Below are 277,400 nucleotides of genomic sequence, written 5' to 3'. Positions count from 1 at the left end.
TCAGGAGGAACCCTGCCTGGGGAGTGCCTCTCCTCCGAGTCCTGGAGTGACCTGCCGGGGCACGCTCCGGCTCCGGCATTCACCAAAAGAAAAGAAGCAGGAAGAAAAAAAAGTCAGCTCCTCGTGATGCAGCCCCGTAATTACCTGTTATTCTCATATCGAGGTAATTAACAATTAGGCAGCTGTCTGAATCACATGCAGAGGAACAATCATTTCGGTATTAATGGATTCTATTTAACAGGTCCTCTTTTCCCAGATGTTTTTTTTTTTTTTCTTCCTTGTGCTATCATGAATTATCCTCGCAATTAAACCTGCACCAGAAAAGAGGGAGGAGTAGTCCTAATATTTACTGAACCTTGCAAAGCATCACATTTCTCAGCTTATGAACCTGTCACAAGTCATCGGGGGGCTCTGGTGGTGATGGGGAGCCAGAAACCCAACACCCTGCGCTGTCACCTGCACAGCCCCGCTGGCTCTGCCCTGCTGCTGGGAGCTTATTCATTTCACGGGCACCGCTGCAGATAAAAGCCATTATTTACAGTCAGTTACATATTTCCGTTGGCAAACCTCCTCCCTCAAGAGCGGGTTTGAAAACACGCCGCTCAGCAAACCGAAGCCAACCCACTAAAGCCAGCCTTGCTCTCTGACGGGGGAACAATCCCCCTCTGCCTGCCTGCCTGCTCCGTGGGGTTGTGCTGGGTGTCACCCCCTGAATTGTTGTGGTTTGTGGGGCAGGGGCAGCCTGGATGGGCCTCTCACCTTTGTGTTTCCTAAAGCTTCTTTGCAGGAGGCACGCAGGGAGGGCTGTGGGGTGGGATGGGCTCCCCTTCCCTGAGCACCATGCGTTGCTCCCACACTGCCATGCCCATGAGAGAGACACGTTAATGTCCCTGAACACTCAGCACAGCCCAGGTCTGACCCTTGGAGTCATCTCCTGTGGGTGCAGAGGTGGTTTTGGCCACACTGCCCAGGACTCTGCAGGGACAGGGATCTGCTGGGCTACTTGGGGGACCTTGGGTGGACAGCAGGGATGAGGGTGGAGGGCAGCAGGCACATGGGGGATAATCCCTCTCCAGGGAAAATTTAATTTTCATTTTCCCACCTTTCCAGTTTATCTCATGCCCCAAAACAGGAGGGTCTCACTCCCTCCTAAACCTCTGAGTCTGAGGTTTCTTCGGAGAGGGCAGTTTTTTGAGTTGTTTTCTCCATCCCTGACTATTGACCAGCCCAGCCCTGGAGTTTGTGTTTTCAGCACACAGCCAAGGCTGTGCCCTTGCAGCCACCCTGCACAGGGCCAGGCACCTGCTCCGCTCCCATTTGGTTTTTTTCCAGGCATGGAGTTAGGGATTCCACTGAAAAACAGGAACTTTGCTGGACAGCAGCTGCTCCGAGGCGGTGAATCAGCTCGTCCCGCTGACGCCCAGCAGAGCCATGCCAGCACCACGCTCCCACGTCCAGTGCCCGCATGGCTGGGGTCCTGATGTGACAGCAGTGTCCCCAGCAGTGTCCAGGCACACAGTGGCTGTGACCACCCATGTTGCAGCAGCGAGGGGTCTGTGGCTGCTGCCCCAGCCCTGCCACCTGCGCAGAGGTCAGCGGCCACGGCCAGGCGCAGACAGCTAATGCCTTTTGTCCCAGCCTGACTTTTCCCCTCCCAGCAGGATTAGGATGGGATGACCGGGCAAGGAGGCCCCTAATCCCATTACGGATCCTGGCGCAGCCCCGTCGGGCAGCCCTGGGAACCAGCCTGGGCCCCGGGGAAGCAGCGGGTGAGGAAGCAGCCTGCAGCACCCTGTGCTGTGATGTGCTGCCGCCATCCCGCTCAGCCACATCTCCACCAGTTTTCCCAAATCCACTTTGCTCAGGGCGCTGAGCACAACGCCCTGGTATGCACAGGCAGTAGGAGGCACATGGACAACCCCTGCAGCCCCCCCTGGCAGGATTCAGCCCCCCACAGCCACCCACCCAAGAGCCTTCGGAACAGGTGGTGCCAAGCCTTTTGGCCCATTTGGTCCATTTGGCTCATTTGGTTCATTTCCCCACGGGGTTGCAGCTGAGCGGGCAGCAAACCTTCTCCCGCCTGGAGAGAGAGTTGTTTTTCTCCCCGACAGTTGCGAGGAGCCGTGTTTGTCTTGCTGTCCCTTCCTGTTTACTCGCTGCCATCAGGACACGCTTTGATGTGTTTATGCTGCTGGACGGCCGTGGGAGCACTGTCCCTGCAGCTCCCTGCTCCATGGGGCAGGGCTGTGGCTCCATCCTGCTCCATCCAGGCCTTGCAGAACCCACAGGGGCATGGCTCAGCACGGTGCCAGAGCAGGAGGGAGCAGGACACCATCACCCTCAGCAGCTTCTGCACTCCAAAGTCCAGCTGACAGCACAGCCCAGCCTGGCCGTGCCAGCAGCAGACATTGCTCCGAAGGCACAGAATGCTGCCAGGAGTGGGGAGCGGCTGGTGGCACGTGGGTGCCACCGCGCAGCATCACATTGTCCCCACGAGCTGGGGCGGGGGGTCTGTCCCATCCATCCGGTGGGTCCAGGTGGGTGTGCTTTCCCTCTTGCAGCGCCCGCTTCCTCCCTGGCTGGGAGTGTCCCCGCCCTGTGCGGGAGCTGCTGCATTTGAAAGGTCACCGGGCTTTGAAGTCGGCGGCTCCGGGCGGCAGAGGAGGGATCACACCTTGCTGGCATCTCCTGGCCGGCCGGTTCCCAGCCCGCCACCCGCGCCGGCCCGTGCCGCAGGCAGAGGTGCTGCCGGGGGGTGGAACGGCACACGGCCCGGCCCGTGTCACCGGCCTGTGTCACCGACGTGTCCCTGCACCGTGCCACGGCAGCAGGGACATCGTCCTTGTACATGGGGAACAGCCAGGGGACCCCAAGAGCCTGCATCCCGCTGAGAGAGGCAGCAGCCCTCTCCAACCTGGAGTGACCCCTCCCCGTGAAGGGGAGAAAAGGGATGGTGGCATCACAGGGATTTGTTCATAATTTATTTTTCAGCCAAAATCTAAAGAAAAAATGGTTGTTCATTGTGAACTTCAGCAAAGCTTTTGATGCCATCTCTCCCAGGATCGTGTGTAGAGTCAGGAATTGAGCTCCACCATCCTGATGCCTTCCAGATCAGCATATTCTATGAGTCTGTGAAAACCCACCGTGATTTTCTGGCAAAGAAATCACTCTCGTATAGCAACCCATGGGCTCTGGGGATCCCCGGTGCCCGGCTCAGGGGTGCACTGAGCACGGCGGGGGTTTCCCGGAGCTCCCGGCTACACCAAGAATGATTTGCAGTGTCCTCCCTCCCTGCCAGCCACGGATCCCGCGGTGATGGGACACCCTGCGACAGCACAGCCCCGCAGCCGCTCTTCTCCCGGCGGAAACGGCATCTTTGAGCCCATTTCTCCTGGTTCCCTTCTTCGTGTGCCTGGCTTTGATTCGCGGCCGAGCCCTGTGATAATGTGGCTGCCTGGGAAGGAAGGGAGTAGAAGGAACTGGCTATTATGTTTGGCCCTTCTCCAGGAGGTGTTTTTGCTGGGAGGCACCAAGGTCAGAGCTGGGTGGGAAGCGTTCCCCGACAGCAGCCCTCACACAAGTGCCCGGCCATGGCAGGAGGGGACAAAAGAGCCCCACGTCACCCCGGCATGGGGCTGCCATCCCTGCTGCAACAGCCCAACACACCCTGCATCGGTGCAGAAGATGTGTGTGTGTTTCGGGGGGAAAGGGCTGCTTTGCAGCCGCTCTGGAAAGTGAAACATCTCCCGATCTTCCCGTTTCCATGCGGAAGGAAAGAGGGGGCGGTGGGTGGGAGCGCCCGTGAATGGAGCATCGGCAAAGGCTGGGGTGCAGAAAGCGCTTTTTTACTCTCTTTCTGTAATCGCTTAAGAATTTCAGCTGGCTTCATCCCGGCGCAGGAGTCCCAAATCCCAGAGCTGTGAGAACAGAGCTGGCACTGAACTGCCCCTGAAACTCCCTGCTGGTATCAGTGGCATCCCAGGACCCTGCAATCCAGCCCCCCCGGGCCAGCACAGCGAGAAGGGGCACGCCCAGATCTCCGGCAGTGATGTCTCCCAGAAAACCTGCCCGAAACCTGCGCGGAGCGAGTGTCCACATGGCATGACGTTTTTCTTGAGCTTGTGCCCTGGGAGGGGCAAATCCCAGCAGCACGGAGCAGGGTGAAACTGCGGGGATGCCAGCGTGACTTGGATGAGCTTGGCGGTCCAGAAATCCAGTATCATCCAGGTTCATGCCCGGGCTTGTGCATGGAGAATTGTGCTTGGGTTTTCACTGCTGTGAGTGATGGTTTTCGATTATTTAATGGCTATATTAGAGGAGGTTTGATCCTAACCACTCCACACAGTCCGGTGAGCGATTTATTTGCTGAGAGGATGAAAAGTGCCTCGGCAGGAAAAAGGAGGAATGGAGAAAAAGCAAAGGAATGGATGGCTTTGGAAGAAGATGCACATGAAACACAAACGTGTCCCACGCGTCCCACATGTCCCCAGGGCTGGGGCAAGGCTGGGCTGGGGTCTGCACTGCAGAGGGTTGGGATCAGCCCTGCATCTCCTCTTGGGTGAGAGCTGGTGGGTGCAGAGCTGCTCCCATGGCTAAGCTGGGTGTCTGTGACACCCTGAGGAATCACCCAGGTGAGGGAGACCACAGGGACACTCAGGGTCTGTCACACCAGGGTGGATATTAATGCATGAGCAGGCACGGAGGAGTCAGGGACATGCACCAAAGGGCAGGAGGAACTGCATTTCAGCAGCCCATGCGGGTTGGGACGGGCCTGGGGACAAGCACATTGTCACTTGCAGCTCCATAAACCCCACCGGGCTCTGTTTACACAACAGAGAATGTTTCAGTTGTTTTATGGAGGTGGATAGGAACAGCACAGCGATCAGCGAGGCCAGGGCCGGGCTGAACGATGCCTGCCCAGCACCTGCCCTCCACTCACAGCCCATAAAGACATTTTATTTTAAACGTGACACAGATTTTATAGCGCAATTTCGCAGCAGCACCTTTCACCCAGGTACAAACCATGCGGCAAATCTGCTCCTCCAGGACGTCTTCCCGCCTGTCACTAATCCCTGGGTGAGAGTGAGAGCTCCTGAGCTGACTTTACACACTGAGAAATGATGGCCAGGAGCAACCCTGCAATTAAAACCAGTTTCAGCAGCCCGTGAGGAGGAAAACTTCGCGGGTGCCAAGCCTGGTGCAGCAGCTGTGCCAGGGGAAGGACACACATGGCACCAAACTCTGCCCAGAGCAGCAAGGACTGACTGTCTTCTGTCCCATCCCAACCCTGGACACCCTGATGGGACCAAATCCCACTGCACTGCCAGGAGGAAAGTTGTCCTCCATGTGCCAGAGGTGCTGCCATCACCATGGCAGAGGGATGGCACGATCAGTGCCATTTATCCTATGGATCTAGGATCCTCCACTCAGCTATTTAAGAAAAATAAGATTAATAAAAAAATTTGAAAATCAGGATTTAGGCCATTCTTGCAAATCCAGCCTCTTTTTTCTGGTGCCCTGGAGAATCGTGGCTTAATCCCATCATGGAGCAGCTTTGGGATAGTTCTACCTCGCAGACTCCACGACCAGTGCTTTTTATCTGCTCAGACTTTCCAGGATGCTCTACCCGCTTTGATTCAGGCTTAATTACTAAAAATTAGTTTTTTTCAGAGCACGAGGGAGGGTGGGGGTGCATGTACCAGCATGAGGAGGGCTAACCCTCCGCGCTGCTCTGAAATCCAGGCAGCAGACAGAGCAACGCCAAGCCAAGCACGGTGGGGAAAGCAGGAGAGATCCAGTTTGATGTCTGCCTTATCAGTCTCATTTTTATTGCACTGAAGGTATAAGAGCAAAATATTGATTGTGATGATAAAGAGATGAAAGTGTCAAGAAGGAATAGGCACACAAGTTACTCAGGCGATTGGAAGCCGCGTTGGTTGTATTTAACAGGCATTTGCCATTAAAAAAAAAAACGCCTGTTTTTATTTAAATAGCCTCGGGCAAATTTCTCACTAAACCAACTTTCCCACGCCAGCCCAGTGCTCTAACTCTGGTTTTTGGCAAATTTTTTCCTGAGCTGTCAAGGCAAAATATATATAAGAATGCTGGTCTCACTTAGGTTTTTTTCCAGCCCCTGGAGACATGAAAATAATTTACAGATGTGCATTACCTGTTTATATTTGTATTAAGTTTTGCTTAACGGACATAATTTTCTTAGCTTGCAGTAACAAAAAAATATTCCCAGAGTTTCACTCATTTAATTTTAACTTATTAAAACTTTTAAACATGTGTGGAGGTTTCATGTTTTTAAATCACTAATCACATGGACGGTTGCCAAGGTTTCTATTAAAGCCTTTTACAAACACTATTTTTAAAAGGACCTAAAATCCCATTATTTTTAACCCCTGAAGACCACTCAAAACAAAAAGTTTCTTTGGATTTATGTCTTATTCACCTCTTATTGCAAAAAGATTTATGCTGAGCGCTGACTTCTGCCTTCCTCCCTCTTTTTTTTACTTTTGCTGGTAGGAGTCTCTGGAGGAGCTGTCTGGGAGAAGGAAACTTGAGGAGGTTCCCCACCAGGATCTCGCAGCAGATCCCCCTGTACCAGGGGAAGGATGGAACCAGATTAAAGCTGGACATCTCGCAGCAGTGCCTGCCTGGAGGAGCCACCCTCGTGTCGAGCATTTCGTGGGAAACCACAGAGGACCCTTTTAGCTCCCTCCCAGCAAAGCCTTTTCCCCGAGCAGAGCCCCAGAGCTGCGGGGTCAGCGAGCCCCCGGGGTGATGGCAATAAATAGATGTATTTGACCTTGTGTGCTCAGGGGAGGAGGCGACGCGGCTGCGCGGCCGCACGCCCGGCTCTGTCTCTGTTTATCCACGCAGACCCTTCCAGCCACGAGAAAACCCAGGAAAGCTCACTCCTGGCTTCCCATGCGCCCTTTCAGTCCAGCACCTCCAGGGCAGCCTGGGACACACAGTTATCTGGTGTCTCCACCACCCGGTGCTCCCACCGCATCCCTGCACGCTGCACATCCTCCAGCATCACCACCTCCCCATCCCCAGGTGGCACAGGCAGGGCACCCCGACAGCCCCATGTCCCCAGGTGTGCCCATCATGGTCCAGAGGAGAAGGGAGGTCTCTCCCAAGTCTCAGGGATGAAGCCCCAGAGCGCAGCTGAGCTGAACACACAGTGCTTGCTGCACAGGGAGAACAAGCCCGGGCAAAGTGCGGTCGGTATTTCCAGGCAGGTAGAGCTGAGATGCTCCATGGGCTCTGCTGGGGAGGGGGAAAGGGCAAACATGGAGAAAGAACACAGGGTCTCCATCTGCAAGGATGGCCCAGTGGAGACACCTCAGGCTGTCCTCGCACATCCAGATGAGGCTGATGTTGGTGACATGGTCGTGGTGGCACAGCTAGCGTCACATGCCATGCCCAGTTGTTGTCACCTTACTTGTGTCTGCAGGGAGGATAGAACAAGGGGCACATTCCCACATTCCCACATTCGGGAATTGTTCAAAGCTCAAGCTGCCAGGGCCACCTGGACCCCAAGTGGCACCGTGCTCCACACAGAGCCCTGGCTCCCCAGCCCCACCAGGACACTGCTTTAGAGCCCAGAGTGGGGAGGGCAGGAGGAGCAGGCAAGGAGGGAGCCGCGGGAGCGAGGTACCGCTGCAGGGCTCACGCCTTTGATCTGGTGAGCAGACTCTGCCCTTCGGTTTGTTTAATTGTTTCACACTTGCTCTGGAAATAGTTTACAACAGGAAGCAGTGGGATAACAGCAGGGCTGGCATGGGATGGGATGGGATGAGCCTGGGGGCTGATGGAGAGGTACCCTGTGATGAGAGACACAGATGACCACAGTGTCACCTCCTTCCCATTAACCCATTGCTGACCACTCTTTGCTCTTCCTCTTTCCCAAGCTTTCAGCCAGAGGCCAGCAGCCATCCCTCCATGTCTGAGAGGTGTAAAAGAGACATCCAGCAACCTCCAACAGCTCAGAGGGTCTTAGGGAGACACCAAGGAGTCCAAAGGTGTTTAGGTACCTATATTCCTGGGACAGCTGGTACCATAAATGGTCCATGCTCAGAGTTTTTGCTCCCTACTTTTGCAGGCCCTGCAGCCTCACTGAGCAGGCCTGGCCCCCAAAACCCCATGAGGAAGCATCATTTTTAAGCACCCCCACATGGGCTGTTCACATCAGTGGTGCTCTGTGGGTACAGCCTTGAGCACAGCTTGCAGGAGACACCCACAAACACCAGGCTCAGGGCCTGGGTGGATTTCATGTGGGACATTCCCATGCTCTGGGACAGCTCAGTTTTCCAGGCTTGAGTGTGGCACAGTGACATGGAGCAGGAGCAGGGATGTGGGGACACAGGGATGAGGGCACAGGGACCCCTGGCACTGCTGCACTAACAGGACACCTGCACACATGTGGGGCTGCCTCTGGGTTTGGCTTCCCCTCTTCTCCCAGTGTTTGTTTATTTGTGGATGTGGTGCACGGGGCTGGCCAGGCTCTGCCTGGGAGTTCATGAGTTCACAGCACAAAACAAACAACATCCGACCCAGCTCTGCCTGAGCTGCCTGCACCTACGGGGGAGCTGGGTGGGAAACGGCTCAGCATACCTGGGCACACCTGAATCCTGGTGTGCGTCAGGAGGGGAATCCCACACTGCACTTCCCAGCGCTCACAGTGACCCCCAGGGGATGGTCAGTCCCCGGTAAAACCACCCCATTCTCGTGTGTCCCATGGACACACCATGGGTCAGGCTGGGCCTGGGGCTCCCTGTGGTCACTCAGTGGGCGCTGTGAGTCCAGGGGCAGTGCAGGGGCTGGGGGGGCTTTACTGGGGAAGCCGTGGAGGGGCTGCACTGGGATTATGCAGGGTGTGCATGGGGGGTCTGCACCAAGGCTGGGGTGGGGCTGATCTGGAGGTGTCCAGAACTGCAGAGGGGAAATGTGGGGCTGTTTGTGGGGGGCTGCATGGAGGGGTCTGGGGCTGTGGTGGTGCTCTGCAGTGACTGGAGCTGCACTGGGGATGGGGGGCTGCACGGGGGGCTGCACGGGGGTGTCCGATGGGTGCACGGAGGGAAGGGGCTGCACCGGGTGCATCCGTGTCTGCAGTTGGGGGCTGCACAAGGGTGTCCGGTGGCCGCACGGAGGGAAGCGGCTGCCCCGGGGCTGCCCGTGGGGGCTGCGCGGACCCCGCGGCCCCACTCGCGTCCCACTCAGGGACCCTCCGTGGCGGGAAGGGGGTTCCCAGCGGCGGCCCCCCGGGCTGGGCAGGGAGGAGCGTCTCGCCCGTCCCGTCCCATCCCCTCCCGTCCCGTGGCGCCCGGCCCGCCCCGCACCGTCCCGTCCCGCCCCCCGCCGCCCGGCCCGGCCCGCCGGGGCTGAGCAGCCGCGGGAGGCGCCGCGTTCGGAGTCGCTGCTCTCGGGCGCGCTGTGTTTGGGGCTCCCGGCGGGGCGGCGCGGACCCGCACAGGCACCGGCACCGGCTCGGCTCGGCTCGGCCGAGGCCCCGCGGATCTATGCGGCTGTGAGCGGCGGGAGCAGAGCGGGATGGAGCGGCTCCTGGCGCCCGGCCTCCTGGTGCTCCTGCTGCCCGCCCTGACGCGAGGTGAGGGCCGCCGCCACGGGCCCCGCACCGGCCGCCCCGCAGGAAGTTTGCCGGCAGCGGGACCGGGCGCGGCGGGCACCGCAGCCCAGCGGGGCACGGCGGGCACCGGAGCCCGGCGCCGTCGGGGGGTCCGGGCCGGGAGGATCCCGTGGGAACCGGGACTGGGTCCTGCGGCAGCACCGGATCGCGGCGCCCTCGGGGGGACCTCGTGGGAACCGGGGCTCGGTGCGGCGGGATGCGCGGGGACCGGGCTCGGCTCTTGCGGGAGGAGCGGAGCGCGTCGCCGCCGGGAGAACCGGGGCCGGAACCGTGCGGGGAGAGCGGGGCTGAGCCCGCGGGGTGGCCGGAGCTCGGGGGACCCGGAACGGCGCGGGGGAACGCGGCTGAGCCCGGCGGCGCGGCAGGGGCTCGGTGCCCCGAAGGAGGCGCTCGGGGCCGCCGGGAACCGGAGCTCCGTGCCGGGGGCTGCCGCGGGGAGCGGCGCTCGCTGCCGTCGGGGGCAGAGGGGCTCGGTGCCGGGGGAGCCGGGGCTCGGCCCGGCCGAGGGGCGCGCAGGGCGACCGCGCTCCTGTTGCTGTTCTGCGAGAGCTTTTTGACCGTTTTGCAAATTTTTCTCGGTTTCCTGTTTCTTGAAAGTCGGGGCCCCCCCTGCGGGGCGGGTCAGGGAGCTTCGCCGCAAAGCGCTGCGCGACCGTCGGGGGCAGCGGGTCGGGGGAAAGAGCCCCAAAAACCACCGGGAGTGCGGGACGGAGTGGGGGTCATCCCGTCCCGCCGGATCGGGACTCTGCAATACCCCCCTGCCCCGGGGCCGGGTTAGCAGCCTCCTCCGGAGAGCCCAGGGAGGGTTTTGGGGAGCGAAGGCAGTGGGGCTGGGAGCCCTCGGAGGCAAAGTTTGCAGAAAGTTGTGCCCGGCCGGAGCCATCCCCAGCACCCCAGTCGGTCTGCCGTGGAGCACGGAGCCTCGGCAGGGTGTCCCGAGGCTGCGTGGGCTTGGCAGCCATCCAGGGCAGGATTTGGCTTGTGGCGGTGGCGATGCGAAGCTGCAGTCGCTCAATGTGAAACTGCCCCGGCTGCACACGCGTGTCGCAGAACCAGTTACCGTGAAGAGCGAGCGGGCAGAGAAGGGGAAGAGCGAGCCGGGGTTGAAATCGGAAGCGATTCTGGTACTTTCAGCCAGTTGCTGTGGTAACTCTGCAGAATTTGGCTCTGAGGGCCAGACAATGAAACCTTTACTCATAGCAAGTTATGACGGGCGACTCATTTCGTTACCGAGCTCACGGTAACTCACGGGCCCCGGGCCGGATGGCTTTTCCCAAATGGCATTTGTCAATCAAGAGCCTTATCTGGGGTTTCTCTCTGTCAGCCCTCCTGCTGGAGGAGCAGGCACAGCCTTCCCTCAAACCCACCCTGGGTTTATTTTTAGGTGAGCCTCTCAGTGCAGGGGCCACACAGTCCCTGCCCCTTCCGTCACCCTGTGGGTGGGGGCTGCTGGTTGCTGCACCCCCACCTCACCAGGCTGTGTAGGGGTCTCAGTGAGCCTGTCCCCAGCCCGGGTGACACCAGGGGTTGCAGTCCCCCCACTGCCACCAGGGCCCTGATGAGCTGTGGCTAACGCTGTCCCTCTGTTTGCAGGTTTACGGTGCTCGCAGCTTGCCGAATCCTGCCTCAACGGGGGCAAGTGTGAAACTTTTCCCAACGGGACGGAGGTGTGCCAGTAAGTATGGAGCAGCCAGAGGATTTTCATCTCCCCCGACCAAAGTCATTGACATGCATGTTGACTTTGCTTTGAAGGCTCTGGATTTAATAGGGCAAGATGCGTTTTCTTTCCTTGAGTGGCAAGAATAACCTGCTTGTGTAGGAGTCACCGCGAGTTTGGCAGGATCGGGCTTTGTTCCTGGCTGGGTGGAAAAACATGGGCAAAGGGCCATGTTTTGCTGGTGTTAGCCTATGCAGACTGCCCTGCTGATGGAGCAGGAGGTAGGGCCAGCCCGCGGCGCTCCTTGGACCGTCGGGCAGGGAGGGAGGCTGTCTGTCTGTCTGTCTTCCAGCTACTCCCTCCTGGCCCTGAAGCACTGCCTTTCAGTCCCTTGCACACTGACAGTTCATGGGGTGACCAGTACATCTCCAATAAACACTCAAGAGAGGTTCCATCGTATGGCTCTGGCTGCTGGAGCTGCCCCAGTGGTGTCCGTGGGCTGATGAGGCATCGCCAGGGGAGGAGCAGGGCACCTCCTCCTGCAGCCCTGCCAGTGCTGGTGCCAAGCTGTGGTCTAGCCTGGCGTTCCTGGTGGGACCTGGCACCCAGGCTGGGGCTTTCTCCAAGCTGATTGTGGGGAAACGGATGTGTAAAGCGTTGGGACTCTTTGAAGGACCAACCGACCCACCGCAGCGATGGCCGATTCACTCCAGGCTCCCAGGGAACAATAACCAAGAGAAATGAATAAGACTCCAGCTCCCTTTTTAAAACTATTCCATAAAAGAAATGTGAATGGGCAAGGCTCTGTTTTCCGGCCAGATTTCCCCTCTGCCTGTTGAACATGGCCTGAGCTGAGAGCAGGCGGGGAGACGTTCCCACCCACCCCAAATTTCCAAATAGGAAGTCCTCGGCGGAGGAACCTGAAGGCATTTCCAATCCCAACCTGTTGAATGGCAGTTTCCCTTGACAATGCGTGTTGCTTTTTTGCAAATCCGCCTGGGTGCCGTTGCTCTGCCCAGTAGCCGGGCACCTCCCGCCCCCTTCTCCAAGCTGAGCCCCCCAACCCTTTGGTGCAAATAAATCAGCAAATCAATCAGGCACATGAGCAATTTAATGGACAAAGGCTGGGTCCCTTTGTGAGGCACTAATGAATGCACGCCACTTTTTTTTGCACAGAAGCCCTTACCAACGCTTGACGCTCTAAATCTTGTTTTCTTTCATTCAAAGAGCGACAGCTGGGATTCGGTCGAAATTCGGCAGCTATTGTTAAGGGAGGCAGATTAATGCTGTGTGACTAATCATGTATGGCTTCCCAGAATGCCCAACCCTCCACCCCCTCCCCAGCCTTACACCCCTCCTTTTCCTTGTGGTCATTCTTTCCTTTTTTTTCTTAAGTCTCTGCAACTCCTGATTTACATTTCATGTGCAGATGGTGATGGAATCTAATTAGATCTGATGTGTGCGAGCTCTATTTGGAGAAGCCTCCAAAGTAGGCTTGGGGTGGCATTTTTTTTTTAAGAGAAAAAGCTAACTTTGAAGAACTTCTTGGTTGCTGGCTGTGAATAACCACCTCTCTCTTGGCTGCAGATGCTTCATGAGTGTGTGTGAGTTACTTTGCAGGAGCACAAGGTGTGTGCTCTGGGTGTGTTAAAGCTCTTGTCCCGTGCAGGGCGATGTGGGCAGATATTGGAGGCACAGCCAGACTGAAAGAGGTGCAACTTCCCAAGTTATCTGATAGCAACTCGCAAAATCCCGGTTTTTCACTTTGTTTGAATATCTCTTGACGAAGAGTTTTGCTTCCAAGCTTCTTAAACAAAGCAGAGCCAAGAGCACAAGATACCAGACGCAGAAAAGCTTGGCACTGCCCTTTGGCGCCTGCGTGAAATGCACCATTTTGGCTGCTGGCCACATCTCTGCTCGGCCTGGCACTTAACAAAGTTTGGCCATAAAGCCCCTTTGTGCTGCCCCCACAAATCCAATTAGAAAGTGGAGTGAAATAAATAGCGTATGAGGGGGACGCTGCTCCGGAGGACGAGTGTCCCGGCGCTTGTGGTGGGAGAGAGCTCGTTGGGTTACGTGGAGCCGACTCTGATAACTCCAACCCCGGGTTATCAGCCCTGTTACGGAAAGGGAATCACTGGTGCGAGACCAGGAGCTTTCTCTGCCTTTTATTATTTTACAGGGGTAGTTTGTAGGGTTCCATGTGCCTTATCTTGCTTGTCCCTTTGCCAGGCAGCGCGGGGCACGCAGGGCGTTAATTGAATGGAGGGGACCAAGCATTGGATTGGAGGGCTTGCCACAGAAGTGCCCTAATTAAGCTCCTTTGGAGCTGCTTTCCCTCTTGGCAGGGTTATCCGGGTCTTTCAGCACAGGAAGAGCAGCAGCAGAGTTTTGTGTGTCTTGCACAGACCCCAGCTGAAGGCACTGGGTGTTTCTGTCCCACAGCTGGAGCTTTAGAAGGTCCAGTGTGGAGGTGGTGGCTGCTGCAGGGCTGGGGAGCTGTGGCATTCCAGAAAAGCCACTTGCCTTGGACTAAGGAATTTTCCCAGACTCAATGAGAAGGTTTTTCCAAGAGGTCGTTTTGACTTCTAGTGATAGCTCCTAATTAGACTGTTGGATAACTCTAGTTTTGACTGGCATCCCTGCAAATGAGTCGGGCTGATTTTAGCTCCCTGTGCCATGTGACATTTATTCCCAGGACCTCCCTTGCTCTGCTAGTTAAAAGCAGATGGCATTGAAAGAGGGCTGAGTTTCCAGCCCTGCTCCACCAGCCTCTCACCATTAAAGCCAGAGGAGCTGTGCCTGGGCTCTCCTCTTGCTCAGAGAAGCCAAAGAGATGGCGGAGGGAAGGAATAAGTTAAATGAATCACTGGGCTTGTGCTGAAAAGGGGGAAAAGTCGGTTTGCTAAAGTACTTCCTCTGTTTATGAATCAGCGTGGCGTTGTCGTTCAGCCAGGGCAATGGCTCCTGAGCTGGTGCCCGTGGCCACCACCAGCTTCCACGGGCAGCCGGCCAGAAACACGGGAAGAAACATTCTGAGGGGGACCATAGCGGGAAGAGGTGATTATTTTAGCTCAAAACTCTTTCAGGAGACAACCAGGAAGGCAGAGGAGTGATGTGAGCCCCGCGAGTTTCTGTGCCCTTCAAGTTATTCAACTGCTCAGTCATTGTTATCTCATTGTAAAGGGCGGAAGTTTCCTTCTGGTTTGGTTTTTCTCATGTGCTTTAACCCAACGTTATTTCCATGAAATAATAACAAAGAAAAAATGCAGCCTCGGTGCTGGGGAGGAAGAGGGTGGAGTGTTGAACAATCAACCAGAGGAAGCTCTTAAAGAAGTAGACGAGCAGTGATTCAGCCATGTTGAGAACTCTCGATGGCTCTTTCAAGTCTGATCTCATTCTCGGAAAGAACAAGGTGGAAATGGGTGAGAGGGGAGATTAAAAATACAAAATTGTCACCTGTTGCGGATTCCAGTGGAAGAGAAACTGAAGCCCAGCTGGTGAGGTCACTGGGACAGCAGTGGGGCTTTTAGCTCTTGTCTGAAAGAATCTGTTTGTATCTCTGCTCTCTGCAAGGTTTCCTGGTGGTTATCAGTTGTCTCAGGTGGTCCCACTCGCTCCTGCTCTCTGGCCTTGGGATTTTTTGCTTGGGCTGAGGTTTTGTGCTTGGTTGTTCTCATGGCTTAGGTACCTGTGGTGGCCAGAGGGCTGTCCTGTGTGACCAGCATGGGAGGAGATTTCTCAGTAGGTCCTCAGCAGCACCCACAGCACAGAGATGAGCAGGAGAGATGGGGTGATGCAGAGGAGATCTGGAGCTTACAGTGATCTTCATCACCTGAGATTAGTGGGGTTATTCCCTGCCAGGAACTTGAAGCTGTCTAGTCACAGCATGGTTTGAGTTGAAAAGGACCTTTAAAGGTCATCTGCAATGAGCAGGGGCATCTTCAGTTTCCATGGTCTCGGGGTGTGAAGCAGCACACAGGGCTCTGCTCCCTGCGACTGGAGGTCACTCCGTTCGTGGCATTTGGTTTATTTTATTCCACCAAAATCTCTTCCATCTCAACACCTGACTCTCTGTCTTCCTTCCTGCTGGCAGCCAGAGCACGTCCATTTGTTCCAGCTGATACCTCACACCTGGCCTCACCTCCCAGGCTGTTATGGCTTATTGTATATAGCATGAGGGTGACACGGATAAGTCACTGCAGGACCAGGCTATTCACCAATTAAGGGCTCGGACAACATAATCAGGAGGCAGTTAGCAAGTTTTAAAATAACATTGTTTGGAAATTAACCTGCTTTTTCCAGGCCTGGAGGTGTGGTGACCCTCGTTTTGCTCGTGTTGCTCGGTGTCCCAAGTGGTAGCGGCGTGTGTACATGAGTGGAATGTGAAATTTATAGAGCATCAGTGTGTTTAACGAGGGAGTCGCCTCGGGGTGCACTTAGGGAGAGCTGGTGAGCTCTGGATCTGGATGGAGACTTCTCTGTGGTTAACATGCTGCCAGGTGAAGGTTTTGCACTGGGTGTTGGGGCTGCAGAGTGGAAGAGCCTCTGGGATATAATTTAAACCCCCCATGGGAAAGCAGACCTGTAGTGGGGTTTTGGTTGAGTCCTGCCTTCTTCCCAGTGGCCAAAGGGGTGTTCAGAGTTCCCTGGCCCACTGAGGGCTATGTCCAGCCATCCTTGAGGGCTATGTCCAGCCATCCTTGAGGCCTTGCCAGGCTCCTGCTGCTGCCTGGGATGGGGAGCACCAAGGGGCACTCGAGCTGCTCGCTCACCACTCCCCAAGTTGGGCCACTCCTGCAGCTCTTTGCTTTGTGTTCAGGGTTAGAAAGACCAGCAGTGATGGTTTGGGGTGATTCCAGTTTGTTCCCTAATGTTTTAATCTCACTGAATGCCCGTGGCACGGGGTGTTGAGCCCCACGCCTGAAGGATGGTGCTGCATCACCCATCCCAGCAGCTGTGCCCAAATTCCATCAGTCCCTGATGCTGCCTTGCTGCATGGTGCCTTCATGAACCTGGATTTGCTGCAGCCAGAGTTTTGGAATAACCACAGAAACGCTGCTTTGTGCCAAGGTGGAATGCTGCATTTTTGATTTTTGGGTGTCTGGGTGTGGAGGCACCCAGGAGCAGAGGGGTGTGAGGCTCAGGCCCTGCTGACTGGACTTTGTAACACAGCTTGTGTGTGATGTTGGGAAGCCTTTGCAGCACCCTGCTGGTCCCAGTGACACCTGAGCATGGCAGCTCCCATGTGCCTCCCTGGAGAGCCCCAGGATGGTTAGGGATGCCCACCTGGGAGCTCCTCAGTGTTTAACATTTGGGTCTTGCTGGTAGAGAAGCTCAGTGATGCTATCAGCTGAGCATCTGGCCAGGTGTGGTGGTTTCTGTTCACACCTGTACTGCCATTTCTGGTGGGTCAGGTCCTCTCCTGTCACCTCCTCATGCTCTGGAGGGAAAGGTTTATGGTACAGGACAGTGTTGGGGTTTCCACATATCTCAAGCAATTTGCTGTTGGTTAATTGGGTGATCATGGAATTGTGGAATAGTTTAGGTTGAAAGAGACCTTAAAGATCATCCCATTCCAGCCCCTGCCATGGGCAGAGACACCTTCCATGAGACCAGGTTGCTCCAAACCCTGTCCAGCCAGGCCTTGAACACTTCCAGGGATGGCAACCACAGCTTCTCTGGGCAACCTGTTGGTGCTGGAGGTTCCCATTGGTGTGAGACTTGCAGGAATAAAACCCACGTGAGGCATTGGGGATGGGGAGAGTTGTTTGGCTGGGTCATATGGGGAGCTCTGCCCCCAAAAAGAATATTTTCAGTCAGAAGGAACCTACAGTGATCTTGGAGTCTGACTGATGGGGCAGCACTCATGCCCAGCACCTCACAAGCCAATCATGCTCAAAATTCTATGATTCTGTTTGGAATCATAGAATTACAGAATATCCTGAGCTGGAAAGAACCCACAAGGATGGTTGAGTCCAGCTCCTGGCCTGCACAGAACAAGCCCAAAACCCCAGTGTGTGCTATGGGAGCAGGGTGCTGGTGAGAAGTGAGTTTGGGGTGTGCCTCCCTCGCACAGGAATAATTAATGTCTGCTTTAAGCTCTCACCCATCACGTCCTCCCCTTCCCCCCATGGCAGCCTGGAGTTAATATTGGAAAAGCCAGTTAAACAGTTAATGTTTAGGCCATGGTTATTAGGCTCTTGCACATTTCCAGCAAAGGGAGCCGAGTTGCATTTTAATGGGAAACTTTCATGCTCAGTCAAGTTGCAAAAATTTATTTGCGCCGAAGTCATTTTCTTTTATCAAGTTTTCACCCTAATTCCCTTCCCCAAAACCTGAATTTAATGGTATTTATATGGGAAATGGATTTATTAAGTTTTAATGATGCTATAACGTTGCCCTTATTTAATAGAAGGGGCACCCTGCAGGCAAGTGGCCTGGTGGTGGTGGGCTGGGAGGGTTGGGTGCCAGGGGGGCACCCAGGGGTGGGGGAACCTGGTGATTTGGGCTTGATTTAAAGTCAGCATGGTTGAGAGTGGCAGTGCCAGGTTTGCTTCTGCCCTCTGGGCTGTGCATGTTCAGTCCTCTGCTGATGTCAGGACTGCCTGTGCCTGTCACACCTGTCCCCACGGAAAGGAGCCTTTGGCACTGTGGATTTTGGCTTTGTCAGCTGCTCTGTCCCATGTCAGTGGGGTGACAGGGACCCCAAGGGCCACACTCGCCCTGCTGGCATCGCTGCCTGGGGATTGAGCGTTTGTGAGTGTCCAGTGGTTTATTTTGAAGGAATTTTCTGCTGTCAGCGAGCAGCCATGGAGGAGAGCATGTCCCCTGCACTGCTGCCCCACTGGAGCATCCCTGCTCGGGGAGGATCAGGAGCAGACCTTCCCAAAGGCACTGTGGATGGCTAATCCACGGCTGGAGGAATGTGTCTGTCCGGTGGGATGTGCAGTACCGGCAGCTTTGGGGCGGGCTGGGAGAGTGACCCCGCGGGGGAGCAGCCCGGGAGGAGGGGGAGCTGTCCCCGGCCCCCAGCCCCTATTAAAATGTTAGACACAGACCTCCAAGTCAAAAGGCAGGGCGACAGACGGCCCTTTCACAGGGCCTGCTGCTCCCCACAAAAGGGGGGTTTCCAGGGGAGGGGGGCAGGAATGCGGGCTGCGGCCGGAGGGCAGAGCCGCCACCATTGTCCCTGCTCCCTCGGCGAGGGCGTCATGTTGACACAGGGATTTCTGCCGGCAAAAGGTGTCGGAGGCAGAGGCTTCCCTCCCTCCTCTCGCCGTTTCCTTGGTTAAACTCGGCAGCAGCAGAATTCCCGGGATGCAGATCTGGGAGCTGATACCCGCCTGCTCTGGGGTGTTTCACATCCCTCAGCGCACGCTTTCCAAGTGGGCAAGAGTTTTGTTGTTAGTAACTATTTTTGGGCAAGGGAAAACCAGCAGCTCTGTGGCTGTGAGGTTGAGGGGAGCTGGATCCATCCTGTCTGGCTGTGACCACCTTTGCCCACTCCCCAAACATCCCATTCAGGAATTGCTCTGCCTTTGGGTTGGCTTTGTGCCACAGGGGCACCCGTGTGCTCTGCAAAACCCCCTCTCTCCCCCTTGTTTATAAATATCAGGGCTAAATTTAGCTTGTTTAAACTTTTGGTGGCTGTTCAGATCCTAATCGTAAGGTTTTATGTTCGGGATTAGACGAGTGGGATGGTGGGGTCACGAGTGGGAGTTTTCCATATTTGGCTCTGGGGTAGCGCAGTGTTTAGCCAAAACTTGGTTTGAGGGGGAAAGGGGAGAAAAGAAAGAGTCCATCATCACTTAGTGAGGTGGTGACACTGGGCTGTGTGTGTGCTAGAGCTCTGAGAGCACAGCAGAGTGAATTCAACCTGTACAGGCAGCAATGCTGAGTGCAGAGTGGGGGAAAACAGGCATTTACCCCAAAAGGGGTGAGGAGCGAAGAGAGACCTCAGGCACCAGCAGTGCTGGGCTGGTGGGCAGCCTGTGGAGGTGGAAATTCGTCATCCCCCCAAAATTCTGAATTTTTTCTTCTGCTGGCTTGAAGAACAAAACATTATTAAGGGGGGAAAGTTTACAAATGAGGAATCAGAGCAGGGAGCAGTTGCAGGGAGTGCTCTCAGGTGCCACAGGTGCCATTCGAGTGTCTGACAGGCATCCCAAGCACCGTGGGTGCTTGTTGGGCTCCTGCCCCAGGAATGTCACATGGATGGGTGGTGGCACCATGTGGCAGCTTCATCCCAGGCTGTGTTCCCTGGGGATCCTCTGCTGGAAGCACATCCTTCATGGTCACCCCATAAATGCTCCTGCAAGAGGATGAGCAGAGTGAGCTGTGCTCCCACAAACAATGGGGCTGTGCAGCTTTGCACCGGCAGAGGATATAAAAAAACATCAACTGGGGAAAACAAATATTTCATAGCAGCCATTGTTGAGGGTGGGAATGAGGCAAGTTTTGTCTTGGGCTCTTCCTTCGACATCTTTCATGTTTATTGTGAATGAAGCTCCATTGAAAGGCAGCTCCTTCCCAGGTAGCCAGTTACCACCCGTGAATAGCCTGGCCACTCTGCTTAGTAATGGGATTATATTGTTTTTCATTACAATGGGAACTTTGATTCCCAAACTGTCCTGACTAATGTCTGCTTAAGAAACAAAGCCATTTTTTTTTCCTTCGTAGGAGGAACAGGGCTCTAGCAGGTTTTTCCCCAGTCCTGTCCATGAGTATATCCAGCTTTGGGAATTCCTTTAGTTTCTCTCCAGATGAAAGTCTGGATCTTGAAATCTCAATTAGATGACTTGGGCTAGGTCAAAAATGAAATGGAACAAGAGAAAAAAAAAAAACACATCAAAGACTTGGGATTGCAGTTTGCTTTTTTAATTAAACAAGAATGGAGATCTGCTCTTGCTTTATTAACCTGATGTCACTTGGAGTAACCTGCTGCTTTGCCAACCACCTCCCTGTGTGAAACTCTGCTTTTTTCCCAGGCTGGTGTCCCAGAGTGTTTAATAAAGCAGGACAAGGATGAGACTTCTTTAAAAACCACCACTTAGGTCTTGTGCTGGGTTTTGGTCCTGGGAGCTCCGTCGTGGCTGCTGGAGGTTTCGGTGGGGCTGTGCCAGCACCAGGGCAGTTTTAGGGTGCATCACCCAGCCAGGGTGCTCCACATGGCTGAGGAGAGCTCTGCCTTCATGCCTTGGTTCTCCTGGGAGCTGTGGGGAAGCCTTTGGATTCTTTACAGCCCCATGTGCCAGAAAGCAGTGAGCAAAGCTGCAGGTGAGGTGTGGTGAGCCCAGGCTAGCCATGGGGGGCTCAGACTGCCCATCCACAGCCCTGTGTGCTCCAGGGAGCTCAGGGCAGCATCCAAAAGCATTCCCCACCTCCCTGCACCCGTCTCCTTCTGCAGACTCTAGGTGATGCCAGGTGAGGAGGTGGGGGCAGAGAGCAGAGTGCTGAGCTCTGATTTCCCAGCAGGATTGTTTCCCAGACCTCCCTGCTTTCCCCTGGCTCCAGAGTGTGCTCCTGTGTCAGGACAGGATGTCTCCAAGGCAGGAAGCCATCCTGGAGACAGCAGAGTGCACCTGTTGCTCCATGCATCATGGGAGGGATTTTTGGGGACTCAGGGGAATAAGATGGAGTAGGAAGCAGGTCTGTTCTCTCAGGGACATGGAGACATATCCCCAAGCGCTGGCCTTTTCTCTGGTCAGGCTGGAGCCAGGGGAGATCAGGGTTCCCTGGGCAGGCAGAGAGCAAACGTGTCTTACGGGAAAGGGTGTAACTTCAGGAGAAAGCTGGGGTGTTGCTGCCAGGCTGTGCCAGGCAGGGAGCCACTGGCACAACTGGAAAGGTGACTCTTGTGCGTGGCTGCCTGAAGGAAAGCAGGCTCCCTGCTGCCTGAGCTCTGCAGCTGCTGGGGCTGGGGAAGGTGTGGGGCAGGAGTTGTGGTTCCTGTTGTCAGCCCGAGGATGACAGTTACCCCAAGGAGTGTGGGGACAGCAGGGTAGGGCTGTGTCACCGTTCTGCACCTGGGAGCAGTGGCTGTGGGCTGTTGTGCAGCTCAGGGAGGCTCTCCTGTGGGTTGTTTCTCCTTCCCTCAGCTGTTGCCAGCAAGCATGTGAAATCTGAGTGTCTTGCTCACGTTTGGCCACTTGCTTCACTCCATGGGGTCCTGGCCATGCTGGCACAGCCATCCGCAGGTCACGCAGCACATTTGCTGCTGCACGGGGCTCTGGGGGTGTGATGGTCCCTCGGGGGGACCCTCTGCAGCACTCAAGTTGGGGTCCTGAGCCTTCTCTGCACTGGGGTGGCTCTGCCTGGGACTGTGGGGCTCATCTGAGGTGGCTGTTCTGAGACACAGGTACCCCAGAGCAGGAGCAGAGAGTGACATCCCCCAGCCCAGCTGCTTCCCAAGGTGGGACACTACAGCCAGCACCAGGGACAGTCCTGATCCCATTAGTCTCAAGTACCCCAAAATGGTGCTCGAGTAAAGACCTGAGCCTGCCCTGCTCAGCTTTCCCACGCTGCTCATACCTTGGGGAAAACAACCCCGGCTGTTTATGCTTCCAGCAGTTGAGGGTGAGGAAGAGGTTAGGTGATAGCAGAGCAGATAAGAGGCAGCCTGGATGTGGGGCCAGGGGCCGGGATGGGGGTCCCTGCCAGCCCTCTGTCCCCTCTGCAGTGTGGGGCTGGGATGGGCATGGGGGACGTGGGGTGGGCACGGGGGACAATCCTTACCTGTGCTCCTTTATACACCTGGTTACCATTTTGCTTGTTGGGGTTTTTGGTACATTTTAAGCCCAAAGTGGGTTTTATGCAGCCCTGCCACAGTCTCAGGGTCCCTTGGGATGACATGCTGAGGCCGGGCAGGAGAGCATGGGTGGTGTGAGCTGCGGGGTGATGCAGGCTGAGCCCCCACACCCAGGGCATCCTCTGGGACACCCCCTGCCCCCGGGCTGTGCATCCCAAATTCGGACAAAGCTCCCGTGCCGCCAGGCGGGAGCCGTGCCGGGGCGGGCTGGGCTGCTCAGCGCCTGGGTGTCATCTGTGCCGGCCGTGGCAGATGGCAGCTTAGCGCAGAAAGGAAAACATTAGTCTTGGGTCAGAGGTCGCAGAAACATCTGCCTCGGGATGCTTTCAGTGCCCGCATTGCTGCGGAGGGACAAAACCTGTTGCTGGTGGGTTGGAGGAAAAGCCTTGCGCGCCGCGGGCGGGGATGGAGCGAACAAAGGGCTGGCAGCACCGGAGCCACACACAGGGAGCACCCAGAGCTCAAACCACGGGCTGGGGGGCTGGGATGGGCACCCCAACTCTGCTGGTGGGGCCGGGAGGTGCTGGAAGCTGGGGCAGCCCAGCAGGCAGAGGTGTGGAGCAGAGCTGAGGCAGCAGAGCTGGTTGGCTGTGATGCTCCTGCAGCTCATTCATGCTTTTGATTGTCTGATGTGCTGAGCTCTCCTGGAGCCTTGCTGGAATAGCTGCAGCGTGGAGCCACTGGTTGTAACTCTTGAAGGATGTGCAGCAGACACAACAAATGCACGTGCTGAGCAGAGCCAGATTTGGCCCAGGCTCGGTGCTGGGAGCAGAGTGGGAATTTGGGACTGCTGTTCTTGTTCCCAGGCTGTCCCCAGGGACTCGCTGTCTGACCTTGGACAAGGCCTTCTCCATCACCCTTCACATTGGCCATGAATCATGCAGATTTATGGGCCGGCAGCTCTGTGCCTTATTAATCGTGTCCCCCTCACCACAGTTTGCACCCGGGTGCTCATTCCGAGGGGGAAGACACATCCCAGCCTGGTGCTGTGGGAATCCAGCTCCCAGCCTCTGCCTGACCCTCCGGAACAAAAAAAGCCACCGGGATGGCCGGCAGCCCCAGACACTTGAGGGTGTAAATCAGTGTGCTCACCCCTGCGAGGAGCACGTGTGGCACCTCCATCCACAGGGATGGGGACCAACTGCTGTCCCCTGTCCTGCCTGGTGCTTCAGCCCTTGGTGGAACACATCCTAGAAGTGTAGAGTTTGTCTGCTGGAATGGTGCTGGGAGAGGGAGCATTGTGTGTTGGAGCAGAGCTTGGCGATCACTGGGATCAGGATCGGGATGGGGATGCTGTCACACTCCATCACCGGCTAAAATGGAGCATTTGGTGCCTCCTCAGCACGTTAATGACTCAACGGAAACAGTGAGGGAGACACACCGGTATTTTTAGCCATTCCTGCCTGGTTTGGGAGCAGTTTGCACGTCACGCCTGGAGCTGGGAGTGTGGCCACAGCAGGGCTTTCACAGAGGCTCCTCAGCCTTTCCCGGGCAGCTTGGCCACATTTCACCACCTCAAAGCCGCTTTCTAATGGCCCTCCTGAGCTGTTTTGATCCTGGAGCACCCGCCCTGTCCTCTGCCAGCACATATAGCTGTAATTAAAGCCGAGCTTTAATGTCTCCTATGCTAATTTCCATGAGCTGCTCGGGGTTTGGTTTGGGTAGCCATCCTTGGGAAATGCCAAAGGAAAAACCGCAGGGTGATCTTCACCTGGCTGAGCCCTCAGGGACGTCTGCTCACCCGGAATCCCTGACACCACCACATGGTTTTTACAGAAAATAAAGCTCAGCTCCGCGGGCTGAGCTTTAGGAGAGGGTTTTTGTCCCTGGAGAAATAGGTGGATGCATGGTGAGGTTGTAGCATGGCTGGGAGTTGAACTTAGCTCTGCTGAATCCAGCCTTTCCAGATCTGGAAAAGTAGAAAAATAACTACAACTTGGATTGCCCTGACTCTTCACCTGGGTTTTGATCTCTTGCTTTGCATGTGAGACTTGTCTCCAGGCTTTCCTCTGCAGCCAGGACTCCCTAAAGCTGCTGAGGTTGTGGGCCTTTGAAATGCAGCTCCAGTCTCTGTCTGAGTGAGCTCCAGGACCCGTGAAGGGAGGGAATGGTGATATTTGTCCCGTGGCTTCATGCACAGTTGGGAATGTGCTCCTCCCTGCTTGCCTCAGACCTGCTGTTGAGGACTGAGCAGGAATAGCTTCGTTCTGTGCAGAACCATCTAGAGATGATGCAGGAGCAGTGCAGAAGCTGCCAGGTGTGAGGGAGGAGGATGTCCTGTGCCCATCTCAGCCCTTCCAAGCTGAGCCCTTCCCTGCTGTATCCTCACTTGTGGACATGAATCAGATCCTAACACAAACAAATAGAAATTATTTTTAAAATAGTCTACCAGCTCCATGAAACTTGAGGGGTTTCCTGACGCACAAGCCTGGAAAGCACCGGAGCAGCCCAGCCAGGGGAGAGGCAGCCCCCAACCTGGGCACTGCCTGTGACCCCAACCCGCCCTGTGCCTTCAGGCAGGGGCTTCCCTGTCCCTCAGGCTCCTTCTTCCAATCACTAATTAACCTCCTGGCTAATAACCATGCCCAGATTGGGGCTGGGCTCTGCTTTGCTTTCCCATCCATGTGTTCAATCTCCACTTGCCTGCGCTGGAATTGGAAACGGTCCGAAAACTAATTGGGTGGGAGGGTGTTGGGCAGGAACCCCAATTCCAGAGAGCCCTACCGGCCTCCTGCCGTGGCCTGGGATGCCGAGCATCCCCTCCCGGTCCCGGAGCACCGTGTCCCTTTCCCGGCTGCCCACAGCCGCAGCTCCCGCAGTGCTCAGCGCTTCCCGCGCTGCCACCGCAGCTCTTTGTCCAGCACCAACTTTTTTTTTCCTTCCCTTATTCCTATTTTTTTTTCCGCCTTTCCCTCCCCTCGGAGCCTCCCATGCCTCTCCCCTGCCCGCCAGCCTCCTCGAGAGCGCGGCGGGGATTGTTTTAAGAAAAAAAGCGTGCGCGGTGCGGCGCACGGGCGGTTTGGCCAGACGACTGCGCTCCGCCCGCGGCGTGCCTGTCCCCGCGGCTGTCCCCTCGCCTGTCCCTGTGCCCGGCCCCGCACAAAGAGCCCTTCTCAGGCGGCCCCAAGCTCCGCATTCCCCCGCTCGGGGCCGCGGCGCAGCCACCCAGAAGCGCCGTCGCCCCGCGGCCGCGGCGCCCGGGGCTCGGAGCCGCCGGCGAGCCGGGCATGGTCCGCGGGCGCCGGCAGCTGCTCTGCCTCATTAGGATGCACACCTGCTCCCCGCCGCCCTTTGTGTGCCGAGCAGATGCCCTGATTTATTATTATACACATTTTCTTTTTCATTTGGCCTGGATAATGCCGTCTCATTAACTCAAAATGTCTCCGAATCCTGACAAATTCTCACACAATCCCCAACAATGAAATCAGAATTGGGTTAAAAAAAAAAAAAAAAAAAAAAAAAAAAAAAAAAAAAGAAGTAGGGGAAGAGGAGGAGAGGGGGAGCGGGGCTGAAACGTGGTCTTGCTGCCGGCACGGCGTGGTGGCTCCAGGCTGGGGTGGCTGAGGGTGGGGTTTGCTGGTTGTGCTTCACTGGAGGAGCCCCACGCTCTTGTTTGGGGGGTTGCAGGTGAATCCTGTGCTCTGCAGTATTCCCTGGGAGCCCCCCTGGTCACCCCATTGCCACAGGAGCCTTGGAGGCTGTTTGTGAGGCTCAGGAATGCAGCATCCCAGCAGCTCTGGTGGCAACAGGTGTCAGTGAGCACATGGTGCCCTGAGCCCAACCTGCCACAGCACCATGGGGACCACAGGCCCACAGTGCCCGGGTGCTGCTGCCTTCCCCACCCATCACCTCCAGCTGGGGGTGCCTTACCCTGAGCTCCTGGCCATACAGGATCTATTTCTGCTCTCAAGGCCTGATGGAGGCTCATGAGCTGAGCATGGTGTGCCCTGTCCTGTCGTGGTGGCATTGCCATCATGGTGTGGGACAGCAGCATGCTGACATCTCACTCCTCCCATGCCCTGCTCACCGGGGCTGCTCAGCCCAGCCAGAGCAGAACATCCCCTTTGGAAGAGCTGTGATGTGAGCAGAGCTGGCTGGGGACAAAACCTGTGGTGGCATCGCGTGTTGCAGACATGATACAAGAGATGTCACCCGGGAGGGTTTGTGCCTCCCTGGGATCTTCTGGTGCCAGGTGCACAGCTTTGCTCTGTCCTCCCTTTCCCAGGGGGTGCCTTTCCCCCTCTGCAGGGTCTTGCCAGCCACACATCCTGCCCAGGCCCACCAGGATGGCTGGTGGGATTTGCCCTGGGGACATGTCCCTGTTGCCAGCCCCTGCTCCAGCCCAGGTGGCCAATGCTGACAGATGGTGAAGCCGGTGGTGACATCGGGGGTTCTTTTCTCAAGGCCCCCACGCAGAGGGGATGCAGCAGCCAGGGCCACTCGCCCTGCTTGTGCAGGGTTTGGCTTTGGGGAAGCACTCAGCTGGCTGCGAGGAGCAGGAACGTGTCCCACCTGTTGCCAGCCAGTGCTGAGCCCCTGCTTAATTGTGTTTGAGTGATTAGGATGGAGGGAGGATAAAAATAGCCCTGGTGAAGCAGAGACCTGGGTGTGGGCAGGGAGCAGGGCTGTCCCCATGGATTTGGTGTGGGTATGAGGATGCTCCTCTTGCTTCCACCATGTGCCCCTCGTGCCTTGATTTCCTCTTCAGCGAGGAGGGGAGGCAGAAGGATCTCCCTGCGATGAGACGCAGGGTATCAGCACCACAGCTGCGGTTGTGCAAGTCGGCACAGGCCCCTCCATGGGGGACGCCTTTGTTCCCTGCACCTTTCATCTTCCCAGCCCGGAGCAGCCGGGGCAGAGCCTCCCCACCGCCAAACCTGACGTGCTGGGGTGCGGGGTCGGGCCGATCCCCGGGGCGCCCGGTGTCCCCTAACCCCTCGGGGCCACCCCGCTGACGGCGTGTCTCACCCCCGCCAGGTGTAGCGGTGCCTACGTGGGCGAGAGGTGCCAGCTGCCCAACCCGTGCCTGAGCTCCCCCTGCAAGAACGCCGGCACCTGCACGGCCGTGGTGCGCGGCAGCACCGTGGATTACACCTGCGCCTGCCGCCTGGGCTTCACCGACGAGCTGTGCCTGACGCCCCGCGACAACGTGTGCCTCAGCAACCCCTGCCGCAACGGCGGCACCTGCGACCTGCTGACGCTCAGCGAGTACAAGTGCCGCTGCCCGCCCGGCTGGTCAGGTGAGGGGTGGCACCTGGGGACGCGGCCGGGGTGGGAGGGACAGCCTGTGATGGGAGTTGCCCCTGGAAAAGCCCCGTGGGTGGAGAGCAGCTTCTGGCTCTGGCTTCAGAGAGGTGGGGAGGGTGGTCTGCAAACCCATCTTGGGGTTTGGGTGAGTCCCAGCTGGGGGAACTGTGACACTCCTTACAGTGGGGTTTGAGGTGAGGGAAATTGGTTACAACCAGTCCCAGATCCAGGTCTGCACCACACTGTAGATCACTGCCACCATGAGCCGAGCTGCTGTTTGCATCCTCACCCTCCTCCCTGCCCTCCCCAGGCAAAACCTGCCAGCAGGCTGACCCCTGTGCCTCCAACCCCTGTGCCAACGGGGGCCAGTGCGTGCCCTTCGAGGCGCACTACATCTGCCGCTGCACCGCCGGCTTCCACGGCGCCAACTGCAAGCAGGACGTCAACGAGTGCAACATCTCCCCGCCTGTCTGCAAGAATGGTGGCAGCTGCACCAACGAGGTGGGCACCTACCAGTGCTCCTGCAAGCCGGCCTACACTGGGCAGAACTGTGAGCATCTCTACGTGCCCTGCAACCCCTCGCCCTGCCAGAACGGGGGAACCTGCCGGCAGATCGGAGACACCACCTACGACTGCACCTGCCTGCCAGGTAGGGAGGAGAAGGGATTGGGGACCTTCTTGTGGCACTGTTGTCAACCCTCAATGAGCAGTGCCCAAATTTCCCGCAGGTTGTGACTCTGGGAGGGGCAAAACCCTCTGGCTGTGGGCTCGTTGTGCCTTTTGGGAAGACGTCAGGCAGTGATGCCCGACGAGGAGAGTTCATCTGGGGGCTTTATGTACTTGGTGATTCACCAAAATAGCTCTTCCAAAACAACTGTTTGAGCAGAGGCCCCTATGCGGATGCTCATATTCCACAATAAGAGTGCCTTTTTCCGCTTTAGCTTAATCCACTTCCAGAATGGAATAATTAGCCCGGAATAGCTATTTTGGAAAGTTTCCGAGTGCGAGTGGAGCTGGGGAAGGAAGACCCTCTGTGTGCTCGCTGCTGCTCCCTCCGGCAAGCACTGGAGCAACCCAGCAGGATTTACAGCCTCTGGCATGGAGGGCTCCTGTGGAGGGGCCTGGTGGGGGCTGTCCTGGGAGCTCAGCACCCTGGAAGGGATCTTGGCACCCCGGAAAGGAGCTTGGCAGCCTGCAAACCCTAGAGAAGAACAGCAGCTGTGAAAGGGCTCCCTGACCCCTGCAAGCCCTTTCACTTCTGCCCTTGGACAGCAGGGCTGCAGTGTGGTCAGGGCAGGGAGCGGAAGGGACTGAGCAGCCCCACGCTCCCCCCGTCCCTGGGTCAGCTGGAGAAATGAAACTGGAGTTTCAGCCCACAGCCATGCTCAGACCAGGCTGTGTTTGCTGGGATGAGTGCTGTTTCTCACCCCAGCCAGCCACTCTGGCCAGCTGTGGCAGATGTGGAGGGGATGCACCCTCCCTCACCCTGGGAAGGAAGCTGTGGGCAGCACTGTGATGCCTGAGGAGCCTCTTGTGGGATTGGTTTGATCCTCTGGTCACCCATAGCCCAGCAGTGGGATGGACAAGGGATGGGTGGCTTCTCTGCTCTGCACCCTTGGCAGGGCTTGGATTGGAGGTTCTATTCTCTTCCCAAAGCTCTTGGCTGCAGTAACTCAGGAATCTCATGAACCACCTGGAACAGACAGAGCCCTGCAGGATCTCCTGCTTCACCTCCACCCCTGCTCACCCAGGCTGGAGCAAAGCTCCTGTCCTTAGGGACAGTGAGGTGTGAGGCTGACCAGGCGAGCAGTGCCAGGAAGGAAACCTTTCCTTCCAGGATGAGCTCCCGGGGGCAATACTCAGTTGGAGCAGCTCGGAGCCCTGTCCCGACTGCCGCAGGGATGGGCAGGTGGAGGTGGCAGGAGGAGCTGTGCTAGCCCTGCCCTGCCATCCTGCTGACGAGGCACTTTCCCTGAGTCGGGCACGGCGGGGTGAGGCATGGCCCTGGGGGAGATCCCTGCTCCCGGCAGGATCGGCGCTGTCACGCCCAGCTGCGGCTCCGTGAGCCTCTTCCAGGAGATTTGCATCCTGCAGGAGCTGCTTCACCTCCCGTGGGGTGGCACAGCCTCTGCTCCGGGGGAACAGGGGGTCCCTGAGCACCTCCTCCATCCCACACACATCACCAGCCGTGGGCAGAGGCAGGAGGGACGGGGGGCTGTTCCTCATGATAAGGGGGTGATTGATAGGCTGGTATGTGGCACAGCAAACCTGGAACAATGTCCCCTTTTCATTCCCGGAGAGGCCTGGCCGTGCCGGGTTTCTTCAAGTTAAACTAATCTCGGCTGTTTTATCGTGCCATCGCTGTAGAATGTAACCCTGAGTTTAAAGTAATTGCCGTACTAATTACTCGTTTGGATGGTTCAAAATGAGTTAATCCTGGTATCTGGGACATTGCAAGTTATTGCTGCTCAGGCTCCAGCTGTGTAAAAATGAGGTGCAAATCAATGTTATCTGCTCTGGACTCCTACTAGCAATCATAAAAAAATCATGGCTGCTCCCCATGTGGTGGGGCTGGGGAGAGGAAAACATGGAGAGAGCGAGGGGAAAGGTCCCAGCTGGGGCAGGGTCTGGGGTCCCACAGAGGATGAGTCTGGGCACCCATTCCTTACCTGTTCAAGTGACATTTTGAGCTGCCTGTGCAGTAAGCAGGCTGGTCTGGACCTGCAGAATGCCCTGGGGAGTCTGGGGGAGCTGCAGATGGACACTGGCACTGTGGGCTGGCATTGCCATCCCAAACCCCAAGCAGCTGGGTCAGGAGCTTTGGGGATCATACAGTAAATGCAGCTTTTAATACAAAAGTCAGTCAGAGGTGGCTTGGCAGACGTCCTGAGAAGGGCCTGGCTGCTTTTCTCCTGCTGCAAAGCCTGGGGGTGGCAGGGTTTCCACGCTATCAGCTGGAGGAGATAACAAACCCAAGCAGGAGGTGGGCTGGGATGAGCCCAGCGCCGTGTGGGGCGGAGGACTTGGATCCTCCTCGGGGGCAAGTGCTGCTGCTGAGGCTCTTTACAAGTGAAATTGAAAGCTGGTGACTCAGCACTGGGTGCCACAAGCCTCCGTGGGAGCAGCCCTGCTTCGTTCCTGCTTGTGTGGAGTCAGATCCACCACTGCTCGGGGCAAATGACTCCAATGCTGGAGGCTCTGGCACCAGGGACAGCCTGCCCTGTGCACAGGGAGCTGCTGCCTGCCAGGCTCCAGCAGAGGTGGAATATGGATGAAGATGAAACCAGACAGCTCCTTCAAAGCCAGGCTGGGAGCACCTGGCACATAATAATGAACAACCTGCTGGTGGTGGGAGGCAGTGAGGGACAAGGTGGTGGCACAGCCAGGGGGTGAGTTGGCATCATGGCAGATGTCTCTTCTGTGCAGGGTTCACGGGTCAGAACTGTGAGGAGAACATCAATGACTGTCCAGGCAACAACTGCAAGAATGGGGGCACCTGTGTGGATGGCGTCAACACCTACAACTGCCAGTGCCCACCTGAGTGGACAGGTAATGCTGGGAGCGAGGGTGGCACAGGGCTGTCCAAGGGGATGTCAGGCACAGTGTGGGCAGAGCTGTCCTGCTTCACATTGGGAGTGGGTCAGTGCCAGCTCCATGTGAGTGCCCTGTCCCCTGGCAGGTCAGTACTGCACTGAGGATGTGGACGAGTGCCAGCTGATGCCCAACGCCTGCCAGAACGGTGGCACCTGCCACAACAACCACGGCGGCTACAACTGTGTCTGTGTCAACGGCTGGACGGGCGAGGACTGCAGTGAGAACATCGATGACTGTGCCATGGCTGCCTGCTTCCACGGGGCCACCTGCCACGACAGGGTGGCCTCCTTCTACTGCGAGTGTCCCCACGGCCGCACAGGTGAGGCCCTGTCCCACCGTGTCCCCTGCCCTGCGTGTCCCCTGGCTCCCTGCTGCGGTGTTGGCTCACAGTGACTCGTGTGCCCATCACCTTGACCTGCCTTGTGCTGCCCAGGTTTGCTGTGCCACCTGGATGACGCCTGCATCAGCAACCCCTGCAACGAGGGCTCCAACTGCGACACCAACCCCGTCAATGGCAAAGCCATCTGCACGTGTCCTTCGGGCTACATGGGGCCAGCCTGCAACCAGGACGTGGACGAGTGCTCGCTGGGTGAGTGCTGGGGCTCAGCTCCCTCGGGTGGCAGTGGCACGGCTGGGGAAGGCTCTGGCACAGCCAGCAGCAAGTCCTGAGAGCTGTGGTTGTGTGTTGCAGGAGCCAACCCGTGTGAGCACGCAGGGAAGTGCATCAACACCCAAGGGTCCTTCCAGTGTCAGTGTCTGCAGGGCTACTCGGGCCCTCGCTGTGAGATCGATGTCAATGAGTGCCTCTCCAACCCCTGCCAGAACGATGCCACCTGCCTGGACCAGATCGGGGAGTTCCAGTGCATCTGCATGCCTGGTGCGTGGGCAGCCCTGGGGACCCAGCCTGGGTGCTGGGGGTGGGTGGTGGGAGGGCTTTAGTGTGGATTTTGGGTTGGATGAACAGCTCCTGTGTGCTGGGGACAGCACTGACAAGAAAAGGAGGAAAAAGAAGGAGCTTCACTGAAAAGAAGGAGCTTTGTAAACATTATGTGGTCTCCTGTAGTGGTGGGTGGATGAGAAGTGAGGGTTGGGCACCATCAGCCCTGGCCTGGGCTGCTCCTCTTGCCAACCTTGCTGGCTGGGATCGAGCTAAAGCATGTTGATCCAGGGTGGGCAACCATGGAGCACCTTGTGCATCAGATCCCACCACGTGTAGAACAGCCTTTTAAAGCTGAGTGGGACAGGGGTGCCCAGGTGTGCTGCACCTGTTGTGCCAGCCCTGTGCCATGGCGCTGACAGTGCTGTGTCTCTCGGCAGGTTATGAGGGGGTTTACTGCGAGATCAACACAGATGAGTGTGCCAGCAGCCCCTGCCTGCACAACGGCAACTGCCTGGACAAGATCAACGAGTTCCACTGCGAGTGCCCCACTGGTACGTGGCATCCCTCCCACTGCCACCATCCCTCCCACTGCCACCATCCATCCCACTGCCACTGTGGTGGAAACAAAGGCAGGCTGCATCCTGGCTCGAGCCAAGAACAGGCTCCTTAAATTTCATAGCCCTCTGAAACGGGGAGAGTGTAACGAGCACCTCTTGATGCTTTGGAGGAGGCTTCTCCAATTGCCATGAGGGGCTGAGCCCCGTGCAGGCGATGCTGCTCCAGCTCCGGCCCATGGGAGAGGGGAAGGAGGATTAAACCCCACGGCTTTGCACTTGAAAAGGCCCCTCTTTGGGAAGGAGGGCTGGGGGCTGGGGGGGGCCGCACCAGCGGCTTTGAATGCGGTGTCAAAGTCACGGGGTGGAGCAGAGAATGGGGAGACGGTTAATCTGTGAAAGGAGGTTTTGAAGTTCAGAGACTTTGCTCCTCTAGAGATGTAAATAAGATGCTCTCAATGGTGGGTCGCAGCCCCGCATTCAGGGCCCCCAGCAGCCGTCCCCATGGAAACCCGGCGCCCCAGCCGGGATGCGGGGGGCCGGCGGGAGCGGGGCGGGGGGGCACGATGGGAGCTGCCCGGCGGCACCGAGGGACCCTGGCGGGTCCGGCCGTGAGCAGGGACGTGACTTCTCCCTCCCTTCCAGGCTTCAACGGGCACCTGTGCCAGTTCGACATCGACGAGTGTGCCAGCACCCCCTGCAAGAATGGTGCCAAGTGCGTGGATGGTCCCAACACCTACAGCTGCGAGTGCACCGAAGGTGAGGGCATCCTGCATCCTGCATCCCGGGCGTCCCACTCCATGACGTGCCGTAAAACCACACTGACAAATCATAAAGTGCCCACCTCTCCAAGCACCTGCTGTGGCAGGTGGAACCATCCATCAGTCAGTCCCTGCTGATGTGACTCCTGCGGGGCAGGATGTCCCTTTCCCAGGCGCTGGCAGAGAAAGCCGATCTCTGGAGGCTGCTGGAGCCAGGTGTATCAATGCTGGCACTCCTTAGGTGTGGCCCCGCAGCAGCCGTCCCACCGTGCTCCCGCCCGCCGGGGCGGCAGCGAGGGGGAAGGCAGGAAGGAAGGAATAAAGCTGCCTCTATGGGGACGCAAGGTGCAGGGCCGCGGGGGCTCGCCGACCGAAACCCAAGGAGCAGTTGCACAAAATGATGACTTGAGCCCTGGTGGCAAACAGTGGCTCTTTTGTGGAGCAGCTCCCGCCAGAAATCTTCCAGCTGAATGGCCTCTAATTAGTGTCTTGCTAATGCCAAGCCCCGATGAAAAGCTGCTATGTGGGCTTGGCGGAGTCTAGTCAAAGCTGTACTTTGTCCTCGGCTCTCCACCCCCAAACCCGGCGGGGAGGGAGCCGGCCAGGAGAATAGGAGCTGCCGGCGGGGTTATTATTCGGGGGTGCTTGCGGCCAGCCCCCCCGTGCGCTCCGGGACGAGCACGGGGCCCCGCTCCAGCCGAGGCGGCTTTAATGCAGGTCATTGTGCCCCCCGGGACAAAGCCCCCGGGCTGGGGGCTCACCAGCCCCTCCGCCAGCATGTTGGGGTGCTCCCTGCCTGCACCCCGCTCCTGGGGGTCCCAGGGCTCATGGTAAAGCCACCGCGGTGCACTGCCTCACACCTGGACAGGGTGAGAAGGAGTGTCTCCCATCCTCACCCCGTGTTCCTCATGCTGACCCTGTGTCCCTCGTGCTGGTGGCAGGTTTCACGGGTGCTCACTGTGAGATTGACATCGATGAGTGTGACCCCGACCCGTGCCACTATGGCACCTGCAAGGACAGCATCGCCTCCTTCACCTGCCTCTGCCAGCCCGGCTACACGGGCCACCGCTGCGACATCAACATCAACGAGTGCCAGAGCCAGCCCTGCAAAAACGGGGGGACCTGCCAGGACAGGAACAACGCCTACAACTGCATCTGCCTCAAAGGGACCACGGGTGAGCGGGAGGGAACCCTCGGGGCTCCACGCGGGTCGGCAGTGCCGGTGTGGCATCCTGCTCCCATCCTCATCCCGGGGCAGGTTGGCCCTGGGCTGCCGCCAGCAGCCGCCCTGGTGCCGGGGCTGGCCCGGGGCATCCTGGGTGAGGGCGAGTTCTCCCGGTTTGGTGCCTGGTTCTGGCAGGAACCACACCCCAGCTGGGAGCTGGGAGCTGCCCATGGCGGAGGCGCTTTGTTGTGGGGTGGTGGTGGTGGTTGGTGCTGCTTTGGCAAGGCTGGGGATTCTCTAACGACACCCCATCTTCCCTGGGAACCCCTAACACCCCTCTCCTCCCCAGGACCCAACTGTGAGATCAACCTGGACGACTGTGCCAGCAATCCCTGCGACTATGGCAAGTGCATCGACAAGATCAATGGCTACGAGTGTACCTGTGAGCCAGGATACACAGGTGAGAGCAGGGCCTCACACCCTGGGGACCTGCGGCTGCTGGTGCCTCACAAAACCAGGACGAGGGTGCAATAAGGAGGTTTTACACCCTCCAGCGCTCCTGCTTGTTCAGGAGGGTGACCCTGGCTCAGTCCGAAATCAAAGGGGTGTCTGGTGCCGCGAATTCGACTCCTGCTGCGCCCACTCCCATGGGTATCGGGTTGCTGCCTTGTCCGACTGGTTTGTTTGATCGCTGCTGGAAATGGTGGAGGGCTTTGATGGGAGCAGCCCTCACCCCTCCCTGCTTGCACAGCCCCTTGTCCTCGGGCCCGCCGGGAGCTGAAATAAAGCCTGGCTTTGTCAGCCATGGCAGGTAGGGTTACAGGCTGAAACCTCCTCCCTTTGGTATTCCCTCCTGGACCAAAGCAGCCCAGGGCACAGCCTCTTCCCAGTCAGGTTTAATGAAGGCAGGCAGGCGATGCAGGGTGTGAAGTCACCCTGCCTGCAGGGCAGCCTGCTCCTCTGCAAAGGACACACGTGTGTCCTGAGATCCAAGCCTCCAGCAGACATTCCCTGGGTGGCTGGAGAGGGAATTGCCTGGTGGGTGCACTCATGCTGGGCGTCCTTATGGGGTAACTGTTCCTTGCTCCCCCTTTCCCAGGGCGCATGTGCAACATCAACATCGATGAGTGTGCCAGCAACCCCTGCCACAACGGGGGCACGTGCAAGGATGGCATCAATGGCTTCACCTGCCTCTGCCCTGAGGGCTTCCACGACCCCAAATGTCTGTCCGAAGTGAATGAGTGCAACAGCAACCCCTGCATCCATGGGAAATGCCACGATGGATTGAATGGGTAGGCTGGAGGGACCAAAGGGTTTCCAACAAAGTCTGGGTTAGGGGAGGGTGAGCATCTGTCCCTTGAGTCTGTGCTTGTCCATGCTCTGGGCCAGTGCCATGAGATATTTCCCTGAAGGGACAGGATTTGCTGGAGGAATGATGGCTGGTGTAGCCTGGAGGGCCAGGTCAGACCAGATCTTTATGGCCCAATTTTTCCCCAAAGGTACAAGTGTGACTGTGACCCTGGCTGGAGTGGGACAAACTGTGACATTAATAACAACGAGTGTGAATCCAATCCCTGCATGAACGGTGGCACCTGCAAGGACATGACCAGTGGCTACATCTGCACCTGCAGGGAGGGCTTCAGTGGTAAGTGGGGGGTTGGATTGGATGTTCTGCAAAGTTTCTTCCTGGAAATGGTGGTCAGGCACTGGAACAAGCTGCCCAGAGAAGTGGTGGAGTCACCATGATTGGAAGTGTTCAGAAGGGGTGTGGATGTGGCACTCAGAGACATGGTTGGACTTGATGATCTTAGAGAGCTTTTCCAGCATAACAATTCTGTGATTCCATGATTCAATGGGTGCAGCCAGGGATGCTGCTGAGGCCTCTGTGGGAGCTGTGGGTGGGTATTCCCATGATGCTGGGTGAGCTGGAGGCTTCATTTTGGGGACAGTGGAGCCCCAGGTGTGGCTGGGAGCTGAGGCAGAGCAGCAGACTGCAGATCTCCAGCTGAACTGGGTGCTCCTGGCTGGAGCTGAGCACAGGCTGACCCAGGGCAATGGGTGTGTGGGCTATTGTCATTGTCACCACATCCCCACTGTACCCTCAGCCCCCTGCCACCAGCACAACTCCATCACAGCTGTTTTTATCTGTTTTTACTGACACAGGCCCCAACTGCCAGACCAATATCAATGAATGTGCTTCCAACCCCTGCCTGAACCAGGGCACGTGCATCGATGACGTTGCTGGCTACACCTGCAACTGCCTCCTGCCCTACACAGGTGAGGGGAGCACCCCGTGCCCCAACATGGCTCTGGGGAGTTTCTTCTTCACCTATGACACCAAACTGCTCCCCCAGCATGAGCAGTGAGCTGGCACTAAGCATTTAGGCTTCCCCCACACTGCCCTGCTGAGGTGCTGCCCATGGCTGCAGCTCCACCTCTGACAGCTGGAGGAAACTTGCAGGAGCTTTGGGAAGCTGCCAGCCACAGCTTCCTCCCTCCTCCTCCTCTTCCTCCTCCTCCTCCTCCTGGAGGGCCCCAGGGCAGTGGCTGGGGAGTAGGAGCACCCAGGGGCCACCCCACTCACACTCCACCGCCCAGGGGGGTCAGCAGTGCTGGTGGCCCCATTCCTCAGCCATGATGCTCGTGCTGGAAAAAGCAATCCGAGGCCGTGGGGCTGGGGGATTCTGCTGAGCCAATTCCTGTTTGCCGGCCCTGCGCTTCCGCTCGCGCAGCCCAGCACAATTGCAGGAAGCCATGAGCTGTTTCCTGCCCTCGCCAGTGGCCATAGAAACCCCTGGGGGGGACGGGGACTGGGCAGGCAGGGAGGGGAAGGCTCTGGAAAATAGCAAAGGCCAGTTCAGGAGATATTGGCTGACAGGGAAGATAAGGGGTTCGGAGGGAACGTGTCCCTTGGCTGGACGTAAACAGGAAAAGCAGCGGAGAGGGAAGGGGGGAGGGAGTGCAAGGGGGAAAAGACACCCTGAGCAGCACTTCCCTGCCAAAGGAAGTGTGCAGTGCTTTAATGCAGCCCAGATAGCCAGAGCTTAAAAATTTGTGGGGATCTGGGGTCATGGGTGACTAGGAATGGAGGAGACAGTGCCAGCTGGGCTGCCCTGGGGTGGTGAGGAGGTCCAGAGCCATCCCTAGACTGGCAGCAGCACAGGGCAGGGGACAAGGGTAGCAGGGTCTTGGGCTACCTGCCCTTTTGGAGGGTCTCAGTGGTTGCTTGTGCCTGTGCAGGAGCCACCTGTGAGGACGTGCTGGCCCCCTGTGCTGGTAGCCCCTGCAAGAACGGTGGCGAGTGCCAGGAGTCAGAGGACTACAAGAGCTTCTCCTGCAGTTGCCCACCTGGCTGGCAAGGTATGGGCATGGCCCTTCTGGGGGTTAGAACACCCTGCTCCCCTCAGGGAGGGAAAGGCAGAGGGGAGGGAGCCAGGCCTCTGGGAGGGTGCAGACCTGCCCCATGGCTCAGCCAGGCAGATGAGATGTGACCATTGCCTGCATCTTGATGCCAGCAGTGCCCAAGACGTCATTGTCACCCCTGGGGCTTTCACCAGCATCCCCAGCCCACTCAGTCCCTGTCCTGCTGTGTCCCCAGGTCAGACCTGTGAGATTGACATCAATGAGTGTGTGAAGAGTCCCTGCCGGAATGGGGCCACGTGCCAGAACACCAACGGGAGCTACCGCTGCGCCTGCCGCACCGGCTTCTCCGGCCGCAACTGCGACACCGACATCGACGACTGCAAGCCCAGTAAGAGCAGGGGCTGCTCCCCAGCCTGCTCCCAGCCCAGCCCTGAGCCTCATCACCCCTCCTGGGGCTGGGATTCTCCTGCCCGTGCATGGACCAGCCCTGGCTGCCACTGTGGCCTGGGCTGTGCTGCGAGACCTGCTTGGCTTTTGGGTCACCTCACACATGTCCTTGTTGAGCTGTGTCAGTTCAAGGCTAGATGGGAGCTGGAGGAAGGAGGTTGGGGGAAAATGTATCCCATGGGTTCTCCTTGTGTCCAGTCTCCTGGTGGGGCTGGTCTGGCTTCCATGGGGTTGGTCCCATTCCTCCACGTGGCCAGAGAACATATGTGGGGATAGTGCTGTGGGGCTGCTGCACCAGAGCTGGACCCCATCACACCTTCACATGCACATCCCTCTTCTCCAGATCCATGCCACAATGGTGGCTCCTGCTCCGATGGCATTGGCACATTCTTCTGCGAGTGCCTGGCTGGTTTCCGTGGGCCCAAGTGCGAGGAGGACATCAATGAGTGTGCCAGCAACCCCTGCAAGAACGGGGCCAACTGCACTGACTGTGTCAACAGCTACACCTGCACCTGCCCCTCCGGCTTCAGTGGTATCCACTGTGAGAACAACACCCCTGACTGCACGGAGAGGTACAGTCCTGCCAGCTGGGACAAGGGCTGAGGTCCCTGTGCTGCCCCTGGGTTGGTGTGGGGGAGCTTTGATGTGGAGCACGACCAGTGGTGACTCACTGGGGTGTGATGTCTGTGTCCCCAGCTCCTGCTTCAATGGTGGCACCTGCGTGGATGGCATCAACACCTTCACCTGTGTCTGCCTGCCTGGCTTCACGGGCAGCTACTGTGAGCACAACATCAATGAGTGTGACTCCAAGCCATGCCTGAATGGGGGCACGTGCCAGGACAGCTATGGGACATACAAGTGCACCTGTCCCCAGGGATACACCGGGCTCAACTGCCAGGTATAGGAAGCTTGGGTCCCTCTGTGGCTGCTGCTGTGGGGATGTGGGGGTCACTGCAGTCTCCACTCCTGCACAAGTCCTGCTGGGTCCTGACCCTCATCTCCTGCTCTGCTCCACCAGAACCTGGTGCGTTGGTGTGACTCCTCTCCCTGCAAAAACGGAGGCAAGTGCTGGCAGACCAGCAACCTGTACCACTGCGAGTGCAACAGTGGCTGGACAGGGCTCTACTGTGATGTCCCCAGCGTGTCCTGCGAGGTGGCTGCCAAGCAGCAAGGTAACAGGGCCAGGCTGGGGTCCCCAGGTGTCCCCTGTGCTGAGCAGGGACATACTCTGTTCTCTTGGTGGGGATCTTTGCCACAGAGTGATCTCGAGGATTGCTCTAGCATGCAGCCCTGAGGCTGTGATTCCCTGTGAGATGTGTGGTGGCCACAACGTTGCCGTGTGGTCTGTGGGTGTCACCGAGGTCCCACATCTCACTCTGCTCTCCCTGACAGGTATCGATGTAGCACACCTCTGCAGGAACTCGGGGCTCTGTGTAGACACTGGCAACACTCATTTCTGCCGCTGCCAAGCTGGCTACACTGGCAGCTACTGCGAGGAGCAGGTGGATGAGTGCTCCCCCAACCCTTGCCAAAATGGAGCCACCTGCACAGACTACCTGGGAGGCTACTCCTGCGAGGTGGGTGCCTGGGGGGCAGGAATTCCCAGAGAAAAAGCCCCAGTTACTGCCTTTCTGCTGCCCAAGATATTGCCTTTGGGTGCAATGCCCCTTTACCAAGTTGGAGGCCATGGTGGTGGCTGTGCTCCTGCAGCCATGTGGGAATGGAGAGAACCTCTCTGATATTTCCCCTCTTTCCTCCTTACAGTGTGTGGCTGGTTATCATGGAGTTAACTGCTCAGAGGAGATCAATGAGTGCTTGTCCCACCCATGCCAGAATGGAGGAACCTGCATCGATCTCATCAATACCTACAAATGCTCCTGCCCCAGAGGAACTCAAGGTAAATTAATTCCCCAGGCTGGGGCATTAGTGGGCTGAGCGCAGATATCCTTGGATTCTGCTCATTAGCTGCTCGGGCTGGCAGCAGCAAGCACGGCGGGCGAGGTTTGTGTTTGCTCGCGGGCTTAGCCATCAAGGCCACGCTGCCTTGGCCACGTGGTGCCGTGTCCCTCCTGCCCGAGAGGTGGCTCAGGCTGCCACTGACGTGGTCAGGCTCAGCCCCTTGGCAGGGAAGGCTCACACGAGGTGCAAGCAGGCCCCCCGATACTGTTTGATGAGCTGTGTGGGTTGTTCCCCCATCTCTCTAGGGGTGCACTGTGAGATCAATGTGGATGACTGCAGCCCTTTCTTTGATCCTGTCACCCTGGGGCCCAAGTGCTTTAACAATGGCAAGTGCAAGGATCGGGTAGGTGGCTACAGCTGCATCTGCCCCCCTGGCTTTGTAGGGGAGCGCTGCGAGGGAGATGTCAACGAGTGCCTGTCCAACCCCTGCGACGCCCGCGGCACCCAGAACTGCGTGCAGCGGGTCAACGACTACAAATGCGAGTGCCGACCGGGCTATGCGGGTGAGCGCTGCATCCCCCTGCTCACAGGGTCCAGCCTGCAGCCCCCAGCCCCTCCAGGCATCCCTGCACGCCTTGCTCTGGTCCTCACACGCTCCTCTCCCTCGCAGGCCGTCGCTGTGACACCGTGGTGGATGGGTGCAAAGGCAAACCCTGCAGGAATGGGGGAACCTGTGCTGTTGCCAGCAACACTGGCCGTGGCTTCATCTGCAAGTGTCCCCCGGTAGGTGCCTGCTCCTCTGCAGCTCTGAGCAGGGTTGGGCATGGGCATGAGGGGTGGTCAGGAGGCCAGTTTAACCCCTGAGGATTCCCCAGCTGGGATAGGCAGGGATAGGTATGGATGGGAGAATGCTTTGCTGAGGGTGCATCAATAAACACACACCCTCAAGGACACTGGGATAGGGTCAGGGAGAAGGTGGCTCAGGCCTGAAGGTACCACACACAGTTCTGTAGGACAGGCTGAATGTTATATACACCACACAAAGTGGGGCAGGCAGCTATGGAGAAGAGCTCCCTTCACTTTGAGGGCATGCTCTAATGGGATTTACATTCGAGATTATTCTTGCCCATCACCAGTTTTAGAGGGTGAGTTTAATTTCCCAGAACATATGTGTGTTAATGCTGCTTGTAGGACAGCACCAGTGATTCTGACTCCCTTTTTTCTGTCCCCCTCCCCAGGGATTTGTGGGTGCCACCTGCGAGAACGACTCCCGCACCTGTGGGAACCTGCACTGCCTGAACGGTGGCACCTGCATCTCCATCCACAAGAGCTCCAAGTGCATGTGCACACCAGCTTTCACGGGCCCAGAGTGCCAATACCCAGCCAGCAGTCCCTGCACCTCCAACCCCTGCTACAACGGGGGCACCTGCGAGTTCTTCAGCGACGCCTCGCCCTACTACCGCTGCAACTGCCCCGCCAACTTCAACGGCCTCAACTGCCACATCCTCGACTTTGACTTCCAGGGGGGCATCGGGCAGGACATCATCCCCCCCAAAATCGAGGAGAAGTGTGAGATTGCGGTGTGCGCAGGGTATGCTGGCAACAAGATCTGTGATGGGAAGTGCAACAACCACGCCTGCGGCTGGGATGGGGGAGACTGCTCCCTCAATTTCAATGATCCCTGGAAGAACTGCTCCCAGTCTCTGCAGTGCTGGAAGTATTTCAATGATGGCAAGTGTGACTCTCAGTGCAATAATGCTGGCTGCCTCTATGATGGGTTTGACTGCCAGAAGTATGAGGGGCAGTGCAAGTAAGTGACTTCTTTAAAACCTTCTTTAAAACCTTCTCATTTCAAAACCCATGACCTCTGTGGTGACCCTCTGATCCTTCTGATTGCAAATGGTAAAACTCCTCGATTCAGGCCTGCTGTTCACTCCCAGCATTCTGTTCTGCTGCCTGGGGGGCTGCAATTCAAGCAACCACATTTCTCTGTGGTCTTTCTGAATTTATATCCACTTGGAAGCTCTCTGGGTTTGACTCATTGCAGATGGTTTCCCTGTCCTTGCTTGTGTCACTCCACAGAAGTGAATTCTCCAACTCACAGCAGTAAGACAGTGAGATTCAAGGCAGGGAGACCCCAGATGGAAGAGCAGCCAGGAAACATGATGATGTTAACATCCAAGCATTTCCCAAACATTGTCTTTGGCAGCAGCAGGAACTTAGTCCCAGATTCCTGGACCAGCTCTGGTCTTAGTAACTATTCTGTGCCCCCATGCCTTCTCTGAGTCACAGTAACTTGGCCCTTTTTCTTTCATAATTTAAGAGCTGCTCTCTCTCACCTGCAGAGGTGAATGCTTCACTGTGCTGCATGAAACAGCTTCTTTCCATGTAAACTGCTTTAGTGTCTGTCAGGGAGAAGAATATTTATACAAACGTGGGGTCCTGTGGACCACCACTGTTTTTGTCAGCAGATAGGTGTTATTTGCAGTACTTGGTCTAATTCTTCTGCCTTTCTTCTTCCTCCTCCCAGCCCTCTGTATGACCAGTACTGCAAGGATCACTTCTCAGATGGTCACTGCGACCAGGGCTGCAACAATTTTGAGTGCGAGTGGGATGGTCTGGACTGTGCAAACAACATGCCAGAGAAGCTGGCAGATGGCACCCTGGTGGTGGTGGTCCTCATCACCCCCGAGAACCTGAAGAACAACTCCTTCAACTTCCTGAGGGAGCTGAGCCGCGTGCTGCACACCAACGTGGTCTTCAAGAAGAACCCCAAGGGGGAGTATATGATCTTCCCATACTATGGCAATGAGGAGGAGCTGAAAAAACATTACATCAAGAGGTCCACGGAGGACTGGTCAGATATGTCCAGTGCTGTCATCAACAAAGTGAAGAGCAGCCTCTACTCCAGGGCTGGCAGGAGGCAGAAGAGGGAGCTCGACCAGATGGACATCAGAGGGTAAGAGGGTTCCATTTTCTCTGAGCTGCACTTGCTTTGTGTGTCGATAATAGTAACACGCTAGGAAGGGAAGGATGTAGGCCAGATAATTGTATTTAGATGTTGCTTTCTGTGTGAACAGAAACCGGATTTTGCTCTCATGTGGGAAAACGGAGTGATCATTCAGGAATCCTGATACAATGCTGCTCCAACTCTCACGATTGAAGGAGTCCTGTGCATTGTTGGGAGCCGGGGCTGGGCTGGGTGGGACCTGGAAGCAGAGGTTGGCCTGACCGACTGTCTGACTTCAGGAAGTCATTAAGCTAAGCCTCATTTTCTCCCTGGGAAATGCTTTCTAGAGCTTTGTTGTAAAACTCAATTACTGCAATCTGTGTTTGGAGATCTTTGGTGTAAACATACACATCTAACCTGCTCCCTCTCCAAGGACTCAATCAAAAACCACTGAAAGCAAAGGAGTTAGAGCAGTGAAACTGATGTGAGAAGATCTGAAGGCTCCCAAACAGCATTATTTAAGATACTGTAGTGTCTGGGTAATTTTAAAACATCACGAAGCAGAGAGTCCCTTCCATTCCTGTAGATAAACATTTGGATCTTGCAGCATTCACCAAGGCAAATCCAACAGACCATGAGTGTGAGCTGCAGTGTTTGGGCCACAGGGAAGCAAGGAGATGAGTTCCCACCTTCTAATTCCCACTGATGGGGGTTAAAGAGGGAAGGGAGATGGTGCTCACCTGTGTCCTCAGTGTGGTCATCACTCCCTGTTCCTTATTGACTCTTCTCTCTCACAGATCCATCGTCTACTTGGAAATTGATAACCGCCAGTGCATCCAGTCATCTTCCCAGTGCTTCCAGAGTGCCACTGATGTGGCAGCATTCCTGGGAGCCTTGGCCTCCCTTGGCAACCTCAACATACCCTACAAAATAGAAGCTGTTAAAAGTAAGTTCGGCTGGCCAGCTGGGGAGGAGAAACAGCCAAAACTTTCCAGCCTTCCCCGAGTTCAGTTGTCTGTCAATTGGCTGCGTTTGAGCACAGTCTGGTTTTAATAACCTCAAATATATTTTTTTTCCCCTTTATGTCTTTTCTTAAAAAAACTGCAGACCCACTTTATTATTTTTGCTTATTCCAGGTTTTATTTCAAAATCATTATCACTCTAAAAGTTATTAAAAAAAGAAAAAGAAAAGAAAACCCAAGCAGCTCCAATCAATCAGTGACATGCAAGGAGTTGAAGTTTGTATCTTGAAAATCCCCCCTAAATCCTTTTGTCTTAACAGCTCAATGCAAGCGCAATGATTTGAAGTTTGCTAATCCTTTTCCTTAAAGGAGAAAAAAGTGAAGCTGTCTCCTGGTGCAGCCTGCCTTGTGCAGCCGAGAATTTGCCGATAGTTTGCAATTCTGATTAATAGCGTATAAAATGACCTTATTTTGGGGAGTTGGTGGGGGGGGGGGCTGATTTAGATCAGACTTAGGTACCTCTATTAACTAATTTTCCTTCATTTCCACTCCGTCCCTGGTTTGCTATGCAGCTTAATGTCTCAGCATCTCGTTGTGCCCCACTGTTTTGTAGGTGAAACAGCTGAGCCCACGAAGAACTCCCAGCTGTATCCTATGTATGTGGTGGTGGCTGCACTGGTCTTGGTGGCCTTCATCGGACTGGGAGTGCTGGTGTCTCGCAAGCGGCGCAGGGAGCATGGGCAGCTTTGGTTCCCTGAAGGCTTCAAAGTGACAGAGTCGAGCAAGAAGAAGCGACGGGAACCCCTTGGGGAGGATTCTGTTGGACTGAAGTGAGTAATTTGCTTGCTAACCCGATGAACGCATTTTGTTCTCTATTAGTGTGGCAGGGAGGAGAAAAGTCAGGGGTCTGAGAATTCTGCATGGGGAAAAAACCAGTGTTCCATCTGGTTCATGCTTTGTAATCTGTTTGCATTTGGTAAAAAATGAAATGCAACCTGAGGGGAACTCCTGGAGGAAATTGGTTGATTCTTCTTTCAGTTTGTGCATGTACACAGACATGGTCCATCACAAACAGTTCCTGCAGAGGAGGTAACTTTTTGTATGGTTTTATTTTTAAAGACCCCTCAAAAATGCTTCGGACGGCACTCTGATGGATGACAACCAGAATGAGTGGGGTGATGAGGAGACTTTGGACACCAAGAAGTTCAGGGTAAGCTCTCTGCCACATTCCCTCCCTGTGCTCCTGGCAGTTGCTCCTGGGTTTGTCACGGAAGGAGCAGAGGGACTCTTGGGTCCCTCATTGCTACTCCCAGCTCCTGTGTCAAACACACACCTTGGAGACTCCCAGAGCTTCTTCCCAGGCTGGAGCTCAGCCCAGGGTGCTTTTCTGGGATCTCACCCCCTGCTGTTCCCCTCAGTTCGAGGAGCAGGCGATGCTGCCCGACACGGATGACCAGACAGACCACAGGCAGTGGACCCAGCAGCACCTGGATGCGGCTGACCTGCGCATTTCCTCCATGGCCCCTACCCCTCCACAGGGGGAAATCGATGCTGACTGCATGGATGTCAACGTCAGAGGGCCGGGTAAGGACCCCTTGCACTTCTGCACTGGCTGTCAGCTCATGTCAAACCCTCCCTCAGCCCCTGCAGAGGAGCAGCCCTGCCTGTCCCTTGCTGGTGCAGAGTCACTGCTGCATGTTCTGCACCTCAGGGTTGCTGTTGTGTGTGATTTAGAGAGAGACCCTGTCATATATTGCTTTCCATAAGAGCTCTTTTGTTCCATCACTGAGATGGAAATTACAGAAGTACCTATTAAATCACCCAGGTTATCTCTCAGTTACTACTATATTCCTCTCTTCCCATCCAGCTGTACATTTCACAGTCTTTTCTGTACATTTTCCAGGTTTTTAGCAATAGTTAATAGGTTTTTAAATTCTTACACTTGGTCTTACCCATGCCTGTGAAATTGTCCTCTGAAATAAGGTATTTACCATACTCAATTTGGTTTGAGCAGCCTTCCTTACAAACTGCACCCTAAATGGTGCATGTGCAAACGAGCAGATGAAATAGGGAAAGCAGTGAGTGGTGAGATACCACTAAGGAATTTCAGATCCATATCAGAGGAAGGATATTCGTGTTTGATGTTCAGAACTACTCAGGAACTCAGTCTTGGTGCACCCAGGAGAATAAGCATCTATCGCAGACAGAGCATCTGGCTGAGCCTCCTGCATTACAGAGGGTAAAAATCCTTTTTTTCCCCTGGTTCCCCTGTGCTTTCAGATGGCTTCACCCCCCTCATGATCGCCTCGTGCAGTGGAGGAGGGCTGGAAACTGGCAACAGCGAGGAGGAGGACGATGCTCCCGCCGTCATCTCGGACTTCATCTACCAGGGCGCCAGCCTGCACAACCAGACTGACCGCACTGGCGAGACTGCCCTGCACCTGGCGGCCAGGTACTCCCGCTCGGACGCTGCCAAGCGCCTGCTGGAGGCCAGCGCTGATGCCAACATCCAGGACAACATGGGCCGGACGCCCCTCCACGCCGCCGTCTCTGCCGATGCCCAAGGAGTCTTCCAGGTAATGGATCCCTTGGCTGCCGGTTTTGGGGTTTTGGAAAGGTTCATCTTTGAATGAGGATGCCCTTTGGAAAGGGCAGTGCAGGTCCTGAGACCTGGATACCTGGAGGGCCTTGATGTCTGTGCCTCCTAACGTTTGTTTTTGCTCTACTTTGGCTTTTCTTGTGGCAGATCCTGATTAGGAACAGGGCGACAGACCTGGATGCCCGAATGCATGACGGGACCACCCCTCTGATCCTGGCTGCTCGCTTGGCTGTGGAGGGAATGCTGGATGACCTCATCAACTGCCATGCTGATGTCAATGCTGTGGATGATTTAGGTACTGAGGCAGCCAAAACACTATTCCCTTCAGATATGGGACTAAAGGGCTGCTTGCTGCTGATTTCAGCACTCATTAATGTGTTCTATTTTGTGGTTTTCCTCTCTAGGCAAGTCAGCCTTGCACTGGGCAGCTGCTGTGAATAATGTGGAAGCTGCAATGGTCCTCCTGAAGAATGGTGCCAATAAGGACATGCAGAATAATAAGGTAAGATCTCCTAGGCTGATATATGCAAGGGGAGGGCCATTATGGGAGTCTGTTAAAGAGCAATTTCTGCCTAAAATACAAACGTCTGGCACCGAGAGTCTGATTTGATTGTTCTGCTGTGAATGAAGTTGTTGGATTTAGCTCAAAGGAGCACTGGGATTTTGTTGTAGGGGTGGTGTTGAGGGGCTGTGCAGTGCTTGGTGGGCAGTTTGGTACAGTGTCTTTGTGGCCACTCCCAGCATGTTCTGGGTCACTTGTAGGGTTCCTGGTTTGGGATCAGTACAAGGACATGGCTCAGCAGGGTAGAAAAAAGCAGGAGCTAACCCTCACTGGAGGAGAGATGATGGCAGACCATCTCTGCCACCCAATGACATGCAGTTAGGCATGGAGCTCAGGGCAATGAGAACCTCTGATTCAACCCTAACCAAACATTGCTGGCTTTCCAGGAGGAGACCCCACTGTTCCTGGCAGCCAGAGAAGGGAGCTACGAAACCGCCAAGGTCCTGCTGGACCATTTTGCCAACCGGGACATCACGGACCACATGGACCGCCTGCCGCGGGACATCGCCCAGGAGCGCATGCACCACGACATCGTCAGGCTGCTGGATGAGTACAACCTGGTGAGGAGCCCACCGCTGCACAACGGCCCTCTGGGGGCACCCACCCTGTCCCCCCCGCTCTGCTCCCCCAACAGCTACATCGGCAACCTCAAGCCCGCCGTCCAGGGCAAGAAGGCCAGGAAGCCGAGCACCAAGGGGCTGAGCTGCAATGGCAAGGATGCCAAAGACCTCAAAGCCCGGAGGAAAAAGTCCCAAGATGGGAAAGGGTGTCTGCTTGACAACTCCAGCGTGTTGTCGCCGGTGGACTCCCTGGAGTCGCCCCACGGGTACCTGTCAGACGTGGCCTCTCCCCCGCTGATGACCTCTCCGTTCCAGCAGTCGCCTTCCATGCCTCTGAACCACCTGCCAGGCATGCCCGACGCCCACCTGAGCATCAACCACCTCAACATGGCAGGCAAGCAGGATATGGCCATGGGCAGCTCCAGCAGGATGGGCTTCGACTCGGTGCCACCACGCCTGTCCCACCTGCCCGTGTCCAGCCCCAGCACGGGCATGAGCAGTGCCCCCATGAGCTTCTCGGTGGGCGGCGCGGCCGGGCTGAACGGGCAGTGCGACTGGCTGACCCGGCTGCAGAACGGCATGGTGCAGGGCCAGTACAACCCCCTGAGGGGCAACCTGCAGCCCGGGGGGCACCAGCAGCCCCAGAACCTGCAGCACGGCATGATGACCTCCCTGCACAATGGGCTGCCCACCACCAGCTTGTCGCAGATGATGAGCTACCAGGCCATGCCCAACACCCGGCTGGCGTCGCAGCCACACCTGATGCAGAGCCAGCAGCTCCAGCAGATGCAGCAGCAGCAGCTGCAGCAGCCCAGCCTGCAGCCGCAGCAGCAGCAGCCCCAGCAGCCCCAGCAGCAGCCAGCACCGCAGCAGCAGCAGCACCACAACCCCAGCTCCAACGGGAGTGCCCACATGGGGCAGAATTTCCTGGGCACAGAGCTCAGCCAGCCCGAGCTGCAGCCGGTGAGCAGCAGCGCCATGGCCGTGCACACCATCCTGCCGCAGGATTCCCAGATGCTGCCCACCTCCCTGCCCTCCTCCCTCGCCCAGCCCATGACCACCACGCAGTTCCTGACCCCACCTTCCCAGCACAGTTATTCCTCCCCCTTGGACAACACGCCCAGCCACCAGCTCCAGGTGCCCGACCACCCTTTCCTCACGCCGTCTCCGGAGTCGCCGGACCAGTGGTCCAGCTCGTCTCCTCACTCCAACGTGTCCGACTGGTCCGAGGGCATCTCCAGCCCTCCCACGAGTATGCAGTCACAGATGGGACACATCCCCGAGCCCTTCAAGTAAAAAAAAGGTGTTTTAGAGACGCTCTGTGGGAGCCAGAAGCTCGAGGGAGATGTTTTTTTAAAAAGGACGTTGGATGCTTTTATTAAAGGATCCTTTTTAAATATGTTTTTATAAGAAAAAAAAAAAAGAAAAGAAAGAGACAGATTAATTCCTTTTTTTTTTTTTAGTATTTATTTATGTACTTTTTATTTGACATGAGAACACTGCCTTTTTATTTATATGTTCTATTGTTAAGGACTCAATGTGGGACACCAGTAGTGTTTTGAGAAATCAACAAATTAGGTCTTTATAGGACGTTCTCTTTTGTTTGGGGGGATTCATTGTGTTTGATTTGAGAGGAAATGTTTATGTAAAGCTATAAGCAACGATTTGTGATTCTAAAATGCCATTAATTTATTTTTTTTCTCTTTCAACTCAGAAAGAGAGGTGAGAAAGAAGAGGGGAAGGTAAAATTGACTAAAAATACCACCCCTTAAGGGGAAAAAAATTAAGTATGGACAAATTTTTTTAAATGTACTTTAAAATGCTTCCTTTGCTGTTATATGAGAGGACATTTTATGGTACCAGTCATGAATCTTTGTTTAAATTTCAGTATTATATAGTTGTACATTTGCCTTGATAATAGAAATTTTTGTTCTCTCTTGTTTTTATATATATAAAAATATATATATTTAAATGATTTTTATGATCTTAAAAAAAAAAAGAAAATCAGGATTATAGACCTGTAAGAACAGTTTCTAAGCTAAAAAAAACCACAACTCCAAAACATGAATACTGTCCCCCATCAAAAAGAAGTGTATTTGCCAAACTTCCAAGAGAGCAAGCCCATAACTATGGAGTATATACACAAAGGAGACTTAATTTTACTTTTAATATCTTTACTGGTTTCGTTTCTTTTTTTTTTATTGTTTGTTTTCGTGTTTGCCTTTGAGTAACTGTTTAAGAAATAAATGCCAATATAAACTTTGTTAAACCACATCCTTATTTTAAGGATGGCCTGCCTATTTTTAAAAAGAAGGTGTGTCTGGTGGTGCAGACACCCTGAGTGAGATTACAAAGCATTATCACACTGCCAGCCCCACGTGCTCTGGCAGAACCCTCACTGGGTGCCCAGTGGGATGTGCTGCTGGTTTTGGTGGGAGGCTGGACTGGCTAGACTGGAGGGTGAAAGGGACAGCACAGCTGTGCTGTGAAACGTTGACATTTTGTTCTGTGACGTTAGCCTGGAGTGATGCATCTTTTTTTATATTGATGTGCACTCTTTCTGTGTATCATGTAAAATATAGTATAAGCCTGTGGCAGATTTAATTGTTTGTAAATATGTTTTTTGGGTTTTTTTTTTTTTTAATTCAAGAAAAGGTGGATTTTGTTTCAAAAATCTAAATGAGCAAGTCTTAAATATATCATAAATATATCACCTTGTAGAGGTGTTGGAATATCACTCACTCGGGTGCAAAAGCAAGCAGACACCCTAAGACTAGATAATGTGTATGGGACAGGCAGATAGAGAGCAGTTAATCAAGAAAACCTAAGAAAAGGGTTCCTTTTCCTCATTCCTTTCTATTAGAACACCAAATAAAATGGATATTTCTCAAGGCACGGCGCCTTGCTGAGCACTCATCTTAGTTAACATTTCAGACCATTGTTATTGTGACACGCCTAATATGAGTGATAAAAACATCACGTGGTGTTGAATCTTCCTATGTTTTATAAACTAGAGTGTAGTTTAAGAAAAGATATCTTCTGTAATAAAGTTATCTACATGCAAAGTTGTAGTTTGCAAAAATGATGTATTTTTTTTGGTTAACTGATTTGCAATAAATGATGCTTCTGGGCATCTAGATTTTACTAAAACTGGAACTTGGTGTTTTTGTTAGGGGTCAGTTGGATTCTGGATTTGACACCTGCTGTCTTGCAGGGCTGCTTCTTGCACAGAGGGCTGGAGCTTCCCAGCACCTTGTTCTCTGTGTGAAAACTCAGAGAACAGCTCTGGACAATGGAAATTTCTCTTTAATTTCTGCTAAACTCTCACTGATTTGAGACACCTGAGCAAGGCAGGAGGGGCTCTGCCCAGGGAGCCTTTTACCTGTGCTGGGAGTGCTCTGATATCCTCAGGCCAAGATCTAAAAGGGGAAACATGGGAAAATTGTTTTTAAGAACGTCCCTCATGCATCTTCAAAGTGCTGCACAACTTTGCTTTCTGGTAATTATTTTTGGTTGGCACTGAGTGGGACTGGGAAGCCACCAGACCAGGAGCAGCAGCAGCAGCGGGACAGTTTTCCTTGTGTCACTCCAGGCACAAACCACCCAGAAATGTTTGCTGCCCCTGCTGTACTCAAGATTTTTAAGGTAATTTAATTTAATTCTTTCTCTACCCCACAGGGATTCAGTAGTGCAAATGCAGCTGCAAAGTCCCCAAATAACTGGATATAAATAGCAAAGCCGTTGACCTCCTCCCAAATCACATAAGCCTGGAATGCTGGTATTTTCCACTCCGTGGCCGGGGAGGGAGAGGGCATGTGTGTGCATGGACTTGGTATCCAGTCCCAGGGAGATCCAGGGCCACCAAACACTTGCTGTACAACTGGTCAGCTTTATGTGCCACCCACAGCAGGGAAATGCACCTTCAGAGGTCAGCGAGGTGACATTCCAGGGTGCACTCCTCCAAACCCCGTGGAAAGGGGTATTTTAACTGAGGACAAACCCCTCTTCCCCCTCCAAAATGTGTCACCAGCGAGGATTCAACACCATCCTGGAGCTGAGCTTCCCAAGATGTGTGTTCCTGTGTCTGCCTGCATCCCATCTGGAATGCCCTGAATGAAGTGTGTCTGCCTCCAGCGTGACTCACACACGAGCTGCTCACCAATCCCACACAGCCCAGCCTTCCAGGCTTCTCCCACACATTCCCACCCCAGCACTCCTGCCCCTGGCTGGGTATGATCCCAGTGCCCCCAGTGGGGCTGGGAGAAGCTCACCCCAAAGTGAGGAGGCATTAGAAAGATCCCTTCCTGTCTGCTCCAGTGCACAACAGCCAACTCACTCACGGGCAAGGCAGAAATTCGGCCTGGAATAGATTTAAAAAGGGTTTGTGAGGACATGCAGAACGACGTGACATGGCAAGAGGTAAAACACGTGGCTCGATTAACAAGATGGGGTGCAGAGTGTGGGATTTTCCATGAGGGATGGTCAGAGGGGCAGGATGAGGAAAGAGGGGGCTAAATACCACGGAAAGAAGCAAATTAATAGATACTAATTGATTTGCCACAAGGTAATTCAAACTAGAAGTCAGTTCAGGTTTTCTAAGTAGCAGAGGATAAAGGATGCAAAAATTGGGTTTTAAGTCTTTAGCCCCTAGTGATTCTTATATTTATGAAGGCGTAAATCTCCCTGTCCAGAAGAATTTGTCTTCCCACACCAACCAGCCCACGTTGTCCAACCACAAGCTCATCTTCACCTCGAGTGGGTAAAGATATTTTAAAGACATTGGGAGCTGAATTTCAAGCTCTCCCACCACCAGAACATGCCGAGGAACGAGTGGATCATGGCAAGCGTGGCTGTTTCAGCATTCCAGGTGAAAAAGGCTGAGAAGCACGAAAATCACATCCCACGCCAGGGAAGGGTTGAGGAGTGTTTGCGTAAAACAAGATTAGCACCGGCTATTGCCATGGCAGGTATGTCGGTGCTCTGAGGAATCCCTGCACCTGAACGATTTGTTTACATGCTGGAGGGCTTGATTTTTTCACTCTTTGTTTTCATTATTCCTGCTCAATTAGATGGGACATTTGGAAACTGCTACTCTGTATTGCTTCTCCCTCCAGGCTGTTGGTGTTTGCTCAAAAAGTTGCTCGCAGCTGCTCCAGCCCTGATTGGGGAGTTGTTGCTGCAGCTGAAATCAACCCCTGAAGAATGTACGGAAGGAGCCAAATTCATCTCGGGTTTAGCCTCACTCGGATCACACAGGGGTTAATGTGGCTGGGGCAGTCTGAATAATCACAGCAAATGAATGAGTAAATAAATAAAACTCGGCTTGTCCAGTTGGCCAACGTGGTGCAGAATGATGGTAAGGGACACAGAAACTCTCCTTTAGCATTTTCTCTGTTCCTAAACTCAGAGAATGAGCCTTTTCATAGCAAGATCCTGGGGTAAGGTTGGGTTTGTGGTTGTGTGCAACCTGAAGACTGAATGAATTACCAGAAAAAGGTCAGTATTGTGTGTGTTGTGCCCCAGGTGAGCTGAGGAACAGAGAAGCTGTGGCTGTCCCTGGATCCCTGGAAGTGTCCAAGGCCAGGCTGGACAGGGCTTGGAGCAGAATGGGACAGTGGAAGGTGTCCCTGCTTATGGCAGGGGGGTGGAATTTGATTATTTTTAAGGTCCCTTCCAAACCAGGCTGTGATTCCATGAAGCAGGAGAGAAGGACTCACACTGTCCTCCCTGGCAAAGGTTTTCATTTATAATGGGTCACTCAAGTCCAGAACCACTGCTGAGTACAGAAAATAACTTGAAAAGCTTCAGAGTAGAAAAGGATCGAATGCTTTAATGTGACAATTCTTTATAATCACATATTTATCAGCAGAACAGCAAAGGTGAGATCCCATTGTTGGTGTTTGCATCGTGTACCTGTGCATAAAAGGGTTAAATATGTAACACAAATACCTAACTATAGATACAGAATGTGAGCTATTGATGGTATTTAGCACTCAAAAAGCCAATCAGGCTAATTAAAACCATGTTTCCTCAGATTACACCTGTTGGGGGAACTATCAAGGGAGAGCCAGGGTTTTATCTGCAACTCATGCCTGCGCAGGGAAATTGTATTTGACAGGCTGGTTTATAAGAATGTTCCTACAAAAGAGGGAGATGAAAGGCACTTAAAAATCACAGCGCTGCCTCTGGTTCCCACACCAGCATCAAAGTGCTGCTTCCCCTGCTTGGACAGGGCTTTGAGGATATTCTCCTGCTTTAATGATCAAGCGGGCAGGAACAGCTCTTGCACTGATAACGACCCTTGATTAAGATGTTTGTTTAGGTGGTTGTATTTTCCTCTGTATTTTCCTTGTTGTTGGGCGCAGTGTGACAATATCAGCGAGGTGAATGGCAGATATTCTGCCGGTGCTGGAACAGGGGTGTCACCTCTTTAAAAAGCACAGTGTTTGTGGAAAATAGAGTGCAAGTCAGAGAGCCACGAAGCTGGTGAAGGGGCTGGAGCACCAGGAGAGGCTGGGGGAGCTGGGAAAGGAGCTCAGCCTGGAGAAAAGGGGCTCAGGGGTGATTTTCTGGTTCTGCACAACTGCTGATAGGAGGATGGACACAGTTCGGGCTGTGCTCCCAGGAACAAGGACAGGATGAGAGGAAACGGCCTCGAGCTGTGCCAGGGGAGGTTTACATGGGATATTTGGGGGAAATTCATCATGGAAAGGTTGGTTAAGCACTGGAACAGTGCTGGCATCGCCATCCCTAGAAGTGTTCAAAGGCAGGTGGATGTGGCACTTGGGGACGGTGTTTAGTGGTGAACACAGTACTCGGTAACCTTAGAGGGCTTTTCCAGCCTTGAGGATCCTGGGATTCGTTTCGGATTCTGATGCTTTCGGACACGTGCACTCCCGCCTTCCCCAATTAATGTGCCTTTTACTAATTAACTCCCCATGGAGTGTAGGACAGCACCGCGCTCTGCAGCGAGTCACAGCTTACTGTGTGAGATAGAATTTCATTTCCTTCTGTCTGTACACACGGGTTTTTCATGTCCAGCAGCCCGGGGAGCCCCCGACCCGCGATGGGGAGAAACTCTCCGGGACAAGCACGGCAGCGGCGGAGCTCTGACCCGCCCTGGCGGCAGCCAGCGCCACTGCACCCGCACCGGGCACTCGGGGGGATCGCGACCTCTACGGGACCGCGCTCCGCCAAACCCCGGCCGGGCAGCGAGACCGTGGCGGCACCGGGAAGGCAGCGGGACGAGGCGCCCCGAACGGGACTCGAACCCGTGACCTAGCGTCGCGCCGCCGCCCCAGCCGGGACTCGAACCCGCGGCCCGTCCCGCCCCCGATCCTCTCCGAGCGGCCGCCGAACAGCGACGCAGCCGGGTGCGCGCGCCGCCGTGACGTCATCGCGCGCCGCGCCGTGACACGTCGGCGGCGGCGGCGGAACCCCGAGCCGGATGTGCCAAGATGGCGGCGGCGGCCGGTGCTGGGCCCGGGGCCGGGAGCGGCGGCGCTGCCCGCGCCCGCTGCTGAGGGGCCTCGGCCGGCCTGGGGGCTGCCAGGTACCGCGGGGCGCGCCCGGAGGGAGGGCCGTGGGTCGCGGGCGGGCTGCGTGAGGAGCGCCGGGCCTGAGGTGCGGGCCCCGGTGCTCACCCCGCCGTGCCTCACGGTGGGCCCGGGGCTGTGGCAGCGCGGGGAGCCGGCGGGTCCCGCAGCCCGGGCTCGGCCCCGGCCCCGGTTGGGGCGGGCTGTGGTGCCGCAAGGAGGGGCGAGGGCGCTGCGGCAGTCCGGGGGTTTTCCCGCAGGGTTTGGGTCGCTCGGGGGGTTTCCATGGGGCGGTGGGACGGGAACACCCTGCGGGGCTCCGGAGGCGAGTCCGTGCGGTGCGGGAGGAGAAAGTACCGTCTGATGGTGGCTGTCACGTATTCCTGTGACAGCACCGCGCTGGTCCAGGTCAGGGTTGTTATTCCGAGCTGTCAGGTGCCACAGGTCTGTGCAACTGGTGCTGACTCAGGAGAGCAGCCGCTAGGTAAAGAGCTGGTGGTCAGGCTCCTTTCGGAATAAATGGGAACGCTTTGTGCTGCTTCCGTGCTTTTCATTGCCAAAGAGCTGTTTTCATGGAGTCACAGAATGGTTTGGGTTGGAAGGGACCTTCAGGATGATCTAATCTCACCCCTTGTCATGGGCAGGGACACCTTCCACTGTCCCATTCTGCTCCAAGCCCTGTCCAGCCTGGCCTTGGACATTTCCAGGGATCCAGGGACAGCCACAGCTTCTCTGGGCACCCTGTGCCAGGATTCCCCACCATCACAGGGAAGGATTTCTTCCTTATATCTCATTAAACCTGCCATTAAAATAGTTTAAAGCTATTCCTCCTTGCCCTGCTGTTACATTTTCACTGAATAACATTTGTAAATGATTGCTGTTTAGGAATAGGAATAGCCCGGTAGGAATCTGTCAGGAGCATGAAAATGTACAGTGTGTTGAATCTGTCACCCACATGTGTGCAGATATGCAGCTGTCTGTCTACATGAGATAAAACTAAAAAAGTAGTGTCGGATTTTAAAGCTGCAAATCTCATTTTTTCAGCTGTTCCTGTATTTGAGATTGCAGTGGAGTTTTTTTTTTGTCACTTTGTTCTTATTAGGAATCTGTATATATCAAAATATTATTTATTGTTTGGTTCATGCATGTGTGAGAATGAGAGTTCAGATTAGTCTTCTGTAACCTGATTTGTGGTCTTACTTATTCTGTTTAAGAGTAATTTATTTAGATAGGATTAATTTAATAATTAATTTCCATCAAAGACATTATTTCTTTATATATGAAGCTATAGAGCTCGTCAGGTGAAATTAATTTTATTGCCTTGTCTAGAGAGTTTTAATCTTTTTTTTTCCCCTCTTTGGTTATGTTTTTTTGGTACCCCTGGAAACACCTTCTGCAATTGTTACTCCTGATGACTAATGTTTAGCAGGCTGCTCTGCTTTATCAATTAATAAACCAGCTGAAAGCTGAGAATTTCCAAACTAGATAAAGCAGAGATGGATTGCTCTTAACTTGCATATTTATTTCCAAATTCCTTAAAATCAGCATTTCTGTTGCTCCTGGATGAGGCACAAAGGAGGGTCAGTAGCACTGAGTTATCTTTTGTTTAAGTTACCTGACATGTGCACGTTCATTTCATTTGGACTCAATTCCTCAGATCTTGCTTGTTTTTACTACCGTGTGCAGTCTGTTAATATTAACTTTGCTTCTGAGGAAGCTGATCCCTTGTGTTGAACCTCTGTCATGCACCATCAAAGATCCTGGTAGAGGAATGGCAAGTTCTGCCTTAAAGTAGGACTTTACACTTATTTTAATTAGCTAATTACTGGTACCAGCTGTTACAAAAATATGGCACTTTTAATGAGACACTACAAGGAGTAAAGTCCACATTAGAAATTTGGAAGTGGGTATTTAAGTTGGCTTTTGTGCTCAGCTGTGTTTCAGAAACAACTTTTCTATGAAAAGCAGAACCATTTAGTAGACACCAGTATTTTGTTCGGTGAAGTTTGTGCTTCCTAGGACGTAACTGCCTTGGCAGATGGTTTAATTAGCTTTTTTTTCTCCCCAACCCAAACTCTGTTGCATAAACCCACGAGTTTATTTGGAGGGGAGAGGAGTTTTTAAAATCTGGTTAATACAGCAGAGAACACAATGAAAAAGAGATGGGGATGCTCAGAGCAGCCAGAGGTTCCTTTGGCATGTGGAAATTGGGATGGGTGTTCAGGCAGGGTTTCCTGGAAACGTGGTTGGCAGCAAGGTTGGTAAACATGGCCAGCTGGAAAACCTTCACCTCAGCATTGTAATAAGAGAAAAGATTGCAAAGTCCTGAAATCTTTTTGTGGGCATTCCTTGATGGAAGTCAGCAGCTGTGTTTTAAAAAGAATGGTGAAAGCACGTGCAGGTGATGGATGAAACTGATGGAGCTTTAATGCTTCTCTTGAAGTCTGGTTTGTGTTGTCCTTCCATTTTAATAAAATACACGTTATGAAGCTTAATTGAAGATATGGCTAAGAAATATATGGATAGAGGGGAGAAATTGAGAGTTTCTGTTGACTCTGAAAGAGGGACCTGGATTATACTTAGGGCTGTTGGAGAGATTTTTCTTTGGGTACTGATGTCCAGTAAAGTCTGTGTGCTGTGGTACTGTCAGTGTGCTTTTTATTGGAATTTTTAAATTATAAATCTTTATGAAAAACATGTAGTTATGTAGTGTTCATTCAATATGTATTTTTGATAACTAGAAACCAGAAGTGTTTTGCATTGGAACTTCTCTATAGCTATTAAGATTTTGTCCTGATTACAAACATCTGACTTTTCTGGCTTCCCGTTTTATTACTCTAACTGACAAGATGCTGAATCTTAAAAGAACTCCAAAAAAGAAGTGCACAGCTTTTTTCTTTTATAAACAGAAGTGCATCTGGTATGGAGCAATTGCTGTGGGTACTTCACTCTGCATATTGTAAACAATATTTGTTGTGTACCGTGAGAAAACAAGATTATCATATGTTGCTAAGGCGTCACTGAGCTCCACTGGACAAGTATGGATGAATTCCTCTTGTTTTGTCAGCCTCCCCAGATTGTTAACAGGTGATAAAATTGAAAAAGACACCCTGATGAATTGACTGAACTTCCTGTGTACAGATTCCCGGCTGGTATTGTTTGGAGTTGGAGTTGGATTACTTCCGAGCGTGTCCTTTCCACCCTGAAATGCAGCTGTAACCCTGATACTGTGCCAAAGTCCCACTGGTGTTAAAGTGAGAATATTCATTGATAAGTCAGGGAGTTGGTTGTTTTTCTCTCCTTAAATGGCAGTTTTACTGTGCAACGTTCATCTAGAAGAGACAATATTTGTGATGAAAATCCAATTGCCTTTCTCAAAATAAATAACAATACCGTGCCACACAGTGTTTGCTTGGTTAAACCAAGAGTTGACTATTGAGGATGATAACATCTGATGAATTCCTTTTTGGGATGCTTCTCATCTTACCTGTGAAAAGTTCTATTCACATGGAGCACCAGTGCACCGGGGCTGAAGATCACCTCTAACAGAATTAGATAATGACTTCTCAGCTCTTCATAATTAAATTGAGCAGGGCATGGTGCTGCAGGCTCTGTTCCAGGCTGGTTGCTGTCCTGTCTGTGATGAATATATCTGGGAAATGTAACAGTGGGATACCATTGGAGGGTTTAACACTAGTACAGGTCTGAACTGCATTTAGTTACTCTTACTTGGATATATTTGTTTATAGAATTGTGAAATAATGTGCATTGATGCCACACAGCCTTACACTTCATTAATGCTGGACTCAGATTTAGAAATACGTTTTGAGTCGGTTTCTTACACGTTGTGGAGAAAAGGGAGATTTTCCACTTTGAATTCTTTGAGTGATTTTGTTTCTAAAACAGAAGTTGCTGCATGTATTGTGAGAAAGAGAACTGACTTATCACCTGTGTTGTCTCAGCAGGGCAGAAGAAGAAATCTCTCTGCTGCATCCACGGCCGGTTTGTCACCGTGTGACCCTGCCACAAGGCCACCATGCAGCAGCCACCCCAGCCCGTCCCAGCCGGAGCAGCTCCTCCTCCTCCCGCCGGCGTGGCTCGGAACATGTACTGGAGGAACAGCCCGCTCAGCAAACGAGCCAACGCTGCAGCTGCCCCGGTGCAGCCCGTGACAGACCCGTTTGCCTTCGGCAGGCAAACCCCCCAGGGCTCCCCGTTAGATAATCCAGCCAAGGGCAATGCACTGGCGTTCCCACAGCCAGCCCTGATGCATCCACCGCCCTCCCATGCTGGGGACAATCCTCACGGACCACACACGTCTCTGTCAGCTGCCGTGTCTCAAGCAGGGATAAGCACCAGTACGTTTTCTAATGTTCCAGTTCCTTCTCCGTCCCCGGGGTATGTTATAAATAGTGCTGCAGAAGGGCATCCCAACGCCGAGCTCGGACTCCGTGGGCCTGCAGTGCCCTTGCATTACAACCCAGGAGCAGCAGTGGAAAATTCTTTCAGTGTGCATCCTGGCATGGTGTCTGCAGCAAACAAACCTGGAGCTAGGCAGGATGTTGGCAGAGATGCAAATGATGCACCTTCAGGACCCAACGCAGCAGCACTCTTCCCACCACCTCCCCAGCAGCCTGGGTCCCAGTGGAGGCCTGGCCCAGGGAATCTGCAGTCTCCAGTTAGGAATTTTGTGCCCTATCCTGAGCCGTCTCCTCAGACTGATGTTCATAACATTTCTCAGCCTTCTGTCAGCACTTCTCACCCTCCTCCACACACAAATGTCCCGCAGGGTCCTGGACACCAAGGTGTTCCACAGAACATCGTGCAAGCGCCTTTATCGGCTGGTTGTGAGAAGAATGGGAAAAATGGCCCTGCAAACAGCAGTCATCACATGAACAGCATCCAGCCTGGAAATGTGTTTAGGCAGAACACAGAAATGGCAAACCCTTGGTTAAACCAACCTTACCAGGAACAGTTTTACCCACAGCCACCTTTGCAAGACTCTGGTTTTGTCCTTCCCACAGCTCAGGAAAACAACCCCAAAAACCAGTCTCCAGCTATGTCTGAAACATCAAATAGATCTATTCCCACAGATCGAGATCCAGGAACTCTCTCCATGTTTTTCAAAGGGGATGAGGCAGAAAATGAAGAAATACTTTCATCTGAAAAAAATTACGTAATGGAGAAAACAGAGTTTGATGCCTGTCAGCCAAATTCGGCCTCCCTGTATCACCAGCCTGTGCATCCTCAGCAGGTGGCAACCAATGTTCTCTGTCAGGCACAGCTCGGTACAGGTTCAGCTGGTGAGATGGTACAGAAAGGGATGGATGTCCAGTACTTCCCTAAAATTGTCAGTCATCAGGAGGCACAGGCTGCTAAGCACTCTCTGTTTGCTGGTGATGACAAGGCGCAGATAGGTGACACAGCTGCTGGGTCCCAGTACGAAAATGTGGAAAACCTGGAGTGCATTCAGAATCAGGAAGTGCTGCCAAGTGAACCACAGAACATCAATGCTTCATCCCCTGCTGCTGGTCCTGATCCGTACAGGTATGGATCCTTCCCAGGTCAGGTGCTTCCAAAGAATGCTGTTGTGAGCCATGCTGAAGGAGGACCAAACTTGGAGGCACCTGATTCCTTACCTCATCCTGTCCGACCAGACAGTGTCTCTTCCAACTACAGCAGCATTAGCCACAGGAGCACTTCCAGCTCAGCACGACCCCCAGAGCAAGTCGGTACATTTATCCAGCAGGAAAGTGGGAAGCCTGATGAGGAATCCTCTGCCAGCTTCTTCAAACAGATTGACTCCTCTCCTCTGGGAGGTGATTCAGGTGAGCTAAACCTGAGCAAGAACTACCATGGCAATCTGTCCCAGCCTCCCACTCCAAGTCCTCCTAAGCCTACAGGAGTGTTTCAGACAAGTGCAAATAGCTCTTTTGAACCTGTGAGGTCCCACGGAGTTGGTATAAAACCTGCAGAGATTGACCAAGCAAAGATGGTGGTTGAATTAAGAGAGAACCACTCAAACCAAAAGAATATCAAGAAGAACACAGCTGTGCCTGCTGCATCCCCTGGCAATCTTGAACAGCCACCAGATAATCTGGAAACAATTTACATGCCTCAGGTACACCCAGTGCCTCTTGCAGGCGCTGGGGAAGCTGGAAATACTCTGCACTCTGGACCTGTTGTGGAAAATATACAATCAGTATCTGAGAGACGGTCCTCAACCAGAGCCCAGGGAGCAGTTAAGAAGTGTGATAGCCCAGCAACAACTTTATGGGCTCACAACGAGTTACCGAATTTTGGGGGAAATGTCCTTCTAGCTCCTGCTGCTCCTGCAGTGTATGTACCTGCCAAACAGACTGTGGAAGTCATTCAGCCACCAGAAGAAGGTTTGTCTAATCAGCAGCCATGTAAACCAGGGACTATTGCTGTGCAGCATTCCCAGGATGGAAATATAACTTTTGAAAATCTTGAGAATCCTCCCAAAATGGGAGAAGAGGAGGCACTTCAGTCTCAGGCAAGTTCTGGTTATGCAAGTTTATTGTCTTCTCCACCTACAGAGTCTTTGCAAAATCAGCCTATCCTGATTGCTCAGCCTAATCAAAGCTATAACTTGGCTCAGCCAATTAATTTTTCCATTTCTCTATCTAATCAGCTAAGCCACAATGAAAACAATCAGCCAATGAAGGACTCTGGAGTTGGGGACAAGCCTGCAATGGGTCCCCAAACTTCACATGCTGGTGGGGAAAACATGCCGCTACCTGTGATGCAAGTTGGATCTCTCTTAGTTAATGCACTTCCAAATACTAATCTGTTAAAACATAATTTATTACAAAGTCCTGTTAATTCCTCTGATGCTGCTTCTAATCAGCCTGCAAACTTGCTTATGAAAACTCCTCTTAATTTGGCTCCGGAAGGGCAAAAGAATGTTAATATGGAAGGCCTTGTTCCTGAATTTGCTAGCAAGCCCGGGTCTAACTCATCTGTTTCTCCTGGGACAAATCTTCCCAGTGGAAGTGCAAGTGGACAAGTCCCCCCTGTTAATTCCATAGCACAGGCTAATAATTCTGCAAATCAATCAAGTAGCAAAGAAGCTGCTGGAGCGCTCGACTTCACAGTGTCACGGACGTTGGAGAAAAGCAGCACAAGTAATTCTGTCCAGGTGCACAATCAGTCACCCTCTGGTGGTCCAGTCCAACAGGCAGCTGGTGGTGCTGGTCAGGTGCCTGACAAGCAACATTTCTATCAACAGGTGACAAAAGATGTGCAGCACCAGGCTGTATCAGACAGAGCTGCCCAGGGAGCGCTGCCACCCCAGCCACAAATGCAAGCAGCTCAAATGCAGCCAACATCTGGGCAGTCCTCAGTTCCTCCAGACTCCCAGACTTCCACAGGGGCTAAAGCCCTGCAGCAGGGGGAGAACCAGGTGCTGGGTAGCCGTCCCCAGCCTGGGGGTCCCCAGGAGGCAGGTTCAGCCCAGCCAAGGTACGACCAGACGAGTCCCGGGAAGCAGCCAGTGTCAGAACAGCCTCCAGGTGCTCCAGCAGCCACTGCCCCTTCTGCCACCACTGCTCAGTCAGTCCCACCCAATGGGCAGCAAGACCTGCAGCGTCCACCCCTGCCTCAGACCCCTCAGGATGTCTTTGGTCCACCCCAGAACCCTTACTACTACTACAGACATCCCTATGATGCTTACCAGGCTCCATATCCACCACCTTATCCTCCTGCAGACCCCAGGACTGCAGCTCACCTATATTACATGGTAAGTTGGTTTTTTCCCTTTCTTCCCCTTAATATGTATTATTAATTTTCATTTTTGAGTTAGGAATTTAAACAGTTGTGTCATGATCAACATTCAGCAGAACGTTGACATTAAGTATTTAAGCATAGGGAAAATCCAAACAGTAATTGCTGATATCATTTCCAGTTGGCACAGCTCACAGCAATTGTTTGGTTCTTTGGAAAAAGTTGGCAGTTCTGACTGTCTTGGCTGTCCAGGTGCTCACATTTGGTTCCTATCTGCTGCCTGAATTATTGATGGTTTAGCAGAGTGGTTAAAAGTACCTTTTGTCCAGACATAATGGGTTTATTTCCTCAAGTTTAGGATATTAATAATTTTTTGCCACAAAAAGTATCAAAAGCTAAACTGTAGTTTTTTAATCCACATCTCTTCCGGTATCACAACTGTGACGTGAATGGTGATTTTTGTTGTTTTTAACTGTTAATTTTGGAGGTGTGAAGGCTTTTCCCTTGCCTGTGTTTTGCAGGAGGACAGCTATGGGCAGTATGACCCCCGCTACCGACACTACGACAGCAGCAGCACTGCCTACATGGACCCTGGCAGCTATCGCTATGCCGAGCCTGAACGGCCCAGCTCCAGGGCCAGCCACTGCTCTGACAGACCTTCCTCTAGGTAGGCACTGCCTAAACTGAGTCAAGATCTGCAATACCCCAAAGCCTGGTGAAGTTTTACAGCATAAACCACGGGGAGGAATTCAAAACCTCTTTGTGTGCTGCCCTAGGGCCGGATGGTATCAAATGCCACGTCTGAAAAGGATACAATTCCCCAGCCTTTTCTCTTGCAAGAGCCTTGTTATTCCTTTCATGCAGTTCTCTGGGGATTGTTGGTGTTTCTGCCAGGCAGGAAGTCACTGCTGTGGCCTCAGTGCTGATGTTTGCTGTGAAAGAGCAGTGCAGGCCATGGGGTTATTAATCAATACTCATTTATTTTCTGCCTTGCACTTAAGCAGAGGCCCTTCATTCTGTTAATGAATGGCACTTTTGCACATTGGTTGGGATTTACCTTGCAAGCACCATGGATACACAGTGGTTCAGGTGCTCAGAAGAGAGTGGTGAGTCAGGTGACAACATCCTGGTGCTGTGTCAGGTCCATTTGTCTGACAATTCCCTTATCTGTGGATAAGGTTTCCTCACAAAGCTCCCAGGCTGTGGTCTGGGTGGCAGAGGTGCTGTGTGGGAATGTCCCACCCACTCATTTCATTTCACTGCAGGTTTTAATTAGGGAAGCTTAAAAGCCGTGGTCTGTCTGATTATATGAAATAAAAAAATTGAGAGAGGGGAATAATGTGTTCAAATGCTACTTGAAAAAGTTAAATAAAAGCAGGATTAAATCTTTAATATTTCTCAAGCAAGGAGCAGCAAATTACCTTCCAGAGATTGCTGCTTTGTGATGATTATTGTGTAAGTGATTTGTATGAACTTCAAATTAATGACAAAATGTTACTGTTGGTATCTGCTGAGGCATTTGCAGCTTTCTAACAGAGAAACCCCAGTTATCTGTCTGGAAATGATTAAACCTTTTGTAGTATTTGTCTGTTGTTGGTAGTTCCCTCACAGATCAGTGATCAAATTACAAATACAATATTTTGCTTATCACCTTCAGATGATTATAGATGTATTTTGGTCTTGAGGAGCACAAAACAATGGCTGTAGCTCCATGTGATAACTTCCCCCATTTTCTGAAGTGAATTTGAGCTTGCTATGAGCTCTTGAAATGAGCTGATAACCTGTAGTAGCACTTCCTGGCGCGTACTCCTCTGAAGTACTATTTTTAGAAGAGGCTGAAGTTTCTGTACGTGGCAGTGGGCAGATCAAAGTCTGTTAGAAGTGGCTCTGTCAGGGTTGGTGTGTGCCTGCCAGAGCAGTCAGACCTGGACTGTGCTGTGGTGCTGCAGGGCAGCAGAGCTGTGTGTGTGAAACTGCCCTGAGTGTGCCGCTGGTGGTGATGCAGCTTTGGAAGCTCTGCTTGGGCAAGGCAGTGACATCTCTCTGGAGGGACTGGTTGGGTGGCTACACCTGATGTGATAAGATCAGACCTCCTCCTCTGCAGTGAGTGCTGTGTTAGCAGACTTCCCACACTCCTTGACTTGCTGGGCCACTTTGGAGTTAGCAACTTTCAGTTGTAGGACCAGTTGTAGAGAAGGGTGGAAGTTCCCATCACTCCACACTGGCATTAAAACTGCTCTGTGTGTGGACATGTGTGTTTGTGAGTGTAATGCACCTGTGTAGGTACAAACATACATTTATGTGCATGTACATACATGTAGACACTGCATTTTTCCTCTGGCTTTTTCCAGGAACCATAGTATAAGCATAAAATGTTCTATGGTTTTTCAAGTAGTGGCCACATCTTTCTTTTTCCATCACAAGGATTCTAATAATCTTTTTCTGTGCACTGACTCTTTGCTGTGTTGGTTTTAGCCACATGCTTGTGCTAGTTTGGACAATCAGCTCTGTAAATGAGTATTTTCTTCATCGTAAGCTGTATAATGAAACACTGTTAAATTTGGAGGAGCCATTATTTCTTAATGAATTGTTAAATTATCAACTTCTCTGTTGAGACAGTTCAAAGGATGCTAATTACAGCAGTAGTTTTTGTGATTAATTGTCTGTAAGTAATTAAACTTATCACCAAAGCAGTTTACAAAGCCACTAAATTATTGTGTACTAAGGGCTGTCACCTTTTGATGGCACCTAACAATTTAGTGGTATATTGGGTTGTAAAGTCTTAGTTTTATGATTCTTTGATTTCCTGAAAATGCATTATTTTAACTATGAAACTCTACCTAATCAGTTGTGGCAGAGAGTTTTTTCTATCTTCTGCCGACTTTAGGAGAGATTGAGGAGGAATAACAACTTTTTATACTTGTGTGCTTTCTTTCAGGCAAGGATATCCAGAAGATTATTATGGAAAAAGTGGATGGAGTGATTATTATTCAGGCTATTACCCAAACTCCTATGATTATGGAGGTAAGGTGTCAACAAGAACTATGGGGATTTTTTCTGTAGAAAATTGCAGATTTAAACAATAATTTATGGGGAAGAAGAATTTTAGGATCCAAGAATCCACATTAATACTACTGGTGTCCTTTCAACAACCAGCAAGAATAAAATTATACTTGCTGAAAATTGATCTTTTTGCCCACTTCAGTTCTTAATACCTTGCCTATTGTTTTTTAGTCAGTAGAAGTAGTAAATAGAAAATAAAGTAAGTTTTTTCCTCACTTCAGTTTGCCTTTCCTTTGTGCAAACACTCAATTGTACATGTACAGAGCAGTTTTGTTCCATGTGTTGCAAGGCTGCCTTTCACTGGTGTGTGTCCTTGGTGTGTGACCTGAAGGCAAATTTGTAAAGTGAATTTTAGGTGGGTGTAAACAGAATATGACTCATGACTGGATTTTGGTTTTGTCCATCATTATCTAAGTGCTCCCTGAGACATGCTGGCATTGGGAGTCTGGAGGTAATTGCTTGTGTAGTGCCTGGGAGGGTTTTAAGCAACATCTGTCCACATCCTGAGATGTTTTGCGTGGCACTCTGCAGACTGATCACAACGATTCTGTGAATGTCAAAACAAATATTGGGATTGAGTTCTAAAGATGTTAGGAAAGATCTGTTTGATGGTAAACACTGTCCCTTCAAGAGTAACTGACTGCAACAACCATGTTTCTCACAAAGATGTGAAATTGGCTTTTTAAGGTTTTTTTTTAAATAAAATGAGTGGACTTAATTATGTAGCTTCAAGTAAATTACTTTGGTTTTGCTTTGTGCTTCAGGACCAAACCAGCTTGTAATTAAAGAGAAAAAAGTAGAAAAAGCAAAGACTACCAATATCTGAACCATTTATTTTCCTTTTCCAAAGATCCAAGTCGCTGGGATCGATACCCATATGACCCCAGGTACAGAGACCCAAGAAGTTACGACCAGAGGTACTGGTATGATGCTGAGCACAACCCTTACCAGAAGAGAGAAGCATATCCATATGGCAGCAGGTTTGTCCAGTCAATCCATGTTCTCCCAGTGCTCTTTCCAGAGCTGGAGCACCACATTCTCTGTAACAGACTATTAAAATGCAGTGTTACATATATTTCAGTGTTGCTTGTCCTTTCTGTAGCTTTAACATTGATCATTGAGGAAAACCAAATGAGCTCTCACATCACTATGAGAGAAGGATTGAAGGGAGCAGCACTTGTTTTCAAACCATTTAAAATGGGGGTTTTAGAGCAAAGTCTGAGTATGATGTTGGTCTTGATCTGGAATATTCTGGATGAACTCCTTGAAGCAATATCAGTTTGTTTGCATCAACAACCTCAGTGTAGGCAGTGATTTAAGAGGGACCACCGAAGTGAGGTCCAGTTTTCCTGCCAGTCACCTCCCTGAGGGCCGTGGGTGGCTGTGCTCATTGCTGCTCTCTGTGTCCCTCAGGAATGACCGATACGAGGACAACTGGCGCTACGATCCCCGCTTCACCGGCAGCTTTGACGACGACTCGGAGCCGCAGCGCGATCCCTACGGGGATGAGTTTGACCGGCGCAGCGTGCACAGCGAGCACTCGGGGCACAGCCTGCGCAGCTCCCGCAGCGTCCACAGCCACCAGAGCAGCTTCAGCTCGCGCTCCCAGCAGGTGAGTTCTGCACACACCAGCCTGGCACTGCCTCTCTTGGGGGGTGGGTGAAATACTAGAAAATTCATCAGGGGTTAGCATGGGGAATGCGTGCGTTGAAAACTTCCGTGAGTTAAAGCTGTTTTGAGCTTAATGTTTGTCACAGTTGTCAAGAGAACTTTAGGCAAAATCAGCACTCAGCTGTGCAAGTTGCCACACACACAGGAATGGAAAATTTCCTCTACTTAATCCATTTGCTGTTTGTGAGAACTTTACTTTCCCTGTGCTTGGCTGTAGCGGACAATGTGCCTGGCTTTGTGTCATGTCATTTTTCTCATCACAAGCATGACTGTGTTACTGAACTTGGGATCTGTTAGAGGACTAACTCCATATTTGAATGACCTTATTTTGACTTTAAAAGCAAAAAGCAAAGCTAACTGATTACTCATCCACTTACACCACAAGTACAGATACCTGAAAACCTCAGAGAATATTTGGCTAATTTTTGAGGTACAGTTTTTGCTAGTGTAATGGGTCATTTTACCTGTAGTTGGTTCATGTGTTGGTTCATCATGGTCCTTGGAAGTTTAGGTGCTTTTCCAGTCTGAATTCCAATTCATTCAGTAATATTTGAAGTAGCACTGGAAATCATTTTGGCACTACTCTTTAGGCACTTGAAGTCTTTTGGCATTTGTTTGGTATATTCAGTTGAGATTCTCTGTCTGTTACAGCAGAGGTGAACACTGATTCTGCCCCATAGTTGTTGATAACAGAACTTGCTCTATAATCTTACTTTTCACACAAGCACATAGAAGTTCTTTTGTGGGAGAACTGAACATGCTTGGATGTGAACAGATTAAATGGTGGCAAAAACACTGGGGGAGAAGACAAAGATAATTAATTATCTGCTGTAGCCCCTTGCTGCAGCAGAGACTGCAGGTCTTGCAGGGTGGTTTTCTCCAAGGCAGTGTTGCAGTAAGGTTCACTAGGAGCATTGAGAGTAGGGAGCAGTCAGGAGGGAATGCTCACTGTCTGCAGTGCTGCTTGCTTTGTGTAACCCCAAGCTCCCAGCTAACCCTGACTAATCTGATCTGTTCAGAGCCAGCTCTATAGGAGCAGTCACGATCTAACGGGTAATGCCTATGAAACTCCTGCGCAGGCAGTGTCACTCCATGCAGATTATCCCTATGGAGGGTATGATCCCGGCTTTGATGGACAACAGCCTTTTACAGACTATGGCTACCCTGCTGAAACAGGCTGGTCAGCTGTGGAGCAAGGTATGGACACTCTGGGCAGGGAGGAGGGAAGGCATTGTGCTGGAGATACAAACCACGTTCTCTGGAAGAGCTTTTCCCCAGAGTATGTTGATGTCTGTCATTAGCTCTTTGAAGATGTGTTATGTTCGTAGAGAGATCACAGAAATGTGTTTGAGACAAACAATCAAAGCCCTTGCATTTTAAAAAAATAAGTGGAATTTAAAGTTCTATAGTCTAGTTTTGTTCTAGTTACTGCAAATCTTCAGATATGGGACTTCAGAGCTATTTAGATGTTTGGGACTATAGTGGAACTGATTAATTGTTTCTTACAAAGCTCAGCCAAATTAAATGATAGACTGTTTTCCACTAATACTGCAGGATTACTGAATTGGGTAAATACATCAGCAAGTTTACTTAGTAGCAAGACAGGTTGCCTGTTCTTATTTTATCTTTCCTCCCTATTTCAGCACCTTTAAGGCCCTCAACGCCTGAGAAATTTTCAGTGCCTCATATCTGTGCCAGGTTTGGGCCTGGAGGCTTCTTAATAAAAGCACTGCCAAACCTGCCTTCCGAGGGCCAGCCAGCTCTGGTTGAAATCCACAGCATGGAGGTAAAGTTTGAAAGGAAAAATGGGAAGTAATGGAATAAAGGTCTTTCTTTTGGAAGGGGAGTAGGGAACTTGAATCTATTGCTTCCTGATTTCTCTTGTTTCATGTCAGTGCATGTGTCTTTATCTGTTTGGGTTGTAATCGTAAGTAAAACAGTAAATTTAAAAGTTCTTTTCCTCTACAAGATGACTTAGTCATGATCAGGTCATCCAGCTCCTTATTTTGTTCAGGATGATGTACAGAGTAACTTGCATGCAAAGTAGATTTCATAATTTATCATCCTTGTTCAGGTTGTCACAAAGTCACCCTTTTTATTTTGTTTAGGAGCACGAGGCTTGATTACACTATGGGTTGTGTTCAGGTCTGAGGGTTTTACTGGTAAAAAGCAAAATTTATAGTTATAACAATTTTTTAAACACTTCTTTGTGTTTTAGACTATGTTGCAACATTCTCCAGAGCAAGAAGAGATGAGAGCATTTCCTGGTCCTCTTGCTAAGTATGTTCTTACAGTTTTCAGAAATAACTTTCATGCATTCAGAATTCATTTCTTCATTGAATATTTCATTGCCTGTAAATTACAGGATTTAAACTGACTTAATTATTTGTGGCTATTTTGCCTGTTTAAATAATGCATGAGCTTTAAATTTATTCCTCAGACTAATCACAAATAATGACCTGAATGTTTACATTTGTCTCATAAACTTTTTTCTTTTTTTTTTTTCCCAGGGATGAGACCCATAAAGTGGATGTTATTAATTTTGCACAAAGTAAAGCTACACAGTGCTTTAAGAATGACAATTTAATTGACAAAGAATCTGCCAGTCTGCTTTGGGACTTTATTGTACTGTTGTGCAGGCAAAATGGGGTATGTCTCACTGCTTGAGTTTTTATCTACCCTGGAGTATTTTATACACAAATAAATACTTTGTGTAAGGGTCAGGAATATGTGTTATAGTCACTGATCTTGGAATAGTTCACAGATTGAATGAGCAGGTAAACTGGGCACTCATCCTCAGGTGCTCAGAGGTGCTGATATTCACATATTGCTGTTGAAGTGACAAATCAAATGAAGGCAGTGTTGAAATAACAGATTTTTTAATTTTTGCTTTCTCTCTAAACACGCAGACTGTGGTGGGAACAGACCTGGCTGAACTTCTGCTCCGAGATCATAAAACAGTGTGGCTTCCTGGGAAGTCCCCTAATGAGGCAAACTTGATTGATTTCACTAATGAGGCTTTGGAACAAGTGGAAGAGGAATCTGGTGAAGCCCAGCTCTCATTTCTCACTGATAATCTTCTAACCACAGTTGACAGTTTTGAAAAGGAGACTGAGAGATTCAGAGAGTTGCTGCTTTATGGCCGTAAGAAAGTGAGTGCTTGTGCTGCTGCTTATTTTTACAACTTTTGTAGTGCATGTAATATTTCATGGCACTAAACTACACTGATACAGAAAATGTTTTGCCCTATAAGTTATAATCTAAAGCAAAATTACAGTCATGTTAGCTTTTATCTAAACAAATTTACTTTGATTTGGTCACAAAGTACTACTGTAAAACTGTGTTTGTGAGTAATATGTGAAGCTATTCTTGGGAAACTGATTTCTGTCTTGATTAGGATGCTTTGGAGTCTGCCATGAAGCATGGTTTGTGGGGTCATGCTCTGCTCCTTGCCAGCAAAATGGACAGCAGGACACATGCAAGAGTGATGACCAGGTACTGGGTTGTTTGTTGATTAATAGAATTTGGCTGCCTGTTCTGCTAATGAGATGGAGACTTGGTGCTCAGAAATCTTAATTAAAATCATGGGTTTTCTATAGTAATTCATGCAAGAATTATGCTTTAATTTTACTGTGTATTTATTTATCATTACTTTTTATTCTGGGGTTTTCTGGCTATAAACTTAAACCTGAGAAGTTATTCTCTGCCACCTGTCCCATTTAAAAGGCATTTCAACAGCGTCATCTGTGGCCTTTCTTGGAAAAATCTGTGCAAAAACTCAATTACCAGTTTTGTTAAAATCATCTGGCTTGGGGAGAATCCAGAGGTTTTTCCTAGCTTGGACTGACAGATGTTGGTGACAGACCCAGTAATGTTTTGCTTTCAAATAATATCCGCTGGGAAATTTCCTCTTCAGTGTAGTATTTTCACACAGCACTTCCTTCTCTTGAACTAGGTTAGGTTAACTGCCGCTGAGAGCTGAAGTACATTTTAACTGCTTACCCCGTGTTTGTGTTTTGTTTTTCTCTGCAATGTCTCTTTAGATTTGCCAACAGCCTCCCAATTAATGACCCTCTGCAGACTGTTTACCAGCTCATGTCTGGAAGGATGCCAGCTGCCTCCACGGTAAGATTCACTGGGAGCTGCAGGGAGTGGTGTAGTTCCCAACAGAAATCTTTCCATGTGCTTTCCTAGAATGTCAGATAAGTTGTTTGGGTCCTTTTTAGGTTGAAACAGCCATGTAGAGCTCCAGTCACTGATTTGACCTAGTAATTCTTCTAATTTTAGTGCTGTGGAGATGAGAAATGGGGAGACTGGAGGCCTCATCTAGCAATGGTGTTATCCAACTTGACCAATAATGTGGACTTGGAATCCAGGACCATTGCTACCATGGGAGACACTCTTGGTAACTCTTGGGGAATAAACAGGGGGATGACTGAAGGGAAAAACTTAGATTGCTCAGCTTATTTTTTGAAAACAAGCCATTTCTGTATAAAATATATAAAGCGGAGCAGTTTTTTATGGGCCTGTCTCTATTGTGAAGGCATTTGAATGCAAAGCCAAACAATACAGGACAAAAGTTACAATGTGCCACTGAAATATCCTGAGCTCTGTCATTTATTTCTCTACAGCTTCCAAAGGCCTGCTGGATGCTGCTCATTTTTGTTACCTTATGGCCCAAGTTGGATTTGGAGTTTACACAAGGAAGACAACAAAGCTTGTTCTAATTGGATCAAATCACAGGTTTGGGTTTCTTTTTTTTAAACAACTTTTTTGATGCAAAAATGCAACCTTGAGTGACTAAATTGCACTGCTCCTCTTGTCCTCACTAGCCACAGCTAGTTTTGAAATAACTATTTGATGTCCTGTTGTGTGGAAGCTGTTGATATTTTGTATCTGACAGAACTGTGTGTCTGACTTTATTGACACATCTGTGTTTATTGTCAGCATATGTAACTTAAATAGTATTTTTCCTCTCCTGTTTGAAACAGCTTGCCATTTCTAAAGTTTGCCACCAATGAAGCCATTCAAAGAACAGAAGCCTATGAATATGCACAGTCACTAGGAAGTCAGCCTGGCTGCTTGCCCAATTTCCAGGTGAAGAATTGTTCCAGTTCTGGTTTGGTTTCTCTTTTGGCAGATTTCATGCTTTTGATCTCTTATGTGCTGCAGTCAGCGTGGCAAATATGCTTTTTCCTTAAACTTTAGGTGTGCTAATGGGATATCTGATCTCTCAGCTGAAATGTCAGGCTGCCTTTATTTCTTACCCCTCAGAGTGTTGAGATCACTTAGTTTGCTTGTCCTGCTTGCCTCCCCCAGGTTTTCAAGTTCATCTATGCCTGTCGGCTGGCTGAGATGGGCCTTGCTGCCCAGGCTTTCCACTACTGTGAAGTGATTTCCAGAACTGTCCTGAAAGATCCACATTACTATTCCCCTGTGCTGATAGGCCAGCTAATCCAGGTAACGTGAGGAGGAATTAGGAATTTGTGGGTGGATATTGCAGGTGGGAGGCTGTGGCTGAGGAACTCACACTTTGCAATGGTTTGTTTCCTCAGATGTCATCCCAGCTGCGCCTGTTTGACCCTCAGATAAAAGAAAAACCAGAGCAGGAATCTTTTATTGAACCTTCCTGGTTAGTAACACTTCGACATGTGGATGGACAGATCAAGGTACAGTGTGTGCTTTTATATATGAATTATTCCCTTTAAAATATTAATGTAAATCCAGTTTTTTAAATTACTTACACTGCTAATCAATCACAGAAACACAGGAAGTGACTGTATATATTCATGTCATTATTGCAAATGTTATGATGTAAACCAAGTGAATTTGCCACACTTTAGTGCCCTGAGATTCAATAGAGAATAGTTAAAGGTATTTGGAACAGGTTTTTCTTAATACCATAATGCAAGGAGAATTGCAAGACTCATTAAGTTGCAGTAATCAGGGGATCTACTTGCCATAAAAATACTTTGTGTGTGGATTAGTGTTGCTAGATTGTGATAGAGTGGAAATAATTACCATTTATTTGAAGAGATGTGTTAGAAATTTGAACCCTGGCCAAATTAACTGTGTTTCAATTTAAAAACAAATAAACCCTTTAAGTTATTTGGTTACACTTGGCTTATAAATGGCTAACAACTCATTTTTTGACTAAACACTAAAAAACTCTTTTCACGCCTAAGAATACCTTTGCTCTGTATTTCCTTGCTTATGAACTGAACGTTTGCTTAACAATATCTTGTCTTTTCCTGCAGGAGGGTGCAATAGCCTACAACACAGACAGATCCACTCCCCCTCCATATGAATGTAGCACTCCCAGCTCTGAACTGGACCGTGCCAGTCAGTGTGATGGGGGAGGAGGCCGTGAGGTGGGTCCAGGTGCTGAAAATGCCTTGTTGGCGTCCTTGTTACCCAATATGGCTCAACAGATGCAGAGCGTGCAGCTGATGCCTTCAGGTTGGTGTTTCATATCCTTTATGACAGAGGAACAAAGGTTTTGGGTTTCTGATACAAGAAACCACTTAAGAGGCTGTTTGGAACAGGGAGATTTCACTTCTGCATTGTGTCATTCATAGGGCAAAAGTTCACACTGGAATTCCTGTTTAATTATGACTCTGAATTTTGCTTTTTTCATGCTGCAGTACCTCAGGCTGTCCTTGATGGCTCAGCTGCCATGATTCCTCCTGGTGACCAGGAATCTGTCCAAAGTGTCCCCTTCTATCCAGTGGCTCCTCAGCCTCTTGGTCCAGGACCTGGCTTTGCACCTCAAGGATTTTCAAGCCCATATGGAACTGAACCATCCCCACTATATTTAGGGTCAACACTACCCCCAGGAGGGCCACCACAAGATATTGAACCACGGCCAGAAGAGCAGACAAACCTGGAAACAGGTCTGGGATCTTAATAAACAGCTTTTCTTCCTTATAGACAGAATGAAGTGTTTTGAGGAATAATTCAAACAATATTTAAAAAGTATTAAGTCACGTTTTGGGTAATGAAATTTAAAAACACCATGTAATGGTATAGAATCATCTGTAGAAAGTTGTAGTATTCATCGTGATTTTTCTCTAGCACAAAACTCATAACTGGTGAAAACTTTTGCCTTAGAACTATTTGTGGGCTTTGGGGTTTGATGGTTTTTGTTGCTGTTGTGTCCCCCTGCTAACATAATGTATTTTTTTTTTTTTTAAGGAATGCAGAGAATTGCCCCAGAGTCTCCTTCACAAAACTCCTTCCCTGAACAGAGAGAGGATGATTTCTATGGCAGAATGGCTAACATGGTATTGTTATTTCATACCTCTCTTCAGCAAGTGGCAGCTGCATTGCAGTGCAATGCAAACACAGGATTTGGGAGCTCTGTATTTTTACTTCAGCGAGTCTTGAAGCTTAGTTTTTAGAAGTCCCCAAATAACCAGATTAAATGTCTTTAATTGTGTGGAAATTCTTGATAAAAACTTCATGTTGTGTCAGATGTTTAGCTGTTGTTTATTATGCTTGTATGTCCTGGCTTTCTATCTAACCAGGCACCAGGACAAAGATCCATCTTTAGGTTTATTCTTTATTAACTTCTAGATCTCTTCTGTTTATGGATTTTTCAGAGAGTGAATTTTTTTAGCAAGATGAAATATGATTCATCCAGCAGTGACAACTTGGTACTTTCCTGTATGTTTATCACACAGGGCTATGGGCGAAGATCCCGAACCACCTCCGAGTCCTCTGCTCATTCTGTGGGACGAGAGAGATCCAACTCTGCAGCAAAACAGCCCTCTCCTCCTCCCTCTGCTCCTGCAGGGAAAGAGACTAAAAAAGAAACTAAGAAGGAGGCAGCACCTAGAAAGGTAAACTTTCTAAGAAAGGTACCTACAGCTGGAGGAGATTTGTTAGTAAATGTGGTAACAATCCCTGATCAGTCAGTGGTACTGACTTGAGATCCTGAGTAAACTGTTTATTTCTATTTATTAGGTGTACTTCTGGGCTCAGAATTGAAGTTCCTAATAGAAAATGTGTTGTTGCATGGAAGTTTCTTTTAACTTGGCTGTACAGTGAGGCAAGAATTAACTGAGAGGGAGAGAATTAACTGAGTAGATTTAATTTCTTTTTAGACTGGTGCAACCTGGTTTCGCTGGCTGATGGGAAAAGGAAAGAATGAGGCTCACCTGCCAGATGACAAGAACAAATCAGTAAGGCCCCAAAAATCACAAAAACCTTCAAACACTTGAATTTGTTCCTAATGGTCTCCTGGATGCCAGTGAACATTGTTTTGATAAATAAACGAATGATTGTAAAACTTTGATTATTCTTATTGTAGGACTGGCTTTAAAAAAATAGTTACAGTTGTATTAAACTTCTTAGTAGCTTGCTTTGAGCTCTTTATTTTTAACTGTGATTTTCTTTTAGATTGTTTGGGATGAACAGAAACAACGCTGGGTTAATCTGGATGAACCAGAAGAAGAGGTAAAAATCTGAGTCCTCATGATTTTTCCTGAGTGGAAAACAAAAATCTGTACTTGGCACACAATTTTCTTTAATCTGTTTTTGCCTCTTAAGAGCTGCTTTTTACTGAATTTGGATTAAAATGTGCAACATCAGTCAATGATGGGATTGGAATTTTTTGTTGTCCCTGCAGAGTAAACCTCCACCACCACCTCCAACAGGGTTTCCTAAAGCTGCTCAGGCTGCTCCCCCTGGACCTGGAGGCCCACCTGGTGGCTCTGTCAACGTGTTCTCCAGGAGAGCAGGTAACAGCCAACACTGATTTTTGAAGACTTTCTCCTGCATAAAATATGAAGGCAGAATTCTTGACTTTTCCAGAGTTGTTTGGGAACTCCACTCAGTGGAGCTGTGGCTTTGCTTGTGCCCAGTTCCTGCAGTGCTGTCACAGTATCATGACTTGGGTATTACTGTTTGGATCCCTGGAGGGTTAATTTCTGATCCTGAAAGATGCTTTTAACCAGCAAACTGTTTGAAGTAAACACAGGCATGACTAACCCAGGACTTATTTCTGTTTTTCTGCATTTTGTTTGTGTTGCAGCTGGAAGCAGAGCCCGTTATGTGGATGTCCTGAATCCAGGAGGAGCCAAGGCAAGCGGTGCTCTTCCTGCCCCATCAGACCTGTTTGCCCCCTTGGCACCAATGCCCATTCCTGCCAACATGTTTGTTCCAAACTCAGGTGTGTGGATGTGATATGGGGAGGTTGTGTGGCTATTGAAGGTTATGGTGTATTTGGCTAAATCCTATTTCCTCTCTAGTTCCAGGGGAATCCCAGCCCCTGGAAGGGAGTGGAGCAGCAGAGCACACACCAGCTGCAAACCAAACCAACCCAGACCCTGCTGCAGCTGTGGAACCAGAGGTGGGTTAGAAGGGAAATCTTGTAGATAGAACTCGAACTTCTGATTCAAAACCCTCATGATTCTGAGCTGTAGTTTCACAGCCACAGTACATAAAACATAATGTTGTAGGGATTGTAGTTTAACATTTTACTTGAACAGGAGAAGGGAAATGCTAGTGAAAATGGAAGTGGGAAGTTTCATTTCTTAATTTGGCAGGGCTGCAGGTTCCATGGGTGCAGCATGTGCCAGGAAGGGACCAAGAACATGGGAAGAGTCTTACCCTGCATGTTACATTTGCTTGATGTGTTTTAACATTGTTGGGATCTCTAAGAGAAATGTGAAATAGCCTCATAGTAATGATGATTAACAAAAGTGCTTTGTTTTTCTTTAGTATTTAAACTCTGCAGCCCTTCCTCCTGGATCTGGACTTCCTGGTCCTAACCCTGATGGCTCCCAATCAGGCGAGGTAAGGCTTGATGCAAAATATTAATTAATGACTTTTACAGTTAATTGTAGTGGTCATACAATGGGCCATCTAAACCAAGTAACTGATTCAATTGCTGATGAGTAGCCAAGAAGGGATATGACTGCCTCCAAAATTGTACAGAAAAGACCTCTAAGCCCATATGAGACATTCACCCTCCATCTCCTACATTCTGTGATCTCTTTTTCCTATAGAAGTAGATTTAAAAGCCTTTTTCAGAGTAAAATGTCAGTAGCAGTTTGAGGGTCTCTTCTTGCCTCCATGCATGCATATAATTTCACTAATATTGAGTGCAAGACACAAGGAGAATAAATTGCTGTGTGCCAGGCAGAGTAACATTACCTTTGTTCCTACTAAATGTTTTCTATACCTACATAATTTTGTGCTTTAAGAAGTCCTTTTGATTTAAACTAACTTCTGGCTTTACGTTTGTTTCTGGTTTTTTTTTTTTAACTCGAAGTTGGTTTAACCTTTGGCAGTGAGACTTTGACAGTGAAATAAAACAACTGAAAGCTTGGGGCAGTGACATGCATGACGACTTTTTTTATTTGTGTTTTTTTGTATTTGTGTGTTCTTGCTGTTTTGTAGCTTTCGCGCTCTAGTTCAATGAGTTCATTATCACGTGAAGTAAGCCAGCATTTTAATCAGGTACATGTGGCTGGCCATTCTCATTTATGTTAACTTATTTACTTTTCCCCCACCCCTCTTTATTTTGCATTTGCTCAAATACTAATGCTACTTCTAGTCATTTTCCCCCCTCATTTCACAGAAATATCATCAAAAGTAGATCATGATGTAGTGTTCCTTTTTACACTCAAACAGGGTCTTCAGTTTTGTGTATTCATGAGAGTGCATGTAATCCAGGCATGCTTTTTATTTATGTTCCTAAGAGATTCATATAATTTCATCATCTTTTTTTCTGGGATACTAAAGAAATCAGTTGATTAAAAAAAGAAATCCTCATACCAAATCCAACAAACCTCCTAAAAAGACTCAATACAAGCAAAACTTGGTCATTCTGCTGCTGCCAGTCTCAAATTGATAATAAACCATCTGCAAAAGTCCCTGAAGGAATTAAAGGAATGCTTCATCTCAGTTTGAACTTCCAGAGCTGTGGGGTCACCATAAAGGGGTGATACAAACCTTTCTGATATTTCTTAGTAAATCAAAACCTGACATAGAATGTTAATTTTGGGGCAAGTCCTGAGGTGTACTAACAAAGGCAGAAGGTACTAATTGAGTGAAGTTGCACTGGTGTCTTGTGTTGGTTTTGCATGCTTTGGATCTGCAGAGCTATTTGCAGTTGATGCATGTGACATTGTTTGGCCAATTCCTACATTAAGCCAGCACTGTTCTAGATCTGGATGCAAACTGTACCAGCACTCTGCAGTTGTTCCAATAGGCTGCGCTCTCCATGTTGTTGGCATTATTCCTGTGGATATTTGCTCTGTATAACTTAGCAAACCATGTTTGAGAGGCACTGGGGCTCTGCTCTTCTCTAATTTCAGTGTTTTCTCTTCCCAGCCTGCCGCTGTTCCACCCTCGGGGGCACCTTCAGCAGGAGCAGTACCGTTCTACAACCCTTCTCAATTTGCACAAGTGAGTAAAGGCCTCACCTTTCATTTTCTTTATCCTTATTATCCAATATTGCCCAGAGCAGCTGTGGCTGCCCCATCCCTGGCAGTGTCCAAGGCCAGGCTGGATGGGGTTTGGAGCAACCTGGGATAGTGGAAGGTGTCCCTGCCATGGCAGGAGGTGGAATGGGATGGGCTTTAAATCATTTTGTTTATTCCTGTTCTTGTTTCAGTCTCCTGCAGCCACTGGAAGTTCACGACTGGGAAGAATTGGACAGAGGAAGTATCCAACATTGAAGTAGAATACAACAGCTTTGTATTTGGAATCCTCACTCATGTTCTGAGTATGCAAAGAACTATTCAGCCTTATGGCACATGGTTTCAGCTGCAGTTGACATGACAGAAATCCAATGATGGGTGATTTTCTTCATGGGTCTCCCTGCTTGCACCTCATCTACGCAAACCATTACCAAACATGAAATATATGTAACTTTTCCTTTTCAAAACCTGGCTAGAAATAGCTTTGCTGTGATAAAGAATAGACACAAGAGAGGAAATAGTTGCTGTCTGTTACAAAACCTGTTTGTAAATTGCATAGGCAATTTATTCCTTAAGTTTATTTTAAACCTTACTTAGCGTGACCTTCCGAGACATAGTTTCAGGGATTCCTTAATTTCTGAAGGATGCTCCCCTCCCAGCAGGGGTTAAAAAAAAATAAATGTCCACATTGTAATGTAACACTGTGGCCTTAAGAGGACCATGCACAATTATGATGCTTTCAGCCAGGCTGTGCTTTGCCAGCACGTGGAACCAGAGATGTTCCCCTGGGAGAGGAGATGCCTCGTGCTGGTTTGGTTTTCGGGAGGGGGGAGGGAGCCACAGCTCATCCAAATAAATCGACCTATATTGAATGAAAACTGTGACTGTAATCTAATCCTGATTCGATTTGGATTCTTTCCTATTCTGTATGTAGTTTGTGGTTTAGACTACCTGTAAAGCCAAGTGTATAGTGGGAAGGAGCTCTGTATCATAGCCAACGCTGTTCTCTTGACGAGTGAGTGTTCGTTTAAGTGCAATACGGTTACTTTGCTTTCTCTCAAAAAAAGCTGCTGGCACTCTGCAGCTGGGGGGTAACAGCTTGAAAGTTGTTTATTTTTTTTTTTCCTTTTTGGAGTGCCAGAATCAGTGTAATAATCCGTTCTTGAATCTCCATTATTAAAATAACCAAGGTCTTAAATAGCTAACAGCTAAATTTCAAACGTTACTAAAAGTAGATGGATTAGGCCTCTACAGATGGACTTTAAAATCTTTAGGTTTAATATAGGAAATCTTGAAAACCATGATATGCAGCGTTTATATTCACTGAAGAATCTGAATTATCTGCAAAGAGAGAAATAAACTTTAAATATTTATTAAATCATTAGGCCATATTTTATTTAGAATTTGCCACCAAACTATTTGATTTTACTTGAATTTCTGCCCAGGAGTAGAAGTAATACAAATGTGAAATTGCCAGTATTTGTCCCCAGTTGTTTTGGGTTTTTTTCTTTTCCTGGACACCACTTTTCTAAGATCATGATAGCCTTATGTCTGTCCCAAAAGGTTTGTATGCAGCCCAAGTAAAACACTATTTGGGGGGATTAGAAACCTTTGTTTGCTGGTCCATACTCAATTCCAGACATGGGCAGCAGCAGTCAGTGTGGTTTACTTTTCTATAATTGAAACCTAATCAGACACTTGGCTTTCCTCTAGTCCAGCCAGGCTGCTGATTATTTTCTCCTTTCAGTAGAGACTGCCAAACAACTTCATTCAAGGAGGCTCCCTCTGAGCTGGGAGCGGCTGTCTTTCCTAAGTGTGAGATTTGACACTGTAAATTCTTAAATAAAATATTTTGCGCTCTGGAGCACTTTCACATTTTACTTTCTTCTTGTGGTTATTGCTTTAGTGAGCTGGGTGGAGGAAGCTCTGCTGTTTGTCCAGGAATGATCTGTGCGAGGAGAGGCAGCCTGGAGTGTTCGGTGTTTGGAACAGCTTGTGCATCAGAGCAGGTTTAGATGGGATATTGGGGAGAAAGCCTTCCCATGAGGGTGGTGAGGCGTGGCACAGGTTGTCCAGAGAAGCTGTGGCTGTCCCTGGATCCCTGAAGTGTCCAAGGCCAGGTTTGATTTGACTTGGAAACGGGTTGGAAAGTGGGTGATCTATAAGGTCATTACTAACCCCAACCACTCTGCGATTCTGTGACCAGTGTTTGTATTGAAAAGCTCAACATTTAATCTTTATTCTTACCATAGGTAACCTTTTTTTTTTAGTGTAAAACGTTTGCTTTAAGCTGCTTTTTTAAATGCCGCCTTAATCCCATATCGTGACAACCGCGACTGTGCGATCGCTGCTCTCTGCCTGGCGGGTGCTCCGCGCTCCTCCGGCCGCCGGGGGGCGCTGCGGCAGGGCGGGCCGGGCCCAGCGCTGCTCCCGTTGCTACGGCCGGGCCGGGCGGTGCGGCGATACCGACACCGGCACGGGCACGGGGAGCGGCACGGGAGCGGCCACCGCACGGGGAGCGGCACGGGAGCGGCCACCGCACGGGGAGCGGCACAGCAGCGCCCACCGGCACCGACGAGGAGCCGTGAGGAAGCGGTGAGGCCCAGGCTGCGTCCCGCCCGCTGCGGCGGGGAAGGGGCGGCCCGGCGGGCGGGAGGCGCGGCCGCTGTGAGGGCCGGGGAAGGGCCGGGGCTGGGGCTGGGGAAGGGCCGGGGCTGGGGAAGGGCCGTGTCCCTGTCCCTCCTGCCCGGCCGGGCGATGCGGGCAGAGACCCCTCGGTGCCAAACCCGCTCTCTGGGCTGCGGTCAGTTCCCTCCCAGGTGCGGCGGCAGGTCCGCGATAGCCGCAGAATGACGAGCTGCTTCCCCTGGGTAGAAATACCCCCAAACCCCCTTTCTGTACACTCAACCCACCCCCGGGGTATTTTCTCGGTGTCAGCGGGGTTGCTGCCGCCTTTTCCTGCCTTGCAGCGCTTTCCCGGCTGTGGATCACTGGAAATTTCCTGGCTTGGGCAGCCGGTGCTGCGGGCTGGGTGTGCTGGTGACGCCGAGTGAACAGCAAGGACAGCGGGCTGTGATTTCTGGGCACTTTGAATTGCCTTTCGTGCTCACAGGACACACAGCCTTGCCTTAAAGAAATGTGTACACAGCCGTGATGTGTGCAGCAGTGTGGAGGTCACTTCTCTGCTCTGCTTTTGCGGAAATAACAGTGGTTTTCTAACAAGGTCACATTAAGGTTTGAGTTGTGCTAGAGGGAGGTCCTGCAAGGTGGTGCTTTTCTGATGGAGGAGTACAGTTTGCAGCTCAATAACTTTAAATTCTTACATCTTTCTCTTGGGGGAAATCCAGGTATCCCACGTCTTGGAATTTTGCAGACGATGCATCTGCCTACACGTTCACCTGCCCTTCATTCCCAGCCAAAGTCTGCAATTCCCATGTCTTGCTGGCTGAGTAAAGCCCTGTGAACCCACAGGGTGACAAAAGGAAGGAAACTATGCTTTGAGGAACTTTACATCTGGAGCAGCATCCGTAGCTGGTACCTGGGGGACAATGAGTACTCCAAATGGATTTCCACAGCACTCAAGGGTGTGTGTTACTCGGAGCATGGAGGGTGGAGCAGTGCAGGACCTGCAGGCAAAAAAAGCTGGAAAAGCAGCCAAAAAGGAGGGTGGGGGAGAAAGGGGACCTCCGAAAATAGGCACTCCCATCAGTGAGACCTTAAAGCTTCTGCCAGAAGAACTCAAAGCCAACATGAAAATTAAATCGATCACTCCAAGGCCCCCTCGGAAGCCCCGGCTGGAGCGTGCTGCATCCCTGGATGAGAAGAGCTGGAGGAAGTGGAGACGCTTTAGGACAAGCCAGGAAAGCCTGACTGATCCCAACGACACGAGCTCCTCCAACGGTTCCCTGCAGGAAGCATCCCCCAGCCCTCCCACCAGGGGCAGGGCCAGCCCCGGCAATCCCTGCTGCCAGCCGGACTCCTTGCACAGTTCACCAGACGCCTTGGAAGCCAGTCCCGCGGGGAAGAGCCGAGGAGGCGCCTCGGACCTGGGCAAACGAGCCTCCGAGATCTCCAGTGCCTTTGGGGGGCTCCTGCGGGGCAAGGGGTTCGCGGGGGGCAAGCCGCGGCTGTCCCAAATCATGCCGGCCCGCCCCCTGCCCCCCATGGAGCTCAACGTGGCCTCCCACTCCCTGAGGACAGCTAATAGGATCGACGCAGATTGTCTGGATTACCGACATTATTCTCAGCACAAGTTTGGGAGGGTGAGCAGCAGCCTCAGCGACTCCAGGCTGCAGGGCAATGGGACGATCTACGACAATTGCTCCACAGACTCCATGAAATCCACCTTCAGCCTGCTCACTCCCATTCGAGCCAAGGATGTTCGCAGCAGGTAGGGCACCCCAGCTCCTCCTGGCAGAGTTTTGGGGTGTTAGCAGGGTGAGGGATCCCACTGGGCAGGGGCAAGGAACTTCTGACCTCCTGGTAAAGCACAAAAGCTGTTCTGTGTTACTTAACCTGCTGTGGAGACAGTTTGAAGATGAAGAGCTTGGTATATATGCTCTGCATTTGCTCATTTTAGCTGGGTATTTTCATAAATACAACTTTGCTTTGCTGTCAGTTTGTTGTAATATTTACATAATCTCTTTTGAGAATTAAGAAACAGTAGCTATGCACACTGACAGTTGGGAAAACTATTTTTTAGAAAAATTTTATAGTACGTTGGGCTTGAACTGAAATTATAAATTGCAGAAAAAAGAACACCAGATATTTTAAGTTGAAATTGTCGTGCAGCACTATCACAATCCTGTAAGGTGCTGAGCAGATGTTGCCCTTGTTTGGCTTCTGGCAGGATCAGATCATGTACTGGGAACTATTCCAGTATCCCACAGGAGTTCCTCTGCCCCAGCTTTTCCAGGGAAAAATCTAATCATTCATCCAAAGCATGGGAGTCAGTTCTAGAGGGGAAATAAATTTGAGATAAATTCAAGTGTTATTAACTGGTAAAAAAACCCCAAAGACAGATTGTTACTTTTTTGCCAGGAGGGTTTTCTTTGCCATTCCTCCCTGAAGCAGCTGGAGCCAGTGCTGTGTTGCTCAGCACTCCGTGCCATGATGCTCTCATTGTTATTTGCAGAGCTTAAGCAAGATTAAAAATGCTTATTCAACGTGCAGTCCCTGTGCCAGCATCCCTCACCTCTGTAAGCATGTCCTTCAGAGAAGCAGGTGCTGTGGGATGCATCTGTCCTTCCCAAATGGGATATTTTTAGACCTCAGGCTAAATGAATTGTCTTCTTGAAGCTGCTTTGATGAGCTGAATTGAAAGAAGAATGTGAATTTGAGTTTTTGCTTAGCAGAAACTTGATGCCAGAACACTGGGAATGGTGGAGCTGTTCTTATGTTTGAAATAAATTGAGCTGCTTCAAGATACTCAGTGGAATCACAGAATGGTTTGGGTGGAAGGGATAACCTGAGGTTATCAAACCAATCTCTTTGTTCTCTGTCTGGATAAATATTAGTGGGATAAATATTGGATGACTTCAGCCTTCTCATCACAGAACATGAGCAGCATCAGCCTCACCGTCATCCTCATGTCCTGGCTTTGAAAGGAACTTTAGGCAAGCAAAACAATATATAAATATTAAATTCCTTCTTCTTAAAGGTATATTCTTGATTACTTCAAGTTTCAAACATTACAAATCAACATCCCAGCTGCCATTCCCTTTCCTCAGATGCTCTTTTTTGGGTCTCTGTCCACAGGAGCTATTTGGAAGGCAGCCTTCTGGCAAGTGGTGCCTTACTGGGAGCAGAAGAACTTAGCAGATATTTCCCTGATCGGAATATTGGAATCTTTGTGGCCACCTGGAACATGCAGGGTCAGAAGGTAGGAGTACAGAAGTCTTCACAGGTCTTTTGGCAGGAGTAAAGTTACCCCAGCTCTACTGCAAGGACTGGGGTGATGTTTTTCTGTTCATGACTATGTTCCTTGTCAACCTAAGTCATCATCTTTACCAAATTACAAGGTATTTTTCTAATAAATATTTACATAACTAATGTTGCTTTTTTTGTTTCTTTTCTTTCTTTTTGTTTTAAAATTCATGTATAATAGGAACTTCCAGTGAATTTGGATGACTTCTTATTGCCAACAGATCCAGACTTTGCCCAGGACATGTATGTCATTGGGGTTCAAGAAGGCTGTCCAGACAGGTAGCAAAAACAATGTAATGAACCATCTTCTTTTATTGTTAACTAATAATTTTGCTTTGAATTAGTCTAGAAATAGTCTCCATCAAATTCCTAATATTTTCAATAATCTGCCCATTTAACAAGACTGAATTCTATTGCATGAGCACCAGAGGAAATGGGGTTTAGAGAAAAAAAGCCACAGAGATCTGTAAATCATAGAATCACAGAGTGGTTTGGGTTGGAAGGGACATTAAGGTCCATCCAATTCCTTCTGCTAAGGGACACCTTCCACTAGACCAGGGTGCTCCAAGCCCTGTCCAGCCTGGCCTTGGACACTTCCAGGGAGGGAGCAGCTTTTCTGGGCATACAGAATTTCATCCTGTTGTTGGGGCAGCTGATGGCAAAACTCTGATGATTTCTGTGGCATCTCAGCAGCCACCCCTTAGTTCAGGGCAGTGCAGGCTTTGCTTATGGCTTGATGTTGTGTGTCAGAGGGATTGCTCTGTTTGCACCATGCTGATCTGCTCTCCTGGTTGTTGTCTCCTGTACTGTCTGTGTGATCCAGCTGTTGTTCTTTCCTGCAGAAGAGAGTGGGAGATCCGCCTGCAGGAGACCCTTGGTCCTCACTATGTCCTGCTGCACTCAGCTGCTCATGGAGTGCTCTACATGTCTGTGTTCATCCGCAGAGACCTCATCTGGTTCTGCTCAGGTGTGTGGGGAGCTGAGGGCACTGCTGCCAGCCTGTGCCCTGCCCTTTTCTCCCTCCCCTAGCCTCCCTGCTCACTGTCAGAAGCATTGCATGAGCAGCATCTTCTTTCGCTCCTTGCAGAAGTGGAGTATGCCACGGTGACAACTCGAATCGTGTCTCAGATCAAAACCAAGGGAGCTCTGGGAATCTGCTTCACGTTTTTTGGGACCTCCTTTCTCTTCATCACCTCCCACTTCACATGTGAGACATTTACAGTCTTGCTATGAGCATCCTGGTTGAGGGAGGAGGGGAGGGAGCTCTACAGAGGTGAAAAAGCAGGACAGGCTGAAGCGAAAGCTCAGGATTGCTGAGCTGAGAAGGATAAAGGAGGAGGATTGTTTGGTAACAAACTTACAAAAGAACTGTGTTTATGGAAACAGAAATTAACTCTGCACCATTGTATCCCTTTTTCCACACTTTCTGTCATTGTTATTCCATGCAGACACTCCCAGAGTGTCACATTTTACATGTGGAAAATGTCTGATGCCCTCTGGAAGCTCCTGGTATAATCAAAAATAGTCATTGAAAGAAAATGATTCATTGTTGGCAGTAATGGGGTTTCTGTCTTGCAGCTGGGGACAGTAAAGTGAATGAGAGGAAATTGGACTACAATAAAACCATTCAAGCCCTTACACTTCCCAAGAATGTTCCGGATACAAATCCATATCGATCCAGTTCTAGTAAGTGTGAAACCATGAGTGTGTGGGAGCTGAGATCAGCAGAGTCTGTGTGATGTCTTTCAGTCTGCACTGAGAAAGGGACAAGAAGAGACTGTAGAAAGAGACTGAGGATCATTATTATTCACATGAATTTTTTTTGTTCTTGAAATTCTGGAGGGGAATTTGAGAAAAAAAATTGAAATGTAAGGGGAGAGAGAAAATTCAAAAGGGAATTTTTACATTATATATTTTTTAGCAAAATGATAATTTTGGTTTAATTATTATGAATATTAGCAGCGTCCCTTGAACACTTGTGGTTTGAATTTGCAGGTGATGTCACCACTCGGTTTGATGAAGTTTTCTGGTTTGGTGACTTCAATTTCCGGCTGAATAAGGATCGGGAGACTGTGGATTCCATCCTGAACCAGAACCCAGACACTGACGTGTCCAAACTCCTGGTGTATGACCAGCTGACCAGTGAGATGAGTCGGGGTGAGGGGCAGCTCTTTATCTCCCTTATTTCTAGGAACAAAAATATCTACCCACAGGAGTAATGACAGCCCAATCCCCATTTCCTGGAACAGTGTTTGCAAAGCAGCACGAGCTTGCAGTGCAAGAGGAAATGCATGGACCAGGTGTTCTTTGTTTAAAGAACTTTTAAACTTTAAACTGCCTTTCTGGAGCCCAAGCCCTGGTTTTTCTAGAATGTACATGGCTGTTGTTTCTAGCCAGCATTAGCAGAATCATTGCCTGATACTCAGGAAGGAGGAGTTTGTTCATGCTGTTCTCCCCTTCCCTTGCAGGGTCTATTTTCAAAGGATTCCAAGAGGCTGATATCCATTTCCGTCCTTCCTACAAGTTTGACATAGGGAAGGACAGCTATGACACCACTTCCAAACAAAGGACTCCTTCCTACACGGTAAGGGATGATTTCACAATCCAAAGAGGATTCAGTTGTGCTGAGATTTGTTGCATAAGGGCAACTAGGACTTCTGGCAGAAAGGATTGATGAATCTATGAGCACAAGGAGAATTTGGCACGGGCTGTTAACCTTATTATCCCTGCCTTACATCCTGTCTGAATGCATTCTCCCGTGTGCTCAGAGCTGGGAACAGAAAAACTATTGGGATCAGACATACTTCATGAATGGATTCCTGTCCAAGACACTTTAATTTCATTAAGTGGAGTGTGCTAGATGAATGGATTTCTCTCCTGTGAAGCAGTGCTGGATGGGTGTGCAGAGGGAGTCCCCATCACTGTCCCCTCTGTCCCTGCCTGCAGGACCGAGTCGTGTTCCGCAGTCGCTACAAGGATGACATCCAGGCTGTCAAGTATTCCTCTTGCCCTGTCATCAAAACCTCAGACCACCGGCCTGTGTTTGCCTTGTTTCGTGTGAAAGTGAGGCCTGGCAGAGACAAGTGAGTTCTTCCTTATGCTATTCCATGATTGCTCATGGCTCCAGTGATCCCAAAGATGTGATGCTGTGTCTGTCCCTCAGAGCTCTCTGCAGCCTGTTGGAGTTTTAGCCAGTATATGCTGGTGGTCAGAGCAGTAAGAGCTTAAACCTTGCACTGACAGCTGAAATCCCTGCTGCCAGGTCCTTTAATCCTTCTGAGGGGGATAAACAGAGCCCACTGGAACTGAATATAAATCTGTGTTTTAGCTGAGATGCAGCTCTTTGTTTTCCCTATCAGCATGGGCAGCTTTCCTCTTCTCTTTCCCTCATTAGGATCAATTCTGTTTTCCCTCCACAGCGGTGGCTGCATTTCAGCATAGCTGGATTTCAGTGCTGTATTTTGAGATCCTTCAACTTTTTAATGTCCTACTGTGGGCTGTTGTACTAGCAGAACTCCTTAGAAAATTTGGTTTTAGTTTAGAGTCAGAAAGAAAGTCCTCTATATATGAATGCATGCAAGTTCATGCTTAAATTTAAAGTACATTTCCTTATTACAACCAGCATTTTAAAGGATTGTGAAAAACCTTGTTACTGTGGAACAACAACTCTTGTTTCTCCTACAGCAGTAGCTGAACGCCTTAAGAAAGTAAAAATTAGGTTTCTGGTGTTTGTTGTATGATGCAGTAGGGAAATGTTGGGCAAACAAGAAGCTGTTTATGCCCTGACCTGCTGGCTTGTGTTTCTGTTGCAGCATCCCACTGGCTGCGGGGCAGTTTGACAGAGAGCTGTATTTAATCGGAATAAGGAGGCGGATTACAAGGGAACTGCAGAAACGCCTGGAACAAAAGGACCAAAAAGCCAGCAGCATATGTAGCATTTCTTGAGCTGAGAGCTCTGCAATGCTTGTGGCATAGGTGCCACAAAAGAGGATTTCAGGCCATGGCAAACTCTGCAGGGAAATGTCTGCTTAAGCACCTCTGGCAGTTGCTGTGGCTTGTGAAGAATGTCTTAAACCTCATCCTGGATTCATTTGCATGAGCTAATCCATGTAGCTCAAGTGCTTCTGCCGAAGAAAAGGAGTCAGTTATTTAAGACATCCATCCAAACAGTTCTAACTGATTTATTTTTAACCAGACTATCTTAGGAAGCCACTGGGTGCAGACCCTTGGTTCTAGGAGGACTCCACGCAGGGGCACAGCTGCTGGAACTGGCATCACCCAAGGCAGGGGACCTAAGAAAAGCCTGCAGAAAGGTGAATTCTTTGTTTGTCTCTTTGGTTTGTTCAGGTTAGTTTACATCCAGGTTTTTACATTAGGTTGGGTTTGCTCCTTCTCTGTAGCCAAGTGTTGGTATTCTGTAAATGAGTAACAGGGACCAGTTCATGGAGTTGGGCAGTTCTGTGTATGGATGGTGCTCCTGTGGTGGGCTTTCTGGGTCCTCTACAGCAAGTTGTGTGTGAATGTACTCCTGTACATTGAAGTGTAGAAACATTGCCTTTCAATAATCATTCTATAGGCCTTCTGTTACTAAGGGGGTAAATACCAAACTCTCAGGCCATATGTCTGCTGAGACTGCTTGAAGCAATCCCTTCCTGTACTCACTTGTCCTCCCCAGGGCTGATAAAGCACTACCTGCCTTCAGCAGCAGGAGTTGGAATTCATGGTCAGAGAACAGGCACTGTGTGATGCTTCACCAAAGTGATGTCAAGTGAGTCACCAGGGAGGTTTGCAGAGCAACTGCAGCCACTCAGCTCCACACAGCTTCATTACCTCCAATCACAGTCAATTCCTTTTGGTTTTATTTTTCCAGATCAGTAAACTGTGAATAACTTGCTATTTTTGAAGTAGTGTTGTCTTAAGGCTATATATACTACAAGGACCAGTATGGCACTGGTCAAATGTTAAGTACAGCTAATAATTAAGAACTCCTCATGGGCACAGATGGGATCATTAATCACCTTAGGACCTAAAACATGCAAACACCTTGGAGGAAGTGCTGCTGACTATGCAACCTGTCCAAGACAGGCTCCTGTTCTGCGGTACATTTATGGCACTGACCTGTCTGTAGCCATCAGGTATTTGGATTTCCTTTCTTTTTAAAGGAATAAAAATAAATTAATGCAATACCTTAACTGAGAACCAGTTTTTATTGTTATGAGAACCAGAGTTCCTTGCATGCTGCATGTTTGGGTGACCTGGGCTATTTGTCTTCAGCTGGAGGAATAGGACAGATTTCTCTGGAATTATCTGCATTGAACAAAGCATGTTTCACCTGCCAGTTCAAGCAACCCTTGGCAGATGAATTTCAGAACTCTTACTACTTGCTCCAGTTGTTCAGAGGTCTCTTTATTTCCTCACAAACATACACAACTGAACAGGATTTCCACACTGTGGTCTCTGCAGGAAGCAATGCAACATGTTTTCTTTGAGTTGCATGAGGAAAGGATGGGCTAAAGCAGGTAAGAGCAGCCTCACAGTGTGCTGCTCCCAGTTGGATTGTTCCTCACCAGACATCTAGCAGTGAAGTGCTGCAATGCAGCCATCTGTGTTTTTAAACCCATGTATTAGGGGATTATAGAAATCCAATGTTTTACTCCTCTTTTGAGTCTCCATTTCTTCAGTATGTCACATGTGTGGCACTTTGCTCTCTGTGACCTGGTGTCAGTCAAGATCATGTTTCTAAATGTTGTCATTTTGTTATCTTGACTCTCAGCTGAGCCACATCAGTGCTGTGAGACTGACAATTGTATCTTCTTTTTGCAAGGCCTTAAGTCCATCTGGGTGACACTGAGGAAGTGAGGCACGAGTTTAAGGTGCAGCAGCAGCAACTCCTTTAATAACTGTTTGTATAGCAACTCTGGAGGAAAAGAACTTCTATTCTTTAGCACAGTTCACTTCCAAGTCAAACACCTGAAGAATAGGATCATTCTCAAGTGTCCATTAGGTACAGTACCTCTGCAGAGGAACTCCACAGAAAATTGGTTCTGTTGTGGGTGTTTTCCTCAGAGCTCTAACAAGATGATGAAGTTGTTCCCAGGTGGGTGACTCCTTGTCAGATGGTGAATTACACTGATGAAATGGATCCATGATTTGTAACAAAACCTAGATTGCAGGAAACTTTTTGCCTAACTTCACAGGGGACAATAACTATTATTTTCCTAATTCAGTCTGACCAAGTCTTTGTTCACCTTGGTAAGTTATAAATATTCTTTGAATTCAGACATGTAAGCCAAGCTCTTTAAGGTGCCACCACATTCCTCAGGAAGAGCACATCAGGGCCTGCTGTGAGACAGCCCCATTCCACTGCTGGGGTGATGAAGAGGCTGCTCAGAGATGTGCTTTCATTGTAGTGATGGATGTTTTGGCTTGCTCTGTTCTCCCCAAAGCCAAGAGGAGGGTGTCAACACCCATCTTCTCTTGTAACCTTTTCAGAGGGTCAAACTCCTCCTCCAGAGCCAGGGTTGGCTCCTTAAACGAGCTCTTCACAGTCCAGTGCTCCGAAGCAGCTTTGCTCAGCTCTGTGGTTGCACAATGCCTGGGAGCACTGGGGGGAGGAAAGGTGGTACAGCAACATGAGAATCAAAAAAACCATTAAAAAAGAAGGGAGTCTGAGGCCAGGCAGGAGGTGCTGCTCTATCGGAAGAGGCGGTAGAGCCGCGGCAGTCGCCCGTCCTTGCTGGAAAGGGCAGCCTGGATGTGCTCATAGGAGGGCAGATCTGTCAGGTCACCCAGGGCAGCCACTGCTGGCTTCTTATGCAGCATCTTAGTCACCACCCTCTTGATATCAGTGGGTTTCACCTGACCTGCAGACAGAAAAAAGGCAGAGCTGTGGCAACTCCATTGTGAACAGCACAAAGCAGCTTTAGGCTGATGCTCAGAAAATCAACTTCAGCTCTTCTCTACCACAATTCTGATTTTTCCTTCCTTCTAACAAAAATAAGCACTGTGATAGCTTGAAAGCAATTAAGTTCAATTTGAAATAGACTTCTGTGGTATTTATGCCCCCAGGCTTTCAGAGGCAATTCATCAGAGCTACAAGAATATTTTAACTACCTACAGTTCACTCAAGGTAAGGCAAAGCATTGTCTACTCACTGATGAGGTCACAGAGCTCATGAGGTAGCTTCCTTGTGTTTGTTGCCAAAACCTGCCTCCCCACATCTTCAAAGATCACAGGCCGAGACTCCAAGTTCATCATGAGCATGGATTTGAGCTGTGTCTTTGCTCTCTCAAGTTCTACCTGTGAATGAGCAAGAAATGCAAACAATGGTAGAAAAATTCTGGTGGCTGCTCTCTAGTACAAGGTCAGTGCATTCACAGAATCCCAGACTGGTTTGGGTTGGAAGGGAGTTTAAAGCCCATCCAGTTCCATCCCCTGCCATGGGCAGGGACACCTTCCACTATCCCAGGTTGCTCCAAGCACCATCCAGCCTGGCCTTGGACACTTCCAGGGATTATTTCAGCTCAAAGACCACCAGCAAGTTCAAATGTGCTGCTGACCTCTCCCACTGCTCCTGCCATGAGGATGAATTCCCTGGTGATGATTTCCACCATCTCCCGAACCTGGGGAAAACAGATCATGGAAAGAAGATCAGAACAATGCTTCTTGTGTTAACAGTACTGTCTGGTACTGAGTGATGTGTTTAGTATTTAAGGATATCTGTCTTTGAATACAGGACTCTGTACCTGTTTGGGATCTGCACTAGCATGGATACACAGGAGACCTGTGTCCTCATAGCTGTGATGGTAAGAGGTTGCATTGTACATCCAGTGGTGCCTGTGGGTGAACAAACACTATTTTAAAATTTAAATGCCAGAATTTAAAATGTAAAAATTAAACAAATATGGGCAGTGACTACCCTCCTAGTGCATTTTCAGGATTCTCAGCAGTGCAATGAGAATTGTCAATCCTTGCCTCTGACAGTTTATTCATGTGGCATCTATTCCCTTCTCTCCACTTGCATCCTTGAGAAAAAACTACGGACAATACAGAGCAAATCCTGTTAATATCCCCTGATTAAAGCACAGATTGGGCTAGTGGAGGAAGACAGAATTCCTGGTCACTTCTGCACTTCACTTTCACCCTCTCAAAATGCCAACTGAGAAACCAGTCTCAAGCAGAATAAGCTGATGTAAAACCTGGAGGAGTTTGTTTTCATTTTTTTCCATGTGAACCTGCTACAGGACTGTTTTTGCCACCCCTTAAACAGCAAGACAAACCAACCTGTTGAGCACATTGAGGTACAGTCGGGTGAACATGCCCTTGCCAGGCCCTCCAGCTGAAAAAGAGCCACCACCTCCCATCATCATGTTCAGCACCGCAAAAGGAATGAAATCGTCCTCCTGGATTGCAACAAGAAATTCAGTCAGAAATGCCAGTGTTTGTGTAATGAGTCAGTATTCCTGGGATTCCCCAAATACAAGGCAGCCAAAATGAAGGATTTTAGGTTAATACTCACTAAAAATGAGCAGCTTTCTAACCCAATCATGATGTGGGTGAGCTCTGGGATGGGAGTAGGGCCCAGGCTCACATCTGACATGTCTTTTTCAACCTGTGGGAAGAGCACACACATTATTAATACAGATTTTCACAGCTGTTGTACCCAGTTTGATACATTCCCAATTACCATGTCACCCAGTTAACAGCTGTCATGGCCAGTTTGGGCTCATACCCATGAAATGTAACTTCAGAAAAGCAAAAGCCTGCAGAGAAATCAACAGCTCCCAGCAAGATGCCACCTCCACCACTTACCTTGACGATGCCTCCAGTGTACTGAGCCACGGATCTGTCCACAGCCCTGCTCTGCCCAGAGCCCCACACGGGCTCCACCCCCAGCAGGTATTTCCTGGCACACTCCACCAGGTGCTCGTGCTCAATCCCCACCCCAGCCAGCACCATCCTGTCAGGGGTGTAGTAGCTGCTCAGGTACGAGTGCAGCACGGCTCGGTCGATTTTGTCTGTGTTCTCCACGGGGCAGAACCTGTTCAGTCCAACTGTGTTGTCTCTGAAGGCTGCCTAAAAAGGAACAGAGACATTAAAGTAACGAATATCAGTTCTGCTCCCCTAAATCTCTCATCTAACCCTCTTTCTGCTTTGGAATTAAGCCCATGTCTAAGAGAGGAAAGGCTGAGCATTATTTTGTTAATGTCAGCGTAACTGAACAACATTTTGTCACCCACATCAACAAAGGGAAGTTAGAGATACTTTTTTTGTAGTTTGGGTTAGAATTTTCCACATGTGGAGAATGCTTGATTTTAGAGTGGAAGGACAGCCAAATTCTCTCATCACTGAAAATCAAACTCAGTAACAAAAAAAATCTGAGTTTAGAACAGTCTAAATAACCCCTGAAGCTGGCACAAACAGGAGGAGGCTGGAATTGCCAGTGTGTTACCGCATGGATCATTTCTGTGAGGAGAGGCTCTGGGTCAGGTCTCATATTCAGGTCCTCCAGCTCAAACCTTATGGCCATTCGGGTCATCTCAATTTCTTCATCTGCAACGAGACAAAGCAAGGCATGGCAACCCTACAGAAAACACCCAACTGCTGCTAGGGCACTTCTTCAAGAGTTATGAACTCTTAAGAGCAAAACATGTGTTGGAGAGTTGTTTTGGAGGCAGAAAATTGTGTTCCCAGACCTGATAACCTGGGCTGGAGTGTCACATCAGCCAGCAAGTTGACCACGGTGTCCAGGCCTCTGGCATCAGCAGACACTGCATACATGATGGTGTCCCTGCAACACAAACAAACAGGTTCTGCACTGAGAAGTCACTGCAGGCATCACTCAGTGTCATTGCAGCATCAGGAAATCACAGATTAAGCTGTTTTACTCATTAAATGATTTTGAGAGGAAATGGATCTGAATTTTATGACTCTTTCAGGCTCACTTCCCAGCAGCCACCACAAAGAGATTTCTGCTGCTTGGGAACAAGAAGTGGCTTTTCCTGCCCCACACCAGGAAAAGGGACTCAAAATGCTGTCAGTGTTACCAGAACCAGGAGAAGGACCATCCCACCTTGATGCCTGGCAGTCACAAATGCCTCCATGCTTCTCTAAGGTGAGGAGAATTTCATCTTTGCTGCCAAACTGAGCTGTGGACTAAGGGAGAAGACACCAGTGTTATTAATTAGTAAAGCAATAACTGTTTATAACTCTTCAGTGCAGCCCAGAACATCATCTACATTCTTTAAATCAAATGGTTTGATCAATGCTTGCCAACCTTGGAGATGACAGAACCGTGATGAGCAGTGCAGGGCAATACTCACAGAGAAAGCCAGCTTTTCCAAGAAGTGGGAGATACCACTGAGGTACTTCGCTTCGTGTCTTGATCCCGAATTTATCAGAACTGGCGACAAGAACAGAATAAACCAACGTCACTTTCACACCCCAGCTCCTTACAAACAGACCCCCGGCTCGGGTGGAACTGAGGTGCCACCGCCACAGCCCTGCCGCGGTACTCACTGCCCACGGTGCAGAACTGCCCGAATTTGTTCTGCGAGGCGACGCGCAGCCCGTTCTCCAGCACCGTCACCCGCGTCTCGAAGCGCTCCCGGCTCTCGGCCGCCGCGAACACGGCCTTGGGCACGCCGGGCAGCGGGCACGTCAGCGACACGCTGGGGTACGCGCCGCCGCCGCTGTAGCTCCGGCCGGCCGCCAGCCCGCACCTGAGGGACACCGCGGACACCGTGAGGGCTGAGGGTGCACCGCGCCCGGCGCCTCCGCCGAGGCCGGGACCGAGCGCTGATCCCCTCCCACAGCAGGTCCCGAGCGCTGCCCCCCGCTCCCAGCCGTCCCCCCGCGGTCCCCAATGCCGTCCCCTCCCCGCGCGGTGCCGGGGCAGCGCTCACCGCCGGGCCGGGCCGCAGGCACCGCGCCGCAGCCACGCCATGGCCGCCGCCATCTTGCCGCCACCGCGAGCGCGGGGTCAGGGGGCGGGGCTGAGCTCAGGGGCGGGGCCGCGGTTGGGCGGGGCGGCGGAGGCCGCGCGCTCATTGGTCCGCTGCGGGGAGGAGGCCCCGCCCCGCCCAGCCCTCAGGCGGCCATGGCGGCGGGGCCGGTGTCGCTGGCGGAGCAGGGGGGCTCGGCCGAGCCCAACCCCTTCTCCTTCCGCGAGTTCGTGCGCTCCAAGTCCCGCGGCGCTGACGGGGCGGGCGGCGACACACAGGTAAGGCCCTGGGTGACAACCCTGCCGGGCCCCGCCCCGCCCCGCCCCGCCCCGTCGAACACCCACCTCAGCCCCGCTCTCTCTCCCCTCCTCAGGCGGCCTGGCCCGGGCCCGTGGTGCCGCCGCTGCCCGCCGTGCCCGCAGAGTCGGGGGACGAGGAGGAGGAGGAGGAAGAATGGAGCGAGAGCTACCAGCCGCTGGCCGTGGAACAGGCGCACCTGGTCAGCGCTGGTTCCTGCGCCGCCCTGCCCGGAGCAGCGCCGGGAGCGGGCTGTGCTCCCCTCCGGCAGCCGAGCTACGAGCAGGTGAGCGCTGCTGCCCGCCCGGCACCGCTCTGTGTCAGGAGAGCCCTGAGCTGCGTGACAGCTTGTCACAGAGCTGCTGGCACAGCCTGCTGCCACCGACAGCTGCTGAGGAGGAGAATTAGGTCTGGAAATGTGCATGAATCGGGTCCGGTACCTTCTCTGTCCCACTGCCCTGCACATGACCCAGGTGACTTCCTCGTGCTCCTGCCGCTTGAGGTCGTGTTTATTTAGAATTGGCAGCATTAATTAGTCACATTTGTTCAGTGCCACGTTCCTGTGCCCCACAGCGATGTGGTTTCCAGATGGGTGAACTGGAGGCAAAATGAAGCTTGAATGTGTTAGAAAGTGCAGGAATTTCCAGTATTAAAGCTGAATGTTCTGTTATTGATCTCGGATTGTTGGTATGGTTGCAAAAATGCATCCTCAATGAGGTTTGTTTTGCTTTGTTTTTTTAGCTAAAAGAAGAGAATGCTGTTTTGAGAAGCAAGATCAATAAGCTTCAGATTCTGTCTGAAACTCAAGCAGACAAGTGCGTGAGCCACTGTGGGGGGAAGTAATCACATAAGGAGCTGGCTTAAGAGAGGTGCTTACTAGAAACAGCATCCTTGAAGAAGAAAAATGTATTTGAAATCTATCCTATTTATTTTAAAAAGTGCTAGCAAACCTTTTTTTTTTAATCGAAAAAGTCTTGGAAAGTAAGTAACCAGCTGACATGTGAGTGTGTTTGTATGTTCCTCATTCAGCTGTAGAGTTCCCATTAATGCTGGTGGATGTGGAACAGAGAAATCCCCTTAGCCACAGCCCAGAACTGGAGTTCTGTGGGAAGAATTAATTCTCCTCATAACATGAAACAATGAGATTCTTGATCCTTCCCTAGAATTTCCTTCCTAAAGTATTTAATGGTACAAGTGCTTACTGTGTGTCGTTCCTTGTTTCTTTCAGGATGAGGAAGCTTGAGAAGAAGCTTGAGGAAAACAAAATCAAAGAAGAGAAAGAAGCACAGGATTTGGAAGCAATGGTGCAGCATGTGGAGCAGAATCTCCAGCTGATGACTGTAAGAATTGGCTTTAGGTTTTGATCCCAGAAAGAAGCAGTGAGGAGGGAAGGAGGGAGCTGTCCCTCCAAGTTCTCTGCTGGAGTCCCTCATTCCCATGTAGCTCAAGCTGCCTGTGGAATCCTCAACTCTATGGTTTGAATAATCTCTGTTCTGTTGCAGAAACGGGCTGTCAAAGCTGAGAACAGCACTGCCAAACTGAGACAGGAAAATGCACTGCTCCAGGTACAGAGCAACATTCCTGAGCCTGGCTGGGGCTGCAGGGATACATCTTGGAACTAGCCTGTGAAAAGGATATTGCAAGATTGTTGCAGGCTTTTGGGAAATAGCTGATTGGGTTTGAGGTTCAGTAAAAGCTTGGAAGTTGTGGTGTCCTGTCAGAGGCTGGGAGGGCCTGCATGGTGCCAGACTTATCAGTGGTGCCCAGTGACTGGATGAGGAGCAATGGCCAGAAACTAAAATGAGGAAAAACTTCTTTCTATGGAGTGTGGCAGAGCCCTGGAGCAGACTGTCCAGGGAATGCATGGAGTCTCCTTCTCTGGAGACATCCAAAACCCACCTGGAAACATTCCTGTGTCACCTGCTCTAGGTGACTCTGCCTTGGCAGGGCGTTGGACTGCATGATCTCCAGATGTCCTTTCGAAATCTAATGACTGGGAAGACATTCCCTCCAAGCAGCCTGATTATGGGATCCAGAGACTATTTATTGCATTGTTTTATTCTATTCACTATCTTTGTATTAGTTAATTATTACATTACACACCCATAAACTGCTGTGTGAATGTATTAATGAGTTGTAGAGCATCTACTGGAGTTTTATGGTTATTTCACATGGTTTTTGCCTGTTCCTCCCAGGCTGAGCTGAGGAATTCCAAGCTGGAGATGGAGGCACTGCGCGTGGGCCAGGCAGGATTGGCTGCAGCAAAGCAGAATGCAGAGGTGGCCCTGCAGCACCTGCTCCAGGTCACAACCAGCTCCCGAGCATCCATCAGGTGAGCTGGGCTGGGACAGCTCTCCTGACACCATCCCAGGCACTGGGCTGCATTCTGGGTTCACAAATAAATGTCCTCAGTGAGTTTTTTAGGATTGGAACTCAGGGGTTTGTGTTGTGTGCCAGATGAGCTACTCCATGTTCGTACCTGCAATGTTTTCACAACTGGGAACTGGGAGTCTCTGAGTCTCCAGTCGTGATAAAATGCTGCTTGATAAATGACAGAGTGTGGGCAAACCACCCCAAAACTGCCTGGCTGCCTGTTCCCCCATCTAACACTGCATCTCTCCTGTTCCAGGCAGCTGCTCTCCGGAGCAGAATCCCTGCAGCTCGTCGCTGATCTCCTGAAATCCATAGACAGAATCTCTGAGGTGTCAGAGGATGGACAGTAAGGGACTCACACAACACAAAGGACTTTGTTTACATATGGAAACCATTACTAAAAAGTGAATTTTTGATACTTGGCCTCATTTCAACGCACCAAACCACAGACCTGGCTTCTCCAACCCTTTGCACGGTGCAGCCATAACCAGTGGATCACTAAATCCCGAATGGACAAGAGTACATCCCTGCTCCTGCTGGGCTGAGACCATACCCTCTTCGGTCCTCTCACCCCACAATGCCCCCGGTTTCATCTGGGACCCTGGTTTTGGCTGGGGCTCCCTTGCCGTTCTGCGCTCTTGCTGTGAAGGGGGAAAGGACTGTGGGTCGGTCGGTGGTGCCGTTAAAAGCAGCGGTGTCCCGGTGTCCCGGTGTCGCGGTGCCGTTAAGCGCTCAGCCCGGGTGGGCTCTAGGACCCTGGGCGGGCGCGGCGAACCGGGGCCTCCCCTGGTTCTGCACGTGCGCCGGTCGCGATCCGGATTGGCTGCGCAGTGTGACGTGTTGGGTCAGCTGTCCCGAGCGCGCAGCAGCGATTGGCGGAGCGGGGGGGCGTGGCCAGCGCAGCCCCGAGCGGCGGTTCCGCCATGTTCCGCGGGCCGGGCCCGGCCGGGCCGCTCCGCTCCCCTGAGGGCCTCGACCTCGATGCGGAGCGGGAGAGGATCCGCCGGGAGATCGAGGAGCTGGAGCGCAGCCTGGAGCCCGGCGGGGCCGACATCCAGCTGGCCCTGTCCGACTCCAGCCTCAGCTCCGGTACGGTTCGGGGGCTCGGGGCGCTCTCCGGGCAGCCAGCGGCACTTTGGGTTCTCTTTGCACCAAGAGCCCAACAAACACCGCCGGCCGGGAAATCACAGGCCTAACAGGGCCTCAGAACCTGCTGTGTGGGCTGCAGCATCCCCCAGCCCTCCTGCGCCTCCTAAAGCTCATTTTCCAAAGCCAGGAGGAAAGAACAGTTCGAACATCTCTGTCCGGAGTCGCTTCACCTCCTGGGTTTTGATCTTACGACTGAATAATTGATGTCAGACGTCTGTTTGCCGCACTAGTGCAAACCTGAGTGTTCCTGAGGGGCTGCTGGTGCAAAGTTTGTGCTTCTCCTGCCTTGGAATGTTCGCTTGGCTGCACAGCTGGGCGATTCTCATGTACAGGACCACGATGCAGCTTTGTTGTTGCTGTAGTTAGCCAGAGGTGCTCTTTTTCCCTTCTCCAGAACAAAAATAAACACCCCAAAACCAATACAAAGGTGGAGTATAAATGCAATTTTTATCTGACAATGTTGTCAGTGTCCAAACCTCCTGATGGTCATGAATGAGATTTCTTTGTTGCTTTTTCGTGTGTGTTTTAATTGAAAATATTTGGGTTTAAAGCTTTCCATTTATCCCACTACAATCAGCATTTTTGTATTTTGTTTGTCCAACAGATGATGATGATGATGAAGATGGTGCTGATGAAGATTCTTATGCTGAAATGGTAACTGTTTTCAAGCATATATTTGTATCTGTCTATGGAATGGAGCAGGAGGAAGGGAAACGTCATCCTTTTCTGGGTAAATCCAGGCAATGGCCCTGGCTCTGTGCTCAGGAAGGATCAATAACAGCCCTGGAGTTTGGGTATTCCTGCCCAGGACTTTGTTATTCAGTGTCAGAGATTTCTTCATGTGACAAGTGACAGCATCAGAGGCCTCCCTGCTCTGGTTCTGCTGCTCTTTGTCCCTTCAAACACCCCAGGCTGTGATCACACAGCAGGGTCAGCTAAAGAAGTGCTGAGTAATAAAACTCATCATTACAGACCTGCTTTTAAAATTACTCTTTCTCTCTCTTTTCTGCTTAAATACCTTATTTGCCTGAAGGAGGTGGAAATAGAAGAAGACAGCAGTGATGATGATGATGATGATGATGATGATATTGAAAGTCTGCCACAGGATCCAGAAACCTGCCTGCAGATGAACCATGTGTACCAGGAAGTCATCAAGGAAAAGATTGAGGAGGTGGAGCTGCTCATTGCACAGAACAAAGAACAGCAGGTGAGCAAAGCAGGAGTGAAATGTTCATTTCTCTGCTTTTCTGGGTTGCTATTTGCCATCCTTCCCTCCCCTCAAGTTCAGGACTCACTTGGTTTGACTGACGTTTCAATGCTCTTACAACCAAAAATGGGTATTTTACATGTTATATTTTATCTTGTTGTGGCAAGTTAGTATTTAATCTTTTTAATCATCTGCAATGTCCAAACTCAGGAAGTTCCAAATTCTGCCTTTAAAACATGCACTGATTTTGCAGTTTGGTACTGCAGATTTGAACCATGTCTGGGATGTTTGTGATGGCTCTGAAATCAGGAATTTGAAGGAGACACTGATGCTCTTGCATTAATTCTTGTATTGCAGAAGGAAATCATGTGTGAGCTCGATGGTTCAAAAACAGCAAAGGCAGGAGATGGCAGAAACCTACCAGCAAATGTATTTCTGGGCCATTTTATGAAGCCATACTTTAAGGATAAAACAACTGGAATTGTAAGTAAATATAACCAGCTTCCAGACTGAAATGTCTTCAGTGATAGCTGTACATTGTAATGTGTTTGAACTGTTCTAATTTCAGTTGTGTAACTGAATGTCACTCCTCAGCCTGAAACCTTTTTCCTCTCACTTGTGTGACAGTTTGTACAAGTTTGAGTTTCCAGTCATTTTCATAGCAGTTCATGCTGGAGTTCTGAGAAGAAATAGGAGTTTTGTGTGACTCTCCAGTGTATCTAACCTTGTAATCCTCACCAGGGCCCTCCCTCCAATGAAGATGCCAAGGAAAAAGCAGCTCAGGGCATAAAATCCTTTGAACAACTGCGTTCAGCAAAGTGTAAGTCTGTGTGCTGTTCAGTGTTCTAGAAGAGCTGTAACAAGTGTATGTATTCATATAACAAATGTATATATCCATAATTGTGTGTTTGTGTGTCCTCATACAAGAGGGAATGGGGTGCTTTGTAAATTGTTTCAGTGAATGTTTAATGACTCCTTTTCCATTTGCATTTGTTCTGCTGCATCAATTCCTTCTCCTAAACCAAGTAAGGTGGTGCAAGGGTAGTGCCTAGATGAGAGGAGCTCAAGGGACACCTGCAGCTCCAGATGCTCACAGGGTGATTGCTTTTTTGGGGTCTCTTTGGAGCTCAAACTGAGCCAGAGGCTGTGCCTTGCCCAAGTCTGACGTTACAGTGGTGATTCAGGCAGGGAACTCTTACTGCAGAGCTGGAGGACACTTCCCAGGGGTGCAGGAAACAGTGATTTTGCACTGATGTCTGGCTGCTCCTCTGCCTGGTTTAGGGAAAACTGGAGAGAAGACACTGCTGCAGAAATCAGTGGTGAGCGACCGCCTGCAACGGCTGCTCCAGCCAAAGCTGCTCAAGTGAGTACTGCCCAAAATTCCTCTTTTCTCCTGCTGAGAACGTTGTATGGGAAAGGAGGAGAAGGTAGATGTGGAGATTCCACTTTCCTGCAGCAAGTTCCTGTGTGGACTGTTTGTGGGATTTTATAGCCATCTATTTCTTCCCGTTGAATAGGGCAGTGAGTGTGCCGTGTGGGAGATCCTGGGGGAATAGTTTTGTGTGGAAATAAACTCAAAGGGAGGAATGATACTGATGGAGGAACTGTCTCTGCTGTACATCTTCTGATGCCATTGACCTCGTTCCCATCTGTCTTATTAAGTAGTGGTAAAAATGTCTTTGAACAGGATGAGCTATTGGAATCAGAAACTGGAGAAAGTCAATACTGAAAAGGAGAAACAGACTTTGGAAAAGCAAATCAAAGAACTGGAGCAAGAAATAGAGGCAATTAAGTAAGAAGTCTTTCTGTGTTCTTGGTGAAAAATGAAATGTCTTGGAGTTCAGCGCTAAAAGTTTCCTACTTCTAGATGTGAGGTTTGGAGAAATGTTTTTTTGTGTGTTAGCTTGTAAAAAATTAAGTTCTGTTGAGGCTCTGCAGCTCTCTCATCTCCACAGTCCTTTACTCAGACTTGTGTTTTGGGCCTTAATGCATAAAATATGGAATTGCACCCAGTACAGAGATGCTGCTTTAAATGGTTCTTACTTTAGCAACAAAGGAGCACAGCTCTGAAATTTTTCATACTTTTGAGCTTTTGCTCAAATCTATGAACAAATCTAGAACAATGTATTTGGATATTAATTGTTTCTCCTGCTAATCCAAGTGTTCAGTTCCTGTGGAAGTCAGGAATGGGTGGGAGGAATGAGATGAAGCAGGATCAAGAAGACAAAGTGTTTAATTAACCATTTAACATGATTCTTTCCTTCTCTTTGTACCTTCTGCTTTAGCCAACTCCCAGAAAGTGACTTAATAGGAAATAGATTTGATGAGCATGACTGGGACAAAATTTCAAACATCCATGTGAGTTGGGGGATCAGCTGTTCTACTGCTTCTGATGTCTGTGTTCTTTCTCTTGAGAATTACCTGACCTGCTTTGCATCCAATGTTTCCATCTTGCATTTCTTCTAAGAGTCAGCTAAGTTGACTCTTAAGTGATCTCAACTTGTTAAATTTGATAATTTAATTCTGGAAAACTTGGCAATAAGACATATCTGGAATGCAAAATTCTGGTTTTCCTCTTTGTCCAGGTGTCTTAATCCCAGCTATGAGGCTGAATGGACTTTTGTTGTTTCTTTTAGTTCGATGGACAACGTAACCCAGAAGAACTGAGGAAGTTTTGGCAAAATTGGGAGCATCCAAGCATCAACAAAAAGGAGTGGACTGAGGAGGAGATAGAGAGGCTGATGCAGATAGCTGCTAAACACAACTACCTGCACTGGCAGACCATTGCCCAGGAGCTGGGGGTAAGGTCTGAGGTGGCAAGTTGGTTCATTCTACCTTTGCTTTGCCTCTTGTCAGTTTTGAGAAAAACGTTAATGCTAATTCATTGTTAATTAATGCTTTCTGAGAAGTGTCCAAGAGCAGTACCAAAAAGGTTTGGTACTTTAGCTTTTCCCCTCTTGCCTTTTGTTCTCAGAAATAACCAGTTACCTGATTATCTCTGTTTTCCTTGTATTAAGACAAACAGGACACCTTTCCAGTGCTTGCAGAAATACCAAATCTATAACAAAGATTTAAAAAGGAAAGAATGGACCAAGGATGAAGATCAGATGCTTTTAGAGCTTGTTCAGGAGATGAGAGTGGGAAGCCATATCCCATACAAGAAAAGTAAGTGACCCACATGTGCCAAACCTGCCATTCACCTGGAATGCTTCACTCTCCCATTCTCTTTTCCTTGATGGAAACTGTGTTCTCTGCCTTTCCTGTACATATCTGGAAGTTTCATTATATCAGCAAGAACTTAATATCCCTTGGAACATTTATCCATCTTGGAAATTTCACTGAAACTTCCTGAACACCATTGTTTAAGAGGTTAAAGTGCTGCTTATGGCAGTCACTGCTTGAAACTGTCATCCAAATGAAGGAAGAAACATTAATTACAACAGAGTTAAATTAACCTTTTAATTTCTAGTTGCTTATTACATGGAAGGAAGAGATTCTGCTCAGCTGATTTACCGCTGGACAAAGAGTGTGGACCCCAGCTTGAAGAAAGGACCCTGGACACCAGAGGAAGATGCTGTAAGCTCCATTCTCTGGGCCTGGAATTGCAGGGTGGGAATGTTAGATTGCTGAGGTGTGGCCTGACTGTATATCTGAGCTTTAGCAGTGGCACAGAGGAGTGTAAAAGAGACTAAGGTGGGCAGTTTACAGGTCATGAGGTCTTACAGGCTCCTAAACAGTTCTGTGCAGAGATTTGCCCAGGAAACAAATAGAACTGTTGTGTGTCAGGCCTGTTAGGATTGCTACTGGTGAGGATTCAGCTCTTGCTTTGTCTGATGCACACAGATGCTGATGGCTGCAGTTAAGAAGTATGGAGAGAAGGATTGGTACAAAATCCGGACAGAGGTGCCAGGCAGGAGTGATGCCCAGTGCCGAGACCGGTGAGTTCAGGGCAGATACCAGCCCCCAAAATTAAGGAAAACTAATTAGGAATGGTAATTAGATTATTAGACAATGCAGAAGGGATTTTGTTCAGCCTTGGAGTGCAGTGATGATCTGATTTGTACAGACAGGATTGGATATCCCTGACTTCAGTGTTTTGATTTTGAAGGTACTTAAAGGCATTGCACTGGGATGTAAAGAAAGGCAAGTGGAGCTTGGAGGAAGAGGAGCAGCTGATTGAACTGGTTCAAAAGCATGGTGTGGGTAGGTGTTTCAGTGGCTTCATCTATGGAAGTTTAGAGAAATAAGTACCATTAAAGAATTTATAGTTGTTCTCCTCTTTCACTGTAAGCTCTGCAGCTGATACCATCTGGCTGTCCTTTGTACTGATTGTTGCAACTTCTTTGTATTGTGTGTTGTGTGCATTAAGGATTTGACATCCATTCATGCAGTAGCTCTGTCTCTTATCCAAGAAATGTGCAATGTGTCTATAATATTCTGTACTGTTGCTCAGTTTGTAGCACAAATAATAATATTCTGCAACTTCTGGATCCTTTTCAGGTCGCTGGAGTAAAATAGCTTCTGAGTTGCCCCATCGGACTGGCTCTCAGTGCCTGAGCAAGTGGAAACGCATGATTGGCTCCAAGGTACTGTGGAAATCCTGCCATCTCACAGTCCCATCTCTTCCATTAAGTTTCTCTAACCTTAAAGTAGAATCCTGTGAAATCAATTACAAAACTGATGTTGATTTCACACGATTAAGGTTTTTGATGTGGATGTTCATAGTTTTGTTTTTTGATGTGTAAAGCAGCCTTTGTTCTGCAGGGCTTAAGTTAATTTGCTATATATTTGTATATTGGCCAGAATTCTTTACTGCCTTGAAATGCCTGTAAGGATGGGATATATGTAGGTTTTCATGTCTGTACCTCATGAGTTGCCACTTTTGGTCCCAGGCACTCAAGAAATTCTGGCTGCTTAAGACCATGTTGAGATGGTGTTGTTTCCAAAATCTTGTTTCCTTTGGAAAAGAAAACTTATTGATTAGACTAAACCAGGGGTGAAGACTGACTAAAACCTGTCTGTGCTTGCTTTGACCAAGAAAAAGAGATCTGGGGCAACCAAACGGCGCCACGCTGAGGAGAGCTCCAGCCCTTCAGAGAGCAGCAGTGAGGACATGGAGCTGGACTTGCCAGACAGCTCAGAGGAGGAGGAGGAGGAGGAGGTGACAAGAAGCACCAGGAGCAAGGAGGAGTGGCCAGTGCCCAGCATTGACTTGTGGATTCCAACAGGGACAGACATGCAGGAGACAACCACAGCGAGATACAGAATCCAATCCCTCCTCTCTGCTGCAGGGAGCAGCTGCAGTGACATTCCTAGGGCAGCCTGTGGTGGGGACAGAGCTGCTGCTAAGCCATGTGAGGTGAACACCCTGGTGAAGGGCATTGCACAGCCCCATTCCACAGACACCGTGGTGAAGGATCCAGCAGAAGTGATAGCCAAGGTGAGCTGGGATGGGAGCTTGGATCACAAGTTAGAAGGGAAGTGCAGCTGCTGCAGTGAGGGGAGGATGTGATGAGCAGATAACTTCTTGTTGTTCATTGCCTTGTACTGGTAAGTCAAAGAAATGTGAAGATAATCACCCAGTAAATTCTGGGTTTTGGGTAGTGATAGACTCCTCCTACAAAATTTTATTTTATGAAATAAGCATTTGGTGTTGAGGTAATGCACAAGGACTAAAAGTAAAGATCTTCAGGGCTGATTTCATTTAGTAAGATACTTCCAACAGCAGGAATATTGAGAATCCTTGTACCTGCTGTGCATATCCAGTGCAAGTAATTTTCCATGAGTTACTTTCCCTTTTGTCTTTTCTTGTGTGCTTTCATCTTAAGGCTGCCCAGTGTGGAAAACAAGTGCTGCAGCTTTCCCTGGAGGATGTGAGAACAATATTAAAGAATAACACAAGCTTCCAGAGGAAACTGGTGAGTGCCTCTTGTGTCTTATCTAATCTTGTGACCTGAGCACTGCCAGGCTGTGCTTAGTGGGAAATTCTGTTGGTATAATCACAGATGTGATGTTGCACTGTAGTCCCAAGAGGAAAAGCTCACCATTTTTTGTCCTAACTGCCCTGTGATTAGTTTGTCCTGGGACTAATGACAGAACCTTCCTAATGGGAACTCTTTTGATTATGTATCTTTTCATGCACGGCAATTAAAGATGCTCAAACCTCCTGGCAGCCTTTTAGCCAAACCCCCTGGAGTCAGAGCTGCTGGCCAGGATGTCCAGAGGCTGCAAGAGAGAGCTCAGCAGCAGGCTAGGCAGCGCTGGAAGAGGCTGAGCCTGGACAGGAAGCTGCTGATGGCAGTGACCCCTTGGGTGGGCAATGTGCTGCTGCCCTGCACCATGCAGGCTGGGAGGATGGCTTTTCAGCACACAAGAGGTACTGGGGACCCATCCTACTTTTGTCCCTGCTTTGTGACATCTTCTAAGTGAGTTCCCAGCTGATTGTGATGTTGGATTTCTTTCTAGCTGGTGCTATTCAAGAGAAGCTTAAGTCAGTCACTCTGGCGAGCACTCCTCTGTTCACACTGCTCATTCAGGTCAGTTTTACTGTCTTGGTAGCATTACCTGCTTTTAAACAGGTCTTTATTTTCTGTATTTGAGGCTTAAATAATGGTTTATCTTTGTTTCTTAAACAAATTTCTTAAACAAATAATCTAATTAATGGATTAATTTGCCCTCATGGCTTGCATATGAAGTTAATTCATTAAATCCTGCATCCAAAATCTAATCCTGCCATGGCTTTTTCTGTAAGTGTAAAAGTGTCTCCAGAATCTTGCATGTGAAGCATGTCCCATCTATCTTGCTTTGTCACTGGCCCCAAGAAAACATTTTTGTCTTCCATCAAATGTTAATGAAGCTCTCACCTTGCAGCTCTTCCAGATTGATACTAAAGGCTGTATGAAGGTTATTAAGGAGAGGAAGCTGAGGCAGTTAGAGCTGCTTAAGGCTAATGCAAGGAGTCCTCAGGTATTGTGGTTTTTTTTAGCTTTTCCCATTGAAGTCTTGACTAGAATAAACATTTTAATTGGTGCTGTTTGTGTGTTAGCAATTTGTTTTGGTTCAGAGGCAGAATAAAATGTTGGCTGTATGGCCATTTGTTTAGGAGGTTGGCAGATGTGGGTTTGATTCACATCTGTGCTGTTTTAATCATCTTTAGATTTATCACAAGTATAATTTAACTTTTTTTTTTTTTTTTACAGGCTTCCCAAAATGCAGAGACTTCTTCAGGTACCAGAACTTTTATTTTCACGTTGTGCAAGAACTTGCACATAATTCATCACTGTTGCATTAATAAGTTTAACTGAAGGAGACCTTTTGGGACAAACCTGCATTGTCATGCTGATTTTTGCTAGCTCTTGGATCTTTAAACATGTTCCCCTTTGGTAAGGACTGGAAAAACACTGGAGGGCTGGGGGACCAGTGGCACTGGAGCAGTTCATGTGGTAATGTGCATTCCTGGCCCATCTCTGATTTCTGGGGGAAGTTACTGCTTGTTCAGTTGTCAGGACATGGCTCAATTAAATCAGGACTTCAGTGCTGTAGGAACTCTCACAAACAGGAATTTTGCCCCATTGCTTGATGTTTAATAGCTGAGGAATGGCTTTTGAAAATACTATTCATTCATTGCAATTTCATTTCCTCTCCTCCTTAGGCAACTCATCCCAGCCTTGCTCTCGGAGGAATTCCCAACGGGGCATACCAAGGAGTGCTGTCAGGAGAACTGCTGCCTTGAGAGCACAGGAAGCTTCCACTGGTGCTTTGGAGAGCTGTGCCCCAGCCCAGGGCCAAAGGCAGAAACCTAAAACTGTCTCAGAATTACTGCGAGAGAAGCGTTTAAGGGAGTCCCAGGCCAGGAAGGCCATGCAGAGGACAGTGTTGGTTGCCCCACAGGTGTTGGTTTCAGGGACTTTGATAATCCAGCAGCCACCACAGCAAATCATTCCCTCTGCACAAGCAGGGAGCAACCCTGCAGCAGCTGGTGGTACAGATAGCCAAGGACAGGGTGCTGCAGTGGCAGCAAGGACTCCTGCTGCAGGGTCTGCTGCTGCTCTTGTGCCTGAAAACCATTCCTCAGCTGGGCCAGAAACTGGGGAAAGCCCTGGTTGCTCACTAGGGACAGATCTACAGCTCAAGAAGGAACCAAAAGAGGAGGCTTTGGAAAGCAGCCCTGAAGGAGAAGTTTTTCCATGCACAAGTCCACCTGCAGCAGAGAGGGCCCCAGAGCAGGGAGGGTGCAATGGTCAGGTCATAGCCACTAGCTCAGCTTCAGTAGTGTTGCAAAACCAGGCTTTTGTGCCACACATCACTGTGGTGCCTCTTGGCCTGGAGTCTGGCACCAACAAATTGTCCCTTTCCACCCCAGTGACCTGTGAGCTGAACAGTAATGGGGCACAGCAGAGCCCAGTCAGCCTGCTGCCTGCTCTTGTCACTCCACAGGCTGGTTCTGCTGTCATTCCCAGCAGCATCCTGCCCTTCACATTGGTTGTAACCCCTCAGGCTCTGCTCCCCAGTGCTGTGCAGACTGTGGTGGGTGTTCCCCAGGGAATGCCAGCTGCTGCTGGGAGGAGTCAGTGTCAAACAGCTGTGACTTCCAATGGCAATGTCCCTGGGTTGGGAGTGACTCCTGTGCCAGCTGGAGCAAATCCACCTCCCCCCAGCAGTGCAGAGACAAAAGGGCCAAGTTCCCAGGTGGCAGGAGTTCCTTTGGGAAAGGATGATCAGTCGTCAGTTCTCTTACCTGTGACCTCAGTGAGTCCTGGATGCACCACATCCACCATTTCTGCATGTTCAGATGGCTCCTCCATGGCTTCCATCTCCTCTGCAGCTCCAGCTGCTCTTCCAGCTGCCAGCCCAGCCCTGTGTGCTGTGGTGCTTCCCCAAAACCAGCTCCCTGCCAGCACTCAGGGCTCTGATTGCCAGCCTGTGCCCAGTGTCACCACCTTGGGGAAGAGCAGTGACTCCATCATAACAAATGGATCATCCTCCAATCCAGCCAGCATCAGGAAAGGGGTTGTGCTCCAGCCAGGACCTGCAGCTCCTCACAACAATGTCCCAGGGAGCTCAGAGTGCTCTGGTGCCCAGGCACTGAAGAACAGACCCATTGCCTCCAAACCACCAAGTGCTGACCTTCCCCCCCAGCCAGGCACTTCCAGTGCAGAGAAGAATCTCCTTGACTTCAGCCTGATCTCCCTGGAAGACGAGGGGCTGGTGAAGGAGTGGCTGAGTGGGAAGCAAGGGGTCCAGGTGCCATCCCTGCAAACCAGGCTGCCCTATTTGCCACCTTTTCTCGGCAACATAAAAACCCTGTCGAAGCTCCTTGTGCAGAAAGCAGCCCTGGAAGAGCAAGCAGCCTCTCTCCTGCCCTCTGGGGCCAGTGGGGATGGGGAAACTAGGGATGTTTTCCGTGATATTGGAGAACTGGTGCAGCAGAAACTGGGTGATAACCCTGCTTACCTCCTGCTGAAAGCCAGATTCCTGGCAGCCTTCACACTCCCAGCTGTCCTGGCAACTCTGCCTCCTCCCAAAGTGACAACAACTCTGTCAGCCAGCGGGAAGCACCATGAGGAGAGTGATGACGAGGAGTGGCAGAGTGAGAAAGAAGTGTCTGAGGAAGAGAGTTGTGGGAATGAATTAACAGGAGTACGGGAGGATTGGAGAATTGGGGATGAGCCTGGAGACAAAGATGCTGATTTACTAAATCAGGTAAAACAGAGATGCCAGGGGCTAAAAGCAGAAAGTTACTGCCAGATAAATACTGCACTGGAATTCAGGGGGAAACTCCCACTGTTCTTAAGTGTAGCAGAAATTTGGTCCTTGTGAATAACCACAGTTTTATACTGATAAAAGGAAAAGCTCTGCAGCTCAGCTGGGAGGGTGAAAGCCCGTGGTTTATGCAGCACCCTAAACTTGCCATGACAGTTCCCAGAAGTGGAATCAAAGCTCCCTTCCCCTTCCAGTTTATAATCTGCTGCACTGACTCCTGCATTTTTTAAATCAGGCCTTTTTTTTCTCACTCTGAAAACTGTGGTGTTTTGTGCTTTCTCTGCCATTGGTAAGATGCTTCATTTTGAATGATGGGTTTGGAAATCTTGCTAAGTCCCTAAAATAAAAAGATGGCTGAAGGTGGTATAACAATTCTCATGGTGCTGATCATCTCTCCTGCTTCTGTTGCAGGGCATGAGGGCTGAAGGGAGCACTGCTCAGTCTGCCTTGGACTCCTGTGCTGATGTGGCTGATGCCACAGCTCCTCAACTCAGGAGAAGTTCTCGCTTCAGGAAGAGGAGGAGGAGGATATGAGCAGGAAATGTGTTAGTAGCTACTCAGTGGTTTGTACTTCTTGCTCAGAAGCTGAACCACATTTGTCTGTGGTTCAGCTCAGACAATGAATCATGACCTCAGGAAAGGACTGAAATTATCTCTACTCTTGTTCCCTGAGGACACAGAGTTCTGTAGTCGCCATCAATCACAGCCTAAGGCCGGTAATATTTTGGGGAGAGGGAAAGTTGATGTCTCTATGATAAAATTCTATGTAAGACTCATGAAATACAAACATTTGGCAGCCTTTTAGTTCATGCTCTGCTTACCTAGTATGCACCTAGTTGGTAGCACTCTACGGGCTTGACAGTGGAGTTTTTCTTTAATACTTGATCTTTGAACAACTTTGTGGAGTTTGGGGTTTATTTCCCCTGTTTGGCTTCATTTCTCTACAGTTGAAACAGGTCAGCCTCTGTAGGGTACAAATGGGTGTTTTCTTAATATTTGTTCAGACTTTTGGTGCACTGGATGGAATGAACATGAGCCATGTTTGATTCACATGGTTGTCAGATGAGATTGGTTCGTCTTTTTTTTCCTTAAAAATTCATTTTAGAAACTCCAAAAGGGCAACTTCCCTGTAAAAATGCTGTGACTGATAGGAGCTGTTTGTGCTTTGTTACAGGGGTCACTGGAATGAGCTCTGCCTTCCTGCATGGCAGGATGAGATAATCTTTGCACTGTTCACTTTTATCACTTCCAACACACTGACTGGATGGACTTGGGGAAGAGGAAAATGCTGGATTGATTTTCCCATCCCTCAACAAAATCTGCATCTATAAGCAAGGTGCAAAAATGAAGGAAACTGGCTGGAGGGAAATCCCTCAGTTCTGCTGTTTCAAGCTCACACCTGCCATAGGTGCTGGGGGGAAATATTGGTGGAAATCTGGGGAAACAAGCAATGGTGGTTATTTATTTCCTTCTTGTGTTAGCCCCTATTTATGTGAATGTTTATCCATGTTCAGAATTATGTTAATTGAGTAGTTTTTAGTGCTGTGACAGTGGCTTTGCTTGGTAACTGACTGAATACTGTGGAATAATCAGCAGACAAATTTTGTACCAAAATGAGTCTTAAGTATTTGTTGAAATACAGATGTTTTATTTTTCTCACTTAAAAATTAGTGATGTATTCTGTGTGGGTTCTTTCCTGGTAAATACTGCTTTTAATAATGTGTGTATGAGTGTGATTGCTAATGAGAAAAACGAAATTTGCAGGCTGCCTGAAAACCAGGGAGAATGTGGGGAATGAATATTCATGTGCCTAAAACTGCAGGATTGAATTAGGAATCTTTCTTGATTCTTCCACAGCCTGCCCTGTACAGACATCACAAATCACTTCAAAAAAACTTGTTTCTTCATTTATAACCCAGCAATTTCTGTCTCGCAGAGAGGTGCAAGGTTAGCTGAGGCAAAGCTGATAAAATCTAGAGGGAAAGTGCTGTGAAAGCTTCATTCCACTGCACTGACTGAACTTCCCCTGAGTGCAGTGGGGAGTTGAGAGTTGCAGCTTTTCCATGAGGGCTCTTCAGGCAGAGCTGGGGGCAGGAGGTCACTGGGTGCTCATGTTGCTATAATTTGATGTCAAGACATTATGGAGCAATAGGAGTGATTGTGGAATGGCTTTCCTCTTGCAGTGTACTCTGTTTTCAATAAGCCAGTGTAGATATCATTTTTCCAGGGAATTCAGCTGGAATTTCCAGGAGCTGCTGCACAGTTTTGGGTGGCTGTTACAGTGAGGCACTGGTGGGAAAGGTTGTCTGTGCTCTAAATTCCTATTGGCCTTTGCAAATGCTGCTCAGAAGATGCCCTTGTAATTTTTTTTGTGGAAAAACTGTATAAGCTGCAGCTGTCTTTGTCCTTTTTCAGGAATTAATTTATTTGTCACCAGAACAAAACCTCCCAAGGCTAAACTGGTCAATTAACAGACACTCTGATTACCTTCAGCAAGGGCACAGCTAAGCCAGGTACTGCATCTTTTTTTAGTGTGAAGATGATTTAATGACAAGAAACACAGGCTGAAAGAATCTCTGAGCATCTCTGCCCCACTCCCAATGATAACATGGAAAAACTCTCCATGAACTTAGAAAGCAGAACAAAGAGTGGAGTGGGAAGCTAATGGGAGCATGTGTCATGCTGCCATGGCACCGGAGCCTGTGTGTTCTCCAGGCTTTTTTAAAACACACTCTGAGTGAGTTCTGGTTTCAGCCACAGCTCCAGGGCTGTGGGAAGGTGGGCAGGCAGGCACAGGTCTGCTGGTAATGCTCAGCATCATCACAGTGCTGCTTCCTGGGCTGCTCCTTAAATTGCAGTCAGGGACGCAGTCTGTCATTTGGGAATCATGGGTTATGTTCCCTGCTTTGCCAAGACTTCACTCCCTTTCCCTCAAAATACTGAGTTGTCATAATTTTGCTGGCAGTTTAAGGACATCCAAAATTAGAGACATCAATATAGAAATCATCCTTTTCAGCTGAACTCTCACCAAGAGTGAGTTCTTGTTGCCACCTGTTTTCTTGGAGAAAGATGTTAACAGCTGGAAAGCCTTTGAAGAACATCTTTTTTTCTAATTTTGTGGCTTGTTTTGTCCCCTGAAATCAGCTGCACACACTGTGACTTTCATTCTTTTTTGTGTTTTTAATCCCTGCAGAAGGAAATTTTCTGGAGGTACTTCAGCAAGTACTTCAGTGGGACAGATTAGAAAACTAAATAAGAATTAAGCTAAAATCACTGCCTGTGTGTTGCTGCTGACTCACAATGCCATTGCCATCTTTCTCCTCCCCCATCACCCATTCTGGCTTCCCCTTTTTTTATTTATCTCTTTTTCTTTCCCTTCCCTTTCCCGTCTCATGGTATAGCTGAGTAGTTTCCCCTTTTCTCAAACCAGTTTTGTTCCTGGAATCATCTTTTCTCTAGGCAGAATATAAAGGAAGGCTGCACCCAAGACAAGTTTTGTCAGAGCCAGGACACAGGAGGAGAATCAAGGAGGCTTTTGTGACTGTGAAGGCTCAGGTTGGTCCATGTGATCCAGGATGGTGGATGTTAACAGGGAAAAAAGGTTTATTTTACACCTCTGAGGTAAAGTGTGGGTGTCAGATTTGATGTCTGTGTGGTCAGACAGAGCACAGGGATCTCAAATGCTGGGAGGTAGAGAAGGAAGAGTGAGCTGCTCGTAAAGCAGAGGCAACAGCTAATTAGGACACTTCTGCATTCTCAGTGTATGAACATCTTGGTTTCTCCACCACTGCCACACTGCTCCAGGAGGCTCAGGGTGTGCTTGTGTGCTTTCTGGTTGTTCTTTCCAGACAGGACAGCACTGCTCACTGACACTCCTCACCACTGCCATGTTGGAAGAAGACAACGATGAGATCTGTTGGAATAACCTGGAGAACTTCCGTGTGAAGCTGATCTCTGTGATTGACCCTTCCCGGATCACCCCTTACCTGCGGCAGTGCAAAGTGCTCAGCCCGGATGACGAGGAGCAGGTTCTCAATGACCCCAGCCTGGTCATGCGCAAGCGGAAGGCAGGTGGGAGCACTGGAAACCCTTTTGTGTAGTTCCTAGGCCATCAGGTTGGGATTGGCTGGGGAGTTAGATGTTGGAAGGACTGCCCAGGGAGGTGGTGGTGTTACCCTTGCTGGAGGTGTTTAAGGAAAGCCTGGGTGTGGCATTTGGTGCCATGGTATGGTTGACAAGGTGGTGTTTGGTCATAGAATGGACTCAGTGACCCCAGAGGTGTTTTCCAACCTAACTGATTGTGTGATTGGATCACAGGGATTTTTATATGTGGAGAAAGTGAAGCTGTTTTTTGTTATGTTACAAATAGGTAAAGAGAAGTGACTGAATAGAATATCGTGTTGCCATGATTTCAGGTGTTCTCCTGGACATTCTTCAGCGAACAGGACAAAAAGGCTTTGAGGCGTTTATGGAGAGTCTTGAGCTTTATTATCCACAGCTGTACAAGAAAATAACTGGCAAAGAGCCCAGCAGGGTTTTCTCTCTGATTATAGGTAATGTTTGTGTTCTCAGCAACAGCTCTTCCTTCTGCTCTGCTGTGCAGAGTAGGGAGCACTCCCTGCCTTGCTCCCTGGGTGCTTCAGGAGGGTTCTGGGTAGAACAGCTCTGGTATCACTGGTTGGACTGGGGAGGGGGAGGAAGAAGCAGGAGGATGAATTCTTCCTTCTGCCTGTTGTGTCAGTGACACTGTGGTGCAGGAAAATAGAGCAAAGAGGAACAGTGGGGATAACTCGATCACACATCTTCACTGTTGGCTGCAGCGATGTGGAGGGGAAGCTGAGCTCTGTGTGTGCCTGGCAGCAGCCAGGACAGCAGTGAGTGACCCCTGCCCCCCAAACAGACACAGCTGGGGAGTCTGGCCTGAGCCAGGTGCTGATGAACGAGATCATGAAGCTGCAGAGCGCCGTGCAGGAGGAGCGGCGCAAGGCGCAGGAGCTCACGGTGTGGCTGCACTCCAAGGAGGACACTATCAGGGAGATGTGGGTCAGGGACAGCCTGCTCCGCAAGCACCAGGAGCGAGCCCAGAGGATGAAGGAGGAGAGGGACAGCCTGAGCAAGGAGCTGAGGAAGTGCAAGGATGAGAACTACAGCCTGGCCCTGAGCTACGCCAAGCTGAGCGAGGAGAAGAGCGCGGCCCTCATGAAGAACAGGGACCTGGTGCTACAGGTCAGTCACAGTTTCTCCTGACTTGTCTTTGCCCAGGATGGGCTGGGCCAGTCCAGCATGAAGCACTGAGCATCCTCTCTAGCAGGTGTCTTCACAGTCCCTAGCTCAGCCCTGTAGGCCTGTATTTTACAGCTTGTGCTTGAATAATGACCAGTCTTACCCTCACTCAAGGCTGTCCTCCCAAAGGCAGCACAGAAACATGTTTATATTAGCACACAGGCAGGACTCTCGTCCTCAGAGCACAAAAATTCCTGAGGAAAACAGAACCGGGGAGAAACTTGCCCTGTGTTTGTCTGGGAAACAGAGTGAGAACTGCTTTTGCAGGCCAGAGCATCCTCCTTGCTCCTGCTGAGCTCTGAACCTTCTCACAGATCGATCACCTGAAGCACAGCCTCATGAAGGCTGAGGATGACTGCAAGCTGGAGAGGAAGCACACGATGAAGCTGAAACACGCCATAGAGCAGCGCCCCAGCCACGAGGTGGTGTGGGAGATCCAGCAGGAGAAGGAGCTGCTCTTGGCCAAGAATCAGGAGCTGGAAAACACTCTCCAGGTTGGTGGGGTGGTTGAGTATGGACTCAAGGGATTATTTGTAGCAGGGCAGCTCTGGGGAAGATTGGGGCTCAGCTGTGGCCTTGTTTTCCTAAGTCAAATACAGCAGTGTGGGGAGAGAGCTGATAATGGAGTTAGGTGGTGGATCTGTCTCACTTCTTCCTTTGTCCTGCAGGTTGCCAGGGAGCAGAATTTGGAGAAGAGCCTCTCCAAGGAGACTGTGGAGAATGACTGCAGCCAGATCCTGGAGGAACGCCGGGAGCTGGTGAACACCATTTACAGCCTGCGCAAGGAGCTGCGCCGAGCCAAGGTGCTCCAAGAGAAGGTAGGTGCTGCAGTGCAATTTCCTGCTGAGATCATGGATAAGACAGGCAGGTGAAGCACCTGCAGTGCCTTGCCTGTGGAGCAGAGCAGCTGCTCAGGAGCCATCCCTGCTGCTCCTACTGTAATACTTTATTTTAGCACTCTGTGTGTGGCAGGTGACAGCTCAGACACCCCACAGAGCTGTGGCCAGAGCAATCTGTGGCACAGAGCAGGAGTGGGGACAGTCTGGCTCAGGCTCTGCCCATAACCAGGTGCTTTTGACCTTGTCTCAGCAGTTTGCTGAGGAAAAAGAGATGCTGGAGCTACAGTGCACATCTCTGAGGAAGGACTGCCAGATGTATAAAAAACGGATTGAAGTTGTTCTGCAGCAGATGGAGGAAGTGGCTTCGGAAAGAGACCAGGTGATAAAATATTCCTCCCTGCTTATCACTGCTCTGCTGCTTGAAGTGGGCAGACAGTGTAACCCTGCCTCTGGTGCTGTGTGAATGGCACATGTTGTCTCTTCCCACAGGCTCTCCTGACCCGAGAGCAGTTCCACATGCAGTATTCCAAGCACCTGGTGGAGAGGGACACTTACCGCAAGCAGATCCGGGAGCTGGGGGAGAGGTGTGATGAGATGCAGCTGCAGCTCTTCCAGAAGGAGAGCCAACTCCTGGCCACTGAGGCCAAGCTGAAAAGGTTGCAGCTGGAGCTGCCCACGCTGGTACAATTGTCCTTCTGTGTTGGGATTGGGAGGTTGGGATGGGGTCAGAGTGTGGCTGTTCTTTGAACCTGAGCAGCTCCAGCTCAGCAGGCAGTGACTGCCTGCCTGAGTGACCATCAAAATTAATTAAAACTATTTCTGTGCAATACTGAGTTTAGAAAATGAAGGATGGGGTGGTTTCTATGACCTCACCCTGGTTCCAGGCATGGAAAAGCTGGACAGATGCAAGCTAATTCCACCTGTGTTTGTGTTTGGAGCATTTCCAAAGGTGATGAGGGGTTCCTCAACTGCCAAGAGTGATTCTATTTAGAGACTTGGTGTGAGCCATTTGGATGAAATGGGGAGCTGAGTTTTCTGGAACTAAATTAGATATATTTTAATTAACACGGCATCTTGTGTACTTTCTCAAGCGGCCAGACAGGAGTGTAGGAGGCAGCAAGTCCACACTTCTGTGTTTTCTGGAGCTCTCAGTCTTCTATAGCTTCCCTTGCTGTCACTTCCTTACTCGTGAGGAATGATTAATCTACACTGGTTTTGTTTCAGACCTCTGACCTGGATGACACCTCCTCCAGAGATTCCCAGGAAGTGAGTAGGGTGTCTTGTTTACTTTTCTATTTCCTCTAGGATGGTTTCATGTTCCTCACCTGTGCTCAGTTCCCCATCTATCAGCAGTTTCTCATGGCTCAGGCTCATTTTAGTGACATAAAAAGTACAGAGGCAGTGAAACAGTGACAGAATATCCCTGTGTCCTGAAGATCTAAGTGTAGGACAGAGTTATGGCATTAGTCAGCGAGATTTGTTGAGTCTAAGCAAATCAAGGGAATTGAATTATTTTGAATTGCTTCTAACTGTCTCTCTTGTGTGAGAACGAGCAAAAATAAGTCTTACCCTGGAGCCATCTGTAGTAAAGAGTTTCACTTGGTTCATAACTTCAGTGTGGGAGTGATTGTCACATTGTCTGGAGGCCAAAAGTATAAATGAGGCCAAAGGAAGCTGGATCTATTCATGGATGATAAATCCCTGAGTAAATCTGTAACTCCTGGCTCAGTCTGCTGTTAGCTGACAGCAACAGGGAGAGCTTGGCTCTAGCATGTCCTGGGTTTTATGTTCCTTTATCTGTTCCTACAGACTGAGGGACAGTTCTGATGTTCTTGCTCTGTTTCTACCCTGCAGCTTGCTCTTCACAGTCACCTGGATGAAGATATACAGACAGCTAAAAGTAAGAGGAAAACACTGGGTGGAGTTCTGGGGAGGATGGTCCATTCTGTTTTGCTCTCCTGGAAGATCTAAATGATACTTTCAGTCATTAATACGAGAGATTGTTTACAAAAACTAAACAGCACTGATCCAAAAAAGCTTTTTTATTATTCTACCTCTCCCATTTCAAAGTACATATTGTGGCATCTACCAATGCTGTGATTTTTTTAATCTTTCAGAAGATTGCCTGGAAGGACAAAACCAGGAGCTCAGCCCTCGAGAGAGCAATCTGCCTCCAAAATCACCAAGTGTAAGAGAATCTTTGTGGAATGTTCTTTACTATGACTAGGGTTTGTGATCTTTATTGTTCTCCCTAATGATGGATTTACCAGCTTGGAGAAGCATGTCAGAAGCTCCTGCTTTTCCAAACTCTGAATCCGCCCTCCAGAAAGGGTGAGCTCTGAACAGCAAAACACTTGCAGTGGACATTTCTCCATTTGTACATAAAAGCTTCTTCTAATTACTTTCTGCCCTTCATCTCTGGGTGTGGATGTTTTCCAGTTTAATTGTCTGCAGAATTAGTGTCGGTGCAGAAAACAGAATCCCAAATTTACAGATGTGATGGAATAAACGTAGTGAAACTGTGTGAAACAGAAGTATTACCTATTAAAGAACCTGCTGTGCAGATGCAGGAAATGACCTGGTGTTAATACTGATTTGATCTGGAATAATTTTTTTTTCATTTTGTTTTTTTGGGGGGTTTTTTCTATTTCAAGGAGTGTGGCTTGGCCAACGAGGAACCTGCAGAAAAGGAGAGGAGGAGGATGAAGGACTGCTTTGAGCGTTACCGAAGGTCTGGGCTGCAGTAAGCAGGGCTAACCTGGAAATATCCATGATTTATATTTCCCTTTTCCTGTCCCCAAGCGAGATTCAGGGAGGGCACAAAAGGGATTGATACGCACTAACAGTATGACATGCTGCTCGTTTGCAGAAAACACCTTCTAAAAATGATCCGTCTGGTCTTGTTTTCAGAAAAAGAGCGCTGAGAAGGCTGCCCAGGGACAGACACCATGAGGCCGACTGGGAGAACACCTCGGGCAGCGACAACACCGACACTGAGGGCTCCTGAGAGAGGGACAGCACCAAGGTCCCCTTGGAAAGGGACAATATCAACACCAAAGGCTCCTGAGAGAGGGACAACACGACACCAAGGGCTCCTCAGGAGCTAGACCCTGAGGGAAGCCCCAGCCTGTGGCTGAGCTTCTCAATTTCACTCTCAGAGGACTTGTTTAGATTTTAAAACCAACCAGCCGTTTGCGAAAAGGGCTATAGTGACGCTATGGTGTGGCCCTGACGTCCCCGCGGTTAATAAACAGGTTGAAATCTCTGTGTGTGAGGCAGGGCCGGGCTGACCTGCTGGTTAATTAGGGGTTAATGAAGGGAGCTGCCCGGCACCAACATGGCGGCCGCCAGCAGCCAACATGGCCGCCGCCGCATCAGTGCCGCCATCTTGCGCATGCGCAGTGCGATGAGGCGCGCGGCGCGGACCGCGCTCGGGGCGCTGCTGAGGGAGTCACCGCCATGGCGGCACTGCCGCCCCCCGCCCGGCCTGAGGGGCCCGGCCTACACCGACCCGGGGCCGCTCTGGAGCCCTGCCCGCCCGGCCTGCACCGCCCCGGGGCCGCTCTGGAGCCCTGCCCGCCCGGACTGCACCGCCCCGGGGCCGCTCTGGAGCTCGGCCCGCCTGGTCTGCACCGCTCCGGAGGCACCGCCGGCCTCGCACTATCGCCTGGTGTACACCTGCAAGGTGAGCGTGAGGATGGGGTGTGTGGAAGCGGCGCTGCCCGCAGGGAAACCCTTGGGGTTAGCTGTTAGTGGGCAACTTGCAAGGACTAATTCAGAGTGGACGAGTCCTCTGGAGGCTTCTAGGCCAACCTGCGTGTTGGAGGAGGATGTTCGGGGTCTTGTGAGTATTTCTGAGGGTGGAGATCCCACAGTTTTTGTGGATTCCCCCTCATTAGGGAGCCACTGAAAGCACCAAAAACCGCCCTTAGCCTTTGTGTCTCGGGCTGAGCTCACAGCATCGTAACACGATGGACCCGCCTTGGAATAGTTAGAGGTGAGGGAGGGAAGAAGTTTTTATTCTCAGAAGTAAAGTATTTTAGTCCAGAAAATCCCAGGAGCTGCACTAACCGTGCTCACAACACGCACTTGGTTTTTCAGGTGTGCCAGACGCGCTCGGCCAAATCCATCTCTAAGCTCGCCTACCACCGCGGGGTGGTGATCGTGACCTGTCCCGGCTGCGGCAACCACCATGTCATCGCCGATAACCTGGGCTGGTTCTCCGACCTGCAGGGAAAGAGGTGAGTGTGCCAGCGGCATCGTCCTCACACCCTGTTCCCCCGTGCAGCTTCCTGAGCTGGTATTTTATTCCTCTGATGCTTTTAAAATGTGGCTCAAAGAGAGAAGTTTTCTCCAGTTCGTTAAAACACACCATCTCAGTTTAGAGTCACTGTAAATTGATTGTCGCTGTCTAGGACCCAAATAAATCAGTGTGAAGCTGCAGCAGAAGCTGTGGGATAGACAGGGATCCTTAGTGGTGCCAGCAGGTGATTTGCTGTTCCCATCAGGCTTTATCACATCCCTGCTGGGTTTCCTTGGATAAGTGTTTCAAATGTGTAGATTGATCTGCTGTGGGATTCCAGTGATTTCTAACTTCCCAAGATACCTTTAAAAGCTTCTGTTTAGCTGTAATTGCTAAATTATTGATCGTAGTGGATGAAAAGAGTCCCAGAAGGTTTGGGTGGTTTTCTGTGGTGTATTTGGGTGGTTTTCACGGTGATCCTCCTGTGATTCACTGTGGAGTCCTGAGAGCAGAGTGAGCCTGTGCATGACTGTGTTGGGCCTTTGCTGTGGTGTCACTGTTGGTTCTCAAATCGCTGTCCAGGAATATCGAGGAGATCCTGGCAGCCAAAGGGGAGAAGGTGAGACGTGTGGCTGGTGAGGAAGCCCTGGAACTGCTGCTGGAAAGCTCAGCAGAGCCCGAGCTCCAAGGTCAGCTGGCAGAAGGGGACAGTGGGGAAGCTCCTCCAGAGCCTGGCAGCAAGGGACACACCTGACACAAGGGACTGTGGCCTGTGGGACACACCTGACTATGATTTGGGTCGTTCTGCTCATGGGCAAGAGACTCTTCACCTTCATTCCCTGATTTCAACTGTCTTTGTTTAAAATAAACTCAGGTGTTGGGTTTTCTCTGTTGTGTGTCTTTGCCTTGTGTAGTTTTGCCTTTGATGAAGCTGATGTCTTTAAAGATGGTGTTGGTGTTCTTGGTGCCCCAGCAGTGTCCAGTGCCTGGCTTTGTTCCCTGCTGAGAAGGCAGCCAGAAATTCTTTGTCCATGTGTTTGACCTAGCGAGGTGCAGCTGGAGCTGGAGGTTTTAGGGATGCCCAGCTGTGGTAACTGAGGAGAAAGGGTAATTGATTCCACCTGAGGAGATCCTGCCCAAAATTCTAAAGCCAAAATGACCCTGCAGGAGGGTCAGGTTGCTTGCTCTTACTGCAGTCAAATGCTGCTTTTATCTGTTCTTTGACATCTTCCAGAGTTTTGTTTCTGTGCCACTCCTGTCAGGGCTGAAAGTTTTGTGTTTTAATCCCACTTGAGCTCCAGCATGGGGGTTTTACAACTTCTTGTTGGTGAGGGGGAGTGTGGGTGTGAAGGCAAAATTAATAGTTGTGCAGCATGATGGAGAGAAGTAGAGCACCTAGAAAGTTGTCTTGGCAGATATGGAGGGGCTCATTAGTGCTACTGCAGTGTTTTAAGATTAGTTAGAAATTTAAAAAGTAATAAATGACAGATGTAGGTGTTTGGCAGCACGCAGCTCTTGGGTAGTGGGGGATCAGGCACGAAGGTGATTGTGTTACACTTTCTCAGGGCTTGTTTCCTCTCTAGCTGCTTTCTTATGGTTTTGAATTTGTAATCAAAGACTAATTCAGTTTGGAAGAGTCCTCTGGAGGATTCCAGTCCAATCCCCTTGTCAGAGGAGGATGTTCAGGATCTTATGAACATCTTCAAGGGTGGAGGTCCTACAACCTCTGGATTCCCCTCATTAGGGAGCCACAGAAAGCAGCAAAACCTCTCTCAGCCTTTGTGTCTCAGGCTGAGCAAACCCAGCTCTCTCAGCCAGGCATCTCCAGGTGCTTGTGGCCATTCATCAGCCAAGGACTCAGTGAGGACATTGCAGGCTTTAGTGAGTGTCCTTCATCTGGAATGTTCATAACAATTTTATAAGTGTTGCAGTAGAAGTGTTGGGTCAGACCAGCAGGAAAGTAGTCATGTTCCTGTGGGTGTGTCAGCACAGAGTGATGAAACAGGGGCAGGAACTTCATCAGCCAGCTTGTGTGGGCTCAGATCCTGATGAAATACAGCTCTCCCTGAAACCACCAGCTGCTGGAGTGACCCAGGATTGAGAAACAATCCTGCATCTCAGAGCACTGCTGTGTGCTCCCCCTGAGCTGGGCTGCTGACAACTATTAGCACTGCTGGAAAAGTGCTTATTTTATTACCTTTAATCTGAAAATCAGCATTCTGCTTCCATGGTGCTGATGGCTTTGATGGGGTGGAACAGCAGCTGTTGCAGGATCTGTGTTGCCTTGGAAACAACTCATTTACAACCTGGCTTTTTTGTACCATTTTACCTACCTTTCTTACCTGTTACTGGGTCCCAGCTACAGGAAGGTTGTGCTAGTTTTTGCTGTGTTAGAGTAAAAAATGTAGCAGAATCAATGTTGGCTGTTCATAATTTCAGTGTTTCCTTGTCCCAGTGCCCTCTGGCACCATGTTCTCTTTGGAGGCAGGACAGAGACAGGTCCCTGTGCAGCTCTGAGCAGGGAGGGTGGCAGTTCTTGCTGCTGCTCTGAAGGTCCAGGCTAAGATCATGGGAGGGAATTTGTATATAACACAAAAAGATTTGCTGCTAAGACATTGCAGGTAAAGAAAGGGGTTTTGTGCTCTCTTTTGAAGCTGGTTTTTCTGAAAAATGTTGTATCACAGGGCAGTGGGTTTTCTCTGGAAAGGGGACTCAGGTGTGCACATGGGCTTGCTTTAGCCAAAGGCAGGGAGTGAGGAGAAGCAGCCCTTCTCCTGAATACCTTTCTCCAGGCCTGACATCAGCTCTGTCTTGCGAGTGCCTCTGGGTTCTTGTGTACAGCTGGATAGGAGAGGGCAGCATCTTGTGTTTCTGCTGATTTTTGGGGTTCTCCATGAAGAGGACATGCCCTGTGCAGGGGCCAGTCCTGCTCCCAGTGTCTCACTCTGCAGCAGCAGCAGCGCTTTGCAGGCCAGCAATCCCGTGGCTCTCCGGTGGATGTCAGCATTGGAGAGCTCTTCCCGACGTGGGATCAAAGCTGGCAGTGTGGGAGGGGAGGGCTCAGCACAGCAGCCACCACTGCAGGCTCAGGACTGTCCTGGAGACTCAATGCTACCCTGTGCCTTCTCACAGGAGCTCAGAATGAGCCTGTGCTGCCTTCCACGGGATGGACAGTTGGAGGTGAGATCCCCATCACTAACTCACAGGGATCATCTGCTCCTGGGAATGTAAGTCTCTGCACACCTGAGGGCACAGTTCTGTCCCCACGTCACACACAGAGCTTTCTAGCACAGAGCTGCTCTGTCCAGGCACCCCAGGGCATGAGAACACCTGATGAGAACAAGCTGGTGGCTCTTTATTAATTTTTGGTCAGGACTGGCAGTGGCCAGCACAAATTAGGCAGGCATGGGAAGCCCAGCTGTGACTTGGCTTTATCCTCACAGGGCTCAGGATCCAAACTCTGCTGCTCCCACACCACCTTCTAGCCCAGTCCCAGAGCCTGCTCCTGCCTGCTATGCTGCAATGAGCTGGTGCTGCTGCTTTGTGAGTGTCTTGTCTGAGGGCTGGTGCCAGGGCTGTGCCCAGCACTCCCTGCCCTTGTCCCCTGGCTCTGGGGGAACAACCCAGCTTTGGGCCAGGCGCCGGGGTGGCACCGAGATGGGCAGAGCCAGGCAGGACCTGAAAGGAACAGCTCAGCCTCTCCTTGGCCTTTTCCAGTGGCCCTTTCTCAGCCATGCAGGGCTGCTCTATCTGCCCTGTCGTCCTGGAAACTTCTGGGCAGGCAATTCTCAGGGTTTTGTGCCTTCCCTCCACAGCCACATCCATGCTGGCAGGCAGGCAGAGCTGGGATGGTGGTGGCTGCCAAGAGACCTGTGTGCTCGTAATGTAAAGCGATGTGGAGGTGGGTGCACAACGCTTTTCTTAACACATGTGCTGATGTCTGTCACCAGAGACCCCCATCCACCCCCATCCCTGTTGCAAAGGGCCAGATTAGCCCTGCTGGCAGCCAGGAAATAATGGAAATGAGTATTTGCACTGAAGCTTAGACACAAATATTTATTAAGCACAACCCCCCCACACCCCTTCCCCTTGAGCCGTATTCATTTCTAATATATTAATCCATTTGGCAGATTATTTTTTAGAAAAAAAACAAGTACCTGTGGGTTGGAAATTCCCCATTAAAATGACATTAGCAAATGCACATGTAAAAAATAAATAAGCTCATACATTCAAGTATATGGCAAATAATACCTCAATAATACCTCTGTAAGCTTAATGGTCAGATTCCAGTTCCCCACCTGGCAGAAAGCTGCACAGGCCTGAGCCTGCAGCTGCTCAGGTCATCTTCATCATCAATGTTTTCCTCTTTTACAAATGCCAGCTTGGCTGGTAGGTGTGGGCTGGGCAGGTCCTCCTCTCCCCTCTGCAGAGCTCTGCCCAGCCTCAGCCAAGCAGCAGGTGAGTGCTCCCAGGTAGCAGGAAACTGCAGCTACCACTCCACATGGTCAGTGCAGGCAGGGTAAATGCCCCATAAGCAGCATCACTGGTCTAAAAATATCTCCCTGCTCGTTGGGAATGTTTCAATCAAATGCATTTCAAATAGAAAGTGCTGATTTATTCTCTGCAGGAACGGTGCTGCTTCGGCACAACTCGGAGTTCTTGAAGTCCAGCACAGTCTCTGGTCAAGCAGAGGAAAAACACTGCACCTCCTCAAGTCAGGTCCCTGCTCCCCTTCTCCAGCTTTTCCAGCTGGTCCAAAAGGGGAAAGAATGACAGTAAATGTGGGTGGGGTGGGGCTCTCCTGAGGCTCCAGTGCCTGGAGACAGGTGGACAGAACCAGAGTGCCTCACTGAGCAGCTCAGTGCTGGTTTGGGGAGAAACAAGAAGAGGGAATGTCCATTGTCCAGAGCTGCTGTTGGACACAGAAGGGAGGAGGGATGAGCCAGAGGCAGAAAGCTTTGCTGGCTGTTGAAGCAGAGTCCTGTCACACACAGGTTCTGTCTTGGGCACCCTCACCTCAGCTCAGGAGCTGTCCCTGTTTGCTGTGGGCTAAACAGTTGGGCAGAGACCTTCCTGCTTCCCTCTGCCCAGGCACAGCCCCTGCCCCGGAGCTGCAGTTGGGGCTGCACAGCTGCCTGGGCTCCAGAGGCAACAAAGCCCACAGAAGCTCAGGGTGAGTGAGGTTTTGCCCCTGCTCAGGATGTCCTGCAGGGCTGCAGCTGGAAGCAGAGCATATCCAGGGCTCTCCAGAGAGTCCTCAGCAAACCTAAAATACACTCAGGTGTGTGGGACCACGATCCAGCTGGGGTGCAGTAAGGTTTAAAGGATTTGGGCTCTTTTTCTCCTGTAGAAGGAACAAAGCTGAACAAGATGTTCCAGGGAGGAATCCAGAGCCATTTGTGTCAGGGAAGACAGGAGGACTTCAAAATGGAAAAGGTGTTCTTCCTTTTCCCTGTATAATTAAAAGTATTGTGGAAATAGAAGACATCAAGGCTGGAGTTAACTACCCCCTGTGGGCTTCTCCAAGTTCCTGGGGTTTTAGGTGATCAGCAAAGGGGCTGCTAAAGTCTTCAGGTGCTGTGCTCAATGGCCAAGTGTCCTAAAAAAAACCCTTATTTAAAAACTGTCCCCCATCCATTGGTCTTTCCCATAGGAACACGATGGAGGTGCAGTTCCCGGGACAAGACTGTGGGAGCACAGGAGCACTCAGGCTTGAAACCACCTACTCATTTTTTCCTTTTTAAAAAAACAAAATAAAGCTGAAACAACCCCCCCAGCCCAAAGCCCAGTTCTTAGCTGGAACCAGGCCTCTGCTGCTCCTCCTCAGCCTCCTCCTGGGCTGAGGCCAAATCCACACGCTGCTCGTCCATGCGTTTGGCCTGGACACGCTGGATGAGGCTGAAAAAGTCTTCATCAGGCATGGTGGGACCACGGGGGATGGAGTCTGGGGGGGCACAGCGCTGGTCATCGATCCTGGAGGACTGCAGGGGAGAGAGAGAGAGAGAGAGGGGTGTTAGCCAGGGCAGGGCCAGGACAGCCCTGGCATGGAGAAAAGGGCTGGAGCTGGGGTGTCAGAGCTCCCCCAGCCCTGTGCCGTACCTGACACTTCATGAGCATGTTGAAGAACTCATCCCCAGGCTCCTGGGCGTCCCCCTCCACACGCAGGTGGCCCAGGTTGTTGTGGGTTATCCTCAGGCCGGGCAGGTTGCCCACGTTGGCACGTTGGTCATCCAGGCGCCTGCTCTGGGAGCTGGCAATGAGGTCGAAGAACTCCTCTGTCTGTGGAGATGCCATCAGGGTGGACTGTGCTGGGGGGAGAGAGAAGCACACAGCAGGGTCACAGCTCTGCCTGCCCTGCAGAGCCCAAATCCTCCTCCCCAAACCACACAAACCCAGCAGGCAGTAGAGGGGGGAATCAGGTGCCTTGATAAAGCAGAACTTCACACCTCATCTCCTACTGCTGGATCCCCTGAGGGGCTCGTGGCTCCTGCCTGTCCTTGGCCAGCTCCTGGAGGCCACCAAAGGTGCCACCTCAGCCCAGGAGATGCAGTGCCCTGAGCTAAACCACTGCCTGGGTGCGATCCCTGCTGTTTCCAGCACCACAGGCAGCTTCCACTGCCACTTCCACTCTGCTTTCCACCTGGAGCCGAGAGGCACAGGCAGAGCCCAGCAATTGCAGGTGAGCACAGAGTTCCTGAGGGCTCCTGTGGCTGTCACAGGCACCTGCACAGTCCAAACTGCCAGGAATAACTCCAGACAGGCCATCAGCAAAGACCAGGCCTGGCTGAGCCTCTCATCTGGCAGCACCTTCCCAGGCCCCCCCAGAACTCTGGGCTGTTTGCTCAAGGAGAGGTGCTGCCGCGGTGAGTCTGGCTGTCACGGGCTGCAGGACCTGCGTCAGCACCAGCAAAACACTCCTGGGCTCTGCTTCTCCTCATTCCACGGAGCAGAGCCAGCCTGGGCTGTGCTGCTGCTGGGGGTCCCAGTCCAGAACCAGTACATGTCCTCTATCCACCACTGACCCTTTGGAAATGCCTGTGGGCAGTGCTCCCTGGAAAGAACCTGTTGGCTCCTACAGCTGCTGGATAAAAAAAGGCTCCCAAACAGACACTGCACTCGGACAGGGACAAGCAAAATAAACCTGTAAGAAATCCAGCCCAAGTGGTGTGATTTTCCCTGAGCACAAAGCACTGGAGAAGATTCTGCTCCAAGCCTCCCAACACAAGTTCTTAGAGCCCCAGCTCGTGGAGCTGCAGAAACACAAGAAAATCTCAGTGCTGACGCAGAGATGAGTTTCCTCCCCTTCAGCTCACAAAGAATCCTTGAAAATAACACGTCCAAAAGGCTCAGAGCCCAAATGAGCCAAACTGAACGTGGGGCTGCTCGTGCATTCTTTATAAAGCTCCACGTTTTCAACCCCGTCTCCTAAATTACACAGCTGTTACAGCCAAATGCACTTGAGTGTCAGAAATGCATCTCTTGACAAAGCAATGCTCATTTCCACCTTATTTTTAGACGATAAAAACCCTCTCACCTCACAACCAACCTGCCTTTCTGCCACAGCCTGACCCTCTCTGCTTCAGCTCCTGCCCCAGCACCTGCTCCAGGAGAGGTGTCAGGGGTCTCCTCCTCCCCCATCTGCACTTTGCATTCATTTGGAAACCGATGATGAACAAATCCATCAGTTTAAATAACTGGTTTGAGCCCTTTGTGCTGGTGATTAAGCACGTGAGGGTGATCTGTGCATTTTAGAGCTTCTCCCCAGCTTGGGTTAAACAAAGGCCCTGAACACTGAAAAAGCCACGAAACCCAAGTGCAAACACAGCCCTGCCTTTCCTGCCCTGCCTATTTGTCCGGTGCCTTCCTCAATTTATCCCTGTCCTTCCTAGGGCTGAGCTGTTTGCCTGTGCAGCTTCCCACTGTTTATCCATCCTTCTGGCTCCTCTGTCCTCACACAGCACCTATCACCACAGCATCCAAGAACAGTACAAAATCCAGAAGTTTTTCCTCCATGGCAACGCTATTACAAAAACTGGCAATATTTTAACTTGCCTGAGAAAGCCTGACCTGGCCCCTGCCTGTCCCAGACCCCAGGCTCTTACAAAGCTCCCTCAGCAATGACCATCATCATCTTCCTCCTGGAGGTACTGGAAGTGGCACAAATCCTCGTGCCAACCTCCAGAATCCAAGACCTAAAGACCCACTGAAAAATATCCAAGCATATTTTACATTTCTCTCGCTAATTTACTCCCCAAACCTTAGCTCACATTCTCCAGCCTTTCCCTCGGCAACCATTTACATAAGAATGTTTTTTTTCCCTTCCTTAAATAATGACGGAGATTGCCAAGGAACTGCTAAGTTCAGAGAGCTGAGGCTTAGGGAAAACATCACGGGATGCACGGCAAACCACAACAGCTGGGCACGCCGCGGGAGCAGCGTCACTCGCACAGGAACAGGGACTTGGGAACGCATCGGTGCTCACATATCCGCTCTCCCAGGGCAGGCACCCTCGTGGCAGCCGCCTCTGCAGCCTCTGCCGGGCACTCCTCCAACGGGCAGCGCTGATCATCCATCCGGTTGCTCTGGAACTTGCTCAACAGGTCAAAGAAGCATTCCTCATCCGAAGGGGTCCGGTTGATTTTCTGCAAAGAGAGGAGAGAGTCAGAACAGCCCAAACAAGTCCTTGAGTCCAATTGTTCTGTCCGGTGCAGCCTTGGGAATGGTCGTGGCCTCTCCCGGTCTGCTCCTGGCTGTGTCCCTGGTGTGCTGAGCCCCACAGCCTGCTGGGCTCTCTGCTCCTTGATTCTCTGATCCCAGAGGCTCCAGGCACTTCTACAGCACAAACCCGAGCCTGGTGCACAGACAAGCCGTATGCAGAGCAGCCACTGTCACTGCAGAGCACCCAGAGGAACCTGGAGATTGAAGGGGAAAGAGGGGAGGAAAGGGGACAGCATTCACCCTGGCACTGCTCCAAGGGGAGCTTCTGGGCTGGAAAGGGCTAGGCTCAGAGTGGGATGAGGGGAGCCATGCAGCCACCCTGGCTCAAGTGCTGCCTGTGCCCAGCCAGGGCTCAGCCCAAGCTCAGGGTTTGCCTTTCCACCAGCTAAATCCAATTTTTCCACTGCCCTTTGCACCCCAGCGCTTCCCTTCGGTACCTCTGTGTCCTCAGCACAGCACTTGTAACAGTCACCCAGTGGAAAATGCCACAAAATTACAGTTTTTCAGGACAACACGAGAGCCCCAAATGAGCACCTTGCACTGGACAGGGATATATTTAAGTCAAGCTGCAGGAGGCTGGTGTTGGAGGCAGCCTGTCCAAGCCACTTCCAGCAGGGAGAGAGGCTGTGTGTCCTGATCTGGAGCAGACAGAGCAGCAGGAACAACAGATCCTTCCAAGGAGTTGCTTGGAATGGGAGATAAAATTAGCCAGTGATAAGAGGGGCATCTGCCAGGCTTGGGGATATTCCCTACACGCCAAGCTGGTCCCACCAGTTGCTGGAAAAAATACCACAATAGAAAGCAACCAAAACCTCCTACAACCAAAACAATAGTCTTTGCTGAGCTATTTTCTAGCAGAGTGGGGAAGGCAGGTCTGGGAAGGGGCACTGGGTCCCTCGGGGGGGCTGCACATCCCACCTGAGACATGGAGAGGGCACAGGGAGAGCCAGCCAGACATCCCAGCAGAGAAAGGGATTCCCTTGGCTCCTGATGAAGCAAAGTCCCTCTCCCAGCTCTGCTGGTGGCCACTCTGGGCAGCCTGAATGATATGTGGTGTCATTCCCACCAAAGCTCTTCCCCATGGCAGGGGCAGGCAAAGCCCTTTGTGGGAGCTCTGCAATGGGGAGAGACTTGTGCTGACAGGGTTAAAGCCACAAGTTGGATTGGGTAAATGAAGGAAAACAATTTTCCTGTATGCTAAGCGAAGCAGATGAGATGCACTCAGCTTCTATTTAGGGCAGCGTCAAAATTAGCAGCAGGCCAGAGAGGAACATTGGCAATGTGGGAGCTGTTCAGGGAGGGGAAAAACCCCTCTCACCTCCTGCCACGTGCTGATCACTAATGGAGCCACAGCTCCAACAGACCCTCTGAGCCACCAGCAGCTGCACCTCGGAAATCAAAGCTGGCTTGGGCTTGAACTGAGGATGAACTACATCTCTCGCAGCTCTGCTGTGTTGGGTTGTGTGACCCAAATTTCAGGGTAGAGGAGGAAACCAGCTCATTCACATCGAGCCTCCCTCCCGCTTTTCCACGACTGCATGGAGTAAACCAGAGCAATCCTGGATCCACGGGAGAAATCCCAGCTTGCAGGAGCAGCCTGGCAGCGCTTGGCCAAAGCCCCCAGCTCAGTGCTCCCTGTCCAGAGAGACCAGATCCCCCTGGGGACATCCTGCAATTCGGGGTGTCAGGATCCTGCTGCCAACGTGCCCAGGAGAGGAAAGGATGCTCTGAATCAGTAGGGAGCAGGAGGTCGGTGCCCGTGGGGCACGTTAGGGCTGACAGGGCAGTGCCAGCTCGGGATGGACCTTGGGCAGCCCCAGGGCAGCACCTGCGGGCACCAGGCTCCCTCCAGCCAAACCCTGCCCCAGGCCTGAACCTCTCTAATTAAAATGCCCAAAATGTGACACGGCACGGAGCGCTTGGCCCCTTCCCTGCCAGGCTGCTCCCAGCCCCGAGGCAGGAGCTGTGAGGGCAGATGGAGGTGTGATCACACCCTGGGGCTGCCATCTGCTCCTGAGCCGTGCTGGCCCGGGGCTTGGCACAGCCGGGGTCAGGAGGCTTCCCGAGAGCCAGGGCATCCCTCATGGGGCTGACCAACAGCCCTGCCACAGCACAGACACACAGCACATCCCTCAATGGCTCCAGCTTTGGTTCCCAGCCCCAAGACCACTTCTCACCTCATGGCTGGTGTCCCTGCCTGGCGTCATCCCCTGTCCTCTGCATCCAGCGCTGCAAATGCCCATATTCTGCCAGCTGTCACCTTCCTGTGACAGCCAGACACCGTTACAAAGAGTAAAACCAACCCCATCTGCACTGGGCAGAGGGACCCGGGGGCTGCTGGCACTGCAGAGATCCCCCCGGGGCAGATTTGGCTGCCAACACGCTTGGCATGGACATACAGACACTCCCACCTCTGCCCTCACAGGGACAAGGACAAGTGTGGAGCCTCTGCTCCCTGACCTCAAGCAGAACAGGGATGGCACCATCCCAAGGGTGGAGGTCACACTCATGGGGGTCAGAGCTTTGTCCACATTTTCTGAGAGCAGCATTCTCTCTTTACACAGGCCACTGGAAGGCATCCAGGGTTTTGCACGCATTCCCTTGCTGGTGGAGGAACAGGCTGTTTAACCTGCCTGGGTGGATTCAGGATGTGTAAAACCACAGCTGAGATGTTGGAAAGGCAGCACAGAGCAGCTGCAGAGAGCAACAGGAACCTGCTCTGCCACTCTCCCTTCTCCCTGCAGGCTGGGACCACCAGCAGCTCCTCAGGAGCCCCAAGCCCCAGGCTAAGGTCACTAAACCCCGTGGAGGAGCACAAAACCACCCATTTTCCTCTCTGATAAATTCTCACACCAAATAAAACCTGTCACAGATTTTGGCTGAGAAGGTCCTGGGCTGCCCAGCTGTGCCCCAGAGGTGCAGCACACAGAGCAGCATCTCCTGAGGAAATCCCTCAGTCTGGCCACCCCAGATGTGCAGCTGAGGCTAAGGCTGAAGGCATCCCAAGAGAGGCAAAACAAAACCGATTCCTGTGCCTCAACCCCCCTAGCCATTTTCACTCAGATTCAGGAAAGCCATTAAACAGAGGCAGAAAGGCTCATTGCAAGAACTAAAGCACTCCCAGCTCCCAACACCTGAAGCCACAGCCCACAAATGCCCCGCAGGGCTTCCACCTTGGACCTGCTGCCCACCCGGGACTGTGCAGAGAACATTTCTCTGGCACATTCCCACTGCCAAGCCCTATCCTGGGATCAGCACGGTGTCCCAATCTCTCTTTGGGACCTGAGCAGCCCAGACCTCCTGTCAGCACCCCTCATCACACCAGCACCTGCAGCCAGAGATCCCCTGAACCCAACGCTCCGGCGGTGGCTTCTCCCACAGCTTCCTGCTGCCCCCACTGCAGCTCTTCCCACACCGTTGCTGAGCCCAACCAAAGCCTGCCAGATGTGCCCCAGAGGTCCCCAAGCACCACAGCAGGTATTTCTGTGCTGGCCAAGTCATGGCACGTCCCTCAGTGATTCCGTGGTCACCCAAACGTGGGTGAAACGTCCCCTTCGAAGGGAGCTTCACCCACCAAACCAAACCAAACCAAACCAAACCAAACCAAACCAAACCAAACCAAACCAAAGACACTCACGAGCCACCCAAAGGGTCAAACCTTGTCCCTCTGTCAGACCAGCTTTTCTCACCAGGGCACTGACCTGCCTTTGGTTCCCTCCTCCTCCAGGCTCACTTCTTGCAGAGCTGCCCCGATGCAGGATGGAGCCGTAAGGCTCAAGGCTGCTCACTCCAGCTTTGTCCAGCCCTCTGAGGGACAGCAGGTCAGGACCTGCAGGCAGGACCCAGCGATGGATGGACCCTGGTGGGTCTGGCACAGCAGATCCAGCTCAGGAGCTGCAGCCTGAAGGTTCTGCTGTGTGCCCAGGTCAGGGATGAGTGAGGATGGCAGGAGGTTCAGGGATAACACAGCAGCTCTCACTGCCACCACTCAGAGCGCGCTGCCTTGGTGTTTAAATGTGTCCACCACAATTCCACCTCATTTCAAGGAGGACACAGCCTGGAGATGAAGTGACCTGACCACGTCCTACAGTGGGACAGGACCCAGCAGCAATCAGTCCCCAGGGCTGAGCTCTCCCCTGTGGAGAGCCCTTGGATATCTGTGCCCTTGTCCGAGAGGCGTCTTATCTGCCCCGAGCCTGGCATTTATCCATTCCCACACATCCCAGCTCACGTGCCATGCTTTATCTGCCTCTCCCCCTGTGAACCAGACAGTCACCACTCCTTACCTCTCTTTTTTCAAGGCAGTCGACCTCAAACCCTCCAGGCAGGAGCGGGGCTGGCGCTGCTGGTGACCACCAGTGCCGGGAGCACCTTATCCAGGGCTGCCTGTCAGTCCCCTGGATGCAGCTTTTCTTTATCCTGCACCACCCCACACCTCACCCCGAAGAGCTCACAGTGGGGGCTGCACCTCTAGCATGACCACAACCCCAAAGCCCAAAACCATCAGGCACTGAACTTCCCCACCTCACCTGGAGAAAGTCTCCGAGGGGGAGGTTTGCAGAGAGGCAAGCGGGGGCTGGAGGAGAGGAGAGGAGTGGAAGGAAATCCCTGGCTGAAAGCCACAGCCTGTTTTACCAGGAGGTGAAATGCCTGGAGAATCGTCCCTGGTTCCAGAGTGGGGCTGTCCCTGTCCCCAGCCGGCTGGAGCCTCCACTCCTCGTCAGCTTGAGAGGCAGCAGAGCTCTAAAACTCTCCCGGTCTTTGCTGAGGACACCACTTCCCTTTCCATGCCAACCCTCGGGCGCCACTGCCACATTCCCCCCGCCAGGCAGGGCTGGTGACAGACACCCCGTGTGTCCCCCGGGAGCACAGCCGGGCTCAGGGACCCACCGCCCACCCTCGGCACGCTCTGCTGGGACACACGACACACCCGGAGCAGCCTCAGCACCGCTGCAGCTGCAAAAACATTAAAAATAAAAAGTTGGCACCGCAGCTACCTGAAAAACTTTAAACCCCCGAGCGCAGACAGCACACGCCGGCCTGAGTGAATCCTCTGTATCTCTGTATCCTCCTCCTCCCGATGCAGCCTCTCATTTCAGAGCAAGAAGGGAACACAAACCAACCCCGAGTTTTGCTCACTGACCTCAGCAGCCAGCTCTTCCCCGGGCTGCGGCTCTCACATATCCGCGGGCAGGAGCGCTGCTGGCTCGGGATGCTCCGCAGCACAGGGCTCTCCCAGCCCAGCCCGGGGCTCTCCTAGCCCAGCCCGAGGCTCTCCCAGCCCAGCCCGGGGCTCTCCCAGCCCAGCCCGGGGCTCTCCTAGCCGCGCCGAGCGCGATCCGTGCGGAGAGAAGCGAAGAACAAGAACGTCGCCGGCTCTAGTGACCCGCTGGGTGCGAGCTGAGGCTTAAAGCGACAGCCCCGCTGCCACCTCCTCCCGGAGCCGCTCCGTGCCCTGGCACGGTGTGGGGGATCAGAGAAAGCTCCTCTGTCTCTCCCTCACCTCGCTGCTGCTGGTATTAGATGATGCTCTTAAACACACAGTGCAGCTACGTGAATATTTAGCTTTCCTTCCACCTCCTCACCTCCCACCCGCCACACTCACTTTACCTTAAAAATAGATTGGGATCGATTCTCCCAAACTACATCTGCAAACACGCTCTGCTCCACAGGCACCGCGGCAGTGAACGCTCTGTGCACACGCAGACACAATCTGATCGTTGGGATTTAAAGCACCAAAATACTGAAGGACCATTTTTAGCTCCTGATAGTCCTCCTGCTCCTCGTATTATTAGATATGTGTGGTTTTTTTGTCTTATTGCAAGAGCCGAGGCTGCTCAGCCATAAGCATCTCCTGATTTAAACGTACCACTGCTCGACAGAGGGAAATTTCTAATTGCAACAGGGTTTTAAACAGGGGAAGATGGAAATGCCACGCAGCAGCCAAAGAGCTGTTCCCACCTCACATTTGTGAAATGGGAATTTCTCACAGGGAAATGGGGCACTGGGAAGAGAAGCACTTTACCAAAGGGACAAAAATGGGGACAGAGCCCCACTGGAAGTCTCGGCTCTCTGTCCACACTTGTCCTTCATACTCATTTTTCACTGCAAAACTAGGAAATTTCCTTAACCTGAGCAACAAATGCAGCTTTGGGGAACTGCCCATGCTTTTTAAATTAATTTCCAGGAGTCACACAGTAATTTCCAGGGAAAGATGGAAACTGTGTGGGACCTCAGACCAGCACCTCTGGCTTGGTAGTTGGTCCTGACTGAAAAGGGAAAGAAGGGTTGAAGGAGGGCAGGGCAGAGCTCCTGTGAGCTCAAAACCAGCACTGCAGCCCCATTCCCACTAGGGCTGAGATCAGGGGATCCATGGATAGAGAAAGGAAACAGGGCAATGAACCAGGACTGGTACTCTGCCCCTGATCTAAGTCGCCTTGGGAGAGCTCTGAAAGAGAAAATCTGCAGCTGGTGTTGGGGGAAATGCAGAAAATGGGTATAACACAGGGGCAGAGCCCACACACACGAGGTCGGCGCTTGGAACAACATGAGGAAATGACATTTTCCCTCTGAGTTTAGGATGCAGCACAGGAGAATGAGTGAGACATCTGTGATCTGCAGAGACACCACCTACAACAACGCCAGGTTGGAGCTCAGGGAGCTGAGCATGCCCTGGGCACACGTGTGCCCTGCACTGAGCTGTGCCCAGCCCATCCACACCCTGCCCAGGCCCAGGACGTGCACACGCTTCCCTTGGAGCATGAAATTATCACCCTCACTTGGACTGTTTTCAAAGATTTTTTTTTTTCCCCTTTAAACAACTCGCCCACTCATCCCTATAAACGCCGGTGCTAAAAGCTGGTTCTGTTGTTAGGATTTCAAATAACTCGGGTTTTATTGTTCCAAACAAAATCAAAATAACTCACCCACGCTCCCTCCTTCCGTAATACAGTAAGTGCTGACCTGTTGGGACAGTGCCCTGCTCGAAGCCAGGCTCAGCAGGCAGGGGAAAATATCATTTCTGATTGCATTTGGAGGGAGCCTCGGGGGTGTCTGGCTGAAGCTTTACTGGCACCTCTGCTGCTTGCAGTGCTGATCTGAGTGTCTGCAAGCCACTGACACCGTGACCAGATTGGGCCACTTTGTGCCACAACCACATTAACACTGGATTTACACTTGTTCCTCAGCTACACAACAACCTGGCCTGAAATCACAGGTCACTCCAGCCCTCACTGCTGAGACCAGTGGGAATTACTTCTGGCTTCTCTTTTGTGCATTCAAACAGTTCTCTGTAGTTAACATAGCAACTTTTCCACATGGATTTTGACAGCATTTACCATGCCAGGCTGGGTTTCCCTGTCACTATTTAACAGAAACACACCAGTCTGGATTTAGCACCTGGAACCTGTTTTACTAACCAAGGACACAAGGCAGAAGCATCATCACTCCAGGTTAGTCTCTCCAGTCTGTGGAGAAGAGGAGTGGCTGCAGAGGTCAATCTGGCCCATCAAAAACCTGGGGGATCCCTCAAACACCAACACTGTGCTTGAAACAACTCAGGTTAGAGGTGGATGACAACAAGCAGTGAGTTTTTGGGGTGTATCCCATGCTCACCCTCACCCAGGGCTGTGGTGCCTGGCTGTGCACACCAAAACACACCCAAGCAGCAAAACACACTGGTTTGGCTACAACTCTTTACATGATTTACTCTGTACTTGGAGAGGGCTGAACCAGGACCATGCCCTGCTGTGGAGTCTCAGCTGAGCAGCACTAATTTGCTAAACTGAAATAACTCTGTTGCTTGAAAGGGTATAACCCATATTCCTGATTAATTAGCACAAGGTTAATATCTAGAGCACTTTCTCTATCCACTTCCCCACTCCCAGCCCCACAGAGCAGGGCAGGTGAGCTGCTCTTTGGTGATGGAGACAATCCAAGGCTCCCCCCATCCCTGCACTCCCTGCACCTCACATTGGAACCTCCTGACAGTTTGCTTTCAAAACGCTTCACAAAAAAAAAAAATAAAACCCTGCTTGTCTCTGGATTGCCAAAACTGTGCTGCTTTCTTGAATCAGACTTTTATTTAGACACCTACTTGCTCTGAGCACAGCGATGTTTTAAAAAGGAGCTGAGCAGATGCAGCACCTTCCCCAGGGGTGGTGGGGATGGGGGAAGTTGGTGGTGGAGCTGTGCACTCCCAGAACACATCCAGCCTGCACATAAACACCCCTGGCTCAGCAAACGCCCAGATCTTAATTATTATTTACTCACAGCCCAGGAATGCCTGAAGGCCGCGTTCGAGATCAAGGCTTCGTTGTGCAAGGCACCCCACAAAACACGAAATCCTGGCCCTAGTGGGGCAGGGAGGGTTCCTGGGGCTGGTAGCTGTGGGTTTGCCACTGCAGGGATGGTCAGACACAGCCCAGCTCTGAGGAGTTGAAACAGGCAAGACAAAAATCACATCGCAAAAATCCTGCAAAGGCAGGAGCAGCTTCTCCTATCAGCCCAAAGCATCTCCTGCTCTGCTCCCTGCTGCTGCACAGGGCAGGATGAAAGCACACCCTGATGTGGGGATTGCTCCACATGACAGTGCCCAGAGAACACTGGGATTCAGGTGGCTTTAGATACAGGCAAAAAAACCCTCCTGGGACTTTCCTGCAGGTGCCAGGGGAGTGGCACTCCTGCAGCCAGAACAGGCAGTGCCTCCTCTCTGCTGGCTCTGCAGACAGGGCTGCATCCACTGCTCTTCAGGGAGCTCTGCAGGGAGCTGGAACTTCCCCTGGGGCACAGACAGCACCAGCCAGGATGGAAAAGTTGGATCTGTGGGATGGTTTGGGGCTCTGCTCTAATTGCACATCTCCCCCAGGGAGCTTCTCCTGCACACTGAGCTCTTCACTGGGCTCAGCTCTGCCAGGGCTCCTGGGGCTGCACGGGGAATGGGAAGGAGCCGGGGGCTCTGAAAAACCATTATTTGGGTTTTTTTAGATTAATTGGTGTTAACTGCCTTGGGAGGCTTAAAAATAGCACTGCTAATGGGAAACGTGGATGATGAAGGTGAGGTGTGAGCAGAGGCCACGTTAACCTGACACAGGCTGTGCCCAGCCTGCAGCCACTGCCACTACCAGGGACACCTCCTGGCCAGGGACACCTTCTGTCCAGCTGGGAATTGCTGCCTGCACCTCCATTGCTGCCTGCACCTGACCTCCCCTTCACACTCATTTGGGGACAGGGGGAACCTTCCTGCTGCCACAATATGGTTTATCAGGAGAGCTCCAAGGAACAGCACTTGAACCTTCCTGTGATTGATGGGTTCCCATCCTTCTCCTGCAGCCATGGAGGAGCCTCAGTTTCCTGCATCCCAAGTGCAAGGAGAGCCCAGAGAGACCCCAGAGCCTCTGCTCACCCCAAGAGCATCCTAAATCCAGAGGAGGGCTGGACTGGATGGGACAGTGTCCATCCAGAAGCAGTGGGTTAAGGAACAACCTGTCCCCAGCTGCCCACTGCTGGCTCCCTGACCTCTCCTCCCTGTCCACAAACTCCAGGGATGGAGCTGCTGGTGCCACTGAAGGCAGCAGGGTGGCTTTTTGGGCAGGATGCTCCCATGGCCGCTCTCTGGGGGTGATTTGTCCTCCCTGAAGCTGGGCAATAACAGACAAAACCCAAACCTGCCCCGAGGCTGTGCTGGGTTTGTGTCCTCTGGGGAGCCTCTAGCAGCTGGAAACAGCTTATCAGAGATAAGGCTCAGACAAAACTGGTCTGGTTACACAGCTCTGTCCTTCAATGAAACCCAGGAAACATAGCATTAGCATGCATTTCCTGTTTGAAATATCATTTACATACAGAGAAACACAAGTTATTGGTCTAGAAAGGAATCTCTATGTAGACCCAGTGAGCACAGCCAGACCATGATCCCTTCCTAGCACAGGGATCTGCTGGATCCATCCCTGCCAGATCCCACCAGCCCCAGCTGGCAGCTCAGGGATGGTTGTGCAAGAAAAATCAAACACAACCCTGAGTCACCAGAGGACCCCTTTTCATCTGGTGTCATCCCAGCTCCAGGGATTTAAGCCCAGTTAGGCTGATTTACATCCAAAGAGAACCTGGGCTATGATATTTTTCAAGCTCTTCTGGCATGTGAAGTTTAATAAATGCCAGAGGCCAGAACTGTGAAGGTACAGAGTGCCCCAGGCACGGCAGAGACCCGAGAAAGGAATGAAAAGTTCCACATTTTGAGAGAAATCAAACATTTGGAGGTTTATCGCTCTGGGTTTGGCTTGAATTCATCCTTTTTTTTCCCCCAGTGCTGTTCTCTTTAAAGTGACAGTTTCTAGGAAATGGTGAGTGTAACATCTCTTTTACTGTCTCATCCCACTTGATGGCTGACAGTTTGCTGGGAGAAAAGGTTGTGCAAGGAGGAAAGCAGACCTCAATTATGGCTTCAAAGTGCCAATAACTGCAAACTCAGTTACAGTGAGTTACAAGGGAAGCAGAATGCATTTTGAGAGCATGGTTTGTCACCTCCAGCCTGGGTCACAGACCTCCAGCACAAGTCTGCTCCAGGGCTGGGACACCTCCTGCACATGGCACAGCCCGTGGCTTCTCCTCCCTGAGTGTGGCTGATGCACAAGCTCAGGCTTGTACAAATCCTGCCTCCCATCTCCCTTCCACAGCTCAGCTTTGATCCACAGCCTGCCCTCAGCCTGGGAGGAGGGAAAACAAGGGAAAACACAGAAAGAGGGTGTGCAAGCAGCAAAAATATCCCAAAGACAGGGAGATCAGGGACACTGATCCCTGCAGCCCACGCAGACAACACCAGCTCAGTCCCAGGGAGAACATGGAAGTTTCCTCCCTTCTCAGGAAGGGTCATTCCCAGGTTCAATCCCTGGGATCTGCTCCTCAGGAAGGGTCATTCTCAGGTTCAATCCCTGGGATCTGCTCCTCAGGAAGGGTCATTCTCAGGTTCAATCCCCCAGGCACGACACTCTGCCCAGCCTCCCTCTCACTCACACAGGCTCATTGGATAATTACAGAGAAAACCAAGGCAAATCCCAATTTTAGTGCCATTATAAAACAGAGAGGGGGAATTCATTACCTGGCAGCTGTTAATATTCAAGGAAGAAACTGATAATTTGCCTCTGAGGCAATGAATGCAGCAGAGGCAGCGCGAGCCAGAAAATGCTGCTGCCTCCCCCCACGTTCTCCTTGCAGCCACTTTTTGCAGAGGTTTTCTAGCCCCACATTTATTTCCCTGCCTCCCATGCCAGCACCAAAGTCCCAGAGAGGAACAGCTGCACCTCCAGATTTGGGGGAGCAGTTCTTGCACCCCTCCTGGCTCATGCAGCACCTGAACCAGAGAACAGGAGCTGAAGAAGGACTCACAGCTTGACAAAGAAATCCAGAGAGAAAGACAGGGCAGACAATCTAAAGTGACTCTGGGGAGACAACCACATCCCTGACTGCTTCTCCCAACAGCCCAGCTCCCTGGCAGAGCCTCCCCATACCTGTCAGGCTCGAGCTGTCCAGGTTTTGCTGCACATCCTGCCTCCAGCTAGGGAACAGCACAGCCTCCTGCCCCGAGCACTTGGGAAGGTCCCACAAGCTGAGCAGGAAGATAAAGCACTCCAAGAACAAGCCCCAGCTCCCTGTTTACCTGCTGGCTTCCAACAGCACTGACAGCACCACAGCAGCCTCCAGGTGTCATAGGAACAGCCTTAAATTTAGCAGCAGCTGCCTTTCCTCTCTCCCTGGCTCCAGCTTCTCCCTTTCTCTCAGAGCACGTTTACACCAGAGAGTCTGACCAGCACTAATGGCATAATTACACCCCTGCAGCTGAGCAAACGTGGAGGCTGTGGGATGAAGAGGGTGTGATTTGCACTGCCCTTGTGTTGTGGGATTCACTCATGAAGCAGGGACCAACCTGAGGTGAAGAGAGGGAAGATGCACAGGCATCACAGAGAGCAAAGCTGCCTGGTGTAAAGCTCATGCTCCAGCTCCTGAGGGAATTGAGGAAATATCAATTTCCTCTCAAACAAGACATGACAGCCAGGGAAATGATGCTTTGGGGGCAGAAGGGCCAGCAGGGACAGGCAGGATCCTCCAGCTCTGCTCGCTGCCACCAACCCCAGGAGTGACCCTCAGAGGGTCAACCATGAGCATCCTGCAACCCAACAATCCCCCAGCAAATCCTGAGACAGAAAACCATCAAAAGAACTCTGGCGACCTGCCTCTGGGGTGGGGCTGTGTGACCTACAAAAAATCCCCTTGTTTTATGGTTGCTTATCACTGTAATCATAAAAAAGGCCTTATAAAAACATTTGTCCCAGGGAATGTTTGGCGATGCAGAGTGCTTGAAAATTGTTCAGTGTTTAAATACATCAGCAAGCCATCCCTGCAAGTCATCACTTCAAAACAATCAAACACAGCTCCTCTTTCCCTGCCTATAAATGGGCCTGGCTGAGGACAGGGTGGGGACAGGTCTGGAGAGTGAGGAATCACTCCCTGGGAAGGGGAGAATCCAGAGGATCAGGAGCATTTCCAGAGCACAGATCTAGAGAGGAGTGGGTTTGATCCTCACCTCACTCCATGGATTTTGCTCCAGCTGGTGGGTTTTGACCCAATGAAGTGTTTTAACCCTTGAACTCTGGCTCAGTCCCATCGACCTCAAAGATTTCAGCTCAGTGCTGACCTTAAACACAGCCCCAGAACTGGTCTCCAGGACATCCTTTCCAGAACACACAACTCCTTTCTTCCATGGACCTTCTCCTTTTTGCACAGTGCTCTCTCAGAGAGAAGGCTGAGGGACACAAGCTCTGATATTTTTGAAGTGTTAGAAAAATCTCATCCTTCCAGTCACCTTCTAACAACCCCCTAAACCACATCTGCTACCAAGTCAAGCCCGAGCTGGAGCGCCCTGACCTTCACCACAGTGGAGAGAGGGGTTAAATCAATGAGCAAGCCTTTGATGTCTGCCAGCTTCATGTAGTACAAAACCTCTGCTTTGATGTGCCTTTAAAAGAGAGGAAACTCAGAAGGTGTGCACTGCACGAGTGCCAGGCAGGGATCTGGAGGGACTTGGATGTGGCTCCTCACAACTGCAGGCACAGGGATGGAGCTAACACAGCCACTTCTGCTCAGGGCTCTGCTGCAACAGAGCCAGAATGGGAGCAGAAGTGTCTCAGTCTCACCAGCTCCTCCCAGAACAACCCCAGCAGTGCTGTGGAGAGCCAGGCATGAGCATTCCCCTGAGAGCTGCACAGCTGAGCTCTGAGCAGAGCCCTGTCCTTGCCCATCCCCAAACCAGGCAGGGCTGCTCCTTCTCCTCCCAGCGACCACCAACCACGGCTGGGCAATTCCACCACTTCAGGGGACCCTGGGAAGGGTGAGGAAGCCCCTCTGTGCCCCAGCAGGGTCAGGAGCAGCACATTCCTCACCAGCCTCTTGCACAGGAAGCTCTGAGCCCAGGAGGACCTGCCAAGCTCTCCTACCTTCCACAGCACCTGTGCCATGGCTTCTCCCATCCATCCCAGCATCCCCATGGCTTTTCCCCACAGGCTGAGCCCTCCTCAGGGCCCCACAGAGCTGCCAGAAGGGACAGCCTCCTCTCCATCCCCTGCTCACTTCACCTTTCCCTGCCTCCCCTCCGCCGCCTCCTCCCATGGGGAGTTTCCCAGCAGCTCGGTAATTAGCAGCATCATCACCAATGCTAATAACCACCAGCACAGCTCCTGCCATCCACAGCTCAAACAACTTCACAGCCATCATCACGCCTCTGTAACCTCCCCGGGGGAGGCAGGCAGGCAGCATTACCCCATCACAGCATGGGGAAGAGGGAGGTAAACAGGCAGGGGATGATGGGTGGCAAATCCAGGAGCTCTGATTCAGACATCTCATGCCAGGATCTCCCCATCCCAGGACCTGCCTGGCTGCAGGAGGCCCTTGGGAAGGAGGTCAGGGACTGTGCTGACAGCAGGACTTCTCCAGAGGTTATGTCACTGGACCTGGGAATGCTGGGATGAGTTTATTTCCTGGGCATCCCTGCACACAGCCTGGGCTCTCCTTTGCCATGGCAGAGCAGCACACATGGGGTAGCAGAGACACCCAGAAAAGCCAAATCAGTCAGGTCAGCCATTAGCCTTCACCTCTCATTACAGAACTCACAGTTTACCAATAGATTGAAGAGAATTTTCACTTTTTTTCCTTGCAAAATGAGGAATCTGGGGGGATTGCTGTCTGAACAGCCTGACCAGGAAAAGCTTCTCTCCATCAGGGTGGGGTTTGCTACTTTGGATTACAAATCACAGCCTCTCAACTCCCCCACAGCAGCAGAACACACTGGGGCTGCTTTGCTCTAGGCAAAGCCCACAGGACAACTGATTTTGAACATTCTGAGGTGTGACCCTGCTGCAGGGTCAGGCTGGCAAAGCTGGGAGCACCCCACACTGCAAAACTCCCCTGGAATGACCCCACCGTGTCCCCCAGAGCCACCACAGAGCCCTCTGGCCACTCCCCAAACCCCACTGCACTGCCAAGAGGTCACCAGGGGCTGGCAAAGCCCCACTGGCCCTTTTTTTAGGCACAGCCCATGGATCCACAGCTCCACTCCTAAAGAATGCTTTTCCCAGCTCTTGACGGAGCGTGGCTTTTGTTTGGTCTCTGGCTGAATGTCTGAGTTAAAAATACGAGGCTATTTCTGGCAGAAGTGGGGATTTTTTTCTGGCTTTGTATTGCCTTGTGTGCCCCCATGCTGCTGTCTCCTCTCTGGCTCAGATGAGCTTTGTTTTCCTTCTCAATGATCATGTTTGCACCGGTGAGCTGTAGGAAATGTTTTTTTCCCAGCAGACCATTTCCACGAGCACCATTGGGAATGAAGAATGAGCTCAGAGAAGCCAAAAAAAAAAAAAAAAAAACCCAAAAGAAAAAAAAACCTAGTTGGTGTAAAAATTCAGTCTCCAGTGGCCAGAGAACTGAAAAATCAGGAATATCTGTGGTAAAAAAGGGATGTGTCCATACACTCATGCACATAGGTACAGCAGGATGGGTTCTCCCCATGATGAGGAACAAAGGACTCAGAGCTAGAAACACCTTCAAGCATCCCCACTCCACAGCCAGGCTTCATCCCAAGCTCTGCAGCTCTGACTCTTTCCTACCCAGCATGAAAATATTGAATTTCGCTTTTCTTAAATGCCAAGGCAAAAAAAAAAAAAAAAAAAAAAAAAATAGGCCTATCTTTTCTGGCTTGGATTTATTCCATCTGGAATCACTGCATGATCACAGAGCTGTGATAGTGTGTTAGAGACTCAGTGTAAAGCAAAAACCTAAATACTTCCAAGCACCCATGAGATCATTGATCTTTCCCGTTACGCTTCGTCTCTCCTGGCAACAAGCTGAGGATTTGGGGCTTCTCACTCGAGATCACTGAGTTCAAACCAAGCCCCCTCCCACGAGCCAGAACGTGCCTGCATGGTGGGTGTGACCCCTGCTTTCCAGGGCTGGCAACAAACCCAACACAGCTGCAGGAAACATCTCCAGAATTTGTGTTTGCCATGCGTCACAACAAACATGGACACAACTGGAAGGGAATGGCCCAAAAGCAGCAGATTTGGCAGGTTAAAAGCAGAAAAAAGGTACTTTGGGAGCTTTCCAGGGCATGGATCCCCAGCAGCATGCAAGTAGCCAAGCACAGATTGATCAGAGCTCGCCAATAGAGGAGTAGGAATCTGGAAATCACTGGCATCAGGGCCAGCTCCTGCTCTTGGGAATGAGCTTTACTTCCAAAGGAAAGCTCCTGGGTGATGATTTCCACCATCTCTGATGAATTCTAAGAGATCTCTCTGCACACTGACCAGCAGTGGGATCAGAACATCTGCAGTCCCACATCTGGCAAAGGCAACCAGCACTTCTGGTTGCTCATCAGGGAAAGGCTCTGGTTTGTGAAGGCAACAATCCCACTCCTCCTGAACCCCAGGAGCTGATCAAACCAAGCTCCACAAAGCACCCAAACTGCTGTGTTTTTCTGCAGTTCCAGGCATTCCTGAAAATCCTGACAGACCTGAACTCAGCAAAATTCAGCTCCAGGCTCCTGTCCCTCGAGAGGTTATCAACATCACCAAGCAGTTTGTGATGGAGATTGGTACCACTGCTCTGTTAGAAGGACAGTGATGCTGAGGCTCAAAGAAGCAAAAGGATTTGCCCCCAGTTGCTCCCAGAGCCAAAAAACAGAGCAGAGTTAAAAACAGACTCAGTTTTCCAGCCAAAAGGCCTCACTGCCACCCCCACACCAGGCTGGAAATGAGGCAAAAACAAACATGAGGAGCTCCCAGATCAGCACTAGAGATAAAAAAATCATCTTCCTACCGACTGTGACACCTGGACTCGGACTTCCCCAGCATCCAGAGGGGATGCTCCTGACCCCTGGGATTTTCTCTCCGAGCTGGATTGGTGCTCTCTGTATTTCTTTGTTCTCGCAGGCAACGACAAGAACTCTTTTCCTGAGATCTTCAGGTCTCCCACGTGGTGGCTGTCCCCATTCTGGTCCTTGGGAAAGCAAGAAACAGTCATTGCAGCAATTGCAATGTTTGTCTGTCTCAGGTTTATGTCCACAGAGCAGGAAACACACGTGGGGTTTGTGCTCAGTTCTCCCACAGACACAGAAATACAGGAATCAATACAGAAATTGCAGAAATAATTCTGTAATTATTTCAGAAATACAGGATTATCACCCCAGGTGTGGGAAAAGGGAGCTGACAGAGATTACAGGCAGGAATAGTGAGAACAAGGAAGGAGAGATTCATTCCCTGGGTGCTGTTGATGGGACCAGTGCAGCCAGGCCAGTGACCACATCTCGAAAAGCAGCCACATGAATATAAATCAGAACTAGAAAGTGCCTTGCAATGCCTGGGTTGGAGCCCTCCCAGTGCTCAGTGCACGACAGGCAGGAGAGATGACTCAATTACAGCACATCAGCACCTTCAGGGTGAAACCCAGCATGTGAGAAAGAGATTTTAGTCTGGTACACAACGGAATAAACAAGAGGCTGGGAGATAAAACTAGGGAAGCTCAAATGAAGGAGTGAGAGACAGGCTGGAGAGAGCAGGAAGAGCAGGGAGCAGCAATCCTGCAATGTGCTGGAGCTTCAGAACCAAGGTGGGAATTCCCAACACACAGCTCTGCAGAGGCACTGGCCAGGAGCTGCTGGAAGTGTGGAAACAAAGCCTGGCTGGCAGAAATAGAGGGCAGAAGGTGAGACAGTACTGAGAGGATGCTGGAGAGATCACAGCTCACTCCATGGATTTACTCCTCACCACCTCATCCCTCCCAGCACAGAACAAAGCAAAGGAACTCCCAGGCTGTGAACTCCTATGAGCCATGGTGAGGCAGAGGAGGAGGAATTGCATCCAAAACTCTCTCTCAAGGAGAGATGAACTCACATCCCCCCAAGGACCACTGCAGGGCAGACAGGAGTTCTCACATCTAACTGCAGAGCTCCTGCTTGCTCCATCCTCCCCATGACACCCCTGAAATCCATAACCCTGCCTGAACTATCGAGTGCTGTTTGGCTTTGACAGAACAGAGCAGGACACCAACAGCACTAACAGCAGTCAGACATCAGCCAAGCCCCCTGGGCAGCCCTCGGGGCTGTGCTGCTCTGATGAGGACACACAGCCAATGTCCCCTGACCTTGGGCACTGCTGTCCCTGCCATCGACACCCCGGAGATGGAGTCACGCTGGTGAGAGCAGGCAAGAGCCAAAACAGCCCAGGGGCAGTGGGAGAATTGATAAAAACACAGCAGGACATTTGGAATTTATTTTCCAAAGAGAGCTAATTTAGGGAGGAGCTTTTGCCTGACCTTCCCAGTGCTTACTGGGATTTTTAGGAAACTAAAATCTTTCTCAAGTCTGAGGTTGTTTCCCACTGCCTGTCTGCACCCACCTGCAGCTTGGATGAGCTTTTTTGCCTCTGTGACAGTTCTGTGAAGGAGAAATGCTCCCTGGGACACTGGGGAGAGCTGTGCCTGGAAAGCACTGGGTGAACATGAATGATTTGTGCCAAAGACATCCCAAAAAGGCAGAATGGCTGCAGGCCTGGCCACCTCCTCTGGGAACAGGCATGACTGAGCCCTCAGCAGCACCAGTAGGATTTCCTGAGAGATTGAAATGATCCCTGGAGCTGGAAAGGCTCTGTGCCTCCAGCTGCTGCAGGAGCAGCCCTTGCCCTGGGGACACAGAGGAAATGCTGATCTGCTCAGACCTGACATTGCCAGCAGTGAGGCAGAGCAGAGGCAATCCTTGGAGCCTTGGAATAAACCCTGGAACAAAGCCTGGAACAAACCCTCTGCCTCCTGCAATGCTCCATCTCCTGTCTGCCCTCCCTGGCACTGCACTGGGGTGACAAGGACCTGCCACAGCCACTGCAGGAGCTAAACCACCCACCATGATCCTTCCAATAAAGGGCTGCTTTTTCAGAAAAAAGCCCAGAAGTGGCTTTTCAGCTTTGAGTGTTAAGTGCCTTTTTAGTCAGACCAGCTGTTCCTCTCCTCCAAGCTCTCTAGAAACCCTCTTTGGTTAATCCCATTGACTCCACTGATATCTGCTAATTGCATATTTCCCTGCAAACGAAGCCAGTCGACAACAAACCAATTGGAATCTCTGCACAGATTCCTAATCTTGGAGGCCAGACATCTCTGCTTACCTTTTCAGAAGGGAACTTGAGGAGGTCTAAGCTGTCCATGCTGTTCCTCTGGAGTCTCTTTGGCCTGGCTCCTGCCAAACAACACACACTCCCATCAGGGGCTGTCCCCAACAGCACAAATGTCACCCAGAGAGAACTCAAACCATGGCAGATCCTCTCTCTGGTTAACTAAATGTCAAAGGGTTGGGATGCTGCAGCTCTGAGATTCAAATGTGGGTTTTTTCCTGTTGCTTTGGGTCTTTTTCAAAGCACTGTCACAGGGCTGTGTGAGGCTTTGCCTACTGAGCCAGGTCACACCACGGCTCTGATCTCAGACAAGGTCTCTGGAATTCAGGAGTTACAAACCTCACTCCAAACCACAAAAGTCATGGGACTGGCGTTGAGAAAAACCATAACAAATAGACTATTTAATACGTCTGTGGATTTGTTGCTTTGTCATCATGTTTTTAACTGAAAGAATGTTTCTGGGACTCAACTTTGAGCTTTTCTCTATAGTCACAGACTGGAAAACTAAGTGAAGGAGCAAATATTTTCTAACCAGCATAAGCCCAGCCTTAAGGGGAGCAAAATCTTGCCTTGAACCTGACAGGGGAATCAAAATTTGGCAGCACTCAAGATATTTGTTTGAGATTTCATAAAATTTTGACGTAGTATTCCAACAACAACAGAGTGGGTGAAGCACAGTTTAGCTTTGAAAAGCTCAGCTTTATGAGGTAGAAGCTCAGACCAGCTGGGACCTCACCAAGGTCATGAACACACATCACAGCTCGGTCACAAGTGACCTAAAGCTCATCTCTGTGCCCCTCAGTGTCCTGAAGGGATTTATTCCTTGCAGCTGCAAACACCCAAAACATTTCTGCACGTTTCTGCCTCTCTGCTCCAAAAGCACATGAGCAGCAGCTCCATTTTGAGGTGATTCATGAGCAGGCTGTGAGTTCAGAGGGACTGACAGGGCTGGAGGAGGTGTGACACTGATGGGAGCACACAGCATGAGGAGCAGTCAGCGTTCCCACCAAACCCCAACCCTTCCCCACTGCAAAGCCAGGGGCTCACCTGGCAGCAGCTCGGAACATTTATGTTGGAAAAGCTCTCAAGGATCACAAATCCCACCAATTCCCACCTTGCCAGCCAGAGCAGAGCTCTGAGTGCCACGTCCAGTCATTCCCTCCAGGGCTGCTGACTCCCTGGGCAGCTCCTTCTGATTCCCACCAACCCTTACCCTGAAGAAAACTCCTATTCCTTCACCATCTCCCACCATCATCAGCACAGAGGAGGTGGCTGTGAGATGGGTGAAGGATTTTTGGGTGCTGCCACCTTGCCCAGGCAGGAGCTCAGGGCTGGGTTATTCCCAGTTGCTCCCAGTTACACACTGTGGACATTTCTAGAGCTGCTCATGGCCTCCCTCGGGATAACCTACAGCAGCAAGGTGGGTCTGGAATAAAAGTCACCTACAAACACCTGAGCAGAGGCACAGCTGGGTTGCAGAGGCAATGCCACCCCTGGAAGTGAATGTGCGTCACAGCACTTCCAGGAAAGGCAGAAAGCAGCAAAGTGTGCCTGATTAGATAAACACACACCATTTCCAGCTGTCTAAAGAGTCATTAATTACACACCTCCATCCCCAGGAGCTTTTGTGCTTTCCCAGAGCACTGAACCGCTGGCCAGCAGCCATTAATCTCCAAGCTGAGAAAACCTGCCTGGTGTTAATTTAATAGACACAGGCAGCTCAGTCTACCCCAGCAGAACAACTCATCTTTTCCTCTTGTTCTGCTGCTGGTGTCTGTCTGTGACTGTGTGGGGTTTGAGCTGAGCTGAGAGAGGAGGAAGTTCAGAGTTGCACAGACTTCTTCCAACTCAGATATTTCTTGCAGGAAATATCCAGGAATCCCAGCCAGTGCTGGGGCCAAACAATATCCCTGCTCACCACCACTAAAACAAGCAGCAAGAAGAATTAGGAGGGTCCTTATCACTCAGGGTGACCAGAAACTGGATCCACACCAGCAGCAACTCAACTCCCACCACTGGTGTGGGAACTTCTCCCCTTCTCAGCCCACACATCCTCACCCACCTTCCAGGAGAGCAGAGCTTTCCATACTCACAGGCATCCCACGACAGAAGGAGTCCCTCTATCTTTCTGTCTCCATTTCCTCAGACAGCTCCAGATGGAACTTTCAGCCTCTCCCAACTTGTTTTTCCCAGAAATACCTGCAGCACCACTTAATACTCAGCAAGAGCTGAACTCTTCCTCCTTCTCCCCAGTGCTGATCCACAGCAGCAGCAGCAGGCAGGGAGGGATGAGGAGGACTGAGCAGCTGAAAACCTGGGTCTGTTCCTTGGGAAGGTTTTTTCCTCTCCCTCCAGCATTTATTGGCATGTTTACCAAGCCTGCAGCAGAGCAACGGAAAACCTCAGGGGCCTTTCTAAATGCTCTCTCTGTCTGGGAGGTTTGCTGAGGTCTCAAATCGAGCAAGCTGAAACCTTCTTGTGAACATCAGCTGAGCAGCGCTCCTGACTGGCTGTATTCATGCCCTGTTTTCCTGCAGCTCCTGGGATGTTGCTCTTTTCACTGCTCAGGGGTGTTGTTTCTTTTTCAAATATTTTTTTTCAAAATCTCTTCCTCATCTTCTCCCCCCCCCCGCCATGATCTCAACAGCACCACAAACCAAGAGGATTTAAAAAAAAAAATTAACTTTTTGATTCTGCAATTTGGTATAACGGTTTTCAAATTCTTGTACCTATCCTGCAGGGAACACAGGGAAGTTTTCTCAGGGATGGTGATGGGATCATCTCATGGAAAGCAGCACTAGGGCAAGCTGGGCAGACAGTGCAGGCAGAGCTGTGTTCCTCCACGGCCAATCTCCATATCCAGGAGATTGCAGCTGACAAGATCGAGCTGAACATGTGTAGCAGCGACTCAGGGAGCTCTGGCAGAGCTCTCATCAAGCTGACATGAGCTCTGATAACTCCTAACTCTGCCTCCTCTCCCGCAGCTCCAGAGCTGCTGCCTCCCTCCCGTTCTGAAGCAGAGCAGCAGAGCAGAGCCCCCCAGCCCAGACAAAGCCTGATCTGTATTTGCAGCAGGGAACAGGCTGGATCCCTCTGGGGGCTGTGCCAGAGCAGGCAGAATTCAACCTGACAGGGAACTCCATGGAAGAGCAACAGGGAAAGGTTGTGGAGCCAAGATCAGCCCTGCTGCCTGCAGAGCTGCACACACAGCCTGAATTCCCTACAGAGCACAGGCTGGGCACCCCAACAACACAACAAGCCCACCATCATTGCTGTTTGTCATGAAAAGGTTATTTCCCCCTCTACTTGCACTAACCAAGATATCAACTTAGCTTTTCAGTGAGTTCTTGCAGCCCTGGACAGATCCTCCCCCAGTCTGCACAGACCCAAACCTTGATTCTGGCAGACAACCCTAAATACTGCTCAGTGTAATTAAACCAGACCAGCCAGCCAGTTGTTTGGGGTGGAATGCTGGTCTGGAAACCCTCCCCAGCCCCGAAGTGACAGTGGAGATACGGTCCAGTGCTCCCTGTGCCCACGGAGCATCTCAAATCATACGCTGCTGACATCTAATCAGGGAAGCTCTGTCAGCCTCGTGCTCCATTATTACAGCAAAGCTCTTCAGGAGGAAAGGGGGAGGGGGAAAACAAGCACAGCAGCAGGAAAAGAAAGAAGAAGACTGAGAAAAAAAATCAAGCCTGCAGTAGGACAAGCATCTCATTTAAGGCTTTAATTAGTCTTCAAACACATAATGGGTTCTGGCACTATAAATCCACTTGACCTCTATTATTGTCAGCACTCGCCTGATAAATGGTGGCATTTGTTTTCCCAGTTGCTACTGGGGTAGAACAATACTTTCCTCTAAACAGAGAAAGCAAATAATATCAGTTATTTACGATGGCTGGGCCATAAAATGCTGGTGCCAAGCTGCTGTGTGCCCATCCATGGGAAGGACCATCTGCTTAGCCTGGTCCTACAGGCAGGGAAAGACCAGGGAATCCCAACAGCTCTGTGTGTGAGGATACAGAATTGGGAACCACAAGGATGGGAATGATCCCTGCTCTGCTAGAACCACTGAGCTCCAGCACTGATGACCTTTGTCCATTAGCACACAGAATATCAACCTCCCAGCAGTCCCTAAACACAACAAAACTCTGCTCCACAATAAGAATCCTGTCGTTTTCTCCTCCGTGGCAAAACTGCTCTTTTAAAAAAAGCTGCACACGATATGTGGCAATAAAGAAGAAGCTCCTTTTGCATCGAGACTCTCATCAGGCTGATGTGGCAGAAGATGCTTTGTGTTTGTGTCACCCGAGCTCTGCATTGCCACAATCCGGTCTGACAGCTGAGCAACGGGCTGAAAATAACAGAAAGAAGCAATCCTGCACATCTACACGGCACCCAGAGCCCTGGGGCAGCTGCTGACTGCACTCAGGGTGAGCAGCTGGAGCTCAGGCTGCTCAGATGGGGAGAGGAAATATGGGGGACACTCAGGACCACAGGCTAAAGAGCTCTCACAGTCACTTGGAGGAGGTAAACTTGGAAAAGAGTCCTCCTTTCAGGTAGCAATGGCACAAGGGAGCTACTTTTATTCTTCTTTCTTATTTATCTCCCCCAGTGGGAGTAAACTCAATATAGGAAAGCTGCAATCTTGGAGTTCAAGGTGATCGGATTTGTAGCCTCACAGCTCTGAGGAATTGCTGTGGTGCTTGTTGGGCACATCTCTGATTTTGGTTTTTCCCCACACATGCAGTGGGCATTAGCTTTCCTCTAACCGAGGCTTATTTGCAAATAAAGCATCGGCAATTTGGGTCAAAGAATCAATATTTTGGGGGGATATTTGCAGAAAACACGGAGCACCCAACCATGAAACACTTGACAAATCCAAGCCTCGGAGGCTGTGGGAAGGTTGAGCCTTGTCAGGAACAGCCTCCTCTAACCATAACCCCCCCAGGCAACCTTCTGCCTCGGAGATGAACAGTTGTGGGGACAGAAGGATCTTTTGGGAGATAACCCGAGCTGGGTGGAGCAGGCTGGGAGGAGGTTCACACCCTCAGGGCTCATCCAAGAGCAGTGAGATGGACTTGGCAGCAACACCTGGCTCTCTGCTAAGGGCAGGATTTTCTCTGCCAGGACGCAGCAGAGGCTCATGACCTCCCACCTTCCATTATCAGCTCGTGTTGAACAAGCAGAGATCAAACCCGGAGTTTAGCTGGAAAGTGACACACGGTAATTAACAGGGGCAGCATCTCCAGCAGCCAGACAAACCACAGGACACGATTTTGTCCTCCAGACTGACTCAGGGAGGGCAGAGAAGGAGCAACCACGGGTCAGCTTAGCAGCCATCAAACACCCACAGTAAAATCCTCCAAAAAAGAGGGGGAATGTGCTTGATCCTTCCTCCCTGATGCTGCTGTGAGCAGCCACCAGCTCTCAGCAGCTCCTGGAACATGCTGTGAGCTCAACTGGGATCCTGAGCTCTGCCAGGTGTTTTGGCTCAGCAAGGTTTGCTGTCTGAGGAGTTGTCCCTGCCAGGGAAGCAGGATGGTCCTGAGGTCACTCCAGAGGTGACAGTGGCTCTGCTGAGGGTCTGGCCTTGCCCTGCTCAGAGAAGTGCCAAAGCAGACTGTGCTCACCCACACAGAAAGCTTTAAGAGGAAAGAAGTCATTCTGCCTGGGCAAGAAAGAGAACTTTCTTCTTTGCTTTTCTTGCTCTGTGCAGAATAAAGCAAATGCCCACTTCTCTGACTTTGTCTCTGAAGTGTCCCTGGGCTCGCTTGGGGTAAATCACTGCATTAAAAAATACATCAAGCAGAGGAATCTTATTTCTAATGGCACTGCTGTGCTGTTGGACAGAGCAGCATCACAGCCATGGCATTTCCCACACCCCAGCTAGCCAAGGAACCTGCCTGGGGAAAGTGCACTGAGCAAGCAGACAGCACAGTGCTGCTGGAGCCTGGAGCTGCAGCCAAAGGGAACTTCAATCCTCCCAGAACCAGCAATTTCCAAAAGGTTCTCTCTCCCCACAGCCAGAGATTTAATCTTGATTGAATGGATGGCTTTGCCACGAGCCACGTTGTGCTTTCTCTGCCACAGGCTGCAAGAACTGGCCTCTTCCTCATCCTCTTTTCCAGCACTTGCCATCTCCCCTGGCATCAAAATAAAGCAACTTTCAGTAGCATTTCCTCTGCTGTGAGCTGAGAACTCCTGCTGTATTTCACACCAGTGCTGGGAAGGAGGCTCATGTACTCAGCAAGACGAGAGAGGAACATTAAACACTTAAAAAGAATATTTTAAAACTTCCTAAAGCCAATACTGGGGCAGTCTGAAGTGAGTGCTAAATTACTGAGTTTAAATCCAAATGACTCAGAGGTTCATCCACCCCATCAGTGCTGCTGGAATCATTTCACAGCTGTAACAGCAGAGGTTACTCAGATTTAGAAGAAACTCATTACAGAGAAGAGGCATCTTTTAGAAGTCCTAAACCTTCACACCAGAATCCCTCTGGGTTAGCAGCTCTCCTGTCCTTCCTGCCCTGCTCTCTGAAGGACAACCACAGGCAGGTCTTTTGGACACCTTCCTGCAGGCACAGGGGAATATCTGCTCCATCTCTCCCTCTGAGCACCTGCAGGAGCACAGCAAAGCCACCAGACCACCAATCCTACCTTCCACTCGGCCCAAAGCTGCTCTGCTTCTCCAGCACCTCATCCATCACCCCCTGAGTCAGCAGCTACGATTAACCAGCACAGCCTCAGGCTTTCATTTGCAGAATGAAAGAAGGGCTGAGCTGCAGCCCATCAGCTCCTGGGAAAAATCAAATCGAGCTGGGGATATTTAATATTAAGCACTTTCAAGTGCTGCACTTACTCAGTGTGACTGGTAGGGACAGGGCAGGTTCCATGCTGGGGATGTGAACTCATCTGCCCAGGGGAAGGCAAATGCTTCCCAGACAGTGAAATCACAGCCCGAGGGAGCAGGGCTGTCCCAGAGTCAGCAAGATGCTGCTCTCACAAAGCCACATCTCTCAGCTGACAGTTTTCTGCAGGAAGATTGAGCAAACCACGGGGAAGGAACATCCCTGTCCCTGGGCAGCATCCCAGCCTCAGCATCACCACCTCCCTGCTTGCATCAGCAGAGGGATGGTCAATCCTGCCTCTTTTATCAGCCCTAAACACTTTTCAGGTGCTTCAAAGATATTTAAAGCAAGCAAGCAAACAAAAACAAACAGGCTGGAAAAACATAAAAGCAGATTTCTTCTATTCCAGTCTGATTGAACCAAGGGTTCAAAGATTCCTGTGAAGAGATGAAAACTGCAAAACTGCATTGAGGCTGCAAAGCCCCACAGTCAAAGCCCCACAGAGCTGATCAGTGCTCAGGAAGGAGTGGGGATTTGTGCCCACTGCAGAACACAGCCTGAAGCATGGAACCTGCAGAACACCAAGCAAGCAGAGTAGCCTCATGTCTACCTATTTCTCAGCAGAAGATGAGAAGGGGAAGTCAGGCTATTCTTTGACCCAAACTGATAATGCTTTATTTGTGAATAAACCTTATTCCAGCCTGGGTTAGAGAAAAGCTAAAGCCCATTGCATGTGTGAGGGAAAACTGAAATCAAAGATGTGCCAAACACCATGCCAGCTACTCAGAGCTGTAAGGCTCCCAGTAAGATCACTTTATACTCCACGATTGCAGCTTTCCTGCACTGGGTTCACTCCCAGTTAGGCTCAGGGCTGGGCACAGCAGGGCAGAGGTGTTTGTGTCCTGCAAACAGCACAGAAACCACACCAGGAGCAGCTCCCAGAGCTCTGCAGCATCCCCATGCCAACGCCTCCAAGCACCTGCAGCCCTCCCCACCCACCCCCAGCTGCCAGCAGAGGTTGCTTCGTGTCTCCTGACACTGCCAGAGGGTGATGGCTGAGGCTGACGAGCTGCTGGAAGCAGAAGGAAAGCAGCCCAGAGTCAGTTGTGGCTCTGGAGAGGTGCAGAGGTGGCTAAGGAGCTCTCTGCCTCCTGCCAGCACCTCCATCCTGTGGGTGATTCCCATCTCAGGGTGTCCCACAGGGGACAGATGGCACTGGGGACCTGGAAAAGTCCCAGAACCTGAACCAGAGCCCTGATTCACCCAGCCAGGGCAGGCAGCAGGCTCTGCCAGGACCAGGATGGGCTCAGCTCGGTGCTCCCAACCCACACTGGGAACAGGCAGCTCCTCCCTGAGATGCTGCAGCCTCAGCCCACAGCAGCTCAAGAGGCACCAGTGCTGTCAGTCTGCCCCCAGGACATCTCCCAGAGCTGCTTCTTCACCCCTAAAAACAACCCCTTGGAGCCACACAGCAGCTTTTTGCTTCTCTCCCCAGGCAAAGCCCACCAGAGCTCAACTCCCAGCTTGCAGTGTGTGAAAGAGAACAAGGCTTATTCAGGGCCACATTTTTGGTTGTTTGGAGAAACAAACCCAACCCCTGTTTATTTACTTCGTGTTCCAGCTCCTCTCCAGCTTCCTTCAGTTTGTTGCTTTAAGCTCTGTGTGTTTGCATTTCTCAACAAGGTCGTTGCTTTCACAAGACTTCTGCAGCACTGCCCTGCTTCCCTGGCCTCCAGCTTTGTCTTCTGACAACCAAATACTCTCAGAATATTAATTAAAATCACAAAGAGCTCGGCAAGGGGAGCCAGGACAGCAGAGGAAAACATCAGGCTCTCCTTCCAGCCCCAGACCCCAGGGAAGGGCAATGCCCAAGCCCTGCAAGAAGTAACCTGTGAAGGACATCACAGTGAAAATCTGGCTCAGCCTTTGCTATGAAGCTTTGTTGGACCTGCTTGATGAAACTGATGTGTTTTATCCCATGCCTGCCTTATCAGAGGATTTTAGTGTCCTTGGGAATGTGCAGCCATTTTGTAACCTTAAGCAGGAAAAGGAATCTGAATGGGGAAAAAGAAATGGAAAGCTCTCCTCACCATGAGATTTGTCAACATCAAAAGGCCAGGCTGGTTCAGAAGCCAACTTGAATCTCAACTCTCTCACCTGCTTCCTATTACAGAAGCAGATGTTCCTCTGGCTGTAAATTGCTGCTATTAATAATATAAATAATTATGCTCTTCTAATCATTTAATAGGTGCACAGGAGAGTACCAAAATTTCTGGCAGTCATTAAATACCTATCCCTTCTCTCAAGGGCTCAGAGACACACTGATGGCCTCTCATCCTCCACTGAAGTTCCACTTCAATAGGATTAGGATAAAAGTTCCACTCCAACTTCAATAGGATTAGGATAAAATCTAAGGAGAAATGAAGGAGTCAGGCTTTCCCCCTGAGCTGAGCTGTGTGTGAATCACTGAGGGCTCAGCCAGGTGTGGTCTCTCCCTTCCTGCAGCCACAGTCCACCAACACTGAGATGATTTTTACCAATCTCCCCAGGACCTGGTGAGGGGAAATCCTGCTCTCCAAGATCCTTCCCTCTCTGCACTGCAAACCCCTGTCATCTGCTGGTGTTCCTCCCAAGAACACTTTGTCCTTCTCTCAACAAACATCCCCAGCCTTGGGAATGTGAGCAAGGGAACCTTTAACGAGGTCACTGCAACCTCCAGAGCTCTGCCTGCAGCTGCTCAGCCCTTTCCCATCCTGCAGGGATCACACACACACAGACCTGCATGGCTCTGGCAGCTGACAGAAACACCACAGCCTGCTCCAGATGTTAACACAGCACATCTGGATCTCCAGGGGACAGCGAGCAGCCCATGGGCCACATCCACACTTCCCTCTGACCCACAAACAGCACCAACGTTGAGGTTCATTTCCTCTTTCCCCTTTCACAATGAAAGAGTTTGCCAAAAGGAAGCCCCTGAGGAGATGGCAGGAATGAGTTTTGCAGGAGTTACGAAGTGGAGATGACGTGCAAAAGGAGGCTGGGGAAGCTCTTGTGGCCTTTGAGACAACAGCTCAGCCCCACTGCAGCTCCAGTGGGGCTCAGCAGGACATGCTGGCTCCCTCCCCACAACTCCATTTGCCAGGAAAAGCTCTGGCACTGACGTAGCAGGTGATGCCTGGAGATCAACATGAGAGCAAACATGACCAGCAGCCTCTCCCTTCCCTCCCTGAGCACCTCAGCCCAACATCATCCTCTCCACGTCAGTCCTGCAGCAGCAAAGGGAACACTGCCTGTGCCAACAAGGTCAGATTTAATCAGTGGACACCCCTGGGATGAGGTTTGTGTGAATTAATAAGTCTGTCCCAGGATGGAGCAACCAGCTGGAAGTGCCCATGCTGGGCACCCACCCGTGTCTGCAGTGGGCAGTGCCAGGACAGGCAGACTGTCCCCAGGCTGGGGACACACAGCAGGCTGGCAGCACTGTGGTGACCAATCTGTGCTCCTCACAGGCTGAGTGACCCAGGGCCAGTAAAGCCACTCTGACTGCTGTGACTGAGTCTTGCCACGTCTTGTTTCCACATTCAGCATCACTTCAGGTGTTCTGAGGGTGAGATGTCACCCAGTGTGAGCTGATGGTCCCAACCTGCCTTCAGCCCATACCCTGGGGTTGTTCTGCTTAGCACCCAGGAACAAGAGCAGCCAAAAATCCCTGCCAGTCACCCTGAAAACCTGTGCTATCAGTCAAATCAGTGAAAAGGGCCCTGCAGAGCTTTAAAAGATACAAAAGCTGATTTGCTGCATGACATGTGGAATTTCATTCCCAGTGCAAATCAATTCCATTAACTCATTCTCTGCCCCTTTTGGGGGGATCCTTCCCTGCCTTTGCAGCTTATGGAAAGCATAGAGCAAACACATTTATCTCCTTTGTGCTGAAGGCACCCAATAGCCTCACCTTGCTCTGGCATTGTATTTCCTGCCCATTTCCAAATGCCTCCCCCTCCCCACACCACATTTTTCCCAAGACCTCCCAATGTCACCAAAAGCCCAGAAACTCACCTTGTGCCTCATAGCCAGAGTAGGGATGAGCTGCAGCCACGTCCTCATCGCCAGGGCCCAGGCCAAGGGCTGCCCTGAGCTGCTCCACGTTCACCTGAGCCGTCAGCTCCCCACTCCTGTCCCCTATCTGCAGCGGGAAAACAGCAGGGAAGGGGTTAAAGGTGTGGTGTGCTCCAAGCTAACAGCAAAGGGTTTTCCAGTCCCATCCCAAAGGAAACACAGGGACAGCCAGAAGAGAGCTTGGGCACACCTGGGACACCACACAGCCCAGCTCTCAGAGCTCTCCAGAACTGCTCCTCAGGGATAATTTGGGAATTATTGGCTCAGCTCGCCCACTGCCACAGAACTGAGCTGAAATGTGCACATCTGGGCTGTCCTGCAGCCACACACGGCTTGGCAGAGATCCCCAGAACTCCCAGCCCCCTTGCTCAGAATTTCCATAGTTACTGAGCTCCAGACAGCCACGTGGGCAGTGTCACACCAGGGCTCCACCAGCCCTTCTCTCCTGGCTCAGAGCCATACAACTTCGGGTTGTTCCGAGCCATCTACCCACACAACACTCCAAAAAAATATCTTTTAGAAGTCCACACTTTTCCCAATTCCCACCTCTCGCTGGCCTGAGGCCAAGGAAGCTGATGTTGCATGTTTGGGAAGAGATCTGTCCAACAGCTCCTGCTACTTAAAATGAGGAATTGTAGGACACAACACTGAATCCTCCTCAAAGTCCAACCAAACCAGAGAATGGCTGTGCTGCACATCACCAGAGAGGTCACCCAGAACAGCCTCTAATCTTCAGAGGAAGAGCAGCCTGTGTGACAGAGGAAGACCTTGGCTGTCCCCCCTGATTCCTGCTAAATGCCTGGCAACAGCTCCTTTGTGTCCCCTTGCCACAGACAGCAGTGTGAGCCGTCCTGGAACAAAACCATAAATCCCCACATTATTTATGACAAAGCCCCAAGCTCCAGTAAAGGGAGGCAGATCAAAGGGTTTATCATCAGGCATAAATCCTCCTGCCAATTACAGGAGATTTGCCGTTGACATCATCTCCAGAGAAATTACTATGTCCTGGTTAGGTCTTACAGTCCTTGATGCTCTATTAAATGCTTCTCTGACTTCTACTCTTTTCAGATCATCTCCAAAGCCCTGTTAACAAGTGAGGAACAGACAGGCAGGACAAACAATGATCCTGGGCAGGATCTGCCACACACACCACAGCAGAGCCCTGCTTTCTGCCCTCAGCTTCTCAGGAGCTGCACCCTGAGATGACAAAAGTATTCCAGAGCAGTGTCCTGGAGCTTCCAGGGTTTTCAGGTAAACATCTTTCATTCCAGTGGAATTTTGTGAGTGACCTCTGATCGCCCTGCAGCAGCTTCCAGTGTGTTTTCCTCAAGCAGGTTTCATTTGGATTCAAATGTCATCTTTAGATTTTTGTTGGGAGCGAAGAGGAAAAGGGTGATGGGAAAGGAGCTTGGAGCAGCAGTGTGAAAAGGCTGAATTCCACAAGGTTTCTCCTGGGCTCAATCCTGGTGCTGGTCAAAGGGACAGCCTGCACTGCTCCATAACTAATGATGGGGGGAATTAATCAGCCACCTGCCATCAGGAACCAACTCCTGCCACAGCCTGGAGCTGCACCAGCATCCTGGAATGACAAAACTGGGAACTCCCACCCTGCTGGGTCTCCCCTCCATGCCCAAAGGCCCAGAACCACCAGTGCTCATCATCCCATGGCCCTTCAGCCAACATCTGGCTCTGAGGACTGAGCCACAACTTGAGCACAACTGGGGAAGTTAATCTGTCCTCAAATGTACAGGACCAAAGAACAGTATTTCTTCAGTGTGTCTGATAAAGATAATTAAATCTGTAATTAGGCTGCTGTGTCAGCCCTACTTGGAGATTTAGCCAACCTAATAGACAGGCAGGAGAACACCCAGCACACTTACATATGGTGATTTCAATTAGTGCTTCAAGAGGGCAATTTCTTCATCTGGGGAAGACTAAAGAGGCCACGGCCGATTTCCTCAACACACTGAAAAGAGCAAACAATGGAATTCTTGCTTTCTGCACTTCTGAGCCACCTAAAAACGGCAGGAAAGCTGCAGAGAGCTGGGCAAGGCCAGCTGTGAACCCAGAATTGCTGCACACATGGCATCCCAGAGTGGGTGGCTGCAGGCTGAGTGCATCCAGGGACAGCATCCACTGCATCAGGACACTGCTGGAGATCCCCCCTGGCAGCTGGGACCCCAACCTCCCAGAAAAAGAGTGTTTTCCAGCCAAGCTCTGCAGTTCCTAAGGACACCACTGAAACAGCACACAGAAAAGGGCTTTCCAGAGCAGTGAGAGCAAGATAACTGCATTAATATAACTTATTGGAATAAAATAGTCTTGATCTCACCAGGGGTCACAGGTTCCCTAAGACTTGCACCAGCTTCTCTTACCTCTTGGGAGATTTCAAGATGTTTCCTCGCGAAGTGCAAAGCCTGCTCGTGGCTCCCCAGGGAGATATAGGCATTTCCGAGACTCCAGCAGGCTCTTCCTTCTCCCACCCTGCAGAACAGGAAGCTGTCAAACCACAGAAATGCTGGGCAAAGCCTGGCAGGGCCTGCTGGAGAGCACTGGAGGGGCTCCTCGCTCTGCTTGCAGCTCCACAAAGTTCTACAGTGGAAAATGAAGCATGCTGGACATCTTAAACTCCTCTTACACTGAGGTCAGCAAGAGCTGGGGATGAACAACAGCCTGGGAAGCAGGGCTGCACCGACTGGGGCAAAACTGAAGCAGTGGAGAAAGGAACAGAAGGGTTTGGCTTCACTGGTGAGCCTGAGAGGAGAAGGCAGAGCTCCTGTCCAGCTTCCACCTCACCCAACCAGGGATGCTCAGGGGGAATGAAACACCCAACCCTGGGCTCCCCAAACCAGAGCTAAAGCAGCAGGGAAATGGCAAGGGGAGAACACTGCAGGCAGGCAGAGCTCCAGCTGAGTTCACTGCATCACTGGGGGAACACCCAGCCTGGAACTGCACCCAGCACAGCACAGGGACAATTTCCACGAGGTCTCCAGGGCACTGCTGCTGGCTTTTCAGGAGCCAGGGAAAGCAGGTGGATGTGGAACCTGCTGTACACCCCAGACCCATAACCTGGGAGCTCCAGCAGCTGTTTGCAGGAGCAGGCAGAGCCTCCTGAGCTCTGCAAACGAGCAGATGTGGGGGGAGAAAGGATAAAAAAAGCACCTGGGGGCGCGGGGGGAGGTTCAGCATGACTGCAACTCCCTTTTCAGAGGTTTGGGCGGGTTGATCAGCATTTCAACATTTTTCTTGTCACCCTGTTCAATACCTTCTGCTCACAGGGTGTGTTCCCAGGGATGCAGGAGCCCACAGGCCTGCACCCCCACAGCATGATTCACCCTGGGGTGGGATTGTGCCTGCTCTGAGCTCAGGCTGAGCACACACTGCCCGGGCGGTGGCACAGCTCTCCCTTCCTGATGTCCCTGCTCCATCTAGTGGAGCACACCCAGCTTCCAGGGGAATTCAGCACAACGCTGAACGACCTGGCTGCAAAGTCACTTCAGCTGCAAGAGGGCTCAGCAGCAGAATATCCAGGGAAAAGGAACCAACCTCTCAAAAAATTAAAAAAAAAAATAAATTAAAAGGTCAAGCCTTCTACATAATGAGTAGCCAAGAAACAAAATACATCATCTCCACCCCCTCTGTGTAACATCATTTGTTTGTACACAGAAGTTTTCCAGCATTAACCTGGAGAGCAAAAGGACACAGTGGCACATCTGCGTGCCCTAAACACACACAGCTTTTAAGGAAGATTTCTGTGAACTTGAGGGAGCTCTCTAGAGGCCCTTCTAGGATAGCACAGCAGCAACCACGTGGCAAAGCACTGAACACAATGCATTTTCTTGAAGTACCTCTCGTCAGAAATCTCACTCAGCCCACACAGCCACAGCGCTGAGGGCACAAGCTGCAGGTCTGAATGACACGAGAAAGGTGAATCACATCATGGTTTTGACAAATTACTGCACCAAGTAATCTGTGCAGTTATTTCCTGGCTGCCCAGAGATTTCTGACTTTCAAGAATACACATCACGGGTGTTCAAGCCCAGCAAGAGAGAACAGTCAGTGCCCAGCAGCCTCACCTCAGGCTCTCCCTCACCTGTCTCCCAGCTCCTGGGCTATCACCAGGTGCCTCAGGTGGTACTCGATGGCTCTTTCATAGTCCTGAAGCAGCGTGCAGGTGTTCCCCAGACTGTAGCAAGCCTGAGCTTCTACTGCTTGGTCTTTGAGCTGCCTGGAGAGCTGGAGTGTTTTCCTGCAGGGAACAGGGGGGAATGGAGAGCCCTGGTCACTGGCAGGCTGAGTGAAGTCACCACCATGTGGTGCTGACACCTTACCACCCTGCATCCCCACCCTGCCACCCCAGGCCCCTTGTCACAGCCCCTGGAGCTGAGGGACTCGCTGTGACACTCAGGATTCCCAGGGAACACCCCCTGGCACTCACTTGTAGTACTCAGCAGAGATGTCGAACCTCCCGAGGAAGATGTGGGCGTTGCCCAGGTTGCTGTAGGCTCTGCGCTCGGCTGCTTTGTCCCCAAACTCCTTGGCGATGGCCAGGCGCTGCACAGACACAGCTCAGTCAGCACAGGGACATCTTTTTGTCCCACAGCAGCTTCCCTGGTTATCAACTTCTGGGGCTGCCAAGCTCCCACCCAGCTAGGCCATGCTGCACCTGGCAGGGCTGGCACGGCAGGAAACCTCTCCCTCTTCTGCAATTCAGCATCCCCTTGGAAAAGTGGGAGTGATGTTGAATCCCAGTGCTGTCCCCCCAGCATTTAAAAACAGCAGCAGGGCTGAACTTCCAGGGTGCTGAGCACCTTCCACTGCAAGGGAACTGATAAACACACTGCAACAGAAGCTAAATTGCATTTGAATTGGGGCAGGGACTTTGTCACCTCACCTCTCTGTAAAGCTTTACAGAAAGTTATTATGTTCTACAAGCAGCATTTATTCTTGATCAACAGCTCTTTCAGCAGCTTAATTAAATTCATGGCTTGCATTTATTAAAATCTAGACTGAGACAAATTGAGAGCAGAAAAAAAATCCTTGCTAGACCCAGCTGCAATTTGCCCTTGGATACCTCCTCTGGTTTCCAAGCCAACAGCACCCTTCCCTCAAGCTGCTCATTAGGTGCTGATGGGGAATGGAGTAAGATTTGCTCAGTGTGAGTTGATTTACTCAGTTGGTACAACAGGGATGACTTTGGGGTTCACAGAGCAGGGAGGCAAACAGCTGGGGAAACATCTCCCTGTGCTTGCTGGGCTGTGGGGAGAAGGCAAGCTGCTCCAGGCCCAGGAAGGGAGCAGAGGTGTCTCCTACCTCCTTGTGGAAGGCTATGGCCTCGCTGAAGTTGCCCAGCAGGTACTGGGTGTTGCCAAGGTTGCCATAAGCTCGGCCCTGAGCTGCTCTGTCCCCCAGCTCCTTCACCAGGGACAGGTTCCTCCTGCAAGAAAGCAGGGCAGAACACCCAGGTGTGAACAGCACCCAGAATGGTGGAACACTCACCACTGGCACAAATTTACCCCCTGGCTCTGCTATGTGCACCATTCCTTGGAAAAAGGCTGGTGAGCTATTTATAGGCATTATCACATCCTCAGATGTGAAGGGAGGGATATGAGATCTTATCACTCTCTTCGTTTACAAAGCCTGTTTTAAAAACTGCATTATAAAAGCAAAACTCTAAATATGAGGAAAAAAGCACGAGTCCAAAATTCTGGTGACAACCTTCCCATGTGGCATATCATGGTGATCTTTGAAATTATTTAGGAAAAGGAAGGATGTTACCAGCAAGATCAAGTACAGATCCTTGAGAAGAACCAGGACTTCAAAGTGACTCCTCCCTCGGGTGACAGGGATGGAGACACACAGGGATCCATCCTCATGGAGGCCAGCAGAGAGCAGCAGGGACTACAGGAGCTAAGTTCAGTTTCCCAGCACAGCAGACTCAAACTTCATTGCATGATCACAATTGAAACCACAGCAAGTTTTACAAAGCCAGTGCCAGGATGAATTTTAGCTCAGATTTTATAGAAGACCTTTTCTCACCCTCCTTGAGATTAATTTGCCAGCATAGCTTGGCATCTCAGGGGAATATTCCTAATCTATTACAACATGCAAATTCTCATTCAGTGGCCCTGCTCCCTGCAGGAGAAGGGGCTGGCCAGGCTGGGATACTTACTCATAATATTCTGAAGCTTTCTGCAGCGTGTCCTTGACTTCCTGAGGCAGGTAGCCCGGGTCCTGGGCAGTGTTCCACGATAAATGCTTCCCCTTTGCATGGTAAACATTTCCTATATTATAGAGTGCTCTGGCTTCACCTACCTAAAGCGAGGAATCACAGAGAACAGCAAGGTTTACACTTCACATCCAAGAGTGGACATTTCCATTGCTGGGCAGAGATGCTCAGAATTAGAAACAGAACCAGAAACACACATTTTTCCTTTCCCATCTTCCCCCTCACAGCAGCACAAGAAGTGTGACGGAGGCCAGAAGGGAGAGCTTCACCCTCCAGCTCCTTCCAAAGCCCAGATCACATTTACTGACTTGCAGATAGATTATTTCCAAAGCCAGGAGATATTTCCTGTTGGAATCATTACCTTGTCTCCCTGCTCCCGAGAAATGTCCAAGTGTCTCTGGCAGCAAACAACAGCTTCATCAAACTGCCCCAGGATTTTCAGAGTATTCCCAAGGTTGCCACTTGCCTTGGCTTCTCCAATCCTGTCCCCAATGGTTCTGCAAGATGAAGGTGTTCAAGAGCTCAGAAGCTTTTATTCACCAGCTGCTGGAGGCAGATTCAAGCTGCAGCTTCCCAGCACACACATCTGCCTGGAGAGCTTCCCACAATTGTGGGGGCAGATCCTCATTCCCTATTTTCTGTCTCAGCTGAGCTGCTCTAATGACTCCAGGTCACTACAGGGAGTACCAGGGGACAGAAGTGATCACTGCCCTGCTCTTGCTCCAAGCACTTTCCTCACATCCACGTCCCTTTCTCCACCTCCCTGCTCTCTCTGAAGGCAGCTGACCCATCCTTGGAGTGTCCCAAGCTCTCCACAGGACAATCACCCCCAGGGCCAGTTTTGGGTGAATATTTCTGAGGCAGAATCCCTCAGGTTGCTGTGTTCAGACCCTACAAAATCTGCTCTCACTCAAGGCTGTGTCTGCTGAGGACGCAGCAGTGCTGACACACTCACCTGGCCAGGGTAAGGTCATGTTTGTGGTACAGCAGGGCCTTGGAATATTCCTTCAGGTAGAAATAGGCATTGCCCAGCTGGCTGTAGATGGCACTGAGAGTCTTCAGGTCCTCTGTCCCCACCTGCACTGCTGCTTCAAAGAAGGCTGCCCCAGCTTTGAAGTCCCCAGCCTTGCACAAGCGCTCTCCTTCCAGGGCCAGCTCCAGGCAGGATGCCTCCATCCTGCCAAAAACAAGGGAATTGTTTCCTGAGTTTGACTGCACTGCTCCCACTCTGCTCTGCTGTGGTTACAAAGTTTGCTTCATTGCACACCTTTAATTTTTCCCCTGCACTCAAAGCACAGGAGCATCCAGATTCTACCTGTGAGTGGAAGTGTCCCTGCCCATGGCAGTGAGTGGGAATGAGATGCTCTTCAAGGTCCTTTCCAACCCAAACCATGCCAAGATTCCCTGATTTACAGACCACATCTGCAAGCAGCCCCTGGGCTCCCAGCAGGAATCTGGACAAGAAGCTCAGCACTCCTGGCTCCAAGACATGGAATCATCACAGGAATAACACCTGTTTTCCTTCCAGGTGCTGCAGGAGCCACATAGCCAGGTATTTATCCCTCAACCATCTTCCCTGGGGTAACACAGAGAGAAGCCAAATTGTAACAGGTTTTTACTGGAAACCAGAGAAAACCCTGCACTGTGCAGATTTTCTTGGCTGAGCAGCTCCCAGAGCTCAGTCTCTGCTTCTCATTAACTCTCCTGCTGTCACTTTTTCCACAGGCACTCAGAGGCCAGCTCTCCTCCCGTGCATTTTCTTTCTTTCTCTGGCACTGGCACACTCCATGCTGCCAGAGAGAGCACTGTGAGCAGTGACACTGCTTCAGGAGAAAGAAAACACTCTCTGAGTGTTCCACCAAGTCTTAAGTCACAGCTGGCCCAGCTAGACCATGCATATCCCAACTTCTCCCAAGATTTCACTGGAAATGTCTTTGCTGCTGCAAAGCCAGCCCCTTCCCAAGGGGGATGGACACAGCCTGCTCCTGCTCCTCCATTCAGATGCTTCTCTTTGCTCTTTTCCTGCTCAATATATTTTTAAAAGTCAGAACTATCTAGGTCAAAGGTGGACATCTGCTGAGAAAAAACACAGCTCCCTTGTCCAAGGGAGGGTCTGCCAAAAGATAATAAATGCCCACAGGTGGTTTCTAGTCTGTTCTCAGGCAAAGAGCACTTGGAGGAAGTTGGTGATACCCAGTTAAGGGAACAACTTTGCCAGCTGACACCTCCTGGAGCAGTTTGGGCTGAAAAAGCAAAACACCCAGGAGCTCCAGCCCAGCCCAGCCCTGCAGTCAGGGGCTCTGCAGACTTGCCCTGCACACAGCAGCTCCAGGACACATCTCCTCCTGCCTCCCCTTTTTGCACAGGGAGATGCACGTAGGAAATACCACCCCTGACACGTTTTCCCTGCAAACAGGCAGGACGGTGCTTTCCCAGCTGCCAGGAAACAAAACCAGTTCCTCCACCAGCAGTTCATAAAGTGTCTGAAATCCATTTCCCTGGCAATCTCCCTGCTGAGTTGGCTCTGTGTGATTCCAAACCCTTGGCATCCTCCAAAGCAGGACAACCACAAGGACTGACCAAACAGAAGAAAAATAGCAAAAAACCTGTTTTTAAATCCTCCCTCCAAACACACCTGTGACTTCTCCTGCCTCATTGTTCATTTGTCCCCAAAGCCACCAAGTAACAAGAGTGAAAAGGGGATTGGGAAGCAGCTCCTGTGAGCTCCCACCTCAAATTCCCACACAACCATTTGATTCCAAAGCAAAGCCCACATTTGAGTGGCTATTTTATTTATACAAGAAAGCTGCTTGTGGTGCCAGTGCAGCATTTGTCCCTGCCTCAGCTTCTGGTTGATAGCAGGAATAAAAACATTAAGAGTAGAAACATTTAACTTCTCTCTGCTGATCCTCTTGCTAGACCACATGAAAATTAGTAAGAATGAGCTTCTGCCTGGGGATCCCACAAAATTCCATCAGTCCCAAGGTACATCCATGGTTTGGAGATCCATAACTGGAGTTATTATCCTGCATCATCATCAGCTATTGATAAGTCTCTGCTGATACATCCCAAACAACTGAAAGGAGATTTAGGACTGAAGGAAGACAAGAAACATCTTATACTCAAATCAACAGGATTAATTTCAGGCAGCTTAGCAGGGATGAATCCTGAGGGAACCTGAAATGCAGGAATGAGCCACTAGCACTGGAGTTGATGGTGGATTCCAGTTAAGAAGGTGGCAGAGACAGAAGCAAATTTTAACCCAGCTTGGGCTCAAATTTCAGCCCAAACAAAACTCTTCCCAATATCCAGGTTCCCTTTGAGAAATTGAGTTCACCAACTGTAAACAGCCTAAAAACTGAGCTGGAGACCGATTTCCCTAATTCATGGCATTGCTGTGCAGCTCACATGGAACTTTTTGGGTGATTTTAATAGCTGGAAGTGAAGGTCCCATTCCCACAGCAACAAAACCCAGTTACACACTGCAAGGGTGACACCATATCTGCCATACCCTGGTGAGAATTTTGTGCCCCAAGCCCACACGGTGACACTCAGGCTCTCTGGGTGCTTTCCTGGTGTTCCCATAGTAACTGCCCAGGCTCAAGGCAGTGACATGACCTTCCAGTGCACACAGCCCTTAATTAAAATCTGTTTGTCCTTGAACAGGCTGCTCTGCAGAGTATCTGACTTATCTAATTAACATCACTGCTCAGACTGGGACCTGAGCAAACAAGGGCAAGGGACAGGAGGATTTTTCCCTGCATCCTGCTCTGCCAAGCCTTCGCTGCCTTGGACAACAAACAGGGCTGGAAATCATTAACAGAAACACAACCCACTTGTAAAACCCACCCGCCCTTCAGAGCTACTTTTGGGAAGCACCTTTGCAGGCAGTTCAATCACTTCAGGCTCAGAAGCACCCAGAACACAACACCAAGGGCAGAGGAATCAACTAAAGGTCAAGGAACAAACTCGAGCACACTAAAACTCCACTTCGAAAAGCTTCCAAATGCCATAGCTCAACTGTCCATAAAAAAAAACCACCTAAAAGGACAAACCTGAACCACCCTGACACACCAGCAAAGGGAAAACAGTGACAACAAAGTCCAAGTTCTTCCCTACCTCTTCTGCTGGCTGTGCATTTTCTGAATGTACACCCAGAGCTCCAAAACCACTGGCAGAAGGCAGCAGTGGGGCTGAGGTCTACTTGGAATAATCTTGCAGGCAGGCAGAATCCAGGCTTTTGCAGATGCTGATGGCATCTTCCCACCCATCTGGCACACACTGCTCTCCAGTTTCCACTTCATCTGCACAGGCAGCATTGCCACTAATTAAGGAGCATCGCTTTTGTTTCCAGAGGGCTACAGAGAGCAATGTCCTCTTTCCTCTAGGAAATGCAATATCCTCCATCCACTGTTGTTGCAGGTAGAAAAGAGGTGAGTTCACAACTGAATTCCAGGAACAGGAATGTCTTGGCTCACTGAGGTATTTTCACATGAAATGGTCAAAGGCAAGCAGCTCCCTCCCCTCTGGATTGCTCTTTTCCCAAAGCACTTTTCCCTGTGGTCCATCAGCTATTCCTGTTTGCTCCAAGAGCAGAAGGGCTTCAAACCTGTCCTTGTCAGGTGAGGAGCTCAGGGATCCTCCAAAAGGTCACCTTTGGGCAGAGCACTCCTCAATCTGCCATGCTCCAAAGAGAACACCCAGGAAAGATTTGTGAGCTCCAGCAATGATCCCAGCAGTTCTCAGACTGGGGAAAAGCAGAAAGCAGATCCCACAGAGCATCCCTGCCTGCTTCACTGGGCTCCAAACACAGCCTGCTCCCTCCCAGCCCTCAGGGGTGAAGTTTCTGCTCTGCTGACACACAGGGGACACGCCTGAGCCTGTTGTGTCACCTCAACAGACACCTGCTACTCAGCCCTTAATGCCAGGAAAGAAGATTCCCATCGTCCTGAGTCAGCAGGTTACTGGGGCAGGCTGGGCTTGGCCATCTGGTGCAGCTCAGGAGAGATTCTGCTCAACACGGGCTGCTTTTCCACGGCTGACATACTGGGGCTGCTCTACCACAGCTCCCCAAGCGTGCTGAACCTTCTCAGGTCACTTCCCCTGCTCATAAGCTTTGCCCTAAACCAGTGCAAACCACTCAGATTTGTGTGTTCCTCCAGACAGGTGGGATTTGCAAATAGTCACAGGATGGTTTGGGTTTAAAGGGAGTTAAAATATCACCCAGCCAAATCATCCCAGACTCCAGGCTCACCACACACAGCCAGAAAGGTCCAGCAACCTCCCCAAACCCAGTCCCAAATGAAAACAAGAGTACAAGACATTCAGGAGGGACATGAGAGGCTGTGGCTGGACAAGAATGACGTTTTCAGGTCACTAGTTGTAATCTAGAAATCAGAACAGGGCTGGTGTGTCCAGCAACAAATCCCAAAAAACAGCAGTGGAGGAGGAGGAAGCTCCCAGAGCACAACAACAAAGAGAACATTTTTTGAAAAAGCAACATATAAATGCAGTGTTTGGCCACAAATGCACTCAGCAATCTGCCCAGAGTTCTGCCAGGGGGATGAGTGGGTGGCACAAGGCTGGCAGATGACTTGGTCCCCATCAGTGTGACATCTGCCACAGTCCAGGAATGAAGCAGAAAAGGGTGATTTGTACTGTGCAGTGACAGCCAGGAGGAAATCTCTTCCCAATCCTACATGGGCAGGGCCTCCCTCCTTTCCTCCCTCCCTCCTCCTCAAGTCTTTCTTGAAAGGATAACTGATGTGAAGGCAGAAAGAGCTGAGAAGAGCAGGAGGAGCAGCCTTGAATGAGAATTCCCAGGGTCACCTATCACTGTCAGGCAGCAGCTAATGAGGAGCTGCAGCACAGATTGCCTTTTGCCTGCTGCAAGCTTGTTCAAAGAATCCCACAGCAGAAATATGTCTTTAAAAAAGGTAAAATATAAAGATTCTTACGTATCAAATGCTGTCAGCCATACAGCAATTTGGAGAAGGCAGAGACAGTCCCAGGAGTGCTGGGGAAGCCAAGGACACTGCCAAGTGAGAAATAAAGGGAGCAGCACAAGGTGTCACCAGTGTCATTATCAATGATCACCATGATGCTGTCAAAACACTATAATTAGGGTATTAGAATTGGGGGATGATAGAGGTCTCCAGAGTGGGAACACCACCCTGCTCAGGGCTGCCCTGCACTGTCACTGCTGGGAATAAATCCATCAGGTTACACAGAAAATCATCATGTCACCAGACAGAGGCTGGGGTCACTTGTCTGCTGCCTTAAATATTGCAAATATCACAGGGCAAGAGAACCTCTTGCCACCTGCAAGGTGAAGCTGCCTTTAAAAAGGAGAAAAGGGAAAAGGAAAGGTATTTATAGATATTTGATTCATGGCAGTGGGGGCGACTGAAAAACTCATTCCCAATCAGACCTCGTGTAGTTCTAAACTCCAAGCTTTTAGACAGAAGGTAAGGCAGAAAAAAAACCCATCAAAGCCACCAAGGGTAGTAAAAAATCCCCCTTAGAATATCTATTGATATGAGTTAGTGAAGCAACAGATTTTAGCATCTTACTTGCAATCTGATTAAGTTTTATACAAAAATAAATGTAATTCCAGAGCGCTGCCGACAGGCAATTAAACATTTCTTCCAAATCAAAAAAAGGATCAAATTTACCAGGTGCTCAGCATAAATGAATATTCACTGGCGTAACGAACTAAATACGCATTTCAATAATTACTTTCTTTAAGGACATGCTGCCAGTCAATCAAAGCTGGGAATTATTCCCCTTCAGCAATTTCCTTCCGCAGCCCTGCACAGCTCCTGCACCTCAGAGGCAGCTGATGACTCTGATGCACCAAGCCCAGGTGGCTCCAGATGTGTCCCCTGCCCTGATGGGGACACCCTGGGGCAGTTCACATCCCCCAGAATCAATTCCCATTTCCCCTGTGCAAAGCCTCAGTGAAAGCTCTGAGTATTTTCCTGTGTTTCCCTACCTGAGGAAAGCTGTTCCAGATGCTCCTAAGGCACAGCTCGAGTTTATTCACAGTGAATTCATCCCCATTTAGCCTCAGGCCAGCCCTGCACTGCTGTTCTCTGCCTGGGGCTTTCTCCCAAGGGGTTTTGGGCAGTTTTTCCTGGTTATTCCACCCCAGGCAGGGTCCAGCACATCCACACCTGCCTCTCTCTCACTTGCTCCCAAATTTTCAGGAAGAAAACCCCATTATTCTCTCCTAAGAGCACTTGATTTCAACTCCCTACCCTTCAATGCCATCCCCTTGCCAGGGCACTGCATTTATCCATCATTCTATCCCTCTTACCCAAACTGCTCCTCTCCATGTCATCAACACACCCAGCAGCAACCTGCCAGCAGGATCATGAAAATACTCAATTATCTCCCTCTCAAATGCACTTCTGGTGGAATGTGGCCAGCACAGCCCCTCACTCCCCACCTACAGCACATCCCCAGCACTAATCCCCTCCTGACAGGCAGTTTTCTGTACCAAACACAGGCTGGCAGGGAGGGTGACAAACAAATCAAGATATCGATGAAATCAGCCTGATTCGAGGCACTTTTGGAAGCTGGAAAGCAGCAGACAGGAGCTGCTTCCCCTCCAGCCAAAGGGCAGAACCTCTGGGACAGCCTGACCTACAGCTCACCTCATTAGCGAGGGGAAGGAAACAAAACCTCTTATTGAGCTTGGAGAGGAAAAGGTCAAGGATGAAACCATGAGGGCTGCACCCAGTCCTCCCCAGCTGCTGAACTGGTTCCAAACATCTGGGCCAGACCCCTCCACATCTGGAGGGGAGGAGGATCCCACTGCACACACTTCCACTGGTAGGAACACTGCAGTGAGTCCTTTCAGCGACCCCTGAGCTGAAAATAATAATATCCACACAAACTTACTGCTGCTGGGGAAGTGTTTGTTCAAGCTGGAGCTCCAGGGATTACCCAGACAGAGCGATTTTCACCGCAGTCTTTTGCTAAGGGCATGAAACAGAAAATCCAGAGGGAAAAACTACTCCAGGGGGAGTTCTGGAAGCTGCTGGCTCCAGATTTCCTGTCCCCTCACTGATGCAGCATCAGTGCTCCACAGTAGTCATTTCAGCTAATTGCTATCTACCATTAGCTGCAGAGTACTTACAAGAGATTCAATTCCACTGCATATTTGCTAATAAATCCCAAATGACACTGAGGAAGAAGACAGCTGTATTTAGCTGCCTTTACCCTCTTATTAGCAGTGCTGAATAAGACCCCATTTCAATGCAGAATGGCTCCAACAAGCTGCGTCATTGTCAGAAATCCAAATCCAAACTCCCCACTGCCTGCTGGAAAGCAAAAGTCACCCAGAATTCCCCTGCTTACACAAACTCTGTGGCTTTGATCCATGGGGATGGGAGAACAGAGGACAGATGGGAGTGATTTGCTGTTTTCAGAGCATTTTGTGCAGCAGCTTACGATGCTGAGTCGGTAGGTGCAGAAACTTCAACCTAAGGACCCCAAAATATTTCGCAGAGGTGCGAGGGTAGCAGTTCCCCCATTTTTCAAAAAGGCAGCTGAGGCTCTGTGAGGAAATTCTGCATTGCTGTGAGTCAGCTGTAGGGAATGGAAAGGAACCCAGGAGCTCTGATTCCCAGAGCCTCTTCCAGGCCCTTCACAAGTGCCAAATACAGCTGGACCCACAGGATGAACAGAGAGCACAATGAAATTTTTCTGTGTCAGCTGAGGAGCGAAATTTCTAACAGGCAATGAGCCCAAATTTAAGCCATTGTGCTCCAAAATTAGTCAAGTATCAAAGGACCACGATGGATGTAATTAACTTCCAGCACTTGAAAATGCTCAGACGAGATTAAGGTGCAAATGTGAATTTCATCTCATCCTAGTTAACAGTTTCACTTGATACCCAGTTTCAAAGCACTTAAATTATAAGATGCAAATACTTTGCAGGGTCTGAGGAAGTGATGATTAAGGAGATATCAATTTGAAAATTAATTCGTTAAAACATGTTCTGACTCCCAAATGAAAAAAAAAATATTATAAATCCACCAAGTGCATGAACTGATCAAATTCTCAGTGCAGGCGAGCTCACTTTCAAGAAGAATGAGAGCAGAATGAGCCTGGAACAAAATCCCTTTGCAGAATATAAACCCAACCAGCAGCAGCCATCTGAGAAAAAGAGAAATAAATGCAGAGGCCAGAGGAGCACCAGCTTGCCAAATACAAGTGGAGTCACGATGCTGATGCCTGAGGATGCTCCTTCCTTCCCAGGAAGCACAAACCCAGCAGTTTGCCTCATTCCTGCAGCACCTGACCCCCAAAATGTGCCCTGCAGAGCACCAGGCAAAGCAGCACCTGCAGCAGCTTCAGACATTGCTGTTCTGTCACAGAGGAGGCTTGGAATGAACTCAGCACCACCAAGGAAGCTTCCTGAGTTTTCCAAGAGTGTTTTGCTTTCTTGTACAACACTAGCACCTTTAATGAGGTTAATCCATCACACTGCCATTAAACAGCACTCTGGGGATGATTTCAGCAGCAGTGAAGTGCTATTTCCTTCAGTCACTTCCAGAAGCTGGAGAGCAGCAGAGGACATGCAGCCTGAGTGGCTCTTCATCACAAACTTACTTGGGCAACTGGGTCAACACATCTCTCACTAAAATATATGCTGTGATTTAAACAAGCACGCTGCTCCTGCTGCAGAATACAGCAGGTTACAATTACCATATACGTTAGAAAAACAAATAATTGCCTCATCAACAACTACACAGTGGAAACAAGCAATTTATGTGTTACCCATTTTATTTATGCCATTCAGCTTCTATTACCCACCAGGACAGAGGAGCTCATGCAGGTTAGATTTAATACTGAAAATGGGGATTCTTTCCCAAATTCAGAAGAACCATAGAAGAGATGAGAGATGTACAGACATCTCTAAAAGTGCCCTCTAGATACACATTTCCCATGGGAGCAGCCTGGATGCACTCCTGGGATGGGAGAAGGGGCTGCCTGAGCCAGGGATGGATCCTCATGGATCCTGGTGGAGCTACAACAGAGCAGTGCCAGCAGAGCTCAGACACAGCCAGGGAGCAGCTCTGGAGCAGAGCTGGGACAGCTTTGGCTGAAAACATCCCAGCCTCCCCCAGCTGCTGCCCCAGGGCTCTGCCACCCCCAGCTGCTGCCAGGGTCAAGCTCAGCTCCACAAGTGCCACCAGCACAATCGTCCCAGTTGTTCTGGGCAGCTGCACAGGCTGAGGGGCTGTGAGAGGTTCCCTTTCCTGCACAACCTTCTCCACTGAAAGCAAGGCTTGTTTCCCCACAGGCTCAGCCTATTCTCCCTCCAAGCTGCCTGGAAAGCCCTCCAGCTGCAGCCCCTACTGCTCCTTCCTCTCTCAGCCTGCCAGTTGCTCCTGCCTGGGAGCAGGAAAATAACTGTGTGTGGAAAAGGTGCTGCCAAGCCCCAGAACACCAGGGACTGTTTTACAGCCCAGCCAGCCAAAGGAGCCACTCCTGCCTGTCCCAATTCTTGCCCGTGTCGTTCCTCATCCCAAACCTCCTGCAGCAGCTGGAAGCTGCACACAGTGCTCACATGTTGCCTCTTTCCTGCCCACAGCCCCCTGCAAACCACAGCCCTCGCTCAGGGCATGGCAGAAACATCATCGTGATGCAGCAGAAAGGGAAACCATGACAAAGTTCACACCACAGCTTTTTCCACTGACTCCACAGCAAGCTACAGCCAATTTGGTTCTGTTCCCTTCCTGTCTCATCTGCTTCCGTCAGCCCCAAGCCAAGGGTTGCAGTCCAAGGCAGAGGGGCCTTTGGGATCCATCAGAAAACTCACACCCTGATCCTGGGCCATCCAGGCTTTCAGCCAGGGAGGTGCTGAGCAATCCCAGCTCACCGAGGGAATGCTAAGGATGCTTTGCAGCACCAACAGTTGCACCTGAAAGGGGTTTGGATGTGACCTCAGTGACAGAGCCAGCAGGAACCTGGCCCTTGTACTTCCTGCAGAACTCACTGAAGAGCAAATAGGGACCAGGCAAATCCAGTGAATCCAACCAAGCAGCAGCTTCTTTTCCAAATGACCATCTGGTGAAGCCTGTGAGGAGGGTGAGATCAAGCCAGAGCACACCAGTGAGAGCCTGTGACAGTCCCTCCCTCGGTGATTCCAGCCCTGCGTGCCCAGAGCAGAGGGATTCACAAAGGTGGCTCCCCTGAGTCACACAGGGGACACAGGCAGAGCTTCTGTCAGGGCTGAAGCACTGCCAGCCAGCAGGACGGATTGTTGTTGGCAAAGCTGCAGCACAGCAGATTGCACCAATTTCACATTGTTTTTCTGCAGCTGTCTCCTGCTCTCAGGGCTGTTAACAGCATTGTTGTGCTCTGAAAATTCCAGGGGTGCCAAAAATCAGGCAGCAGCCCAGAGACACTCACAGGTTTAAAAAGCTGCCCTGGTCAGCAGAGCAAGAGCTCACACAGGGCATTGTCCTTCTCCCTGGCTGTCACACAGCCACAGGGCAACCCTCTGCCTTTTGTAAAGATAATATTCCACATCTGAAAAGCAAGGAAAGAGGCTCCCCAGGAACTCAGATATCAGCCAGGTGTCCAATGCAACCTTTGCCAGCATCTCCAAAACTGTTCCTCCAGCTCCTCTGTGCAAACCCAGCCTCAGCAGAGCAGCACCAAAAGTACTTCTGGGTGCTCCATGGCACTGTGGAAAAATCGATGCATCCCAACAGATTAATCTGCAAGCCCACAAATCCCAGCATGGCAGGATTCCCAGAAAGCCACGCAGCTCCATGCAAGGTGAGAATTTCGTTCATCCGGAGAACAGCCCCACTGTCTGGCACTGTGCTGGGTGTCTGCTGCCTCTGCAGGGAATCCTGGAGCTCCAGCACCCTGCAAGCTGCTTCCACAGCATTGTGGGACTCAGTCCTCCACCGCATCTTCCCAAATTTTTAGCACTTCTGTCCCAGTATGGCTCCACAGAAAACACCTACCCTGGAAACGCTTCGCACGCCTGTGCAAGGCAAGGGCAGGGAGGGAAGTGCTGCTCCTCCCTACACACCACACTGGTTTGGCTCTGACTCTGTGCCATCAGAACACTTTAATCACAGGTGTAAACAGCAGCAAACACCTATTTTGATATGAGTTTGTCATGTAGATCACGTCCTTTCCGTGTGAAGTGGGCTCTGGTGCTGTTCTTCCACAGGAGGAGTTTGAGTGAACATCCTGTTTCTTGAAAAGTCTTCCCAAATACAGCAAGAAGGTTCCTCTCCAGGCCTATTTAAGGTTGAGTTTAGATCCTTCATGCAACCTCACAGGTATTGCAGTGAGATTACAGACCACAGGCTCTGGAGCACTGGGGGAATTCCCTGCTCCCTCCCTGCCTCACACCGGTGAGAGAAGGGAGGATCCAGCATCAGACTTACACACATGCCCAAATCCAGGGAGCCTGTTTATCCTGATAACTGAATAATGCATGTCTGCAGGGAAAAAAAAAAATCTCTGCTCCTGCACAGAGACATCATCATCATCCAGCAGCAAAAAAAAGACATGGCACAGCACCAGGCTGCATGGCAAATGTGCTTCAGGAGCAGGGAAGGGGAGGAGGAGACAGGTGACAAGACAGCTCTTACCTTAACCCGCCAGGGTGGTGAGCTGGGGGAGCTGCTGCCATGCAGAACAGCTCTGTTTCCACACGGATTTCATGTGCTGGAGGAGCCTCCCTGTTCTAATCCAGGGCATTATGGAGTGGCTGCATTTGTGCTGCACAAACAGCCTCCACCAACCTTTCAGGAGCAGTTCCATCCACCAACACACATGGCTTTAATTGGGGATGCTTTTTTTTCCTCTTCCATCCCAGTCACATGTTTGGAGCTGTTACTTTTCTCTCCTCTGTGAGTATCTGGATGGCTGCATTCTCACTCTCCTGTCTGAGCCATGCCAGCCTCAGGCAACCGAGAGCGTCAGCCTTGACAAATGACTCAGTTCTGTCTGGAGCCAGGTCTGCAAAGCATCTCCTGCCTTCCCTTCCTTCCTCTCCCGTGCCAAGCTGCTGCTCATACAGCTGCCCTGGGCACATGGAGCTCCCTGAGCAGAGCTGGAGCTCAGCAAACCTGAGGGGAATCCAGGTCACACTGGGAGAACCTCAGCCAGAGCCCTTCAGGAAGGGATTTCCACCAGAGGAGAATCCCTTTGTTCAGTGCAGGGAACTCAACAGTTTTCTCTGCTCACTCCTCATCCTTACATGACAGATCTTCTGCTGGTCCCCTCTGCAAAGTGGTCACTTGCTGGCACCACTGATGACAACTTTCTGCCAAAGGATGGTTTCATTGAAGAGAACATCTCGCAGAGTGAGTTTTTCTTTTATTCAGAACAGCAGAGGAGAATGTGGCTATTTTCAGTCATTTCATTATTAACTCCTCAGACACCTGAGCAGGCTGGGAAGCTTCTCTGGACCAGGATCTCCTCAGAGCCTGTGGTACCTGCTGGAATCCTCCCTGTCTGCCCTCCCAGCAGGGCACAGAAGGGAGGAACACAGAAAACACAGCAGCTTTCCTTTCTGCCATTGCTTTACCCAGGAAGGCACCAAACCACAGACTTCATCCACCAACCACTTCATGTTCCTAGTTTCCTGGATCACTGCCCTGATGGAAGCAATTCATACAAGAGCTGGCCAAGGGCTGCAGCCTTTAAATTCTGGGCACATTGCAGTGAACTCATATGTTTTATTATTTAGACCCACGCAGGAGCTCAGCTGAACTCGGAGGGCAGGAAATGCCTGGAGGTACACGTGGAGGATCACAATCCCAGGACATTCAGCTGCTTTCATGGATGCCAATCTCCACTCACTCTCCATGAGATGTTGGCCTGTGGGTTTCCCAAGCTGGAAATCACAAGGGTTTGTTTGTCAGGAGGGAAAGAAACACACGTGGCTCAGGAAAGCTCAGTATTTTCATCTGTTAGCTGCTGGTGGTTTGTATTCCTGCCTTCATGCTGCAGAAGGCTTGGCTGATAAACAAGCTGAATCTGATGGCCTCTGTGTTGTGCAGCAAGATCCAATCCCCAGAGCATTTCCTCCATACAAATCTCTGCAGACAGCTGCTAAAAAAAGGGGTTGTTGCTGCTGCAGCACCAGCTGGGATATGGTGAGAGTGCAAGGCCAGCAAGGACAGGAATCTCCTCAGAGCTCAAATCCTTCCTGCCCGACTGTAACTCCAGAGATGTGTGCTTTTCTCTCCATCTTTCACCATATCCCAAAAGACACAGCAGAGCACCCAGCAGCTCCACTCACTTATGTGATTTAACTTGCAGGATTTTCTGACAGGGAACATTTCTCTGTGTCCCCCTCACAGGTGCCTGAGCATTCAGGGCTGTTCTCCTTTCTCCAAGGCAGTCCCTGGCACTGGGCTCTTCACACTGAGCAGACCCCAGGGCCACCCAGGCTGCTCCCTCTCCTGTGGTTTGCAGTGTTGCCACCACCTTTGCAAGGCACACCTTGTAAAAGAGGCAGAGCCTGGCATTTAATCCACCAGCTGGTAACTTCCTTCTAAAAAACTTTTTTGCTCCCTCCCCTGTTATGGAGAACAGCAAAGCCACTGTGATTCCGTGTGACACCAGTGCTGCACTGCCCAGCAGGGCTCAGCAAAGGACAAAGCCAAGGTCTCCAAGTCACAATTAGCACAATTACCCTCACCCTGACGTGGGTGAGGAAGTGCTGAAGGAAAGGAGTGGGAGTCAGGACATTCAGCTCCCAGTTTTGCCACCTCTATTCTCCTTCCCCCTGAAGGCTATACAATTTCCCACCCTTGAAAACAGGAACAATATTTCCCAGAAAGGCTGCAATAAAACCCTGGTGTTTACCATGCACTCCGAAACCCTGGAACGGATGCAAGCCTGCCAGGATCCACTCAGCCCCATCACGCAAACCATGATTAACAGTAATTAACAAATAGCCCCAGAGAGATGAATATTAATCAGCACTCCCAGCTCTCCTCAGGCACGAATGGATGTTCCACAGATGGAATGCACAAAGATCCACCTCAACTCTGCAGAGTTGAGAAACTTGTCCCACTGATAATTTGGGCTGAAGGTGCTCCAGAGCACAGGAAAATGCAGCAATTCACACCAAAGTTCACCAGGTACAGGTGAACACTCAGACTGTACCTGCTGTGACACCCACCCCAGGACAAATGGGAAACAACAGGAGTGTCAAGAAAGTCCTGGAAACAGAGCTGGCAAGCCATTTGGCACAGCAAACCCCTCTGCTCTACCTGTAAATACACATTTGTGCAGCTCTGTCAATCCAGGCATGGAGAAAGTTCACACATATATGGGAACACAGTCCCAGCAGTGGGGTGGAGCTTCCCCTGGGGAGCTCAGCACAACTATTAATTATTTCTGCTGCCCTGTGGCAAAGCTGATCCCCTCGTGCTGAGTGTGCTGCAGTCCTCCAGCAGGAGCCAAACCTCCCAGACTGGACAGGGTGAGGCTGCACAAGGAATTGCCCCAGGTGCCATCAACAGCTGGACCAGCAAAGATCTCCCTTTCCCAGGAGTCATCCCTGCTCCCTGACAGCCAGAGAGTGTGAGGGAAACAGAGCTGGATCCCCAGGGCAGGAGAGGAGCCCTGTCACACCCTGTGTGCTCAGAGCCAGCTGCAGCCAGCAGCCATGCATGCATCCCAGTCCTGCCCATGCATTTTTAAATGCAGCTCCCAAGACAAAACATCTGCTCCCAGGTGGAACATGAAACAGCTTTTACACTGAGCTGTGTTATTCATGTAACACGGGTGTTTTGCCCATTTAAATCCTTCTCCTTGATCTTTCTCCTGCATCAAACCCAAAATTTCAGCAAAGAGCCCCTCTGGCTGCCCCAGAGGGTGTAAATGCAAAGGGTAACAGAAAAGCACGAGGGGAGCAAAGACAATCCAATATTTCAAAAATCCCTCCAGGGGTAGCAGCTGCACAGAGTTACTGATTCACAGCAGAAGGTGAAGCTTCTCTAGATGGATTCTGTCTAATCTCAGAGCCAGAAAGCAAACACCTGTGCTTCCACTGCCTGCCATCCTTGGGCAAAATCCTCTTGCTGGAAGTAAACTGGGAATAGAAGACTTTTAAGCTATTTACTCCTGCCCTGAAGGCACTGAACAGCCAGCAGCACTGCTTTCCAAGTTATTATTTCAGGGTTTTGTTGCTGCTCCAGTGTCCAGGGCCTTGCAGAAGGTCTTTATATCCATTCCACTGAAATAAGGAAGAGCAGGTATAAATGAGGAGCTTCAGCATGTGCTTTTTCCCCCCTTTTCAGTGGGACAGAGATCCATCAGGCACTTCCAGGATCAGGCTGTTACACTGGTTTGGGTTTGGCTGCCCACTTTGAAGGCTCCCAGTCCAACACCTCAGATTCAATTCTAAAAACAACCTATCTTTGCCCCACTGCTGGTGGGAACAGAGGTCATGGCTATTGTCCTTAACCAGCCCTGTTAATTTTATCTCAGGACAAGTGAGTTAAGTCACTTAAGCACAGGGCTGTGCTGCAAACTGCTCATTGAATATTGCCCTTGAAACTGCACTGTAATGATAATTTTTCACTTCCTTCCCTAGGCAGTTGCATAACATTGCTGGGCATTGTCTAGAGAGCTCCAAAGCAGAGGCAGCCGTGTCCCTTTCCCCTTCTCCTCACCAAGCACTGGCAGGGATATTGACTTTCTGGTTGTGGAGGTTTTTTGGGCTTTTTTTGGCTTTTTTTTCCACTCTATCAGCTCACTACATTAAACAACAGATGGACGTGACTCCGAATGCAAAAAGCCTTCCAACCAAATTATTCCTACTTTTTTCAGCTTTCAGTGAAAAATAAAATAAACCCCATTTATACCAGTTAAATCTAAGCCAATTACAAAGTCAGATCTGTCAAATAACATTTAATTAGAAGTATCTTTAGGGAGGGAACAGCTCAGTCAATGAAAAGCTTTCCCACTGACAATATAAATAGCCCAGGCCCAGAATTCAACAGCCCCACTTTGTGGTTGGGATACTCAGCCTGTGTGACCAAACCAGGAGGAATTTGGGTTTCATGGCTTTGGTTGGCAGAGGATTTTATAACAGGGAAGTGGAATTCTGGAAGCTGGATAATCAAAGGGACACAGGGAGCAGGACTGGGATGGGAGGGATGGGACAAGGTACACCTGAGAGCAATTTGGAGATAAAATTGCTCATAAAGCAGAACAGCATCAAGAGTTAAGCAAAATCCATGTTTCCACTTCAGAAACCTGCTGCTTGTGCCTTCTTGCAGTGTAAGACCTGACAGAGTTCAAACCTGTTCTTCAAGCAAGGCTGAATGAAGTTGAATGGCAAGTTTGGACATCACCTCGAGTGCAAAAATATGAGACAGCAAGAAATCAACACACCACAACAAAAACACAGTTTAGGTTCTCCAGCAACACTAAGCCTGATCTGCTGGAGAAGAGACAAGAGAGCACAGAGGAGAAAGCAGGAGCATGAGAGCTGGGGAGATGAGGCTTGAGACAGAGCAGTGTTTGCTCCATGGAGAGCTCAAACTACAGAGAGCAGTGACAAAGCAATGTCCTGGCAATGAGTTAAAACAGCACAGATGATGGGAGCCACATCTGGGAAGTGCCTGGCTGTGCAGGTGACCCAGGACATGAGGCAGGGTCACCCCAGACCCACCTCAGGTGGCAGCAGGGTGGCCCTGCAGGGACCTGCTCTCACTCCAGCTGTGAGCACAGCACAGCAATCCCTCCCTATCTGCCTCCTGCAGATGCTCCTCCAAGCCCAAGGCTGGATCAGTGAGGAGAGAAGCTGATTCCCCACACTTTTACCACCATATCCAATTTTAAGCCTTTCTGCTCCTGGCTATGACTTTGCTCATCCTCAAGGCACCACCAAGGCAAGGCTTTCCCCTGTGCTTTTTGTAATATATCAGGAAAAATTCCAATGTCTGGGACGCTCATCACTGAGCTGGAAGAGGGGAATGCCAATGGAAATGTGCAGCCTGCTCCTGTCAGCTATCACCACAGTGGTCATGGTCCAACTGCATTTGGCTCAAGAGAGGAAGAGCCAAAAAGGATTTTGAAAATCACTCTTCTAGAACAAATCCATTTCTCAGCTTTCATAACACGTTTTCATCTTTCCCCGAACTTTGAAAATAAGGGGCAGCACATCCCTAATTGGCTACATCCTCCAGGAAAGCAGAAATTAATCACACACAAGACTTTCCTGTGGCATAAGCAGCTCATTCTGCAGAAATGAACCAAAGCTCTGACAGGACCTGGAGCCAGAGCAGGACTCACAACCCCTGTGAACAAAATTGGTTCAAAATCTGGTCATGGTGATCCCAACACAAATGTCCTGCTTACAGGAACTCTTTCCACTGTTTCTCCTCTCCTGCTGGCCAGGAGCTCTTGAAGATTCTTTGCCAGGAGGGAAGCATGCAGTGGCCAAGGCAGCAGGCAGCAAAAAGCACCTCAGGAGCTGGGCAAGGAGCCCTGGGTAGCACAGCTCACAGCCAGCATTCCAGGTGGGAAGGATCACAGCTGCCCTGCTTCCAGACCCAGCTCTGGAGGGATTATTACCATTTATCCCACAGGGAACTGGCTCAGGGCTGTCCTCAGGCCACACACGAGTCACAAACTGATGTGACTTCAGTTGACTCAGAGGCAAACTCTGAATAACCACAACCACGTGGCCAACGCACAACGTTCTCTTTCTTGTCTGCTTGGCACAAACACCTCGTATAACACACAGGATTTCTGGATAAAACGTCCACAGGGATTGCTCTCACCCCGGGAGAGGCACAACGAGCAGATCTGGCAGAACTTGAATCAGAGAAGTGCAAGTCAGCACAGGAGAAAGGCTGAGCATCACCTCAGCTCCATCTGCATGTGCACAGAGCCCAGTTAACACCCCGAGGACAAGAAGGGTTTGCAGGGCAGCAGCAAACAGGATCACAGTGCCAGCACAAGGCACATCCCCATCCCAGGGGAGGGACACAGCTTCTCCCACATCCCACGAGGTGAAACACAGAAGAACCCAAAAAGATGCCCAAAGGCCTGGGGAATGAAGCAGCCAAGCAGCAAGGTCTGCCCAGAAGTGTCCCTGTCCCTGCTGAGGTGGACACTCCATGTTCTGCTTGGCTCCACGCTGGGATGACCACATGACTCACTAGGGCTGAAAGTACAAGTGAGTTGCTCAAAACATCCCAAAACCAGATGTCAACAAAGCCAGCCCTGCCAACCCTGCCTGCTAAGCTACCATTTCATTTTTGCTCAGGCCACCTATTATGCAGCACAGCTATTTTAGAAATGTTTGTCCTGTTTTACACGTCCTTCTGCCTGGTGGAGACTCACTGCAGGAGCCAACAGAAGAAAAATCAGAAACCTCTGAACCAGCATTCACAAAAGTAATAATCAAGCAATTTCAAGTTCCATCTGTGGAGTAAACAGACACCAAATGGTCATTCCCAGCTTTCTGGTAGTGCACCTGAGCCCTTTCCCAATCCAGCAGAGGAAGATAATTGCACTTTTCCAAACCTAGCACTGCTGCTGGTGCTAATTTTCACCTCAGGCAGATACTATTAAATACCACCTCTTGGAAAGAAAACAGCTGTATATATATGTACCTGGACTATATAAAGACCAGATTTAAGAGTTGTGAAAGTTTACTTTATAAGGACTGGCAGTGGGAAAACACTGGAATATTTCATGGTGTTGTGATCCTTTGGATATACACAAAACAACCAGGATTCCAGAGCGAGGTTCACCCCAACAGTGCATTTTCTCCCCAGTTTGCTTTGCAAACACCAGTTTACTCTGCCTCAACCACCAGGCTGAGCTGTGCTCTCTCTCACTGCTTCCATGTCAGAAGGCCAGCAATTTTTTTTTCCCTCCATGCCAGTTTTCCCATCAGGAGGAAGCTGCCTCCTCTCAGAGCTCTGTGGTGCTCAGAGCTCTCTCTAATTGCCCGATGCACATTCAGGTCAGGTCCTCACCATGGTGGCACTAATGAGTGAGATGGGGACTGTTTATGACACAATCAAGAAAAGTTTGTAAACATCACAAAAGCCAGCAGTGCTTCAGAAAACAGAGACTGCAGGAGAGCAGAGAGCAAGGGAAGGGAAAGGGAGGAACAAGGTGTGCTTCTGAGTTCTCAGCCAGATGAATGCATTTCTGGACTGACTGCAGCATTATCTAATGCTCTTGCTGGGTGGGATCAATAACATCTCCATCATGGCAGTGATGGCTTCCCCAGGACTTGTCCCTGTCTCACTCCCTGACCCAGAAATCTCCAGAGTGGCCTTTAAAAAGCAACAGGAGAAATCCAGGGGAGCTGTCTGGATGCTGGTGGACTTGTCCCCAGCATGTCACTCTCCACAGTCACAGTCCAGGGGAACCATTTGCTGGATTTGGTGCTTCCTATATTCAAAATCACCCAGTCAGCACAAAAGGCAAGTTGGAGCACCTGCAGCAGGGGAGAAGAGCAGCACACCTCCTGCCAGCAGGTATTTCACAGCTCCCACAACCTGTGCTCTGCCCAGCAAATCCTCAGAGGTTTACACAGCTGAATTAGTGCTCTTAAATCAGAACCAGCCCAAAACCTCGTGGAAGGCAAAGCAGTAACTCAGGCCCACACAGAACTTGGTCAGGTCAAAATTGGGGAGCACAAGCACAGAACTGGAGAATCCCACAATCCCCAGCAGTGACCTCATGCTCAACACCAGGAGCTGAGCCTCACACCAACCCTCCAGAGGCACACCTTCCACAGCCCTGGACTTCCAGCAAGTCCTCCTTGAGACGTCAAAATTCTGTGTAGCAAATGGCATCAGCAAGGTGAGCAAGGGCAGATGGACAGAGCTGCACAGGGCAGAAACAGCCTGGTTTGTGGAGGGTGATTGCTGGAGCAAAAGTTTTGCCTTCAGTCTCTGTAAATAGAGGAGTTTGGCCCAGTCAGCACCCGGATTGTTTGCTGCCAGCACAACTGAGCACATGCCTTTGTTTAGGAGGGGTTGAACTTAGGGAACCACTAAGGGATGCAATAAAATGAATAAACACTTTCCGTTTTTGTGGCTCACTTCTCCCCACCCACCCCCATTTCCTAGAAGGGATATAACTCCCCAGCTCCCCAGACAAGAGGTCTGGCACTCCCTGCTTGCACGGGTACCTTCTGCAGTTCTTGCATCTCAATCAATGCTCCCAGGAAAAAAACCATCACAAATTAAGATTTTGGTACTAGTTACAATGTCTTTACCACCCAAACAGTCACTTGAGGTTCCACCCATCACACCAGAGGAAGGCACTGAATTCAACCTGAAGTTTCTACACTGCAACACAAGTGAAAGAAGAAACTAATTTACCACTTATCTCACAGAGCCAAAGGACAGAGAGGCTCTACCAACACTTACTTTCAAGGCCTAAAAAGCACAGCTGGGACTTTTAAAACCACATGCCCTGCCAGAGCCACCCAGATAAGCCACAGGAGAAATGCTTCCCATTTCTTTTCTAGTCTCTCTTCACCAGCAGCTGGGAGCAGTGCTCATGTGCAGCACACATTTGTGATAAGCAGCCTCCCACTGAAATTCCCTTTGCAGAAGTGACCAAAATTTGGTCCCCAAAAAGTTTCCAAGAAAAACAAACAGAAAGAAAGAAGCAGCCCAAGCCTGGTTAAAATCCAGCAGGTTTCTCCACAGCTCTAGTTCCCCCAGAGCAGGCAGAACAATGATATTAAATCTGCTTCCTCCTTTCTTTTTCCCTGGAGTTGCTCTATAATACAACATAACCAAGAAACACCTGCTGCCCTAATGAACCAACACTCATTAAAGGAGACAACCCACTAGCTGCTCTGCTAATTACTGCAGAGCTTGCAAAGAGAATTGATGAAAAGCTACTGTAGTCCATACACTTCAAGCATTCTTGGGGTTTTTAGCCCTCTAGTCCAGCTAGAGGGGAAAATCTCCATCACCTGCACTTCAGACTGCTGGAGGAGAAATAAAGCACAACGATGGTGAGCAGCATGAACAACGCTGTAAGGCCTCAAAGTGACTCATTTACTCTTCTTTGGGTTTTAGTCTTTCCCATTTTTGATCTAAATCAAGAGAATGGGCGAGACACAGCATTGCCACGAGCGCCAAACAGCCTGGAGCTATTTTCTTCCCCCAGCCCTGAGTGAATTTCCGTAGCGCCCAGTTTTAAAGCTGAGACTCGAAGTCTCTGCAGTGCCATCAGGAGCCTCCCTTGCGAATGCCCAGCACCGAGCAGCTCTCGGCATCAGCCTCCTCACCCGGAGCGGCTCCACACCAGTGCCGAGGATGGCAGCGGAACATCGCCAGCTCCACCAGCTGCCCCACGGAGGGACAGCCGCGTCCTTGCCGGCTGCTCGCACTCCACTCCGGCTGGATCCCCACCCGTGCAACAGCTCCTCGCTTCCCACGGATCGCCGCTCCCTCCTTCCCTCTCTCCCTCCCTCCGCCGCGCTCCCCGGGCTCCGCGGGTGCGGTGATGGGCGCGGGGCCGGGCTGTCCCCAAGCACCGGGCTGTCCCCGGGGGCTGGGCTGTCCCCAAGCACCGGGCTGTCCCCGGGGCTCCGCGGGCGCGGTGCTGGGCGCAGCTCACCGGGAGTAGAAGCGTCGTGCGGCGGAGCCCGGGCTGTCCCCGCCGGGAGGGCTCGCCATGGGCGCCGGCCCCGCGGCGGGGAGCGGGCAGCGGAGTATGGCAGCGCCGGGAAGTGATGCACCGAGCAAAGAAACTCGCGGGCAGGCCCCTCCTCCGGCTGATGTCACCCGGCCTGCCTCCCGCCCGGCACGGCGGGTCCCGCCGCGGGACGGGGAGCGCAGCCCGGTGCGGCATCCTCCGGGCTCGGCATCCCTCGGTGCGACATCGCGGGCGGTGGAACCCCCTTGTCCCCCCGGTGCCACCCCCGGCAGTGCCTCACGGCTCACCTGGGAGCGGCTGCAGCAGCCCAGACACGCAGCACACCTGCGGGTTTTCGCCCAGGGAAAGCGGAGCAGCAGCGCTGATCTCTGCCCAGCTGGAGCTGGTGAATGCCGTAATGAGGAGTGTCGGTTTTGGATTAGCCAAAGCCTTTTGTGTTCGGAAGTGTCTGCACCTGGAGGCAGCCAGGACGAGCAGCTGGCACCTGGCAGAGCTGTATTTGCTGTACTGGGTCAGTAGGGCTGTGGCACACCAGGCTGAGCCACAGAGCAAAGTCTGGCTGCTCTCTTTGGTGGTGAGGAATCCACCAGGAAAAGGGATTTTGCCTCCAGCCCACAGAAGCTTCTTTCAGTTAACTGTGTCATGGTCAACTTTGGGGCCTTTAATATTTATTGTCACCCACACAGCTAGAGAAGGATGCAGGTCATCTTCAAACATCCAGCTCGCTCTGTTCTCCAAGGCTTGAGATGCTCCTGGAAAGTTAGGGAGTTGGTCACTCAGCAGAAATCTATCTGAAAGTTAGGGCCACTTTCCCAGCAAGGACAAATTAAACATCACTGTCATCACAGACCTCTCCCAAAGAAGCACAGCTATAAACTGTGGCTTTCACTGGGTGCCAGCAGCTTGCTCTGTACACACAGAACCCTGTGGTCGGAGGGAATCCAGAACTGTTCCTATTTACTGGACTGTTTCACCCCAGGGAGCTGCTCAAAACCCCTCTCAAGAGTAAACCCAGCTCCTGCTGGGGAAAAAACATCATCAATAACACCCTACTAGCAAACCACAAAAGCCTCTTTCCCAAGAGCTAATTGATTGGACATTTACATTCAAAACAAAAACCCATAAACAAATCTGTGTCTGTGTCTCAGCTTAGGAATAGTCTCAAGTCTGTAGATAAACCACAGCAGAGAAAGCTGAAACCATCCTGCTGAGAGCTGTTTCCTCACCCAGGGAGGTGTGGTGTTGTCCTGAATGCCTCATTATCCCAAAAAAAAAGGAACCCCTCTGCACTCCTGAGTAAGCAGCCACAGAACCCCTGCTGGAAGGGGCCAGGCTGGGGCTCTGTGCCTCACACCACATGGTTCTTACCCAGGTTGTTCCACAGAGAGCAGCAAACCTCCTGGTGCAAAGCTGCTTTTCACAAGCCATGGAAACATGGGAGTGTTCCACCCTAAGAGATTTCAGCACTTCCAGAGGGGGTTTTTGTCCATGCCTCCCCCTTTTCCAGACCAGGACATTAGTGCAAAAGATGAAAACCAGCTTGTGCTGCAGCCCCAGGCACTGAGGATGCTGAGCTGAGCTGAGCCCCAGCGCTGGGCTGGCATTCAACAACTGTGGGAAGATAGAAGAATTTCCCTTCAGAGAAACAATGCTGGAAAGGAGAGCAGGGGAAAGGAGGGAGGAGGCCAGCTTCCAGTTTGGGCTCCAGCCAGGCCTATGGTATTCCACAGAGCTCTGGGCAAATGGGTCACCCACACAGTAATGACACAGGAATCGCTCGGTCACATTCCAGGGCTGGGTTGTGCAGGAGGTCAGGCTGAGATGAGCATAATGGTCCCCTCTGGCCTTCAGACTCATGAATTTGCAATGGATAATTTATCATCTGACAAACTCAGCTTCTCTTTCTTCTTGTACAAGTGGCAAATAGGTCACAATAGATTTGAATTCATTAGATGAAATAATTCAATTACTTGGCTGTGGGTTGGGTTTGGTTAACCCTACATGTTCATGCCAAGAAGCTCCCAGCAAGGATTTGGAGCTCAGCCACAACTCAGATCCATTGCTGAGCTGCGATGGAACACGAAAATTATAAGAGTAGAGAGAGAAAGAAACACCAGTGCTTCAGAAATGCCAGTAATTCCTCTGGTGAGCTGTGTGCACATTGTGTCATGTGTTGGGAAGGACCTGGAGCAATTAGAGACTCCAGATGAATGTGACAAGTGTGACCTAGGAGAGAAAGGCATGAGGATTGATTTGTTCAGTGCAGATAAGATCAAGAAGTGGAGCTGGAATCTTTAGATGTGAAAAGGGCTGCTGCAGGATGGAAAAAAGGAGGAGTGGATCCTGAAGAGCAGGGCAGGGTGCAATGCAGCCAGCCTAGAATCCATCCAAGGCAATGCAGGGTTATGTTTCTTTGACCTCATGCACCTCTACACCTCCAAAATCTTTTGTTTGTGCAATCTTAAAGCTCAAAATCTTGTTCCTCCCAGTTCCTGGGTGTCTCTGCACCTTCACTTACAAACACAGGCAGACTCACAGCTCTAAACAGTAGTTCTGCAAGATCCTTAAGACTTCTTGAGCAGTTTTTAGCATTTCTTTAGTAAATTGATACCCAAAGCTATGACAACACAAGATGAAAATGCTCCAACTATAGCCGTATTTCCTTCCTCTTGGAAGAGACAGCCTGAGAGCAGGAAGGCACAGAAAGCTCAAGGGAAGACAGTGAGACAGAAGTCAGCAGTAAATTCTGCCAATCATTTCAGAATTACCAGGACATAGAACATCCCTCTGCTGCCTCCATGTCTTCATCATCCAGACACACCAGAGCCAGGCACTCCCTCCAAAACGCAAAGATTTATCTTAATTAGCACGGCAGCTTTCCTGCAGCTCACGGAATGGATTGCTGGGGGCCTCTGCTGGGGTTTGTGTGCAAAAAGAGCTCTGCAATTCAGACTCTGAAGCTGCCAGACCCCAGCTGAAATCACTGCAGAACTGGCACAGTAATTGTCTTTATGACAACAGCTGTGATTAATCACCAAACTGTGCACTGTCTTTTTTTTCCAAGCTAGCATGTTCCAAAAGCACCTTGCTATTGTCCTGCTTTATATTTTGTAAATCTCTCCAAACATAGCCTGCAAGGAAGTTGTGGTTCAAACCAGTCTAAGAACCACACAGCAAAATGAAGAAACTTTGTCTTGACTTATATCAGTTTCACAGTCGTGAGTTTAGATGGAGTTAAACTTATCTTGGAGGAAGTTTTTCACCTTTTTAAAAAGAAAATACTGCAGTGGATTTAACTTCTTTGTGTGCAGGAGATGGGAGCTCACGGTGGGTGTTTTCCAGCTGGATTCAGTTCTTCCCCAGCACCAGTCAAGGGACACAGGGCTGGAAGGGAGGGGATGATGGGCAGCCTTGGCCAGGACTGCTTTCCTGTTTACCATCACTGTTGGTATTACTTCATGCCAGTTTGTGAAGTGGAAATAACAAAATAACTTCTACCTGTCCCTCCTGGGGAAGGAACAATGGCTGGAGATATTTAATGTGTCACTGAGCTGTGTGACAGCAGTTTGAATGAGCCTGACAGCAGTGTGAAGATGGTAAGAGAGGAGTTGGCTTTGTGAAAGACAAAGGGAATAATAAAAATGCCCCTGGAGGGTCTGAGGGCTGCTGTGCAGATCAGGGCCACACACGGCCTGTCTGAACCAGGAACGTTTGCCTTGGCTTTGGGATTTTCATAAAGCATAATTACATGAGTTGCAACAACATTCTCCTCAGAACAGCCCAGAGCCACGCAGGGAAGTGGGGAGGGAGCAGGGATGGGTTTCAGCAGGAGTGCTTAGCTATTCCTTTACTTAAAACAACATATTAAGAGCAAGGTTCAATGTCTGTGTTTGGGGAGCAGAACTCTCCATGCTCCTGAAAGATTGAACAGGTCTAAATAAAACTGCTGCGCCACACAGCTGTTTTTTGGGACCTGGAAAGAAATTACAGTTTTCAAGGGCTTTTACAATCCTTCTTTCCACTGAGCCTGGTCCTAAGGCAACAAAACTCCTCTGATCAGAGGGAAGGGCTCAGTGAGGAACCATTATTTTATCTCCAAAGTAGAAGCACAAAAGGTTATTACAATCTGCAGATAACCTGTAATAGACACTCACCGCCAGGAATATTATCCATACCTGAAATAAAGAGCATCATCAGAGAGTGAAGAGTTGTTTTGCTGGCTGTGATTGTCTCTTTTAAAAATCTCTTGGAGCACAGACATTGAGGAAAAGCTCTGTGTAACGAGCTCTGTGAATAATTCAGGTGTGTGGAACAGCCACAGCTGCTCAGCACAGAGACACTCTGGGGCTCAGAGAGCTCAGCTGCCCAGTTTGGGGTTGGTAAGATTCCTGCTGGGCAGTACAGATGGGTGCAAACCCTTCCCAGAGCCTGGGCAGGAAAGGGTGAATCTCCTGCCCACCCCTCTCTGCTCATACAGCACTGAAAATGCTCACCAAGACCTTAGCGCTTCTCACAACTCACATTCCCTCCTGTTTGGGTGCACCTGAGGATCTGGCCTTTGCTTTGTGCATATTTATACATCCTGTGTCTCTGATGTCCCTGAATTTCCTCTTCGTTAATGCTGCTCTGGGCCTCAGAGGAGGCAAACAAAGCTCATCTGCTTCCTTCAGCTTTCGAGCTTGACTGAAAATGCTTCATTAAATAAATAGCAAGAAACCCTTAAAATGCCCTTGTCCCCAGCCTCGGAGAGAGTTTGATGGAATGGAACCCTGTGGCCTGCTGGGGAGATAGACAGGGATTTTTTAGGCAAGGCCAGAGGGTCTGTCCTGATGTCTTTGAGCTAATGTAGTGTATCCCTGGTATCCAAACCCCAGCAACTCCTCTTCTGCTGAAATCCTGCTCTTTACCTTGGTAAATTCCCTTCTCAGTGCCTGGGAGCAGCTCTGGCTGTTCTGCAGGAGAATTCAACAGCCTTGGAGTTCCTGTCCCAAGAGAGCTTCAACCAAAACCCCAGCAGGGTCCCTTGGGGGCTCACCAGAAATATGATGGATTTTTCTGGCTTTGGAAGCCTCGATGGCAGTGCCAGGGAGCTTTTCTTCGAGGCACCTTATCAATGCTCTATGGCTCAGGCAAACATCCCAGAGCTGGGAGTCATGATCAGCTTCTATTTACAATGTTGGCAGTGGGTTTGTTTAACCAACTTCAATTTCCAAGAGTCAACAGACAAAACCCCAATTTCTTCTGCTGGAAGTTCTGGGAAAAACCTCCTGTTGGCATCGAGTGAAACAAAGAGTAATCTTGTGTTAAGAATTGAAAGCCCGTGGGGGAAACACACATTTTCACCTTGGAAGGGGGCTTTATTTCCTTTTTAAGTTGTAACTGTTGGTAATGACATTAATTACGAGCATGTTTGGGTTTGTTTTCAAACAGATTGCCAATATTTGCAGTGTAATTGAATTATTTAGTCAAGCTTCTGCAAGTGCTTTCCAAACACTCAGGGTGGAACTTGTTTCTGTTTAACTCCCAACAATTCTGTGAATCAGAGACAGGCAGAGCAGTGGTTGCTGGTGAAGTCACCAACCAGGAGGTCACCAAGGCTCCCTCCAGCCCCCAAACCAGCACGTGGTGACAGGAAGCACATTCTGGTTGTCACCAAAATAGCATTAAACCACAGACTCAGGTCTGAACCTATTGAGTTCCTAATCAGCAATGAAAGGTAGTGCAAAAATACCACCATTTACAGCTCAGCTCTGCTCAGTTTGTACACATTTTTCTACAGTTCTTGCACTTGAAGGTAAGAGTGTTCTTAACCTTCTAATAGAATCTCAGGACAATATTGTGGCAACATTAAGCAGCATTGTCTAAAATAAATAATTCTCATTTTAGGACTGTTAACCTGCAGACAGCATTAATACTGATTTTTGAGCAAACAGCAGAACACAAAGAAAGTTTCAAAGGCCTAAAGAAATTCTTCCCTGGGAGGGTGGTGAGGCACAGGGTGCCCAGAGAAGCTGTGGCTGCCCCTGGATCCCTGGAAGTGTCCAAGGCCAGGCTGGACAGAGCTTGGAGCACCCTGGGATAGTGGAAGATATCTAGTATTGGAATGAGGTGATTTTTAAAATCCCTTCCAGCCCAAACCCATCCGTGATTCTGTTGAATATCCTAGAAAAAAAGTAAGTGGGATTACCCAAGTACCTCATTAATCCAATACTGGTGTGATGCTAATATGGGATGCAGCCAAAAGGGCTGTGGAATATCAATCCCTTGCTCCAGAAAGCTGTTCATCAAACTAGCAATCTTTTGGGTATTTCAGTTAATAAAGATAATTCTGCTGACATAATAGACTTAGACTTCTGCAAAGCAGTTGACTTTATCTTGCATGACATTCTGTTAAAAATAGTCCTCAAAAAAAAAAAAAAATCAATGTGGCTTATTTTAAATGGATGGAAAAATTAGTAACATGCATCAAAAAGTAATTATCTGATGAAGGAATTTCTGGTGTGTCCAAAAGGATTTACTCTTGGTGCAGCGTTATTTAACACTTTTATCAATCCACATTTTATCAGTGATCTAGAGAATGAGTAGGCAGGCATTAGTGGTAAAGTTTGTGTTAAAAAAGGGAATTTAGGACAGTAACAGTCAATGGGAGAGGTGGGATTGGGCTGTGAGAGGCCATGGGGGTATTGAGAGCTGCCAAACCAAGTGTAAGAGCCCAAAGCAGCACTGCAGCCAAGACTGTAAACACCACCTACAGCAGGGATGCAAAACTGGCAGGTGAATTGATTCCATTTACTTAAGTGAATTTTAAAGTCTGACTTAATCTTAGGCGAGAGTTAACTTTATAGAAAAGAAATTTTCTGGGAATTTAGCCTAGCAGAAAGTGGCACATCCAGAACTTGCAGCAAGGCCAATTCAGTCTGGAAATAAGAGGTGATTAAATGCAGGTAATTAAATGAAGGAACAAATAACTTTTTAGGAGCAGAGTGCACCCTGCATGAGGTGATGTCTGGAAGAAGAGAGGTTAAAAATGCGGCAGTTCAACACAATTTCTGGGGCTGGTGCAGCATTTCCCCAGCATTTGCGTTATGCCAGATCTTTAATTAGACAATCTGCCCCGTTAGCTGTGAAAACACTCTTCTCGTGTTACCCATTGATCAGGGTGATCTGCCGATAGTTGCTATTGTCCCTGGCTGGGTTTGGCACACAGCCGTGGTTGGGGTGTATCGATCCCACGGGGATTAACAGCCTGGGGGGAAACATGAATGGGAACGTTTGCTCCAAGTGGCCACTGGGATCAAACATTTGTGTCCTTTGCTGTTTGCAGCCCCCAGGCTGTGATGGACGCTTGGAAAAAAGCAGTTCTGGTTCTGAGGGAGAGGTCTGGGACTGGCAAAGCAGGGTTAGGCTACCTCTATGATCTCCATCCTCTCTTTTCCTTGGAAAAGCAGAAGCAGTGCTGCTCGGAGCAGTGTCCTGCCTTCCTGCCTGCTGCTTTTCACTTTCCCTCCAGAGCTAAATGATGTTGTCATAGAAACCAAAAGGGGTATGAGGGAACCCTTCCAGTCTGGGCTGTGCCAGGACAGCACATTTCCCTCTCCTGGATCTTGGTCTCTACAAACCCAACACCTTTCTACCATAAAAATCAACCGAGTCCACATTTTCCTACGGAATTCTTGCACAGTGCTGGCACTCCTTGCTCCCAGTGGCTCAACCCCTAAATAACCATCATTTCCAGGTGTCCAGGATCTCCTGTTTTTCTCTCCTATTCTGCCAGCAAACAGAAGCTCCTCAGGGTCAGCTTCCCTGCTTACATAAACTGGGAGAGCTCTGGCTGCTGGCACAGAGCTGCAGCACTTTACATCAGCAAGGAATCAAACCTTCAGCACATGCTGGGTTTATTTTCCATTGGAGATGGAGATGGGCATGCTCTGGTATCTATTTTCCTTTGCACTTAGCTCCATATGGATTCATTTTGTCAATAATAAGGCAATATTTTTGTTGGTTTATGTTATTATCTGAAGAGGCAGAGGGGAAAAAAAGAAAAAAAGAGGCCAGACAAACAAATTCCAGTCAGTCCTAAATGATTGTGGGTTAAGTGACTGTGCTGCCTGGCATCCCAGGGGAGAGCAGGAATGAAACTCCAGCAAATCTGAGGGCAACCTGACTTGATGGAGTGTGACAAGGCAGGAGATGGGCTGTTGTGTTGGCTCAGCCTGCTGCTTCTCCACTGACACTGCCTTGGATTGGCATTCAGTGGTGAAACAAATATAATCAAGGGGAATCAGGTGAATTTAGGAGCAAAGGGTCAATGACCCCAGAGGGTGTTCTTAGCAAGTGGGATTTATAAAGCTCTTCTGCTCTCATAACCTCTTGTAGAATTGCTGGTGTCCCAGCTGGGACTGGGCAGAGCAGCTCTGATGCCAGGGCTGAGATTAATAACCAAATTACTGAGTAGATATAAAGAGCTGAAAGGTGGAAGGAGGGATTTCAAAGGCTGAAGGCTCAAGGAGAACAATAAATGCAGCAGGGGAGTGGAACTCTGACTGGCAGCATCTGCTGTGTAGGCAGGACTGGAAACAGAGGTAGACAGGAGGACCCAATTCCCAGATTTTGACTGGACTGTTTGGATTTTGAACATAAAATTCTTGTTGAAGGAAGAGGCTAAATCCTGCCACTCTTAGTAACTGTTTGATGCCTTGTTGAAAGGTTGAAGCAGAACAAATTAACATGAAGAAAAAGCTGTGGAGCGCAATAAAACACCCTTACAGAGTGTACAGAGCTCTGAGACTTTGCCACCAAGGACTCTGCATTCTCCAGCTCAAAAGGAATTTTCCTTCTCATATTTAATGACACAAATATACCCAGGTGTGTGGCAATCTGCATGTTTCAATCCAGTCACACTAAGCCATGGTAAGGAGATTTTGAGGCTTACAAGATATGACAACAAGGCAAATTAATTAAACTTAGCGGAGCTAAAGCTGACTCTGGCCCCATGGTGGTTCCATATAAGTCAGATTTAACCACTGTTCTTAGCTGGGAATGGGATCACACAGATGTGTGGTGTCTGATCCAGGAAATTATGGATTCAGGCACTCAGGACCTGGTAATAAATGGTGATGAAGGCAGCACTGCAAAAATGATGTTGCTGCTGTCTCACAGCACTCCATAGATCACTGGGCTTGAGTGTCAATAAATGGGGGCATCTGAACACAGTAAATCATTCCCCACTTATCTGATCCCTTTTCCAGAGCAGGGCTCACAGCACATTATGTGCCATTTTTAGGTGTAATAGGCTGGTCTGGGGGCTTTTACCAGATGGATTCTTCCCCAGCTCCAAAGCAAAAGAACAAACTGGGAGCACCCTTGAGCTGTGGGGTCTCCAATCTGTGGCTTGTGCAAGGAGGGAATGGACTGTTCTCATCCCTCTGAGGTTGCTGGGCACAGGTTTTGTGCCTGCTGCTCTGGTTTGGGACACAGGGAGCACAGGGCTGCTCCTGCCCCCACCAAAAGAATCTTTGCCTCAGCTCCTGAGGATTTTAGGTCAGGTTTTTAGACACCTCATCTCTCTGTGCTGTGATTCTCACCACCCACATACCCTTCCTTTTTCACTTTGCAGTGCAGGGAGACAAGGTGGAAGAAAATGTGCCATTTTACCTGTAGATTGGTGATTTAAATTGCCCACTCCCGGCCTGGCACTATAAATCCTCTCCTGCAGCTGGAGAGCCCCGTTTACTACAGAAGGTTTCCATGGCAATCCTGTGCTCTCCCACATTCCACTGCACAGTGCAGGCAGCCCCCCCTTTCCCCTTCAGATTCCATTCACATAGTCTCCTATTGATAGGAAAAAAATCCCAAATGGGCCATGGATAGCTATTTGCTATCTTAACACACTTTCCCCCAATAACTGGCTGATGGATCTGTATTTTAGCACATCAAGAGAACACTTGCCCTTTGCCAGACATCACTTGGCAGGCAGCATCACATCCAGATATTCTGAAGGTCTAGTTCTGTACTGACACACATTACTCCTGTTATTTTAGGACATCAGTAGGAAAACGCAAGCTTGATATTCCCTTGTGTTTCTGGCTGTCAGCCAAGCAAAGGAAGCATCTCTGGTGCAGCAAATCCTTCCCTGAGCTTGGGCAGCCTCTTGGCAGGTCTCCCACCTGCATCAGAGCTGTTCTCACTCACTCAGTGCAACTCAGCAACTGAGGGGAAGGCACAGCCCGTGGGAAAAGGATCTGCTGTTCCCCAACAGCGTGACAAGGAATTGGGAATTGCATCTGCTAGGACTGAAAACAAAAAGAGGAAAGGTTATCAGTGGTGGCAGCAAAAATCCTGCAGCCAGGGTCAGACTCCTCCCCTGTCTCTGGGTGTTTTTACATGAACACTGATATCTCACAGCATTACCTGGGCAGGAAGAAATGTGTTTTATCTCAGGAACTGTGGCATGGCACTATGAATGGGGCAGCCCATTTGTCTCAGTCTTATTATGCTGCTGATTTGAAAGATGATAAGTAATGCTAAGAATGACTTCAAAGCATAGTGGTCCCCTTAGCTCTATGCATGTTCAAATCACATCCCAATTTATTAAGTGTCTTTATCTTTGTCCCTTTTAACTTCAGGTGGAGTTTTGCCAGAGATTCCAGTGGGTGCAGGATTGGGGCCTTGGCTGTCAGACTTCAGAGCAGTGCACTTGGGTTTTTTTTTATCAGCTGCCTCTTCCTTCCATATGCTCACTACAAAATTCATGTCACATCCAGCTTGTAATCGAAGCCTAGATTTGGGCTTCGATTGTTTGCTAACTGAGAATTGCTGTGAAGATGGTTTACAATGAAAATTGCTTAGTCAAAATTGCACTGCAAAAAAAAATTAACAAAGAAATACCACTTTCTTTCCTTTTAGCTGGACATGTTTCCCAGAAGTGAGGGAACACACAGCACTCCCACAAAGCCAGGCACAGGGAGCAAACCAGTGAGGGAATAAAGGACTGAGTCTGCCAGAGCTGTGGGCTGTTTTTAAGATTTTCTGAGGGTGTCTGGAGGGTGCAAAAATTTCAAAACACCGAGACTTAGGAGGAATTTCTGGTTTTGGTTCACATACATCTGCACTTTCTGAATTTTGCTAGACCTTGTGGGTTACTGGGTGAAGTATTTGCTAAACAGTGACAGTGCACAGCAGCAGAAACTGAAGCCTCTGGGAGGTGAGTCTGTGTCAAACAAAATCCAGACTCCAAACAGCCTCATACAGGGTTGAGTAAATACCAAACCCATTTGCCTTTGCCTTGCAAAAACACCAGAAATCCACACTGGAGCTCTGAGAGCCACAGTGGGGCAGAGCTGGCAGTTCTTGCCCCATTCACCATCGTGTGTGCAAGTGGAAAGTGCTGGTTGGGAAAAGGAAGACTCAGACTTGGACAATGTGCTCCTCATGGGATAACCCCATGTGGGGAGGCAGCTGCACCTCCCTTGGCAGGTCCTTAGATGAGAAACTCTGCAATATCCTTCCCAGAAAAAGCCTAAAATGGCTTTTGTAAAACCTCCTCTGAATATGCCATAGCCTGTTTTCTGATTTGCTAAAATGAGTAGGTGGTAGCTGGAGTATCTCTGTAGGGGAAATTCAGTATTTGGGGGCTGATGCTTCATAAATACCATAGGAGTGAAAACACAGGGTTTGATCCTGCCTTAGTTCTGTGTGAGAGGAGCTGTGGAGTCAGCAGGACAGAACTGTCTGTGCCTGGCTCGTTTAGCTCACACAGATCTGAAACACAAATCCCAATGGATTTGCTCCTCTTTGCCTCAGCTCACACTTGGCTCCCCGACTCGGGAGTTTCAGAAGTGGGATTTGGCCCAGTGATGGGTTTCACTTCATCTCTCAGCAGATTTGTGGTCTAACACTCCAAGATGTGCAGCATAACACAGTGGCAATCTGTCACTCTCCTGGCTCTTGTCAGCTCCAACAGCTTGCTGAGAAAACACGGAGCCAAAATAGGCACCAGTCCGACCTGAGGGACTGGAGAAGCACTGCCTGCTGAGAGCTCTGCCTGTCACAGCACAGACATTCCTGCTCCACTTGGCTCTTCCACCATCCCAGCAGGCTGGGACCAGCCCTGGGCTTTCCTGCTCGCTGTCACAGCTTCCCATCCTCCCAAATCTCCTTTGCTGAGGTTGCACATTGTATTCTCTCCCCTCTCTGAGGTTCCCTTGGCTGCCCCTGAGCCCCGAGACTGCAATTAGGGCTCTTATCACTCCGCACCAGGAATAGCTGTGGCTCTCCTCTTGGACAGGCTCTGCATTCCCAGCACTGAAACCTCTAATCAGGCCAGAACGTTGGCTTGGAACAGCTTGAAACGGGAATTTTGCGACTGCAGTCTGCAGCTCAGGAATTCCTTGTTTGGTTAGACTTGAGAAGCTGAAATGCTGGGGATATCTGGGCACTGAGCAGGGACATTGATTAGATTAGTCTGCTTCTTCAAGAGGACTTCTCAGAGATCTGTGGGTATGAAAGGATGTGGTGCCAGTGTCTCCCCTCAGCCTCTGAGTGCTTTCCAGTAATAACCAACACTTACAATCCTGAAATTGCTGCTGAAAGAAAATCTCTAGAATTATGAAGAATGAACAAATAGTTGAAGATATAAACTAGGAAAAGGAGTCAGATTCAATATAAACCAAAATGCTGATGGAACAGCACACAGTTCTCTCTGCTCTGCAGTGAGGTGGCAGAAGGGAATACAGAGCCTTTTCTTGGGGTGCTCACTGAAATTCAACCCACAACAGCAGCAAGTGGGGCAAGAAGAAATGGGTTTTATACCTATTTGCAGCCATAATTTTGGGAGGTTGTAAGAAATGAACTGCCAGACCTAAATCTGGGACATCACAGCCCACTGAAGTCCATCAGGTGCTCCATGAAAAGCATGAAAACGAAAACAACATTAATCACTGCTATAACGAGAGTTTTGCTGCTGCTTCCCAGCTCGGGCTGTCTTGTCCAAGGTGACACCTGCAGTTCTCCTGGGTTATCCCGGCAGAAACTGGGGCTGAGAGCCTCCCAGCACTGAGTTCTGCAGCTCCAGTCTGCAGGCTGCGTTTGCCCTCTGCTGTTGGCTCACCAGACTGTTCCCTCCGGGTAACCCAAAACCGGAGGGTAGGAGCCGCAGGACCTGCAGAACCTGCGTGGTTACACACAGATCTGAAATGCTTAAAAGATTGTGAAACTTTAAATAAGTGACACCCACAAAGGGGAAAAAGCCTCACCGGAGACTTAAGTATATATTTAATTTATATCTTCAAGCTTTTGCTGGTAGAAACCAAAAATCAAGCCCTCTGCTCTCTTCAGCAGCGATTCAGGTGTGACATAGAGGATCAAAAGTTGGGTGAGCTCACAGGGGAAGGTGAGAGAAGGGATGCCCTGGAATGGGAAAAGCTGCTCTGCAATGAGGGATGCCCTGCGATGAGGACTCGGGGAGATTTGGTTTCTGTCCGTGCCCTGGCATCCCAGGAGTGCCGAGCTGTTCTCACCTGGGCTCCAGGCTGGTCACCCTGCCCTGTCCTCTGCAGCCACCCAGCCCTGCCAGTGGGCATTGCCAGCATGCCAAAGGGGCTGGAAAGGACACAAGGGCTTGTCACGAAATCTGCTGGCACCTCGCCACGTGTTTGCAAGCTGAGATCAGCATTTGGGCTCCTCTTGTTGCTGTTTGTTTTCTCCTCTGCTCCAAACAGCCTCTCCCCGTGCTGTGCCTGCTGTTGCCCTGCACAGAGGGACACAAACAAAGGTGTGGCGATGGCTGAGCCCTGGAGGGGATGTTGGGACTCCTCTGGTCCTGCTGCTCCTCCCAGGACTCGTGGGCAGGGCAGGGACTGACCTGGGATGTGTCTCTTGGGTCTCTCCAGGGAAGGAGCAGCACATGGGATGTTCAGTGCTGGGATCCTGCTGACACCTCCCTTCGGAAGTGCTTTTGGGATTAGCCACTCTCGAAAGGCTGCAGATCATCCCCAAAGGGCTTTTGCACAGCTCCTGAGTGGGGATTTTGTTCCACGCCTGGCTGAGGCTTCAAAAGGTAAGTGTTGAACTGGCAGGAGCAGGGGGATGGATGGATGGATGGATGGATGGATGGATGGATGGATGGATGGATGAACAGAGCTGATTTTCCCGACTCTCTAACCATTCCTGAGCTCTCAGGCAGCTCTGCAAATAACGAAGTGAGTAGAAGGGGAAAAGCAAGGAATTTTACCCAATTCCACAACACTCACAAAATTATTGACAAGAACAGACTAAGCTTTGCCTTGCTTGTGTTTGAAGCTCCAAGCAGAACAACAGCAGACACTCACTGAGCTGGGACATCCTCTGGATTGTCCCTTCTTATCCTCTTTGTAGGGGAACAGGATGGTGTTGATATCAGGCACAGCAGCTGCCATCATAACTGACATTCCTTGGATAAATGCATAATATCATCCAAATCCACGGGGTGCTGCTTGCACAGCAAAGGCCTGACAGCAATATCCCCCTGCTGGAGTTGCTCTTGGCTGGGGTCACTTCCAGCTTCAGCTGTTTCTAAAAACATCAGTAAAAACCTGAGGCACACATACATGCAAAGTGCAAATAAAGGAGAGAGGTGATTTCACCTCTTATCTGCCCAGTCAGTTGCATTCTTTCCAACTGTAGGAAATACCACATGGAACATGCTCAGGCAGGCCAGTATTTACACAGTAACTAGGAGCTGCAAAATTAATCAGAGAAGCAGTGGATGCCAGCAAAAAGCTACCCCAGAATAAACCAAAACATATGTCTCCCTTCAAAAGAAAAATCTGCCTTTTCACAGCTACAAAGGATTGAAAACAAATTTTATCATCAAACGTGGAGTTGTGCCAAATCAGAGGCAGCCAGAAGAAAGCTTTGGCACGGAAAGAGCTTTGGTGAGTTCTGAGTTCCTGGGAAACCGCTGAGACGGGACTGCTTTGGTGTTGGAGGGAAGGGAAGGTGACAGGAGATAGTCAAAACCTCTCTTTATTGAGGCAAGTGTACATTTTTATCAGCTTGCTGTAGTGTTCCCAGCAAAATATCACAATGCACAGGAAGTCACACCTTGCTGGGGAGAGCTCAAGCAAAAGCTGCAGCATTAACACCCACCAGCTAGAGCACAGGAAAAGCTTCTCCTCTGAGGCTTTCTTCCCTAGAGATAACTGAAGTGATGCAAATACAGCATTTTGTTTGCTGACTTTGGCAGGAAATACATGTGTTTAAAATCCTTTCTAAAAGATAAAGTGGGAGAAGAAGAAAGCAGGAAACTTAACCCAGTTCCAGAACATCCTTGAAAACTAATGACAAGAACAGACTTCACTTACTATTTTTGCAAATGTTGGGTATTTGTTTTTGAGGTGGTTTATTGGCTGAGAACAGTTTCAACTGCCAGCCTTTAATATTTATTAATTATTTATGGGCCAGGTTTGTTTGGGGGATAGTTCCCAGTAAAAGCTGCTGTTTGGATTTAATGGTTAAGGAGTATTTTTAACATTTTGACATTGACATAGTTTTAATGTGCTGTAGATGGTGAGAGGAACAAAGATGAAACAGCTTTGAGTGAGAAAAAGAGCAATGAGATTCCTGCAGCCCACAGGTAAATAATAACCTGAGTGGACTTGGGGTTGAGTTGGTAAAAGCACACAGAAAGGCATTTAAAATTCTGGAATGCAGGACTTCAGGAAAAGTTTAGAACCTTATTGTTTGTTAGGAAAGAAAGGAACAAAGGAGTCACCAAACAATTTCAGCCTCAGTTGTGACAAACAAGGCCGTGGAGGAAGGCAGTGCCTGATATCAGCTCTCTGCCCATGCTCATAATTACTCTTATCACACCACAACTTGCACTGTACTTTCCTAATATTATCTTCGTTTGCCAGACTGCTGGTGACTGGCAAAATGCTGATTCTGTGGAGACACTGAGGTCACCATCATGTCCAGAACTTGTACAAACTCACCAGTCACTCATGTCAGTGTATTGACCGATTTAACAATTCCTCCTACATACTGAGCCTTATTTCTCTTTTCCTTCAGGAAGGGAAGCTGTGCTCTTCTCTTCCCTGCTTGCCCACAGCCCTGTTTGCCTGAGAGCCCTGCTGTGACCTCTGGCCCATCCAGAATGACCCCTCTGCCCCCCAGGACAGCCTCAGCACCTTGCAGCCCTGCCAGGAATTTGGCTGTGGATGACAAAGGCTCAGCTGGGTTCCCTGCAAAGAGCCTGGACAGACCAGGAAGGGACAATTTCAGGGAGCAGGGAGATCCAAGAGGTCACACAGCACAGAAGGAAAAATCTCCCTGCTTCCTGCATCACCCACCTCACTATCATTCAGGGAGCAGCTCATTCCCTGTCCCGTGGGGCAGCAACATTCCCATGGCTCTCCTGCTTCCCACATCCCACCTTTCTGCAGCCAGCAAGGCCAGAGGTCAGAAGCAAGAAGAGCTGTGGAGAAAATCACCCCAAAATAAGTTAGAGCAGCTCAAGAAGAGGATCCAGGAGCAGAAGAGAAAGCAGCAAGCAGCACCTCAGGAGCAGGAGTGCCTGATTGCTGCTAAAGAGCCCCTGCCAAAGAGAGCCCTGAAAAGAAAGGTGTGCAGAGTGACCTCTGCTCCTCCTGCTCCAGCTTGCAGAGGTCAGTGGTGGTCTGGAATCTATGGAGAAAGGCTGGAAATGGGTATTCCCCAGCACTGCTTTGGCACAGCTGAATAACTCACCACAGATTCCACCCCTCCCTGTGGTGTCTGTGGGGCATCACCCATGTTCCTGTGATAAAATCATTTCTTCCTGCAGCTGCAAACCTCCCTGTGCTGTGTATCCCACGTTGCTCACTCAGTTCACTTCCCCACCGGATTTACTCCCCAGGATATACAAATTCATCCATTTCTTTCCGCAAAATAGTAAAGAATTTGCTTCAAATCTACTCCTTTCTCCCCTTTCCGCCCACATCCTTCCTTGTGCTGCATATAAAACATGGAATAGGAACCAGTAATGAGGAAAGGCACCACAGGTATTTAAAGCAGGAATTGTGTCGTTCAGAGGCATTACAGGGGATTTAACAGTTCATTCAGTGGAACTGGTGTGGATCTGAAAGCAAATATTATTAGACGTCCTTATCCTGCTTTGCTGCTAAATTTGGGGCTGAAGGAGCATCCATCTACAGCTGTCACTTTAGTTTAGAGTGGTTTAAGATCTGGGATTGCTGGGAGCAAGGCGTGGAGCTGGGAGCAGAGCCTGCCTGGGGCTGCAGCCTCAGCCAAGGGGGATTACTGAGGGAATACAGACTGGAGGAGCCGAGCTGAAAAGCTGCACATAATAAATCTCATTGCTGTAATAGCATTAGTGTTAATTCACTGGGCTCTGGGATCCCTGTCACACACTGCCAGCTTCCAGGGGTGTTTCCCTTGGATTAGCTCCCTGTCACCTTTAACAGGGAGGCTGTGGTGCTGCCCTCATGTCCCATGTCCCCTGTCCTGTCACCAGAGCCTGATGTTAGCCCTCCCAAAGCCAGAAGCCAAAGCCACAATCCGGGCTGAGCCTCTCTGGGACATTCCCAAGGGAAGGCTTGTTTGGTTTGTTTTCAACCCAGACCATTTTACAAAACACAGTGACAGAACTGCCAGACAAACTGTTTGACTTGCAGGACAGGCAGACTCTGAGGCTGGGGATTAACAGCTCCAGACACTCAGTTCAGCTGCATCTCCTTCACTTTGTCTGTCTCCCACTGCAAAAAGTGTGTCACAGCTGCTTTGCCAGATATTCCCTCTGTCAGACACCTGCAGTCCAGCCTTGGGAGCTCAGTGCTGCTTTCCACACATGCAGGAGCTCAGTGCTGCTGAATACCAGAATCTGCACAGCTCCTTGTGTCCTAATGGCTCCCAAACCTCTGTTTCTCTGGGGTTTAGTGCTCTGAACCCAATGTTCTGCCCTCTCCTTGCCCCATGAAGAGCACAGAATACCAGGCAGAAAACTTCCCCAAGTATTCAGTGTTTGCCCTGCGTGGAAAGGTTGGTGTGGATCTCCAGAGACACCAGGGGGAAAATATCCCACTGGATCCACCAGCTAGGGCAGAGCTGTTTGCCCAGTGAAGTGTTGTGTGGATAAACAGGGTCATGGACAGAGCCCCAGGGATGGATCCAGGCCAATGCCTCCTTTGCTGGAACGTTTGTACCACAAAAACAAAAAAGAGAAGGAGTCCTGCTTGTTTGGTGATCAGTTTCCATGAAAAGACTCCTGCTTTTGCATTCCAAGGGAATGGGACTGGGGTTGGTTTGGTCCAGCAGTCATGACTGAAGTGTGATTTTAGCTGCACACTAATTCTTTCCTGTGTTTCATTTTGCACTCCTGATCAAAGACCAAAGACAGAGAAGCTCAGCATGGAGAATTCAAACAGAGCACCAGAGGCAGCCTTCACCCAAGTCTTCTGATCTGGAGAAAGCAGTGGCAGGGAAAGGTAAGGCTGAAAACCATGAGAAATTCCAAGGACTGATGGACAGACCTGCCTGCAGCAGCTGAATTCCAGACCTGCCAGGATTAAAAATCATCAGAAATGAAAAATAAGTCATGCATCCTCAGTGGGAAGAGCTGTCTGTCACCTATTCAGGTCTGTGTTCCCTAATGAATTAAGGGTGGCACCACAGGCAGGGATTTCCTGGCCTGCCAAGCAGGGACCAAATAAAGGGAGTGAAAATTCAGATTAATTATCTAAATCTCAATTGCTCATTCTCATTTTTATTTGATAGGTATTTCCAAGGGCAGGTTTGAATTCCTGGCGTAATTTTACCCATTGAGTGCTATTTCTTTGCACAGAAGTGGTTGCATTCAGATGTTGTGGGGAACAGGTGGAAGTGCTGTTGGGTTGTACTTTACACCAGCCAAGTCACCAAGTAACTTGTGTGAAACAGAAAGAAAAAAAAAAAAATCCAAGCTCTCTAATCCCGTGCAGATGGAATTATGAGCATAGTGGCATCCTGTGCTCAGCTACCTAAGTATGATTTAAAATACATGAAATATGTAATAATTTCCTTCTCCTTTTATTTATTTATTTATTTATTTATTTTTTGTTTTAATGGATTGTTTGAAAAATGGCTTGCTCTTCCTCTGAGAGTGGGTCATAATAAGACCATGCCACGTGAGGCATTCATCATTGTAACTGCCAGTGTCATGGTCTCTTTATTGGCTATTAGTTTCTGTCACTGAAAGAGCCAAGGCAGGGCTACGAGGAGATGAATGAGGGGCAGGGGTCAGAGCCAGAGTACTCAGGAATTTGATGAATTATAAATTTGCTGTAGTTAACAAAAAATTAAGTCACCGCGGCTATAAAATATTCATCCGTTCGTAGGGAGGAAAAAAACCCAGGAGAATATTTAAATCAAAAGATTTGCTTCTATCAACTGTTCTCATCAGGAATGCAGGCTGCTCTTGAACTTTAGCATCATAGTTTCTGTAGTTAAGGAACACAATGCAGATAAAAAAAAAAACAATTAATTGAAATCAAACAACACAGTGAGGTAAAGATTGTTAGATCCACATATTAACTTGTCTGATGCTTTCAGAGAAACTAAGACAGGCTACAAAATAAATGCACCCTGCATTTCTAGTGCTGCTGAACACAAAGTGATACAGCAAGGTGTTTCCTAAACATGGATGGATCCCTCCTGAGCCCAACAGATTCTGCCAATTCCCTCTGTGCTCCTGCTGTGAACACCATGCATGGATCTGAGGATAATTCCTCTGAAGGCTTCCAGAGGAAGTCCATGGAATTATAGGAAGTGACTTCAGTCCCACAGGGAGTATTGCTCTTCCTTGTCTGAAAAACATCATTTGCCTTGTGACATGACCTAAACCCATGATTCACTGCTGCTGCAAAAGAAAAAATAAAAATAAGTGGCTGTGACTCCATCTCCACTGTGGTACAGAGGAGAAGATGTTGCCTTAGACTATTCCTAAAGCAGAGGGGAACCTCAGGGCAATCCCACTGAGCAGCCTTTGGAAAGCTGAGGCTGATGCTGATTTCAGAGTAAAATCTTTCCTATTAAAAAAAATCCTGAATATTTTAATTGGGGGAGAATTTGGGGGGGAGGGGGTGGAATTTCCATGCAAAACGCAACTAAGTACCTGTTTAGCCACCTCGTGCTGCAGAAGTGTTTGCAATAAATACATAATTGTGCTAGTATTGGCATGCTGTGAATGTAATCTGAAATTATGAAGTAAAACAGTGATGAATGTTGTCTATTATGTGACACCACCTATTAAGCAAGAGTAATTTGTGTGTGCTGCATTCTGCACTGTTTATTTCTGCATTATACATTGTCCCTCGTCCTGTATCCTCCATTGATTCTTCCACACCACATCCTGCTGATTCTCACCAGTTTAAAAATGCATTCGTTTACTCTGGTGAGTTTGAAGTAATCACAAGGGAAAGAGTAATTTTGTTATCCCCTTCCCTTCAGTTCTCAAATGTACTCAGGAAGTCCTGAGCTTCTCTCAGTGTTCTTGAGGCCTCTGGGAGTCAGTGACTTCTGAGTAAAATTTTGAGAATTTTGTGAATATATTACAAATGTTAAATGATATAAATGCTGATGGTAAAGCCATAGGAAACCACTGAACCTTCACATGTAACACTCAGGAACTCATCTGATTCATTACCTGGCAGCCTCCAAAGTTTGAGTGCTTTAAGGACTGTTTGTTATCAAAGTAGCACCAAATTTTTATTTTAAACCTGCTCTGACTGAGAATTTTTAGATGTCCCCACACCTTGAGTGGGATTCCTGGAAATGACCATTAAGTAGAGTTGAATAAGAGAGTTACAATATTCTTTCAAAGAACATGTGAGGGTTCAATAATTAAATACAATCCCTCTGTTTCAGGAGTGAATCTACCTGGTGTTTCTGTGTGGAGAGAAGGTCAGAAGTTGGCTAGAAGGCTGCTGGGTCCACCCCCTCCATTTCCACATTTGAGGAGCAGACCTGGAGAGCAGAGCACAGCAAAGACCTTTGGTACAGCTGCACTGGTGGTTTTGACACACAAACAAAAAAAGTGTTTATTAAACCTTGTTGAAAGTAAAGCTTTCCAGGCCCTTCTGAGCACCTTTCTCTAGTGGTTCTTACAATAAAAATTGGCCACTGCAACTTCAAATTTCACCTCTACAGATTTATCTTCTCTCTTAAAATCTCTAAACAGATTTTACAAGAGGCACATACAAACAGTCCTCAGAACTGCAGTGGGAAGCAGGTTGTGACACTCACTGTAGATTTAGGAATTGATACTCTCTGAAGTAGTAACCCTGTTGTTGTTTCCAAATGCTTCCCACAGAACCTTTGGAAAAAAGTCGAGGACTTGGAGCAATGCTAGCAGTGGAAAAGGGAAAAGAAGCTGTGGGGAAGAGCCCTGGGTTCCAAAGCTCTGTGGTTACTCCCAGTAAGGCTGTTGAAAGGGGCAGCAGTGCACCAGCTGAGGATACAAACCAAGCACTCAGGAACCTTCTCTTGCAAAGCCAGTCCTGGGATGGACACAGACAGACCAGAGATGCTGTGAAACAGCAATCCCAAGAGATCCATCCTCCTTCACCTGGACTTTGGGGTGTAACTCCCTCTGCCTTTGGTGGGGAAAGGATAAAACCTTCATTAATGAAAGATGGAGCCAAGCCCAGCACCTCAGGAAGCTGCAGCAGAGGAAAAAGTGCATCTCCTCAGAGACAGAAAGAGTCTGAGAAAGAAAATCTTAATCAACCTTCAAAGAGGAGGGTAAACCTTAAGAAACCTCACCCCTACAGCCCTGAAAGTGTTCGGGAATTTATGTCTCGAAAACAGGCAGAAAGAAAGAAGAAACTCCTTGAAGAGAAAAAATCTTCAGAGCAGGCTGTGGAGATAAGGAAGAAGAGGTTGCAAGAGCTGTACAGGAAACAAAAAGAAGCTGTTGGGAAGAAATCATGTCCTGACCAGACACCCAAACCCATTGGGAAAAAGGGTTCTGCCAAAGGAAATCCTCTGTGTGAACCTGAGCAAGTAAGTCCTAAGGAGTGGCAGATTGAAACCTCTCCAATCTTGATCAGTGCAGCACCATGTAGGACATGAAATACTTCATACAAATGCTTTAAAGTGCTAGGGGAAAATGGTTCTATCTAGAAAAATAGAGCAATTAGCTTATAATTGTGGTTTGAACTTCAGGGCTCATTAGTTGGGCTGGAACCCTCAACTTCAGGCCAAAAACCTGGAAATCTGCACTGCCTGAGCTAAAAGAACAGGTTTGCTGTGTGTTATGAGCAGTTTTCCAGTTACCTGAGCCAATTATTATGAGGAATAAAAGCCAAATATCACCCTTCTGTCACCAGCTGTTGAGTGCTTACACCGATGGGCTCTTCTCTTTCAGGAGCAAACCAGTGGGGGAATCCTGGGAAGGAGTTTCATGGCCTGGGTGGAGGAAACATCCTGTCCCCTAGTGCCAAAAGATCACAGAGGCAGGTACTCAGCCATAGAAGGCATCCTAGAAAGCCTCTTTCTCAGCTCACACTGCAGACATATTTCTCTTTTGTTTTTTTTTAAATAGGAATCAACTTCTACCAACAGCTCAATCACCTAAAAAAGGAGAGGTGTTAGGTCCTCCAGCACCACTGGAATCTGAGTGCTGGTTTCTCAGTCCTCTGAAATGTGAAGACTTGAGGGACTGCTCTCCCCCAGCTCTGCATTCACCCCCTCTGAGCTTTTCTGTTCCTCAGAAAGATGCAAAACCTTCCTCCATGGACTCGTCTTTAGGATTTTCTCCCTTCAGAAGCAAAGAGGATCGAGTGAGAGCCATTCACAGTCTGTCCGAGGAGCTTGCAGAAAAGATTGACATGGCAAGCAAGAGGCTGAGTGCAGCAAGCTGGGTTAAAGCCTCTGCTGCCAAAACATCCACAGAGACAACTCTGGACCTTTACAGTGAGCCTCCTTCTGCCCCAGACCCTGAGACTTCCAGGGATGAGCAAGAGGTGGGCAGCAGTGAGGGAGCAACAGCCCTGGACAGACAGAAGGAAATGCCCTTGCCTTTGCTTGGTGGGAAGGCTGAGAGGGAAGAATTACCCTGGATCACTCCTAGGGCAGGACAGAGGCACCTCAGCTCTGCCGGAGACCTGAGGAACACATTGCAAGGTAAATCCTCCTGACAGGATACAACAGGGAGGCTCAGGTGCCCAACTCCTTCAAAGCTGCAAAGCAGGGGTTAAACCTCCTCTCTCCTTGGCTATTTATTGGAAGTGTTGTGTCTTGCAAAATCCCTGACTAGTGGGTCTCCTAAGCTTTACCTTCCTCCCCCCACCTTGCACCTGTGAAACCACATCTCACAATTTTATCTGTGGCTTTGCCACAGAGTTTGGAAACATCCCTTCACCTTCTGGTGCCTAGGCTTTCCCAGAAGTAAAAGAATTATAAGCCTAACCCCATGTACTTAAAAATCTGTGGATAAGAAGAGCTGTATGGAAGTGAAGTGCTCACACATAAGTAGGCAGCAAATAGATGCCACAGCTTGTGCCATTTCATTTTTAGGAAGTGTATATTAATTGAATGTCTTCATTTGTCTTTTTAAAAGGTCTCCCTGTAAATAAAGACTCTGAGGTGGACATAAGTCTATTGCATGAAAAGCCAAAAGCCAGCCCAGCCTCTCCAGCTCACAGATTCCTCGCTAGAAGGTAAACAAAGCTGGATATTTTATTCTCTGCTAAATGCACTTCACATGTATTTAAAATAAGGAGAACCAATTCAGCATGGAGCCAGACTCGGAGCAGTGAGTCTTCTAGGCTTCACTTTCCTCCCATTGCATCTGTGAAATGACATCTTATAATTTTATCTGTGGCTTCACCATTGATTTTGGACACAGCACTTCCCCTTCTGCTGCCTAGACTTTCCCAAAAGTAAGAAAGGAATAATAAACCCAACTCCACGCAGTCGGAAACCTGGGGGTAACAAAGTTAGATATATTATCCTCTGTACTTAAAATAAATAGTGAGGGCAGTGAATCCCCAGGGGTGGCAGATCCACGGGGGCGCTCGGTGGACATCCCGGGATTTCTCGGTGGTTATCCCGGGATCTCTCGGTGGATACCCCGGGATTTCTCGGTGGTTATCCCGGGATTTCTCGGTGGTTATCCCGGGATTTCTCGGTGGTTATCCCGGGATCTGGTGGTTATCCCGGGATTTCTCGGTGGATATCCCGGGATTTCTCGGTGGTTATCCCGGGTCCGGTGGGTTCCCGGCCGCGCCTGCCATGACACAGTCTGGCCACCGGAGGGCGCCGGCAGGGCGGGCACGGAGCGCTCTCCCGGGTAAAGCTCCCCGCGGGGATTAATTGAAAATTAATTTCTAGTTATTCTTTTCACTGGTTTTGGCCCAAAAGCGGGTGAAGGATTCCCATCACTGCAGCTCTGTGTGTGTGAGGAACAGCACCTGCTCACTGACAGCACCTCTCCTTGGACGACACGACGTGTCAGAGTGCGGGAATTATTGTGGAAAGCTGGTTTGGAAGCAGGAAGTGCAGAAAAAAGAATTACATTAATGCAGGTTGTTTTTCGCCTGTGTTAATTAAACATTTAATGTAGACAGCAGTTGAGAGAAATTTGGCCTGTCTTAGAGATCAAACTGACCCGGTGGGTCCTCTCAAGTGACAGGGAGAGTTTGTCCGCACGAAGGGACAAACATTAGCTGCAGGTCAGAGCCTGTCCCAGCCCAGCCACAGAGGACAAAGCCAGAGTCCCCACAGAGGCCACACATCTCTGCAGAGACGTCTTCCCAGAGAGAATAAATCCCCTGAGCCCCAGAAGATTAAATGTGACCTGGACAGGCATTACCAAAGAAAGGACATATGTGCAGCAAACTGGCCATGGCGTCCCCAGTGTCCCACTCAGAGAGAAGGACGAGGAGTTGGTGCTGAGGGATCCTGCCAGGCAGGAATGGCCTGGATCTGCTCCATGGGCACTCTGATGGTGCCTGGGAACGAGCAGGCTGGGCCAAACTACCTGCAGTTAAACTTCTCTTTTTAACTTTTTAACTTTTTAACTTTTTTTTTTTTAACTTTTTAAACTCTTTCCTCTTTTTAACTGAAGGTGGGATATTAGGCACAGCATTCTTTTTAAGAAGTTTGTGTACAGCTTTACAGCATGAAGTAAACAGGAGGAAAATGAAAATTGGAAGGATAAATCCAGACAGATGAGCTTACCAAAGTTATGAGGAGTAATCATTGGAATTACCAAGAGTTAAACCCCTGTTCTTTGTGCATTCACAAAGGTTGGGCTGATTTCTGCCCCGAGAGATCAGTTGCAAGGATTATGGAGCTGTTCTGTCACAGAAGGTGGCAAATGTATAAAACATGAGCACTGGGCACTCGGAGTGTGCAGTGGAGAGAGTCAGAGCTGTGTATGCACTGCACCTTGGGGAGCACAGCCCAGCAGCTGGGGCTGCATCACTCTTGTCCTGACACAACCCAAATTCACAGTAATGCTGGTAGCTGCAGGACCCCCTGGCCCAACAGGAACAGCCCCCAGATGTAAGGGACAAGCATCAAAGCAAGGAGAAATAAGACAGATTGCACTGATCTGCTGAACAATGCAATTACTGAGAAAGCAAAGCAGCCAGAGTTAAAAAGTCCTCAGACCATCACCAAAAAAAACCACCAATAAAACCTCTCAAACAATAAATCACAGCCCTCTTGCAAGTGCTGCTTCAAAAGATGAGGAGAGCTACTTGCAGATAAAATATCGCTGTATTTAGAGATTAGAAGTGGAAAGTGTGGCTGTATTGTGAATAACTCCAAACTCATCTCCTGGTGGGCTGAAGGGCTCCCTGTGATGCAGCAGCAGTGACAGTGAGAGGACAATATAAAGGAAAGTATTATCTTTTATTTGCATGTAGAGTCTAATTTTGCACCTCTCCTGAAGCCTGCACGCTCACAAGGAAGCCAAATGAGTGAGTCCTTTGGCAGACAAAGTGAGGCTCCTGTGACCAAATTTTTCCTGAGATTCATTAGGAATCATCAGTTCATATTCCTGAAGTGATTCACTACAGATCAGATCAGACAGAAAGCCACCCGATAAAGGATCATCAGTGTGCTAAGGAAGTGACTGAGGAGCTTTCCATGGTCTTAATTTCTCCTGCTCCAGGAACATTTGTTCTGTGAGTGTGTGAACCCTGTGGGGAGTGTTAGCAGGCAGTGAAGGAGTCTGTCTCTTGACTTGCACTCAAAACTTCGCAGGCTGTGCTAACAGGAGGGGTCAGTGCTGTGTTCGCAGTCTTGTAAACCTGTGCCTGTAGAGCTCATCATCAGTGCAGCTAGAGCTGGATTAGAAAATGTGATGGTGAAAGCAGCTGAGTTGGGTCTGTGCTCTGATTTCCACTGTTAAGGAGTTAGGAGTCCACATTTGGCTATAACAGAGCAAGAGTTCTCTCTCTCAGAGAGCTCATCTGAACAAAGCCACCTGTTAAAACTGCCTGTGTGCTGCTCTCATTCACAGATACAAAACATCCAGCGCTCTTGAGCATGACCTTCTCCACAGCCAGTTTCAACAGCGCAGTTTGCTGTTTACACGTTTAATTATAGCTCTGGAAACAGTGACTCGTGTTCATGCACGAAATCCCGCAGGTGCCTGTTTCCATAAGAAATGTTCCCATTTCATGCCCGGCTGCTCTGCCGTCCGCAGGGGCGGCTGGCGGAGGTTTGCTGCTGATGCAAATGACTCACCGATGGGAATTCTTCAAACCGCCAGAAACTGTGTGGGCAATTCCACCTTATTTTGTTTCAGTTACCTCTATAAGTGGCTGCATTCTGGAGAGTCAGAAAATCATAGCATTTTTGCTGTGAGTTCAGATTTGAAAGTGCTCTGGGTGGATTCAGGGGGTGATGGCTGGAGAGTCACCTACTGGTGACAACTCTGCCTCCTCCTGTGGAACCAGCAATGCTTTCTCTTTAGTGCAAACCCAAAGAGCCTCATCTGGGAATTGAGGTTTTATGCAGAGCTGGCTGTGTCTGGAGGGCAGCTGTTGCTGGCCACTCCTGTGTAAACCCATTTTTTTTCTGTAGAATCTTCATTGATTTCCACTGCTGCCCTTCCCAGGACACAGACCTTGGCATCAGTCTCCCCAAACAGAAATAGGCATTTCCCAAGAGCCAAAGAAAACAGTGCCTAAAAAACCATCACAATGCAAATGCAGAGACAAAACTCAGCAGATTTGCCCAATGAATATTAGATCTGCTTTTTAAGAAATCCCTGTTTCCTCTGTTCTTTCTCTCTCAATCCACCTTTGCTCCCACTTTCTGAAGACTACATCCAAGACGCGTTAGTGGAAGCTCTACTAATCGTTTTAGCAGTTTCTGGGTCATGAAAAACAAAGAAAAGCTTATTAACGAGAAAAATGAAATAAGATTTCCCTAAGCTGATTGCCGATAAAAAAAAAAATTCCACATTCATTTTTCTGTATAAAAAAGAAAACATCTGTCACCATTTCAGTGTCTCAGTGTCCCTGCATGTGGTTCAGCTGAGGCTTGATCAATAAATCCCCATTTTCACACCTTCTTTCCTAATCTTTTTAGTTGAGCTTAGATAGTTACAGACCAAAACAAAGTAAAATCAGTTAGCTGAGGTCTTCATCTGCAGGACTTGGTGCTGACATTGTTTTGAAATATTAAAGTATATATATCACTCCCAGATCTTAGTTGGGCCAGAGCCATGCTCAGCACAAGTCCCAGAAACACTGGAACAGAGCTCAGTACTTTGTGTTTCTAAACAGATTTCTTTGCCAAGGTTCAGAGCTGGATTGTGCAACCAAGTCCCAACAATGGCACGGATTGTACAATGCAGCCCTCATAAATTAAGCTTCCACGCTGCAAGGTTGTTGTTTCTATTTGCCACCAGGTTGAAAAATACTCAGCTCTTTCAGAGCAGTAATTAGAGCAGGTAAAAATGAGTGTTCTTAGCTTTCCTGACAACATCAGGGTACAAGACAGGAGAGTTTGTACGTTGGCAGGTATGACTTCTCAGGGAGCCTTTTGTTTCCATTTGACAAAATGTAACAGTTCTGTTAAAATGAAATAACCTTTTTTTTTAAAGTTCAAAATATTGCTTTATCCACATCTCAGAAACTTAGTAATTATTGTTGTTACCTTGACACAGCCTGCAGGGAGACCTCACAGCACGGAGGGATCACTATGGATGTGAGACTATTTTGAAAGCTCAGAACCAAGAGGAAATGGCCAAGCAGTCTCCTGGAGAGAGCCTGAGGATCTGGGACAGCCTGAATTTCCAGCCCTCTGCCACTCTGAGCACTGATGGCTTTGAGCAGGACTTGGGTAAGGTGGCATCTCCCAAGGTGCTTGTGCTGCTGCAATAAAATGAACAGTCCCTCATTGCAAAAGAATTCTTGCTAATGGTTGTGGCTACAGCTGAAAATCTTCTGGGCTGAGGGGGAAATTCAAATAGATGGTTCGTGCTCCAGATTTTGGTGAAAAATGGGTATATGAAAAATTGTCCTCTCAACATTCATGTACAGTCTAAGAGATAATATGAAGTTATTATTAAAATTGCATAAAATGCAATAGAAATTCCTTGCCTTTTCATGAAGTTATTATTAAAATTGCATAAAACGCAATGGGAACTCCTTGCCTTTTCCATGCTGTGCTGTCACAGGTGTGAATTCAGCTCACAGGGACAGCTACAGATGGAACAAACCCCATTTAGCTCAGAGACATTTCCAGCACTTGCAGCCTCATCTGAAGGTCTCTGGGAGCCTCACAATTAACTCTTCATAATTACCCCAGCCGAGCAGTGTGGGATGTTGTTCTGCTTGGACGGCAAGGGACATCAAGGCACAGGACAAGGGCAGGGTGCAGGGGGAATGGAGGGATGTGCTGCAGGGTGCTCAGGGCTTTCCAGACCACAGGTCATCACCACTTCTGCCCGGAGCCAAGGTTTGCACGGAAACAAGGGAAAGTTTGTGGCCGAAAGGGTTAAAAGCCGAGCAGTGGCGTGCAGAGAGCTCTGTCTGAAGAGATCTCTGCTGCTCCCACCAAACACGAGCAGATGGTGCATTGTTTTAAGGGCTTTTCCGAGACAAAAGAACAAGATCAGATAACCTTTCCTCAAAGAGGGTACTTACAAAAAGCCTTTGCTCTTATTAAGGATTCTTCATTGTTTTCCTCACAACATTTTATACATAATATTGGATTTTGGGGTGGTGGAGAAGCCAGAATTGTTTACTGTGCTTCTCCCCACCCCCAAGGGACCAGGAGGGCATCTTAGACGATTGGGCAGCAAGGCTGCTGTCTGAAGTGTTTCACCCTAAGCGAAAGACAACCTGTTTATTTACTATTAATAACTAAGGGCCCCAATTCTGCAAGACCCAGCCATCCACTATTCACAGCAGGAACAATAGGAACTGCTGCCCGGTGTCTCTGCCAGGAGAAACCTTCCCTTCCCCGAGCATTTGCAGGAGCAGCCAGCCCAAGCAGCACTCCCAGCATGGCCATGCTGCTGCACAGGAGGCACAGAACTGTCGTGCTGGACACAATGTGGGTTTGAAATATGGGTCACAAGTGGGTCTGTCACCACCCTGAGCAGGGACAGGGCATTCAGACTCGAGGCTGTGTTGTCTGCTCAGGGGAATCACCCAGCAGTTGGTTGTGTCCTTTCACAGGACACAGAAGTCACCGTGCCCACGCAGCATAATGAGGTGTAATTCTACAACTGCTGCCAAATGGACATATTTACCTTTCCAAGAGCAACACACGTCACCTGACCACCCATTGCTGTGCCAAAGAAAAATTTTCTGTAGTAAACATCCTTGGCAAAATAACAAATTTCATTTCAAACATTTCATCTTAAAGCGGAGAGAAGAAAATATTCACCCAATATTTGTTTGCTGCCTGGGGTAAGACAGTGAACTTGTCCTGAATTGTTGAATTTTCTTTTTAAACACAGCCACTGTAAAATCCAGAATTGGAAATCCTATCAGCACATGCTGTGGTGAACAAAAATTGTCTCCATAGGTAGCACTGGGAAGTACTTCACACAGCTCTTACATGAATTTCTAATCATTTTAGGCACAAAACTTGGTATAACCGAGTGAGCTGATGAGAAAGTGGGTTGCACATTACAAAACTATGTAAAATCTTTCTGTAATTCCTGCCAAACCACCAGCTCTCTCCCACAGGGATCTGAGAGGAGTTATAATTTCCCTGATTCTCTGAATGTCCTCTGAATACAGCCCACAGTACCCAAATGTCTGTATTTCTATTCAACAAATAACTACATGATTTTAAAAAACCCAATATTTTGCCTGTGCCCCTTCCTACATCCTAGGGATTAAGCCAGACTGGACAATGAGCCAGAAATCTCATTTCATCAAACCAGAATTTTGTTTCCTCTTTTTTTTTTTTTTTTGTATTTGAGATATAACAACATTTAAGCTGAAACTAATTGCTAAAAAAGTATTTTCTAAATGTTTTCGAAATGCACTTAATCATGGCTACTGCTTGAAAGTAATTTGCATTAGGAAAGTGAACTTATTGTTTCCCACTGTTCTTAAAATGCAGAATTTTAACCTGAACTACAAGGAAAATATATTTATATGTAAAATCTTTCCCCTAAACTGCTGATTGACATATTTTCTCATATCACTAGAGGGAGCTGCCTTCTTGCTTCTAGAACAGGGAGAAATTATTAAATTAGTGGAATCAGCACAGAAGTGTATCAGCATGGCTTCACCTAGTTGTGCTCTGATTGAGAGTGCTGAGCTAAGGCAGCTCTTGGTGTTCCCCCCAAATCCTACATTGTGTTTTGTATTTTATTTTTGTATTTCACACAGCTCCAGTGAGCTCCAGCCCTGCCTGCAAACACCTCTGGAGTTCTCTGCACTGATGGTGTTGTTGATTGAGGGAGTTTAGAACAATTGCTGAGGAACAGAAGGAGCATCCCATGGAAATTCAGGATTCTGGTTAGGTCCAGGTTCAGGCTATCTCTGTTGCTATCCTGCAGCTCTATGTGAGAAGGGGCAGCAGCAGGGTGAGCTGCTGCCATGTGCTGCAACATCTGGCTGGAAGCTGAACTCAGGCCAGCCCTCCACACCAGAGGATTTAGCTATAAACCCAGAATATGCAGAGCACAGGCCACATTAATCCCCTTGTTTGGTGAGCAGCTACTCTTCAGTGCTAAGAGGGATACCAGACGTGTTTGGAGAGGAGAGAAGGACCTGATTCAGCAGCTGTGGAAATACAGATTCTCCAAGGTACTCCAGAGTGCAGATCAGCCCATTGATTTCCTGAGGGAACAGGCAGAGCCTTCACATTTAGCATCTCTTCCCTAGGGATTGCTCTCGGCTCACAGAAAAAGGGCCAAACAGCCTGTGCTGCATTTCTCAGCTGTGATCAGGAGTTACCAAACTCTTTTTCTTCCCCCCCTTTTTACCTGTCATCACTGCAGCTCCCTTCCTGCACAGAGAATGTTGAAATCCTGGGTGCTATTTCACCTTGCCTGTAGAGCATCCTGAAATAATAAAGCAATTAAACTAGGCAGTAATTTTGGAGAGGGGAAGGGCTGCCCAAATGGGTCAATTCCTTCTGGATCAGCTGCTCCACTCCACAGCAGTATTTCAGGACACTTCACACCACATATTCACACACCTCCAGGCAATAATGCAGCCAAAGTTGTGCTTACAGCTAAAGTTGCAAGTATGTATTTTTATAATAACTGGGTTGGTCTGATTGCTGACATGGGCAGAAAGAGGAAAAAGCTGTCCTTGAGTAAAGCAGCAGTAAATGCTTCTGCCTTGCTTCAAGTGATTAGAAAAATGAGACTTTTAGCCTGGCTTTTTTAATTATATGTCAGGGAGATTCTACAGGGCTCTGCTGAGATTCTGCAGGTGCAGCGGAAAGTGATTTAATAAATAGCATTTTTTTCACGAGGCTGAGTGTAAGCACATTGAAGCTATCTGGGTAGGCAGTAAATGCCATTCATCATCACCTAAAAGGACGTGAAGTTTAGCCAGATGGTATTTTCTTTAATGCAGGATGTTGCAACACAAGAAATGCATCTGGAAATAGCCACAATTAGGAAAATGATGTTCAAAAGGAGGGAAAACAGATCAGAGCAAACTTTTTAATCACTGTGAGGTCAATTCCGCTGGCTGGGCTTTGGGCAGAACAACAAGAGCGTTGTTCAGTTTGAGGCACAAACTGAAAAGATTTGTCAGGTTTAAAACTATATCCTAACAGATCCTGCAGACATTAATATTAAAAGATAGTCATACAGCTAAGTATTAATAAATTTATCTTGTAATTGTTTTTAGAAAATGACCTCATGTGTTAGTATTGAAGGAGCTTTTGAAAGTGCTGTCTGTGGACCCACTGAAGAATTGTTCATCTTTTTTTCTGTTGCATTGCTTTAAACCACTAATAAAACTTCCCTGTAGAAACAACAGCTCTTTCATCCACTCCATTTTCCTAAATAGGTCATTTCACAAAATCATCTCTAGTTAACTCTCAGCATTAAAGGTTCTGAATCAATCCTCAAAATTAGAAAGATTGGCTAAAATCAAAAATCTTTCTAAAAAGATGAACCCTTAATTTGGCATGTCTAGACAATTTAGTATGACTTTGGCTTTTCAAATCAGCCTCCAAAACCAGGAAATGCCCATTACCAAAATAAAAGATGAGATTTCCATCCAGTCTCTTGACTCTGAAAAGGAGAGGGTTAAGAGAAGCCTCCCATAGTACCACTGTAGGAGGAAAGTGAAATCTGCAATCAAACTGTTTATAAAAACAGAGCAGCATTCTAATAGAAAATCTGCACCAGGCTCAAAGATTTAATATTTTATTTCGCTCACACCCACATAAATACAAAACCCATCCTGGCATGCAAACAAGCCCACATCTCTGCTCCTTCTGTGTTAAAGCTCCTTCAGTCTGTAAAGCAAAAACAAACTCTGCATGTCATGGGCTTATCCTGCACCATGGGGTAATTTGGATTCAGGTGACCTGGATAGAGGTTTTATCTCAAGTTTCCAAGTCAAACCTATTTCTATTTATGATGCACACTTCAATTCTTTTATGACTCTGGTTGCTGTGACAGTGGCACAGCACAGAATAAACACACAACCTGTTTGCATAAGCTGAGCAATTCATCTGAGAAGCTCAAGCAGCCAAGAACATTTCCCTGGTAAACATAATATCAGCTGCAGTGTCACACACAGGCAGGGGAGGAACAATAAGGAAGTAGCAGTGAAATAGGTGCAACTGGAACTAGAAGGAAAACATCCCCACTTAAAAATGAAAGCTATTTCCAGGGGTTTGTATCACCCTGTGACAAAAGAGAGAGAAATCTTTTCCTGTACAGACAGAGGATACACATGGGATGCTGCTCGAGTTCCCAAAAAAGTGACCAGGTTGAGAAGCCTTTTTGTACCCAGTGGCTCTGATTCTGTTGGTGCAGCAAAGAAGCAGAGGGACCAAGAGTTACAATAACCCACACTGAAATTCAGGCTTAGAACAGGAAGTGTTCCTCAGTCTTTCTCTTTCCTGGCATAGACCTTCAAATCTGCCTCTTCCCAGTACTTGCAGGACTTTGTGCTCACACATTTCTTGACAGGTTGTAGGTACTGACATTTCCCTTCTACAGTTATGGTAGCAGTAAATGTATGCAGAGAAGCTATTTCAGGAATAAAGGCAGATGTCAGATTTGGGAGGCTTCCAAAATTAGGCCCAGGGAGGATTCAAAAGAAAAATGCATATAGGAACAATGTCCACATTCCTCTTGTGATGATCCCTTTTTTGTGTAGCAGGACTCAGGCATGTTTTGGGAGTACAGTCAGGCCTGCAATGCAGCAGAGGAGGCTGAGAAGTGGATGTCCTGGAATTCTGTTGGGAACCCCTTGGTACTGTCAGGTTATTTACAAGGTATCCTGGGCTCAGTGGTGACCCAGAAGTCAGCCCTGCTAGGAAAAGACTTTGTAAATGCTTAAATCCCAAAAGACTTTGACAGTGTAGAAACACACTTTTAGGGCAGCAACTGGAATATGAAACAATCTGCTTTTGCTGTCTCCCCCTGGTTAATTCTGCTATTTCCCCAGCTGACACCCATTAAGTGAAACACAGTTTTGTTTTTTTTTTTTTTAATTAAGAAATGGTGACTGTTACCATCTATTTCCTAAACTTCTGCAGGCAAGGGAGACCACAGCTACACAGAGCTGGAGAAGAAACACAGGAGCCACCTGGAGATTTTGAGGCAAACCTCCCTACTACTGGCTCACAAACTGAAGGTCAGTGGGAAACCTGTGTAAGGAGCAAAGGGAACTCCAGTTCTTCTGTGCCAGGTAAAAAGGTGCTCCCTATCCCCAGATTCAGATGTGCTTAGGCCATAATTAGTTAGTATCAGCTGAGCTGAGTCAGACTCATAAACCCCATGGGCTATAAAAGAGAGGTGCCAGCCCTATTTTCCTGTTTGGAGGCCCCAGTGTAGTTCTGGTGGGTGAGAAGGTGTTGCTGTGCTGCCGCCAAAGCAGTATTTGTGCTGCCTGCCTGTGGCAGCAGGATGTGACAGGAGGTGGCTGTGCACTCCTGTCCTGCCCTTTGCCCCCAGCTCTCAGGTGTGGTGTCACCTGGTTAAAGGTGTCATTTACAATGTGTCATTTCCTAACACAGCTCCAGCAGCTCCACCAGCAACAGCAGCTTCTAGTGCTGAGGCAGAGAGCAAAGCGAGAGGTTCAGCAAAGCCAAAGGTTTTTGAGGGACCTGCTGCAGCACAGTTCAGAGGTAAGTTATGATTCAGAACTTCTCATGAGAGAAGTTCTAAACACACAGAAATTTATGAGCTGTTGTACCACCTTAGCCTCATATGTCCACACAGTTTTCTCCCTTGTAGTAGTATCCAGCCTATTAGTTAATCCAACTTGGAATTGTTGCCATAGGAAAAGCATTATCTACAACCAGAGACTTTCCTAAGTAGATGACGGGAAAAAGGCTTAAATGTTGTGCCTTTCAAATAGATCATTGGTGTGACAATTTCTGTGTGTGCAGGAGAGCAGGAATTCCAGAGGCAGTGATCCTGCTGTGACAAGACTGTACCAGGCAGAGCAGACACAGAGAGGACAGTGGCTGGAAGGTGACCTTGCTGCTGGCAGGTACAAGAGGTTTGATACAGCGAGGCACTCCAAGGATTTGGCCTATGGTTTGCCTACATGAATATTTTGGGGCACTAAAGTAAATGTAACTCGCTCTGATTTATGCTCAAACAACAGTATTAACACCTTTCCAATGTTGTGAGAGATTCTGCATTTTTTTTAAAAGTAACTCCTCTGAAACTTGTGCGAAAAATAAAATTTTCTTCAGTTTGCTTTACCATCGTATCTTTACTGTGAATTAGAATATTGTATGTGCACTTTTTAATGATCATTTAAAGTAGCATAAAGACTCAAGAATTGCTTCCAGGGTGCAATTACCAGAAAGGCACCTTTCCACAGGTAAAATTTTCAGTATCACATAAAAATAAGTAGCATTCTGCTTTGAAAAAGATTCAGCCTCCCCAGAGGACTCGGCTGTGACAACTAGGAATTGAAATAGTATCTCTGACTGCAATAAGAAAATATTTCCTTTTCCTTACTTTTAGTAATCAAGAGATGGGTTCACTGAGACGATCTGCATTGAAGATAGAAAGAGATCACAGTCCAGTGGATCCCAAAATAGTGGGAGAAACAAAACCTCCAGGAGGAGGAGGCTCTTACTGCTCAGCGCTTCAAGGAGGTAGACATGAAGCTAAAGGATTTGGTGGTATTGTGGAAATGCCCCATTCACTGTGGCTTGGAACACAATTTTCTAACTAATTTTGAAAATTTTGACCTAAATACATTTTGTATATTTAAACTATGGTCATCTTCCTTTGTACTCCTGGCACTTCTAAGAAAGTCATGTTGGGTGCTGAGAGTTATTTACCCTATTGATGGGCCTCTTTTTTAAATTTTTACCTGTTTACCATGATTTCATTTATAAGAAAGATTAAGGTGCTTACCTTGCTCCTGGAAGTGAACAGTTGTAGGGTGACTCCTCCAGCTCTTACTGAGGGCAGTGCACAGACCTGGCTGACAAGGACTTATCAAAGGCACCTTGAATTCAGGAATGGATGTTAACTTGTACTGTGGGAGTTGGTTTTGGGGTCTCTTCTTCCCTTCTGTTTTAGCCATTTTATTTATGGCGACGTTAATTCTTTAACGAGCAGATCACGAGCAGTCACTGCACAGCCATCACGCCTGGAATCTGTTGTCACCTCGGGTCAATCTGCCCCACAGGGAGACCTGGGACAACTCTGGAGAGAGCAGTGACCACGCCAGCTCTGACAGCCAGGTAACACCAGCTCTCAAAGCAGTCTGAAGGTGGTTTTTTTGTCTATCAAACTGTTCACCTGGTGACGCCGACGCTCTGCTTTGTCCCCAGTGGATTCCCGCGGCCGTTCCACACTTGGGAGGCTCCAGCACCTTCCATGGTTCCAGCCTGGCCGTGGTGGAGCAGTGCCTGAGGAGAGAAAAGCTGCGGGCTCGGCAGCAGGCTGTGCTCCTGAAGCTCCGGAGGAAAGCTCTGAGGGAAAGGGCCAGGGCTGAGCTGGCCTGGCTGGACCACCGGAGATGGTGAGGGGCATGGGCAGCAGGACGGTGGAGACCTGCTAGGCCGCGACTGGTTTTCCTCCTTTCAGGGAAGACAACAAATATAAAATCTTCTTAGAAAGCAAGCAGCAAGTAAAGCATGAGGAGAGGAAAGGAGCTAGCATGGTTTTAGTGTCTCCAGAGCTGTTGAGCTTCTACTGCGACTTCCTGTGGGGTTGTGTGAGGCACCAGCTGGGCTGAGGAGCCCTCAGGGATGGACGGTGAGGGTGTCCATCAGTGCTGACCAGGCTGAGGAGTCCTCAGGGATGGACAGTGAGGATGTCCCTCAGTACTAACTGGGTGAGGAGCCCTCAGGGATGGACAGTGAGGATGTCCCTCAGTACTAACTGGGTGAGGAGCCCTCAGGGATGGACAGTGAGGATGTCCCTCAGTGCTGACCAGGCTGTGGAGCCCTCAGGGATGGACGGTGAGGGTGTCCGTCAGTGCTGACTGGGCTGCGGAGCCCTCAGGGATGGACGGTGAGGGTGTCTGTCAGTGCTGACCGGGCTGAGGAGCCCTCAGGGATGGACGGTGAGGGTGTCTCTCAGTGCTGACCGGGCTGAGGAGCCCTCAGGGACAGTGAGAGGCTTTTCTCAATGCTGGCCAACCTGAGACGCCCTCAGGGATGGACAGTGAGGGTCCAGTGACAGTACTGACCAGGAGGAACAGTGTGAACCCCCTGTGCATGGTGTCCCTTCCCAGTGTTGTGCCCAGGAGACTCTGACTGCCTCAGGAGAAGTCACAGAGTGGTGAGATGTCTTCTGAGTGTATCAGAGCCTTCCACACCCACAGCTGCTTTGAGAGGAGCTTTGCTCCCATCCCTGGTGTAAATTCAAGGCATTCTGACTCTGATTCTCGTGCTTCTGATCTCCAGGATTCTGGAAAGCCTGCAGGATAGCAGTGGAGTCTCTGCTGTGGCAGCAAAGCAGCACACAATCCTGACGGAGCTGAAATGGGAACAGGTAATGCTGCAGTGAGAGGAGCTGGGATTTATCTCATATCCATGATGCAGCACAGGGAGGTGTCAGGAGCTGCTGGAGCAAGTGGGGTTTGCATTTAAACAAAAAAAGCCCCACTTTGCATCCATTATTCTGCATGTTTCCTACATTCAGTGAGATGAGTTTTGTGCCGAAGTCAGCAGTCTGTAAATCTTGGATAAAAGAAAACATCTTTTTTTTTTCTTCTGCTACTTCACTGTTATTGTGGAGTTTTCTACTTATGCCATAACAAACAGGTCATATAATATAGGTTTCCACTGATTTATGCTTGTGATGTTGGAATATATTAAATTGATCTGACAGCTAATTTTATAGTCTCAGTTATTCCACAATGCAGGGCTCATAATTACACTTGGTAGTCAGAAAATTTCTGTCCTGTCCTTATGTAGTGCAAGACTCCTTTACTTAAAGGAATTCCTAGTGCAACCCAAAAGCATCCTGTAGTGTTGAATGATCTGGAGACAATTCATTTTTAAAGGTCTCGTCTCTTGGCACCCAATTAAAATATCCCTTTACCTGTCATCAGTTTGCACAGGTGAAACCCCGGTAAAAATAAAACTGCAATTTTTTTTTAATAAAAAAGAAAAAAACCTACTTATTGCATTTTCAGGGTGTTTTGGGACTAACAGTGCCCTATGTTAAGAAGCATCATAAATATTTTTAAGAAGATCTCTTTATCTTCACCCTCCTATGTTACTTTCTTTCTCTGCTTTGCATAGGCAGAAATCCAGCACCTGCAAAACATCCACAGGGCAGCCCATCAAGAAAGGAAACTTTTATTAAAGCAGCAGAGAGAAATCTTAATGATGCAGCATTCAGCAGCACAACTGCAGGAAAAGCTGCACAGTTTGGCTGGGAAACAGGAGGTTATGAAATCACAGTCAGGAAGTAAAGACAGTTGTGTCCAACTAAAGAAAAAACAGAGCAAGAAAGATGAGGGGTAAGTAAAACCTTTCTCAGTGATTGCTGAAGATAAGACCCAATCCAGTGGAGAAGATGGAGAGAGCTACGTCCTAAATAATTGTGTGAGCTTTAGAAACTCTGAAGAGAAAGTTTATGATGATAAATTTTGAAAACTTCTGTGTTTGAACACTTGATAAATCAAGATCAGTGCTTATCATTCTGTCCAAAATGGTGAATTCCTCAGGGCATTTTTAATGATGCCACACAATTGTTAATGATAGTTCATGTTTTCAGGTGGCTTTTAACTACAAACTCAAACCACTTTGCAACTATATATTAATTAGACTTCACAATACCCATATGGAATGAGTAGAAATGTATTGATTTAATTGGTGAAATTCACTCCTTTGTCATCCTCTGGCTCTGAGCCTCTGTATCACTTAACCTCCCAGAGCAGGTTGGTGTTTCACTGAGGATTTAATCACAGAAGGATTTTGTAACACATAGGGCTAAATTTTATGCTTAAATTGAAGCATGGAAGTGTCATGTAAAATGCCTGCAGTGAGATCTAATTCAGGAGTTTAGTCAGACTGCGAAATCAGTATCTTCCTGTTTATCAGGAGCTTCATTCCCTGCATTCCCTGTTTCCCACTGGGCTGGAGGAGCTGAGCAGTGTGGGTGAGAACCCAAATCCTTGTTTGCTTCAGGAACAGAACAGTTAAAGCCAAGTATATATCTATATGAATTAAAACTCCCTTTCATTCAGAGTTACCCAGATCTTTAGCAGAGTGGTGAGTCAGGTTTGTGCATTTACTTAAGTCCCCACAGGGAAAGGCTTTCAAATAAATCCCTGCATGGAACTGATCTATAATTCATGGTGTTATTGATTACAAGTCAGAGAAATCTTTAAAAGGTTTCTTGGCTGTGCTTTCACTTCTTATTACTGACAAGGCTGCTCATAGGAGAACAGTGAATATTGGTGTCAGTCTGGAGCTGCCAGGGGCTGGTGGAACTCAAATGCACCCAAATTCTGGCTGATTGTCCATAGATCTCTGTCCTGTGTAGGAGTGCACAGTGGTAATTATGCTATTTATCCACCAGCATGTTCATATTTTATACTGATCAGGAACGAAGCAGGGTTGTAAGGGGAAGGAAAGGATTGGGAACTACTTTTAAAACTGAAAGCAAGCTGAAATAATAAATTACCAACATGCAGAAAAAAGCTGCTGGTTTGGGCTTTTGCTAATGAATGTAAGATACTAAAAACAAGGGATACAGAAATTTGTAATTATTATAAATGGAGAAACTTTTAACTAAGAATTTGGGATATATATTCTGAATTGTGGTATGTATTTTGAAGTCCTTAAACGTTAGTGGTGCTCAATATTACATAAGCCTCCTTTTTTCACCTTAAAGTGTTAATGGGGATTAAAGTAAAAACAAGTCAGAAAACCACAAAACCAAAACAAAAAAAATCTACACGCATTTTTTTCTGGACAGAATAACTTACTCAACTGCCTATTTTAGAACTTGTACCTCTAATGGAAAAGCCTGTGAGTATGAATCATGTTGCCTTGTGCTTCTGCAGTAACAAGGAAATTCAAAGTCACCATGACAATCAGTATTTGCTGTCCCAAATGTCCATAAAATTGTGATGCTGTACTTAAAGTAGAAAATTTAATGAGAATTGTTGAACTCTTATGTGCTAAATTGACTGGAAACGGAGAAGGCAAACAGGTTCAGAGTTTGACTCAGGTTTTGCTTTTGAGGTGCTGATGATTTTTTCAGTCTCCTAATCTTGTGTATGGAGATTAGAAAACTGATTATACAGAAGACAGTATCAAGTGAGAGGGAGGAGAATGGAGCAATAAATAGACTATTCAGAGTGTTTCTGGTTTTACTCATTTGCTGGTTTGGAGATGTGTGTGTGAACACAGCCATGGTAAATCCATAGGAAATCAATAAAGGTGCAAATTAAATGCTTCTGGTTGTGCTTAACTAACTTGGAAACACAAAAACAACTCCCAGTCGATAATTCCTTATCTAAGTGTTTACAGCTTTTCTACTGAGAACAAGGAAACACCTGACCAACACCAGACACAGGTGGAGTTATCCCCAGGTTTGAAGCAGTCCATAAATGCTCAGGATAATGTTTTCTTACCTCTGGAACCTACAAATTTGGCTGGAATGGAACCCATATCCACACTCATTACAAGAGAAGGCCAAAGGTGTGCGTTTCTGGTAAGGATCACCTCTGGAATTACATCAATGCTTAAAGAAAGGTTGTCCCAGATTATATTTGCCTAAAGATGGGACCATCACAAGGCTCTTTTGGCAGATATGAACATGAAGTCAAAATCAGTCTTGTGTGTTGATTATGTATGTTTTTTTCCCTGAAGACATTAACTCTGTCTCCTAAATATTTGCATTCTAGGAATCTGTGCTGGGGGAAAAGGCACTTCTCTCAAACCCAAACATTGATCCTAAAGATAATGAAGATATTAATCCGTGTAGCAGTAAGTACCCAGTGAAAGGCTTGGGGATGCTTTCTCCTTGGTGTAACTTATGCCTGCTTCAGGCAGAAAATACTCTTGAAGGAACAGGTCAGTCATATTTAATGCTAATATGTCCAATCTGTTTCAACCACTTCAATCAAACTTTAATCCAGACAGAAAGAGAGACAATCTTCTCATTTATTACCAAAGTGTCTTGCTCACTATAGCCAATGCATAAATCACTGCTGGGCAAGATGGTGGGAATCTCTCAGAGGTTTATTAAGAGATATGATTATACTGCTTCCCCAGAACAAAATCATAACTTACTCTGATTGTGTTATTAACAATTTACTCTCCTTTGAGGCAGTTTTTCAATAATTTAAGGGTGTTCTTTTAAAAAGAACATAGATCACTTAAAGATTGACTTGGACAGGACATGCTGGAGTTATTTTTGCTTCCAGGTTTTATCCTCAGTTCATATTTCTTACTCTCAGTAGGACAGGTAAAAAATAAAACTGTCTGTTTATATATGAGTCAGTTGTATAATTTACATAATTCTGGGTATGCATAATCTCTGTATTATAAATATTTACATATTGTAGCAATATTTCCTATTTCTGTCATTTTACTAATGAACCATCTTTCTGCATTTCATAAAATAATAGAATATCCTGATTTGGTTAGTCTATGGCCCCACAAGAATCATAAAGTCCAACTCTTAATTTACTCCTAGATATCATAGTGAGGAACACTATAGATTTGTGTATCCTAAGTGATCTATCAGCAACCTCTTCTATAAAATACCTTTTTTTTAATGCTGGTTAAAAAAAAATCTTTAAAATGTTCCAGTTAAAGAAGTGGAAGTGCCTGTCCCTTCTGAGATCCATCAGATGGAGGACAATCAATGTTTGAACAAGTTGGACCACTTTTCTCATGAAGCTTCTGATGAAGAACTAAATTTACAAGCATTTTCTGAAGGATTAATTTCCACCCAATCACTGTCCAAGTCAAACAACTTCTTTTTGAAATGTGAAAGTGCCAAATCAGGCTCTTCACCCTCAGAATTTCAGAAAGTGTCTGCAGTTCTGATTGACATCTCAGAAAGTTCCATTTCAGACCCAGAATCAGAGCTGAAACATGGAGAGGACACAGATGTCAGTATCCCAGAAGAGTTTGTCTGTGACAGCAGTGATGTGTTTCCTAATCTCTCCAAAGAGATGCCAATAGCAATGAGCAATGGAAAGGAAACATCACCTAGTGACAAACACAATGAACGTGAGCTGCCTGAGGATGACAGAGCTGAGACTTCATCCCACTCCCAGAAACATCCTGGACATGCATTGGATCATGGCTGCACTGATCACTTGCTTTCTTTCATTCCAGCAGAAAAAGCAAATGCCCCCAGAACTGAGACAGCACATTCCTTCCAGTCTGAAAACCCCTCTGAGGGAATGGATGAACCACACCTGGGTGCCTCACAAAGCTGCAGCAGAAACAAACAGGGCAATGATGCAGCTGCCAGCCCCTCATGCACTGATGCAACCTCTGTTAGCAATAAGGGTCTCCCTCCAACTGATGAGGACATCTTGTCGGAAATACTGTGTCCTGTGGATGAAGTATTGTCCTCTGGAAGTGCTGACTTGCCATCCTCGAACAAAAAGGATTTGTCATTTCCCAGTGAAGATCTTCCTCCTCCCCCTTTAGGTGCAAATGCAATGAAAAATGATGACCCTGCCTCCAGCACGGATGATTTCCCATCTCCACCAGAACAAATGACAGGCTTGGAGCCTAGTCAGGGTATGGATGAAGATATATCACTGAAAATGGATGCATTACCCCCATTACCTGATAACATTGTGCCTGAAGAATTTCCCCTGCTCAGTACAGAGACAAGAGGTGCTTTTTCAACTCAGGGTGGTCATCTCTCAGAACAATCCACACTTACAGCCATTTCCAGCTCCAAGGAAGGTTTATCAGAACACCAACAAGGAGAACAGGAGATGCCTTTGCAGCATGTGGAGTTTCTGCCTGTTTTAAATACCACCTCTTGTGGAAGCAAAAGTCCTGAATTCCCAATGAAACAATGCAAAACATACGTAAAGCTGCCCAGCGCTCAGGAGGACACTGATGACCCATTATCATCATTTGAAATTGGGGACAGAGTGGTGGTGAAGCAGACCCAGCCTGGAACTCTGATGTTCAAAGGCCTGACTCATTTTGGCAGTGGCCACTGGGCTGGTGTTGCACTGGACAAAGCTGAAGGTGACCATAGTGGAACTTATGAAGGGGTGAAGTATTTTGAGTGTGCTCAGCATTGTGGGGTCTTTGTCAGAGCTGATGAGATTTCACATCTGTTAGAGGCTGACAAAAATAGTTCCAGTTATGTGGGGGATGAAGACTCTGACTCCTATGATGATGACTCCCTCAATGGAGACTGCAAATATTCTGAAGATGAGCAGAGAGTGTGGTTTGCAGAGGGGAAAGCAGAAGACAGAAAAAGTGCAGGAAGTTCAGAAGTGAAAGAAAACCAATCTAGGTTACACACTGCCTTGCTGTCTGGAAAAGGGCAGAAGTTTCGCCATTCCAACCAGTGTAGCTGTAATGAATTCCTCTGTCAAAATAACTTAATGTGCTTGGGATCAGAAAAAGAAGAAACAGAGCTGGCACAAACAAAACAAAGGATATTTGCAGATGCACTTCTAAAGAAAAGCAAGACAGATGAGGTAAACACGAGCAAAAATATTTGTTGCTTGGTAGAGGATCAGAAAAGAATTAAACTTGCTGATGATATTGCAAGTGAACTCAGTAAAAAACTTCTGTTTGACATTTTAATTGCATTTTCTGAAACAGCTGAACACAAATATAAAAGTGCCTTTGAAAAAGACATGATGAATTATGGCAAAGGCCTAAGGCAAGAAGACAATCAGAAACCATTTCTCCTCAAAGAAAATTCAGTTGCTGCCTTATCTGAATCATCAGCAAAGGTTTCTGATGTTTTACTGGGTGATTTTGATACGCTTTGCATTCATGGTTGTCACACAGTAACAGACAGAATTGTAACTAAATTTATAGACGATGCAGTTAAAGAATATAAGAAGATTAAAAGGAAACACAGATCAAAAGCAGACAAGGTACTTCATTTATCTCCAGAGACTTCTCCAACCACTTTGCCTGTAAGTACAGTGAGAAAGTTTTATTTCTAAGTGTTGGACCTGAAGCTGGGTCTATACAGGCAGGAATTTGTGTGGCCCAGTTTTTGATCATCCATAAAAATTACATCATGTCAACATTAGGAACCAGGTGGTTCATTTAATGTGACCCATTCCACATTTAGCCAATGGATAGCGTATATCCAAATAAAGCAAATGTGATTATTTTATTGGAATTTGTCAGTTGTCAAAACGGATAATTTTCACACAACTCCAGAATTGTAATTCTTTCTAATTCTGAATTCTGCCAAATACAGTTAAAATAGATTTGTTTTTTAAATGACACACTAGTGAGCCTATCTTTTAGCCCATGAATAAGATGGTTTTAAGTGTAACCTTAATCAGTATCTAATTGTTGCAATACCTCTGAAAATATGGAATATGTCATTTGGCTTTTCTTTTTCTCTCTGTTAAAGTTCCTTAAAAAAATCCTTGATGCTGGTATTTTTGGAAGCTCTGAAGATTTTGATCAGCCTAATTCTGACCAAAACACGCTGGTGAGACAAACACAAAAGCAATACTTGTTCAAATTGGATCAGTGGCACTCAGCTCCTTGGAAGAAAACTGTGGAAGTTCCTCTTGTGATACCACATAACAGTTCTTATGTTAAAAATTTGTCTGCATATGCTGTGGAAGAATTATGGACCCCAGAGAACATAAATTCAAATTTCAGGAACATCAATGTGCCAAAGTACTTTGAATATAATGATCTCCCAGGGAATGATTTGGAAGCAGAAAGCAAGAGGATGTATAATCAGGTATTTTTAAAGCAGTAAGTGTTAATTAACTTTCCTAGTGTTCTGTAGGCTGTCTCATATTAGCTAATATTTCTATTATTCCAGCTGCTAACACTAAATGTAGATAAAGGGACACTGAAAGGTACTACAAGGAGTATTTTGCAATCTGCTGCAGAATAATTCCAGTTGTCCTTGCAGTGAATCCAGGCTTTTGCCAGAGTTCCACCATAAGATCTTGGACACCTGAGCAGTGTCTGCTTTGGGTCTGCTCAGGAAAGCCAAATTTCATGGAAAGCTGGGGATTGGAATCCATTTCTCCTGACTTCAGTGTCCTGCTGAGTTTTTTACAGGTTGTATTTGATTTGAGCCGTGAGTTGCTGTGTGCAGAATATCAAGTGACTGCAAAGCCAAATATGTTTCCATGGTTGAAAAGAAGTGTGGGATCTCACTGTTCCAGACATCTCTGCAGAAGGATGGATGTCAGTGATGTCAAGGTATGTTCTGGCAATGCAAAGTACAAGAGTCAGTGAAAAGAGCAGATACTGCAGTGGCAAAAAACATAACATTTGGGAGCATTATGGCAGTGTAGCTGAGGTGATGGGAGAAAAGAGTGTTATTCTGAAATGCCTGAATAAATACAGACTGAGCTGATTGGTGAAAATATTCCATATGTATGGAGTTCTGTAGAAGAATGTGAATGGGCCTTTGAATCCTCCTAATTATGACTATTTTATGTGTAAACTCTAAAGTAATATTATGATTATAATATGTTGGTTGAGCAGTATTGATCGGCTACCTCTAGATTAGTCACCAAAACTTTGGGATGTTTCTGGATTTAAAGCTGGATCTTCACACTGGCACCTCTCACTCATCTGGAACCTTCACAGTGCCAGAATTCCTATGAGGAGAGTTCTTTTCTGCCTTCTTTATTTTGTAGATGTTTGTTCAGGGTGAAATTATTAAAACGATGAACCTGGAAAAGAATGACTTAGAAATGAAAAGAAAATTCCTAAATATGACCAAGTATGGAAACTGTAAGAGAGACAGAGTGGACCTAATTCTGGTAAGCAGACTTTCCAGTGGGGATTTGTTTATTTCCTCTAGGTTTAAACTAGAAATTCTCGTCCTTTTGTGAGAATCACATTTACTTAACTTCAGAACTTCAATTTACTGCCTGCCTTTTATTGCAATAATAATCCAGTACTTCCAGTTCATATGAGTGGTTTAAATTAAATAAATTAATGATGCATATATATAAAGTTGTTGGATTAGGTGCAGTGCCTCAGTACTTTTGTGAACCTCTTATTCTTGAAGTAAGAATTCCTTTCCATATTATATTTTAGATTCAGGAGCTCTGCAAAGAAGAATCTCAGTGGACTTCCTATGGTGATGATGAATTAACAGTGAAAATGAGGATGACTGAAGCCATATTTGATAGTTTGATCCTTGATACAATCAGAGTTCTGAATAAGATTTATCTGAGAAAAGCCTGTTTTAAAGGTGACTGTGCACCATCTTTTTTATTTTAATACACTGTGGAACTGGTTAAAAGGAGCCTGGAGATGGCTTCAGAGAAGTGGCACATAGAATGGCAAAACCCAGAGCCAGACATTCAGTTTAAATGTCCATCATTTTATGTAAATGAGACAAATACTGATGTAATGCACTTTAAATTGGAAGTTTTTCTATCAGCAACTTCAATTTCTGACAATTAGATATGTGCCTGTAATTGGGTTATTTATCATGCAATTCACAGGAGCCTGTTGAATTTTTACAACATCCAAATGTGGGGTGTTGAGAATGTACTTCAATAGACATAACAGAGGAAATCGATACTCCTTTTGTATTGGCAAAACTGGAAAAAATCAAGATTTTAACAAGGAAATAGAAGCATTCCCTGAGGATGGTAATTGTTCGCTATGGAAATTGCTGTGGTCCAACCTATTTTGCATTGAGGAGACCAAATTTTTGTTAGTTCTTTTTAAAATAAACACTGTGCAAATATTTCTTACTGGAATTCAGAAACTGTTGATTATTGAATATTTGACTGTAAAGAAATCAGGGTTTTTTTCCAATTCCATTAATTCAGGGTGTCTTTCAAATTAAAATCAGGATAAATAAACATAAATTTATACATAAACTTACATTTTAAAATAAAATACTTGCATCAGGTTGGGGGAATAGACAAACATAAAATGTCTTTATTTTTAAACACTGCTGGCTTAGTTGTTTTTGTACTTGTTTTCTGAATAAACAAAATAAGCCATGTGTATCATATTGTACTTATTTTCACTGAAATTGATTAGAATTGCAGATTATATTGTACCCACTGCTCTTCTCAGCAGTGAATGGGTGCACTTTTGTTTTGCTGGGCACATTAAACCCTCCCCTGCTTGTTGCCATATGAACAGAAATAAAAAGGCAACTTCTGCCCCCAGCACATTAACTGTTGGTTTTATCCTATAAACTATTTTCATGTCTCTAGTGGTACATTTCCTTGTCTCTGACGTTTATCCTCATTGATTAGTTAATCCACATAAGTTACTTGTTTTCTTCTTGTCAGTTTATAGCAGAATTTAACTCAATATTGTTTTTCTCTCCTGGACATGCAGACTGTTGGATACAATGATAAATCCTATACATGGCAGCACTCTGGTTTTTCAGTTTGTTCTCACTTTGCTTTTGCTGCAGCAGCAGCATCCTTGTGTTTGGAATGAAAACTATTAAAAATCTCTCTTAGATATGAATAAATAGCCAAAGGACTTGTTTGATTTCAGCCTTATGTTACACCTGAGGCAGATACCCATCAGATTTGCAACGAGGGTTGTGAGTGAAGCCTGAACCCTGCAGGGAAGGACACAGCTATAAAGTACCTGCTGCTGATGAGAATAAAAAGTGTGTACACAGAACATGTCAGACATGTTTAATATCCCCCACCATTCTGTGTTCAAAACCTGAGATTCTGGCACCCAGATATATTGACCTGTTCACTCAGTGGCAAGGCTTCAATATCAAGATTACTCTCCTTCAAGGTCTAATATTTTGTTTGCCTTGGGTTTGATCAATATTAACCTCCTGGGTCAATAAATCTTGATACTAGCCTCAAGAGGAGTCATTATCTTTCATAGAAAATGATTATTTCTCAGTTAAACCCTACATTTAATTCTCCTGTAATCCATCTCTTTCATCTTCATACATTTAACAATTCTTCTGAATAAAATGTGCCCTAAAATATCTTAGGCACTGCAGATTTTTAAAATCCTAATTAGCAGCTGCTTCGAGATTTTTCAATTCTTTGAAGCTGCTGGGCTCTGCTATTGTAACCATCTATTTTGTTGCTTGCTGTACCCAGGAAAAATAGAGACAGAAAACCCCAAAGCTGGGATGTGATATGAGAAACCATTTAGGCTGTAGCTGTGGATATGGATCAAAAGATGTGTCTGAACCGTTTCAGATATTAATGGTCAAATGAAAGAAAGGATCAGAAAAAAGGCAAAAGTGGCAGAATTTTACTCTTGTACTGTTTGTGGGTTGTTGGCCACAAGTAATGATAAATTAGATTCTAACCCTGAATTCACCCTGATGGCCCTGAAGTACAAATTTAAACCCCTTTGTTTCCTACTTGTTCTTCAAGGATTAAAAGCCGTGTTTGTGAGTAACAGAAGCAAGATATATCTTTTCAGAGACCTCAGTCTTTCATTATCTGAGTTTTAAACTCCTCTGAAACCCTTCTCTGGGGAAAATGTTCAGTTTCTGCTCCTCATTAATGTAATGAAAATTCCTGAGCCTGTATTTAGAAATGAAAGAAGACTCCCATACTGGGCTAGAGCTAAAAAACGTGCTAAAACCCATTACTAGTGCTCATCCAGCCTGAATTTACAGAAAGGACAGAGCTTGTATCAAACTGCCTACGCACAGCCTTTCATCGGAGCTTCAGTTTGAGGAGAGACAGCTCTTCCCTGCTGAGAGAGGTACTTTGGGATCAAAGAGCTCTCGACCCAAAGGCCACCCTGCTTTACATCTCCACTCAGTGAGAAGCTTCGTGAAGTTAAAACATCTCTTTCTATACCTATTGTCACATCAATTTGGCCACCGAGTGATCTCACAGAAGCCCAGAGTGGATGAGACTGGAAGGGACCACAGTGGGTCATGGAGTGCAACCTCCTTGGTCCAGCAGGGTCATCGCAGAGCATCATCCTCCCCAGCAGGGTCATCGCAGAGCACATGGCACAGGGTGGTGTCCCCATGGCTCTGGGATCTCTGCAATGACAGAAACTTCTCGCCTGCTCTGGGCAACCTGTTCCCTGCCCGGCTACTTGAGTGAGGAGTGTTATCCTAACACCCGGACATCACTTGGAGCTTGTGGGCTGCTCTGTTTCACGGATTGAATCAAACATCAAAGAACATTCTTTTCAAATAAAAATTTTATACATTCCGTCTTTTGCAACGCTCGGGGGACGCGGACAGCCCTCGCTCCCCTCAGGGACGAGGGACGGTCCCCTCAGAGACACGGGCCATCCCTCGTTCCCCTCATGGCACTGCCGCTCCCCTCAGGGACACGGGACGGTTCCCGCTCCCCTCAGAGGGCACGGGACGGTCCCGTCAGGGGCAGCGGACAGCCGTCGTTCCCCTCAGCGCACTGCCTCTCCCCTCAAGGACACGGGACAGCCGTCGTTCCCCTCAGGGACGCCGCACACCCCCGCTCCCCCAGGCCGGGCCGCCATGGCCGGCGCGTTGCTATGGCGCGCTCCCGCCCCGCCCCTCTCGCGCGTCCCAACATGGCGGCGGCGGGCGGGGGCCGGCGGGCGCTGCTCCCGCTCCCGGTGCCCTTCCCGTTCCCGGCGCTGCTCCCGCTGCTGCTGGCGGCCGCCGCCGCGGCGCGGCTGTACCGACCCGGGCACGACCCGCTGACCGTGCTGACGGCCGGCTCGGTGCGGCCGGCGCTGCTCAACTCCTCGGCCGCCTGGGTGGTGCAGTTCTACAGCTCGTCCTGCGGCCACTGCATCGCCTTCGCGCCCACCTGGCGAGCGCTGGCGGGGGACGTCAAAGGTGAGGCTCGGAGCGGAGCGGGTCACCGCGAACGGCCCCGCCGCTGGCCCGCGGCCCTTCGCGGCCTCCCGCCGTGCCCGCAGCCGGTGCAGGGCCGCGGCGGTGCCTGGCGGTGGCCCGGGGGACGCTGGGCTGGGTGACCGCGGGGCCTCGGTCACCGTGACACCCCTGGGCTCTGCGGGCCGTGCGGAGCCGGGGGTGCCTTGGCGTGTACTCATCCCCTGCTCTGGTGTGTGAGCATCATCCTCATCCCTCTCCTCTGGTGTGTGAGCATCATCCTCATCCCTCTGCTCTGGTGTGTGGGCATCATCCTCATCCTCACTGCTCTGGTGTGTGAGCATCATCATCCTCACTGCTCTGGTGTGTGAGCATCATCATCCTCACTGCTCTGGTGTGTGAGCATCATCATCCTCACTCACTGCTCTGGTGTGTGAGCATCATCCTGACTGCTTTGGTGTGTGAGCATCATCCCTCTGCTCTGGTGTGTGAGCATCATCCTCACTGCTCTGGTGTGTGAGCATCATCATCCTCACTGCTCTGGTGTGTGGGCATCATCCTCATCCTCACTGCTCTGGTGTGTGAGCATCATCATCCTCCCTGCTCTGGTGTGTGAGCATCATCCTCGTCCCTCTGCCCTGGGGTGCCACACAGCCAAAACAGCACATGGGACACAGCAAGGGATGCTTGCTGGAAGAACAACTCCAAATTAAAGGTTTTGAAGGAATCCAGGGGTAAAATACACCTTGCGTGCACACAGCAATCCAGCTCTGTGTTTTCATGTAAATGTCCCTATGTTTGTTTAGATTGAACTCTTGAAGGCATGATGTTTATCTGCTAAATGTTTTATAAAGAGAACAGCCTGTTTCAGAGGATAAAGAAAAAAATACTGTGCTACTGGAGAGGCCATGCTCATATTTGGTTTATATCTTGCAAATTCAGAAGAGGGAAAAGGACCACCAGGAAATAATACAAAAATCAAGCAAAGGGAGAACCAGGTTTTTGGATTTATCAGTTAGTGTCTTAAAATGAAATTGTGACTTCCACAGCTTATGCTGATGGATCTGCCTTGCTGTGTCTTATCCTGCTCAGTTTTTTTGGCATGTGCTGAAGTGTTTTACTCTATCTGTAGATGTGAGGAAACAAACAGCTCTCTCAGGTATTGATTAAAGTTCAGTACTTCTGCTGGAGAAGAAACCTGAGATCAAATTTGTAGGAAATGTTATGCTTAATATAGCAGTGTAAAAGGCTTCTAAAGCACTCTTAATTTCACATTTCACCCAAGAGATGTTTCCAGGATGGAGACAGCAGTTCTGATGTACTCATGGTTTCTCTTTGAGAGGGAGTGAAGAGCTCTGTCTGTTCTGTGACACTCTGAACAGTGCTAACAACTCACATGAAATGTAGGTGCAGTATTAGGTGTGCATTTAGATATATGGAAATGGAAACCCACCCAAAAATAGGTCCTGGTGAACTCATCACATGCTGAGGAACTGTGATTGGTGAGCAAAAACTCAAAACCAGAGAAACACAGAGCAGTCATAGTTTCAGAGCACTTCAAATGCCTCTTACTTGCATGAGGGCTTTGTTTATGAACCAGTAGCTTTTTTCTGTTTAATTTGCATAAGTTTATGTAACATTTTATCTACTGCTTTGATCTGCTAGTGGCCAAAACAGTATTAGATTTTCTCCTTCTTTGAAGTAACAAGGAGGTGTTTGAGCCCAGCAGTGGAGATCATGAAGAGCCCAAACTGGCCAGAGCTTTGGTCAAAATAAGTCAGGGACATGTTTACCTAGGATTACAGCAGTGTGATGCCTTTGTAACTTGTAAAGATTTCCTTTCTCACCTGCAGTCATGGTAACTGCAAATGCTGTTTTGCACTTGTATTACTGCAACCAGTTAGAGGCCTCTCCTCTTTAATCCATTGAGTTTTTATGAAGAACTTTGATTTAGAAAGTGGATTTTGAATATTTGTGTGGACATTGGCACAACCACCAAGTGCTACTGGCTTCTGGTGTTATTTGTCAGCCAAATGTTTCCATTTTGGATTCTGAATTAATGGATTTTAGGAGGAAACTGAGAACAGTCACACTTTTCACTGGTAGCTTCATCAAAGAAACCAAACCCAAAACATTTTGCCCACTTAATCTGTCTCAACATTTCTTTTTCAAAAATATTTACACATCGGCTAGCATATTAAAGCTATCCTTGAGGATGCAGGTTCATTTACTTTAGGGAACTCCTATACATCTGGGGTTGTGTTTGCTGCTTTGGCATCCAAACAAAATCCAGTTAAATTGGTGCAACAGCTTTGTCCAAGAAAGGCTTTTGCAAATGACTTAATTTTTATTTTGTTTCTCATTTGTTAAATCTTGGCAATACTGCCATTGCAGACTTCATAGCAGAACATACTCCTCCTGAAAAATAGGATGAGTGCTTGTTTTTGTGTAATTTCTGTTTTGATTTCAATACTCTCTTTCCTCTTGGAACAGGCTTTAAGCTCAGTCAGTGCTGCTGCTTTCCTAATCACACATTTCATTTTGTTACAGCAGTGGCCAAAGTAGCCGTTAGAGTTAATTGTCCTTTTTCTGTCTAAAAGATGATTAAGTCTATCTGTGGGCTGGAATTATGTGTAGAACAAACCTTTGGAAATCCCACATACAACAGCATGCGAATTTTACACAAAATCAATCCACTCCTCAGGATTTGGAATAACTGTTCCAAATCTAGCAATGATTATTTCCTGCTAGAAATTATTCTTTGAACACATTTGGTGGGGAGCTGCAGACACCTTGTCATCATTCAGGAAACAGCCAAGTGTCAGAACAGGCAACTCTCAAGTAGCTGTGAAGGGGAGGTGCCTTATTGATGAGCCTTTTACCTCCCTGAATGAAACTTCCTGCTGGAAAACACCCAGCTGGAGAGGATACTCCAGGTTTTTGAAACAGAAGTATATCCCTTGTAATTCACTGCTTGGATGTTCTGTGGCATTTCTCGAGTGGGAGGTTTGACCCACCTGCAGGATTCCAGTTTGTCCAGCACAGTCCTGTCATTCACTGGAACTTGTTTAGCATAAACAGAGATTGTGTTGGTTAATGCATCACTCATCTGCCTCTCCCCCATCGTTTGTGAGTCAGTATTTCAACACCACTAGTACTAATTTAAAATTCATCAGCATTTTAAAAAAAGCCAGCCCAGGCTACAGTGCCACTGCAACTCCACAGTGTAGGCTGTGCACTCCAGCAACTCTGGCATCCCTCAGGAGGGCAAAGCTCCGTTTCCAGGAGCAGGAATGCTAAGCAGCACATCCCAGCTGGTGCTCTTTAACCCGAGTGTTTAGCTGGGCTGGGACAGCTTTGTTGTGCTTGGTTATTTGCATTGTGTTCAGCGAGCTCCTATTCACGGCGTGGAGGAGGATCCAGACAGGTGGAAAAAGGAGGAGGAGTGGTGAAAGTTGAATGAGGGAGATACCCAGAAGCCAAACTTTTCTTTTGTATTTTGCATGTGATGTGCTGCAGTGGGCTGTTGTGTCCTTTGTGCTGCAGTGAATAGGTGTCCATCTGCTCCAGCGGGTTGGAGGGCTCTGCTGGTGCCCTCTCAGCTCTTGGCATGCTCAGCACAAACCTCTCCATCAGCTGCCCCAGCCTCCTCCAACACAAATAGAGGTCAAGCTAAATTTCAGTGGCAGCTAGGCCAGAACTGTCCATCAGCTCTTGAACTTGGATGAAGCTTTTATGGTCTATGCTGTAAAAGCAGTTTTTATTTCAGTGCTTTTTAAATTTCATTTGGAATCGTGGGGGACCTTCAATTTCTGTCCACAGCTGGTTTGATTTAACTTTGCTTTAAAAAGTAACTGAGGATTGTCTTGGAGTGGTTCTTCCTTAAAGGGATTGCTGCAGCAAAGCCTGGCTTAAAAAGATAAATTCCCAGCTGAAAGAGAAGGAAAAAGCTGTAAGTTAGTTGAAAGCTTTTATTGAAGTTATATAAGCATATTTATGGAAATACTTGAACTCTCGTGGTTATTGCTGTAAAGAAAACTTATAGTGATGCTCAGACTCCACACTGTGGTTAAAACTCATTTTTTTTGGGATATAACTAATGCATTCTGAACAATACTGCCAGATAAATACAGCTTTCAGCAGACACTCCATGAGCTGGGGGTTGTGTGTAACTCTGAGGCCTCAGAAAATTTTAATTTGGAGAAAAAGCAGCTTGTTGAAAAAGCTCTAGTACAAGGTGCATCAAATTTATGGGTTTCTAATTGACAGCCACGTGGATGAGTAACTGTTGGATGAATTTGATTCAGTTATATGCATTCTGCATGCTCTGTTTTATGAGCACAGCTAATGGGAAAAGCTGAGGAATTCAATCCAGTACCTTGCAAGCTTTGGGTTGTCCCTGATTTTTCATCTTCCTGGACTCAGCCCTGGAACTGCTGCACTGTGTGCTGGGATTCCTCTTGTTTGGATGCATTGAAAACACCGATGCAGCCAAGAAAAACAGGGAGGTTTTAGTTATTTTACAAATCAGTAGATTGTGTTATGTTGGGAGAGAGAAATGAATGGCAAATGAGAATCGACCGAGGGCTGGAATTTTCTGCCACTGGAATCTCTCAGCCCTGTTGCTGGTTTCCATGGGAAGCAGGGTAATTCATCAGCTGGGATCCATGGCCACTTCTGCTGAAAATTGAAAGATATCTTTGTTTCCAGACTGGGAATCTGCAATTAGAGTTGGAGTGCTGGACTGTGGGGAAGAAGGGAACTACGAGACGTGCAAAGAATATGGGATTCACTATTACCCAACTTTTCGGGTAAGTGGCAGAACGTCCTGCCTTAGGCTAATGATGCATTTTTATAGTAATTAAAACCATAAAATTATGTGTAACTCATTGTTCTGTAGCTGGAATTTTACTTTGCTTTGCTGAGAGAGCTACAGAGTGGATAAAAGATTAATTTGAGGGGTTTTTTTCTGAATGCAAGAGCTGATGCAGCTGTTTTGGGCTGTAATTCAGTCGTCAGTTCTGAATCTGAAAAATTCTTACTGAGAGAAGATACCATTCTAGAAAGTATCATGTTATTACATGTGTGTAACACCTAGTTTTAATAGATTCATTAGATAAATAACCTTTTGTATAAATATTTTTCAAATTCAGACGTTACAGGATTACTAATAGTGGTTTTAGTTTTGGTGTGTGAAAGTTAAGGGAGCACATTGGAATTGCCTCATGGAAACAGCTGATTGCATCACCAATTAAAAATTTACCCTTGACTGATCCTTCACTATTTTTATGATTCATTTCATAATTTGCTTAAAACTGCCTTTTAAAAAGGATGTCATGTTAGCCAAAAGTATCTGCCATTGTTCATTTTTAAGTGTAAATGGAATTTTTACCTTCCCTGTCAGATTGTATAATCACATTATTAAGTATGAGCAGAATGTGGGGGATGGAGAGAATTGAATAAACTGTGATGACAGAAGGAACAGGAGACATTTCAATGTAGGATTTTTGATCTTTTGCCCTGATAATAAGAACTATTTATTTTTTTTTACTCCTCAAAGATTCATATGTAAATTGTAATATCCTTTATATTAGACACTGAATCTTTCAATTTTATTTTTTGTAGCAGAAAGCAGCCAAGCTCCCTTAGATCTCCTGTTTAACCACTGGAGGGAGTTGGGAAATGTGAATAGTGCTCTAAGTACACCCACAGTTGGTAGCACTGATTTGGTGATCAGTTAATTTGTGTTTGGGTTAATGTTTGCAGCAAAGGATCAATAGACACTATTGAATTATGCATTAAGATATCTTTCCTCTTGCCCTCAGGTAGGTGAGAAGCAGGATTTTGGAACTCCTAGGCTAAGAGGGAAAACTCTATTCTGACCAGATAAATAAAAAATGTTGTGTGGTTAGAGCTGTAAAAGTAAAAACTCTTGAAAACCATTTTTGTTCCTGTAGTGGGTTTTGTCTGATACAGTGACTTCTCTTTTCTCCCACACAGTACTTCAAAGCATTTACAAAGCAGTTTACAACTGGAGAAAATTACCAAGGTAAGAACATCTTGCTGTTAGAAATTCCCAGGGCAGTTTTCCTGTCAGCCAGAACTGTGTCACACAAACAAAATCCCTTTACCTGTCAGTTACTTTGAATAGGGATGGGATGGACACTAAACAGCTCTTTAAGACAGGATATTTCAAGCATTCTGTGGAGTGTTAGGCAGAATTTTGGCCAGGCAAAACATTTCTTCAAGAGCTTCAGGATCCCATTCCTAACTTTTTTTAATGTGGCTCTCAATTTTCACAAATGGCTTGTTAATTTCTTTTAATCCCTTTTTTTTTCAGCACAGCCTTCCTCAGCACAAGATCCAATTTGCTCAATCCTGACTCTGGTGCCTTTTGATCCCTCAGCCACTTTCCAGGCATCCTGAGTTGCACTGAGAGAGCCTCTATTCAGCTGTGACTCACTGAAAATAGGCTTATCCCAGTGTTTGACAGGATCACAGCTTGAGGTGGTTTGTCTGGGACAAAAGTAATGTTGTCCCTTTCTATGGATGAACATTTAAAAGGCCAGAGGTCAGAGGAGAGACCACCTGCACCATTAACCCTTCCTGTGCAAGAGAGCATTAGTTATATTTTTTGGGCATCTGTGATATTTTCTGCTTTTTATTGTGGTTCTTTTAAAGCAAATAAAATATTCTCACACTTCAGTTATTTCCTCGTCTTGTGGCCTCACCATTTGATAGGAATGATACACCTTGGCAAATTTTAATTCATGATTAAAGTCCTTAGTTCCTGTTCTTCAGCCACATAGTATTCTGGGTTTTAAGTCCAAATTAAAAGCAAAAACCTGACCCAGAAAAGCATGAGAAAACCCACATGCATCGAAAACCTTCATGTGAGTCATTTTTCCCAGTTTTCTGAAGAGCTGTGTTTTTTTGGAACCTGTTCCCAGCAGGAGCAGATCGAGAGCTGCAAACACTTCGTCAGATGATGATTGATTTCCTCCAGAACCATTCCCAGGAGGTGAGACCTCCTGCTTGTCCACCACTGGATCCAGTGCTGTAAGTTCCTTTTTTCCAAATGTAGCTACTCTCTGTTTACTCAGTTAATTAAATAAACTGTAGAAGATCCTATTAGAGATGAAGTTTTTCTTGCTATCAGTTCTGCTATGAGATTGTCAAAGGAAATTCAATGAATAACAGTGGATGTGTTGCATTCTGTGCTAAATTGCTTTTCTTTTCTTCAAAGGTCCAGTGATATTACATCTCTTTTTGACAAGAGCAGCCACCACTATACAGCCATTGTGTTTGAAAACAACAACTCCTACATTGGACGAGAGGTAAGGTGTGACCTGTGAGGGACAGAGTGACTGGGAATGGATGTTACCATAAACCAGCTGGATTTGAGCTTATTTAGCCAAGCAACAGCTCTCATTACAGCACTGGAGCAGGTCACACATCTGGGGGATCATAAAACCCAGGGATTTTATAGAGCTGGGGTGTTCAGTCACACAGAGGAACTTGCTTACAAAAGAATGGGATGTCATGTGAACTTCCATTCCTGTTTTAGTAGGTTGATTTATCAATTTCTTTCTTAGCACAATTTTCTTTCAATATTTGAAAGATGACAACAAAAATATTGTCACATTGCATTAGTGTTTTGCTACTGCTAGAGAACCATTTTTAATACTCATTCTTTGGACAACTGTTTATAATAATCTAAACTCTCCAGTTCCCTTTCTTCACATATAAATTTTGGGAAATCAAGATGGTAGCATAAAATTATTTGCACAATTATTCAGAAACACAGAGGGAGTGGAAGTCTTTAGGTTTTGCTTCCCAATAAAATATTTGATTGGGCATCCTTTCCCCACCTAATGAGCCTGCTGTTAGCTCAGACAACTGTTCCTTTTCTCTTCCTGCCAACATCTAGGATAAGTGAAGAAAAAAAAAACTGCATAATTATCTAAGCATAATCTGTGTGGAAGCATCAGTGTCTGCAAAATATTTCTAATTAGATTTGGCGCTGAGATGGCCCAGTGTCATGAGCAGAGGAGATTGTGCTGCCAAAAGTGGGAATCACTTTGGGAAGCAGGCTGCTTCCAGATGTTTGCTCTCTGGAAGCAGCTGTGCTGATGCAAGTGGGCATTTCTGAAGAAATGTGAAGGTTGTAAAGATCCTCAGTTTTTTATCACATTTGCTTTGTTTTTATTGTCTGCAGTTGGAGGGGAAGACAGAGTCATTTGATTAACATGTAGTGGTGCTTTCAAGAATAAAAATATCTGCTAGCCTTATGTAGTATTTGAGCTTTATAGAATAGTGAAACAGAAAATAGCATTGTTTTCATGTTTACAACACAAGACAAAATGGACAAACCTTCCCATAGTGCTGAAGAAAAGGAGGCCATGTGTCATCACTGATGGAAGGAAGGAGGAAAAGACCAGCATAGACCAAGAAAAATAAAATAAAATAAAAAGGAAGATAGGAGTAATAATTTGAAAAGAAGAGTAAATCTTCTTTAAGTGAAATTGTTGGTGTGCACAGAGCAGTCATAGCTGCACTTCCTGCAAACAGCTTAATGATGCCCTTAAAGGATGATGCACTTCTCCTGTTTATGTGTCTTGTCCTCCAAGATTGGATATTCCTTGAACAATGTATAATTCATGTCACCTTTTCATTACCCAGGTTATCTTAGACTTGGTCCAGTATGAAAACATCGTGGTGAGGAGAGCATTGAATTCTGATAAACCTTTCCTGGAGAAACTGGGGGTCACCTCAGTCCCCTCCTGCTACCTGGTACAGCCCAATGGCAGCCATGGATTAATTAACAAGTAAGTTAATTAGTAAAAAAACATGTCAGGGGGTTATGGGGAGGTTCACTTAACTTATACAAGTGTCAAGATTTGATGTCCTGATGCCTCATTGTACTGACTGAAGTTGTGTGTTACCTATATTATCAATAAAAGAGCTAATACTGCTTTTACTTACCACCGTTGCCCATTTATAGCTTTAATTTATTACTGTGAGATTTCTGAAAGGAGCAAACTTCAGAAAAAATAAAAAGTGGAACAAACAAATGAAGCATCAAAGTTCTTTAAAAAACCCATTTCTTCTGTAATGTGAGCTGACATTTGGATGCAGGTTATTTGTTCTTGTTTTGCATAGAATTTCACACCAATCCAGCTGATTTGTTACCATAAATTAAACATTATTTCCTTTCACCTTGTATCAAAACAGACCATGCTGCACTAGCACTGTAAAACATAAACCAAAGTGGATATCTTTTTTTATAGATACACTAATTTGCTTTGGACATTCACTCAGTCTGAGATTCAAAGCAATCTCTCTTTGTCCATTTGCAGTTTGAAGCCTCTACGGTCTTTCTTTTCTTCATATCTGAAGTCCTTGCCAGGTGTGCGGAAAAAACTCCTTTTGCCACTGCAGCTGCCTGCTCCAGAAAACAAAGAGGAGAGCACGGAAATCAAGGTGTGGAAAGAGTTTGATAAGTAAGTGATGCCTTTGATCTTAATAAATTTGGTTCTTGAAATTTACTTACAGCTTTTTCTTGCCTCGTGGGCAGCTGTGCTGTAATTTATTATAAAATCCTAGTGCAGTCCCATATTTTACTTCATTTCACTCCAGTTCAGTTGTGAGCAGCTTTTCAAGCAACTCACAGGTGAAATTGCAGAGTATTTTGGTTTTAGCAGCAAACATCTGCATTGCAATGGAAGGAATGTTTTACTTCAAAAGTGTTGTTAAAAACTCAATTGCCTTCAAAACACTGAGGACTTCTCACCCATTATCTGAAAGCAGTGATCAGTGCCCCTGAAAAAATCAATAGTCAAATACCAAGCTGTAACATTTCTGTAGGAAATTCTCAGTGTGTGCAATAGTGAAGCAGAGCCACTAAAAAGGGCTTGTCAAATGCAAGTATAATAGAAAATACTAAAGTCACTGTAAAAGATGTTTATCACCCCAAATCCTCTGTTTATCTTCACCCTCTTTCCCTCTTTGAGAGAAGGATGCAAAGCCTTTGCAGAGAGATAATCCCTCAGCATCTTTGGATGGAAAAGATGTGGGCCTGAGTGCTTTAATATAATACTTACTTTCCTTTCATAGACACTGTTAGTGTCATCTTCTTTCAGTGACAATTATAAAATACTTTACATGAAACATTCTGTTAGCAAAACAACTTAGTTAAATTGAGCTGCTTTCCAGCAAGGCTAAATCTTGTTGACATGAATCTCCAGTCCAAGTATCTTCTAAACAGGATCCTTTTGGAGAACCTCCTGCATTCATGTGGATGTCTCTTTATTTAAGAAACTTGAAGCAGAATTTTGCTGGTTTTTAAAACTGAAGTGAGTACTTTATTAATTAAGGAGATAAACTCAGAGTAAGTCTGTAGTTTAAATTAAGTTATAGATGTAGTATATATGATTTTAGATGATGTGACTTGTAATATGTTCTTTCCTGCATGTTATTTAGGAGGTGGGACCAGCCAGTTTTTTGAATGGTTGTTTTTTGATTCTGTTTTTTAGAAACTATAGTGCTGCTGAACTCTTACAAGAAATGTTAACTCTGTGAACTTCTGTTTGTTCAGATCCATTGCTCTGTCTCACACTGCCTGAAGTTTGTTCTCTGAAAGCATTGAAAGCTGGGGTTCTGTTCCTGATGCATTTGTACTTTGTAAAGTGGGTTTGGTTATGAAGATATGTGATTGTGAGAAGGAACTTTGAAAATGTTTGATTTGGTTTATGTGGTTTACTTGTACTTGTCATAACTCTTGTCTTAAAAACTGGTGGGATTTAACTCAGAGATAAAGGATTTGCAGTAAAACTACTGCTTTTGGGAGAAGATTTCTAATTCAGTCCTTTCCAACACTGACATTTGCAGTCTTGTCTGCACCCCTGCCCTGTGCAGAATCCACTGCTGTTGAACAAAACCTCCCTTTGTTCAGAGCATGTCCTCTTTGTGTTTGTGGTCAGCCCAGCAGAGAAGCTGTAATTTCCTCACACCAGGGCTATAATTCCATTACAAGGTAAAGCTGGCTGGGAGGCAAAAAGTTCAGTCAAATATAAAATAAACTTTCTTACATGTGGTTGTGGCTCAGTTGTCCAAACTCCGTGTGTGACACTCACAGTCCCTGCCATGCCATCCCTCCCAGGCAGGACACTGCAGTCCCTGTGGGGTGACCAGTGCTGCTGGGGCTTTAATGACACCTCCTCTCCTCCTCTCTATCAATTTTCCCTCTGTGAGTGGGGAGGAGAGGAGGAAGCTGCCAGTGCAGCCCAGGATTGATGTGTGTTGCAGGTCCAGGCTGTACATGGCTGACCTTGAGTCGGGATTGCATTTCCTGCTGCGGGTGGAGCTCGCCACGCACAAGGCACTCGAGGGAGCTGAGCTGAAGACCTTCAAGGACTTTGTCACCATCTCTGCCAAGGTAGGCACTTCTGGGCTTTGATTATTTGTGAGGATGAAGTGATTCTGCCATAAAATTTATTGTGGGACATAAGTCTCTCAAAATGTCCTGCGCAGTGTTTGAGTGTGTGCGTTCTCACTGGCTCAGAAAAGAGTTTGGTGTGTATTTAAATGCTATTTTTGAGGTGGTGTTTGCTGTTCTGACATGCTTACAGGGTTCAAATGCAATTTAATTTCATCTTAGGGGGCTCAAAATTAAATAAAGCTTAAGTAGTCTGCAGCATATTGAACAAACACTGCAAATATAGTCCATTTATCAGATTTTCAGGATAAGTAGCTATTGTAACTCAGTGGGATTAAAACAACCTTTGTTTTTCATTCTTGAGTTTTGGATTTTATTCATGCATACTAGGCAAATGGTGTTCTATTTAGAGATCTTAGTAGCTTCTGTCTAAATTTTGAATATAATTGAGGTACTGATTTTAATTAAATAGGTATTCAGAAATAACTGAGCTATTGAGCATAATTGAGTATTTACAAATTAAAACTGCTTATGTGTTACACTTGCATGAAGGGAAAATACATGTATAAAAATGTGATATGACTTGAAAAAAATTAAAATCATTTTGCTTTATAATGCCATCTTCCTGAAATGACCAATATCTCTTTATATTTACTCACTGTGTAGCTAACACCGTGGTTTATTTTTAAAAAGTGACTCAACAGCTCTTAAAGGGCATAATACAGCCTATGTGAACCATCTCCAAATATCTGGGTTTATCTGAAAATCAGACAGACAGTTTCTTGCCCAGCCAGCTCCCCCCTGCAGCCATCAGAGGTCAGAAATCTCCAGCTGGCCTCATTTCTTTAAGAAAGTGTGGTGGTAATCTTTCCATCATATTATCCCTAAAACATCCTCTGTTCTCCCTGATGGCTCCTGGCCAGCTGATGGCATTTGCTTCCCTATTGCTGATCAATGGGGAATGTTCTCTTTTAGGTGCTCATCTCCACCTGCCCTTTCACACCAGGGGTTGCTGTTCTTTATTTGCATTTTTTTTTTTAGTATTGGAACACTTTTCTTGCATCCCTCATTCATATTTTCAGGTGTTTCTGTCAGGAGATTTTTTATGCTCTTCTCCTCTTTATAGTGATGGTCAGTCCAAAGTCACAGAGGTCTCTTGATTCCCTGCTTGGGGAATTTTCATGACTGAAATCCTGCTCCCCTGCAAGGCTCCTAAAGGATGGTAGTCATACTTAATTCTGTAGTAATTATAGCCCTCATTAAAGCAAAATACCATTTCTGGTGTAAAATAATGGCCTTCCCACTGATTTACAGTTCCTCACACTCATTTGCCAGGCTGTGGCTCCTGTGAATTCCAAGTTAAGGAAGTCCCTTAGATCATTTTGGAAATCACTGTTACCCTTATGAAAAGGAAAATCCTCTTCTGGATAACCAGCTCCTAAATTTGCAGAAATCTGACTAAAAAGAACTATAAGTTGTTCTGTAGCATTCCTGACTACCTAATTTTTAACATTTTGCATGTAAAACCTGCTGAATTTTGTAAGCAAAATCTAGCATGAGATGGCTTTTTACTGAAAGCAGCACAAGTAATTAATTTGCTCATCAGAAAATGAAGGATTTTAAAGGCAGGAAAAACATTTCTTTAAATCCAAAAGTGTCTCACTGCTAATGTGCTGATAATATTTTCTTCCTTGTTGTTTTTTTTATTATTTTTCTCAGCTTTTTCCTGGCCGTCAGCCTGTGGTAAAGTTGTTAGAGACCTTGCAGGAGTGGCTGGTGAGCCTTCCATTAGACAAAATCCCTTATGATGCTATCCTGGATCTGGTCAACAACAAAATGCGGGTAAGCTGTTCCCAGTTCCAGCCTAAAACACGGAATTAGGAAAGGATAAGATTCTATATCAGTCTAAGACATCACTTACTGATGCTGCCTGGGTCATAATGGAGTTATAAGAAGGTTAAAATGAAAATAAAGCGAAATCATTAGCAGGAAGAAAAACCACATGCATGCAAAATTGAAATGAGAGAATTGAAACACACAATCCTGGCTGGGTTTTATAATGAGCAAGCAATATTTGTTCTCCAATGTCAGCTTCCAGGGATGCAAGATTCCCAGAGGATACTTCTGAGTTGCCTTTGCTCTGCCTGCTATCAGCAGGATTCTCTTGAAGGTCAGAGTTTAAGTGATGGGAAATTTCCCCACTGAAATAAGCATTATTCCTGAAGAGTTTCCCTAAATACTCCTCAATTTCCTTGCTGGAATCCCATCCCACTTTGGGAAAGCCCTGTGATGGAGCTGATTTTGCACAGAGTCTTTCCTGCCTATTTCTATTTGAAATTTTGAAACCTCCTGTGTGTTTTAGGAAGCAGAGAGAGAAACTGAAATCTTGCTCTGGATTTTAGGTGCAATGACTGAGGAGTGGGTTTGTTCTAAGAAGAAATAATACTGAATTTTACAGCCAGTTAAGGCTTTACTTTACCATTGTAAACCTTGAAGATGCCCATGGAAACTGGATCTCTGTCAGAACATACAGGAATATTTTTGTGTGTTGTGTTCATTCTGTTCTTAAAAGAAAACATTTACAGGTTAAGCTACATTGTGTGTTCTGATTCTGGTAGGTTTGATGTCAATGACTGAAAATTTTGTACCATTTAATCAATTTAATACATGTCCAAGAGGGATGAGTTTTATGATGATGCTTCAGAGTATCTGAGACTTAAGGATTTTTTAGAAGTTTGTTTGCCTTAAACATGAATTCATCAGCAACAAGTGCAGAGAGTCATTTATTGTTCTTTACCCTTGGATCACCTCAATTCCCTGTAGAATCAACTGTGCTGCCACATTCAGTGGTTCATTTAGTCCCCACAACATCATACACCTCAAATACATCTCTTTTTTTCAGATTTCTGGGATATTTCTCCCCAGGAAGGTGCAGTGGGTTGGCTGCCAGGGCAGCAGACCAGAGCTGAGGGGCTACAGCTGCTCCCTCTGGAAGTTGTTCCACACCCTCACTGTTCAGGCTGCCCTGAGACCAAAAGCTTTGATAAACACAGGTGAGCAGCAAATATTTTTTATTGGTGTGGAAAATCCTCAAGGAATCCATCTGTGGAGGAGAGAGGCTGCAGGGCTGCACCAGCAGGGGTCAGAGCTTGGCTGCAGCAGGAAGGCTTGGAAATGTGCTAAATAAAGTGTGTGGCCCTAAAGCTGGGAGTAATAAAGCAGGAAAAAAAAAAAGGAGAATTTCAAACAAAGAAATTTTGAGCTCCCTGAAAAGGGGTGAAAATTATTCAGGTTACCTGGGGTTGCACTGGGAATTAAATTTGAGGGAAATGAGGTTTAACCATACAGTTTAGTAGCCATAAAAGATGAAGAGCCATTAGCTGATCCTTCTGTAAGGTTATTTCTTAAATACTGACTGTTATGACTGTTTGGGTTTTTTTTTTTTTTCCAGCTGAATGTACCTGTCATTAATCCCTGCAGTGATTTACTACTTTGCCAGCACTCTGTAAAATTGCTTATTTTTAGACTTGCAGCATCTTGTGAAGCTGAATGTTAATATTCTGGTGATGATTCCTGTTCAAGGAACATGCTGGATATATAATGTTTTTTCCTCACCCAATGATAATAGAATTACTAATGCTAAAATTTTGGCCTTTGTATGTTTTTATTCTTGCCAGGACAGTGCTTTGTTTCATTACAGTTTTATTTAGTTTTCATTTTAAAGCCTTTTCAATGTCTTTTCTAAGGAATATGAGAATTCTACATGGACTCTTACTACATCATAAAATTCAGAAATTTGCAATTTGCCAATTGTTGATTGCATGTTAAAAAAGTATTTTATTATTTCACATTACAGATACATACATTTGTCCAGCATTATTTGCATCTAGGGTGAAAATCCTTCAAATCTGAATAATTCTCCTGCAGAACAGTTATTTTTCGATAGCAAATCATCCTGTTATTGACTTTGTTTCTCTCTTTGTTTTGTTTGTTATTCATGGGGCAGTAGGTTGAATTTCTACAGTTTAATGCATTCACTGCCTGGTGAGTTTGAGGGGTTTGTATTGGATGATTTTGATGAGTTAAATTTCCCCTTTTAATCCCAAAGTGTTCTGATTAAATCTAAAAAAAAATCCTTCATATTTAACTATGCAAAATTACACCTTAAATTATGTGTTTCAGGCATGAGCCTGAAGTTAAAAATACATTGCAGAACCTGGGAACTCTTTGGCACAGTTAACCCTGGCTGCAAATCGGGCCAGATATGTGATGATCACTTCTTATGGTGAAAGAATTGGGTCAGTCTGAGACTGTGGGATTATGTCTTGGGAGGTTTTCCTCTCCTTATTGCTTGTTTAAATCCCATCTACTAAAAAGCATGATGTACTCCCTAATCCTTCCCACCACAGGTAGGGTTTTATGGTTCTTGTCCACTTTAAAGATTAGGGTTACCCTGAATTGCAGTAGTTTGGGAGGGAAGAGAAAAGGAGGATTACACGATGATACATGGCAGATGTTAATAGAAGATTCATCTCGGGGCTGATAAAAGAAAAACAAACAAAATGAGCCATTTTGCAATTGTTTTCTTTCTGAAGCAGATGTGTTTCTCCTGATGGTCCCTCTGCTCAAGGGCCTGGCACTCTGGGTGAACTTGCTGGGGCTTTCTTGATAAAATGATGTTATTTGATGATATTTGATACGTTTGAATGCTGAATGGGGAATTTTGAGCTTGCAGTGGGAGCAGGAGGAGGGAACCAAAGGAACTCAGAACAGAGCTGCTCACACCCCAGGATGTGTAAAATCATTGGAGAAATCATTTCCTGAGCGCACTTAATTATAAGAAATGTATTTTCAGGTAACAGGATCTGTTGGTGTGAATAAGACAGGCTTGTGGATTTTATAATAAATTATCTGGCTTCTTTTTTAACCTATTGCTCAGTTTGACAGATCTCCCCCCAATATGTATTTTCAGGGGTGTAACATTGCACAGAGGAACAGATGTAGTTAAATTTGTAATTAAATTTGTATATGGATCTCAGTTTCTCCCAAAGAGATAATTTGTTTGCAGATAATTTTGTTGTGTTTGTTGTTGGGTATTTTTCTAAATACATATTTCAGTACAAATGGTAAAACTGTTCTGCTTGAAATTCATTTCAACTTCCAGAATAATTTTTCTGCCTTTCTTTTAATGCAGTAATTTAATCTGCTTTAATCTCGTAGCCTTTATTTATACATGTCTGTTCAATCACAGATATTGAATGGCTGAGGAGAAATCGTTTGTTTTTTAGGATTTCTTTTGGGCTTTAAAGACTTCTTTTTGCTGCTGTGTTTAAGAATATCCTGTTGTTGTTCTAAATAAAGGTGTTGATGTCTTAATGTATTTCCCATATCTATAACAGATGAGTGCTCTGATAGTTTCAGCAGGTTTTGTGGAGGATGATTTTTTTTTTTCCAAAAAAAACAAAGCAATAGTAAATTACTTGTGGTGTTCAGCAGCAGGAGTCTGTAATTTGATCAATCTGCACCATAAAATGTGTTTAATTTGACAAGTGTGTGTTCGTGGTAGCACACAGTACATTTTTAAATACATTTTGACATAATTTACTGGGTCAATTAAGCATGAATCAGAAATTCCCTGAGACAGAGATGAAACCATTAGGATTTCAACAAATTATGTCAGGTTTTGGAGCCACTTACAGATGTAAGGAGCTACCTGCAGACACAGTAAAGGCCACAGAATTCTCAACCTGTGAAGACCTTATCTTCCTGCTGAATTTATTATTCTTTTGCATTATCTTTATTGTAGGAGTGTGAATGTTATAGAAAGAATAACATTTTTTAACACAGTGTTTGTGTTTATTTTAGGAGGAACTCCTGATTTACTCCTGAAAGTGCAAATGTTGCTCAGCAGCTGCTCTGTGCATTCAGAGGCTGCCAAAAAAGCCGTGGAATTAATAACTGTAATGAGATTGTGGTGCTCTCTAATTGCTCAGAATTGTGGAGGAGCAAACAGCCATCACAGGCACTGTGCTGTACTCACAGAGGGCTTTGACTCTTGATTTTTGGGTGGCAAAGTCACTATAACTTTCGTGCTTGGGTGTGAACATAGTGGTGAATGTATAACAGAAATATTCATTTATTTGTTGGGCAAGATCTTAGAGAAAGTCTCTACTTCCATAGGAGTTGTGGTATACACACTGTGTGAACTTGGCATATTTTAACAATTTCACAATGTACTCTTGATAAAAATGTCTGGTTTTCGTTTAACTAAGTTTGATTTTCCCCTCAAATGTTAAGATACTCTTTGAAAGGAGAAATTCCACTGTAGAGAACTCGACTTTTATTTTATTGTGTTGTTCAGGGTAACTTTGAGCACAATTTTAAACACTAAGTGTCTTCTATGTATTACTATAAACAGCCACTTTAAATTAAAAAAGTGATTAATTTCAGATCTCTAAAATCAAGTGTGAGTTGTGTGGAACAAGAATGGAGCAACTTTTCCTTTCTTTTCCCATTCACTCTCCTGCTGTCAGAGCTCTGTTTGCCCAGACAGTGCCAAACATCTCTGTCACTTGCCTTGCAGGACTTGAGGACAACCCCCAGATTGTGCTCCAGGTGATGAGGAGATACATCAACCACTTCTTTGGGTGCAAGGCTTGTGCTCAGCATTTTGAGGACATGGCCAAGGAGTCCATGGATTCTGTGAAAAGCTGGGACAAGGCAGTTCTGTGGCTGTGGGAGAAACACAACGTGGTGAACAGCAGGCTGGCAGGTAAGGGAGACAAACACCTGAGACAGAGCTGGGCAGTTCTGGTGCAGAATAAAAAACATTTTCAGAGCTGGTTTCTTCTGAGGTTTCACCTGTTGCTGGCTCTTTCTGGAGTACAAATCAAAGCCTTCTCCAAAAGGAGCAATTTAGCTGCTTAGCTGTGGATAAAAAATAATTACATTTCTTTCAGTTTAAAGAGAAGTTAAAACCTGCCTTTGTTTTGTTCTGGGTGGTGCTGCATGGAAAATGATGCCAATTGAACAAGAGGCTTTCTCAGGACAAAAGAGCCTCAACTCTTGGCAGCTCAGCAGCTGAATAAAATAAAATAAAATTGCTGTATGAAGGAAATCTGTGCCCCCTCCAGATCCCTGTGTTTTCAGTTCGACTGAAAGGGCTGTTAAAATACTGGTTGTGTTTAATCCATTCTGTTATGGGGGTATCAAGTAACTAAAGCACTAAAGAAAATTGGTTTCTCTTTGCACTAAATCCCTGTCTGCTGTTATGGATCTGGGTAATGTAGCATTAGTTACAATTTAAATATGCTACATTGTGTTCATGTTATGCTCATGCTGAATTCCCAAGATCCACGAAGTATTAAATGCTGTTGTGAGTACAAATAGTTTGTGTCCTTTCTCTGAGGAGGAGGAAAAAAAGGAAATAATAAGAGATGAAATAAAAACATCCTCTAATTTTGGTTCCTCTTGCTGGGCTGAGCACAGGAACAGGCAACTCCTGAGGACTTGGAGTTGCTAAGTGGTGGAGCAATGCACTTATTTAGAACATTAAGGTATTGGAAAACTCACATGGATATTGATTTAGGTGATGCAGCAGCCAGCTAAAATACCCTTTTAGTAAGAAGTACAAACACACTGGAATAAATAATAATGTTGAATTATGCTTTTTAAGTTTGCTAAAATTTCTCTCTGGGACAGTGATGTATTTTCACCCTTAAAAGCTGCATCTGTGTTTGTGGTCCTACATGAGAAATGATGTTTGGTCAATGAAAATACCTTTTGGCAGCCTTGGAGTGTGGGTCAGGAGGTGGCTGGATATGGCTCTGCCCTGTTGAATTATTCCCTGGTGCTGTAGAAGGAACAGGATTTACAGCATTTCCCTCTTTGGCAGGAAAACCTGAAGTACAGGGAGGTTTCTGTTTGTAACCTTGCTGTAAGACATTTTGTTTCTACATTTTCTATTGAAACGAATTGATTACTGAGTGATCTTTAGGGTAAAAAAAGCAAATTTGCTCTCCTGCTCGTAAATACCAAGAAGACAAGTATTTTTAAATGTCCTTTGAATCCTGGTTTTACACAAAATCATGGGGAAGTTTCCTGCCTTTAAAAAGAATAAAAATAATAATAAAATGAGGCTTTATATTTCTGAAATACTTTAAATGTTAGTGACTGTTCAGTTAAATAAATTATATTTTTTACCAGGTGGAGATTCTTTTTCTAAAAGTTATCTCCATTTAAATTTTAAAAATTGGTTTTTAGAGTAAAGTGTGACACCAGCTGCAGTGTTCAGCTCAGAAACATGGCCAGAGCTGTGAGCATCTGAAATGTTAAAATTAAATCTGATCCAAGACAGTATTACATGTTTAAAGAGTTGCCTTTTAGCTGAAAAATACATTTTAAACATGAGAATGATTTTAAAGTGCTGCAAACAGTTTGCTCAGGTAATAATGCAGAGCTGTGGAAAAGCGAGCTTGGGGTGGAATTGCTCACAACACAGAAACATGAAAATGTCTGAGTCTGTGGCCTTGGAGCTGCTGCTGCAAACCAGGCAGAAAACAGGGATTAAGGAGCACTGAGTGAAAAGAGCAGTTTGTTTTGCACCATAATTCAGTTTAACCCTGGAGAGCCCAGACAGTTGTGGGTTTCTGCCTTCTAAAAGCAGCAATTGCAGGAATTGGGTTTGGATTCAAATGCTGCAGCTTTTACTGTGAGAAAAGGGAAATAATAGTGATTCAGTGTTTGTATTTTGAAATGTTTCGTGTCAGAATTGACAAAAAAAAAACTTCCAAATTTGTGACTGTCTTGGTTTAATTCAAACATTATTGTGCTGTGGCTTTTTATGCCAACCTCCCTGGGAGTGGAAAATACTCCTTGTGAAGTGTCTGATGGTGCGGCTTTCCCAGTTCATTAAAGTTCTTTTTTAATTTATCTTTTTCTCCTCCCAATTAGGTGATTTGACTGAAGACCCAAAATTTCCCAAAGTTCAGTGGCCAACCCCAGACATTTGTCCTGCATGCCACGAGGAAATCAAAGGCCTGCACAGCTGGAACGAAGACCAAGTCCTCCAGTTCCTCAAGTCCCACTACAGCACTGAAAATATCCTCTACAAATACACCGAGAGCCAGACTGACTCCAGTGACAATGAGCAGGGAGACACGAGGGAGGTGAAAGACAAAAACCTGCCGAGGAACCCAGGGGAAAATGGAGAAAACAAGCTGCAGGATAAGGAAAGCCCAATAGATTCAGGCTCCAGGGTGTTAGAGAAGCCAGTAGGAAATGCTGGAGCTGTCCAAGGTAGCGGCAAAAGCGCAGCTGCGTCGGTGAACCTCCAAGGGACAAGGCAGGCTGTGTCCTTCCTAGGGATTGGATTTTCCAACCTAGACATGAGTCTGTGTGTCATCCTCTATGTAGCATCATCCTTGTTTTTAATGATCATGTACTTTTTTTTCCGGATGAGATCCAAGCGCTGGAAAGTGAAGTATTATCGTTCTTCGGTGTAGGAGTTCTCGTTGTGCGTGGCTGTTGGGTCCCAGACACAGCTTTAATATTTATGATCAGGGATTTTATATGCAGTATTCCTTGTTCCAGACCCCTTTCTTCCCCAGGCATTTCCCAGGTGTTCAGCTGAGCAGGTGGAGTTGGCCTTGAGATCCCCAGGCTTTGCCACGTCAATGTCCTCGCAGGGGAGCGTTGCATTTGTCAGTTAAGATTTTTCCATGACTTCCCACCAACATCCTTTACTCATTTCCAGAGTAAACATTGCATTATGCAATCCACTGTGCCTGCTGGAGAAGGAAATTGGATATTGTTTTGTGTACTTCAAGTCAGGTGTTATTTTTTTTTAATTCATCCAGGGCTGATTTCACCTCCCCGAGTGCTGAACGGTTCCACTCAATGGTACCTTGGCTGCTTCATTTGGAGAAGCAGGAATTCTGATTTTTTTTTCAGGAAAAAAGAGCTCTGTTCTGATTAAATCAATTCTAAACCTCTGTGACTTTCTGAAATACTATTTATGCAGCTTATTTAACGTAGGAAGCATTCAGTGTTCAAATCATTCATCCATTCTGTGGTGCATTCCAGCCAAGGATGTCTGTGTGTCCCCTAGGATGAGTTTTGGGGCACAATTAGCTGCCTGATTCTGATTGCTGATGCTGTCAGTATTTTATGGGTGATTAGGTGTGAGCAAGGACAGACTTGGCCCCTTGGTGCTTTACTTGCTCCACTATTGGATGTGTTAATAGAGCATTGAGCAACTCACCTCATTCATGAACCAGGAAAAGTAAATAATTACAGTGTTATCCAGGTGGAAGCCAATCCTGATGAACTCCTGGACAGGAAAACAGTGTTTTTAGTGAATGACAGCAAGATTTGTGTTACCATGGCAGAACAGATTGAAAAATCTGCAAATACTGAGTTTCTTCCATTGAAGAAACTTTACAGGTCAGTCTGGGATCCTTGGGGCAGAAATGAGAGGAAACCAAGAAAACATGACAAAATCATCATTGGGAATAGGAGTTCTGTGATCCTGGCTGGGGGATAATTCACGTCCTGGATAGTGAAGTTTATAATCCTATCCAATGTAATTGAGCATGTTCTAGTTATCCATTACCTAATCTTTAGTTAATCCTAATAGGTTTTGGCCTCAATGTTTTCTCGTGGCAGTGAGTTCTCCAGATTAATTACGTTATATAAAAAGGCTTTTCCTTTCAATTCTACATTTGCAACTTTTAATTTAATTGAATGTTTGCTGACTCCTCTGTTACACGAGGAGGAAGGAGGAGTCCCTGGCCAATTCCCTGTATTTATACCATTAGTGTGTCCTCCTGATTTCCCTCACAAGCCCCAGCACTGAAAGTTTGAAGACCAGGAAAACCTAACCCAGTACAGCAGTGTTGGATCTGGAAAATGGGGGCAGTTAATTCCTGCTGTCAGTATTATTGCACCTTCTCAAGTAGAAAATCAGTCATTAGTGCTGCTGGTTAGATTTCTAACAAATATTTAGATGTGGTTTCATTACCTTTGACTCATTCTGTTCATTTTCATCTGCATATAAAAACAAGAGGCTTTGGAAGTTTGTAGGGATGCTTTTGCCAATAAAAACCAGCAAAATGTGGGTTTGGAATAAGGTGTCAGGGTGGTTGCTACACACTGTTGATATCCACATTTCCTACTGCAAGCACAACAAAATAGAACAATACTCCAACTTCAGATTTTTTTTTGTCTCTTCAGAGTGTTAAAAGTATGAAATTAGGATGTTGCTTGTCAGTATTGATGCTCCAAGTCTTGCCAGTGAAGCAGCCAAGTCCTTCACTTCAATGACCTTAGCTGGGAAGCTTTTCTTGACTTTGAGTTCACCTGTGTAAATCTTGGTTTGCTTGGTTTTATTTTCTGTCTTTCCTAATGACAAATTATATCATTTTGTGTCTCTGTAACGATACAGTCTGTGCTGGGGGATGGGTGCTGCTGCCAGGGAAGTGTTCCTGGTTTAAAAATTGCCTCCAAGCCTCATCTCCCTGACCGTGGAGGGTTTATTTGTATGATGTGTTGTCTGCAGAGGTTCCTGCAATGCCACTTCCCTGTGGGGGTCGTGCTGGGCTGGGGGCAGTCAGATCCAAGAGGGATTTCTTGGCCCTTCGTAATTCATGGAGCTTTCTTTGCTCTCAGGATGTTTGCAAACAGTAAATATTAAAAGGAGTAGAGTGTGCCAGGAGAGAGAGACAAAAGCTGCAAGTGATGAAAAAACCTAGTGAAGTTATTTGTGAGAACTCCTAATTTTCTGTTTTCAGCAGTGTTTCCATCCTGCTGTTCCTGCACAGAACTGGATGGGAATTGAAGCTCCCAGGTGTGTTGTTGCACGTGAGGTGTTGAAAATAGTGACAATACCATTTCAGTAATTTAAATGTTCTATTTATTTGAAGTCAATAACTTGACATTTCCAAGTCCGTTCCAGTTTGGTTGGGTTTTTACTGTCTCGTTCCTCTCTTGGAAGGAAAAGTGACTGTTTTGTACTAAATTGTAAATTAATGTGCTTGTTTAAAATAAACTGCAACCGTTTGGGCAAAGTGGTGTGTTTGGGCTCTTTACCTGTGTTTGTAAATTGGTTTTAGCTGAACTCTATTGCCAGGACAGCTCATGAACATCCCTGATAAACCATATCAGTCTTCTTGTGGAGGTGTATTTTTAAGCCCAGACTTCTCAGGGGTCTGAATGAGTGAAGAGAAAATAAACCAGGAAGAAACAAATGTTTAGGTGGGTTGGTTTTTATTAATGGTTGATTTTATCAATGGTAGAACCCCAAGTGAGGAAGGCCATGGGCAGCCCTGGTGAGGAGGGACAGGAGGGAGTGCAGGGAGAGATCAGCACGAGGGGCTTTTGTGGGGTCCTGGATGTCACTGTGAGGGACCACGGGGCTGGCAGGTGCCACTGGTGGTCCTGAGGGGACACAGCCCTGCCCTCCCTCCTGCCCAGCCACAGCTGCCAGGCCCTGCCCTGTGCACAGGGGAAACACAACCACTGCACACGGGGTTGCTTAGAGTGCTTCCTTAGAGGCTCAGACTGAAAATCCACTTAAAAACCGAGCTTAAAAGGGACCGCGGGGGTCATCAGCTTCCTCCAGACGCTGTCCATGGCCCTGGGGAGGGCCAGGTGCTGGTTGTCCCCACTGTCACTGCAGCACGGGACTGGTCACACTCTGGCAGTACCTGGCATTTCTGGGTGCTTTATTGGGGAACTCCAGATCTCAGTCCCCAGAGTGTCTCCCTGCGTTATTTTCCAGCCACACAGGGCTGAGCTGTCCCGTAGACTCAACCCTGTCCCCTGAGCCATGCCAGGGGACAGTCCTGAGCAGCCCTCTTCCCGTGGGACCGGAGGAGGGGAGCAGGCGGGAGGGTGCTCTGGCACCCCGGCTGGGTACCACGATCTCGGGGGCTCAATTTGGGCTCCCCTGCCGCCCCACGAGCGGGCGAAAGTCGCCGTGCTGCCGTCGGCAGGAGCATATGTGTGTTTGGAGGCTCCCGCCCCTAAGCTGCTTTTATTAATTTGTAATCCCCTGCGAGCAGGAGGTAAAGGGATTCGGGGGATTAACGGGCTCACAGTAACAACCACAATTATCAGCTCCGGCTGCCTGGGGCAAGCGCTGCACACACGCACGGGGCTCTGCAGGGACAAACGGCGACAAACCGCACCGACAGCTCCGCGGTGGCACAATCGCGATGTGCCGGGGAACAGGACATGAGCAGGGGGTCCGAGCACAACTACACACCTGTGTGCACACACAGACACCTCACAGCCCCACCGCACAGCCCCACGGCCGCCGCGCTCCCAAAAACCCCGCACAGCTCCTCCCGCAGCCCCGCTGTGCCCGCCGTGCTCACACGCGTGTTCCACACGCACACAGCTGTCCGTGTCAGCCCCGTCTTCAATTAGTGCAATTAACCTCCCGCAGCCGCCGCTCGCCGCCGGCCGGGGCTCAGACTCTCGCTACCTCTCCCGCTCGTTAATTAATTAGCGGCGGGGGAAGACCCCCCCTGCTGCCCACGGGCGGCGTCAGGGGAGCTCCGCAGCGCGGGGACAAACGAAATCCGGGCTTGGGGGCGGCCGGGGGGCTGCCGGGCCCCGGGGGAGGCTCCCCCCGACGGCAGCTCCCAGACCCCTTCGTGCGGCTCCCGGGGGGTTCGCGGGGACCCCGGGGCGGCTTTGTCCCCGAGGGCGGCGGCTGCAGCCCGAGCCACGCGTCAGGCGCGGCCACGCGTGGGACGGCGGGGACAGCGCTCCCCCCGCGGCTTTTGTGATGCTAAAGAGCCCGCGGTGAACCGGCGGCCCAGCTGCGGCCCGGTGCCGCCCCCGGCCCGCCCCCCGCGCCCCCCCGCTCCGCCCAGCCCCGCGCCGCTCCCTGCGCGCCCCTCCGCGCCGCTCCGCCACTCCTCCGCAGCCACCCGCGCACTTCGGACGGCGCCCACGGAGGCCGCGATGCTGCTGGAGCGGGTCCGCGCCGGTTCGGAGAAGGCAGCGGAGCTCTGCCCCTTCCCGCGGAGCCCAGGTGAGGGGGAGGCGCGCAGATCTCCGCGTCCCCCCGCGGAGGCACCGGTGGCAGCTCTGGAGCCGGAAGGCTGTCTGTCTGTTCCGCGCTCCCGTGGGCACCGTCGGGGCCGCGGTGGGGCTGGCTGCGGGGAAGGGCGGGCGGCCCGACGGCATCTGAGGCTCCATCCCTCCCGTCCCACGCTCTCTCTCGCTCTCTCACGCCTCCTCCCCGATATCAGAGCTCCCCTCGCAGCCCCCGGTACCCTGGCGGCCCCGCGGCTGCTCCAGGCACCCGTTTGTGTCCCGTCGGGTCTGGGCTGGGGCTCTCCGTCCGTCCCGGGGAGAAGCGGCGCTGCCTCAGGGTCTCGCTGCTCCCCGTCAACGAGGACAGGGACGAAAAGGGGAATTTCTGCTGTCCGATGGTTCCCTCCGACTGGGGGGACAACCCGCGTTCCTCTGCCCCTTTCCCACGCGGCTTTTTCCCCACTTTAGAAAAACTCCGTTAATTATTCTCTTAAATGTTTTTTCTTTCCGTTTAACGAACGGGAACAGTCCCGTCGGGGCGGGGAGAACCGGGCTGAGCCCCCCGGTACGGCCGGAGCTCCGGGTCTCACGGGGGAGGCCGAGCCGGGCTCGGGGCAGAGTGTTCGGTCCCGGAGCGGGGCAGTCCCGGTTCTCGCCAGCATCGAGCGCGTTCTACGGTGGCTTAAAAACAAAACAACGAGGAGCCGGGGCGGGAGCCCCGCCGGTGTGCGCGGACAGAGGTGTCACCGTGAGCGGGAAGGAGCGAGCGGCCCGGCAGCCGCCGTGAACGGGCCGGTGCCTCTGGTCCTGCCCGGTTCGCCTCTCCGTGGCTGTCCCCGGGGGCTCTGCGTGAGCACATCGCGGCCGCGGTAGCTGCGCGTTTGACGCGGCAGCCTGGAGCTGCTTTTGCTCTCCGGGGGAGTAAGCGACACAGCCGAAATCGAACCCCCGGTAAAACGAAGGACGCGCAAACACCGTTTTCCAGCAGGACACGACGCCCGTTCACGGCCCCGCGGTTTTCGGCTCCGTCGGGGAGCGGGGAAGCAGCGGGAGGGAGCGGCGGGGCTCGGCGGGGCTTACCGTGGCCGAGGGCCGGTCCCGGGGGGTTTGCTCCGCCGGGGGGTTGAACCGTGCGGTGCTTTGCCCGGGCCGGGGGCAAATCCCGAGGTTTACGGCTCTCAACGAGCTCGGGGCAGCGGCCGGCTCTGCCTCCCCCGGCGGGACCCCCGCCCGCCGCCGGCCCCGTCGGGGTTGGTTTCGGGGCGCCCCGGAGCCCAGCCGGGAAGGGGCGGCGGGAGGGGATGTGCCGCCGGCCCCGGGGGCGGGGGGGATTAAATACAGCGCGCCGCCATGCCCTGCCCGCCGCTTCAGACCGGCACCGGCGGCGAGGGCCGGCGGCGTCTAAAAATAACCCGCTTTAGCGAATTAAATCCCCCGCGCCGGGGGGTGGCAGCGGCCGGGGCGGGGGACAGCAACCGCCGTGATTTGGGGGGGACCGGCGGGGGAAGCGCGGCGGTTCCGCACCCGGCCCGGCTGAGCCCGCACCCCGCGGAAGATGCTCCAGAGCCCGCGGCCCGCCTGAGGGAGCGGAGCTGCCGCGGCCCGCGGATCGCCATGCAGCGTAAGAGGCGCGGAGCGGGCCGGACCGGGACCGTGCGGGGCTGTGCCGTGTTACCGGGCCCGGTGCCGGTGCCGGAGCTCAGTCCTGGCCGGGGCTGCTGCTTTCAGCGCTGCCGCTGTCGGGGCTGTTGGTTTGGACGCGGTGAATTGTTAGGGATAACGATTATCACCTCCACCTCTACCCCTGTGCACAGCGATCCAGCTCTGTATCTCTACATAAAATTATCCTTACATCGAGATGCTCTCTTGTCCGTATCCATCTGTATCCTGTACAGCCGTGTCATCCATTTCTCCTCCTCTATCCATACCGATATATCTCTATTTATGTACCTCATATCCATATTTTTACCTACATATCTTTATCTATAACTATATACCGAAATCTATATATTCATGTCTATATATCTGTACATTTCGTTCTCTATCTGCTGTATCTGTTTATTTTTGTATCTCTATTTCTCCCTGACTGTATCCTTATCTCTTTCTGTACGATCTCTGTCGGTATCTAGAAGGTGACGGGACAAGACTACCACGTTTTTATTTTCTATGCAATTCTCGTAATTTTGGTAGTTTCTCTCCCCACCCGGTTCGGACTGCCCCGCCGTTGTTTGCAGGTGAATTTTGGAAATTTAGAAAAAGTAAAAAGAGCCTGGGATAATTGCAGCTTTGCCGGCGGCTCGCTCGGGAGTTTAATTCCGTTTCCTTCACTTCTCTTTTTGTTTAGCCCGATGCTCCCGGGAGCTCTCCCCGGACTGTGCTCGGCCCGGGGCTTCGCTGCTCTCCGCGGCGCGGGCTGAGGCTCACACAGCTCCGAGAAAACGAATTTGACCGAATAATGATTTTTTTCTTGCTGTTCTCCGGGTCATCCCCGGGGCCTCCGTCGGTCGGGAGCAGCCCCGTGAGCGGCGGGCCGGGCCGGGCCGGGCCGGGCGGGAAGGCGGCGGAACCATCAGGGCTAACCGGGGCTAACCGGGGCTGCCTCCCCGCAGAGATCCCGCTGTGCGCCGGCTGCAACCAGCACATCGTGGACAGGTTCATCCTCAAGGTCCTGGACCGGCACTGGCACAGCAAGTGCCTGAAATGCTCCGACTGCCAGACGCAGCTGGCCGAGAAGTGCTTCAGCCGCGGGGACGGCGTGTACTGCAAGGAAGACTTCTTCAAGTGCGTGGGGAAGGCTCGGGTGGGCACGGGGCACGGGTGGGTGTCGCGGCACGGGCAGCACAGGAGCGGCTGGGGTTCAGCACCGGGACAGCGGCACCGGGACAGCGGCACCGGGCTCAGCACCCGGGACAGCGCCCGGTCCGGTCGGGCAGCTCCCCGAGCTCCCCCGGCTCAGCGGCCGCCGCTTGTCCCCCCTGCTCAGGCGCTTCGGGACGAAGTGTGCCGCCTGCCAGCAGGGCATCCCCCCGACCCAGGTGGTGCGCCGGGCCCAGGATTTCGTTTACCACCTGCACTGCTTCGCCTGCATCGTCTGCAAGCGGCAGCTGGCCACCGGCGACGAGTTCTACCTCATGGAGGACAGCAGGCTGGTCTGCAAGGCGGACTACGAGACGGCCAAGCAGAGAGGTACCCCTTGCCCTGTCCCTTCACCCCCGAGGGCAGCAGGGAGGCTCTCGGGGTGCTCCTGCCCTCCGGGACAGGCTCACCCACCGGGCGGGAGGGTGCCGGGGGAGCCGGGGGAGGCTGGGGGGTCTCACATCCCAGGGGTCTCTCCGGGCTAACTTCTCCTCTAACTCGCACCGTGCCGGCAGAGGCTGAGTCCACGGCCAAGAGGCCCCGTACCACCATCACTGCCAAGCAGCTGGAGACCCTCAAAAACGCTTATAACAACTCGCCCAAACCGGCGCGGCACGTCCGGGAGCAGCTCTCGTCGGAGACCGGGCTGGACATGCGGGTGGTGCAGGTGAGAGCAGGGCAGGGCCGGGCAGGGCCGGGCAGGGCGGCGGGAATGCACCGAGCCCGCAGCACCGAGCCCGCAGCACGGAGCTCCACGGCGTGCCCTGCTCGCAGGTGTGGTTCCAGAACCGCAGGGCCAAGGAGAAGAGGCTGAAGAAGGACGCGGGGAGGCAGCGCTGGGGGCAGTACTTCAGGAACATGAAGCGCTCCCGCGGGACGTCCAAGTCGGACAAGGACAGCATCCAGGAGGAGGGGCCCGACAGCGACGCCGAGGTCTCCTTCACAGGTCTGTCCCCAGCCGGAGCCCTGCGGACGCGGGCTGTGTCCTCCCCGCAAAGCTGCCGCCCCGGCCAGGGCGGTTTTCATCCCCTCGGGGCCGCGGGCAGGATTTTCAGCAATAATACAGAGGGTGAAACCGAGCAGCCGAGGCGGGAGAAGGGCAGAGCTGCGGGATTCAGCACCGGGCTGTCCCGGGGGAGCAGGAGGGGCCGAGGAACGGCGGGGAAACTCCGCTCTGCCTCCGGCTGCGGCTAAAAATCTGCGGGAAGAGCAGGGAGAACTCCCCGGGCAGGCACTGCAATGGGAGCCGCTGCTCTTACACGGCTTTTTCAAGGGTCTCTTGGAAATACAAAAACCAGGGAGCCCAGAACTACGGAACTATGGGGAAGCCTTGGTGATTTTATTTTTAAAAATCTTATTTAGGGGTGGTTTTATCTGTGTAGTTGCTCCCTATGACTCCTCAGTCCTGTGGCAGCTGTTCCTGAGCTGCGAAAAGGAGATTGTTGCGTGTTAGGGGGTTTCTGCAGCAGGGTGTCCCCTGTTTGGAGCAGAGATTTCAGGTGGCAAAGCCAGGGCAGACCTGCAGCAGCTCTTGTCCTGCGCAGCCTCATCCCGCACTGTCCGCACGTGAGGAGCAGACAGAGCCCTGGGCAGGGTGGGGAGCTCGGAGCCTGTGGAATCCGCAGGGATGTGTTCCTCACAGCCCCAGCTCCAGCCCAGAGCTCCAGCCCCAATTTCTGCGTGTATCATTTCAGGAGGGAAACTGAAATGTAAACCTCTGTGTGTATTTACACAGAGTATATATTTATACACACACGGGTTTTCATCTCAGCTCCTTTCCTGTGCTCCTAAAACCGATTTGATTTTCCGAGTCTGTTTATACACACTGTGTATCAGCTCATTAAATATGAATATTCTATAAATAATAACTAAAAATGTTGAACAATTATTGAGAGCTCGATGCCTCAAACAGGTTTGTATCCCAGGCAACAGAGCAGCTCTCACTGTCCACAAAGCCAACGAATGCAAACAATTTTTGCTGGGAACTTAAAAAATTTTGCTCATTTGTTAGGAGTGTTTTTAAGTCATACAAATGTATTCTGTGTTCCTGTGATTTCATTAGCCTGTTCCTGAGTGGACAAATATCTTAATTTAATATCTCTTTTCCTGAGCAATGGGGAATTTATGTTGCATTTGTTCAGGTAGCTCCTAAAAGTGATATCAAAATTCAAGATAAACTCCAAAACCAAATAGAAGCAGAAGGTGGAAAGACACTGAACTCACTTCCCCTCCAAAGAATTATTTTAAAATCACAGTCTTATATTTTAATATGTACTTTGCATGCATATTTTTAAAATCCAAGATGTATTAGATGTTTGTACTCAGAAAAAATATTAATCCCGTGGCTGCCTATGAAGATCTCTCCACAAGGATGGGAATAATAAGGAATTACAAGTGGGAGAGGGTGGATGCTCAGCTCCCATCCTTTTAATCTATTTATACCCGGAGCTTGCAGGAGTTCCCGGCTGGCTGCTGCCAGCTGTGACTATTGCTGTCCCAGTCAAACCAGTCCATTCCAGCCGTGACCATTGCTCTCCCAGTAAAACCAGTCCACTCCTGCTGTGACCATTGCTCTCCCATTTGCTCTCCCAGTAAAATCAGTCCATTCTAACCATGACCATTGATCTCCCAGTAAAACCAGTCCATTCCAGCCCTGACCATTGCTCCCCCAGTAAAACCAGTCCGTTTCCTTTCCAGATGAGCCCTCCATGTCCGAGATGAGCCATTCCAATGGGATTTACAGCAACCTCAACGAAGCATCCCCAGCTCTGGGCAGAGCGGCTGGCACCAACGGGAGCTTTGCCCTGGAGCACAGCGGGATCCCAGCCCAGGACCAGTACCACGACCTGCGGTCCAACAGCCCCTACGGCATCCCCCAGTCCCCAGCTTCCCTGCCTGCACTGCCAGGCCACCAGCCTTTAATCTCCAGCTTGGTTTACCCCGACAACGGCTTGGGCATCATGGGACAGAGCGGACAAGGCGTGCCCCAGTCCATGAGGGTCCTGGCAGGGAACGGACCGAGCTCTGACCTCTCCACCGGCAGCAGCGGGGGATACCCGGATTTCCCGGCCAGCCCTGCCTCCTGGCTGGATGAGGTTGACCACGCTCAGTTTTGATACAGGAGCCACGGCCGGGCAGGGGAAGGGAAAGGACTCGGTGCTGGAAAACATCGCCTGCTCGTGGGAATGACAGAGATGAGCTCTGAGTGCTGAGCGGGGCAGGAGTGTGACAACACGGAGGGAGCAGAGGGGACTGTGGAGCTGGGCTGGCACAGCATGGTGACAAAGGCCCTGGCACTGCAGTCATTGGCACCCGGAGCGTCCAAACCAAACTGATTCTCGTGTCTTTACTAAACACCAAGACTTGTGCTTTACAGATTTGATAGGAGGTATTTTGCTTTCTGTTGTCAGTGAATTCTCCAAAGCAAGGACTTGCTTCATCACCCATCCACACCGAGACATTCTTAAGGGAAAATAAAATCCTCATCCACGGTGAAAGGTGTGACAATGTCTATATTTCTATAGGAGAAATGTTCATAGTGAGTCACTTCAGAAATCCATGGTAGGAAACTTCTCTGTTCTTCCAGCAGATTTTTTAAAAGCGCACCAATGTGGTATGTTTTGTTTTATTTTGAATTTACATTAACTTTTCTAAAAGGAAATGCTCTTTAATATGCCAATCATTTCTCAACAACCCTTTTCCTTTGTAAAATGAAAATCATATGTTAATTCTGCTCCTCCTCTTTTTAATTTGTAGATTGCTAGTTCGACTCTTCCATATAAGCATTAAACCGTGACTAGATGTATTTATTACCAAGTAATTCCACCTTTATCACGAGGTCAAGAGGTGAATTTTCTTGACCCAGGAACACTGGTGGCTCTGGATTGTGGATCTTATGCTTTTCCTTCAAATTTCTTTGCATCAGTTTTGCTGCAAAGTGTCTCAAAATCACCCTGATGTCTTGTTGCCAAATATCTTCTCGGGGGGTTGGGCTGCTTTAGGACAAGCCATTCCCCAGGCACTGCTGGAGTGAGCACCCCTTCCCTGGGGACAGATTTCTGTTCCAGGCATTTGTGTATTTCCACAGATATCGTGCAAGCTGATTGTGAGGAAAGGCAAGACAATATGTATATTGTTATCTGTAAAAATATTGGATTTAACTGTAGATTATGTGGATGTCCAGTGTCTTTTATTTATATTCTCGCTTTCTCTCTGATGATCAAATACTTCAAGGTTACAAATAAATTTGTCAGCTAAACTTTAAATAGTCTTTTGCTAAATTCACATCAATATCAGTAAATAAAAAACCTGAAACTAAGAGTAAAAGTTCTTCAAACTTGATGCCATAATTCAACAAAATGTTGGAATATTCGCTTTCAATGGAGGGACAAATACACTGATGTGGAAATGCTGTGAAACAAAAAAAATGAGAACGTGGGAGGCTGGCAGTCCTGGGGAGATCTAAACAGGATTGCTCTGGCTTTGATCATATTTTTGATGGGTTATTGTTATTTTTCAGCGTTTGTGGCAAAGCTGGTGGGTTGATAAAGCAACAGGAGATAGAGTCTGACGTTGTCTGTCTGCGAGCAGAGCGCTGTGAACATGAAACACAGATAGTGAAATATTTCAAAGAGAAATCAGAAAGAAAGGGAAAAAATCCTTAGAGGAATCAGTTTGACCAAACATATGCACATATATATATATATATATATAAATTTTTTTTTACACACAAATATATATCCAGATAAACACACATCCTCATGTTCATGGGAGCACAGTGAAGGGCTGTGCTGGATTTTCTGCTTTCAGGCTCTAACAACAGACTCTTTTTAACACCCACAGGCTCTGAGGTTCTCACTGCCCTGGGAAGTCAGGGAACAAGAACCATGGCAGAGATGGGAGGAACCCTAGGGAAAAATTCGCCTCCTTCAGGTCTGAGCTGCTGAGTCTGAGCCCAGAGCTGGGCTTGGCAGCTTCTCCTTCCTTCTCCAGAAGTGAGCAAAAAAGAGACAACTGTTGCTGCCAGCCTGTAGTTACACCACAAAGAGATTTCTTACCAGAATTTATGGAGTAAATAGAAAACTAATGGATTTCAAACAAGCAGATCGTAGAACTTCACCTAAAGAGAAGAGTTTGTACTTTCAAGAATTTTGTGTCTAGAAACACCCTCACCAAATCTGGGCAAGTGTTTTGCATCAAAATATTTTGGCAGTTCCAGTAGTCATAATATTTCCCTATAAAATACCAAAAAAAACTTTGAAAGACTCTTATTTCCTAAAAATTTAGAAATCACAACAGAAAGACAGAAAAGCAGTTGATTTTAGGATAATGCTGTTATAAATCCAGTCTAAAACCTGTAGTAATTGAACCTGTGTTTTATAGATATTTTTTCCATCATTTCCCTCCCAGTAAATAACGAGCACTGCTGTTCCTCTCCTCTGGGAATTCCCAGGGGACGGCTGAATTTAAGAAAGGAAGAAATGCCAATCTGCCCCCCTGCCTTTGTGCTTTTCTCTGAAAGGCAGAACAGGGCTGGAAGTTGTTGCTCTGAGCAGGGAGAAAGAGCTCCCCGAGCGTCCTGAGCTCAAATTCAGGGATTGCATTTCAGCCTCTCCTTTCAGGGCCGAGGCTCAAGGATTCCATTAATATAAATGCTTTCTTCCCGTTAAAAAGGAAACCAATTTGAAAGAGGCAAATAAAACTAACACTGTCCAACCGACTGACAGCTTGTAAAAGCCAGGCAGAGTTAGGAAGAGGAGGTTTGCACTGCTCAATTTGCAGGTGGCTTTACAACCTCCACTGACTTCCAGCAGTGCATGACATGGAAGGCAGCAGATTTTTGTCTTCTCAATGAGGAAAATCTACCCTATTAATTTTTTTTCTGCAAACAGCCTATTCACCTTTGTGCCTAAACTTGTGTTCCCTACAGAAATGTTTAGATTTTATATCAAACAGTAGAGGCAGCTTGTTTCTTATTCAGGCTTCCTGTGTGAGGCCAATGAAACCAAATCCCTCCTGGCCAGGGGACAAACACCTCCTCGGTGTTCAGCGTGTCCTCACTTTCCATGGGGTGTCAGCTCTGCTGGAGGTGGTGCTGAGGATGTGACACTCCATGGACAATCACCTGCAGAGCCAGAGCTGGCTGGGAGCAGTGCTGGGAGGAATAATCGAGCCAGATCCACTCACACAGCTTCCACGGGGACCTCAGTGTCCCTCTGGGGGTGTGGGCAGGTGAAACCCCTCATCCACAGCGAGCAGGGAAGGTGGACAGGGCCAGGTCACCCTCAGGTCCCCCTCTGGTGGCTTCTCCAGAGCATCAGAGCAAAGGTGTTCCTGCTGCCCTCATGTCCCACCTCACCTCCCCCTGCCCACACCCTTGGGGACAAGGCAGGAAAACCTCCTGATCTTCGTCCTGCAGAACAGGCAGAGCTGCAGGGTGGGATGGAGAGATCCCAGAGACTTGGTCTCAGTGAATATTCCAGCAAAGATGCTGCCTGTTAACAGGCAGCTTGTCTCACCAGCAGTGCACAGTTCAGCCAAAACCAAACTCCACACGTTTTTTACTTCCTGGTTTGTTTTTTTTTCACTGGGGTCTGAAGAGCATCCAGAGAGGGCAGAGCCACTGGCTGCCAGTATCTGGCTGGACACATCCTGCATCTCACTCCCACCCAGACTCTTCCAGAGCCTCTGCAGAGCCTGGAAAAAGGCTTTGAGTCAGCTGGAGGCGAGTAAATCATTCCTGACAGCTACATCTCTACAGGGCAGTTAGAATTAATGTAACAATTTGGCGTTTAATGAAGCAACAACATGCTGTGCTGCAGAGAATAGCTGGGACCTGCTGCAGTCATCTTCTAATCCCCGAGGGACCCAAACGGCAGCGACTCCATCAGATGCCGACTTGTCAGGCTGAGCAAACGGCCGGGTGGGGACAGCGAGGGACAGCAAGGGACAGAGCTGGCAGCCCCTCCAGCTGGGAGAAAGCCAGCGTCCTGCAGCTGAGCAGGGCTCGAGGGACCCACCTGAGCCTGGAGCCCAAATCCCTGTGTCCCCAGCTCCGGGAATGGCTCTGAGCAGGAGGAGCATCCCAGGGGATCACCAGGAATTGCCGGTGCTGCTCTGCCCCGAGCTCGGGGAATGCTCAGCCTGGGGAGATCAGAGATGCTGAAGAATGTTGTTTGGGTAAAAAAATATTTTATGAAGCTTGTCAGAAGAGTAGAGAAATAAATCAGTGCTGGAGGGGGGAACTGGCAGAACAATATGTTTTCTAAATGAAAATCAGCTCGATCATGTGCTCTGCACCCACGAGTCGGATTTCTGCACGAGTTGCAGGTATTCAGCCGTTTGCAGGATAAGACCTTTAAAAAACACTCCCTGCATGGAGGAGGGAGAGAGGGGAATGAATGCAAATGACTTTGGAGACAATCTCCCATTTCCCATGTATATACATACGCTCTCAAAGCATCGCAGGCTGCAGCAGCTTGGATGCTTTAAAATAAATCATGCGGCGCTTTTTTTTTTTTTTTTTTTTTTGCTTGCTTGCTTTTAAATGAAAGCACAGCACAAAACAACATCCCCTCAGTCCCCAGCCCATCCGTGCTGGAGCTCCTCTCTGGGGCTGGCTGGTGTGTGTGTGGCCATAAACCTCCCCACGTTTTGTTGTGAAGCCTCACGGTCACCGGCTTTAAGGGCTTGACAGGTTTATAAAGTGCTGAGTGTCCCCCAGGGACGGCGGCACTGTTTGCAGGGAAGATGAAGCGTGCCATATCCAGCTGGTCTAACAAGGCAGCGGGAAATCTAAATTAATTCAGGAATCACTTCTGTTTTGCCGAGGGAGGATGCTGTTCTCTGTCTATGGAAACAGCCCATTGGAATACATATTAACAGCAGGGGTGGGGTGTGAGGCTCCCCTCTCCCGTGGTGGTGTAAATCAGGCAGGAGCAGAAGTGAAGAGCACAGGAGGGGAAGTGCAGGGGCAGGAGGGACAGGAGGGACAGGAGGGACAGGAGGGGCAGGAGGGACAGGAGGGACAGGAGGGACAGAGCCTCCTTCCCAGAGACACCCGCGGGGGGCTGGCAGGGTTTGGGGTGAAAAGTTGATTTTTGGTAGCTTCAGATCTGCCTGGAAAGAGGGATGGGCCTGGTGAAGCCCCACCCGGGCTCTGCAGGTGAGGCTGCTGCCTCATCTCTGGGGACAGGAGAGTCCTGATAAACAGAGGGACAAGCCAGGCTGTGTCTGTGTGTGCAGGAGAGGAGGAATGGAGTTTTCCTTAGGGCTAAGGAAGGGCTGAGCACTGTGGATCACTGCACCAGCACCATGCCTGGGTGCAGCAGGATGATGATCCCACAGCCCAAGGGGTGTTTTGTGGGTTTGACAGAGCAAAACAAGGCTGTGTGTGCTGGGCAGAGACAGGGTGGCAGAAGGCAGCAGTGTTAAAGAGAAGTTGGTTTGAACTGTGCTTTCTGGAAAGTGAAGTTGGACATCCCACGTTGTCCTCAGTGCCCCATTTGTGTTGTCAATGATCCTCTCCAGCAGCACCTGCTCTGATGGCTCTGAGCAGCCCAAATCAGAGCCTTTAGCAAACGAGGGAGGATTTGGGCAGCAGACCTCTGTATTTGGGAATTGTGCTCCAGTTGTTCAGTGTATTGCATTGAATTGGCTTCATGTGATGTGATTCTTTTCTGAGAGTGTTTGAGGAGGAGCAGAGCCAGCTCCTGCCTGCTCCTTGCCACCAGCAGTACCTAGCACAGCCTTTTCATTTTCATTTCCTGGACATTCCCTCCTCGCTGTGGCCTGGCTCTGACAGGAGGCTGCCATGAACTTCAAAATTAATTTTCCTGGACTATCCTAATCATTCTAGTTGAAACATCTTCTTGTTATGCCTTTATTGGTGTTTGGCTCTGGGGGTTAAGGGTGTTTTGATGAACCTGCTTGATGTGGCAAAATTAAAACTTATTCTGCTTTTAATTTGTACTAATCATACACTCAGAAATAAAGAATTGGTCCCCCATGTGTTTTTCTGGACTGGAGGATCAGGCTCATTTGTTTGTAGGGATTAATAAGCTGCATGCTAATTGTGGGATGCTGATATTTGCCATGCCACAGCACCAGGGCAGCACAACCACCCCGAGCCAGGCTGCAGCCCAGCTCCATTGAAATACAGATTTGTGCAGGTTTTTATCACTAGATTTGCCAACAGAAAAATCATTATGCTCCGAAATAAATTCCCTTGCGTTAGTTAAAGCATCTCATTAACTTAGATGAGCACTAATTGACATGCTTTGATCAGGTGGGATATCTCTGTCCCACTCCAACATGAGGGTTGTGTCCTGTGTGTGAGTTGAAGTGTTTGGCCCAAGCTCAGGGCTGCAGTGAGTGCTGAGCCACCCCTCAGTGACAGAGTTTGCAGGAGCTGTCACCAAAGTGACACTGAAGCAGCAGCTCAGATGTTTGCAGTCTGTCCATGATGTGCAGCCACAGGATGTGTCCCTGTGCCCTGATGCCTGTCCTGGTCCCTTGGTGACCCTGGAGCCCAGGTGAGCCTGTGTCACCCCTTGGGGCACAGCACTGCTGCAACAGGATCCCTTGGTGGCTCTGGGGGTTGACACATTACTTGTCATCAATATTAACCATCCAAGCAGGGCTCGAGTTGCAGTGTGGGGAGCCTTGGCACAGCTGTGCCCAGCGGCTGCAGGGACAGGACTGCCATGCCTGGGCTGGGACTGGCATCAGGAAAATAAAGGAAGGCTGTTGAAGGCTCAGGAGTCAGGGCTGTCTGGCCCCACCACCCCTGCCCTGCTGTGTCTGTGGGGACAGAAGTCACTCGGGAGTCACCTCCTGCTTCCACCACGGCAGATGTTTTGCTTTCTAAAGACCCAAATGCTCAGCAGAGGATGGAGGAAGGGAGAACATGAGTACCTTTTATTTTTTTAAAGCCTATCCCAGCTCCTGCTGGGAGTTAGTGCAGGGATGGTGCCAGACTTTATCCTACCACGGGGAATGGCTTTGTAAAGTCCCAGATCTCTGCAGCAGTACTTTCTGGTGTGTTTTGTATGTATGTATTCATCGTGGAAAAGCAGAATTAAAGGTACATGTGCTCGAGGCAGGAAGACACTGGTGGTTAAACCCCTGGTAGGTTTTGGGGAGCTGTGCCACCTCCCACAGCTCAGCCAGCCCCACTAATGAGCCAGCTCTGGAGTCACCTCTCCACTATTAATTAAAGCTGGTTAGTGTAGAGAAGAATCAAGGAAGGGCTCCTGATGCAGTTACACTTCCCATGGATGTTAGTGAGAATCCATTATGGTCGGTGAAAGCCTTGTCAACATTTTTCCAGGGAAGAATGAAAATGTAAATAACTTTAAAATGATTCAATGTCACTGTGGTATGGGAAAAGGTCATGCTGCTGGAGTCCATTTATCTTTTTGCCAATTTAAAGAGCTTTTTTCCTATTACATTTTTTGAAATTAATGTTTTTAAACATTACCCAAAGTAATGTTAACAATTAGGGGGTTTATGGGATTGATCGTTACGCAGGCTGGGATTTAAATTGGAAAAGATTTGTTTTAGGTAGTCGTTGCTGAGGGGTTTTAACAGACTCTTTGATTTATGGCTTATAAAAATTTT

The 277,400-nt window shown here is 48.9% G+C and overlaps 12 protein-coding genes across 26 annotated transcripts; 10 read left to right on the top strand and 2 right to left on the bottom strand.

The window, feature by feature from the left end:
* The first annotated feature begins 9,396 nt into the window (after positions 1-9,396).
* On the top strand, positions 9,397-50,818 carry NOTCH1 (notch receptor 1). Of its 2 annotated transcripts, none has more exons than XM_085076843.1 (34): positions 9,397-9,619; positions 11,252-11,333; positions 27,103-27,365; positions 27,683-28,021; positions 30,799-30,921; positions 31,052-31,285; positions 31,400-31,555; positions 31,658-31,843; positions 32,284-32,397; positions 33,046-33,159; positions 34,103-34,336; positions 34,676-34,786; positions 35,426-35,618; positions 35,826-35,971; positions 36,490-36,603; positions 37,567-37,686; positions 37,925-38,077; positions 38,480-38,708; positions 38,833-39,034; positions 39,155-39,308; positions 39,529-39,713; positions 39,901-40,033; positions 40,479-40,598; positions 40,706-40,818; positions 41,274-41,845; positions 42,566-42,994; positions 43,783-43,931; positions 44,561-44,777; positions 45,067-45,157; positions 45,366-45,531; positions 46,228-46,523; positions 46,694-46,841; positions 46,951-47,048; positions 47,495-50,818. In XM_085076843.1, exons 1-34 carry the CDS (start codon positions 9,562-9,564, stop codon positions 48,962-48,964), a joined length of 7,512 nt encoding a protein of 2,503 aa, XP_084932969.1. In that variant the 5' UTR covers positions 9,397-9,561; the 3' UTR covers positions 48,965-50,818. The 2 variants fall into 2 exon arrangements, with proteins under 2 accessions (XP_084932969.1, XP_084932968.1); XM_085076842.1 differs by having other exon boundaries at positions 40,341-40,598.
* A 4,250-nt stretch (positions 50,819-55,068) lies between these two features.
* SEC16A (SEC16 homolog A, endoplasmic reticulum export factor) lies at positions 55,069-80,987 on the top strand. 5 transcript variants are annotated; one of them, XM_085076825.1, is made up of 32 exons: positions 55,069-55,220; positions 59,169-61,720; positions 62,456-62,965; positions 63,471-63,616; positions 65,888-65,973; positions 66,863-66,992; positions 67,426-67,624; positions 68,703-68,880; positions 69,327-69,469; positions 69,902-69,963; positions 70,194-70,332; positions 70,593-70,835; positions 71,081-71,178; positions 71,727-71,808; positions 71,971-72,088; positions 72,315-72,426; positions 72,675-72,780; positions 73,003-73,143; positions 73,239-73,352; positions 73,941-74,142; positions 74,328-74,576; positions 74,878-74,966; positions 75,366-75,524; positions 75,789-75,866; positions 76,084-76,140; positions 76,313-76,424; positions 76,718-76,855; positions 76,935-77,035; positions 77,407-77,481; positions 78,088-78,147; positions 79,024-79,098; positions 79,307-80,987. In XM_085076825.1, the coding sequence occupies exons 2-32, from the start codon at positions 59,240-59,242 to the stop codon at positions 79,373-79,375; spliced, it is 6,552 nt and encodes a 2,183-aa protein (XP_084932951.1). In that variant the 5' UTR covers positions 55,069-55,220; positions 59,169-59,239; the 3' UTR covers positions 79,376-80,987. The 5 variants fall into 5 exon arrangements, with proteins under 5 accessions (XP_084932951.1, XP_084932950.1, XP_084932947.1 ...); XM_085076824.1 differs by having other exon boundaries at positions 59,169-62,965; positions 68,763-68,880; XM_085076821.1 differs by having other exon boundaries at positions 59,169-62,965.
* A 550-nt stretch (positions 80,988-81,537) lies between these two features.
* Positions 81,538-90,229, top strand: INPP5E (inositol polyphosphate-5-phosphatase E). Its single transcript, XM_085076831.1, has 11 exons — positions 81,538-81,707; positions 82,460-83,502; positions 84,870-84,993; positions 85,219-85,316; positions 85,880-86,004; positions 86,125-86,244; positions 86,616-86,723; positions 87,033-87,194; positions 87,506-87,621; positions 87,984-88,120; positions 88,850-90,229. The coding sequence occupies exons 2-11, from the start codon at positions 82,661-82,663 to the stop codon at positions 88,980-88,982; spliced, it is 1,965 nt and encodes a 654-aa protein (XP_084932957.1). The 5' UTR covers positions 81,538-81,707; positions 82,460-82,660; the 3' UTR covers positions 88,983-90,229.
* Positions 90,230-90,422: 193 nt separating this feature from the next.
* Positions 90,423-96,054, bottom strand: PMPCA (peptidase, mitochondrial processing subunit alpha). The gene is made up of 13 exons (XM_085076838.1): positions 95,942-96,054; positions 95,556-95,758; positions 95,360-95,439; positions 95,110-95,192; positions 94,733-94,827; positions 94,489-94,589; positions 93,849-94,112; positions 93,556-93,648; positions 93,321-93,439; positions 92,783-92,873; positions 92,597-92,659; positions 92,192-92,336; positions 90,423-91,900 (listed from the first exon to the last, which is right to left on the bottom strand). Exons 1-13 carry the CDS (start codon positions 95,992-95,994, stop codon positions 91,731-91,733), a joined length of 1,560 nt encoding a protein of 519 aa, XP_084932964.1. The 5' UTR covers positions 95,995-96,054; the 3' UTR covers positions 90,423-91,730.
* Positions 96,055-96,092: 38 nt separating this feature from the next.
* On the top strand, positions 96,093-99,064 carry ENTR1 (endosome associated trafficking regulator 1). Its single transcript, XM_085076839.1, has 7 exons — positions 96,093-96,258; positions 96,354-96,563; positions 97,019-97,092; positions 97,506-97,617; positions 97,780-97,842; positions 98,473-98,609; positions 98,907-99,064. The coding sequence occupies exons 1-7, from the start codon at positions 96,136-96,138 to the stop codon at positions 98,998-99,000; spliced, it is 813 nt and encodes a 270-aa protein (XP_084932965.1). The 5' UTR covers positions 96,093-96,135; the 3' UTR covers positions 99,001-99,064.
* Positions 99,065-99,573: 509 nt separating this feature from the next.
* Positions 99,574-112,435, top strand: SNAPC4 (small nuclear RNA activating complex polypeptide 4). 3 transcript variants are annotated; one of them, XM_085076828.1, is made up of 23 exons: positions 99,574-99,734; positions 100,402-100,453; positions 100,833-101,006; positions 101,364-101,489; positions 101,748-101,826; positions 102,288-102,369; positions 102,694-102,798; positions 103,292-103,364; positions 103,643-103,807; positions 104,024-104,171; positions 104,476-104,582; positions 104,850-104,944; positions 105,115-105,209; positions 105,507-105,592; positions 106,045-106,446; positions 106,835-106,924; positions 107,160-107,382; positions 107,472-107,542; positions 107,877-107,972; positions 108,206-108,233; positions 108,658-110,708; positions 111,180-111,313; positions 111,943-112,435. In XM_085076828.1, the coding sequence occupies exons 1-22, from the start codon at positions 99,574-99,576 to the stop codon at positions 111,300-111,302; spliced, it is 4,632 nt and encodes a 1,543-aa protein (XP_084932954.1). In that variant the 3' UTR covers positions 111,303-111,313; positions 111,943-112,435. The 3 variants fall into 3 exon arrangements, 2 of the variants coding, with proteins under 2 accessions (XP_084932954.1, XP_084932952.1); XM_085076826.1 differs by having other exon boundaries at positions 99,574-99,739; positions 100,404-100,453; XR_014855447.1 differs by lacking the exons at positions 107,877-107,972; positions 108,206-108,233; positions 108,658-110,708; positions 111,180-111,313; positions 111,943-112,435 and having other exon boundaries at positions 99,574-99,739; positions 100,404-100,453; positions 107,180-107,382.
* A 121-nt stretch (positions 112,436-112,556) lies between these two features.
* CARD9 (caspase recruitment domain family member 9) lies at positions 112,557-120,168 on the top strand. Of its 6 annotated transcripts, none has more exons than XM_085076836.1 (14): positions 112,557-113,281; positions 114,228-114,323; positions 114,617-114,839; positions 115,184-115,321; positions 115,669-115,994; positions 116,366-116,545; positions 116,720-116,869; positions 117,144-117,269; positions 117,380-117,571; positions 118,115-118,156; positions 118,745-118,790; positions 119,008-119,078; positions 119,545-119,621; positions 119,801-120,168. In XM_085076836.1, the coding sequence occupies exons 3-14, from the start codon at positions 114,656-114,658 to the stop codon at positions 119,895-119,897; spliced, it is 1,629 nt and encodes a 542-aa protein (XP_084932962.1). In that variant the 5' UTR covers positions 112,557-113,281; positions 114,228-114,323; positions 114,617-114,655; the 3' UTR covers positions 119,898-120,168. The 6 variants fall into 6 exon arrangements, with proteins under 6 accessions (XP_084932962.1, XP_084932960.1, XP_084932961.1 ...); XM_085076834.1 differs by having other exon boundaries at positions 119,545-119,633; XM_085076835.1 differs by having other exon boundaries at positions 117,141-117,269.
* DNLZ (DNL-type zinc finger) lies at positions 120,093-122,020 on the top strand. The gene is made up of 3 exons (XM_085076841.1): positions 120,093-120,575; positions 120,992-121,131; positions 121,716-122,020. Exons 1-3 carry the CDS (start codon positions 120,228-120,230, stop codon positions 121,885-121,887), a joined length of 660 nt encoding a protein of 219 aa, XP_084932967.1. The 5' UTR covers positions 120,093-120,227; the 3' UTR covers positions 121,888-122,020.
* A 3,149-nt stretch (positions 122,021-125,169) lies between these two features.
* GPSM1 (G protein signaling modulator 1) lies at positions 125,170-188,577 on the bottom strand. 2 transcript variants are annotated; one of them, XM_085076829.1, is made up of 14 exons: positions 188,365-188,577; positions 166,703-166,924; positions 166,109-166,244; positions 165,691-165,833; positions 164,832-164,955; positions 163,957-164,072; positions 163,612-163,767; positions 161,894-162,002; positions 159,459-159,585; positions 148,541-148,611; positions 146,205-146,384; positions 129,616-129,775; positions 127,233-127,441; positions 125,170-127,114 (listed from the first exon to the last, which is right to left on the bottom strand). In XM_085076829.1, exons 1-14 carry the CDS (start codon positions 188,421-188,423, stop codon positions 126,926-126,928), a joined length of 2,001 nt encoding a protein of 666 aa, XP_084932955.1. In that variant the 5' UTR covers positions 188,424-188,577; the 3' UTR covers positions 125,170-126,925. The 2 variants fall into 2 exon arrangements, with proteins under 2 accessions (XP_084932955.1, XP_084932956.1); XM_085076830.1 differs by lacking the exon at positions 188,365-188,577 and adding an exon at positions 174,836-174,853.
* A 14,544-nt stretch (positions 188,578-203,121) lies between these two features.
* Positions 203,122-235,667, top strand: CCDC187 (coiled-coil domain containing 187). The gene is made up of 25 exons (XM_085076820.1): positions 203,122-203,315; positions 203,947-204,016; positions 204,451-205,046; positions 206,766-206,864; positions 209,281-209,409; positions 209,726-210,417; positions 210,782-210,873; positions 210,959-211,539; positions 211,976-212,075; positions 216,545-216,720; positions 222,583-222,680; positions 223,063-223,173; positions 223,438-223,541; positions 224,027-224,160; positions 224,633-224,757; positions 224,848-225,038; positions 225,928-226,015; positions 226,771-226,991; positions 229,012-229,195; positions 229,389-229,557; positions 230,299-232,622; positions 233,075-233,416; positions 233,746-233,889; positions 234,333-234,458; positions 234,739-235,667. The coding sequence occupies exons 1-25, from the start codon at positions 203,147-203,149 to the stop codon at positions 234,922-234,924; spliced, it is 7,251 nt and encodes a 2,416-aa protein (XP_084932946.1). The 5' UTR covers positions 203,122-203,146; the 3' UTR covers positions 234,925-235,667.
* A 2,500-nt stretch (positions 235,668-238,167) lies between these two features.
* Positions 238,168-261,943, top strand: QSOX2 (quiescin sulfhydryl oxidase 2). Of its 2 annotated transcripts, none has more exons than XM_085076819.1 (12): positions 238,168-238,444; positions 243,152-243,252; positions 244,442-244,490; positions 245,395-245,500; positions 245,688-245,778; positions 247,124-247,269; positions 247,801-247,944; positions 249,749-249,878; positions 251,598-251,720; positions 252,781-252,931; positions 256,462-256,650; positions 258,831-261,943. In XM_085076819.1, exons 1-12 carry the CDS (start codon positions 238,174-238,176, stop codon positions 259,379-259,381), a joined length of 2,052 nt encoding a protein of 683 aa, XP_084932945.1. In that variant the 5' UTR covers positions 238,168-238,173; the 3' UTR covers positions 259,382-261,943. The 2 variants fall into 2 exon arrangements, with proteins under 2 accessions (XP_084932945.1, XP_084932944.1); XM_085076818.1 differs by having other exon boundaries at positions 245,392-245,500.
* A 1,906-nt stretch (positions 261,944-263,849) lies between these two features.
* LHX3 (LIM homeobox 3) lies at positions 263,850-270,034 on the top strand. The gene is made up of 6 exons (XM_085076605.1): positions 263,850-263,919; positions 266,534-266,705; positions 266,908-267,110; positions 267,296-267,447; positions 267,555-267,726; positions 269,478-270,034. Exons 1-6 carry the CDS (start codon positions 263,850-263,852, stop codon positions 269,894-269,896), a joined length of 1,188 nt encoding a protein of 395 aa, XP_084932731.1. The 3' UTR covers positions 269,897-270,034.
* Positions 270,035-277,400: the final 7,366 nt, after the last annotated feature.

This window comes from Lichenostomus cassidix, chromosome 17, assembly GCF_008360975.1.
Source record: "Lichenostomus cassidix isolate B80296 chromosome 17, HeHo_3.0, whole genome shotgun sequence".
In the NCBI taxonomy this organism is placed as follows: Eukaryota; Metazoa; Chordata; class Aves; order Passeriformes; family Meliphagidae; genus Lichenostomus; species Lichenostomus cassidix.
The sequence above is the reverse complement of the archived record's forward strand: the minus strand, read 5'-3'. Positions and strand labels throughout refer to the sequence as shown.

What these genes read in the sequence shown, in the direction of transcription:
- NOTCH1 (XM_085076842.1), top strand. Translation starts at nt 9,562, where the DNA reads ATGGAGCGGCTCCTGGCGCCCGGCCTCCTGGTGCTCCTGCTGCCCGCC. An exon ending in CTGCAGGGAGGGCTTCAGTG is followed by an intron (nt 35,972 to 36,489) that starts GTAAGTGGGGGG and finishes TTACTGACACAG; the next exon opens with GCCCCAACTGCCAGACCAAT. An exon ending in ATGCCCAAGGAGTCTTCCAG is followed by an intron (nt 46,524 to 46,693) that starts GTAATGGATCCC and finishes TTCTTGTGGCAG; the next exon opens with ATCCTGATTAGGAACAGGGC.
- SEC16A (XM_085076821.1), top strand. Translation starts at nt 59,240, where the DNA reads ATGCAGCAGCCACCCCAGCCCGTCCCAGCCGGAGCAGCTCCTCCTCCT. An exon ending in GGATGCCAGCTGCCTCCACG is followed by an intron (nt 71,809 to 71,970) that starts GTAAGATTCACT and finishes TTCTAATTTTAG; the next exon opens with TGCTGTGGAGATGAGAAATG. An exon ending in ATGTGGATGGACAGATCAAG is followed by an intron (nt 73,353 to 73,940) that starts GTACAGTGTGTG and finishes CTTTTCCTGCAG; the next exon opens with GAGGGTGCAATAGCCTACAA.
- INPP5E (XM_085076831.1), top strand. Translation starts at nt 82,661, where the DNA reads ATGAGTACTCCAAATGGATTTCCACAGCACTCAAGGGTGTGTGTTACT. An exon ending in CCTCATCTGGTTCTGCTCAG is followed by an intron (nt 86,005 to 86,124) that starts GTGTGTGGGGAG and finishes CGCTCCTTGCAG; the next exon opens with AAGTGGAGTATGCCACGGTG. An exon ending in GACCAGTGAGATGAGTCGGG is followed by an intron (nt 87,195 to 87,505) that starts GTGAGGGGCAGC and finishes CTTCCCTTGCAG; the next exon opens with GGTCTATTTTCAAAGGATTC.
- PMPCA (XM_085076838.1), bottom strand. Translation starts at nt 95,994, where the DNA reads ATGGCGGCGGCCATGGCGTGGCTGCGGCGCGGTGCCTGCGGCCCGGCC. An exon ending in ACACTGGAGGCATCGTCAAG is followed by an intron (nt 93,649 to 93,848) that starts GTAAGTGGTGGA and finishes CTCTTCCCACAG; the next exon opens with GTTGAAAAAGACATGTCAGA. An exon ending in TGGCAGGAGCAGTGGGAGAG is followed by an intron (nt 92,337 to 92,596) that starts GTCAGCAGCACA and finishes GCTCATTCACAG; the next exon opens with GTAGAACTTGAGAGAGCAAA.
- ENTR1 (XM_085076839.1), top strand. Translation starts at nt 96,136, where the DNA reads ATGGCGGCGGGGCCGGTGTCGCTGGCGGAGCAGGGGGGCTCGGCCGAG. An exon ending in AGAATCTCCAGCTGATGACT is followed by an intron (nt 97,618 to 97,779) that starts GTAAGAATTGGC and finishes GTTCTGTTGCAG; the next exon opens with AAACGGGCTGTCAAAGCTGA. An exon ending in AGCTCCCGAGCATCCATCAG is followed by an intron (nt 98,610 to 98,906) that starts GTGAGCTGGGCT and finishes CTCCTGTTCCAG; the next exon opens with GCAGCTGCTCTCCGGAGCAG.
- SNAPC4 (XM_085076826.1), top strand. Translation starts at nt 99,574, where the DNA reads ATGTTCCGCGGGCCGGGCCCGGCCGGGCCGCTCCGCTCCCCTGAGGGC. An exon ending in CACAGAACAAAGAACAGCAG is followed by an intron (nt 101,007 to 101,363) that starts GTGAGCAAAGCA and finishes CTTGTATTGCAG; the next exon opens with AAGGAAATCATGTGTGAGCT. An exon ending in GGTTCAAAAGCATGGTGTGG is followed by an intron (nt 105,210 to 105,506) that starts GTAGGTGTTTCA and finishes GATCCTTTTCAG; the next exon opens with GTCGCTGGAGTAAAATAGCT.
- CARD9 (XM_085076832.1), top strand. Translation starts at nt 114,656, where the DNA reads ATGTTGGAAGAAGACAACGATGAGATCTGTTGGAATAACCTGGAGAAC. An exon ending in CCTCCAGAGATTCCCAGGAA is followed by an intron (nt 118,157 to 118,744) that starts GTGAGTAGGGTG and finishes TCTACCCTGCAG; the next exon opens with CTTGCTCTTCACAGTCACCT. An exon ending in TACCGAAGGTCTGGGCTGCA is followed by an intron (nt 119,634 to 119,800) that starts GTAAGCAGGGCT and finishes TCTTGTTTTCAG; the next exon opens with AAAAAGAGCGCTGAGAAGGC.
- DNLZ (XM_085076841.1), top strand. Translation starts at nt 120,228, where the DNA reads ATGGCGGCCGCCAGCAGCCAACATGGCCGCCGCCGCATCAGTGCCGCC. An exon ending in GCCTGGTGTACACCTGCAAG is followed by an intron (nt 120,576 to 120,991) that starts GTGAGCGTGAGG and finishes TTGGTTTTTCAG; the next exon opens with GTGTGCCAGACGCGCTCGGC. An exon ending in TCCGACCTGCAGGGAAAGAG is followed by an intron (nt 121,132 to 121,715) that starts GTGAGTGTGCCA and finishes ATCGCTGTCCAG; the next exon opens with GAATATCGAGGAGATCCTGG.
- GPSM1 (XM_085076829.1), bottom strand. Translation starts at nt 188,423, where the DNA reads ATGGCGAGCCCTCCCGGCGGGGACAGCCCGGGCTCCGCCGCACGACGC. An exon ending in CTCTGGCTATGAGGCACAAG is followed by an intron (nt 148,612 to 159,458) that starts GTGAGTTTCTGG and finishes GTTGTTTGGCAG; the next exon opens with GAGCCAGGCCAAAGAGACTC. An exon ending in ACATGCTCATGAAGTGTCAG is followed by an intron (nt 127,115 to 127,232) that starts GTACGGCACAGG and finishes TCTCCCCTGCAG; the next exon opens with TCCTCCAGGATCGATGACCA.
- CCDC187 (XM_085076820.1), top strand. Translation starts at nt 203,147, where the DNA reads ATGCCAGCAAAAAGCTACCCCAGAATAAACCAAAACATATGTCTCCCT. An exon ending in CACAGATTCCTCGCTAGAAG is followed by an intron (nt 212,076 to 216,544) that starts GTAAACAAAGCT and finishes ACCTTGACACAG; the next exon opens with CCTGCAGGGAGACCTCACAG. An exon ending in CTTCTCCAACCACTTTGCCT is followed by an intron (nt 232,623 to 233,074) that starts GTAAGTACAGTG and finishes TCTCTGTTAAAG; the next exon opens with TTCCTTAAAAAAATCCTTGA.
- QSOX2 (XM_085076818.1), top strand. Translation starts at nt 238,174, where the DNA reads ATGGCGGCGGCGGGCGGGGGCCGGCGGGCGCTGCTCCCGCTCCCGGTG. An exon ending in AGCCATGGATTAATTAACAA is followed by an intron (nt 247,270 to 247,800) that starts GTAAGTTAATTA and finishes GTCCATTTGCAG; the next exon opens with TTTGAAGCCTCTACGGTCTT. An exon ending in GTGTGGAAAGAGTTTGATAA is followed by an intron (nt 247,945 to 249,748) that starts GTAAGTGATGCC and finishes TGTGTGTTGCAG; the next exon opens with GTCCAGGCTGTACATGGCTG.
- LHX3 (XM_085076605.1), top strand. Translation starts at nt 263,850, where the DNA reads ATGCTGCTGGAGCGGGTCCGCGCCGGTTCGGAGAAGGCAGCGGAGCTC. An exon ending in TGCAAGGAAGACTTCTTCAA is followed by an intron (nt 266,706 to 266,907) that starts GTGCGTGGGGAA and finishes CCCCCTGCTCAG; the next exon opens with GCGCTTCGGGACGAAGTGTG. An exon ending in CGCCGAGGTCTCCTTCACAG is followed by an intron (nt 267,727 to 269,477) that starts GTCTGTCCCCAG and finishes TTTCCTTTCCAG; the next exon opens with ATGAGCCCTCCATGTCCGAG.